This window comes from Panthera onca, chromosome B1 (assembly GCF_046562875.1).
Source record: "Panthera onca isolate mPanOnc1 chromosome B1, mPanOnc1 haplotype 2, whole genome shotgun sequence".
Taxonomy (NCBI): Eukaryota; Metazoa; Chordata; class Mammalia; order Carnivora; family Felidae; genus Panthera; species Panthera onca.
Genome location: NC_138342.1, coordinates 87,691,600 through 87,941,332, shown reverse-complemented (window position 1 = coordinate 87,941,332; position 249,733 = coordinate 87,691,600). Strand labels below are relative to the sequence as shown.

The window sequence follows — 249,733 nt, the reverse complement described above, 5'->3', positions numbered from 1 at the left end:
TCCTCCACATTTCCAGTTATTTTCCTAAAGCATAGGTCTTGCCCAGTTATATTTTTCTCGGAAAGCCTTCAATGGGGTTTCCATGTTCTGGAGAATAAAAACCAGACTGATTTCCTCAGGAGTCCCACCCTCCAACCACGCCATGCCACTCACTCCTCCCCAAGCACATCTACTGTGTTCACACACTCCCTGTTCTGTACTTCCCTTGCTGATCCTGTTCACATCTTTTCTCCCCCTTCCTTTCTGTTATCATTATGAGCATGCTGTATTTGCACAATGTGCTTTGAGGTTTACAAAGCACTGTTCTAATAGCTACCATTTCTTAAGCATCTGTTGTGTATCAGGTGCTGTTTTAGGGGCCCTGTGTGCATATGCCCTTGTAAGGTGGAGAGTGCCCACTTCATACTAAGGCTCTGAGAAGTTCTATAACTTGCTTGAGGTCACACAGTAAGGTTCACAGCCAGAATTAGAACTCTTGACTACATGGCTCTAAATCCTGTGTTTTCCCGGGGCACCTGGGTGGCTCAGTCGGTTAAGCGTCCAATTTCGGCTCAGGTCATGATCTTGCAGTCCGTGAGTTCGAGCCCCACGTCGGACTCTGTGCTAACAGCTCAGAGCCTGGAGCCTGCTTCGGATTCTGTGGCTCCCTCTTTCTCTCTCCTCCCCCGCTCATGCTCTGTCTCTCTCTTCTCAAAAATAAACGTTAAAAAAAAAAAATTAAATCCTGGTTTTCCCACCCTGCTGTGCATGCTGCTTCTCACATACAGCCACTGTGGGATGTAGGCGAATCCCAGAATATGCCTGTCACAGATGAGGAAACAGGTGTGGACAGTTTAAGTGATTAGCCCAGGTGACATAGTAATGTTCACCTGAGACATCTTTGGGAATGTGTAAACTTCTTCGAAGGACATCAAAAAATGTGAGGGAACCTGTTGTTTTTAATTTTATTTATTGACACATTGATTTTTTATGTTGTGGAAATAATAAAACACCAAAAGGGAAAATAAGGAACAACTGTTACTGCAGTAGTTGTAAACAATAAGCCAAATTATCAAAGGATAAATTACTGGGCTCTTGGCATATGGCATATTAATCTCCCAAGAGTTGGAAGAGAGAGGCCATGTCTAGTGAGGTAGCTCACACCTGCTTTACTCCTTTCCTCCTGGAAGTCCGTGACACTTAGATGATGCCTGATTAGTGAGCCTTGCTCACTGCAGTATGGTTGATCAAAATTGTCTTCATAGTGTATGATTTTGCATAGTTATGGTCTTAAAAAATACATAATGTTAAATTTTAATTTTTCTCTAATAAATGTCTGCATTGCTACATGGACATCATTATAATGGTAACAGTTATATTTAATTGAATGGCTATTTCATAGTGTCTTCCAAATGAGCTAATCTGATCTTCGCCAGCCCTTTCCCAGAGAACAAGTAAATTGAATAGATGTTATACTGTATAGTTACAAAGGAAAACTCCTGGGAAAAAATAGAGTGAATCATTGTTAAAATTGCCTAAAACTAATTAGGAAACCAAAAGTGATCCATGGATGGGTTAGGTAACACCCACAACCAGTTCCTGTGGCTATGAAAAAGTGGGTAGACTATCGATTCATTGTTCTCAAACTTACTGTTATTACAAATGTCTGAAATTGAAATTTTTATGAGGTTTTTTTAAATACAGAATTATTTTATACATGGTATATTTAATATCACACCACTGTTCTACAGAAGGAGTGCATTGAATTTCATAAAAGCCATTTCTCCATCAAGAACTACATGTATTTTTAGCAGTTTGTGTACTCATTAATAGCCCCTGGAAGAGGGCTCATTGCATTGTCATGGGTAAAGATAAGTCTTTTTTTAATGTTTATTTTTGAGAGAGAGAGAGTGCAAGTGGAAGAGGGGCAGAGAGACAGGGAGACACAGAATCTGAAGCAGGCTCCAGGCTCTCAGCTGTCAGAGCCTAACATGGGGCTTGAACCCACAAACTGAGATCATAACCTGAGCTGAAGTCAGATGCTTAACCGACTGAGCTACCCAGGCATCCTGATAAAGGTATGTCTTGTGACTGCTCATTCATCTTTATTACTTATTACTATCTTATACAGTGGATCACACCTATAATTTCTGAGTAGCATCTTTTTTCATCATCCTTGTGCTTTTTTTTTTAATGTTTATTTATTTTTGAGTGAGAGTGAGTGTGAACAGAGGAGGGGCAGAAAAAGGGGGAACAGAGGATCCAAGCAGCCTCTGTGCTGACAGCAGAGAGCCCGATGCCCTAAGACTTGGACACCCCACCAGCCCCACACCTGCCGTCTGTCTTCCTGAGGCACAGTGAGAGATGAGCCACTGCTTCTGATGGGACGGCCTCTGAGGAGTTGAAACCGTCAACAGGTGGCTGTGCTCTGACAGGAGCAGCAGAAGACCGTGGTGGCATCAAGACACAAGAGCTTTATAAAACGTGTGAGCCCCAGCCGAGGTCAGGGCTGCTGCAGCTGACCTGACATTTACCCTATTTGGATGACCTGTTGAGAACAGACTCCACTTCTCAGGTTATTTCCCAACTTAAAAGGAGCTAGCAGCCCAGGGCAGCTAGAGAGGAAGGCGTAACTGTTCTTTCCTTCAGTCAAAAAATATTTATTGAGCTCTCTTTGTGTCGGGACCAACAATGCATCCATCAGTCAGACCCTGAGTGCCGTGACTCCAAAGGTATCTTGGTACACCCCAAGAGGAAAGCTGTCAGAGCATCTCTTCTGTCTTCAGAATGCCCAATACATCAAGGGCTGTTTCCCCTTGTAAAATACCTGGTTCCTAAGGGTTGAATCGCACAGAAAGATTAGAGGGGGGTTAATTACTCCAGTCCTGAGTGCATCCCACTACAATGATTTTTTAATTAGCCAACCCTCTGTTTCTAGAACTGCTTCCTCATTTTTTGCTATTTTAAAATTCAACCATTATTTATTGACTACCTGTATATGGGCCAGATACTGTCTCAAGTTCTTAGGATATGTCAGTGCAAAACATAAATACAGAAATCCCTGCCCCTGTGGACCTTGCATTTGTGTGGGGAAGACAGATCAGGAACATTGTAGTAATTTATATCATATGTAGAAGAGAAAGAACAGGGTAAGGGGAATTGGCAATCCAGCTTGTGTTCGGGGGTAGGAGGGTGAATTGAAATATTAAATTGAGTAGGTCAGGGCAGGCCACACTGGGAAGGTGGCAGCCTGGCAAAAGGTTGAGGAGAAGCAGAAGTGGGCCCACGTGGGGCCTGGGGGAAGAGCACTGAGGCAGAGGGAATACCAAGAACAAAAGCCCTTGTGCAGGTGCACGGCAGGCTTGCAAGAGGGACAGCAGGAGTAGCAGAGATGAGGACCCAGAGGTGACAGAGTATACAGGCTCTTGTACGTCAACGTAAGGACTTGGCTTCATACTCTGATAAAATCAGGAGCCATGAAGGGTCCTCCAGAGAAGTGGGTCACTACTCACTGTGTTGAAAGTAGACTGTGCTGGAAGTGAGGGGGTGGGGGCAGTGCAGGGCAAGGATAGAAACAGGAAGATCACTTAGGTTTCTACAGTAATCCAGTAAACTGGCAAGCAGATTGTCCCTGTTTGAGATCATTTTCTTCGTATAAGTTCCATAAGATAGAATCATAGAATAAGAACATTTTGGGACCAGATAGATTTTCATAAGTGTTATTCCACGTTCTATCGCCACCGGCAATATATGAGATTTCTAATTTCTTTTTTCCTACCTTCCTATGATAGGATATTTTGTTGTTGTTATATTTGTTGTTATTCAAAATAGGTTTAAATTTTTTCCTACATATTGACTAGTAATAGTGTCATCAACGTTCTGTTTATTTTCTTTACCTATTTTATCTACTGGATCTTAATGTTTTTATCAACTTATATGATGTCTTTAGTCTTAGGTGCAAAAATTGGATCCTGAATACTGCATCCAAGTTTAAAGAGATAAAAACATCTAAACCTGGGCCCTAAAAATATTTATGCTGAGTGAACTGGGGAAGCAGGGGTGAAATCTACTAACTTTCCTTGTTTCAAGCAGGACTAACTATAGGACTATCGGACTATCTTCATTATGTTATTGCTTCTTGATCTCTGTTACCCAAAGTTAAAAATGAAAAGTAAGATAAATATTTGTTTTTTTTTAACTTATTTATTTTGAGAGAGAAGGTGAGCAACCAGGGTCGGGGGGGTGGGGGGAAGCAGAGACAGGGAGAGAGAGAATCCCAAGCAGGCTCCGCACTCTCTGCAGAGCCCGATGCGAGGCTCAAACCCATGAACCCGTGAGATCATGACCTGAGCCAAAATAAAGAGCCCGCCGCTTAACCAACTGAACCACCCAGGCACCCCAGTAAAATAAATGTTTTAAGACTAACACTCTACATTAAAAATGGATAAAATCTAGTAGGACCAGTACAGTTTTAAAAGAAATCATGAAAAAGTGCCAAACAGCGAGACTCATCCACTCAAAGCAGCTAACACCTGATGGCAGACGTGCCTCTGTGGTCCTCGACCAGAATTTAGCAGTTGGCAAGATCAGGGATTACCATCCTTCAGTAAGTGTTCTCCCCACCTGGGGAGAAGAACGTAAGTACTAGGATTCAGGGCAGAATCTCATACATCAGGAGCCTTGCTATGTACAGGTGGATAAAAATCAGAGAGTCCACAGTTAAATCAGCAAGTAGACTTTGCTGTTCCCACATCCTGTCCCCACCAACAGGGACATGGGCAAAGGCACCTGCTCAGGGCCCCATCTGTGCGGGAGATTCCCGCAAGCTTCCGGTGCCAGGGCAGGCGCAAGTGCACCAGGACTTGGGCTCTTGGCTTTGAGACTGCGTGATGTCCTTTCCGTCGTATTGCGATGCTTCTCGAGCCCACTCTTACCCTCTCAGCCCAGCTTAAATGCTGCCTTTCCTGTGAAACCTTCCCCAACCCTCGTGTTGAAATCAATCATTTTCTCCTCTGTGAGGGGAGACTAGCACTATTGATTTATTCCTCCTTCCCAGTATTTGGGTCATTCCAGCTTCTATCAGAATTGTTCATACTGTCTCTACTACTGGATTACAAACTCAGGGCAGAGATCGTATCATGACAATTTTGGCATTTTTGTTTTGCACATTAACAATTCATGTCTGTTGTATTATATTGACACAGCATCTTTCCATTATACTTATTACACTAAGTAAATTTAGAAGTTAAGTGGATGCCTGGAAATCACAGGCCTTTAGCATCTGCACTCAGTGTTCCATTACTGCAGTTGAAAGCATTTTGAGAGATATATCTGCTGTGTTATGAAACCCCACGTAATATCTTTGAAATATAAGAATCTATTCCTTTTAGGGATCTCCAAAAGAGGAGATTTAACATATCTACCCTAATAGTGCTTTTGATTTAGCTTGATTTATTTTTTTTATTAAAAAAAGTTTTTTTAATGTTTATTTATTTTTGAGAGAGAGACACACACACACAGAGAATGAGCAGAGGAGGGGAGGGAGGGGGGACACACAGAATCCAAAACTGGGTCCAGTCTCTGAGCTGGACCCATTTGGGGCTTGAACTCAAAAACTGCAAAATCATGACCTGAGTCAAAGTCGGACGCTTAACCGACTGAGTCACCCAGGTGCCCCAGCTTGTTTTACTTTTGATATATATGGTCCTGATCACTGTACTTTGAGAACTCCTCATAAATCTCAGGTATAAAGTTAAGTATTAAATTTCTTTTGTTCCAAGTTGTGCAATTCTTGGTTCCTAAAATTGTACTCTTCATTGAGATTTTTCTTGAAATTCTTTCCAAATTGTATGATATATTTTTTTTATTTTTTGGCTGTGGAGCCCCCAAATGAATATAGTAAACATCTGCCTAGTGTAAAAAAAGAAAAGAAAAAGAAAAAAATGGATCCTTCGTTTTTATGCATTCCATATACTTTTTTTTTTACTAAATTTTTAAAAACTTATATCCAAGTTAGCTAGCATATAGTGCAATAATGATTTCAGGAATACAATCCAGTGATTCATCCCCTACGTATAATACCTAGTGCTCATCCCAAGTGTCTTCCTCAATGCCCGTGCCCATTTAGCCATCCCCCCAACCCACAACCCCTCCAGCAACCCGCAGTTTGTTCTCTATATTTAAGTCTCTTATGTTTTGTACCCCTTCCTGTTTTTATATTATTTTTGCTTCCCTTCCCCTATGTTCATCTGTTTTGTATCTTAAATTCCACATATGAGTGAAGTCATGTGATATTTGTCTTTCTCTGATTAATTTTGCTTAGCGTAATACCCTCTAGTTCCATCCATGTTGTTGCAAATGGCAAGATTTCATTCTTTTTGATTGCCAAGTATAATCCATTGTATATATATACCACATCTTCTTTATCCATTCATCAGTTGATGGACATTTGGGCTCTTTCCATACTTTGGCTGTTGTCAATTGTGCTGTTATAATCATTGGGTTGCATGTGCCCCTCTGAAAGAGCACACCTGTATTGGATAAAAACCTTGTAGTGCAATTGCTGGGTTGTAGGATAGCTCTGTATTAAAATTTTTGAGGAACCTCCATACTGTTTTCCAGAGTGGCTGCACCAGTTTGCATTCCCACCAGCAGTGCAAAAGAAATCCTCTTTTTCTGCATCCTCGCCAATGTCTGTTGTTGCCTGAGTTGTTAATTTTAGCCATTCTGATTGATGTGAGGTGCTATATACATTTTTAATGCAGCCTAGAATATTTTGTGGTTTCAGAAGCAACGACTGGTGTTATTTTTTTCCCTCCCAAATGAACAAATGATATCCAGAAAGAAAGATTCTCTGAAAGGGGTCTTACCTATTATTACTTTTTAAGGCATTTTGAGAATTTTTACATAAGATTCCTCTAATACTCTGGGAAGAAAAGTTTAACTTACATAAAAACAATACGTTAATTGTGGAAATACTAAAGGCTGATCATCACATGTTTACTGCTGCTCTTTTTGTGGAGTAGACAAAAATAAACATAAAACACTTAAAAATAAAAATAGGCTCAGGGCCCCAAGGCCAAACTTCTTGTTCCTTTCTACATGGGTTTCAGTGTAATTGTTGATGATAGCATCCATGTTTGAAACATCCCAAACTTGAACGTAGAAGTAACACATTTTGATTTTCAAAATAGAAGTGTTGTGAGGAATACAATGGTTGAAGATCTGAATAATCTTGAGAGGGATAGAACAAATGAGAAAACTATATAGTGAGAAATTAGAAAAATGCAATCCATGTGGATCTCATATAAATAGTTTCACTGAGGAACTCTCATGAAAAATGGTTTTAAAGGGCATCTGTCACACTTAAAACTCCACTTACCCTAAACCGTATTTCAGGGAATGATTTTCTCACAGAAAATTTAGCTTTCCCTTTTCTTTCTCCAATATCAAATGTTACTCCTCTGATTTCTCCTTTACTTTTTTAAAGCAGTTTAAAATTGCTAATTTATTCATGAAGATTTTAGAAGATCCTGGTAGGTTCTCAAACCACAATTTGATTTTCATCAATACCCACCCCAGCCTCTATCCTCCTGGCCCTCAAAACAAGTACTATACATGGAGGTTTCAGTAGTATTAGTATTGTCTCTAGAATATACTTAACCACTCACAGATAGATTTCATGTAATTCGGCAATCTGCCAAAAGCATGACAGCTATTGGCTCTAGGTTGCTTTTCTGAATCCAAAGGAGGATTTACAACATGGAAAGTTTGGAACTGGAGAGAATCTTGCATGTAAGATGAGGTAAGTAGAGTCCAGAGGGGTTAGTTGCCTGCAGCCATCTAGCTGGCCAGGTGGGGAGACTGACCCGAAACTAGACTTCTGCATCCAAGCTGGTGTTTTGATTTAGCTTTTAGTATTTGTCATAGTTTCCGGTGAACTTTGCCACCTTTAAAGTAGAAAGGTATTCACTTGCCCCTTCATGAGGTATGTGTTTAAAAATAATCGTCATGACTGTGGAAATGAACATATGCAACATTTTGCCACTCTTGGCTGTAAATCTGTTCCCAGCTAACGGTTATTTAAAATGTTTGTGGGGGCGCCTGGGTGGCTCAGTCGGTTGAGCGGCCGACTTCGGCTCAGGTCATGATCTCGCGGTCCAGGAGTTCGAGCCCCGCGTCGGGCTCTGTGCTGACAGCTCGGAGCCTGGAACCTGTTTCGGATTCTGTGTCTCCCTCTCTCTGACCATCCCCCGTTCATGCTCTGTCTCTCTCTGTCTCAAAAATAAATAAACGTTAAAAAAATTTTTTTAAAAATAAAAATAAAGAATAAATAAATAAATAAAATGTTTGTGGTTTTAATACAAACCATTATTCTTCATATGGTGATTTCTTTTTTGTAATAAGAACTTCCTGGTTGGCTCTCAAACCCTAATTTGATTTTTAGCACGGCCCAAATTGTTATTGAAAATTGGAAAATAGCACTTGTGATTGACTCACAGCCACTTTTTCAGGCAAAATTATGTTTAATTTTTCTGTATGAGTCTGACAATAAGCTCTTTGCTCATCTTTGGCATGTTTCTGGCCAGTAGCTCCCAGTATGCCATACTAGGAACAGGAAAGAGGTGAATGCAAATCTATGGCTATTTTCCCCTTAACGTTTACACTGGGCCATGAAACTGTGGGCCCGTCTTAGGTTTTTCACAATGTGTCAGTACTTTGAGCAAATGGCAGGAAGAGTAACAGGCCGCGCCACCAAAAATACTGTCTTTATATTAGCATCTGTTTGGGTGGATGTTTTCCCATGGCCTAAAACAAAAAGTGCAACAAATCAGGTTTGCCACTCCTTCCTGCTTTTTTCCAGTGTGCGTTGAATGAAAGATTTAAAACAGACAGAATTCCAGAGAAAACAGGTGGCGTGGGAGCTGGAATTGATGTTGGCCAAATACTCTCTGGTGCAGATTCATCCCTTCTAACCAATTGTCCACCCCATGAAAGCTCTTTGCAATTTATTACAAGAAACATATTATGTGAGGAATGTGAAGGGCTAGCCTCAGGGTTGGACAGTTAGAGGGCTGTGACAAACAATTATTTGCTGATACTGACATGCATATGAAAGTGGCCGGCTTAGAATGCAATTTCAGTTTAGATGAGTACCAATTTCTTTGAGAAAGGAGATACTTTGTACATGCAAATGGAATTTGGCTTCTTACCCCCCTTTCCTCCACTTGAATGGGCAAACATTATTATAACATATATTGCTATATGTTATTATAGCATATTATTATGTTATTACAACATGTATTTGACTGTTTTGGTGTGTGTACCCATACGTGTGGTGTAGGTACCTCTTGGACTAAAAAAGGGAGAAACAATGAATCTGTGTTTATTTTCTCCACAAACAGAAATCTGACTATTGCTTTAATAGGACATAAACCTTTGATGACAGAATCAGCGTAAAAATTCTGCTCTCAGGAAAATAATTCACAAAAACAATTATCTTCCTGTACTTGGTGCAAAGAGGAGTACAATAACTTCACGTTCAGCCCCTACCTGAGGGAGGGGCTACCGTTTTTTGCTCTTTACTGTCACAGAGAATATGGTCATTAACACCAATGTTGTGACAACATCATAAGAAGGGGTTGATAACTTTAATTTCTTCACTGCAACTGGTAATTTGGTGATGTGGCAGCCTGATTTGCACTAACTCTGGGATTAATATTAGAATCATTTCATATTTTAAAAAGAATCTTTCCTGCTACTCTTACTTATTCAAGACCTCTGAAGTAAATGCTCTATTTTTACACTTTGAAATTTAAATTGTCAGCGTGTAGGACTTCGGCAAAAGAATATTACATCAAAAAGTTGGTGGAGAAAGAATGTTAGCTGAGTGACCATGGCAAGAAGTCATATTGAAAGACTCACATGAGATAACAATCATGAGATTACTTTTAGATTGAGGTGTCCCGTGACTGTGTTCGGGGTGTGCCTTCTCCCATTTCCTGAATGGTGGAGCATGACAGGGGAAAAACAGCCTCAGATTTGCATTTTGATTCTTCCTCTGTTTCTGGCAAAGCAAACTGAGAGCCGTTGGCTGCAAACACTCTGAGAATGAACAAAAATAGCCCTGTTGTTACCTTACTAATCTGTTTCTGCATAATAAACTATCACAACATTTAGTAGACTGTAACAACACACATCTCACAGCTTCTGTGGGTCAGGAACACACAGGGCTTAACTGGGTCCTCTAGTTCAGGGTCATCTTAAGGACTGGGGAAGGATTTGCTTCTAAGCTCACGTGATTGTTAGGAGGTGCTTGCTACCTATTGTTTGGAGGCCACGTTCAGTCCCCTGCCATGGGGGCCTCTCCAACATGGCAGCTTAATTCTTCCATGTACAAACCAGGAAGGACATAGTGCTCCAGCAAGCTGGTTGTCACAGTCTTTTGTAACCTAATCATGGAAGTGACATCACATCACCATGCCGTATCCTATTGGTTAGAAGCAAGTCACTGGGTTCAGCCTACACTTGAGGAAGAGGATTAAACAAGAGAGTAGATACTAGGAGGCAAGGATCATTGGGCACCATTTTAAAGTCTGCCTACCATAACCACTACAACCACTGACCATAACCAGTGGAAGTTCAACATAGGCCCACAGAAGGTTGTGCATGACAGGAGTTCAATACCGCCATGTCCCAAGAGAAAATGGACTCCGGCAAAGAGTTTGTGAGGTTTGACTGAGTTGAATTTCCAGAAAAGTATTATTCTCGAAAATTAAGGCACATTGTGGGAAAAGATTTTCTTAGAAATAGTAGTAGGAGTCTCAAAGTGAGGGACAGCCAGTCAAGGAAAAGGTAAAATCTGTCACATAGGTCAGCAATCAATAATGTCCAACTAAAGCATTTTATGCTTTGGGATTTTTGTAAGGTTCCTGGTAAGTCATGAAAAACATGGAGGATAAGAGGAATAAATGGTTTAAAGGGAAGATAGAACAAGTAATACATTTAACTGCTTAAAAAAAATTAAAACAAACTTTGAACAGCTATTAGAGATTTTAACATGCAACTGTCAAGGAACAGAACACTGTAACTGCTGATGGTCTGGGCATCTCATATTTGACTCCAGGCTCCCAGGTGTAGGGGAATGGAAGTGCCAAAGCTATTTGTGTAGATGCACAAGGTGATTGGAGAGGGATCTGTAGGGTATGAGATATCAGAAATATTAAGTAACAAGCATGTTTCAGAAGCAATGAGATAGTATGGCATGGTTGTTAAAAGCTTTGATTCTGAAGTCTAACTAATTTAAATTTGTTTGTTAGCACCATTACTTAGTAGCTGTCTGATCTTGGGCAAGTTGTTTAATTTTTTTCTTTTGAGCCTCAGTCTCCTTTCTTTGTAAAATAGTTTTATCAATAGTATCTATCTTGTGGGTTTGCTTTGAGAATTAAATGCAATAATGTATGCACACAGTAAATGTCCACTCAATATTAGCTATTACTATTATGTGGACAGATGTCTGTACCAGAGAGGAAAGAGATAGAGATGGGACAGGATGATTCAAGGTTTTGGCCACGGACGTGGGAAGAATACTGGTGCTCTTCACTGATGAAGAGAGAGGGTGGGGGCAAGGGTGGCATATTGTTTGGGTGAGGAATGATGAGGTCCCTTTCGGGCTTGTGAAATTTGAAGTGTTAGCACGTGACAATATCCAGCAATTCTTTATGTGTTCAGGTAGGAGCTTAAGTCCGGAGGTGACGATTAGAGATACCATGTTCTTATGACCACTCAGTCATAGTTGACCCATCCAAGCAAGCACCCAGGCCTTTCTATGATGGAATCCCTGCTAAAATAGATTTATTCAAGACCTATCCTCAAGCTGAGCCAATCATTATGTTTCCTTAGAGATTTGGAATTGAGACTAAGACATTACAGCCCAGTCTTCCTGTTCTGTGTAACAAAAGAAATGTAAATTCAGACTGCATGGCGGAAAATGAAAATGACGTACAGAAAAAGAAGACAAAATAGGTAATAAAGGCTATGTGTTTTAAGTCCCTGATCCGAGGTGTTCCTAAGGCTCAGTTCGTTCTTGTTCGCTCAGTTTGTAACCTTTAGTTAAATATCTTTAAAATTTTTATGCTGGTTCAGGTTAGATTACTTGCAACTCCCAACTAATACCAAGAAGCCATGTGTCGGTGATAATTGCAAGTATTTGGAGTGTTGAACCTCCTGAAGGAATGGGAAGAAACCGGGAAGGGAACAGAAGACGTGTGTGAGAATGAGAGCAAAACTAAGCCAGTGTGGTGGGTGCCATGGGGCCCGTGGCCAGGCTGGAGGGGTAGGTGGCCAGCCGTGCGAATGCTGGAGTCATCAGGGAGAATGAGGTGGGGGAGAGCCCACTGAACTTAGTTTTTACTTTTAATTAAAGCTCTTTATTAAAATTAACCTTTTGATGTTGCCACTGGTAACTTTAAACATATCTACCATTGTCAACAGATCACTTGTAATGAGATGTCTTTCTAAAACTTTTTGGAACTTGGCAAATAGTGTCTCCTCCTTTATGTCTTCTTAGTACACATGTTCTGTGTGTCTATATTAAATTAGAATTGTTGGGTAAAGGGATTGACTGCATTAAATCCACATTGGTTATGGCTCAAATAGTCTGATCTTTTAATTGCAAGGTTACTGATCCAGGCTGAGTCACTTAGTCTTGAGCTTAGGAACCAGCTCAGAAACAGCTGGAAGGGACATCATCGTGGCCACTACCAAAAGGCAAGGAAAGAGGGGCATTTCAGGCTGCTTCAGGAAGACAAGAATGGAGACCTTCAGTGAATGTAGTGGCTCCAGGTCAGAAAGAAGTATGACTCAGAAGAATGGAGCTGATCAGAGACAAGCTTCTCTGAAGATGAAGAAAGAACAGGTTAATTGAGCACATTGCAGCTTGCAGCAACAGACTAACAAAGTAGCAAATTGTTTAGCTTTTTAAACACTGAGTCTTAATGTAAAATGAGAGTGAATCCCCTTATGGAGGTAAAGCTGAGTGATGATCAGCAAACACACATTAAGAAACAGAGGATACTTCTTATTCCCTGCCCTACCCCTTTTTGTTATTATTGTGTGGATCCAAGTATTTGTGTTTGATAAGGAAATGAATTGATTTGTTTTGAAAAGTGTGTGTGTGTGTGTGTGTGTGTGTGTATTTTAGGGTAAACACTAGGTTTTTTTTCTTGCCTAGATTTACATTTCTCTAGGCCTAAATCACTGTGTCTTTTCTACTAGCCAAAAGAGGCACACAGGCTTTCTAGAAGCACTGACTGAGGGTCTAGATGAAAAAAACTAAAATGTCCACTGATAGTACTAGAGACACCTCAAGTCCTTCTGAGTCTTAGCTGTGATCAGAAGGGAGAAACCTTCCTAGATTTCTCTGTAACATATTTGGGATGTATTTGGACAGAAGGTGGAGGCACACAACTTTAAATGCTCATGGAAAATATGAATTTCAATTAGAAATGCATACCCACTCCTGAACTGCGTTGCCCTTAGGACAAAAGGCATCAGTGCCATGATTCCCCAGCTTCTTTTTCTGTTGCTTTTGGACTCTAAGTTAATTATGAAGGAAACTCTCAAAATCTTCTGCCAAGATTACTGCCAATGAAGTGATAGTCCCATATTTACCCCCTTCCAGGCAAATGATTAACTGAGTATCCTGGGATCAACTCCCCTGTTGCCATTTTGGCTTCTGTTCGCATATGGTCAATGCCTGACAATGCTCATGGTAAGGAGAATGACGGTGAACCTGTCACCTAAAAAGCTAGGTAGTTACCAGATTTAGAATTATTTAAAGAAGTAACTGGAAGCGTGAAGTGTTTAACATCTAACATTGGTGGATGTGGCCATTCAAATGATAATTTTAAATATTAGCAGTACAGAAAAGTGCTTCCTGACAAGTTGGGTGAAGGGAAGATAAATACAAAGAAGCATCTGTTATGGTTAAAAGTGGGCAAAAAGTGTATATTTATGCAAACAGAACACAAAAGAATGTAGACGAACTGAAGAAGGTGATTTATTAGCATGGTGGGCATCTGGATACTTTTTTAAAATTCTTGTTGATGCTATAGTATTATGAGTGTAACAAATTTAAAGTAACGAAAGTTGATGGATTTATAGCAAGTGATGGTTTTTTGCTTGAACTACAATAAAAACATCTTAACCTAAACCATGTACAAAATCACTGAATCAGAGTGGCCCACGTCCAGATTCTTGTGAGCCAAGCAGTTATATGGGGTGATAGATTGGTGAGGCCTCACATCCTAGGATAAGAGCCAAGAGAGCTCAGAAAGGGTAATAGGATCACTTAAGTGAGCTTTCTTTCTCCATAAAGGAGGGCTAATAGCTAGATTCTGAAGCTGGGCTGTTCAGAAGTTATATGAGTAACTGGGTTCATGGCTAGTTACAAAGAGAAAAAATATATATGCCAGTTTCTTTCGGGAAACAATCCATGAAGATAAACAATAAGGATGGTCTAGTGATGATAAATTGTGCATAGAAAATTGACCAGAAGAAAATGAAATTTGTTCATGGGAGAAGATGGGTCTAACTTACTGGAGGTATGCACATTCTGCAAAAGCAATTAGAATTGGGGTCCTTGAAAGAAGGCCAACTCAGCTAGAAAGCAGGAAGTTTCACTTCCCTTGACTTAATGATGTAGATAAAAATATGGACACTCTATGCCTGTCTGTTTCCAATGAACATTTGTTTTGCATATTAATCTTCAAGAAGACACAGCAATAACTTCTGAAAATCACAAAGCCTCTAGTTTAGTAGATTTAGACGGCTTTAACAGTCCTCAATGTATGCTGAAATTTTGAGATCTGAATTAATCTAGTGGTGAGAAGCACAGACTTAAGAGTCCTACAGACTTGGGCTTGAATTCTGCTTGTTACCATCTGCACGATTGTGGGCAATGTGCTTAAACTCTCTGAGTCTTTTTCCTCATCATCAAAGTGGGGTAAGAATACTCTCTTTGAGACCACTGTGTTGTATTGAATGAAATCTACTCAAGGTAATTTAAGAAGAAAGGAGAAATAATTGTAAGGATATGGGGTGTCTTATGAACCCCCAAGGATAGGAAGTTGGAGTGCTTCATAAGCAAATGAATCTAGGAACTTAAATGCAATCTGGCACCAATGTGACTTCTGAGTCAATTAAGACCAAATGGTCTTTGTATCATTCTTCATTTCCCCCAAAGACTTGCAAATGTACTCAACATGGCCTCCCTGGTAGGACATTTATTGGTTCTAATGTTCAGCGGAGATTAAGCTGGTTTTATCCATATACAACTGCAAATTCCTACCAATATGCATTTGATTGGCACAGACCACCTGGTGTCAGGTGTCCACCTCTGGTCTAGTCAATTGTGACCTGGTGGATCAGGATCTTGTCATATGAAGGTCAACCCCTTCCTGGAACATAATAATAAAGGTGTGGAAGCAAAGAGAAAATGATAGGCTTCTCTATAACTGAAACTTAACTTTCTAGGGATAATGTAAGGATCCAATGAGATAATGTAGTGAAGTATCTAGAATAGTGCCTGGCACGTAGCTTAATAAATGGAGCCCGTGAGATAACTGCTGACAGGCAAGTACCGTAAAATCTCATCCACTTAATCTTTGAAATCATATTTTCCTGTACTTGTCATCAGAGAAGGAAGCTCACAGAAACATTGTCGTGTGAGGTTTATGAAAAATGTCTTTCTTGAACAAAGTCGCCACTACGAGGAGGAGCTACCTCAGTAGCTGATGTTTCTCTGATCAAGTTCTGCCAACCCAGCAAACACTCACATCCTGCCGTTCATCTGTGTCTCACTTGAAATTCCCATATATGTTTACTGATAGTAGATAGCTATTTGAAAAGCTACCAATCAGAATGACTAAATTATATGGACATTTTCCTCACATTTATATTAAAGACATGAGACTCTTGACTAAGTTTTTTTGTTAAATAGCATTTTCTTCCTTCATTGATTTTGATGAGATTATAGAATACCAGAAGCAAGACATTGGGTCCAAATGCAAGCGCCTTGTTTTAACATTGAAATAGTATTTACTCTTTACAAGCCCCTCTTCTTGGGCTATGAGAAAGTATCATCCAAGGAGAAAGAAGCAGTCAGTCCCCTAAAAAGCCAAGCTCAGCTGAACCAAACACAAACTACGACCCAAGATGTGCTGTTTCATTCCTGCTTAAATCGACTGTCTATTTTTAGAATTTAAATATCCCTTAATTAAAGAAACATTATGAAATAGGTATGAATGCACTTTTTCTCCTGCACATGCAGCAGTTGGGTTGTCTCAAGGTGGTGCTGTCTATAAAAGAAATAGTATCCCAATAAACTTGTGTCCATAATTGGTACTGTTATAGCAGGTAACTTTTTGAAAAATTCAATAACCCAAACACGCTGGGTAGTTTCTCTTTGAGATGATTTGAGTGTATTATTGTACCAAATTAAAGAAATGCCTTCACTTGCTGGACTGTCAGGTTTTAAAAACCAAAAAAAAAAAAATGTAAGTAAAGGCAAAAAGTTAATTTTTCTCTGAAAGATTTTTTAATGAGTACATAGCAGGAGACATTACCTAATACATTTCTGTCTATTCTCACTTGCAACTTTCCAGACTTGACCCCGCGAGGCTAAGTTCCACTTTAGGTCACTTTAGGTTTCACTAAGGTCAATATTTATTTTAGAAGCAAGGGTGCCAGTGCAGTTGTCAGGGAGTATCTCATAGAAAACCATGGCCCACAAGTTATGAAAAGGAATGCACATCTTGAGCACGTCACTGAAGTGGCTATGGCTACCTCTGGGTTTAGGCTGGAGAACTTGGGCTAGGAGTCCAGTCTTCAGTCTGGATAATATCGGGAACCTATATCTGTCCTTCTTGGACCCAGGCCACCTCTGGTGCAGACTTCCTGAAACCTGCCTCAATGGCCTTGATCAAGTGGACTTCGAAGACCCTCACCCACCACTGGGGAGTAAAGACATAGGGTTTCATGGTGGGTACATCACATCTCACCGACATGTTCAGGATTGCATGGACGTTCTGGAGAACATCAGAGGTGCCCTTGTTACTAAATGGCTAGGGTTGAGAATAGATGGAGGGAAGGAACCAGACCTTAATCCTGATGCTGGACGAGCCTGCCCTAGGCCTTGCACCAGTGGGCAACTCCATCTTGTCAACTCCAACTTCTTCCCTGAGCCTCACCTGTGTATCTAGCTGCTTTATAGGCATCTCCAGTTGGAAGATCCACAGGCATCAGCATATCCCAAAATTGAACTCATGGTTTCTTCCTTCCAAACTTACACCTTCCATTCATGACTGGGTTTCAGCCTCCACCCACATGCTTAAGCCAGAAACCCTGGAGTTACTCCTAGTAATTCCTCTTCCATTTGCCTCCATATCTAGTTTCACCCAATTAGATCGATTCTGCCTCCCAGGAAACCTGTGATCTCGTGGTTTGCACTATTCTTGGGCTCTTTTTTAAGTAAATCATTTAGAGTAATCTCTTCCCTCAATTAAGTGATGGTTAGTGAGTCATTTTTAAAAAATACAAATGAATTTTCTGTCAGGAAATCAGGAGCATCAGAGGTATATATTCAAGTAGTTAGACTAGCCATATTGTAGTAATGTAAATAATAAAAAATTAATGTATCAAGTATTTTTTTAATGAAAAATTTTAATGACAGTGCCCCAACAAGCCACCAAATCAAGCTTCATTATTCTCAAACTCTAATGCACTTAAAGTCCTCCGGTGATCTTGATGAAATGTAGATTCTGATCTAGTTGGTCTGGGATAGAGCCTGAGTCTAAGCTCCACAGTGAAGCTTGTGTTGCTGATTAGAAGCCACTTACAGTAGCAGGACCTTAGTCTGTCAACGGTGAGTTATATTCACTTGCATTTCAAGGCATTCTTGCCCCAAATCATTCTCCATCTTACTGGGGTGGGGGGGTCAGACTTGGCTCTTACAGATTGGTGATGCCGTGCTGATACTTTCCCTCTGGTGAAGAAGTCCCTCAGAGAGATGACCCATTCAGATTTTTTCATGGTAGGTGATAACCTCTATTTTTTACACCGGAGGTAAAAACTTCAATTTGCATGAATCTCAGTGGCATTAAATGACATTTTACAGACATGTAAACTCTTAAAAGATTAAAAAAGAAGAAAAACAACACTCTGAGAATACACGTATTCATGGCGTATGAACGTAAAACCCCTCAACAACAACTGAGACATCACTTTCCATCGTCCTTAGCCACGCTCAGCGTGAGAGCTTCAAAGACTCCAAAAATGTTGTCAGGCAATATAAACCATGTTATCCTGGAAGTAACACATGAGTATTTTCCCTATAACAATTGCGAAGTTTTTCATCACTTTATTTTGAAAATAAAAAGAAATACTTGGGGCGCCTGGGTGGCTTAGTCGGTTGGGCGTCGGACTTCAGCTCAGGTCACGATCTTGCGGTCCACGAGTTCGAGCCCCGCGTCGGGCTCTGGGCTGATGGCTCAGAGCCTGGAGCCTGCTTCCGATTCTGTGTTCCCCTCTCTCTCCGCCCCCTCCCCCGTTCATGCTGTGTCTCTCTCTGTCTCAAAAATAAATAAAAACGTTAAAAAAAATTTTTTTTAAAAAAGAAATACTTTGAGTTGTAGAATTTGATATTTTCCTGAATATATATATTTATATTTATATTTATATTTATATTTATATTTATATTTATATTTATATTACATATATATACATACAATATATATTATATATATAAATGTATATTTATATTACATAGATAAGATCGTGCCATATATGTATCTCCAGCTTGCACTTTTTTTCACTTAGTGATGATCTTGGCATCCTAGGGTACCGGTATATGTAGTTTTTAGCATATGCTTTTTGATACCTGAGTAGCCCTTTCTTTTGTAGATTTCTATGTATTCTGAAATTGTACTTAAAGTCCTTTTGGCCTGAGGAGGAGGGTTGATATTCATTAGCTGCAAAATTAATCAATTGCATGACTTGAATTACGTTATATTGCTGACACGTTCTGAATGCTTCCTCTATACCAGATACTCTACCAAGTGCTTTACAAGCATTATTTCCTTACATCCTGAAGCCGAATTAAATGTCAGGCTAAAATGTAGAAGCAAACAACTGCTCTGAGCTGTTCCCCCAAACCATCCTGCCTCTTGCTTGTGGTTGTCATTTGTCCCAGCATTTACAGTGACAAAAACAAAACTTTACTTCCTGTGAAACATTATTCCATATAGAACTTAATACTTAACTACTTATTGCTAATGACAGAAATGAAGAGAAGGCAGACAATGTAAGAAAATCATTTGGATAGATTAGTGAGTGGCATGTCATATTTGGCAGTGGTTCAGATCAGCACCATAACCAACTTTATCATTGTGAAAGAATTTCAATGGGCTTTCCAGTTTAAGTGCAAAACTACTCAAGTGGAAAAGAAAGATTTAATGAAAAATTAAAATTATTAAATTTATGGTCTTTAGACAGGTACAGCATAGGAAGCTCTAAATGGAAATGGAAAGTTATTTGGGAGAAAGCCAGGCAATTCTATAGACACTGACATGATCATCAGATCTGGGATTTATAAGGACAAATCCCTTGTGAATGTCAAAGGCCTACTGTACCAGACCTTTAAAAAAATTTTTTTTAATGTTCATTTATTTTTGACAGAGAGATAGGGAGTGTGAGCTGGGGAAGGGCAAAGAGAGAGGGAGACACAGAGTCCTAAACAGGCTCCAGGCTCCGAGCTGTCAGCATAGAGCCCAACAGGGGGCTTGAACTCACTAACCATGAGATCATGACCTGAGCCAAAGTCAGACACTTAACTGACTGAGCCACCCAAGCGCCCCTGTACTAGACCTTTTGAATTGGTGTTCTCTCTGTCCCCTCTGACACTCACCTGGTTCAAGTTTTTATTTCTCATCTGAGCTATTACAGTAAACTCTCATTTGGTCTTACTGCCCACACCTGGTCTGACCCAACTCATGTTCCACACTAGCGACCGAATCACCTTTAAAACTGCAAGGACTATCTGTTTCACTTACTGCCTATGCTCAGAATTAGCACAACACAATATGTGTGGAATAAATGCCCCTTTATTTCTTCTCCTACCTCCTCTGTGTAACTACTATACCTAGAACATATCTCAGGTTATTTTTTCCATCATATTGCAAGTTTTTTGTTTTTTGTTTTTTTTTTTTTTTAATTTTTTTTCAACGTTTTTTATTTATTTTTGGGACAGAGAGAGACAGAGCATGAACGGGGGAGGGTCAGAGAGAGAGGGAGACACAGAATCAGAAGCAGGCTCCAGGCTCTGAGCCATCAGCCCAGAGCCCGACGCGGGGCTCGAACTCACGGACCGCGAGATCGCGACCTGGCTGAAGTCGGACGCTTAACCGACTGCGCCACCCAGGCGCCCCTCATATTGCAAGTTTTTATGTCCCTGTCTTCCCCCACTAGACCCTGAAGGGGTTGATGTTTGCAACTGAAGGCAATTTCCCATTCATCTCTGTGGGGTGAGTATTTTGCACAGAGCCAGACAGGGCTTGGTAGTTTGTTTTTTTACATAAATTTCAGTGTATGCCTCTTTCTTCTATTTATTTATTCATTTTCATAAATTCTTCGAGGTGGGATCCCTCGGCCAAAAGGTATAAACATATTTTTGGTTCTTAATACATGTTACCAGATTGCTCTCGGGGTGTCATCAGTTAAGTGTTTCACTACTTTAGGACGCCAGCCATACCATATGAATGCATTCAATGTTACCACAACTTCATTTATATCCGTTGGATGGTTTTAATATTTATTAGTTTTAAAAATAATCTGGGAGGATTATGTGCGTGGCAAATGGTGTGGCAGATTGTTTTTAGATATATTTCTTCAGTTTTTCTAAGCTGCTTACTTCAAAAAGAGAAAGGAAGAATCTGGAAGTGTGCAAAGAAGGACCCTCCAGGGTCGGCTGGGATCGTCTCCAGGAATTTCAGTACGTTTTTCTTCAGTGTTCCCCACTCCCATTATATTGACTTATTTTGAGCGTTAAAAGTCCAACCCTAGGCATGCGTAGAACAGGTCACCACTCCAAAATGAGCCAAACTTTCGTTATATATGAGATTAATCTAGAGAATATGTCATTCTTTATTAGGATGAGTAGTTGAGGCAAACCTCTTTTTTGACTTTTCCAAATCTCATGAAGCAGCTCTCCATAGTTTTCTCATGTTCATGGATGATTTCTGACTTTTAGACATTTGAGTTTGCTTCAGTGATATTTATTTAGTAACATTGAAGTCCCCAGTGTCTATTTTCCTCACTGTCCTTTTCAACTTTGTGAACCATTTGGGGTAGGGAATATATTTGAGTGACTTAATCGCACATGCACCCTGACAGCATACCTACTGAGTGACTGAATGAGGTTTGCATCTTTACGAACGAACAGAATCTGTAGTGGAGCCCTCTTGCTGTTTACATGTATATGAATCCTGGGACGGTAATAAAGTGATTCGGGGGCGCTTGGGTGGCTCAGTCCCTTACATGTCTGATTCTTGGTTTCCAGCCCAGGTCATTATCTCAAGGTTCGTGAGTTGGAACCCCGCCTGGGGCTCTGTGCTGACAGCAATGAGTCTGCTTGGGATTCTCTCCTTTCCCTCTACCTGTCCCTGGCTTCCTCACTGGCTCTCTCTCTCTCTCTCTCAAAATAAATAAATAAATAAACTTAAAAAAGTAATGACCAAAAAAATAAATCAAATAATGTGTATGGGAGGTGGGTGGAAAAAAAGAAGCGCAGAGAAGTGAAAAGGAGGGGCACATGGCAGCTACTGCAGTTGTCTTCATACTTTCTGTTTGGATAGCACATCACATTTGGCTGGAGCTGAGAAGCAAAATCCTATATTTAATGAGCCAATAAAATGCCTGGAGCACCAGTGGGCTTGGGGAGGCTTGACTTTCCACTAAGCTAAAAGCCGATAATTGAGCCCGTGCGCCAGCTGGGACCTGGAGGTTTCTACTCAAAGAGCCGTGGCTTTCACATTTTTTTTTCTTCTTCCCCTCTCATGTACAGCCAGTTCCTGATGAGGACTCCGATTCTCCTGAGGGTTAACTGCTATCACCTCAATTATTTTGATTAACCCTTAACTCTGAGAGTCTCAATTTACTGACATGCCACATTAACGGCAATACTCCTGCGTAAACGCCTGCGGGGGGACGTGATAAACCAGGTCCAATGCCAGGAGGATGAGGTTGAGCCTTTTTAGTTTTTTAAGCTTGAAATAGAATTGTAACTGTTTCTGCTTCAGAAACACACAAGGGAGAGGAAAAGGTTAGCAGGAACGACCATTTTATATAATTTTAACTAATCTCCCCCTCCAAGTGACAAGTTCAGCTGGAAGATTGCTTTTAGTGGGGATATTTTTAAAAGTTCCATTGTGTGTTTAGACAATTTCATAATATTTCTGACCCCTCATTCCCAAAGTCCTCACTATGTATGCCCTCAGTTAGAGTTGATTCTGTGGGGAGTTTTACATGAATGCTTTCTTGAGATTTGGGAGCTGGTGGTGGAGAATTGTCTTGGGCATTTAAGAAACTGAAACATGAGCAAAACAAAACATTTTTGTCTTAGTCCATTCAGGGTGTTCTAACAGAATGCCACAGACGGGGTGCCTGTAAACAACAGAAATTTATTTCAGAGACCTGGAGGCTGGGAAGGCTGAGATCAAGGTACCAGCAAATTCAGTGTCTGATGAGAGCCAGAGTCCTGTTTCGTAGATGACTGTCTTCTCAGTGCTTTCACGTTTGGGGGTCTCTTTTATGAGGATACAAATCCAATTCGTGAGGGCTCTACCCTTGTGACCTAGTACTTCCCAAAGTCTCCACCTTCTAAGACCATGATATTGGGCATTAGGGATTAATATTACAAATCTTGGGGTTAAACAAACCTTCAGTCTCCGGCAAGTATAACAGAGTAGCTCAACTACAATCATGGACTTAGAAGGCTAATGTGGTGGCTTTTGACCTTGATTCAGAACCTGGACCTATGGTGTGAGATATGGTAAAAGAAAACAATTTTATGTTTAGAGTCCACTGAAGTTTTGGTAGATTTTTCAAGGTGTACGGAAAGAAGTTCAAGGAAACATTCTATAATGATTTATATGTCAAGTTTAATACATACTGTGACTGCACACCCCAAATATTATAGACAATAAGCAAAATTAAGTGAAGATGAGTCATTAAAATTTAGGCAAGTGTATTATATGATAGGCTAGAGCAGTGAGTCAATCTTTTGCCATTTCATTTGCAAAGATGTTTTATGCCACATTCTTCTTCTTTCATTTAAAAATGTCTTTACAGCATTTAATATAACTTTAATATAGTTATATTGGATAAAAGGGTTTGTTTAGCATATTCTAGGAAGTAATTCCTCTGTGGCCTACATTTGCAAACTGTACATGCAATCTGGCCAATTGAGAAACCAACTTGGAGACTCATTTTTCTAGAGAGAGCATTTTGTGTTTTTTCCTCCTTTTGCCCCTTGCACCCCATTTCTTCTGCATCAATCTCATTTCATCTGAGAATTGGAACTGATATTTCAGAAGACGTTAAGAAGAAATAGTAAAGGGGTTGCTAGGCTCCTGTATGGGGTTCATCATGTGTTCTTAATTATGTATTATCCTCATGCTTAAGGACTTCCCTCCATAAATCACACTCTTATAAGCAGGTATACGCAAACAATTTTTTTTGTTTGGGGAAATAAAAATTTCATTTGTATCCATTAAAACTTAAATTGAGATCCATCACTATTGAATAAAACTGGAATCAGTAGTAGGTGATATAATTAATACGGCCATGTATTCTAAAATAATTTATTAAAGTAAGTTCCAGAGATTCACTTTAAAATTGAGAACAGATTTTCTTGGCTTTAAGATTTGAAATCAAACCATATGCTTTAACCCTTCCACTTATCTCAATGGTTCTCAAATGTTGGTGCGCATGAATCAGAAGCAGCTGAAGGGCTTGTTAAAACCCAGATTGGTGGATCCCACTCTGAGAGTTCCTGATTCAATAAGGCTGGGTTGGAGCCAGAGAATTTGAATCTCTAAAAGTTCCCAGGTGGGGTGGCACAACTCTAAAGATGTCCCACCAGGAATCCCATCCCCTGGTTATTCAATCAAATACCAGTCTGGGAACTGCTGGGAATGGTCTTTGCAGATGGGATCCAGGTTGCTAATCAACTGACTGTAAAATAGGAGATTATCTTGGTTTATCTGGGCGGACCCAAGGTAGTCACATGAGCCCTTAAAAGTGAAAGGGGAGGTCAGAGAAAGTTCAAGCATGAGAAACATTCGCACCACCATCCTTGCTTGCTTTGAGGAAGAAGGAAGGGGGCTGCAAGCCAAGGATGTGGTTGGCTTCTGGAAACGGAGAACAGCCCCAAACACCTAAGGAAACAGAGACCTCCATCTTACATGGAACTGAATTCTGGCAATGACTTGAATGAGCTGGAAAGTGGATTCATTCCCAGAACTTCTAGAAAGAAGTACCGTCCTGATGACACCTTGATTTTGGCCTTGTGAGACTAAACAGAGAACCAGCTGAGCCACACTATGTCGACACCAGACCTTCAGAAACTGTGAGATAATAAATTTCTGTTATTTTGACCATTAAATTTGTGATAATTTGTTATAATGGCAATCGAGTAGAAAATAGATACACGTGGTAATACTGATGCTGCTGGTTCCAGAAACACAATTGGAAAATCACTGGGCTTCTCTTTTGTAAGTCTTATTTCCAACTTACAGACTTCTGAAAAAGTTTAAACATTTCCTTTTTTTTTTTTTTTTTCGGAGAATGAATTACTAAAGGAAAGTTGCTATTTTTGTTATTTAAAATGAAATAACATGTAAAAAAATTAGAAGAGTGTTAGCCCTTGCTGAGTATTCAATAATGAGTAGCTATAACAGCTTACGTGAGTAGGTAGCGTTTACTACAATGCTCTTTGCCAGGCATTGTACTAATTATTTACTATGAATGTGCCTGACCTGTCCTCCTATTAACTCTATGACGTAGATGCTGTCATTGTTCTTATTTTATAGACATGCCAATTGAGGTTCAGAGGAAACTTGCCCAGAATCAGGCAGTCAGTAAAAAATGGAGGTGATATGTAAACATAGACAGTTTGACTGTGGAGCCTAAACTCCTAATTGTTATTGATTTCTTATATTTCTTCACATCTGATTATGCATTTATATCTTGTTTACCACTCAAGTTAAGCATTCCTACATAGTTTTACAAAGGAATAAAGTTTAAGCTATTTAGTTTTGTCTTTATCAAACTTTGCTAACATAATAAGGCGTATCATTCATTGAGCGAGAATCTATTGAACAGCTACTACATGGCAGGCTTTGTCCTGGGACTGAGTTTACAGATTTGTGAGTGGTCCCTACCCCTGCTGAGTTTATAAAATCAGCAATCATTAAAGTACTTAGAGAAATACTATAGAGTATTCCTAGGAAAATCAGAAAAAGTCCATCAATGCTATAATCACTATGATTTGGCATGATTCTTGTGCTAGCAATGCAACTATATTGGTTAGATGTAGCAAATGAAAGTAAAGAGTATCCAGTTAAATGTGAATTTTAGAAAAACAAAGGTAATTTTTTAGTATTGATATTTCTAAAATATTGGATGGGAGATAATTGAGAGTTATCTGTTGTTTAACTGAGCAAATGATTTTTAGTCCTTTATTTTATCTGGTTGCCCTAACTGCAGTTATGTAAGAAGACTAAAGATGTAGGACTATTATTTGAAACTAATCAACTGAAAAACTATTAGTACCAATAGAAGATAAGTTAAAAGACTGGCTATAAAATATATAAAAGCAACAGCTTTTGTCTACATCAACCATAATTAGTTGGAAAATGTAATGAATAATCGTTTTTTAACTTATTTGTTAAATTGAGATATAATTGGCATATTACACTGTATTAGTTTGAGGTATACAACATAATGATTTGATATATGTATATATTATGATATGATTACCATAATAAGTTTAATTAACATCCATCACCACACATAGTTACAATTATTTTCTTGTGATGAGAACGTTTAAGATCTACTCTCTTGGCAACTTTTTTTTTTAACTTTTAATTTTTTAATGTTTTATTTATTTTTGAGAGAGTGAGAGCATGAGCAGGGGAGGGGCAGACAGAGAGGGAGACAGAGAATCTGAAACAGGCTCCAGGCTCCAGGCTCCATGCTGTCAGCACAGAGCCTGATGTAGGGCTCAAACTCACCAACTGAGAAATCCTGTCCTCATATGAGTGAAGTCATATGATTTTTGTCTTTCTCTGACTGGCTAATTTCATTTAGCATAATACCACCTAATTCCATCCACGTAGTTGCAAATGGCAAGATTTCATTCTTTTTGATTGCCAAGTAATACTCATTGTATGTGTGTGTATATATATATATATATATATATATATATATATATATATATACCACATCTTCTTTATCCATTCAGCCATCAATGGACATACTTTGGCTATTGTTGATAGTGCTGCCATAGAAATGGGGGTGCATATGTCCCTTCGAAACAGCACTCCTGTATCCTGTGGATAAATGCCTAGTAGTGCAATTGCTGGGTCTAGGGTACTTCTATTTTTAGTTTTTTGAGGAACCTTCATACTGTTTTCCAGAGTGGCTGCACCAGCTTGCATTCCCACCAACAACGCAAAAGAGATCCTCTTTCTCCACATCCTCGCCAACATCTGTTGTTGCCTGAGTTTTTTTTTTTTTTATTCTGTCCATGACATTTATTTATTTATTTTTTTACTTTTTTTTCCAATATATGAAATTTATTGTCAAATTGGTTTCCATACAGCACCCAGTGCTCATCCCAAAAGGTGCCCTCAATACCCATCACCCACCCTCCCCCCCTCCCACCCCCCATCAACCCTCAGTTTGTTCTCAGTTTTTAATAGTCTCTTATGCTTTGGCTCTCTCCCACTCTAACCTCTTTTTTTTTTTTCCTTCCCCTCCCCCATGGGTTTCTGTTAAGTTTCTCAGGATCCACATAAGAGTGAAACCATATGGTATCTGTCTTTCTCTGTATGGCTTATTTCACTTAGCATCACACTCTCCAGTTCCATCCATGTTGCGACAAAAGGCCATATTTCATTCTTTCTCATTGCCACGTAGTACTCCATTGTGTATATAAACCACAATTTCTTTATCCATTCGTCAGTTGATGGATATTTAGGCTCTTTCCATAATTTGGCTATTGTTGAGAGTCCTGCTATAAACATTGGGGTACAAGTGCCCCTATGCATCAGTACTCCTGTATCCCTTGGGTAAATTCCTAGCAGTGCTATTGCTGGGTCATAGGGTAGGTCTATTTTTAATTTTCTGAGGAACCTCCACACTGTTTTCCAGAGTGGCTGCACCAGTTTGCATTCACACCAACAATGCAAGAGGGTTCCCGTTTCTCCACATCCTCTCCAGCATCTATAGTCTCCTGATTTGTTCATTTTGGCCACTCTGACTGACATGAGGTGATATCTGAGTGTGGTTTTGATTTGTATTTCCCTGATAAAGAGTGACGTTGAGCATCTTTTCATGTGCCTGTTGGCCATCCGGATGTCTTCTTTACAGAAGTGTCTATTCATGTTTTCTGCCCATTTCTTCACTGGGTTATTTGTTTTTCGGGTGTGGAGTTTGGTGAGCTCTTTATAGATTTTGGATACTAGCCCTTTGTCCGATATGTCATTTGCAAATATCTTTTCCCATTCCGTTGGTTGCCTTTTAGTTTTGTTGGTTGTTTCCTTTGCTGTGCAGAAGCTTTTAATCTTCATAAGGTCCCAGTAATTCATTTTTGCTTTTAATTCCCTTGCCTTTGGGGATGTGTCGAGTAAGAGATTGCTACGGCTGAGGTCAGAGAGGTCTTTTCCTGCTTTCTCCTCGAGGGTTTTGATGGTTTCCTGTCTCACATTCAGGTCCTTTCTCCATTTTGAGTTTATTTTTGTGAATGGTGTGAGAAAGTGGTCTAGTTTCAACCTTCTGCATGTTGCTGTCCAGTTCTCCCAGCACCATTTGTTAAAGAGACTGTCTTTTTTCCATTGGATGTTCTTTCCTGCTTTGTCAAAGATTAGTTGGCCATACGTTTGTGGGTCTAGTTCTGGGGTTTCTATTCTATTCCATTGGTCTATGTGTCTGTTTTTGTGCCAATACCATGCTGTCTTGATGATGACAGCTTTGTAGTAGAGGCTAAAGTCTGGGATTGTGATGCCTCCTGCTTTGGTCTTCTTCTTCAAAATTACTTTGGCTATTCGGGGCCTTTTGTGGTTCCATATGAATTTTAGAATTGCTTGTTCTAGTTTCAAGAAGAATGCTGGTGCAATTTTGATTGGGATTGCATTGAATGTGTAGATAGCTTTGGGTAGTATTGACATTTTGACAATATTTATTCTTCCAATCCATCAGCAGGAATGTCTTTCCATTTCTTTATATCTTCTTCAATTACCTTCATAAGCTTTCTATAGTTTTCAGCATACAGATCTTTTACATCTTTGGTTAGGTTTACTCCTAGGTATTTTATGCTTCTCGGTGCAATTGTGAATGGGATCAGTTTCTTTATATGTCTTCCTGTTGCTTCATTGTTAGTGTATAAGAATGCAACTGATTTCTGTACATTGATTTTGTATCCTGCAACTTTGCTGAATTCATGTATCAGTTCTAGCAGACTTTTGGTGGAGTCTATCGGATTTTCCATGTATAATATCATGTCATCTGCAAAAGGTGAAAGCTTGACTTCATCTTTGCTAAGTTGGATGCCTTTGACTTCCTTTTGTTGTCTGATTGCTGATGCTAGAACTTCCAACACTATGTTAAACAACAGCGGTGAGAGTGGGCATCCCTGTCGTGTTCCTGATCTCAGGGAAAAAGCTCTCAGTTTTTCCCCATTGAGGATGATGTTAGCTGTGGGCTTTTCATAAATGGCTTTTATGATCTTTAAGTATGTTCCTTCTATCCCGACTTTCTCGAGGGTTTTTATTAAGAAAGGGTGCTGGATTTTGTCAAAGGCCTTTTCTGCATCGATTGACAGTTGCCTGAGTTTTTTAATCAAAGTACAATTAACATGCAATGGTGTATTAGTTTCAGATATATAATATAATGATTCAATAATTCTATATGTTACTCAGTGCTCATCACAATGAATGTACTCTTTTTTAAAAAAATTATTTATTAATGTTTATTCACTTTTGAGAAACAGAGACAGAGCATGAGTGGGAAGGGGCAGAGAGAGGGAGACACAGAATCCGAAGCAGGCTCCAGGCTCTGAGCTGCCAGCACAGAGCCTGGTGCAGGGCTCGAACTCACCAACCACGAGATCATGACCTGAGCCGAAGTCAGACACTCAACCAACTGAGCCACCCAGGCACCTCACAATGAGTGTATTCTTAACCCCTTTTATCTATTTTATCCATCCCCCCAGCATACCTTCCCTTTGGTAATCATCAGTTTGTTCTCTGTATTTAAGAATCTGTTTTTCTTTGTTTTCTTTCTTAAATTCAACATATAAGTGAAATCATATGCTATTTGCTTTTCTTAGTCTGACTTATTTCACTTAGCATTATGCCCTCCAGGTTTATCTATGTTATTGCAAATGGCAAGATCTCAATCTTTTCTATGGCTGAGTAATATTCCATTGTATATATTTACCATGCCTTCCTTTACCATTCATCTATGAATGGACACTGGGTTGTTTCCATATCTTAGCTATTGTACGTAATGATGCAATAAATATAGAGGGGAATATATCTTTTCAAATTAGTTTGTTCATTTTCTTTGGGTTTATATCCAGTAGTGGAATTACTGGATGATATGGTATTTCTTTAATTTTTTGAGGGACCTCCATACTGTTTTCCACAGTGGCTGTACCAATTTGCATTCCCACCAACAGTGCATGAGCGTTCCTTTTTTTTTTTTTTTTAACATCTTCACCAACACGTATTTCTTGTCTTTTTTTATTTTAGCCATTCTGACAGATGTGAAGTGATATCTCATTGTGATTTTGATTTACATTTCCTTGTTGATTAATGACGTTGAGAATCTTCTCATGTGTCTGCCATTGTATATCTTCTTTGGGAACATGTCTATTAAGGTCTTTTGCCCATTTTTTAATTGGATTATTTGGGGTTGTGTGTGTGTATGTTTGTGTGTTGAGTAGTACAATTCCACATGTATTTTGAATATTAAGCCCTTATCAGATATATTATTTGCAAATATCTTCTGTTCAGTGGGTTGCCTTTTGGTTTTGTTGAAGGATTCAACTATACAAAAGTTTTTCATTTTGGTGTAGTCCCAATAGTTTAATTTTGCTTTTGTTTCCCCTAGTTGAGGAGACATCTATAAAAATGTTTCTATAACCAATATCAAATTGTTGCCTATATTTTCTTCTAGGAATTTCATTATTTCAGGTCTCACATATATGTCTTTTTAATCCATATTGAATTTATTTTGGTGTATAGTGTAAGAAAGGGGTCCAATTTTATTATTTTACATGTAGCTTTCTAGTTTTCTCAGCACCATTTGTTGAAGAGACCATCTTTCATTTGTTAATACACATTGTGCTACACCTTGATTAATTTGCATCCCTGGAAGAAATCCCACGTGGTCGTGCTTGTGTGATCTTTTCAATATATTATTGAATTCAGCTAGCTAATACATTGTTGAGGACTTTTGCCTCAAGTATTTGGGCCTGCAGTTTCCTTTTCTTGTAGTGTCCTTGTCTGGTTTTGGAATCCGAATAATGCCTTGTAAAATGACTTTCTATTTTTTTTTTTTTTCCTTAAGATTTTGGGAACAATTGGTGTTAATTCTTCATGTTTGGTAGAATTCGCCTGTGAAGGCATCTGTTCTTGGACTTTTATTTGTTGGGAGGTTTTTCATTACGGATTCAATCTCTTTACTAGTAATTGGTCTGTTCAGATTTTCTATTTCTTTATGATTCTGTTTTTGTAGGTGTATGTTTCTAGAAATTTATCTACTTCTAGGTTGTCCAATTTTTGGCATAAAATTGTTTATAGTAGTCTCTTACAATCAATCCCTTGTTGTGGTATCAGTTATAATCTCTTTCCTTTTGTAATATATGTATTTGAGTCCTCTTTTTTCCTTGGTGAGTCTAATTAAAGGTTTGTCCATTTTATTTAGTTTTTCAAAAATCAGCTCTTAGTTTCATCTTGTCTATTGTCTTTTTAAGTCTCTACTTTGTTTATTTTCCCTCTGTTATTTGAGATTTCCTTTCTATTAACTTTGGGCTTCATTTGTTATTTTTCTACCTCCTTGTGGTATAAAGTTAGATTGTTCATTTGAGATCTTTTTTTTTCTTTCTTAGTGTAGGTATTTATTATTATGAACTTTCCTCTTAGAGCTGCTTTTGCTGAATCCCACAAATTTTGGTATATTTCCAAGTATCTCAAGATTTTTTTTTTTTTTATTTCTCTTTTGGTTTCTTTGCTCCATTGGTTGTTCAGGAACATGCTTTGTAGTGTTCATTTATTTGTGAGAATTTTCCTTTTTTTTCCCCTTGTAATTGATTTCTAGTTTTATACCATCATGATTAGAAAAGATGGTTGGTATGGTTTTAGTCTTCTTATTTATTGAGACTTGTTTTGAGCCGAAGATATCTTAGAGAATGTTCCATGTGCACTTGAGATGAATGTATATTCATCTGCTTTTGGATGGAATGTTCTGGAAATGTCTGTTAAGTCCATTTGGTCTAATGTAGCATTTAAATTTTTTTTTTTTTAATGTTTATTTATTTCTGAGACAGAGAGAGACAGAGCATGAGTCGGGGAGGGGCAGAGAGAGAGGGAGACACAGAATCCGAAGCAGGCTCCAGGCTCTGAGCTGTCAGCACAGAGCCTGACGTGGGGCTCGAACTCACGGACCGTGAGATCATGACCTGAGCCGAAGTCGGATGCTCAACCGACTGAGCCACCTGGGCGCCCCAGTCTAATGTAGCATTTAAGTCTGATGTTTCCCTATTGCTTTTCAGTCTGGATGATCTATCCATTGATGAAAGTGGTGTGTTGAAGTCCCCTATATTACTGTATTACTATCTATTTCTTCCTTTAGGTCTGTTGATATTTTTTTTATATGTATATAGGTGCTCCTCTGGTGGGCAAATACATATTTACATTTTTATATCCTCTCCTGGGATTGATTCTATTGTGGGATTGACCCCTTTATCATTATATAATACTATTTTTTCTCTCTTATTACAGTGTTCAAGGCCTATATTGTCTGATGTAAGCATAACCACCCCCTTACTGCTTTCTTTTGGCCTCCATTTGCATGGAAAATGTTTTTTCATCCTTTCACTTCCAGTCTGTGTCCTTTGAGCTGAAATGTCTCTTGTAGGCAGCATATAGTTGGGTCCTGCTTTTTAACCCATTCATTCACTCTGTTTTGATTAGGGAATTTAGTGTATTTACATTTAACATAATTATTAATAAGTATGTAAGTATTGCCAGTTTGTTTCTTGTAATTCATTTTTTTCTCTTGCTCTCTTCCTTGGTGATTTGATGATTTTTCTCTAATGGTATGCTTAGATCCCTTACTTGTTATCTTTTGTGTATCTATCATAAGTTTTTGCTTTGTGGTTATCATGAAACTTACATAAAACATATTTATATGTCTATTTGAAGTTGATAACAGCTTAAGTTTGAATACATTCTAAATTTCTACATTTTTCTCTCCTTTCCCATCTTTTTATGTTTTTGATTTTCATTACCTTTTTATTTTGTTTATGCATTAAAAAATTGCTATTCTTACTACTTCTGTATTTTACCCTTCATACTAAATTTATAAGTAATTAACTCACCACCATTACATTAGAGTATTCTAACTTTAAGTATATATTTACCTTTATTGTTAATATTTATACTTTCAGATATTTTCCTGTTATTAATTGGTGCCCTATCGTTTCATCTTGTAGAGATCCCTTTAACATTTCTTGTAAGACTGGTCTACTGGTGATGAATTCTCTCAGCTTCTATTTGTATGAAAAACTCTTTATCCAATTCTACAGAACAAATTTCCAGGTAGACTATTCTTGGTTGGTAATTGTTTTCTCTCCATACTTTGGTTCTGCTGAATAATTTTTCTGCTAGAAAAATCTGCTGATAGTCCTATGAGGGTTTCCTTGTACATAACAAGTTGATTTTCCCTTGCCACTTTTAAGATTCTCTTGTTGTCTTTAACTTTTGACAATTTAATTAAAATGTGTCTTTGTGTGGATCTCTTTAGGTTCGGGTTATTTGGAACTCTAGGATTCCCAGAACTGAGGTCACTGCCTCCTACAGGTTAGGGAAGTTTTCTTCTATTTTTCCTTCGAATGAGTTTTTTACTCTTTCTTCTTCTTTTTCTGGGAGCTCTATAATGTGAATATTGGTCTGATTTGATGGTATCCCATGAGTCTCTTAAGCTATCTTCATTTGTTTCTTCATTATTTTTCCTTTTTGCTTCTCTGATTAGATGAATTCCACTACCCTTTCTTTGAGTTCACCAGTCTTTTCTTCTGCTTCATCTAGTCTGTTATTGAACCCCTCTATTGAATTTTTCAGTTGTCTTTATATTCTTAGATCTGTGATTTTTGTTTAGTACTTTCTCATGTTTTCTTTGTTGAAACTCTCACTTTGTTCACACATTGTTCTCTTGACTTCGTTGTGAACATTGTTTTGAACCCTTTTTTAGAAAAATCACTCCTCTCCATTTTATTAAGGTCTTTTTCTGTAGTTTTATCTTGCTCATTTATTTGGAACATACTTCTCTATCTCTTCATGTTCTTTGACTCTTTGTGTTGGTCTCTATGCATTTCATAAAGCAATCACCTCTCCTAGTCTTCAAAAAGTTATTTTGTGTAGGAGATGAATCTTACTGTTCAACCCAGCCCGAGCTCTTAGTTGTCCCTCAAATATTTTGACTGTCCAAGCAGGCTTCTTTGTTTAAAATTTTTTTTTACATATTTATCTATCTTTGAGAGACAGAGAGAAAGCATGAACAGGGGAGGGACAGAGTGAGAGGGAGACACAGAATCTGAAGCAGGCTCCAGGCCTGAGCTGCCAGCACAGAGCCCAATGCAAGCCTTGAACTCACAAACCGTGAGATCATGACTGCTGAAGCTGGACGCTTAACTGACTGAGCCACCCAGGTGCCCCTAGGCTTCTTTGTTTTTAGTGGCTCCCAGTAGCTGAGGGTGTGCCAAGACCTGTCAGTGTCCCAAGGTGGAGGATCTCGATCAGTGCCTAGATTCATGCTGATTGGAAGCCAGACTCACAGGCAGGACTTTTAAAATAAGCAAGTATACCTCTTTCAGGGGAGACTGGGAGAATGAGTGTTTCCGTCTGTTCCTTCTGCACTGAGCCCTGGGGGTGGGGGGGGGGGTGGGTGGGGGGGATAGTCAGTTAAAAACTTTGTTGGTTTATTTATTTGCTACTGTCCTGTTAAAACTTTGAACTTAAACCCTGCTGGCCATCAGATCCAGGCAACAAAGGGATGCATCCTCTTGGTGGCAGCCACAAAAATCAGGGTGCCAGTCATGTGTACAAGTTCATTTTCAGGAGATACTGGCAACCAGGTAGAGGGACAGCATGAAAATGGCAACTGCCAACCTCCATGGTCTGTGGAGATTATTAAAGCTGCCCCTAATGTGTGCTAAAGTAGAAGCCGGCCCCTCAGACCAAAGCTTATGAGGTAAGCAAATAGGCCTCTTTCATAGAATGACTAGGCCCACTTTAGACTGTTGCCTCTGCCTTGTGCCCTGGGGAGATAGCCAGAGTGAGTCCATGTGAGCTTGTTAAGGACTACTTTACAGTAACCTTGTGGACCTTATTGACTCAAGTCCCACTGACTTTCAAAGCTAGATATTTTGGGGGTCCTTCTCTCGATGCAAAGTCTGAAACACTGGGTACCAGATGTGAGGTCCAAACACTTCACTCCTCAGGGAGAAGCTGGGAGTAGTGACCTTCCTCCTGGATGTGTGTTGCTGCACTAGAGGTGAGGTTTATGAAGAGATTGTGTGTCACTCTCCTAACCTATTTTAATGTGAGTGTTTGCTTATTTACCAATATGTAGGAGTCTTTCATTTAGTTTCTAGATTTCTTTTACAGGTATTTGTTCTATATATAGCTGTAGATTTGGTGTGTTCATGGGAGGAGGTAAGTTCAGGAGCCTCCTATGTTACCATCTTGACCCAGAACCACTTAAATTAGGAGTCAACAATAAAAAAATAAATAAATATCAAAGTTATCCAGACATGTATAGGATAATATGGAGAAAATTGTAAAATGTAAGGGGCATGAAAGGATTCTTGAAAAAATATGCATAGCCATACACAATTGATTCAGATGCTATTTTTTTCTTAAAATAGTATATTTAATGCAATCATAATTAAAATCTTCATGGCATTAGGGGTTGGGAGTGAAATGGAGAAGTTTGAAAAATGAATCTAAAATTTTCTGGATGTGAGTGCTTGGGTGGCTCCTTTGGTTAAGTGTCTGACTCTTGATTTTGGTTCAGGTCATGATCTCAGTTCATGAGTTCAAGCCCCACATTGGGCTGTGCTCTGGCTGTGTGAAGTCTGCTTGGGATTCTCTCTCCCTCCCTCTCTCTCTCTGCTCCTACCCCACATTCTCACTCTCAAAATAAATAAGCATTTAAAATAATTAAAATTTCCTGGACAAGTAAAAGTATGAGGCTAGTTTAAGTCTGTGAAAGAGGATTAGAATGAATGAAAATGTGGCTAAACTGAATTTTGGTGCAAGAGAGCTGGGTCTTGGTAAATTTAATTAAGTTCAGGAATTGTTTAGTAAGTCTTCCTGAATCGGGATGTAAGTTCCAAGTATAAAAGGACTGTGGCATAGCGTGGTAGCCCCAGCATAGACAGAATAGTGTCACTGGGCTCCCTATCATTAACATATTGGGGTGTGGGCCAACGACCTATAATTGAGATATGAAACCTTTGCTTCTGCTTTGTACAGCCACCTCACTTTCACCAAATTTGATGAATAAATCACAAAGTGTGTGTGTGTCTGCGTGTGTGTTGGGCACACTTCTTGCTAATCTGTGGCTCACTTGAATTTCTACACAGGCAGAAGTCAATGTTCACGTATTTGGAAGAGGGGAGGACATGACACAGATGAAAACCCCCCAAACAAAAGATGTTTAGATTTGATTTAAAAATAAAACACACATTTAAATATGTATACACTAGTTTCTCTCAGCCTCTCAGACAAAATGCCAATATCCCTCATGGGCGAGGAATTCTTTCAATTTTATACAAACACATGACACATAATAGAAAAATGAGTATTTACCAAGAGTGATAGGAATGCCCAATAAACCCATAAAAATTAGAAATAAAACAAAATTCTATTGTTTTAAAACTATTACCCATAAGAGGTTTTTGAGGTAGAGAACACCCTACCTTGGCAAGGATAATGGGTGCTCTCAAAACTTGTGGTAACAATGGGTCAAGAGTGGGCAAGCATCTGAGATTTTATATTATTGGCAAAACCAACAAGTTATGCTGTCACATTTCACAAACGCCTGGGTCAGAAACAGAAGATTGTATTATTCACACCAATGACAATAGCCAGAATAGCAGCATCTTCGGTACCGATTTCCTAAGCCTCAATTTCCACCATGGGACTTTTACCTGAAATTTATTGTAAGATAATTGTTGGAAGGGTGCAAACATACGTACACATACATGTGTTTTCATTGCAGCAGTTTTTACAACATCAACAAAAAGAACAAACACAAATATGTAATTGTTTGAATGATAGTGCATCCAAAAAAGGAAATATTAGGAAACCATTAAAATGATCATATAAATCTATATTTATTGATGTGAATTTAAACATTTTTAAAATTACTATGGGCATGTTATAGACTGAATAGTGTCTTCCCAAAATTCATATGTTGAAGCCTTAACCCCCCAATGTGACTATATTTGGAGACAGGGCCTTTATGGGGATAATTAAAATTAAACGAGGTAATTAGGGTTGCTCCCTAACCTGATAGGACTAGTGTTCTTTAGGAAGTGGAACACACACCAGAGCTCTCTTGGCATGCATAGAGGAAAAGCCATGTGAGGGCACAGTGAGAAGGCAGTAGGCTACAATCCAGAAAGCGAGATCTCCCCTGAAGCCGGCCTTGCTCTCCCCTTGATCTTGGACTTCTACTAGCTTCCATGCCTGTGAGAAAATAAATTTCTGTTGTTTGAGCCACCCAGTCTGCGATATTTTGTCATAGTAGCCTGAGCAGACCAATAAAGGGAGAAAGTAGCTCGCATGAATTTGAACTTATTTATATATAATTTTACAATTATGTCTTTGCATAAAGAGATGCTTAAAAGGGTATTCACTTACTGATACCAACAATGGTTATCTCTGGTATGTTTGGGTTGACATTTAAGCCTTCTTACTCATTCCTGTACATTGCTTAACTTTCTACAGTAAATGTGTTGTCTTTTATATTCCAGGGGGAAAAAAGTTTTAAAAGCTAATGTCCTCATAAGTCCGTTAAACAAAATTCTGGCTTGTCACCTCCCAGCCACTTCTATGATTTTACACTTTGTTCAAGTAGTGATTTCACTGAGAAGTCAAGTGCATCCTGAGATGGACAATCTTAGATGTTCTGATAAGTGGCTCCTGATAAAAAAGAGTGGTTAGAAGTATGAGACAGGGCTAATACCAAAGGGAATTATGTTAGATCTCCTTTTGAATGTGAACTTGTCCAAGTTGGAAACTGCCCAGTAATTAGACGGGTGAACATCTTTTGCTTCAATCTCTCCACTCCTCAAAATAATGATGACCTATGTAAGCGGTTCTTTTATGGTTTCTCTTATTGACAGCTTTGGTTCAGTTGTTATTGGTATGATAAAAATTTAAAAGGCGGATATCCAGAGTTGATTTTTTAAAAAATTTTAGTTAGTATTTTGGGGTAGGTATAAAAGCAAATGCTGTCTCACTTACCAAGGTAAGGCGACATCTTTTTTAGTCAGTGGATAGAGGAGGCTTGTCATTAGGAACTCTGCCTTACTCAATAGAACTGTTTCCATTGTAATTGGTGTTGGTAGAATTACAACATCATGGCTTTTGTATATATTTTTGATATATTAGCTCCTTATAAGTCATCACATTTTTAAATAGAGAACCAGGGATGCATTTGTACCCATTTGGAAAATGAAATTAATGTATAACCCAGATGTCAGTTGGGGCTCTGGTTCCTGAAGAATTAGGAAGTTTGATCCAAACCCTCAATATCTGTTATTCTATATACAGACTTTTCCACAAAATTTCTGTTACTTCCCATATTTATTTCTAATGGTCACTCCTATTTATCACCAATCCTAGCATATGTTTGCCATAATAGTCTAGCCTACACCAGCCAATAGGAAGATCTTCATCATTTCATTTTATTGTCCATGAAAAAAATCCTATATGTTATGATTTTGTGGATTAAGTAGCACTATTGAAAACTTGAAGGGCTATTAGGAGAGATCACATCACATACTCTGATCAGTTTTCTTACCTCACTTGTCAGGCTCTGCCTCCTTCTAAATGTCCATGCCCCTGACAAAAGACCTTTCTAATGATTTTTAGATCTCTGAAAAACATAAACTATTCCTATCAGTTTGACTCCTTCTTTAATGGGGAACATTCTCTTCAGTTTATTCTGCCTACCTCTGACACCTGGAATTATGGAAAATACACTTTTTTATTTCATTAGATTTCATTTTTTCTATTTTACTATAATGATGCCATGAAAATGTAATGTTGCTGACACATCACAAATAAGTGGCAGGGGTGATACCCTCATTCAACAAATAGGAATTTATTAGGCAAACTCCAAGTACTTGATACTGGGCCAAGCCTTTTTTCATTTGAAAAGAAATAGAGACTTGTGGGAAGATGGCGGCTTAGGAGGACGCTGGGCTCACCGCGCATCCTGCTGATCACTTAGATTCCACCTACACCTGCCTAACTAACCCAGAAAACCACCAGAAACTAGCAGAACGGAGTCTCCGGAGCCAAGCACAGACGAGAGGCCCACGGAAGAGGGTAGGAAGGGCGGAGAGGCAGTGCGCGCTCCACAGACTGGCAGGAGGGAGCCGGGGCGGAGGGGCGGCCCGACGGCCAAGCAGAGACCCCAAGTCTGGCTCACAAAAGCGGAGGGGCTGGACAAAGTGTGTTCTGACAGCAAGTGGGACTTGCTTAGCATCTGGGACGTCATAAGTTAACAGCTATGCTCCGAAAGCGGGAAGCCTGGAGGACAAAGGGAGGGAGACTTCCTGAGCCCCGGGCGACAGAGCTCAGTTTGGCGGGGAACAAAGGCACTCGCCAGAGCCATCTCCCTTGCCCATCCCCCAGCCAAAATCCCAAAGAGAACCAGTTCCTGCCAGGGAACTTGCTTGCTCCGCGCAAACCCCAACGCCGTGCTTCTGCGGAGCCACCCCTCCGGCAGTGGGTCTGACTCCCTCCCGCTGCCACAGGGCCCCTCCTGAAGTGGATCACCTAAGGAGAAGCGAGCTAAGCCTGCCCCTCCTGCCCCCGTGCACGTTGCCTACCCACCCCAGCTAATACGCCAGATCCCCAGCACCACAAGACTGGCAGTGTGCAAGTAGCCCAGATGGGCCACGCCACCCCACAGTGAATCCCGCCCCTAGGAGAGGGGAAGAGAAGGCACACACCAGTCTGACTGTGGCCCCAGCGGTGGGCTGGGGCAGACATCAGGTCTGACTGCGGCCCCGCCCACCAACTCCAGTTATACACCACAGCACAGGGGAAGTGCCCTGCAGGTCCTCACCACTCCAGGGACTATCCAAAATGACCAAATGGAAGAATTCCCCTCAGAAGAATCTCCAGGAAATAACAATAGCTAATGAACTTATCAAAAAGGATTTAAATAATATAACAGAAAGTGAATTTAGAATAATAGTCATAAAATTAATCACTGGGCTTGAAAACAGTATAGAGGACAGCAGAGAATCTCTTGCTACAGAGATCAAGGGACTAAGGAACAGTCACGAGGAGCTGAAAAACACTTTAAACGAAATGCAAAACAAAATGGAAAAGACGACGGCTCGGATTGAAGAGGCAGAGGAGAGAATAGGTGAACTAGAAGATAAAGTTATGGAAAAAGAGGAAGCTGAGAAAAAGATTAAAAAAATCCAGGAGTATGAGGGGAAAATTAGAGAACTAAGTGACACACTAAAAAGAAATAATATACGCATAATTGGTATCCCAGAGGAGGAAGAGAGAGGGAAAGGTGCTGAAGGGGTACTTGAAGAAATAATAGCTGAGAACTTCCCTGATCTGGGGAAGGAAAAAGGCATTGAAATCCAAGAGGCACAGAGAACTCCCTTCAGACGTAACTTGAATCGATCTTCTGCACGACATATCATAGTCAAACTGGCAAAATACAAGGAAAAAGAGAAAATTCTGAAAGCAGCAAGGGATAAACGTGCCCTAACTTATAAAGGGAGACCTATAAGACTCGTGACTGATCTCTCTTTTGAAACTTGGCAGGCCAGAAAGGATTGGTACGAGATCTTCAATGTATTGAACAGAAAAAATATGCAGCCGAGAATCTTTATCCAGCAAGTCTGTCATTTAGAATAGAAGGAGAGATAAAGGTCTTCCCAAACAAACAAAAACTGAAGGAATTTGTCACCACTAAACCAGCCCTACAAGAGATCCTAAGGGGGATCCTGTGAGACAAAGTACCAGAGACATCACTACAAGCATAAAACATACAGACATCACAATGACTCTAAACCTGTATCTTTCTATAATAACACTGAATGTAAATGGATTAAATGCGCCAACCAAAAGACGTAGGCTATCAGAATGGATAAAAAAACAAGACCCATCTATTTGCTGTCTACAAGAGACTCATTTTAGATCTGAGGACACCTTTAGATTGAGAGTGAGGGATGGAGAACTATTTATCATGCTACTGGAAGCCAAAAGAAAGCTGGAGTAGCCATACTTATATCAGACAAACTAGACTTTAAATTAAAGGCTGTAACAAGAGATGAAGAAGGGCATTATATAATAATTACAGGGTCTATCCATCAGGAAGAGCTAACAATTATAAATGTCTATATGTCGAATACAGGAGCCCCCAAATATATAAAACAATTACTCACAAACATAAGCAACCTTATTGATAAGAATGTGGTCATTGCAGGGGACTTTAACACTCCACTTACAGAAATGGATAGATCATCTAGACACATGGTCAATAAAGAAACAAGGGCCCTGAATGACACATTGGATCAGATGGACTTGACAGATATATTTAGAACTCTGCATCCCAAAGCAACAGAATATACTTTCTTCTCGAGTGCACATGGAACATTCTCCAAGATAGATCACATACTGGGTCACAAAACAGCCCTTCATAAGTATACAAGAATTGAAATCATACCATGCATACTTTCAGACCACAATGCTATGAAGCTTGAAATCAACCACAGGAAAAAGTCTGGAAAACCTCCAAAAGCATGGAAGTTAAAGAACACCCTACTAACGAATGAGTGGGTCAACCAGGCAATTAGAGAAGAAATTAAAAAATATATGGAAACAAACGAAAATGAAAATACAACAATCCAAATGCTTTGGGACGCAGTGAATGCAGTCCTGAGAGGAAAATACATTGCAATCCAGGCCTATCTCCAGAAACAAGAAAAATCCCAAATACAAAATCTAACAGCACACCTAAAGGAAATAGAAGCAGAACAGCAAAGGCAGCCTAAACCCAGCAGAAGAAGAGAAATAATAAAGATCAGAGCAGAAATAAACAGTATAGAATCTAAAAAAACTGTAGAGCAGATCAACGAAACCAAGAGTTGGTTATTTGAAAAAATAAACAAAATTGACAAACCTCTAGCCAGGCTTCTCAAAAAGAAAAGGGAGATGACCCAAATAGATAAAATAATGAATGAAAATGGAATTATTACAACCAATCCCTCAGAGATACAAACAATTATGAGGGAATACTATGAAAAATTATATGCCAAAAAATTGGACAACCTGGAAGAAATGGACAAATTCCTAAACACCCACACTCTTCCAAAACTCTATCAGGAGGAAATAGAAAGCTTGAACAGACCCATAACCAGTGAAGAAATTGAATCGGTTATCAAAAATCTCCCAACAAATAAGAGTCCAGGACCAGATGGCTTCCCAGGGGAGTTCTACCAGACGTTTAAAGCAGAGACAATACCTATCCTTCTCAAGCTATTCCAAGAAATAGAAAGGAAAGGAAAACTTCCAGACTCATTCTATGAAGCCAGTATTACTTTGATTCCTAAACCAGACAGAGACCCAGTAAAAAAAGAGAACTACAGGCCAATATCCCTGATGACTATGGATGCAAAAATTCTCAGTAAGATACTAGCAAATCGAATTCAACAGCATATAAAAATAATTATTCACCATGATCAAGTGGGATTCATTCCTGGGATGCAGGGCTGGTTCAACATTCGCAAATCAATCAACGTGATACATCACATTAATAAAAGAAAAGGTAAGAACCATATGATCCTGTCAATCGATGCAGAAAAAGCCTTTGACAAAATCCAGCACCCTTTCTTAATAAAAACCCTTGAGAAAGTCGGGATAGAAGGAACATACTTAAACATCATAAAAGCCATTTATGAAAAGCCCACAGCTAACATCATCCTCAATGGGGAAAAACTGAGAGCTTTTTCCCTGAGATCAGGAACATGACAGGGATGCCCACTGTCACCGCTGTTGTTTAACATAGTGTTGGAAGTTCTAGCATCAGCAATCAGACAACAAAAGGAAATCAAAGGCATCCAAATTGGCAAAGAGGAAGTCAAGCTTTCGCTTTTTGCAGATGACATGATATTATACATGGAAAATCCGATAGACTCCACCAAAAGTCTGCTAGAACTGATACATGAATTCAGCAAGGTTGCAGGATACAAAATCAATGTACAGAAATCAGTTGCATTCTTATACACTAACAATGAAGCAACAGAAAGACATATAAAGAAACTGATCCCATTCACAATTGCACCGAGAAGCATAAAATACCTAGGAGTAAACCTAACCAAAGATGTAAAAGATCTGTATGCTGAAAACTATAGAAAGCTTATGAAGGTAATTGAAGAAGATATAAAGAAATGGAAAGACATTCCTGCTGATGGATTGGAAGAATAAATATTGTCAAAATGTCAATACTACCCAAAGCTATCTACACATTCAATGCAATCCCAATCAAAATTGCACCAGCATTCTTCTTGAAACTAGAACAAGCAATTCTAAAATTCATATGGAACCACAAAAGGCCCCGAATAGCCAAAGTAATTCTGAAGAAGAAGACCAAAGCAGGAGGCATCACAATCCCAGACTTTAGCCTCTACTACAAAGCTGTCATCATCAAGACAGCATGGTATTGGCACAAAAACAGACACATAGACCAATGGAATAGAATAGAAACCCCAGAACTAGACCCACAAACGTATGGCCAACTAATCTTTGACAAAGCAGGAAAGAACATCCAATGGAAAAAAGACAGTCTCTTTAACAAATGGTGCTGGGAGAACTGGACAGCAACATGCAGAAGGTTGAAACTAGACCACTTTCTCACACCATTCACAAAAATAAACTCAAAATGGAGAAAGGACCTGAATGTGAGACAGGAAACCATCAAAACCCTCGAGGAGAAAGCAAGAAAAGACCTCTCTGACCTCAGCCGTAGCAATCTCTTACTCGACACATCCCCAAAGGCAAGGGAATTAAAAGCAAAAATGAATTACTGGGACCTTATGAAGATAAAAAGCTTCTGCACAGCAAAGGAAACAACCAACAAAACTAAAAGGCAACCAACGGAATGGGAAAAGATATTTGCAAATGACATATCGGACAAAGGGCTAGTATCCAAAATCTGTAAAGAGCTCACCAATCTCCACACCTGAAAAACAACCCAGTGAAGAAATGGGCAGAAAATATGAATAGACACTTCTCTAAAGAAGACATCCAGATGGCCAATAGGCACATGAAAAGATGTTCAATGTCGCTCCTTATCAGGGAAATACAAATCAAAACCACACTCAGATATCACCTCATGCCAGTCAGAGTGGCCAAAATGAACAAATCAGGAGACTATAGATGCTGGAGAGGATGTGGAGAAACGGGAACCCTCTTGCACTGTTGGTGGGAATGCAAATTGGTGCAGCCGCTCTGGAAAGCAGTGTGGAGGTTCCTCAGAAAATTAAAAATAGACCTACCCTATGACCCAGCAATAGCACGGCTAGGAATTTACCCAAGGGATACAGGAGTGCTGATGCATAGGGGCACTTGTACCCCAATGTTTATAACAGCACTTTCAACAATAGCCAAATTATGGAAAGAGCCCAAATGTCCATCAACTGGTGAATGGATAAAGAAATTGTGGTTTATATACACAATGGAGTACTACATGGCAATGAGAAAGAACGAAATATGGCCCTTTGTAGCAACGTGGATGGAACTGGAGAGTGTGATGCTAAGTGAAATAAGCCATACAGAGAAAGACAGATACCATATGGTTTCACTCTTATGTGGATCCTGAGAAACTTAACAGAAACCCATGGGGGAGGGGAAGGAAAAAAAAAAAAGAGGTTAGAGTGGGAGAGAGCCAAAGCATAAGAGACTGTTAAAAACTGAGAACAAACTGAGGGTTGCTGGGGGGTTGGAGGGAGGGGAGGGTGGGTGATGGGTATTGAGGAGGGCACCATTTGGGATGAGCACTGGGTGCTGTATGGAAACCAATTTGACAATAAATTTCATATATTGAAAAAAATAATAAAATTCCAAAAAAAAAAAAATAGAAAGTTATGGAACTTTACAACTAGGAAGGTGCTTGGTGGTCACCTGTTTGAACTATATCCTTACACAGGTTGGAAAACTAAGGAATAAGAGTGTATAACTCGTTGATGACAAAACTAGGACTGGTAGCTGTGTCTTCTGTCTGTTGGTGTAGTTCTTTGTTCTGGACATCTTGGATTATGGGGGATTTTGACCAAGTGAGAATATATAGGTGAGATGTGTTGGAGAAACACCAAGGGGGGAAATGTAAGAGGTGTATAGGGAAAAAAGAAATGACACAAGCTGGGCCTCATGATGAGAAAAAGTGAGAGAGGATATGCCAAGCCACAGGTAGCACTGGGCTCATTTGAATAGAAGTGGTTCACCAGCAAAGTGAGGTGTGTCGAAAAGCGAGTGACTTTGGCTTAGGTCATCATCTCCAGGCTCATGGGTTCAAGCCCCAGACCCTGCTTGTGATTCTGTCTCTCTCCCTCTCTCTCTGCCCCTCCCCCACTTATGCTTTACTCTAAAAACACACAAATAAACTTTAAAGAAAAAGGAATGAATATAGGTACATGTTCAAACAAACAAACAAACATTAGTAGGTAGGTTAAGATACATTAGTAGGTAAGAAAAGAAGACAGAAATGTGAAACCAGTGCTTCTTGAAACTTGCTGATATTTCCTATCATTTATTCAGACTGTCTGATTGTACCCAAAATTTCCCCTGATGTCACTTTTTTTTTATGTGGGCAATCAGAGTAGGAGTTAGTAAATTTTTGAAAAATCAGGCCATGTTTGTGGGATTCTCAAGGGTTGAGAAAATAAACTGAATGATGTTTTAAAAAGGAAAAGAAACTCTTCTCTTTCTCAAAAGATTTGTTGGGATCACTGAAGTAGACTGAATAGCTCCAAATAGTAAAATTAAATGTGACTGTGTTAACCGAAGAACCTTAGACACAGATGCATGGTTTCTATGGTCCAGAAGCTACACAACACCAGACTGCTTGCAAGTGGTGATAGGGAGAAGATAGGAATACTGCTGGGCATGCTTGGGTGGCTCAGTCGGTTGAGCATCCGACTTGGGCTCAGGTCATGATCTCACAGCTGATGAGTTCAAGCCCTGTGTCGGGCTCTGTGCTGACAGCTCAGAGCCTGGAGGCTGCTTCGGATTCTGTGTCTCCCTTTCTCTCTGCCCCTTCCCCACTCGTGCTCGCTTTCTCTCTCTCTCTCTCTCAAATATAAATAAAAATTTTTAAAAAAGTACTGCTGAAGACTTGTTGGTTCCCAAGTGCATTGAAAAGGGAAGCACCCATTATGCTAAGGAATGCTCTTCCTGTACCTCTCTGTTGTGTAGTATTTTCATTCTCAATCAGTATACACTTTGACCTTGCATGTAAATTGGTAAACTGGGCCAGTTATAACCTTAATTTTTAAAAGTTTCCTGTGTACAAAACTAAACACCCACTTACGCTAGAACATGAACATATAAGCAGTAGAGTAGAACATAACATTTAAGTAGAACATAAACATTTAAGAATAGAAAACCAAGTAGAGCAAGGCCATGCAGAAACTAGAACTGGAAATTCAACAAGCAAGGTGCTTCCTCTGTCATTTAAGTGTGCATATTCTTTTTATTCCTGCTTTTGAACATCTCTTTGAATACTTAAATGGTTTTATCAACACCTGGCCCAATGCAATTTCCCTGGCTGAATTCTACCTGATGATTCTTAATCATTCTATATGATCATTCTTGTATCCATGATCCATTGATCATTACTTGTGTCTCATAGCTCAAATTTATTTTTTTATTGAAGTATAGTTGACATACAATACTAGTTTCGGGTGTACAACACAGTGATTTGACACTTATTTACCTTATGAAATGCTCACCACAAGAACTCTAGGTCCCAACTGTCAGCATTCAAAGTTATTACAATATTACTGACTATATTTCCTATGCTGTACTTTACATCCCTGTGACTTACTTATTTTACAGCTAGAAGTTTATGCCTCTTAAACCCCTTCACCTATTTCACCCACCCACCTACTCTCCTACCACTAGTTTGATTTTTGTATTTATACGTCTTTCTGTTTTGTTCATTTTTTTTTTTAGATGCCAATATAAGTGAGATAATGTGGGATTTGTCTTTCTCTGATTCATCTCACTGACTATAATACCCTCTGGGTCCATCTATGCTGTCATCAATGACAGATTTCATTCTTTTTTTATGGCTAAGTAAATTTTCCATTGTGTATATACCATATTTCTTTATCCATTTATCTATTGATGGACACTTAATTGCTTTTGTATTTTGGCTATTCTAGATAGTTTTTCAGTGAACATAGGGGTGCATATATCTTTTTAGATTAGTGTTTCTATTTGGATAGATACCCAGAAGTGATATTTCTATTTTTGATTTTTTTGAAGAACATCTATACTGTTTTCCAAAGTAACTGCACCAATTTATATCCCCATCAATGGTGCATGAGGGTTCCATCTTCTCCATCCTCACCAACACCTGTTGCTTCTTGCCTTTTTGATTCTAGGTATTCTGACTGTGAGGTTGTATCTCATTGTGATATCTCAAAACCTTTTTGGGAGGTTTTGATTTGCATTTCCCTGATGATTAGCGATGTTGAGCATCTTTTCATGTATCTGTTATGGCATCTATGTGTCTTTTTTTGAAAAATGTCTATTCAGGTCCTCTGCCCATTTTTGAAAATTGGATTGTTTGTAGAGTTTGTTTGTTTGTTTGTTTGTTGTTTGGTTTTGAGCCATATAGTTTCTTTATATATTTTGGATATTAACCCCTATTGGATGTATCATTTGCAAATACCTTTTCCCATTTAGTAGATTGCTTTTTTGTTTTGTTGATGGTTTTCTTCACTGTGAAAAACTTCTTATATTTATTTTTATAAAGCTTATTTTTGAGAGAGAGAATGCAAAAGAGTGGGAGTGGGAGAGGGGGAGAGAGAGAGGGAGAGAGAGAGAGAGAGAGAGAGAGAGAGAGAAAGAATATCCCAGGCAGGCTCCGCACTGCCAGGGTGGAGTTCAATCCCCCAAACCATGAGGTGAAATCAAGAGTAGGACGCTTAACTGACTGAACCACCTAGGCACTCTGGTGCAAAAACTTTTTAATTTGATATAGTCCCAGTTGTTTGTTTTTGCTTTTATTTTCCTTGCCTGGTGAGACAGATCCATAAAAATATCATTAGGACTGATCCCCAAAGATTACTGCCTATATTTTCTTCTAGAAGTTTTATAACTTCAGGTCTTACATCTAGGTCTTAAATCTGTTTTGAGTTTCTTTTTGTGTATAGTGTAAGAAAGTGGTCCTTTTCATTCTTTTGTATGTAGTTGTCCAGTTTTCCCAACACTTTTTATTGAAGAGACTATCTTTTCCCATTGTCTATTCTTGCCTCCTCTATTGTAGATTAATTGACTACATATATATATATTATATATATATAATATATATTATATATAATATATATTATATATATATAATATATATTATATATAATATATATTATATATAATATATATTATATATAATATATATGTTTGTTATATATATATATAATATATATTATATATAATATATATGTTTGTTTCTGACTCTCTATTCTGTTATATTAATATATATGTATGTTTTGTACTGGTGCCATAGTGTGGTTTGAAATCTGGGAGCATGATACATTTAGCTTTGTTCTTTCCCTATTGGCTATTCTAGGTCTTTTGTGGTTCCATACAAATTTTAGGATTATTTGTTCTAGTTCTATGAAAAAAAAATGCCATTGGTATTTTGATAGAGATTGCCTTGAATCTGTATATTGCTTTAAATAGTTTGGCCATTTTTAACAATATCTTTTTTTCTGATTCATGAGCACGATACATGAAACCTTGGATTATGAGTAACTTACTCTGTGAGTGTTCTGCAAGACAAGCCAACATTTCTAATAAATGTTAACATGATAAACAAGAAATGTCTTACAATACAAGTCGTACATGGTGCTAAATGTCACATGATCACAACTGAGTCAATGGTTCTTGAAATTCACTTTGATATACGAGTGCTTTGGATTATAAGCATGTTTACAGAATGAATTATGCTCACAAACCAAGGTTTTACTGTATATCTTTCTGTTTATTTATGCCCTCCTCAATTTCTTTCATCAATTTCTTACAGTTTTTAGAGTACAGCTCTTTTCCTTCTTGGTTAAATATTTTTCTAGGTATTTTTTGATGTAATTGTAAACGGGACTGTTTTCTTAATTTATCTTTCATATAGCTTGTAATTAATATATAGAAATGCATCTGGTTTCTATATGTTAATTTTGTATTCTTCAACTTCATTGAATTCATTTAAATGTTTTAATAATTTTTTGGTGGAGTGTTTGGGGTTTTCTATATATAGTATCATGTCACTAGCAAACAGTGACAGTTTTACTTCTTTGTTACCAATTTGGATGCTTTTTATTTATTTTTCTTCTCTTATTGCTGTGGCTAGGACTTCCAGTACTCTGTTGAACAAAAGTGGCAAGAGTGGCATTCTTGTCTTGTTCCAGATCTTAGAGGAAAAGTTGAAGTTTTCATCATTGAATATGATGTTAGCTATGGATTTATCACATATGGTCTTTACTATATTGAGGTATGTTTACTTTATAGTCACTTTTGTTCACTCTGTACCTACTTTGTTGAAAGTTTTCACAATATGGACATTGTATTTTGTCAAATGTTTTTTTCTGAATCTATTGAGATGATCATATGATTTCTTACCCTTCATTTTGTTAATTTGTTATATCAAATTATTGACTAGTAAATGTTGAATTATTTTTGCATATCTGATTAAATCTCACTTGATCATGTTATATGATCCTTTTAATGTGTTTTTGAATTTGGTTTGTTATTTTGTTGAAGATTTTTGTATTTATGTTCCTCACAGATATGAGACTGTAATTTTATTTTTGTAGTGTTTTTGTCTGGCTTTGGTTCAGGATAATGCTGGCTTCATAGAATGAGTTTGGAACCATTTCTTCCTCTTCAATGTTTTGAAATGGTTTGAAAAGGATAGGTATTAATTATTTTTTAAATGTCTGGTAGAATCCAGTGAAGCCATCTGGTCCCGGACTTTTGTTTGTTGGGAATTTTTATTGTAGATTCAATTTCATGACCTGTAAGCAGTCTGTGCAGATTTTCTGTTTCTTCTTGATTTACGCTTAGAAGATTGTATGTTTCCAGGAAATTATCCATTTCTTCTAAGTTATGCCATTTATTGGTATATAATTGATTATAGTAATCTCTTGTAATCCTTTGTATTTCTGTGGTGTCAGTTGTGACTTCTCTTTCATTTCTGATTTTATTTGTTTTCTCTCTTCTTTGATGGGTCTAGCTAAAGATTCATCAATTTTGCCTTTTTTTTTTTTTTTTTTTTAAAGAGAGAGAGAATGGGCACAAGTGAGCAAGAGGCAGAGAGAGAGAGAGAGAGAGAATTCCAGGAAGGGCAGAGAGAGAAAGAAAGAGAAGTGGGACTTGAACTCATGAACTGTGAGATCATGACCTGAGCCAATGTCAGATGCTTAACGACTGAGTCATACAGGCACTCTTGCTTACCTTTTCGAAGAAACAGCTATTCATTTTATTAATGTTATTCTTTTATCCTTAATATTGTTCTTTTTTCTTTTTTAACCTTTATTTTATTTCCACTCTGATTTTTATTATTTCCTTTTTTACAAATTCGGGGCTTTGTTTATTTATTTTTTTTAAATTTCCTTTAGGTATAAGATTAGATTGAGATTTTCTTTGTTTGTTTGTTTGTTTGTTTGTTTGAGGTAGGCCTATAGTGCCATAGGACTTTTACTCTTCTTCATTTCTGAATGATACCCTTGCTGGGTAGAGTATTCTTGGTTGTAGACTTTTTTCCTCTCAGTGCTTTGAATATATTGTGCTCTCCCTTTTGGCCTGCAAAGTTTCTGCTGAAAAAAAAAAGCTGATTGCCTTATGGGTATTCCCTTATATAACCAATTGCTTTTCTCTTGCTGGTTTTAAGATTCTATCATACTTAAATTTTGACATTTTAATTATTACATGTCTTGGTGTGGACATCTTTGTGTTCATCGTCTTTGGGGCTCTCTTTGCATCCTGGACCTAATGTCTCTTTCCTTTCTCAGGTTAGGGAAGTTTACTGCTATATTATTTCTTCAAATTTTTTTTGCCACTTTCTCTCTCTCTCTCTCCTCCTTCTGAGAACCCTTGTACTGTGAATACTGGTATGCTTGATGTTGTCCCAGAGGTCCCTTAAACTATCCTTATTTTTTAAAATTCTGTTTTCTGTTTGCTACTCAGATTGGGTGATTTCCACTACCCTTTCAGATTGCTGATCTATTCTTTTGCATCATCTAATCTAATTCCCTCTAGTGTACTTTTTATTTCAGTTATTGAATTATTCAGCTCTAAGTGGTTCTTTTTTATATTTTCTCTTTGGTGACATGTTCACTTTGGTTGTCCATTCTTCCAAGTTTGTTAGACATCTTTGTGAAAATTTGAGCAGGTAGATTGATAATCTCCATTTAGTTTTTTTTTATATTTTGTCTTCTTTGGTTCGGAACATATTCCTCTGTCTTCTCATTTTACCTGAGTCTGTTTGCTTGTTTCTATGTATTAAGTAGATCAGCTATATCTTCTGGTCTTGAAGGAGTGGTCTTATGTAGAAAGGCTTAATCTCCCACCCCTAGTCACTAGAACTAGTCATTCCACAGATGTCAGCTGTGCAAGTTGTGTGAACTCTCCTGTTGTGGCCAGGCCATGACTGCTACAGGCATACTGGTGGACAGGGCTAGCCATGTGTGCCTGCTCTGGGTGGGAGTGCTGGTCTGAGCTGAGACTTCCTGCTGGGCATGGTGCAGTGGGAGCTGCTTTGAAGGGGTGCCCCTGGGCCAAGTGGATTGGGCAAGATGTGTCTGCTCATAACTCAACTTCTTGAGAGAGAATCTAGTTCAATGTGCTCAGCTTACATCTTGGTTTCCTTTTGAAAAATGTCCACTTTTGGTCAACTCAGCTAAGGATAGAGATTAAGGAGTGATGAACGCCCCTTTCTTCAGCAAGGGAATATGGTTTTCTGTTTTTAGAGAAAGCCCATATGCTTGGCCCTGTGATATAAATTATTTTTTTCAAGCTTATAGTTTTGAAGAACAAATAAATCGCAGTTTTCATTACACATTTTTCAGTGGTCTTTTGGTCTGAGATTCAAGTTTTCTTAGAGAACATTTACGAAGTTTAGAATTAGGATTTAAGATCTCATCAGGGAAGGTAAGAAAAAGTTAAAGGCATGGGAAATGTGGCGCTTTGTTTCCTTAAGCTGTGAATGTCAATAATTACAATGGAGTACAGTTTTCTCTCTATTCCTGATTCTTTCACATGACCTAAATTTAAAACAAAAACAGGGTAGGTTTTTAAAGAAATATATATTTGATATGGTGGCACAACCAAAAATAAAAATCAATTTGAGAGATTAAATAAAATTGGGTTGTAGTGGGCAGATTGGGGATAAGGGTGGATTTTCTTCTTTTTCTTATCCAAAGACTTAGATAAGTGGTGAAATCATAGAATTCCATCTGCTCTTTTGTAAAGATCTGGGAACCTAATGCAAGTCATCATTCATATCTCCTAGTAATGTGTGCAGAATTTGGTGAGTCACAATGAAGCACTTTATTGATTACATTATGAAAAATCAATTTAAAAGTCACCTAGAACTTTAGCTCCAAGACGCATTCTGTACATGCAGTGACAGAAGCTGGTTGTTCATCATTGTGGCTAAAATTGAATATTGTGGGGATGCCCAATTACAGGCCTGGCAAGAGGATGTTCAGGGAAGTAATTGTGGTTTCTTTTATTGCCTTCATGCAGCCTCTGAGTGAGGAGCCTCATGATTCTTTTCCAGTCTGGAACAGCGAGAGAACGAATATGGCTCTCTGTAATTTTGATTTCCTCTGTCCACTAGGTCAAATCAATACTCCCCCATCCCTTTAATAAAACCATTTCCTACATATGCTGAGCAGCTGTTCTTGCCTGAAGATGCTCTGAGAAAGAAAAGCAAGGGCTATAAACCCTTCATTTCCTGCATTGATAATAAACAGATTTGTTTATTGAAAACTGAACTTTCCCCTAGGAAGGAGGAGAGCAGGAAGACATGGGTAAAAGAGTGAGCCAGAGAGTATGGAGGAGTATAAAGGAGGAGTTGTCAGAAGACTTCCTATAAAGTCTATATTTTTAAGGTCATCTACCTTCCTGGTGCATGCTAAAATTGAAAATGGTTAATAAAGTGCTCTGGATCAAATAAGTTACTTAGGACATAGGCATTGTGGCTGTTAGAATTGAAGCCATCTGCCAAAAAAGAAAAAAAAAATTATCAGAGCTCTTTGGGCAGTTTCTAATGTGTCTTACCTACCACATACTGAGTTATTTTGATTATTATTATTTTTTGGTTTCACATATAGAGACTCCATGTATAGAGAATGAAGTATAAGTACCATGGGTATATGATAAAAGGGAATCATGTTACTCTATCAAGAAAAGATTTAGTTTTCTCTTATTTCCCCAATCTTCTTCCTTAGGCCGGATTGAAACATAGCAAGAGAAGAACAATAGGCAATAATGTCAAGAAGTTGGGTTTGGATAGGGACAGTAGGAGACTCAGAGTCCAGGATGGGCTGCCAATGGGTTCAGTCTCCTGAAGTACAGTGGATGGGTAGATCTGTTACCTTAGGAATTTGATAGACAAAATCTAGTAGTGTCTATGATTAGATTTTTATTAAATGTTTCCAGTTTTGGCTAATTCTCTAGATTTTGACTTTTTGTGGTGAAAGAGATCTTCTCAATGCCTAAGTCCTAAATATTTTTATCCTACTCAAAAGAAATAGTTAGGCTTTCTTAGTGAATCTGCATGGGAATCATTTCTGTAATGCAGTCAACACATCTTCTGCATTAAAACAAACTAGTATCCAAGTTCCTGACAGTGGGAATAGAGTAAAGCTGTTGAAAACAAGGTGGTATGCACAAGTAAGCTATGAGAAATTATTTGTCTCTGTTGTCGAAAGCAAACCTTTCTAGACTCATTTTTCTTTTATTGAAATACAGCACACAAACGCACACACACACACACACACACACACACACACTAAGGGGAAAGGCTGCTATCTTAAAAGTAGAAAAAAATTTAATCTACATTATCTTAGCTGCGTTGAGTTTTGGTGGTGACTGATGGGGACAATTGTGTCAGCTTTGTTTCTTCAAGAACAAATTGTCAATCTAAACTATGGAAGAAAAAAATTGTCAGCTCTGTCTCTGGATGAGCAAAATTATTGGTTGTGTCTCTGGAAGGTGAAAGTTCTTGGGAGTAAGAGAAAATTGTGAGATGCATATTTTCAAGACAGAATCGTTGGCCATGTCAGTTAAATAACAGGTTACTATTATTTTACTGCTGAACTGTGAAATTTACCATTTTTATCTCTTTGACATTTGAATTGACAAAATGAACTCCACCCAAATTGTCATGTGCATTGGTACTTAGCAAGGACATATGTGCCACATGTGCTTTTGTGTTATGGCTAGAAAGATATATATATATGGGCAACCAACCAGATAGCATATGATAAAATGTTGCCTGTATAAATGGAGAAAGAGCCATTCTTGATTTCTTTAATGGGTACTTCAATTCAAAATGAAAGGCAGCTAGGTCAGTGGGGGGTGGGACAAAGACACAGGGAGTGGGGCCGTCATTACGAGAGCACTATATTTAATAGCACAGCTGGTGACAGGTTTGTAGTAAGTCAATAATTCTTTTTTGAGTCTCAGTTGGTTCTGGGGGTGTGTGTGCTGGGGGGGGTGTTGAAGAGAGGGAGGTAGAGATGGGTTGGGGGTAGATGGAGAATGAGACTGATTATATTTCTACACTGGCTCCCATTAAACTGGCAAGAGGTGTTTCTGACAGAGGAAGGTAACCTTAAGAATAAGGAGAAAATAGATGAGAATATCTTGTGTACACCTATATAACAAGAGTTCTCAAATTCATATTTGAAAAACTAGCCTGAATGATACTGTAAAAATGAGGTAGATTAAACTATTATTACTGGAAGGATTATAATTCCCTCCCCAATTACCGAAATGCTAACACTGGGTGCATTTTATTTTGGGGGACCTAGATGTTATGCTTCAATTCTGAATTGGGATAAACACAGTCTGGGACAAGCCCCAGAAATTCATTGTCTGTCTTATTTTTATTCTGTGGGTTTGTGATTGTGGCTATGGAAGACAAGTCCAGTTTTGAGTCTACATTAAAGAAGTTGGAAATATTGAGTTTAAGGATTCCCAGAGTGTGTTCTTTAGCGAAACTTACTTGGCTGGTTATCTGTATTATCATATGCTCTGGCTTACAACTTTTTAATGTCTTCCCAGTGCCTACAGGATAAAGTAAATATGCCCTAGACTAGAACCAAAGACCTATAATATGGTCCCCGCCCTAGTCTTTTCAATTCTGTTCCAAGTCCTTACATACACTGTGCAGGGAAACTTCTCCAATCATGATGTATTTCCTGAGCCCCATCCTGTTGTTAATCTAACCCTAACTTTGATTCTAATCCTGACATTGACTCTTTCTATTAGAGTGTTTTGGGACTTAGAGCAAATATATCTTGGGGCACCTAGGTGGCTCAGTCGGTTAAGCGGCCGACTTCGGCTCAGGTCATGATCTCAAGGTCGGTGAGTTCGAGCCCCGCGTCGGACTCTGTGCTGACAGCTCAGAGCCTGGAGCCTGTTTCGGATTCTGTGTCTCCCTCTCTCTGACCCTCCCCTGTTCATGCTCTGTCTCTGTCTCAAAAATAAATAAACGTTAAAAAATTTTTTTTTTTAAAAATATATCTTTAGTGATGTCTAATGCATCTAAAGAGTACTCTTACTCCTTTGTACTCTGGGAAGTTATTGTTACTCTATACTACTAATTTGGAACTGATTATGTACTGTATTTTGTTATGTTTATTTAAATAATATATATATTTTTAACGTTTATTTATTTTTGAGACAGAGAGAGACAGAGCATGAACAGGGGAGGAGCAGAGAAAGAGAGAGACACAGAATCTGAAACAGGCTCCAGGCTCTGAGCTGTCAACACAGAGCCCGACGCGGGGCTTGAACTCACAGACCGTGAGATCATGACCTGAGCCGAAGTCGGACGCTTAACCGACCAAGCCACCCAAGCGCCCCTAAATAATATTTTTAAAAGCTAACTCCATGTATTCTATCTGATATTAGAGAAAGGCACAGGTCTTCTTTCCTGTTCTATCTTCTTGGCCATTGTAGTTCAAGGGGGGTATCCGAGGAGAAAACAGGTGGTTATAACAGGATGCAGAAAGTGTAACATGTGGGAAGCTCAGTGCACAATGAGAGCAGACAGGAAGAACTCCTTATCCAGACTTAGGATTCAGAAGGGGAAGTCTTCCCTGTGGAAGTGATATTTCAACTGTTACCTGAAGGAAGGGCAAGAGTCATTGAGGCCCACAGGTGAGAGATCTTAGTTCTTGCAAGGAAATCATGGCAGGGTTCTTTATTGAACGAATGAATAGAGTACCTCTTCCTTTTTCCTTATTCCAAGCAGATGGAATCTATGTAACATGGTGATGGTGAGGAATGAAGGAGACACATACCCTGAAAGACATTGTGGGCTATCCCAAGGTGTTTGAACATTGTCTTATAAGGAGCCATTGAAGGGAAGGACATAAGGGGAGAGACTAGGTCAAATTTGCATTTCAGAAACATCACTCTGGCTTTAGTGGAAAAAGATTGTAAGTTGGATAACCAAGCACTATGGTGTGCCTGTTGTGGTGTCCTGTCCATTTTAGCACTTATGGTAGATTTTTCATTTTTTAAAAAAACAAATTAGGAACTCTGTTTTATATTCTAGCTTCTGCCATGGGCTCTTCTTATAGTATTTGAAATGTACGTCAGTGAATAGAATCCGCACCTTAACATATGGTTGAGTCTAAAAGGCATCTCCGCAAAGCATAAGAGACTCTAAAAAATTGAGAACAAACTGAGGGTTGATGGGGGGTGGGAGGGAGGGGAGGGTGGGTGATGGGTATTGAAGAGGGCATCTTTTGGGATGAGCACTGGGTGTTGTATGGAAACCAATTTGACAATAAATTTCATATATTAAAAAAAATAATAAAAATAAATTAAAAAAAGGCATCTCCCTTTCAAGGACAGCATGTAAGGCAGTCATGATAAAACAGCCAATGGATAACCACATCTAAGTCCTTTAGGTCTTGAGTAGTGGTGGGAATGGTACGTAAAACCAGTCGCCTGCTTCTGTACCCGCCAGTTGTGCCAACCTGTGAGATGCAGGAAACTATAATGGTCAGCAGAGAATGAGGGACCATAAAGGTTAAATGTACATGAAATAATGAATAGAGAACAGAAATTGGGTGGTCTTGTGACAGATAAACAGAGAAGTCCCACTACAGTGGTTTTTGTCATTTATCATAGGTTATGAATCTACAACTATTTGCTTGGTTTAATTATTTGATGGCCTTTTATTTAGCAATAAAAGCTTTCAGCAGCCATGAGTCAACAAAATCAAAAGCACATACTCAGTGAAAAATTAGGTGCTGAGTTATTGTTCCTTGAGAAAGTTGATGTTGATTGATCAACAAAATGATTAAACAATGGCATCACTTACCAGACAAAAAGCAAAAAATAGGAATTACTGAAAGCAAATCTATTTCAAAACTTAGCATTTGTAAGAAAGCTGTGCGTGACTATAACAATTAAGCGTGTGCAGATGCAGAAAGTGTGTTTTCTTATCACTCTATGAACATGACTTTTCAATAGATCAAATGGCTGCTGCATTCATGTTTAATTCCAAGTTTTCTAGTACACCTACGAAATGTGTAGGACAGCTACCGGTTCCATTAGCAGAAGAGAAATTCTCCATCAGTGATGCCATTTTTGTATCAATATTATCAGATGTTTCAATTAGAAAATCCATTATTTCCAATCATGGTCCTTTTCCTAAAAAATGTAATTCATGGAATCAAAGGAAACCTCTTGGAAGTTTATTTCATGGTCATTGTGATTGTTATTGCAAATTTAGTTTAAAGAGGACTTTAACTTTGAACAAGAAATTGTTTTGTGGTAATACAAACAAATTTTGGTGAAGGACAGACATGAGGTTATAACATTTTTATACTAAATTAAGAAACTTATGGAGCAGAAATGAACTTGGATTGCTTGTGGTATACACATTATAACACCAGAACCATTCTTGGGAGGTGGCATGAACCGGGCTTCAAGTTCCCAGCACACTTTCCATTGTCCCACCAGACTTCATTTACAAAAAAGAAAAGAAAAAATCTTAAAGAATTTCAAGAAAGTGACAGCAAGAGCATTAAACCCTCACTGTAAGACCTTCTGATCATGGGGTCCTCGGTAACTGCACCAGTTGCATGCTCGTGAGGCTGGCCCTGCATGTAATCAACTTATCAGAAAATGAAACCAGTTATTGGGTTTATGACCTTGTACATTACGGGCCCTTGACTCCATACTACCCTTTCCAGAGAACTGGGAGTATGAATCACCCTCACCTTGAAGGTGAGCATCAACATCCCCAGGCCCATCTGGGGGGAAAAGTCAATTTAAAGTGGGAAGAGGTTATTTTGCACTGAAAATGAATGCCCCTTCCTTGGTCAAGTCTGTTCAGTCCACTTATGGAGAGAACTCTTGGCAACATGAGAGGCTCGTGCAGAATACACCCCCGGAGAAGTGAACCTACACAATGGAACAGATGTGTGTTCACACCCACATCTCTTTTTCCCTTTTTCCCTTTATTACTTTTTCATTTTTTCCTAGTGGGGAAAGTAGAAACAAACCAGAAACACACACACAAAATTTGAATGTATTCAGTCTAGACTAAGCTTTTTATTTGGTTCTGATTTTTCTGTGGTTCGGTGGAATGCAGGACCTGCCCCTGGGAAAGAATGTGAAAGAGGCTTCATTTGGCTTTGGAAAAGAAACTTCTAAAATAAAAACCACTTTTACTATGTGTTGAACTTCACATCATCTTGTTTAACTCTGTTAACCCAATCTGAAGGATAGTCATCATTATTCTTGTTTTTTGGATTGAGGACAGTAAGGCTCAGAAAAATTAAATAACATGTTCAAATTCAGACATGGTGGAATCAGAATTTGAATCCTTGTCTGTCTGACTGAAAAGCTATGGTCTTTCTTTGAAAACCAGGTCCTCATGTGGTAGACTAGTCTCTCCCCTGGGTCTCAAGAAGACTGTCAGTGACGTATTTTCCAGGAGATCTAATCAGTACCAAAAGAGGTGGTATCTCCAACTTTTCACCAGCCAAGTCAGACTTAGAAACATTTTCTAACAGAATAACAAGTAGGAGATTTTGCTGAGAGAATAGCAAGTACAAGAGAGACAGAGACAGACAGAGAGAGACAGAAAGAAGGAGCAATTAGGAATATCTCCCTTTCTCCATTAGGAAGTGTTTAACTTCCTGGCTTTCTGGTGGGGAAAGGATGCTATTCCTCCCTCCTCAGCTCCCTCAATAATCCTGGAAGCTATATTGGTATATTGAGTCCATGTATATGAGATCAGAGAGAAAATCGGGGGAGGATTTTTCTTTACCCAGTTAATTTTCCTCTCTCTGGTTTTCATATGTAGATGCTGTACACACTGGATTGTGAAGGCAAGCTGTGTCTCTGAAACTCTGAGGTAGATGGCACTCTGCCACTTTTGAGTCTCCAGCCTTCTGAGAGTACTGGTGTCATCATAATATGTTTGAGAAGAGCATCGACTTTGAGGAAATGTGCTTCTCATGTCTGTGTGCCTCCCTCTTCAACCTCACTCTCAGCCCTTGCTCCACCCTCCACTCTCTGACCCCATTTCCAGGACAGGTAGTGCTCTCTTGAGTCATTCTTTCTGTTTCCGGATGGCTCACATTAATAGTGACTCAGAAAAGCTGAACAGCCCTCTTTTCTCTGAAAGGTCTCATGGTTAGATTCAGTCAGTGGCTTCTGGGTGTCTTTCTGTCCTTCCGTTGTCATTCAGTGCAGTTCGGGGCTTTCCCTCTTCAAACATTCTGGTTATGAATAGTTATCATAAGAGTGAGTGACTCACCACTATTTAATATATCAAGGGGTAGGTGACATGCTGTGCCATCAGCTGCCGGTGTGTCTTTGGAACCAGACACATGCCCACCCACACCCACACTGTTTTGCTTTTGTCATTTAGAGCTGGAAGTGCTGAATAGAGCAGGAACCCAGGTATTGTAACGTCACCGGGTAATATTTTCCACTGATACTTTTCAGAACATCAGATGCATGATCCAGCTGGGGGAGAGGGGAACTTGTAAGGTGTAGGTGATGCATACTCACCATCCTAAGCTGTGTCGTGGGATCTGAGGCCATTTTGTCCCTTTCACTCACCTTTTCCTACTGACCCAGACACATTTGTCTGGGAACAAAGAAATAGTGGTCCTCGCATCCTAGCCAGCTCATTAATGGGGCCAAGACCCAATCCACAGGACTCTACTGACAGTCCTAGATGAGGCTAATATATGTGTGGTCACCTGGGAGCGCTATTAAAAATTGGACAGCTGGACAAAAGGCTAACCTATTGGGCCTCTGATTGATCAGTCCAAGATCTGTTGCCCAGATAAAACAGAATCTCTCACAGAATCTGCTTTACCTCCTGCCAGGCTCCAGAGCCACTTAATAAGTAGCTCTATGACCTTGAGAAAATTACTTCAGTCCTGTATCTCAGTGTTCTCAACTATAAATGCAGATAATAAGATTGCTTCCTTTAAATGGTGGTTCATGAGGATTGAAAGTTAATCCATGTAAGGTACTGTACTTGAATCAAAGTTTGGCCCATAGTAAAATTCTCTACGTGTTAGTAATTGTTATTATCCTTCTTAAGCCTCTAATTTGGGAACTTCTAAAGCCACAAATATAGAAGTAATATCATAGCCTATCTGGGAGATGACAGCATAGTCTTTGGAAGGTTCTGTGCCTCGATCTACAAGCACTATGACTGGCTGTCAGAATCATCCTGATCCATAAGTATCTGATAATCCTTGGATAAGATGCTCTCTGCCTGTGGTTATGCTTAAAAGGAAGCCTGGGGGCTGGAGCCAAGTCATATTTATCCTTATTTCCTTATTTCCTTTCTGTGGTTCTTCCATAAATGCTAGTGTGTTGTAGATAGATGCTCAGTGTCATTGGCATCCTGGGTCACTGTCTTGAGCCTTACCATGATAGGCTACTTTTGCTTGTCTGTGCAGAGCTGACTGCTCTGGGGCAGGGGAGAGGCTGCTTTCAGGTACCGATAACTCCAGAATTCCTGTTTGCTATGATGGATGGAAGTGTCCCAAAGAACACAGAAATTTTTAAACTTGTGGTATTTCCAGGGGTGCCTGGGTGGCTCAGTCATCTGACTTCATCTGACTTCATCTTAGGCATCTGACTTCAGCTCAGGTTATGATCTCACAGTTTGTAAGCTCAAGCCCCATGTCAGGTGAGCTTGAGCCCTGCTTCAGATGATCCTCCTTCTCACTCTCACTCTCTCTCAATCTCTCTCTGTCTGCCCCTCTTGGAATTCTCTCTCTCTGCCCTTTGCTCACTTGCACCCTCTCTCACAAACAAACAAACAAACAAACAAACAAACCTATGGTATTTCCAGTCTCTAGAACAGTACTTGGCTCATGGTCAATGTTCAATAAATATTTGTTGAAGAGATAACTAAATGAGAGACATTGGAAGGGCTTTGGGAGGTGATGTGTTTATATGGGAGCCCAAGGGGCTGACTCTTCACTATTTGCAGACCTACAACATTTTCAACTTAAGCTTTATTTTTTAATTCTTTTTTTGTGATAAAATATGCATCAAATGAAAGTTAATGTTTTAACAATTTTTAGGTGGATAGTTCAGTGATGCTAAATACATTTGCATCATTGTGCAGCCATCCCTACCTTCCATCTCCTGAAATTTTCAGTCTTACAAACTGATATTCTGTACTCATTAAACTCTGGGTCCCCATTCCCTCCCACTCCCAACTCTGGCAACACTATTCGGTTTTCTGTTTCTATGAATCTGACTACTCTGGTTACCTCAAATATGTGAAATCATGCAGTGCTTGTCCTTATGTGTCCACCTTATTTCACTTGGCACAATATACTTAAGGTTTATCCATGCTATTGTATGTTTCAGAATTTCATTCTGTTTTGTGGCTCAGTAATATCACATCATATAGACACACCACATTCTCTTATCCATTAGTCACTTTGGGCTGCTGTAACAAATTACCATAGACTAGGGGGCTAAAACTGTAAACATTTTTCTCATACTTCTTGAATCTGGGGAGTCAAAGATACAGGTGCTGGCAGATCCTGTGTTTGGTGGAGGGCTCACTTCCTGGTGTGCAGATGGCTGTCTTCTCAATGGATCCCCACATGGTGGTGACTAGAGAGCGGAGCAAGCTCTAGTTCTCTTCCTATAAGGACACTAATCTCGTTCATGACCGCTTCATCCTCATGACCTAATTATTTCCCAAGGGTCCTGCCTCCTAATACCATCACTTCCATGTTAGGAATTTCAACATATGAATTTAGTCGGGGGAGGGGGACACAAATATCCAATGTATAACACTACTCCTCTGTCAATGGACATTGGGGCTCCTCCACCCACTGTGAGCACTGCTGTTAGGAACATAGATGTACATATACCTGAGTCCCTGCTTTCGATTATTTTGGATAGGCACCCAGAGTTGGAACTGCTAGATTTTATGGTACTTCTATATTTGATTTTTTTTGAGGAACCACCATACTGAGTTCCTTAGTGATTGTGCCATTTTCCATTCCCCTCCCCGCCCCCGCCAGCAATGCTCAAGTGTTCCAGTTTCTTGACATCGCCACCAATACTTCTTACTGCTATCCTGATGGTTGTGAAGTGGTATCTGATTGTGGTTTGATTTACATTTCTGTAATGATTAATGCAATGTGGTGTTGAGTGTGTTTTCACGTACTTACTGGGCCATTTGTGTGTTTTCTTTGGAGAAATATCTATTCAAGTCCTTTACCCACTTTTTAATTGGGTTATGTGTTGTTTTGTTGTAGAGTAAGATAGTTGTTTTAAATTCTTTGTCTAGTAAATGTGATGTCTGTGCTTTTTTTCGGAATGCTTCATGACGGTTTGGTGGCATCTTTAGAATGGGCTGTGTTTTCCTGTTTGTTTGTCTACCTTGTGATTTTGTTGTTCTTGTTGCAAATTGGGCATTTGGGAAAACAGCGGTCTCTCCCAGTCTGTGTAGACTGCCTCTGCACTAGAGGAGTCATTCACTAATCAGCTGGGTGTGCTCTAGGCCTTGGGATCAGCCTGAGTTCAAAACTTAAGGTCTTGTGGGTCTTTTCTGAGCGTGAGTTTTGTCTAGGCCTCTGTGTGGCTTTTTCAGTTACCACCCCCACCCCACCCCCATTTTGAATGTTTTGTTTTTCCAATGTGTCTCACCCCCACTTCTCCTAAGGGCCTTAGATAGTCTATTTTATGTTTCCACCAGTAATCTCCTGCCCCTTGCACATACGTATTGGTCTTGCTCTCCAGGCAGCCTTCTTGAGCTGTGCCTGCTCCTTTTCCCCACCTGAGCTCCAAGTTAAGCAAAATGGAGACCAGAAAGATGTTCAGGCAGACCCGAGACAGATCAGAATATTGCACATAAAGTCTGATCTGACCCTCTGGTTCAAGGGAGAGAATTGGAAGCTAGCATAATGACTTTTCCAACCCAAGACTATGCCCTACCCAGGAGGTAGTGGGCAAGGGCAAATAAAAACACCACAATATTCCTACCATTTTGAATGTGGCTTTTTCTTGATAGGATGTTTTGGTGGCTTTTAGCTTTTTATTTTAGTCAATTTGAGTGTGTGTGTGTGTTTAATGCTTTTATGGGGTTTAGACATTTTTGGTGATCATTGTGTTGATATCCCATCTCAACTTAGCTTTTATAACTTCTTTTAGAGTACCTTTGGGTCAGTATTGATGGAAATTGATACTTAAAAATTTTTTTTTTTAATATTTTTATTTATTTTTGAGAGACAGAGAGAGACCGAGCATGAGCGGGAAAGGGACAGAGAGAGAGACACACGCACACAGAATCCAAAGCAGGCTCTAGGCTCTGAGTGTCAGCACAGATCCTGATGTGGGGCTCCAACCCACAAACCGTGAGACCATGACCTGAGGCGAAGTCGGACACTTAACCAACTGAGCCACCCAGGTGCCCTGGAAATTGACATTTTTGAGCGACCTCCCCACTAAAGTCACTCTTAGGCACTATCCCAGATTTCTTGATTTTGAAACCATGAATATAACTAGTAACTCCTACAAGAAGGCAAAGTAAAGAAGATTTGGAGTGGAAATAAAGCCTGCCTTTCTGACCTCTGCTATGAGGACACAACTGAGGGCATTACTCACACCATCAGTGTGTGTTCTTTATGACATCCCAGGGGGTAAGTTTTTCTTTTTCCTGATAGGTTGTAAAACACATAAATATTTCCTGAAAAGTAGGCAACACATTTATCATGCCCATTTGCCTCATGAAGAAACTAAATATTAATAGGAGATTTAGCCAGGATTTTCCTTCCCACTCTACCATGCTGACCCCCACCCGCCCTCCCTGAATATGGAAGATTCCTTGGTAGTTGAAAGCAGAACCTCTGTTTTAGTTTCTGATGTATCCTATGCATCTAGAATGGTGCCTGGCACTTCACGGGTGTTCAATAAATATTTGTGGAATGAATGAATGAATGGGAAGAGTCAGTTTTCTGTAGTATATGAGAGGAAAAGTGAGGACTTTATCTTTTCAAACTTTGTTTATTGAACTTTATAATGAAGCATGACATACACACAAAAGGGTCACCTATGTTAAGTATATAGGTCAATAAGTTTTCACATGAACACATCAGGGAACCAGCTCCCAAATACAGAAACAATATGCCCTCTGCCAGCCAGTCCCCACCACCAACTCCTATCTTTTCCCTGAAGGGTAAAAACTACCTTGATTTCCTAAACCTCAGTGGATTTGTTTTGCCTATTTTTGCGCTCTCCACAGATTAACTAATATAATATGTATTCTTCTATGTTTGGCCTTTTTTTGTTCAACATTTTGTGACATTCATCCATGTTGTTGAATGAGGTTGTAGTTGAACTATTTTACCTTTTGAAACTTTAGAAACATTTTAGTTCTGAAATAATCAATGTCGGGTGAAATCTCAGGTTTATAGAATAATTACCCTCAATAGCAACCATTCATTGAGCACATAGTGACAGACACTATGCTGAGAATTGGAATTCCTGAATGATCTCACTTGATTAACCCTCCTAACAGGTTTCTTGATGTGTAGGTATCATTTCTCTCTCAAGAACTCAAAGATAGAGAAGTTAACTAGCTTGCCAGTACAGAACAGGCTTGAAATTAATGAAGCCTCCTCTGAACCCAGGCTCAGCAGTCAATCATGCTCATGCTTTTACTGCCACTTTCATTTGCCTCCCCATATAAGACTCCTTTAAGGCATCATTTTAAATGAATACACATTCAGGTAAAACTAGATGGAAGAGGGGGCTGGTACTAATTTGGAGATTGCTGTCTTTTAGTCATCTGCTCCATGTGATAGGACAGTTCCCAGGCCTCTTTGCTGTCCTGAAAGGTGTGTACATTAACCCTTGGATCCTTTGCCCTCTGGTCACCACGGCTGACTCAAGAACCCAGAGCCCAGAAGAAGAAGAAGAATGGAACTGACCTCCAGTCCGTGCAGTACAGATTCAGTCCTCAGGATAAAGTCAGGAAGGCCTGTCTCCTAGTCATGTTTTGTTTCTTTGGGCCCCAATAGTCATGGGTCACAGACCCATCTAGAGGTCAACTCCATACCAGCTGTTCTCAATTTCTGTGTAGGAGGTAGTGACCTTGGCTTGAATCAACCCCAGTCGAGAACTGGATTTCTCTGTCAAGTGAACTGTATCTGTGGAACTTTTCCCCAGAGGCAAATTCTCCCAGACTAGGATTTGCTGTGTTTACTTCCCAGCTGTTTTTAACACACCATTCGGAATGATGCAAGTTTCTTTCTTGTTAGATCTTCCTCGGGCCAACATTTGGCTGTCTCCGTTTTGGAGCCTTAAAGATTTTGACTCTTGCTTTTGCATTTGTTTGTAGAAGCTCTCCGTGTGCAAGGACAGAGACATCCGCTTGGCACCAGTAAGGGCTGTCCTCCTACTGTGTTGTCTCACCAGTGACCTGTCATTTTGTGAGGCAGTACATACCCTCATTGTCCGTTTACCTTTGACTTTTTTTAAAAAAAGGATCTCTATTTGCTGATTTTACGGGTTTAACCAGCCTTTAACTTCTAGTTTAGAGCTTTCACTTCCCCAGTTTGGGGAGAAAGTACACGCTCTCTGTCTCTTCGTCTCTTTCCTTAATTTTCATATTTCAAGCCTCCACCCTTTGAGGGGAGCCCTCCTAGGGCCATCGGCTCCCTCTTTTAGTTCAGCACTTTATCTCTCTGCTGGTCATAAACATCTGTACTCTCTGGGGTTCTGTGATTGTGGCCTTTGCTTATTTCATCTGCTGATCCAACTCTCTTCAAAAGGCATCTTTCTCCAGGCTCTCCTTTTTCTGTTCTACTTCCTCTTGTCTCAGAGAGTGATTTAAAGGTGCTAAGTACAAATTTATACTCCTGCAGCCTCTCTGAATTGTGTGGAAGGGCCAACTGGATTTTACACCGGGCACCATGCTGGACACATTCCCAGGCTCAGCCCATGGGAGCCTCATGGCCACCGTTGCGAGAGAGTTGTTACTATTCCCATTTAATAGAAATGAGGAAATTGTGCCCCAGAGCCCAGAGCTAGGAATTAAACTCAGCTTTATTTAAGCCAAAATTTTTTCTGCCTTACCCTAGTGCCTCCGAGTCCTTTTACTTTTGGTAATCATAAGAGAATACTGCCCAGAGGAGAAGGGGTCCACATGATGTAGTTTGTGGAGGGAGCCTCCTGAAATAGAGGGCTCGTTGGGCAGTATGTTTCTGTCCATTCAGCCAGCCAAGCCCCTCTGACCTTCGAAGCCCAGCTCAGATCTCACCTGTTGTGCACTGCCCTCCCTGGGAGCGTCTCCTCCCAGTGCCTTCTCGTTCCTTAGGTAGCCGTGAGGCCTGTTGGATCCGGTATTTGACATCTACTCACCTCACACTTTTATTTCACTCTTTACAATATGGCACATCCCCACTTTCTGTTGCCAGCCTCTTGGGGTGGCAGGTCTTTTGTGTATTTTGTTTTATCGTCCAGACTGTCCTGAACAGCTTACACCTTTAAAATATATTTTGATGGACTGAGTAGACCACATCTCTGGATTAGCTTCTGGATTCTGGTAATTCTTTTTCATTTCAGATTTTGTCAATTTTTCTTCCCCCTGAAGTCCGAGGTTTTGCTCTTGAGTTTCTCCCCTTCCTTGCTACTCACAAAAGCTTGTGTATATCTCCAGGCCACTTGTGTCACCTTCCCAGGCTGCTTCAGTCTCTGGTGATGCCCACTCCTTTAGACTCTGTCTTTTTTTTTTTTTTTTAATGTTTATTTTATTATTTATTTTGAGATAGAGATAGAGGCAGAGAGAGAAAAGGAGAGAGAGAGAATCCCAAGCAGGCTCCACACTGACAGCACAGAGCCCGACATGAGGCTTGGACTCATGAACCGTGAGATTATCAACTGAGCCGAAACCAAGAGTCAGACACTTAACCCACTGAGCCACCCAGGCTCCCCAGACGATATCTTTTAATAGCATTCATTGAGCCTGGAGCCTAGGGAGCCTTGTGTTAATATACTTTCATAATTTATTTCAGGGTACTGTTCGATATCATTTGAATTCCTTTCATTTGCCAAGCACTAGATCAGGTGGGGGATGGGGAGTAAAAGCAGGGCCCAGAGAGACCCCAGTCCTTGCCTCTGAAGAGCTAAGCAAGACATTGTAGGCTGATGAGCGGTGTGAGTGGGGAGACAGGGCACCGGGTGGAGGAGTTGGGGAACGTTCCCTTTGGTGAAGAGCCTGAAACGGGACGGGGGATTGGGGTGCAGAGGAGTGGCAAGAGAGGTAGCCAGAATCCAGAGCAGGGGCCCATCGTGTAGAACCCGGGGAGTCCTGGTGAGAAGGTTGAACTTGAGTGGGAGAGCATGAGAAGCCCCTGAAAAGACTCGGTCAGGGGAGGGGTCTCTCTCCAAGCCTGTCATCCTGAATGTGCAGTAAAGTCTCCGAAGGCAGGGGCTTGTGTAGCTTTTCTGTGACTGGAGAGTGCTTAGCACATAACTGCTTAGCTGTTGATAGCGACAAGAGGCAGGGCCGGAATTCTGGCTTTTCTCCCGCCAGTCTCACTGCCTGCCGTGGAATTGAAGGAGAGGGAAGTAGGGTCAGGCCATACGGGAGTGCTGACTCTGTTCTGGGCATTTTGCTACACACTATTGTATGTAAATAATTTTAATCTTCACACCAACTTTTCAAAAAAATTTTTAATGTTTATTTATTTTTGAGAGAGAGAAAGAGAGTGCAAGCAGGAGAGGGGCAGAGAGAGAGGGAGACACAGAATCCGAAGCAGGCTCCAGGCTCTGAGCTGTCAGCGCAGAGCCCAACGTGGGGCTTGAACCCACGGACCGCGAGATCATGACCTGAGCCGAAGTCCGAGGCTTAACCGACTGAGCCCCCCGGGCGCCCCGATCTGCATACCAGCTTTGTAGCAAATGTGTTATCCTCATTTATCAGATATGTAAACAGAACTTAAAGAGATTGGAGGATTTGATTGATAACAATATCAAATAATAACTGCTAGATAAACCGCATTGCTGTGATTGAAGTGGCCAGCGAGCAACCAACCAACCCCATCACACTCTACACGGAATTTGCGGTTAAACCTCACTTCATGGGAGGCCTTTATGAAAAATGCATGTAACGAGGGGCACCTGGGTGGCTCAGTCGGTTAAGCATCGGACTTCGCCTCAGGTCATGATCTAACGGTTCGTGAGTTCCAGCCCCGCATCGGACTCTATCTTGACAGCCTGGAGCCTGCTTCGGATTCTGTGCCTCCCTCTCTCTCTGCCCCTCCCCCGCTCATGCGCGCTCTCTCGCTCTCTCTCTCTCTCTCAAAAATAAACATAAATTTAAAAAAAATTAAAAAAAATGCACATAATGACATAATCACCCTCAAATGGGTATCTTCCTAAAGTTTACAGTGCATCATACTAAGAAAAAATGAAACAGGAATCAGCCTCTGCAGAGCATACTCCTATCCAGGTTCCGTACAGGGACAGACTGGACTGCATTGTGACTTTGTATTGTACCGAATGCTTCCTGGTTAAAAAAATAGCAGGTCCTTCCTTGAGGTAAGAGAGAGAGCCGCTTGCCTACTTGTGATTCACAAATTATCTTTTTAGCGTTTGGGAGGTGAACGGTCAGTGCTTCAAAACTTTACATGAGAGACCTACCAGCCTGTATGCTTAAGAAAAATCTCCACTTTGGTTACAAGTGGGACTGGATTGTAACAAAATAGCATTTACTTAATGCAGTAATGGAATTTATCAAGTCAGTGGGGTGTTACATGCCACTTCCTCCCACAGTTAGTTCTGGGACCTGCAACTGTGATCAGGTGGGAAGAGTCTCAGGAAATGGAGGGAGGCCTGAGCCACCCCTCACTGCTCTGGGACCTCATCCAAGTTGCTTTACTTCCCTAGGCCTCAGGTTCCTCACCTGTTTGCTTTTTATTATTTTTATTTTTTAATGTCGTATTTATTTTTGAGAGAGAGAGAGAGAGAGAGAGAGAGAGAGAGAATGAGTGGGGGAGGGGCAGAGGGAGAGGGAGACACAGACTCCGAAGCAGGCTCCAGGCTCTGAGCAAGCGGTCAGCACAGAGCCCAGTGTGGGGGCTTGAACGGGAGATCATGACCTGAGCAGAAGCTGGGCGCTTAACTGAATGAGCCACCCAGGCACTCCCTCATCTGTTTCTTAAAGAAGCCTTTTGTCAACTCAAGTACAGAAAATTTCCCCTCACTCTTTCTCCTGTGTTATCAAATCTCTGCCTCCACTGTGTTCAGAGATTCTCGGTGGCATCCCACCGTAAGCATTTCCCGGGGTACCTGGGTAGCTCACGTGGTTCAGTGCACCACTCTTGATTTCGGCTCAGGTCCTGATTTTGGTTTGTGAGCTCGAGCCCCTCGTCAGGCTCTGTGCCAACAGCACAGGGTGTGCTTGGGACTCTCTCCCTCTCTCTGCCCCTCCCCTGTTTGCTCTCTCTCTCTCAAAATAAACAAATGTAAACTTCAAAAAACGAAGCATATCCTTGCCTTCCCCTGCCCTCAAGATACCACCTTATTTGTCTTTTCTTATCACAGCAAAACTCTGACAGAACCACCTGTGCTCACCGTCTGAAATCCTCTGCTTCTTGAGCTCTCTCCGATCAGGCTTTAACCTTTGCGGTTCCAACAGAACAACTCCTAGGAAAGTGATGGTTGACATTCATGTTTCTAAATCCAGCTGTCCACCCTCAGGCCTCATTTAAGACAGTTAACAGCTTTCTTCACAAAGCCCTTTCTTCACTTGATTCCTGGAAAAACCTCTCCACCCCACCCCCACTCCCAGCTACTTCACCCATGTCTCTTTCTTGGTTGGTCATGTTTGCCATTTCTTTTTCACTTCTCAGTCTCTGAATACTGCAGTGGCCCAGCACTCAGGCTCAGTCCTCAGGCATCTCCTCTCTTCTATCTACACTCCTCCTTAGATAATTTTATCTAGTCTAATGGCATCAATACCATCTGACACTGATGATGCCCAGATTTGTATCTCTGGCAACATTTCTTCCCTGATCTCCAGATTTTGTTTCCAGCTGACTTCTCAGTACCTCCACTTGGATGTCTAGTAGGCATCTAAGACTCACCATCTGGGGAACTAAACCCCTGACTCTTTCCACCTCAGCCTCTAAACCTCTTCTTTCTATAGTCTTTTTTCATTTGGATTTCATTCTTCTCTCTTGAGTAAATGGCTGTTTTGATCTTCCACATCCTTGGTTCAACCACTGATTTTAGGTCTATCACCCTGGTGTCTTACTTGGCTTATTACAGTGGCCTCCTGTCTGGTCTCTTTATTTCCGTCTGGGTCTTATTTTGTTCTCTACCTTTAATGAGATAAAACCGACATGTGACAGTGTGTAAGTTTAAGGTGTACCTTGTGTTGATTTGATACATTTATATATTGTAAAATGATGACCACCATAGCATTAGCTAACACAGCCATCCTGTCATACTGTTGCCATTTTGTGTGTGTGTGTGTGTGTGTGTGTGTGTGTGTGTATGTGTGTGTGTGTGGTAAAACACTTAAGATCTCTCTTAGCAACATTCAAGTATATGATACAGTGTTATTAGCTAAAATCACCAGGGCTGTACATGAGACTTGTTAAACTTGTAACAAAGTTTGTATCCTTTGACCAGGATCTCCCCATTTCCACCATCCCCAGCACCAGGGAACCATCACTCTACTCTTTGTCTCTGAGCTCGACTTTTTTAGAATCCACATGTAAGTGTTATCATGCAGTGTCTTCCTCTGTCTGGCTTACTTTACTTAGCATAATAATGCCCTCAGGGTTCATCCAAGTTCCTGGAAATAGCAGGATCTCCTTTCTTCTTGTGGTTGAATGATAGATAATAGTCAGTGTGTGTGTGTGTGTGTGTGTGTGTGTCCTCTTTATCAGTTTGTCTGTTGATGGACACTTAAGTTATTTCCATATCTTGGCTATGGGGAGTAATTTTGCAGTGAACAGAGGAATGCAGACATCTCTATGAGATCTTGATTTCAACTTCTTTGGATATATTCCCAGAAGTGGAATTGCTGGATCGTATGGTAGGCCTTTTTTTAAATTTTTTGAGGAACATCCGTACTGTTTTCCACAGTGGCTGTATCAATTTGTATTCCTACCCAACAGTGCATTAGGGTTCCCTTTTCACCACATCCCCCCCTCCATATTTGTTATCTTTTTGGTGATAGCCATTCTCACAGGTATGAAGTGATAGTTCATTATAGTTTTGATTTGCATTTCCCTGATGATTAGTGAGAACAACCACCTTCTCATGTACCTGTTGGCCATTTGTATGTCTTCTTTGAAAAACTGTTTATTCAGTTCATCTTCTCTGTTAAAAATTGGGCTATTAGGTATTGTTTTTGTTACTGAGTTGACTATTAACCCCTCATCAGATACATGATTTGCAAGTATTTTCTCCCAGTCTACAGGTTGTCTTTTCATTTTGTTGATGATTTCTTTTGCTGTGCAGGAGTTTTTAAGTTTGATGTCATCCCACTCATTTATTTTGGCTTTTGTCGCTTGCCTCATCTAGGAATAACTGCTGAGACTAATATTAGTCAGGGAACTTTCTATGTTTTCTTCTAGGAGTATTAGTTACATTTAAGTCTTTAATATGTTTTTTAATATCATTTATTGTCAAGTTAGCTAATATACAGAGTATACAGTGTACTCTTGGCTTCAGGAGTAGATTCCATGATTCATCACTTACATATAACACCCAATGCTCATCCCAACAAGTGTCCTCCTCAATGCCCATCACCCATTTTCCCTGCCCTCCCCCATCAACCTTCAGTTTGTTCTTTAAAAGTCTCTTATCTGTTAAAAACTGAGAACAAACTGAGGGTTGATGGGGGATGGGAGGGAGGGGAGGGTGGGTGATGGGTATTGAGGAGGGCACCTTTTGGGATGAGCACTGGGTGTTGTATGGAAACCAATTTGACAATAAACTTCATATATTGAAAAAATAAATAAATAAATAAATAAATAAATAAATAGAAAAAAATAAAAAATAAATAAAAGTCTCTTATATTTTGCCTCCCTCTCTGTAACTATTTTTTCCTTCCCTTCCCCCATGGTCTTCTGTTCAGTTTCTCAAATTCCACATATGAATGAAACATATGATATTGGTATTTCTCTGACTGACTTATTTCACTTAGCATAATACCCTCCAGTTCCATTCACATTGTTGCAAATGGCAAGATTTCATTCTTTTTCATCACCAAGTAGCATTCCATTGTATATATAAACTACATCTTCTGTTTTGAGTTAATTTTTCTGAGAGGTCTAAGAGGGGTACACTCTCATTATTCTGTATGTGATTATCCAGTTTTTGCAACGTCTTTTATTGAAGAGACTATCTTTTTCCCACAGAGTATTCTTGGTGCCTTTGTCAAATATTAGTTTGCCATATATACACGGGCTTATTTCTGGCTCTTGATTCTGTTTCATTGGTCTTTGTGTCTATGTTTATGCTGGTACCATACTGTTTGATGACTATAGTTTTATAGTATAGCTTGAAATTAGGAAGTGTGATGTCTGGCTTTTTTCTTAGGATTGCTTTGACTATTCAGAATCTATTGTAGCTCTACAAAATTTTAGAATTGTTTTTCCTACTTCTGTGAAAAATGCCACTGGAATTTTGATAGAGAGTGCCTTGAATCTATAAATGGCTTTGGTTAATATGGACATTTTAAGCATATTCTTCTGATACATGAACATGGAATATCTTTCTAATTGTTTGTGTCTTATTTTTTTTTTTTCATCATAATCTTATAGTTTTCATTGTATAGACTTTTAACCTCCTTGGTTAAATTTATTTCTAAGTATTTTCTTGTTTTTGATGCTGTTGTGAATGAGATTATTTTATTTATTTTCCAGATATTTTATTGTTGGTATGTAGAAATAAAACCATTTTCTGTATGTTGATTTTGTATCCAACTTGACTGAGTTCGTTGATCAGTTCTGGCAGGTTTTTTTAGGTGGAGTTATTAGGACTTTCTATATATAAGATTATATCACCCACAAACAGACATAATTTTACTGCTTTTCTACTTGGATGCCCTTACAAAAATTGAGATATAATTGCCATCTAGCATTATATTAGTTTCACATGTACAACATAATGATTTGATACTTGGATGTGTCATAAAATGACCACCACAATAAGTCTAGTTAACATCCATCACCACACATTGGTTGTACATTTTCTTATTCTTGTGATGAGAACGTTTAAGATCCACTTTCTTAGCAGCCTTCAAATATATAATACTGTATTAAGTATACCCACCATGATGTACACTGTATCTCCAGGACTTATTTATTTTATAACTAGAAGTTTGTAGCTTTTCAGTACCTTTCTTCTTTTCCCCCACCCTCCCTACCTGCCTCTGGCAACTGTCAATCTGTTAGCTGTATCTATGAGTTCAGGTTTTTTGGTTTTGCTTTTGCTTTAGTATTTCACATATAAATGAGATCAGATGGTATTTATGTTCTCTGACTTATTTCACTAAGCGTAATACTATAAAGGTTCATCCATGTTGTCATAAGTGGCAGGATTTTCTTATTTATTTATTTATTTATTTATTTATTAGGGCTGAATAGCATTCCGTTGTGGATATATACACACCACATTTTCTTTGTCCATTCATCCATTGATGGACACTTAGGTTGCTTCCATGTTTTGGCTATTGTAAGTTACACTGCAGTGAACATGGGTGTGCAGGTATCTTTTTTAGTTAGTAAGTACCCAGAAGTGGAATTTCTAGGTCATTCAGTAGTTCTATTTTTAATTTTTTGAGGAATCTCCATACTGTTTTCCATGGTGGTTGTGCCAATTTGCATTCCTGCCATTAGTATACAAACATTTCTTTTCTCCACATCTTCACCGACATTTGTCATCTCTTTTTGATGATAGCCATTCTGAAAGGTGTGAAGTGATACCTTATTGTGGTTTGATTTGCATTTCCTTGATGATTAGTGATATTGAGCACTTTTTCGTGTACCTGTTGTCCATCTGTATGTCCTCTGAAAATATGTGTACTCAGATTCTCTGCCCATTTTGTAATGCTATTTGTTTTTTGTTATTGACTTGTATATAAGTTCTTCATATATTTTGGATATTTAGCCCCTTATGAACTATATGATTGGGAATTATTTTCTCTACTTGCTTTGGTTGCCTTTCATTTTGTTGATGGTTTCTATTGCTGTGCATAAGCATTTTGGTTGACGTTGGCCCACTTGTTTATTTTTCATTTGGTTTCCTCTACTGCTGGTGTCAAATCCAGAAAAAATTCATTGCCAAGATTGACGTCAAGAAGCCTACCTCTTGTATTTTTTCTTAGAAGTTTTATGGTTTCAGGTCTTATGCTCAAGTTTTTAATTCATTTTGAGTTAGTTTTTGTGTGTAGTGTAAGATAGTGGTTTGATTTCCTTATTTTGCATGTGGATATCCTGTTTTCTTACCATTATTTGAAGAGACTATCTTTCCCCCATTGTATATTCTTGGCTTCTTTGTTATGAAAGAATTGGCCATATAGGCATGTGTTTATTTCTGGACCCTCTATTCTGTTCTATTAATCTATGTGTCTTTTTATGTCAATACCCTATGGTTTTGATTACTAATGCTTTGAAATACAGTTTGAAATTAGGAACTTTTTGCCTTCAGCTTTATTCTTCTTTCTCAAGGCTTTGGCTATTTAGGGTCTTCTGTGGTTCCATACAAATTTTAGAATCGTCTTTTCTATTTTTGTGAAAAACGCCCTTGGATTTTGATAGGGATTGCATTGAATATATAGATTGCTTTGGGTAGTATGGACATTTTAACAGTATTCTTTAAATCCATGAGCACAAAATATCTTTCCATTTATTTGTATGTTTTTCAATTTCTTTCATCCTTCTAGTTTTCCGAGTATAGGTCTTTCACCTCCTCAGTTAAACTTATTCCCAGATATTATATTCTTTATGACGCAATTGTAGATGAGATTTCTAGGTTGTTGTTAAAGTATAGAAAACAATGGATTTTTCTATATTGATTTTTGTATCCTGCAACTTTACTGAATTTTTAAATTCAGTAGAATTTTAGTTCTAACCTTTATGGTGGATGACATATAATTTAATGTCATCTGCAAATAGTAACAGTTTTCCTTTTTCCTTTTTGATTTAGATGCCTTTAACTTTTTTTTTTCTTGCCTAGTTTCTTTGGTTAGGATTTTCAATACTAAGTTGAATGCAAGTGGAAAGAATGAGCATCTTTATCTTCTTCCTGATCTTAGAGGAAAAGCTTTGAGCTTTTTGCCATTGAGTATGATGGTAATTGTGGGCTTGTCATATGTGGGCCTTTATTATGTTAAGGTACATCCCCCCACACTCAGTTTAACTATAAATGGATCTTGAATTTTGTCATAAGGGTTTTCTTCATCTATTGAGATGATCATATGATTTTTATCCCTCATTTTGTTAACTGGTATATCACATTATTGATTAGCAGATACTGAAACATTCTTGCATCCCTGAATAAATCCCACTTTGATCATGATAAATGATTCTTTCAATGTATTTTTTAATTTGGTTTGCTAATATTTTGTTGAGTGTTTTTGAATTTATACTCATCAGAGATATTGGCCAGTAACTTTTTTTCTTGTAGTATCCTTGTCTTATTTATTTTCAGGGTAATGCTGACCTTGTAAAATGAATTTGGAAGTGTTACATCCACTTTAATTTTTTGGAAGAGTTTGAGAAGGATTGTTGTTAATTCTTCTTTAAATGTTTGATAGAATTCATCAGTGAGGCTGGCTGGGACTAAACTTTTCTTTGTTGGGAATTTCGATTACTGATTTAATCCATTACTTATTATTGGACTGCTCAGAATTGCCATTTTTTAATGAGTCAGGCTTGGATAGGTTATATGTTTCTAGGTATTTATCCATTCCTTCTAAGTTATCTAGTTTTTTGGTGCAAAACATTCTTAGTAGTCTCTCATGATACTTTGTATTTCTGTGGTATCAGTTGTAAATCTTTAAAAAAAATTTTTTTATGTTTATTTATTTTTGAAAGAGAGAGACTCACTCTCTAGTGAGCAGGGGGAGGGGCAGAGAGAGAGGGAGACACAGAATCCGAAGCAGGCTCCAGGCTCTGAGCTGTCAGCACAGAGCCCGACACGGGGCTCGAAACCACAAACTGTGAGATCATGACCCAAGTCAAAGTCAGACACTTAACCAACTGAGCCACCCAGATGCCCTGTGACATCAGTTGTAATTTCTCCTCCGTAACTTCTGATTATATGAGTCCTCAGTCTTCTTTCTACTCTTCTGAGTTAGTGTAGTCAAAGGTTTGTCAATTTTATCTCTTATCTTTAAAAAGGCAGCTCTTAGTTTTACCAGTTTCTTTTGTTTTTCTGGTCTCTATTTCATGTATTTCTGCTCTGATTTTGGTTTTTGCCTTCCATCTGCTAACTTGGGCTTCAGTTTTTTCTTCCTTTTCTAGCTTCTCAAGGTATCAAGCTAGGTTGTTTATTTGAGATCTTTCTATTTTCTTAGGGTGCATTTATCACTGTAAACTTCCCTCTTATTACCACTCTTCCAGCATCTCACAGGATTTGATATGTTGTACCTCCATTTTCATTTGTTTCAGGATATTTATTGATTTTTCTTTTGATTTTTTCATGGAATTTTGACTAATTGTTATTTTTTATTTATTTTTACTCATGCATTTATTTTATTTTTAAAAATTTTTAACATTTTATTTAAACCCAAGTTTGTTAACTTAGTTAATGTAATAATGGTTTGAGAAATAGTCCCTTTTGATTTTTTTAGTTTGACCTATTGGATGTTCAGGAACATGTTGTTGAATATTTGTGAATTTTCCAGATTTCCTTTCGTTACTGATTTCTAGTTTCATACAATTTTGGCTGGAAAAGATATTTGTTACTATTGGATTTCAAGCTTCTGAAATTTGTCAAAACTTGTTGTATGATGTATCGTGTGGTCTATTGTGAAGAAAGTTCTGTGTGCTCCTGAGAAGAATGTGTGTTCTGCTAGCGTTGGATCAGTGTTCTGTGTATGTCTATTAGGTTGGTTTGGTATAATGTTTGGTTCAAGTCTAACATTTCCTTGTTGATTTTCCATTTGGACGATCTCTCCATTGTTAAAAATGGAGCATCTGAGTCCCCTACTGTTATTGTATTGTTGTACCATATCTCCCCTCAGATCTGTTTGTATTTGCTTAATACATTTAGGTACTTCATTGTTGGGTGCACGTATATTTATGATTGTTTTATCTTCTTGATGAGTTGACCTCCTTGTTATATAATCTCCATCTTTTTCTCTTGCTACTGTTATTGGATAAAGTATATTTTTTCTAATATCAGTATAGCTTCATATCCCTGCTCTCTTTTTGGTTTCCACCTAAATGGAGTATGGTTTTTCATCCCTTCATTTGAACCTATATGTGTCCTTAAAGCTGAAGTGAGACTCTTGTAGGCAGCTTATAGTCTTGTGCGTGTGTGTGTGTGTGTGTGTGTGTGTGTGTGTGTGTGTGTTTAATCTATTAAGTCACTCTATGCCTTTTCATTGGAGAAATCGATCCATTAATACTTAATTATTGGTGGGTGAGGGCTTACTACTGCCATATTATTAATTTTTTCTAGGTGTTTTGAAGTTCCGTTTTTCTTTTATTTCTTGCTGCCTTCTTTGATAAGTTCATGACTTGCCACAGTAGAATGCTTTGATTCCCTTCTTTTTATCTTTGTGTATCTACTGTAAATTTTGGCTTTGTCATTCCCATGAGGTTTATATAAAACATTTTACATATAAAATCTATTTTATGCTAATAAGTTTCACTTTGATTGCTTACAAAAACACTATACTTTTACTTCCCCCCTTGTATGTTTCTCATTTCATCATTTACCATTTTTCAATCATGTATTCAACAAATTGTTAAAGCTATAGCTATTTTTATGCTTTTGTGCTTTAACCTTTATTCTAGAGTTAAATAGTTAGCGCATTATCAGATGACAGTACAAGGGTATTCTGAATCTGCATGTATGCTTACCTTTACCAATGCTTTGTATATTTTCATGTTACTAATTAGTATCCTTTTGTTTCAACTTGAATTCATTTTAACATTTCTTGTAATGCTGGTTTAGTGATGCTGAATTGCCTCAGCTTTTGTTTATTAAATCTTTATTTTACCTGCAATTCTGAAGGAAAACTTTAGTGAATAAAGTATTCTCAGTTGACAGCTTTTTTTTTTTTTTTTTTTTTTTTTTTTTCCTTTTAGCACTTTGAATATATAGTCTCATTGTCTCCTGGCCTGTAAGGTCTCTGCTAAGAAATCCACTGATAGACTTATGGGAGTTCTTTTGTATGAGAAATTTTTTTCTCTCACTGTTTTTTTTTAAAGTTTTTTTTTAATTAATTAATTTATTTTGGGAGAGAGAGAGAGAGACAATAGGGCAAAGAGGGACAGAGAGAGAATCCCAAGCAGGCTCCACACCATCAGTGCAGAGCCTGACATGGGGCTCGAACTCAGGAGCTGTGAGATCACAACCTGAGCCAAGATCAAGAGTCAGATGCTTAACCGACTGAGCCACCCAGGTGCCCCATCTCTAGACTCTTTTTAAATGTTCCCTTTGTCTTTGGTTTTAGAGTTTTGTTACCATGTGTCTTGAAGAACGTTTTGGATTAAAATATCGAAATAATCAATTAACTTCATGAATTTGGATCTTGATCTTTTAAAATCCATTCTTTGTGTGTGTGTGTGGGAGTAATACCTACAAATGGAATTATTGGCTTATATAATGATTTTTAATTTTTTGAGAAACCTCCCTACTGTTTTCCATAACAGCTGCACCAATTTACATTCCCACCAACGTGCATGAAGGTTTCTTTTTCTCCACATCCTCACCAACACTTGTTATTTCTTGTCTTTTTGACACTAGCCATTCTGACTTACGTGAGGTGGTATGTTATTGTGGTTTTGAGTTGAATTTCCCTGATAATTAGTGCTGTTGAGCATCTTGTTATGTCTGTTGTCTGTATGTCTTCTTTGGAAAAATGTCTATTAGTGTCCTCTATTTTTTAATCAGATCTTTTTTTGTGTGTGTGTGGTGTTGAGTTGTATGAGTTCTTTATGTATTTTGGATATTAACCCCTTATCAGATGTATAATTTGCAACTATCTTCTCCCATTCAGTAGGTTGTTTTTTCATTTTGTTGATGATTTTCTTTTCTGTGTACTTTAGTTTGACATAGTCCCAATTGTTTTTGTTTTTATTTCACTTGCCTGAGGAGACAGATCCAAAACGTTATTGCTAGGACTGATGTCCAATAGATAACTGCCTATGTTTTCTTTTAGAAGTTTTATGGTTTCAGGTCTTGAATTTTCAGGCCTTGCATTTAGGTCTTGAATCCATTTTGAGTTTCTTTTTGTGTATAGTGTATGAAAATAGCCCAGTTTCTTTCTTTCTCTTTCTTTCTTTCTTTCTTTCTTTCTTTCTTTCTTTCTTTCTTTCTTTTGTTCTTTCTTTCTTTCTTTCTATCTTTTGTTCTTTCTTTCTTTCTTTCCTTCTTGTATGTAGCAGTCCAGTTTTCCCAACACCATGTATTGAAGAGTCTGTCTTTTCCTCATTACCCATTCTTGCCTTCTGTATTATAGATTAATTGGCTATATAAGCATGGGTTTGTTTCTGGGCTCTCTGTTCTGTTAATCTACATGTTTTTGTTTTTGTACCAATGCCAGACTGTTTTGATTACTATAGGTTGGTAGCATAGTTTGAAATCTGGGAGCATGATACCTTCAGCTTTGTTCTTTCCCAAGGTTATGGACTATCTGAAGTTTTGAGTAGTTCTATACAAATTTTAGGATTATTCTTTCTAGTTCTGATTGCTATTTTGATAGGGAATGAAATCTTGTCATTCACCACAACATGGATGGACCTAGAGGGCATTATGCTAAGTGAAATAAAACAGAAAAATACAAATACTATATGATTTCACTTACATGCGGAATCTAAAAAGCAAATCAAATGAACAAACAGAAGTAGACTGATAAGTATACAGAGAACAAACTGGTAGTTGCTAGAGGGGAGGGGGTAGAGGAATGGATAAAATACGTGAAGGAGATTAAGAAGTGCAAACATCTAGTCATAAAATAAGTCATGGAAATGTAGGGTACAGCATAGGGAACGCAGTCTATGGTATTGTAAGAACCTTATATGGTGACAGATGGTAACTACACTTATCATGGTGAGCATTTCACAGTGTATGTGATTGCCACATTGCTATGTTGTACAAATGAACCAATGTAATGTTGTATATTAGCTACACTTCAACAAAAAATGCATCATTGTCACAGTTCTCCTTGAAGACCCAAGTCAGCTCATGTTTCTCCTCTGGTGAGAGCCCTATGATGTCCTGCTATGCAGAACGCAGGCCGCAGGACAGAGAGTGCTCTTCCTAGGGAGGATCCTCCACCTAACCATGCTCCCACCACACTTTCATACCTCGTTCTAGTCCAACCACAGCCTTTCTGTGCTCAGGAGTTCACTTTCAGGCCTTTAACCTGCTGTTCTCCCTGCTTAATGTATTCTTTCTCAAATATCCTCATGGCTTGCATTTCACTGCCTTCAGTTCATACCTCACCAGTAAGACTTCCTTGACCAAGCTACAAAAATTCCCCATCTCTCCATGGAGAGAATTCTCCCTTTCTCCATGCCCTTTCTTTCCTTCCCTTATGACTTTTATCTCCATATTTACTTCATTCTGTGCCTCTCTCCCCTGAGCAGAACATAAGACCTGAGAGGATAGGGACTTACTGGTTTGTTCACTCCTGGATGCCTAATTCCCAGAAATGTGCCTGACACCATTTTTCAGAGTGGGAGCTTGAAAATATTTGTGAAAGAATTAATAAATGAATGGTTACATAAAATCAGGGTGTGGGAAAGGTGATCTCTAAGGTCTCATTCAAATCTGCTTATCCATAATTTTGTACAGTTAAGGAGTATTTCCTCTTTCTCACTGACAACTTGGAAATACATAAAACTACTAAGGTAAAAAATAATAGCTTCTGCTGAACTAATTAACATAATTATAATAGCTGCTTAAAAAAATTCTTTTGATGTGTTTTAAAGAAACTCCTTTATTCCTCCCCCAAACAGCCTTGTGAGATAGGTACTATTATTTTCCTTCTCCAAAGGCAGAAATTGAGGAAAAGAAAGCATTAACCCCTAGCCCAAGGGTCAGCAAGGTGAGCATTAAGATGTGGTCGGTGGACCGAGCCTCCTAGCAAGAAGCAAAGGGGAAGAAGGGAGATGAAAAATTTTGTAAGAACAGCTGTTTATTCTAGTTTGTGCTTAAAGCTTTACATTCTCAATGCTCACCACATCTCTGTGAGGGACGCACTATTTTATCACTTTTACAGATGAGGCTTGATGGCACACAGCTAGTCAAAATGCAAGGCGGAATCCCAAACCAGGTGCTTTTTACCTTGCTGTTACTTGTGCTTTATTGTATTCCTTGGAGCTAAATCAAGACCTGCCCATGGGGGAAGGGTTAGGGCACCACAGGGGCCTCTCAAGTTTCAAGTAACAACACCCAGATTTCTCTTAATGTGAAGAGCTACATAAGGAATAAAAGCCAGCGCTCAGTGAATATGGCCACAAAGTCCCAACTCAGCAATTTAAATGATCTGAATCCATTGTTCTGGGGGTCAGGGAGAAGTAGCACGTCTTCATGTAACGATTTTCCTCAACACCCAAGTAGAAATCTCATTTCAGTTTGAATTAAAAATTAAGGACTAAAATGTCAAATTGGGTAGAGAAATTCCTTTTGAAACCATACAAAAGGAAGCCCCCCAAAGAAAGCACATTCGTCTGGTGTCTACATGGGGGAAAGAGCTGCTCCTTTCTTGAGTGAATGTTGGACTAGACAAGCATGGATATTTGTGAGAAATTGCCTGGTAAGAGAGGGAAATGCAGGCAGGTGGCCTCCAATATAGGGGAACAAAAGTATCTTTGTTCTTTGAAACTGAGGAGCACTGGTAACACAAACAATCTCTAATCACAGTTAATTCTCTTCTAAGCATCTGTTGTGAACTGTAGCAACCAGAGAGTGTGCTCTAGGATGGAGGAGGGCAGGGGGAAAGCTCCCCAAGCCCTTAGTGGTGAGCCCAGTGACCGCTGGGTGAGCCAGCATCTTCAGGCAGCAAGCACTGTCCCCTCACACTATGGAAAGAAAAGATGTTCCTCCTGCACCGCCCCCCCCCCCCCCCCCCGGCCCCCCGCTGGCCTCTCCTCTTCCTAACACTGCCTGCCTTTGGATAGGTGGGAAGAGGACTTTTCCTTGAGAAGAGTGGATGTGAAGAGGAAACTGAGTCTGAGAACAGGGCCAGCCTTAGACCTAAGCCATGTGAGCTCAGCCCCATGTACCTGCGTCGCTGAGAAGCCCTCACAAGCCACACACGCCACTAAGGATGTCCGTTTAAGGTCAGCCAAAGTGCTATTGCTCCAAACCTAATACTGGTTATACACACAAAGTGAGCAAGCTAAAGCTGGAAAAAGGTTGAGTATCTAGGCTATTCCACTACAGAAATCATTTGGCTCTAACGATCTAGATATTATTTTAGGTGCCGTTTAACAAATAACCATCTAAGAAGTATCTTTAAAAAGCAATTTCTTTTCATTCCCTTTGCCTCATTGAAGTAGTGGTAGTTTGGGTGGTAAACAGAAACTTCAACAAGACAATAATTAGAGTGCATTAAATAAATATAAATTTTATTAAAAACACTCACATAGCGTTATCAGGAATGATATAATAATAAACGCTTTCAAATAACCTGCATCCATAACATTACAATACTTACAGTATTTATAACCATCCTCAGGTTTTATAGACAAACCAAACATGAAAATGAAATGAAACTAAGTCTTAAAAAAAGCATAGAAAAATGCACACAGAGTTCATTATCTTAGTGTCAAACTGCAGAAGTTTCCTACACAAGTTAACCACTAGCTTTACAAGTGAACTGTACATACACCACTGTGCGTCAGTCAAGATGAAAAGTTCATTCAAGTAAAGTTGACACCACTCAGAAGCATTTTCAAGTATGGCTATATAGTTAACCTGATATTCCTATATAAGCAAATTGGAGATCTGCTTCCATTCATTCTAACTGAGGCAGGTTGGATATTTACAACTATAGATCTGTTATTTACAATATGCCACTCGGTTTCCTCTCCTCCTCCCTCCTTACCTCTCGCCAAACCCCAAGCTACACTTCTTGTCCTCTTGTTGGCCAGCAGTTTGACAAATGACAGTGGATGGTATGGAAACCAAACATTCATATAGGGATGGCTGACTCAAAACCAACAGATGTGCACGTAGTAATCAAATATTTGGGGTTAGATGTATGACATACGCAAAATATTAAAATCGTGTGGTTTGACATATGCAAAGCAAACATTTTTGAAATGTTTATCAATTCGTCACAGCCAAAAATGGGAAATTGTTTTTCATAGACAAAAATCCCGTTATAAAGACTTGACCAGTAAAACTCAAAGGCCTTGTTTGATTATGAATTTATTTGCAATGTTAGTAAACACAAATGTACTTAGACAAAAATGTAATTGATCAATTGCACACCATACCCCTATGTGTTCTGCCTCTGTGGGGGATGTCCGCATGGGCCTGGACTCTATTGACTCCAGGATCGAAACATTTTATCTAGAGTGCTGACTCTAGCCAACAGCCACTTGCCAAACTCCTGCCTTACAAGTTTCCCTTTATCAACTCAGTGCATTCTATTTTCGTGTAATTTTTTTTTTTTTTTTCCTGCTTGAGACAGTCAAAAGATTCCCCAAACTTTTAAAATGCTTTTCTTTACAATAAAAAGAGCCAACAGATTTACAAAATTAGTTTTAGTTACATCAGGACATATACAAGTAAAATAGGAGGGATTCAAAATAAAAGGGTTAAATCCCTGAAAAAGAATATATTTATTAACCTACAACAATTTTACATAAACACAGGTGACATGTTGGCATAAGGAGAACATGAGCTGAAATATCCCTGAATTTTTAGAACAAAAAGGATGAAGTTCAAGTTATACTTGCTAAGAAATCAAGTATTGAAAAAAGATATGCTTTTTTAATAATAATAATAAAAAGACTTGGAAAAAAATGATGGTACATGATGCTATAAGCTTTCATTCTCAGTTCAATATCCTATTGCCAAACTAGTGTTGAGGTATATGACAAGTAGGAACATCACCCAAACCTTTAATGAATTCTTAGCTCACATTATGATATATTTGTAGCAGGCTGAGTAGCACCATCATGATGTGAATTCTGCTTCAAATCCATATATATATATACACATATATATGTATATATTTAATTTTTTTTTACAGTACTAAAATACTAAAGCATTGCGTTAAAAAAGTTTTGTTTACAATTTAATTTACTTACTATACATCTCTTTCACTTCTTTATACAAATTAATGATTTATAACCACCACAGCAAACCAGCTGCCTGTTTTTTTTTTTTTTCTTTTTAATTAACAGATTCACATGGAACTAACCCTGTTTATTATTCTTATGCAGGCATCAGTCTGCTCAATCTTCCTGGAAAAGAGGACACTTAAGCTAAGAAATGACAACATCACAATGTACAATTATCAACACAAAAGCACACTGCCATTGGCTTTGCTGAAGAGCACACAGATCCATAAAATAGCATCAGCTTAAGTGAACTAGCTTTGTTAAGTCTGTAGCCTGTCATTGTTAACCTGCAGTTAATAGAAAATTCTTAAAACTACATATTTGAGCAATGAACTTGTCATACAATTTTGTATAAAACTGTTTTACAGTATAGCATGTGAGATGAGCACCAGAAAACGTGTTGTGGACTAAAGTTATTCCCTTGAATCCAGTAAGCCCCATTGTGGATTTAACTGGCTATATTAAAAATGGACACATTGCTCATCAGCAGATGCATGGCTAAAAGCAAAAATAGTTTAAAAGCTTTCCTTATTTCTTTAAAAAGAATCAACTTTGAATTCTAAAATGAAAGTAAACTTTTTTTTTTTTTAAACATCTCAGTACCTTAGCATTGTTCAAGTTGTCAAAGCTTAGGTAGACAAAGTGCTTCTAAAACACCATTTAAAATATTTATACATATACATGTGTGTGCACATATATATATGTGTGTATATATATATGTACATATATACGTTTATTGTCCTACAAGGACTTTACTGGATGAGCAAAATCCAGAGGCCTTTAAATGTCCACATTAAAAAAAAAAAAAACAAAAAAAAAAACCAAAAAAAAAAAACCCCAAAAAAACCAAAACCTCATGTAAGAATAGGTAATTATGATAAAAATTTGAATGAAAAGGTACCCCTGTTATTCAAGGGCATTGGAGTACACTGATAGAATCTTGATGATATAAAGGCATTAAATTTTCAAATGTTAAAGACACCATTTTCTTAGCACCATTTCTTAAAACATCCAAACAAATTCAGTGTTTTGCTGTCTATTCATTTATGCTTCCTGTAGCTATTTTGATAAATAAAAGTTAATATTAAGATTACAGTAAAAACTGCATGTTAAAAAGCCATAATTCCAGTATTTCAGTACATTGTATATTCAGCACCAGATGGTATTTTAAAATTCCTGCCACTGTAATACTACAGTACTTGTTTGATTTGTGTTCCATGACTATGCAAACTCGGTATTATTAAAAGTGGTCACAGATGTGTAGAGTTGTAAGGGGGAAAAATCACATTTACATATCCTCTCGTCCAATAATAGAACCAGTGTTTAAAAATGTAAATTGTGGAACACTTTCCTCCCCACCTTCTTTTTGCATAGAATGCTTTGGTCTTTTGCCTAGATGCCATCTGTGACCACTTAGGAGTCGGGGGAAATTAAGTGCTATGGTAAGATGATCTCTTGTTTTGCTGGTGAGCTGAGGTTCTTCCCACCACATTTGTCATGAATCCTGTGTTATTTCCCCACTGCCCACGTCATGAGAACTATACTATGGACAGGTTGGTTGTGGTCTTTTCAAATGAGGTACCCACCACGAGGGGAGACATCATATGTATCTGTTGTAAGGCCCTGTGACCCGAGTGAAGGCATATGGAGATGTAGTTACTGTGGAGTCTGTGGTCACGGACATGGTCCTTTCGGCAAGGGATTTGATGAAGCGCAGGTAAGTGGGCTCGGAAGGTTCATGTGGCTCAGCGGGCTCCCGTTTCACTTTTTTGCCATGGGTTTTCTGAGGCACATAGTCTGGGCCATACTTCTCACACTCTTCCTCTTTCTCTCGGGCTTTTTCAGCCATTTTGGCTTCCCAGAGCGCCAAGCCATGTTTTGGCTCATTCATGCTCTTATGCTGATAAAAGACAAGGGAGATCCTGGTGGGGTGATTCCTATTGGGATTCTTTAAAGGGGTTGTGGCATGAAGCTCGCGCTTGGCACACTCGATGAGAATTGACCCATGAGTTGGAGCCACAGCCACTCCCCCGATGTCAGGATCTAGAAAGCTCTGCTCACTGTCTGACCAGACTTCATCATTGTCCTCGGCGGCAGGGGGCTGCTTTTCCTGACTGCCAGCATCATGTAATTTGTGTAAGCCTTCTTGGACAGGAGCAGTTCTATCATGGTTAAGACCTGGAAGCATCTTTGATAACCCATTAGCTGTGTGGGAAAGCATGTCATTCTCCTTGTTTTGGAGATGCAGGGCATGGAGAGAGCTGTTGAACATGCCTGGAGCTGCCCCGTAGTTATGGATTATGTGAGAAGATGGGTGATGTTCGCCATTCTTATAGTCTATGTTTGGATTGCTCAAATTGGGTGGTAATCTAGAGGCGGCTCCCATGAAGTGGCCATCCATCTCATGAGTGGAATAAGGAGGAAATGTCCCTACATGGTGTACGTTTGTTTTAATAGTACAACTGCTGAAGGCATCTCCTTGCATATTTTGGTTTCCATAACCTAAGTACTTAGAAGTAAAACTCTGGCTATTTCCAAACCTTGGCTGGTAGAGTGTATGGATGGGTGGTAGACTGAGCTTAGAGAGAGGGTCTTGGTTTGGATACCTATATAGATCCATGGACTGAGACTGAGGAGAATAGGAACCCAGATATGGGGAGCAGTTGTCCACTGATACATTTCCATTACATTGATAGGATGGATATTGGTTACTCTGATTCAAAAGCCCAGGGTAGGGATTCATGGGATTAGAAGAATTCAAATATGAACCTGCAGCTTGGGATGAGGTGGAATAGAGGTTCATAGGGCTGGCACCTCCATAAATCTCTGAAGTGTGTGAAGAGCTCGGATAAGCCTGGATAACTGGATTGGGCCGTCTCATGTACACACTGGTAGATCCAGAGGAAGAGTAAGAGCTGACAGACTCTGATTGAGGGTTATTTGTCATGGGGTTATGCTGGGGCGGCGGTGGCTGCGGCTGCGGCTGCGGCTGCGGCTGCTGCTGCGGCTGCTGCTGCTGCTGCGGGGGCTGCTTCTGTGGCTGTGGAGGTTGCTTCGGCAGTTGCGGGGGTGGGGGCTGCTGGGACTGTTGAATGACTGGTCCTGAAAGTCGCAAAAGTTCTGTGGACAGGATATGAGAGAGCACACAAACGTGTTCGATTATTATCTCACAGAAGCTAGTGAGGATGCTTAGCTGTATGTGAGAACCACCACTAAGATTATGCAATACCCATCAAATAAGGATAAGAGCAAAGTCAGGGCTCTGATCACTGTCTGGCATCATTTTTTTTTGCCTAAAGCATTAGATAAAATAGATCTCCAGAACAGTACAATTTAGTAAGTGAAGAAAAATGTAACAAATATCCAAAAGATATTTGACTGAGAGCATCATGTTTTCTGGAGGTTCTGTGTATCTGACCATGCCACACCCTACCTGAAGCGCCCTTCTCCCTCCACCCCATCTCCCTGCCCTTCCTTGAGACAGGTATCCCTTCCTCAAGGAAGCCTTCTATGACCTCATCTGCTAGTGCATGTACAATACCCACTGAAAACATAAGTCAGAGCAATGTTTTGTAATATACTGTAATTGATCATTTTTAGTCCTCTCCTCCTCCTAGCACAAAGCAGTTCCTTGAAGGAAGGGACCATGTCCCTTTTACTTTATTCCTCCAATGCCTGGGGCATGCAGTAGCAATTTGTTAAATAGTTGGAAGTTGCATAAAATTTGTTATTGAAGATTCATCAATGCTATGAGAAAAGGAATGACACTCACTTAAACACCCAAAGCATATCTTCTATAATTGGCAAACCCTACTTACACAGTTGTTAATAAAACTTTAAAGAAATTTTCAGCTTTGTAAATAAAATTTTCATACTTCTATTTTATGACCTCACTTAAAAATCTACATATGAGAAGTGAACAAATAAATGGAGCTGTAAGGGCAGTCTTGAGAATTGAAATGATTATTACAGAAATCAGTTAGAAAAGACGGGAGGAAAAGTTCTACCCAATGATATGATGATACGTTATGGTTAACTTACAGGAGAGATTAATGAGTGAATAGGATTTACTGCTCTTAGTATAAGTCAACCAACATATGTTTATTAAGCATCTTTAGCACATTATTCTAAATTACTTAGTTTCTTTAAGTTTTGAAATAAATTAGTAGGGAACTTTGACTTTGTGAAGCAAACATGGTTGGCTCTCAGCAAACTGGTAGGCTAAACTTAAAAGATAAACATTCTTCTTTTGTTAATGGTCAGGTTAACCATCTGTGAAATGAGACGTGGACATTATATTTATGGCTTTTTATAGCAAATAATTGAAGATATAACCAAGGGGCTTTGAAAATATCAACTTAGTACTAATAAATAATGCTCTATTGCTACTGCTACAGATGTGATCTGTTTGCATAGGTAAAAGCTTTTATAAGATAACTACGTGTGGATACCCCTCCTTAACTCAGACTTAATATGGCTACCCCTCCCTGATAAATCCTATTTCCAAACTTCTTATTTCAACAAATAGTACTGTCTTAGTTATCTAGGCTTAAAATGTTGACATCAATCTTAAATTTTTCTTCTTCTTCATTCTAATGTTTTGTCACCAATGTATTGATAATCATTTTGGAAGCATTTGCTACCATCATTTTTGCTAAATCTTCATTGCTATCATCCAGACTCAAGCTTTTATTACTTTACTCTTGGTTTATTGCATCTGTCTCCAAACTCATAGCTTCTCTGCTTCTAATTTGGCCTCCCTGCCACTGCTAGATTAACATGAATTTCACCATGTTACCTACCTGTCATGTAAAACTTTGCCATTTATTATAGAATAAAATCCAGACTTCTCCATCAAGCTGGGGTTGAGGGTGCAGTATCTCATTACCAAGTCCAAGAGCAAAACCTGGCCCTTGGGACTTCAGAGACAATTCTAGTACAAAACTGATACCATGATCGAATATAATCATCCAAAATTAACTCTTCATTTTTAACCTAAGTTTCATATAACATATCTACAATGCTTCATATTACATTTACCTGCCAACTGTTTAGCCTGGCTTGCGTTTTCAGTCTGTTTTGTACGAGATGAGGCTGACTTTTCCTTTTCGTTCTTATTTGTGCTGTTCTCCAGAGAGGAAAGCTTTTCAGCTGCAGCTTTCTTGGCTTCTAGTTTCCTCTGTCGGCATGTCTTGACAGGCTCTGCTAACATCCTGACTTTCCGCCGAAAAGAACTCAGCACCTGAATGGCACCACTTTGTTTTTTCTCCTCCTGAGCTTCTACACTCCCAAACTCATCCACATCAGAGACTTTGTAGAGAGGCAGAACATGGAGCTGCTCGTCCTCAGGTTTCCCTCCAATTTCTCGATTGTCTTCTCTAGTGAGGGTGCATACCTGGTAGGGAGATAACACAGTACTGCCTCAGTTTCAGTCTAAAAGAAACTGTGTGTGTGTGTGTGTGTGTGTGTGTGTGTGTGTGTGTCTGTCTGTCTGTCTGTCTGTCTCCCTCTTAGCATTTACATTTGTGGTGGTGGTCTACTGGGCCAGGTCAGTGACATGCATATTACCAAAAAACCACATCTGTCTGTTATTAAGGGTGATTGCATCAAAATGGTACAGGGAGATAGACAAGTTCATGTTGACTTTTTTTTTTTCCTTTCCTTTTGTGTTTGGGCGGGGAGGGGGGCGGTCTATCATGAACCTGTGGTGACTTTGTTCTTCACATACATTTCTTACTCTAAGGGAAGAAGCAACACTCCCACCAAACAGAAGCAATCTCCCACTTTTCACCCTTCAAAAATAGATGTGAAGCCTCTTCAAAAAGAGGCCGAAAGTTATACCAAATGATTTCCTCTGTTTTTGCTAATATCACATTCACCTAACCTCATACTTCGTACACAATGAAATTTTGCATCTATCCTCACACTTGACTTCAAACTCTCCTTCACTGTGCTTAAGACATTTTCACAAGAGACCAAAGAGAAATATAAATATGTGAAATGGAAGATTTGGTTGATATAGGTAATGTGTAACTTAACACTGCTTCTACCTTCTTGTCTCCTCTGTACTTGTTAAACCTAACTTACTGTTTCTCTTCTCTCTTATTTCTTTTGTAGGATATCACAGCATACAAGGGTCTATTCCAAGAAAGGGGGGGAAAAACTACTTCTCTTGCTTTGATAATTTAATGATACTTTTCCTCTTTTGTTAGCCACAGTCATATTGGTTTTGATGAAAGATTATCTGTTGGTTTTAAAATACCAGATTTTAGTATTTAGTGTTTTTGACTAATGCAGAAAAAAATGTGAGCATGATTATTTAAAGTCCGAGGCAATATAAAATCACTAGAAGATACTCTTGAAAGGAATGTGATCATAACAGACTTACCTTGATAGAGAAGTTTAATATGAGGTGGCACTAAAATGAGTTTTCACTTCCTATACATCAAAGTCTTCCAAATCCATGTCTCTGATCACTTATTACCTTTTCCCACATGTTATTAGTTCTTACCTAGTGCTGCTTTCCTTTGCACCTGATGGAAACTGTGACCTATCAGAGGCAAATTCCTTTAGGCAAAGCCTTTTTCTCATCCCTGCCTACTCTTCATTCCCTTGCTAGAGTGAAACATGGTTATCTTTAGGATCTACCATAGCATTTTTTTTCCCTCCAGAATCTAGCCTAGCCTCCTAATAGTGAGCATGTGTTCAATACACAATTAGTGAAGGTTTTACATATTTTTTTTTATTATTAAAAAAAAAATTCTGACTTCTGTTTTAGACTATTAACCTGATACTTTTTCTGCTTTTCAACAAAAACTTCATATCAGGTTCTGTGAATTACTTCCACCATTGCTTACCACCTGAATTCTTCTCTACCCTAGACTATAATTTTAGTTTCTGTATTCTATTTTTTTAATGTTTATTTATTTTTGAGAGAGAGAGAGAGAGAAAGGAGAGAGAGAGAGAGAGAGAGAGAGAGAGAGAGAAAGGAGAGAGAGAGAGAGAGAGAGAAAGGAGAGAGAGAGAGAGAGAGAGAATATCCCAAGCAGGCTCTTCTATGCTGTCAGCACAGAGACCGACATGGGGCTCCAACTCACGAACTGTGAGATCATGACTGAACCAAAATCAAGAGTCAGACATTTAACCAACTGAGCCCCCCAGGTGCCCCATGTATTCTATTTTTCATTTTAAGTCTCACTGGTCATCTTCCTCAACTACACATATATCCATGTTGATGACTCACTAGGTAGATTACTTTATAGTTTCTTCACTTGAATTTTTCATTCCTTATTTTCACCCTGGTTTATGCCTCAACATGCAAGGCCACACTGTGGACTCTGTCAGTATGGAACCCTGTTCTACCCTAAGACCATGTCCATTTTCTCCATTTAGCATAACCTCTGATTATACAGCCTGATCCAGTCCATCTACTGTAATATGTAGTAATAATGGGCTCTTTTGTACTTTGAATCTTCTATAGTGGTTGCTGTGCCATGGATGATGCATTTTTCATTTGTACTTCTTTCTGCGAGGTAGATTGGTGCCTTGGCTTGTATATGGCTTTTTCACTTTACTGATTATAACCTACCAGATGCCTGACATTGAATTTTGAAGGAACTTTTGGCAGCTAATGGTAGTTGGCAATGCAATCACTGGTTTAGTTCTGTACCAAGCGTTTCCATGATTTTCATGTGCTTATCAACTGTTTTCCACTCATGTGACAACCTGTTATAAGAGTACTAGATATGTCAAACGAGGGCACCTTTGCAACAGCAATTCATTCATGAAAACACTTGTGCAATGGCATCTGCAGAGAACATATTACTCTAATCACAGGATAACTTCCAGCCTTCCACTCTTCAACAGGCTGTGCTAACTGTTCTGTGCCCCACTTACCAATGTGCTGCCATTCTGCATGTTGTGTAAGTCTCTATGGGCATGAGCACAGAAGTCCAAACATGCAGTGACCCCTGAGAATGGACGGCCTTCCTTCAGACCCAGTCGGCATTCTGGTGCTCTGTGTTCATATTCAATCTGAAAAACAGAAGCATGTGTGTGAATGGGGAACTACTTAGGCATTTGAAATTCTTAGGCATACATTTGAGAAAAAAGTATAAGACCTGTGCACTGAGCAGATCAGAAAGATTTTTTAGTATTTAGGTTATTCAGAATTAAAAAAAAAAAAGTTGCATATATTATATCCAGAAATACAATGGAATGACACAAAACAGACCAAACGTTTTGACATGGTAAAGTTTTTATTTTACAGTGTTGAAGTATAACTGACATACATTAAACAGTATATATTTAAAGTGTACTATTTGATTAGTTTTGACATGAGTATATGTGAAACCATTGCCACAATCAAAATAACGTACCTATCCGTTACTCCCAAAAGTTTCTTCCTTCCGCTTTTAAATTCATGTCTCTTCCTTTGTTCCCAGGAAACTACTGATCTGCTTTCTGTAACTACAGATTAGTTTACATTTTCTAGAATTTTATATAAATGGGTCTGTTTTGAGTTAATTTTTATATATGGCATAAGATTAAGAGTCAAGGTTAGTTTTCTTCCATATGGCTATCCAACTGTTCAAACACTACTGCAAAGATAAATTATCCTTTGCCACTAAATTGTCTTTTTTTGAAAATCAACTGATTGTACATGCTGGACCTATTTCTGGACTTTCTATTCTTATTGTTTGGTATATAATAGTGTAGTGGGTATGTATGTGTATATATGCCAACATCACTGTCTTGATTACTAGTAAATATAGATTTTTAGTGAATCTTGAAATCAGGGATTATAACTCTCCAAATTCTGATCTTCTTTTTGAAAATTGTTTGACTATTCCAGATCCTTTGCATTTGTCTTTCTATATATTTACAAACACCCTGTCAATTCCTTCAAAACACTTGGTAACATTTTGATAGGTCATATACTAAGTCCATTGAATGACTTGGGGAAAACTGACATCTTAAAAATATTAGTCCTGTGATCCATAAACATAGTAGACCTTTCCATTTGGGGTCTTTTATAATTTCTCTCAGCAATGTATTATAGTTTTCAGTGCACAGGTCTTACATGTTTTGTCAAATGACAAATTCTTATGTCTAAGAATTTCATATTTTTGATGTTATTTAATTGCTATTGGTTTTGACTGCAATTTTTAGTTGTTTATTACTAGTATATAGAAATACAGTTGATTTATTTTTGCAACTTTGCTGAACAATTTGTTAGAAGTTTTTGGGTCTTTGGAACTTTCTATGTAGACAAGTGTCTACATTATAAGGACAATTTTATTTCTATTCAATCTGTACACTCCTTATTTCTTTTTCTTGCCTATTTCCCTAAAACTTCCAGTTAGATATTAAATAAAAGTGGTAAAAATGGATGTCCTTGTCTTGTTTCTAATCTTAGGGGTAAAGCTTTCAGTCTTTCACTATTAAATATGAAGTTAGCTTTAGGTTTTTCAATTATGCACCTTATGGGGCTGAGAAAGTTCCCTTCTATGGGTATTAAATATTGCTAAGTGCTTTTTCCTCTATCTATTGAGATAATCATATTTACCCCATTATGTTGGCTAATGTGGTGAATCACACTGATTAAAAAATTTTTAATGTTTACTTTTGAGAGAGACAGAGACAGAGCGGGGGAGGGGCAGAGAGAGAATGGGAGACACAGAATCTGAAGCAGGCTCCAGGCTCTGAGTTGTCAGCATGGGGTCTGATGCAGGGCTGGAACTCATAGACTGTGAGATCATGACCTGAGCTGAAGTCAGACACTTAACTGACTGAGCCACTTAGTCAATCAATCATGATTGATTTTTGAATGTTAAACAAAACGAAATAAACTCCATTTGGTCATGATATATCCTTTTTGCACACTGTTGTCTAATTGACTAAAATTTTGTGAAGAATTGTCATATCAATATTTTTTAAGAATATTGGACTATAGTCTTCTTTTTCTTTTACTGCCTTTGTCTAGTTCTAGTATCAGGATATTTCCAGCTTTGTAAAATGAGTTGGGAAGTTTATTCCTTTTCTATTTTCTAGAAGAGTTTCCACTGAATTGTTACTATTTCTTCCTTAAAATATTAGTCAGATTTGAAAGGGAAATTATCTGGGCCTGGAATTTTTGGAAAAGCTTTCAACTAAAAATTCAATATCTTTAATAAATATAGGATGACTTATGGTATTTATTTTTTTCTTTAGTCATCTTTGGTAATTTGTGTTTAAGTACTTTTCTCATTTCATCTAAGTTGTTGAATTTATTGGCATAAAATTTTAATAATATTATTCCTTTAATGTCTGTAGGATCTATAGTGATGTCTCATCTCTAATTCTTGATATTGGCCTTTTGTACCTTCTCTTTTTTTTCTTGATTGAATTGATGCAAAATACTAGCTTTTGGTGTCACTGATTTATGCTATTTTCTGTATTCCATTTCATTGATTTATGTTCTTTAGTTTTTCCTTCCTTCCATCTTTTAGGGCTCATATTGCTGTCCTTTTCCAAGTTTCTTAGAGAAGCCACCTAAATCATTAATTTGAGACTTTATATATATTTTCTGAAGTTTATTTTTATTTTACTTATTATTTTTTTAATGTTTATCTTTGAGAGAGAGACAGAGTGTAAGTGGGAGGGACAGAGAGAGAAGGAGACATAGGTTCTGAAGCAGGCTCTAGGTTCTGAGCTGTCAGCACAGAGCCCAACATGGGGCTTGAACTCATGAACCATGAGATCATGACCTGAGCCAATGTTGGATGCTTAACCAACTGAGCCATCCAGGTGTCCCAAAGTTTGTTTATTTTTGAGAGAGAGAGCACCCATGAGGAGAGGGCCAGAGAGAGAGAGGAAGAGAGACAAACCCAAGCAGGCTCTGTGCTGACAGAGGAGAGCCTAATGCCAGGCTCAATCTTGTGGAATGTGAGATATGACCTGAGCTGAAACCAAGGGTTGGATGCTTAACCAACTGAGCCCCCAGGTGCCCCTATATTTTTCTAATAAGTATTCAATGCTATAAACGTCTCTCTAAGCAAGGCTTTATAGCTTCATTCCACAAATTTCAAGGTCATGTCTTCATATTCTTTTTGTTTTTAAATGTTTATTTTGAGAGACAGAGTGCATGTGTGCACATGCATGACTGAAGGACGGGCAGAGAGAGACAATCTCAAGCAGGCTCATGGCTGTCAGTGCAGAGCCCAACATGGGACTTGATTTCATGAACCATGATATCATGACCTGAGCTGAAATCAAGAGTCAGATGCTTAACTGACTGAGTCACCCAGGCACCCCCAAGTCTTCATTTTTATTCAGTTTGAAATACTTTCTAATTTCCCTGTGAATTATTCTTTGGCTCCTAGGTTATTTAGGAATATGTTTCTCAGTTTCCAGATACTTAGAAATTTTGTGGAAATACCGGTACAGATTTTTCATTTAACTTCATTGTGGCCAGAGAACATATTTTGAGGCTTTATAATATATTGATACTTGCTTTATGACTCACTATACAGTCTATCATGATAAAACTTCCTGTACACTTGAAAATAATGTTAATTCTGTTGGGTGAGGAATTCTATACATGTCAATAAGGTCAAGTTGGTTAAAAGTGCTGTTTAAGTCTTCTGTCTCCTTAGTGATTTTGTATTTGTTCTAACAGTTATTGAGAGAGATGTACTGAAATCTCTGACTGTAATTGTAGATTCATTTCTTTTTATAGTTCTATCAGTTTTGTTTAATAAAATCTGAAGCTCTGTACATAGTTAGGATTATCATGTTTTCTTGATGAACTGCCCCCTTTTTTTATTATTAAATGATCTTCTTTATAGTTTATAATATTCTTTGCTATGAAATCTACTTTGTTATTAATATGATCATTCCAGCTTTCCTTAGATTGATATTAGCATATTTCTTGGTTCCTGGTTTTTTTCAATATTATAATTGTTCAATATCAATGTTATTATTTAGTATCACAAACTCTTCTTTTTTAATTGGGAATGTTAAAAGCCATTCACATTTAATATGATTTTTGATATGGTTGGGATTAAATATACCAATTTTCTATTTGCTTTATATTTGTCTTATCTTTAATTTGGTTCCATAATCCTTTTAAATACATTTTGGATTGATTCTATTTTTTTCCTTTTTACTGGTAGATTAGCTGGTAGATTTTTTTACTGCTAGATTTTTTTTTTTAAATGGCTGCTTCCCTTAAGGTTTACGATATATTCTTTATCTTCTTACACTCTACATTCAAGAAATACTATACTACTCTACATATAACATAAGGCCCTTACAACAGTATACTTTCAATTCCCCAGCCTCTGTGTTACTTCTACATGTTATAAAGTTTAAGGCACATTGTTCATATATATTTTTAATAGCAAATCATCTTTAAATTTCTTTTGAAATAAGGAAAAAGTTTTTTTTATTTACATAGCTACTATTTATGATGTTTTTCTTTCCTTTTTGTCAATACAGACTTCTATCTGGTATCATTTTCTCTTACTGGCAGGCTTCCTTTAATATTTTTAAAGTGTTAGTCTGCTGATGGTAAATTATTTCAGCATTTGTATGTTTGAAAAAAATTTTGTTTTGCCTTTACTTTTTTTTTTTTAATGTTTATTTTTCAGAGAGAGAGATAGAATGAGAGAGGGGGAGGGGCAGAGAAAGAGAAAGAGAGAGAACAGAATCCGAAGCAGGCTCCAGGCTCTGAGCTGTCAGCACTGAGCCCAACACTGGGCTTGAACTCAAGAACCGTGATATCATGACCTGAGCCAAAGTTGGACGTTTAACCAACTGAGCCATCTAGGCACTCCCTTGCCTTTACTTTTGAAGTTTTTCCTGGGTATAGATTTCTGGGTTGACAAGAGTTTTTTTTTCTTACATTTTTCTCTGATGTGAAGCTTAACTTCAACAATAAGACTTTATAAAATCAAGGAACAAAGCAAAGGAAGAGCATTTAGATATGAGAAATAAGTACAATATATCCAGTTGGGGAAGAGACAAAAATCAAATGGTAGGCTTTGATAGCATCCATAACCTCAAAAGGTCTTCCCATGTGCTGTGGGAAAGACCACATGGCTGTTTTTTTTTTGATCTTTAAACAATATTAAGACATACGGATGAATATTACCCAATAGTACATACTAGGCAATATAAAAAATACCTTATCTATCTTTAACCATGATTGATTTAATTTATATATACAACTATTTTTTATGTATGAATGTATGTATATATTTAAATTTTATTTTGTGGTAAGAATACATAACATGAGATCTACCTTTTCAACAAAATTTTAAGTGTCCATTATTGTTGGCAATAGGTGCACATTGCAAAGCAGATCTCTAGAGCTCATTCATCTTGCTTAACTGAAACTTTCTGCCCATTTATTAGTACATCTACACATGTATCGATATATAAATACTGAAACACATCTAAAGAATTATATGTAATCTTCTTGTTATAACTAAAATTTGGGGTACCTTCATATTTTGGATACTCTAAGTTCAGGAAATGCATAAAATGCTCCAAACATAATATAGTAGGGTGGAATATAAATGCTTAGAAAATCAGGTGTGTATGACACCATCTATAGTAAGAATCAAAGGAGTAAAAAGAACACCAATGCTTTGTTATTCTGTCCCCTTTTCCAGCTAAAGCCATTAGGTTAATAGCACCTATAAAAATTTTTATTCAACAGAAAATGGCCAAACTTGAAATCTAGCAACATAGACTCAATTCATTTTCTTTTTATAGCTTGATTTATTGTGTTTCTCACTTGGAATTATTTTATAACAGTACTAAAACATTCCATATACTTTTCTGTGATACTTACCAAAGTAGATAAGGTTGTAAAATAACAGTATTAATCCTACTACTATTAACAGCATTAAAAATAATCTTCATACACATCATATATATTTCTAAAAGCCTGAGTTGTGACATAAAACAAGTTTATAAACAGATCGTTATTAAATTTGCTTCCTTTGCTCACACTTAAAAAAAGAAAGAGCTGAGATTTGGGGAAAGTATTAAAGTCCACAATAGAAACAAGAGTAGCTAAATCATTAAATGAGTATTGGTCTCCCCTGTGTGTCTCTGCTATATAAATTAATCCCATTAGTCTTTAATGTTATTAAATGACAACGTTTGCCAAATGTACCGCTCTTCATACTTCCTTGTACCCCCTGCCACTGTGTACTCTGCTCTGGATACCTGCATCACCTCCAGCTTTCCTCCATTTATCAGCCTCTCTCCTTCCCTTAAATCTTTAACCTCCCTTACTCTATTGTGCCTACTCCCAGCATTTACTTCACTGCTTTCTCATCCTCCACTCCTAAAATGTCAGTGTACGCCAGAATCCCATCAGAATCCCTTCTCTTTATAATCTCCACTCTGAAAACATGCATTCACTCCTTGTGAATTCGACTACTTCTTGCATTTTGGTGACTCCCAAATCTACATAATTAGCCTGGATTTTTCTCAGGATTTTCCATCTAATTATACTAAAGGATGTCAAACATAGTATGCCCAAAATGAAATTTATCATTTCACCCATTTGTCCCCAAACCTACTTTTCCTCACTGATTCCAAATACTAGTTAATAGAACAACCTGTCCAAGCCAGAAATTTGGTGGCTCCTCAAATTGTCTCTTCTGCTCATCCTCAAATCCAGTTGGTAAGTTCTACAAGTTCTACCTCAAATTTCACATACTTATTTCCTTTATTCTTTCACTACTGCCATTTCTTTAATGTAGGACTTTAACATCTCTTGTCCAGTGACTGCACTAGCTTACTCCTCCAATTTAATCTTACACTAACCTAAGTTGTATTTCACTTAATTTGGCTTGTTCAGTGACCATTTTAAATTAAATCACTTTACACTCTCCTGTCCCCAACACACACTTAAAACGCCCCAATGGTAGCCTTCTTACATACAGGATAAAGTTCAAAGTTCAAAGATCTTTATACAGTCTCCAAGGCCATTTGTGACCTTACATCTCTACTTTCAGGGAGAACTTTTTTGTTCCTTCAGAAATGAGCATACCTCTATCCCAGCTATTAATGTATTATTCTGTAATTGTTATTTTACATATCTCTGCCTTAAAGGAGTTCCTTAAAGGAAGGAATTCCTTAAAGACAAAAACCTACAATACTCATCTTTACATCCACAGTGACTAAATACAGCATCTAGTTTATAACAGGTTTCCATTTGATGCTTCTGTTGTTGATGTCACAATGACAGGAAAGACTTTACAGTTTTTTTTTCCTCCTTCATGAGCATTTCTGAACAAATGACCTAGCTTTCCAAACTGGTATAGCCTAGACCACACTCATAAAATAGGAAACAAGCGTTTCAGCTTGGTTCATGGAGCCAAGGCCAAATAAAATGAAGATAATCTAGCAAAATCAGACATATCTGGACACATGTATGTACACTTACAAAGTAGTACACTCATAATATGTATAGACCTTCTGTGAAAAGTTAATAGGTGGTTAGAACCTATGGTTTGAGTCACATAATTTTAATTAATCACCAAAGTCTACTTACAGAAGAGATACGAGACAAGATTAGTGGATACAACAGCTTGTTAGATTCACAATCTTTACACATTAAAAGACCAACAATAAGCTCTTTTTGATGATATTTCTTTGAAAGTATGTAGGTCATCAATAATAAACTGTTCTAATCATTGTCCATAATTATTTATAAACTTACCTGATTATTATATGCATCAGGTGCAAGTTTCTTGTATGTTGGTGCCATAAGAGTAGACAGGTTTTGTAAATGAGACTCCAGTTTCTCTTCCTGTTTAAAATGAATATTCTACATATTAAATTCTAAATCCTTTTTATATGTGAGAGAGGCTATCAGTAAAAAATTTCCCCCTATATCTTAGATCCAAATGACAATATATAGTATCTTTCTTATTAAATAACTAAGGTTTCCTAACATGACTATGTCTTTTTTTACATATTTAAATTCAAGTTAGTTAACTTACAGTGTAGTATTGGTTTCAGGAGTAGAACCCAGTGATTCGTCACTTACATATAATACCCAGTGCTCATCCCAACAAGTGCCCTCCCTAATGCCCATCAGCCCTCCCCCCACCAACCTCCCCTCCGGCAATCCTGTTTGTTCTCTGTCTTTAAGTGTCTCTTATGGTTTGCCTCCCTCACTGTTTTAATCTTATTTTTCCTTCCCTTCCCTTATGTTCATCTGTTTTGTTTCTTAAATTCCACAAAATTTCCAAGTATACACCATATATCATCTATTTTTGCATGTGTTTCCAAGCAAAAAGTATAAACCATCTAATTTTGTATGTGTTATTAGAATATCTAGCTCTTTGGTATTTTTATGATGTTAATTTTATACTTTGTATGTAGATACTCAGCATTTTATAAATATAAGTCTATGCCAGTAATAGGATAGGAGTATGAAGCCATAGAGTCTTAAAGAGGTCACATTCTCTACTCCTCCAATTAGCTGCCAAGGAAGATAAACCATTGGAAAGATTTGTTTGGCTCTCTTTATATTTTTAAGTGCTTATATTAACAAGTTCAAAATTTGAAAAGATCTTTCCATTGAACAAAAAATTACTAGATGCTTCAAATACGGATAAAACTCTCAGAAGTAGATTGTGGTATATTTGAAGAACTTTGTAAAGTTTACTTGAAAGGAGGAATGTTCAGTTGCTCCTCCTCCCTACAAAGAACAGATTTTCCAGGTAATATGCTTATAAAATGAGAGGCGATGATACTCAGTTATTCCATTCATCCTTAGAGGTTCTCATTTCATAGTGATTATTTCTCTAAGAATGTTGATGTAACTACCTGGCAGAGATATACTAATTTGTATTTTAGAAGGTGAGGAGGTTTCTAAGCCAGGCTCTCCTACCGCCCTGAGGGAGGATGTGCCTATCCATCTCCAGGATTTGCTTTATATTAAATCTGGTGAAAGTGATAAACTTTTATAAAATATAAGTAAAAAAAAAAGCTCTCCAGTGTGGGAAATTAAAGTGGCTGATGACATGTAGCCCATTTAATAAAGTTTATTAAAAATATAATCCTGTGGGGGTGCTTGGGTGGCTTAGTCAATTAAGCTTTCGACTTCAGCTCAGGTCATGACTTCACAGTGCGAGTTTGAGCCCCACATCTGGCTCCTTGCTGGCAGTGCAGAGCCTGCATGGCATTCTCTCTCTCTCTCCCTCCCCCACTTGTGCGCACACTCTCCCTCAAAATAAATAAACTTTATATATACATACACACACACACACACGTTTATATATATAATATATATAAAATCCTGTGAAGAAAATTACATCATGATTTCAAGAGTTTTTGCACTTTATTAAATTTCCACTTACTATTATAGTCACAAATAATAAAGCGACAAAGTTTTCATTTAGAGGGACATATCAATACTATAGTATGCATAGTATAACTATATATTTCAATTGCATTTAATCTTTGTAAGATAATTGTAAGGTTCAGAGAGTCAGTAAAAATTTGGTCATATCTAAATGTAAACATACTGAAGTTTTTGGATTATTCAATGAGCAAACTCTAGAAGCTACCCAAAAGTTGTTATATTTGAGACCCATGTGTAAGTTATATTTGAGAAATATATAAATTCTTTAAAAAAAATTTTTTTAATGTTTGTTTATTTTTGAGAGAGAGACACAGAATGTAAGCAGGGGAGGGGCAGAGAGAGGGAGACACAGAATCTGAAACAGGCTCCAGGCTCCGAGCTGTCAGCACAGAGCACAATGCGGCGTTTGAAGTCACGAACCGTGAGATCATGACCTGAACTGAAGTCGGATGCTTAACTGACTGAGCCATCTAGGTACCCCAAGAGAAATATATAATTTCAATTACATTTATATTAAAATCTAAATATTTTTTAGTTTCTTGAGTGCATTCATTATAACTTTAAGCTATCAAATCTCAGGGTATGAAAATGTGATTAGAAATGGTCTTTACTGAACGTGGCAGTGATGAATATGACTTTTTAAATTCAGGTTTGAAAGATGAAAGTTGTAACAATGAAATGTTAACATTTAGTTTTAATACCAAAGTGACAGTTATTTAAAACTCTAGAATTAACATGAAAGATAAGTATAGAAGACCATAGGTATTAAGAGTTTATTTTGCTCAAATTTTACTACTTTGGTATCACATGGTTGTTATTATGCTAACTTTATCAAATATTATAATGTGTATCTACAATTTAGCGTAAATTTTGATTTACCTCAGAGGTGAAATTCTCTATGTTAATGAGAGTTTAACTGAGTATGTCATACTGTTCACTTCATCTGTACTCATCAATTCTCCATGAAAAATACAGATTATATATCAGGAAGTACACAAACCTCTTTTGGGTCATCCCCAAGCAGCTTAAATTTTCTTGGGATCTTGCTTCTGGCAAACTTACATCCATTGTAGTACATACTCCACGAACAACCAAAAGAAAATGAGGCACCACAGGTCTCGGGGTCCAGCCCTTGACAGGCACAGGTTCTCCTGAGGGATCAAAGGACCAAGTTCATAGCTATCAATAACATTTATGTAGGCTACCAATCTTGTATTTTGGATGTCTGCATGCAAAAATGAATAAAAATTAGTTTTAAAAGAAGTTTAACTCTATTAATTAAGCCTGCCATAACCACATCAGAAAATAACTATTTTAATTGATTTTGAAACACAATTTAAATGACTCTTTATTTTAACATATCACACAGAAAATTACACATAATTTTACAGCTTGCAAATGCTTACAAATAAAACATACTCAAGTAAGTAGCACTCAAAGTAAGAAACAAACATATACTGGCACTCCACAATCTCCTAATATGCCCAGTAAGCTGTAATAATAATTTCTATCAGAAGAGATTAGTTGTGCCAATTTCATTCTGTATACAGTGTACTGTATATATATATGGGGATGTATATGTATGTGCAGTTTTGCATATTTTTATACTATAGTATGTATATGTATATATATGTATGTATATACACACACACACATTTTTGCTTACTCATATATATACTATATAGCATATTTTTATTTTTATTTATACAGAATACCATGTTTATTTTTATTTATAAATGTAGTATAAAAATGGGTAAAACTCTATACACAGGTACACACATACACACAATTAGATAGTATAAGCTTATTTGTGTCTTGTTATTTTTGTTCAACATTATGTTTGGGATATCCATATCATTGCATATAGTTGTACTTTTTCATGTGTTTATTCATTGAGTGCAATTTTCCATTGTATAAATATTTCACAAATTAACCATTGTACCATTAATAGGCACTTGAATACTTTCCAGTTTTTGGCTAAAATACAGTATTATGACTTTAGAGCCTAAGCCAGATATATCCTAAGAAACATAAGCAGACAAATTCAGCAAAGAAACCAAAAACAAAAAACCAAAGAAATAAAAAATGATGAAACAACCTACTATGAAAACTAGTATTCTATTATGATTATTGTTATTAGTATTTATTATTCAATTATTTTTCCCAGATTTTTTGAGGTATAATTGACAAATAGTTAAGATATTGAAAGTGTACAAAGTGATTTGATGTATGTGTGCATTGTGAAAGGATTTGCCCACTGAGTAGTTAATATATCTATTACCTCACATATTTAACTCCCCTTTTTTTGGTAAAGAACATTTAAGTTATATTCTTTTAGCAAATTCCAATTATACAATACAGTATTATCAACTATAGTCCCCATACTACACATTAGATCCTTAGACCTGATTCATTTTATAACTGAAAGACTGTACCCTTTTATCAACCTTTCCCTATTTCCCCTGTCCCCACAACCACTTTTCTTACTCTGTTTCAGAGTTCTACTTTTTGGTTTGTTTCTTTTTGATTCCACACAGAAGTAACATCATGTAGTATTTGTCTTTCTCTGCTTCGCTTAGTTCACTTAGCATAATGTCTTCCAGATTTATCCATCTTGTTACAAATGACAAGATTCCCTCCTTTTTTAAGACTGAATAATACCTTTCTCTTTCCCTCCCCTCCCCTCTCCTCTCCCCTCCCCCTCCTTCCCTTCCTTTCTTTCCCCTCTCCCTCTTTCTCCATACCAGATCATCTTTATCCACTCACCCATTGGTGGACTCTTAGGTTGTCTCTACATATTTTTTAGTGCAGATAATGCTGCAATGAACACTGAAGTGCATAATCTCTTTGAGATAATGATTTCATTTCCTTTGGATATATACTCAGAAGGGGGGTTGCTGGGTCATAATAGAAGTTGTAGTTCTATTGTTAATTTTTTGAAGAATCTCCATACTGTTTTCCATAGTGTACCAGTTTATGCTCTCATTAACAGTATACAAGGATTCCGTTTCTCCACATTCTTGCTAGCATTCTTATCTTTTTGGTAATAAACATCCCAACAGGTGTCAGTTGATATCTCATAGTTTTTATTTGTATCTCCCCAATGATTAGTGATGTTGAGCACATTTTCATGTACCTGTTTGCCATTTGTACGCATTCTCGGTAAAAATGTCTATTCAGGTCCTTTGCCCAATTTAATTGGTTTGCTTTTTTGCTATTGAGTTGTATAGGTTCTTTGCATACTTGGATATTAATCTCTTTCTGGGTGTCTGGTTTGAAAACATTTTCTCCCATTCCATAAACTGCTTCTTCATTTTGTTGATGGTTTCCTCTACTGTTCAGCTTTTTGGTTTGCTGTAGTCACTCTTACTTTGCTTTTGTTGCCTTTGCTGTTGTTGTTAAATGCAAAAAACCACTGTCAAGATCAATTCCAAGAAGTTTACCCCTATGTTTTTTTTTTTTCCCCCTGGGAGTTTTACAGTTTCAGGTCTTCTGTTCAAAACTTTAATCCGTTTTGAGTTGATTTTTGTGTACAGTGTAGGAGAGGTCCAGTTTAATTCTTCTGTGTGTGATATCCACTTTCCCCAATAGCACTTATTGAAGAATGATCCTTCTCCCATTGTATAGTCTTGGTTTCATTAAAAAAATTAATTGACCATATTTTCATACATGTATTTGTTGGCTTTGAATTCGGTTCCATTGATTAAAGTGTTTGTTTTGATGCCAGTACCATACTGTTTAATTAATATAGCTCTGCAATATAGTTTGAAATCAGAAAGTATAATGGCTCCAGCTTTGCTTTTCATTCTCAAGACTGCTTTGACCATTTGGGGTCATTTGTGATTCCCTATAAATTTAGGATTCGTTTTTCAATTACCATGAAAAATGCCATTGGAATTTTGATAGAGAATGCATTGATTCCACAGATTGTTTTGGGTACTATGGGCATTTTAACAATATTGATTCTTCCAATCCATGAACATAGGCTATCCTTCCATTTGTCTTTTTTGATTTCTTTCATCAATCTTTTGGGGTTCGGTACACAGATTTTTCATCTCCTTGCTTAAATTTATTGCTAGGTGTTTTATTCTTTTTCATGCTTGTGTAAATGTGATTGTTTCCTTAATTTCTCTTTCTGTTAGTTCGTTGTTAGTATATAGAAACACAACTGATTTTTGTATATTGATGTATGCTACAACTTTACTGAATTTGTTTATTAGTTCTAACAGTTTTTTTGATGAGGTCTTTAGAATTTTCTATCTGTAATATCATGTCCTCTACATATAGTGATACTTTTACTTCATCCTTTATTTGGATGCCTTTTATTTTCTTGCCAGATTGTTCTGGCTAGTATTTCGAATAATTTATTGAATGAAAGTGGTGACAGTAGGCATTTTTTTGTCTTATTCCTGATCTTAGAGTAAAGCCTTTCAGCTTTTCATCACTGAGTATAATGTTAACTGTGGTTTCCTCATATGTGGTCTTTATTATGTTGAGGTACTTTCCTTCTATACTCAGTTTTTATTATGAAAGGATGTTGAACTTTGTCAAACATGTTTTCTGTGCTTCTTGAGATGATTATACAATTTTTATCCTTAATTTTGTTAATGTGGAATTGATTGGGTATGTTGAACCATTCTTGCATTTCTGGAGTAAATCCCACTTGATTACAGTATATGATCCTTTTAATGTACTATTGGACTTGGTTTGCTAATATTCTGTTGAGAGTTTTTGCATTTAACTTTTCATCAGGGATACTGGCAGATCATTTTCTGTTTTTGTAGTGTCCTTGTCTGGTTTTGGTATCAGTGTAATGTTGGCCTTGTAAAGTGAGTTTGTAAATAATTCCTTTTCTTCAACTTTCTGAAAGAGTTTGAGGACTGTGAATTCATCTTCAAATGTTTGGTAGAATTCACCATTGAGGCCATCTGATCCTGGACTTTTCTTTGTTGTGAGGTTTCTGATTACTGGCTCAATATCCTTACTAGTAATTGGTCTGTTCAGATTTTCTTTTTCTTCATGATTCAGTTTTGGTAAGTTGTATGTGTTTAGGAAGTTAGCAATTTCCTCTAGGTTGTCCAACCTGTGGGTGTACAATTGTTCATAGTGTTCAGTTATAATCTTTTGTATTTGTGTGGTATCACCTGAAATGTCTTCTCTTTCATTTATAATTGTATTTCTTTGAGTCCTCCTTTTTCTTCGTAAGTATAAAGGTTTATTATTTTGTTTATATTTTCAAAAAAGTAGCTCTTAGTTTCATTCATCTTTTCCATTGTCTTTTTAGTCTCTACTTCATTTATTTCCACTCTGACGCTTATTATTTCCTTCCTTCTGCTAACTTTGGGCTTAGTTTGTTCTTCTTTATTAGTTTCCTTGAAGTGTAAAGTTAGGTCGTAACTTTACCTTAAAGACCTTAAAGAAGGTCGTAACCTTCAAAACAACTCACATTTATAGTAAAAATCAGCAGCCTGGCAACCACTGGAAGGGGCAGAATTAGGTTAGCTATTCTCTAGTGCCCCATTGTCAGAAAAGTGTCATTATTTTACCTATTTGGTAGTTCTCTACAAGACACTAATAGCAAGGCTGTCTTCATTTTACCTTAGAGTTCACCTAGTATGTACAGCCTTTTCCCCAGCAGGTGTTTGTAACTGTTAACCACTGTGACTGCCTGAGGTGGTGGATAACAGTTGGCATTTAAAAAAAAAAAAAAAAGGCTAATTCAAAAGCTTAAAGTTAAAATATTGGAAAGAAGATATCCATAGGAGGCTTTCAAAAGCCAACATGTTCCTGGTAAGCCAGAAAGCCATATGCATATTGTATGTTCACTCACAAAAGACATAAACTCTAAACTGACTAAACTTGAAGCTCTGCACAAGCAGGGAATAAAGGGGTAAGGCAGAGTTGTAAATTGCCTGGCTGACTGTTGAAGGCATGCTCCAAAACACATACAGAACTCCCGTGGTAAAGACTGGAAGACTTACTGGTTTTAGGTAACTAAGGATCTCTGTCTAATCATTAGGTGACCACTAAGCTAACCAAGCAGAGATTTCCACAGCTGCTCATGAGGAAATAATATAGATTTTACTGAAATAGTTCAGAAAAGTCACTAAACTAACAACAATAACAAAGCCTGGGTAGGGCAGAGAATCTAATTTCCTAAATTACCACATTATATTATTCGAAACGTCCAGTTTGTAACAATTATAAAACATACAAAGAAACAAAGTGTGGTCAATACAGAGGAAGAAAGCAGTTAATAGAAATTGTCAATGAGGAAGTTCAGATGTAAGACTACTAAACAAAGACTTTGAGTTATTATTTTAAGTATGTTCAAAAAAACTGAAGGAAACCATGCTTAACAAATTAAAAGTAGGGGTGCCTGGGTGGTTCAGGTCGTTAAGTGTCTGACTCTTGATTTAGGCTTGGATCATGATCTCATGGTTTGTTGGTTGGAATCCTGAACCTCACCCCTCTCTCTGACCATCCCCCACTCTTTCTCTCTCTGCCCCCCTCTTTCAAATAAATAAACTTTAAAAAAGTAACTAAAAGTAGGAAAACAATGTTTTATCAAGTAGATGAGATAAAACGAAATAGAAACTATAATAATAAAATGGGAATTCTGGAATTGGAAAGTAAAATAACTTAAAGTAGAAGGTCCATTAGAATGGTTCAACAGTAGACTTGAGTAAGAGAGAGAAAAAGCAGTGGGGAAAGAAGCTGAAAATAGGTCAGTTGAGATTATCCAGTCCAAGAAACAGAAAGAAAAAAGAATGAAGTAAAAATAGCAGAACATCTGAGACCTATGGGGATACTATCAAGCATACCAACATATTCATAATGAACATCCACAAAGTAAATGAGGGAGAGTAAGAGAGTATGAAGTAGGAAAACTATCTGAAGAAATAATAGCCCAAACTCCCCAAATTTGATGAACAACATTAACCTATGCATTCAAGAAGCTCAGCTAATTCCAAGTAGCATGAAAATTGTTCCACACCTAGAATAATTATAAAACTGTTGAAAGCCAAAGGTAAAGAATCTTGAAAGCAGCAAGAAAACTCATCATATGCAAGAGATTTTCAATAAGATTAACAGCTGATGATGCATAAGACATATGGAGGCTAGAGGCGCTGGGATGACATATTTAAATGTTGCAAGAAAAAGATCATCAACTAAGAAATTCTATATATATCAAAACTATGCTTTAAAAGTGAATAATAAACTAAGGTATTCCATGACAAATATTAGAGTGTTTATTGCTATTAGCCCTACTCTACAAGAAATTTTAAATGGAGTCCTTCAGTCTGACAGGAAAGAACACTAGACAGTAATTGAATCCACATGAAAATACAAAGAACACCAGTAAAAGTAAACACATAGGAAAATAGAAACAACCTTATATACATATGGCTTTTTAACTCTTTTTTCTATCTGATGTAAAGGCAACCATATAAAGCAGTAATTATAAATCTGTGTTAATGTATATACAATGCATAAAATTGTATGACAATAACAGCACAAAGGTAAAGGGGTGATTGGAGCTGTATAGGAACAAAGTTTCTGTATATCAGTGTAATTAAATTGGTATTACTCTAAATTAGATTGTTATAAGATGTTAACTAAAATCCCCAAGACAACTACTAAATATGTAACTCCAAAAAATATAATAAAAGTGACAAGGGAGTTAAAATGTTGCACTAGAAATATCCATTAAACACAAAATAAGACAGTGATGGAAGAAGAGTTAAACAAAAGACATACAGAAACTGATAATAAATTGGCAAACAATAAATCCTACTTCAACAGTAATTACATTTACTGTATATGGTTTAAATAATATAATTAAAAGGCAAAGACTGGAAAAATGGATTGAGAATTTCAACTATCTGCCATCTATGAGACTTGGTTTAAGGGTACAAATAGGCTGAAAATAAATGGATAGAAAAAATCATGTAAACAGTGATTAAAAGAGAACTGGAGTAGCTATACTAATAACAAAGTAGGATTTCAGACAATATTATTACCAAAAACAAGTACATTTTATAATAATAAAAGGGTCAGTTCATAAAGATGTAACAACTATAAACACACATGAACCTAAAAATAGGGTACCAAAATAAATAAAGTAAAAAATGACAGAATGAAAGGGAAAAAGATATATCTACTGTTGAAAGTGGAGTACTGAATAATAACTAGACAAAACTGAGGAACAAAAACACTAAGTCAACTAAGTTAACTAGTATCTAGAGTACACTTCACCAAACAGCAGAATACACATTCTTCTCAAATGTGCATGGAACATTCTCTAGGACAGACTATATGGCAGATCATAAAGCAAAGCTACCTAAATTTAAATGATTAAAATCATGCAAAGTGTATTTGTTATCAATGTAGTGAAATTATGAATGGAGAAGCAGCAAAGGTGGGTAATTAATCAATATGTATGTATGACACACTCCTAAATAATCAGTGAGTTAACTAAAAAAATCATAAGGGAAGTTAGAAAATACCCTGCAATAAATGAAAATAAAAAGTTAAACTTTATGGGATACATCTAAAGCAGAAGTAGAGGGAAATTTATAGCTTTACATACCTGTATTTAAAAAGTTCTGAAATCAGTAAACTAATCTTCTACCTTAAAAATCCAGAAAAAGAGCAAAGTAAACACAATGCAAATGGCATGAAGGAAATACTAAAGACTAGAGTGGAAATTAATGAAATAAGAAATAGAGACATAGAAATAAAAATGAAATAAAAAATAGAAATAGATAAAATCAAAGAAATCAAAAGTTTTTTGGAAGGATCAACAAAACTGAGAAAACTACACAGACTAAACAAGAAAAGAGAAAACCCAAACTACAAAATTAGGCATTAAAAACAGGATACTACTACTGACCTTATAAATTATAAGGTAATACTATAAAAATGATAGATCAACAAAGTAGATAACCCAGATGAATTGGACATATTCTTAGACACAAACTACTGAAACTGACTCAAACAGGAAGAGAGAATATAAATATAACTACAACCAATATAAAGACTGAGTTAATAACAATAATAAACCTGCCAACAAAGATAAACCCAGAACTACATGACTTTGCTGGTGAATTCCACCAAACACTTAAGGAATTAGCCTCAATCCTTTACAAATTCTTCCAAAAAATAGAAGAGGGAACACTTTTCAATGCATTCTATGAATCCAGTATTAACCTGATACCAAAAACAAAGACACCCCAAGAATGTAATATACTAATATCATTCATTAATATAAAGGCAAGAATCCTAACAAAATACCAGCAAACATATTTCAACAACATGAAAGATTTATACATTATAGTCATTTGTGATTTATCTCAGAAATGCAATGTTGGGCCAATGTACAAAAAATTAAAGCAATATAACACATGATCATCTTAGTAGATGCAGAAAAAGTACAATATCTTTTCATAATAAAAATAACTAGAATAGAAAAAAAAAATCCTCTACCTGATAAAGAGCTTCCACAAAACCTACAGCTAGCATAATACTTAATAGTGAAAAATTGAAAGTTTTTCCCCTAAAATCAGGAACAAGACAAAAATGTTTGCTCTTGTCAATTCCATTCAATATCTACTGCAGGTTCTTTTTTTTTTTTTTTTTTTTTTTTTAACGTTTTTATTTATTTTTGAGACAGAGACACAGCATGAACGGGGGAGGGTCAGAGAGAGAGGGAGACACAGAATCGGAAGCAGGCTCCAGGCTCTGAGCCATCAGCCCAGAGCCCGACGCGGGGCTCGAACTCGCGGATCGCGAGATCGTGACCGGAGCTGAAGTCGCACGCTTAACTGACTGAGCCACCCAGGCGCCCCTCTACTGCAGGTTCTAGCCAGGAAAATTTAGGCAAGAAAAAGAAATAAAGGTACTCAGATTGGAAAGGAAGAAATTAAACTATCTGTATGTGTAGATGAAATAATCTTGTATGTAGTAAATCCTAAGGAATCTATCAAAAAAGTTAGTACTAATAAATTTGTAAGTCTGCAGAATACAAGATGAATACATAAAAACTTAATTGTTGCACGAAGACTTAATGAAAATGAAGAGCTAAATGAAACAGAGATAAGCAATATGCCTGATAAAAAAAATCAAAATAATGGCCATAGATACCGGACTTGAAAAAAAGGTGAATGAACTCAGTCAGAACTTCAACAAAGAGAAAGAATGTATAAAAATAACCAGTGTTAGCTGAAGTATTCAGTATCTGAAATGAAAAATGTCCTGGAGGGAATCCACAGCAGGTCAGAGGATGCAGAAGAATGGATCAGTTATCTGGAATATAAGAGATGGAAAGCAACCAAGCTGAACAGCAAAAAGGAAAAATAATTTAAAAAATGAGAATAACCTGAGACTCTCCAACATCATCAAGCAAAATAACATTCACATTATAGGGATCCCAGAAGGATATGAGGGAGAGAAGGGGGCAGAAAACATATTTGAAAAAAATAAGAGCTATAAACCTCCCTAATTTAGGGAAGGAAACAATTGTATCTACAAAAATTAGTCAAGGGACAAATAAAAATATGTAAAATATGACACTGTATACACAAAATATGGAAGGAGCACAAAATTTTCATGCTTTTGTGTGTTCAAATTTAAGTGCAATTAACTCAATACACACAGCTATACACACAAGATGTTCTATATGAACCCAATGGTAACCACAAATGAAAAACTTATAATAGGTACACAAAATAAAGTAAAAGGAATCCAAGCATAACATCAAAGCAAGTCATCAAACCACAAGAGAAGAAAACCAGAGAAGAAAAAAGGAATAGAGACCTACAAAAAATACCAGAAACCATTAACAAAATAGCATTAAATACATACCTATCAACAATGACTTGGAATGTAAATGAACTAAATGCTCCATTCAAAAGATATGAGATGACTGGCTGAAAAACAAGACCCATCCATATACTGTCTACAAGAAAAGAACTTAAACCTAAACACTCACATAAACTGAAAGTGAAAGGATGGAAAAAGATACTCCATGCAAACAGGAAAGAAAAAAAAAATGCAGTAGCAATATTTATATTAGACAAAATAGATTTTAAAACGAAGACAGTAGTAAGAGACCAGGGACTACATAATGTTAAAGGCATCAATCCAATAAGAGGATGTAACAGTTATAAATATCTATGCACCCAACATAAGAGCACCAAAATATGAAAAGCAAATATTAAACAGACATAAAGGGAGAAACGGACAGTAATACAACACTAGTAATACCCCACTTACATAAATGGATAGATCCTCCAGACAGAATATCAACAAGGAAACATGGCTTTGAATGACACATTAGATCAGATGAACCTAACAGATATATACAGAACATTCCATCTAAAAACAGCAGAATAAACATTTTTTTCAAGTGCACATGGAACATTTTCCAGGATAAATCACATTAGGCCAGAAAACAAATATAAATAAATTTAAGATGATTAAAATCATATTAAGCATCTTTTGACAACAATGATATGAAACAGGAAATCAATTGCAAGAAAAAAACTGGAAAAAAAACACAAACCTCACAAACATGTGGAAGCTAAACAACATGCTACTAAACAACTAATGCGTTAACAAGAAACTCAAAGAGGAAATAAAAAAATACGTGGAGATAAATGAAAATTAAAACACAACAGTCCAACATCTTTGGGACACAGACAAACCAGTTCATAGAGTGAAGTTTATAATATTACAAGCCTACCTCAGGAAATAAAAATTTCAAACAATCTAACCTTACGCCTAAAGGAATTAGAAAAAGAAAAAAAATCCCAAAGCTAGTATAAGGAAGAAATAATGAAGATTAGAGCTGAAATGAATGAAATAGAGACTAAAAAATAAGATCAATGAAACAACTGATTCTTTGAAAAGACAAACAAAATTGACAAATCATTAGCTAGACTCATCAACAAAAGGAGGACTCAAAAACAGAAATGAAGGAGGAGAAATAACTGACATCACAGAAATACAAAAAATTATGAGAGTATTATAAAAATTATATGCTAATGAATTAGAAAACCTAGAAGAAATGGATAAATTCCTAGTAACATATAATCTTCCACAACCAACTCAGGAAGAAATGGAACAAATTTCTGACAAATCTGAATAGTGACAAATCTGAATCAGTAATAAAACTCCTAACAAAAATCTAGGACCAGGTGGCTTCATAGGTGAATTCCAGCAAACATTTAAAGAGTTAATACTTATTCTTCTCAAACTATTCCAAAAAATAAGAGGCAGGAAAGCTTCCAAATTCATTCTATGAGGCCTACATTATCCTAATATTAAAAACAAAGACACCATAATAAAAGAAAACCTAATGAACACAGATGCAAAACTTCTCAACAAAATATTAGCAAACCGAATTCAACAATATATTAAAAGGTTTATTCAGCATGATCAAGGGGGATTTATTCCAGCGATGTAAGGGTGGTTCAATATTCACAAATCAATCAATGTGATACATCACATTAACAAGAAGGATAAAAACCATATGATCTCTCAATACATGCTGAAAAAGAATTTGACAAATACAACATCTATGCAAGATAAAAACTCAAGTGAGTTTAATGGGAATACACCTCAACATAATAAAGGCCATATATAACAAATCCACAGCTAACATTATACTCAATGGGGGAAAACTGGGAGTTTTCCCTCTCAGATCAGGAACAAGACAAAGAAGTCCACTCTCACCTCTTTTATTCAACATAGTACTGGATATCCTAGCTGTAGCAATCAGACAAGGAAAAATAGAAAAAAAAAACCAAAACATCGAAATTGTAAGGAAGAAGTGAAATGATCACTTTTTCCAGGTAACATGATACTATACAGAGAAAACCCAAAAGAATCTACCAAAAAACAAACAAATAATAAGGTTATAGGATATAAAATTAATATACAGAAATGTGTTGTGTTTGTATACATTAATAACAAAGTAGCAGAAAGAGAAATTAAGAAAAACAGTCCCATTTACAATTGTCCCAACAAGAATAAAACACCTAGGAATATATTTAACCAAAGAGGTGAAAGACTTATACTTTGAAAATTATAAGACATTAATGAAAAAAATTGACCACAATACAAAGAAATGGAAAGATACACCATGCTCATGAATTGGAAGAATTAATATTGTTAAAATGTCCATACTACCCAAAACAATGTATAGATTCAAAGCAATCCCTACAAAAATACCAATAGAATTTTTCACATAAGTAGAACATACAATCCTAAAATTTTTATAGAACCACAAAAGACCTCACATAGCCAGAGCAACCTTGACAAGAAAGCTGGAGGTATCATAATCCCAGACTCCAAGATATGCTACAGAGCTATAGTAATCAAAACAATATGGTAATGGCACAAAAAATAGCCACAGAGATCAATGGAACAGGACAGAGAACCCAGAAATAAAACCAACCGTACACAGTCAATTAATCTATAAAAAGGAGGCAAGAATATACAGTGGGAGAAGACAGCCTTTTCAAGAAATGGTATAGGGAAAAATGGACATCAACAGGCAAAATAATGAACTGGATGGCTTTCTTACAGTATACACAAAAATAATCTCAAAATGGATGAGGACCTACATGTGAAACCTGAAAACTCCTAGAAGAAAAAGTAAGCAACAATCTATTGGACGTCAGCCTTAGCAACATTTTTCTAGATATGTTTCCTCAGGCAAAGGAAATAAAAGCAAAAATAAACTATTGGGAATACATCAAAGTAAAAAGGTTTTGCACAGCAAAGGACACCATCAATAAAACAAAAAGGTTAACCTACTGAATGGGAGAAGATATTTGCAAATGACATATCCAATAAGGGGTTAATATCCAAAATATATAAATAACTTCTATAGCTCAACACCTAAATAAATAAATAAATAAATAAATAAATAAATAAATAAATAATTGGGTAAAGGACCTAAATAGATATTTTTCCAAAGAAGACATACAGATGGCCAACAGATACCTGAAAGGATGCTCAATATCACCAGGCATCAAGGAATGCAAATCGGAACCACAATGAGATATCACCTCATACCAGTCAGAATGGTTAGCATCAACAAGACAAACAAATGTTGGTGAGGATGTGTACAAGAAAAGAGAGTGCTCCTGCACTGTTGGTGGGAACATAAGTTGGTGCTACCACTATGGAAAACAGTTTGAAGGTTTGTCAAAAAATTAAGGGCACCTGGGTGGCTCAGTTGGTTAAACGTCTGACTTTGGCTCAGGTTATGATCTTGCGGTTCATGAATTGGAGCCCGGCATCGGGCTCTGTGCTGACAGCTCAGAGCCTGGAGCCTGCTTCGGATTCTGTGTCTCCCTCTCTCTCTGCCCCTCCGCTAATCGCACTCTCTTTCTCTTTCTCTCTCTCTCTCTCAAAGAAAAAAAAAGAATAAAACATTAAAAAAATTTAAATAAAAAAATAAAACTAGAAACACCATATGACTAGCAATCCAAGAATGAAATCAAAATAACTACATTTAAATACCATCAAAAAGAATACTTAGAGGGGTGCCTAGGTGGCTCAGTCGGTTAGGCATCCGACTTCGGCTCAGGTCATGATCTCGCGGTCCGTGAGTTCGAGCCTGCATCAGGCTCTGTGCTGACAGCTCAGAGACTGGAGCCTGTTTCAGATTCTATGTCTCCCTCTCTCTCTGACCCTCCCCCGTTCATGTTGTCTCTCCCTGTCTCAAAAATAAGTAAATATTTTTAAAAAATTAAAAAAAAAGAATACTTAGAAATGTAACAAAAGTATGTAGGACTTATATACTGAAAACTATAAAACATCATTGAAAGAAATTAAATACCTAAGTAAATGTAAAGACATCCCTTTGTTAACCAATTGGAAGGCTTAATACTGTTAAGCTGTCAATACTCCTCATAGTGGTCTACTGATTGAACAGAACCCCTGTCAAATCCCATATGGGGAAATTGAAAAAGTGATCCTAAAATTATCAAGTACATGAAAAGAATCCAGAGTAGCCAAAAAAAAAAAAAAAAAAAAAAAAAAAAAATCTTGTAAAACAGTTGGAGGACTTAACATAAATACAGAGAGTGGTTGCCAGAGGGGAGGCGGTAGGGGGAATGGATAAAACAGGTGAATTCCAATTTCAAAACTTACTACAAATTACAGTCATTAACACTGTATTGTATTGCCAAAAGGACTGAAATGTAGGTAGATTAATGGAATAGAAGAGTCCCAAAATATCCCATACATTTTTGCCAATTAATTTTCAACAAGAATGACAAGACCATTTAATGGAGAAAACAGTCTCCTCAACAAATGGTGCTGATCTATATGCAAAAGAATGGTATTGGACTCTTACATCATAAAATTAACTTAGCAGGGATCAACAAGCTAAATGTAAGAGCTAAAACTATAGTACTCTGTAAAGAAAACAGAGGTAAATCCCCAAGACCTTGGATTAGGCAATGGCTTCTTAGATATGACACTAAAAGTACAGGCAATTAAAAAATACATACATTTGATTTTATCAAATTTGAAAAATCCTGTGCTTCAAGGATATTATCAAAAAAGTGAAGAGGCACCCTACAGAATAAAAGAAAATATCTGAAAGCCATATATTTGCTAGAGTTCTAGTATCTGGAATATATAGAGAACTCTTGCAACTCAAAAAATATGAACTCAACTTAAAAATGAGTGAAGAATCAAGTAGGCATGTTCCAAAGAAGACATATGAATAGCCAGTAGTACATAAAATAATGTCTAACATCATTAGTCATTTGGGAAAAGCAAATCAAAATGACAAGATACATTTCACACCCACTGGGAAGGCTATAATAAAAAAAGACATACAATAACTAGTTTTGATGAGGATGCGAAGACACTGGAACCTCGACATACTGCTGGCAGGAATGAAAAATGGTACAGCTCCTTTGGAAAACAGTTTGGCATTTCCTCACAGAGTTAAACATAGAGTAACCATATGACTAAACATGTCACTGCAAGAGAACTGAAAACCTATGTCCATACAAAAACTTGTACACAGATGTTCACAGAAGCATTATTCATAATAGCCCCAAAGTGGAAACAATACAAATGTCCATTAATTGATGAATGGATAAGGAAAATGTGAGATATGTATACACACACACACACACACACACACACGCACAATGGAATATTACTCATCTACTAAAAGGAATAAAACACTGATTAATGTTATGATATGGATGAACCTTTAAAACATTATGCTAAGTGAAAGAGGCCAGGCAGAAAGGCGAAATATTCTATACCATTAATACAAAATGCCCAGTACAGGCAAATCTATAGAGAAAGAAAGCTGATTAGCAGTTGCCATTTTAGGGAAGAGGAAAATGGGAACTGACTGCCTAATAGGTACAGGGTTTTCTTTTGGGAGTGAAGAAAACGTTGCACAACTTTGTGTATTATTACACAAATGAGTATATTGCTAATATTAGTGTATTACTAATATTATACAATATTAGTATATTACTAAACCACTGAGTTTTAAGCTTTAAAATAGTGAATTTTAGGGGAGCCTGGGTGGCTCAGTTAGCTAAGCATCTGACTTCAGCTCAGGTCATGATCTCTTACTTGTGAGTTCGAGACCTGCATTAGATTCTCTGCTGTCAGCATGGAGCCCATCTCGGTTCCTGTCTCCCTCTCTCTCTGCCCCTCCCCAGCTCGTGCTTTCTCTCTGTCTCAAAAATAAAACATAAAATACAATGGTGACTTTTATGGTATGTGAATTATATCTCAAAAAAATCTCTGCATAACAAGGTAGAGTGACTTCAAGATGATTTCCTACATGAAATGGCTACTAAAAGGCATTTTTATTTCTATATTATTAGAATATTATTAAAATTAGCATTTGTCAGCTTCATTTTAACATGACTCAGAATTTGGCTCATGGTTAAACAACAAATCAGTAAAGCAACTGTAATAAAAATATTCATCTATGTAACAGATTTTTAAAAACATTCTCAACCTTTGAGTTGCCATCTGGATTTCTACTGTAAAGGAAATATAAAACTTTAAACTAAAAATTAGATCAGATATTCAATCTCATGCAAGTTTACAAACTAGCAAAATAAATTCAAATGTAATACATAGATTTATACTTTGAAAAATAAAAAACTTGTGAATTTGCAAACTCAAACAAAAATAATGGAAACAAGCAACGATCCTCAATCAATACACTACACCATTAGGTGAAAGTTTTCTGGGAAAACTTTAGGATGGACGAATCAAGCTGACAACTCCTGAACTCACTGAACACTCTTAACATCACTAAGAATGGAACAAAGCAGACATTTAACCCTCCTGATGGATATGAAGAATTAAGATTATTTCATTACCACTTACAAAAGCATTTTTGCCAATATATACATACATATACACATACGTAACTTTTTTAAGTCTCTTAATATCAATGCACAAAAGACAGTTGGGATAGAGGGATAAGGTGAATGAAACAAATGTGCAATTACATACCCAGAATGTGGGAAATTTTACAGAGCAAATTATATAGTCTCTTTAACAAAAAAATTCACTAAAGAGAGGGGGAACTATTATAAATAAAAAGAGGCTTATGGAAACTATAATTTGTCTTCCAAACTGGGATACTTTTGAAAGTGATAGAAAGTTTTATTCATAAATATGCAAGACAATAGGCATGAACTGGTACCACTCAAAAGCCTCAATCAAATACAAGGTATGGGCTTTCTTGCTGGCAATATAGTTTTGCTTTTTATTATTATTTTTTGAAAAAGATCCAATTAGGAATCTAAATATGGTCTGAACATGACATGAAAAGCTATTAAAGAATCACTGTCAATTTTGAGATGAATGAAAATGACAGTGTAACTAGGTTTTATAAAAAACATCCTTGTCTGTTAGAGATATACACTGTTAGAGATGGTATCTGTGTTTTGCTTTAAAACACTGTCGGGGTGGCAGTGGGGGTAGGAAGTGTAGGGGAAATATGTGAAATAGTATTGATAAAATGTTGATAAGTATTGAAGCTATGTAACGGGTCCGCAGGGATTCATTAGACTGCACTCCTCCGTTTATGCATGTTTGAAAATTTTTATAATATAAAGTTAGCTTAAAAAAAAAAAAAAAACACAACATTTAACATCACCCAGCATGGCAAAACACATTTCTGGCTTTGACTTTCTTATAATGACACTCCCACAACTCTTAACTTGCCAAAAACATATTGGTTAGGCTTAGTCATAAAATGGAAATCTCAAAGGGAAATCTTTAAAGGAGAAACAGCTGGTTAATCTCAAAGGAAATGTAAAAATCCATTTTTTACTTTCCCACTGAAAGATTACTCTGAGAGTTCTTTTCTGGACTCACAGTGGTTGGTTATGGTGCATGTAGGCATTGGGATTTGTAAGAACTCGGTGACGAGATTCATACAGCCTTGAATATTAAACTGAGTCAGCAGCCCCAATTTGAGATTATCCTCTGTTTTTGGCAAAGTCATAATTCTAACTTCTGCCAAATATAAAATGTATTTTATGGGGTATTAGAAACTTCAAAAGCTATATCTGAATGAAGTCTCTATTGCCATTGGTGTCTGTTTTAATTGTGTATGTTAAGTACATTGTTTTGTTTTTTGAGAATTATTCTAAACACTCTTAGCCCCAAGCTAAAATTTAGTCTAAATAATTACTCACCCTTATGATGGAATTCCAGACAAAGAGAAGCAAAAGTATGCAGACTGGCCTTTAAAATGTTTTAATCATTGAAACACATATTTCAATAGTTTTGTACTCGCCTCTTATTTAGACCACTTACACTGTAATTTTTCTTAGATCCTGGCCCAATCTTTTACTGTTCATGGATTTTAAATGCAAAATAATACAATTTAGGAAAGTTCTTGACAGAATTTCTTTCTATATGTCAGATTCCATGACAGGCAATGGCATTTATAGAAATTACAGAAAAGCCTTCAGGGGAAAAATACCAGATATATAATAACTGAAAATTAAATCAATTACAAAAAAATAAGAAATATAGTTTGCATGAAACTTCAAGAAATTTAAATTAAAACACTGCTATTTTCACAAGAAGTTCCTCAGTAGTTTAGAAGTTCAAGCCATCAAGTCTAAAAGGAAGTCTGCTTTAAAAAACAAGGCAGATAGTTAATTCCTGAGAAAAGTGCTATCAGGGACATCATCTCAAGGTGCCTTAACTTCATTTTCTTTGATTAAAGGCATTTAAATACATCTTTTAAAGAAGGAGCAAGGGAAATTAGGGTAAACTGAAAAGTATTTTACACATAAAGCTGTCCATCATAGGTTTATGAGTCATATGTTATGAACCAGATTTCCACTTTCCAACACATCAATTATAAAAGTGGATTTATGGCAGTGAGGAACACACACACATACATGAGATTTTTGGATCATAACTACCACGGGAAGCCACGTCCCCACCTTTGATATGTGAACAGTAACTTTCTTAGACATATTATTTATAATTGATTTGCATACCCCCCATGACCCAGAGAGAGAATCCATGTTAGTATTTACTAACCATGTTAGTAAAGCTATAGTAGTCAGAATAATAGTCAGCAAAGGAACAAATGAGGTTACAATGGGATGTTGCAATGAGTGGCATAGTATTTCTATAAATTCAGTAAACTATATTGCAGTTTGGTGAACGCAGAGGAACGGAGACTAAAGGAAGAAATGCAAAATTAAAAAGAATTTTAGAACTGGGGCGCGTGGGTGGCTCAGTTGGTTAAGTGTCAGACTCTTGATTTCGGCTCAGGTCATGACCTCAGGGTTGGTTGGAAGATTGCCCTGTGTAGGGCTCCGCGCTGAGTGTGGATCCTGCCTGGGATTCTCTCTCTCTCTCTCTCTCTCTCTCTCTCTCTCCCTCTGCCCCTCCCCTGCTAGTGCTTTTTCTCTCTCTCAAAATAAACAAATAAACATTTTTAAAAAGTTATTTTAGAGCCAGCTGTCAGTAAAATTACACTGTAGCATTTCAGTGTAGCACTGTGAATTCTCCCATACTCTTTTAAAAAAAATGTTATATAGGAATAGCAGAGGAAGAATAAAAATGAAGCTTTCTCCAAGTGAAGATTTAAACTTCCTAAACTGGATAAGGTTGACAAACAAAGACATACTAGTCCTTGGATGCACTAAATATATTTAACTGCATACCCCTGGCTCTGTTCCAAATGTTTATATTCCTGGAAAATAATGCATAAATAGCCACTAATTTCTTGATTATTTAGTAGCAGTAAAAATGAAAGCAATTTTTATTGGTATTGTGAAAATGATAAACTTGATTGAACTGAAGTCTGAATCAGTCTGTTTCTACAGAAGTTCTATAAGCCTTATATTTTCACGTTTGCTACATTAAGGTCCTTGACCTGGGAATCCTAAAATTTCTCATCGAACTTACTTTCTGCTTCAGCTACTGCAACACAGAAATGGTGTCAATACTTACTAATGTGGTTGCCAGCCACACAAAGGGCTGTCACATGCACCAAGTGGACACACAGATACTTTCAAATTTATGGCACAACTGAGTTCATGTGGGTACGGACATTCAGACTTGCAGCAAGCTGCTCCTAACTAAATGTCTACGCTGTCTGAAGGTACAAAATAATTCATGGAATCGCCTCGGATTACCCGTGTTAGCAAATACGACTTCCTACTGCAGGACTGGGAAACAGGCATTTCGATCCCCATTTAGTAAATGTACAAATGCAGGTTCAACTCTCTTCCCACAAACCAATAATTAGGTTTTGCTTAGTGGAAAGAGAGGGAGGCATCACTTACTCTTCATTCAGGGCACACCGACGATTGGTGAGAGTGCCATATTTCCTCAGCGTTTCGGTGAGCTCTGAGTAGAGTTTGTCAGCCAGAGACAGTGGGATTCCTTCCCACACCAGGATGAGAATCACAATCACAGCCGCCTCACAGGTGTGGCCAGCTCGCTCCCGCACCAAACATAGTAGCTTCTCCTCGCTGCAGCTTCTGCGAACCACCTGTGTGGGTCACCATTCCACCCCAACACCCCCACCCCAACCAAAACAAAACAAGGGTCACTTGTGGCAGATGAGAGCATTGATTTATGTACGTATATTTTTGCATGTCTGGGTCACAATTAGGGCAATGTTTGCCAGCTCCTGCAACTTGCCTTTTGCTAGCCATCTACACGGTGGGGTCAGAATTAGGCGGGATGCAAAACCGTGCAATGTTTAGCAGACTGTGCCCAGTACAGTGGGGGGCAATGCCCCTACATTAAAGCTAGAGCTACATGGAAGACATGGTCGTCTTTTTTCACAAAGTTCAAGGCTTTCAAAAATGACAACATAAAGATTAATGGAAGGTATTTAAAGGATTAAGGGTGACTTCTTCCTATCCCAGGAAGAATCATACTTTTTAGCAAATTGAATGGACCTCGTCTTCGCTATTACATTCTTTCAATTAAATACAGTTTGTACCTGGCTTAAAAACTAATCTGCCTTTTCTTTAAGAGATGACACAAAATAAATATAAGCAATGTTCATTTCAACCGGCATAAATGACTCTTTGATCTGGGTAACCCAATTCTCAGAGTTAGATTAATGAATCAAAATGCCCACGACTGAAGATCAAAGGCCTCATCAGGTCACACTTACCCATTTAGCAATAGGACATCCCTGAGAACTTTTGCCTTCTTTACCAGTATAGATGACTCTTTCAATCCTAATAGCTTTACCCTTCTGTCCAAACCTTAAAAGAAATCCACAGAAACACACACACATAAAATTAGCAAATGAAGCTGAGGCAACCAAAATACTGAACATTTGAGCATAATTTTATTCTATGACCACATCCTGAGAAATGAATGGTTTATTTTTAAAAAATAGGTCTAAGCCAAGCAAACTGGATAACAGACTTTAAGCTTTATACTTCTTCAGTATCAAAATATATGGATAATTGTAATGAACTATTTTGAAATTATATGTTGGGTGAAAATAATGGGAAAGCTTATTTTTAGACATAATTTCACAAAGCACAAAACTTTTTTAAGTTTGTTAAGTTCAGTCTTCTAAGACATATTACTATTTGGTTTTTGTCCTTTACTAAATTTAGCTAGTTTAAAACTTGGGGAATCACAATAGATTCTAGTTAGAACTGTTCCTCAAAGAATCTCTAACATTTTTAAAAAGATGGTTCACAAATCACTAGCATTCAGCAATTTTGAAAATATAGGATAGTTCTAGAAATAGATTATATTTTTCCTTAGGACCAAGGCACTACTTACTGCTTGCTAGTAACAAAAGGCACTTAGGGTATCTGCCAGGCTACTAGATGATTATTTAGTGAATTTCTACATACTAATTAGCAACGAATAATTTGTAAATTGGGCAAGAATGATACAAAACATGTCCTTGCTGCCCAGAACGTCTCCTAATATATTTTAATGATAACACTGCCTACCTCTTAAAGAAAGGCACCCTAGCACAGTAACAGCTCACTGCTGGGGATACCAATATGAAAGTTTCTCTTTGCATTGATTATCTCACTCATTAGAGTCTTCTACATGCAGGACTAACTGTGTAGATTCAGGTAAATACTTGCATACCTGTGATTAACAGTAAAAAAAAAAAAAAATGCAGCTATAAATAGAATCCTCTCTCTTTCTATTCAGCATCTCACACTTACCCTCTGCTCATACTAAGGGATAACGTCCCTAGAGGGAACTACTCGTTTACAGCTCTAGGTGAATTTAACTCAACGGCTCCTTTCTTGTGTCACATTTCCCCGCTGTTTCTTCTGCGACCCTTTATCATCAAGTGGGAAAGCCAGAGTGGGGCCTGTCTTTGCAGCCGGTGCCAGCACCCTTGCGCCTGGCAGGCTGGCTGGCTGGTTCTTGTGCGTGCCTGGGTTTTCTGGCATCCATCTCCAAGTGGGCAGCCTGTGCCAGCTCGCAGACTATTAGTCCTGTCAAATATTGTGACTCTCTGGTGAATAGCACAGTGTGTAGTGCTGGCAACCCTGGAATAGCTAAGCCTACTAATAATTACTCAATTTACAATTGTTTACTGCTTTGTATGTGAAAGCTGAAAAAATTCTGACATATACAAAAGGATAAACGTTAATCTGCCCTGTGCCTTTGCGTTAATTACCTTTCTTCCATGATTTCTCTAATAGCTGCCACATTAGGACCTGCTCCTAGATGGGTATAAAAAGGACCTTCATCTTTTTCAATAATTTGCTCTGTTGAGATAATAGAAGATTATTATTTTAGACCTCAATTATACTAAATATAAAGGCTACATCCACAAAGCTTATCCCCCAACTGCACATTAAGGGCCCTAAATGTGACTGTAAACATTTTTTTCTTTAAAATGAATAAATTGATGGACTAATCTATTAGAAAATGTGCCAAATAATTAAGTATATGTACATGCTGGCTGTTGGATAAAAATATATTAAATTACATTTCAGATACGGAATAAGAAATTATTTATTTTAAACAAAATAAGTGGAACTAAACAAAACAGTGAGGGAATTAGGTTATATGTAATACCAACTAAAATTCAGTTTTTTGAATTGAAACAAAATTTTATAGCTAACTAGAAGCCTGCCTGATACTTGGATGTTAAAAGATTAAAAATAAAATTTCCTGTCTTCTCTCACCCCAGGATATTGCTCAGTTTTTATTGTCAAGTTACCTTTTTCTCCTCTTGTTTCCCCTCAACATTTAATAGCTGAGTTTTGAAAATAAGAATATTGAATCCAGACCCATATTTGTATGTACTTGAGAATAATTTGATGAGAGAAAATACTGGAGAGAGGGTCAGGTAAAAGGAAGAGGTTCTCGTAAACTACCAAAGATGGAAAGTAGGAGGAGAGGTTAGGATGATAGAAGAAACTGCAGATGATTAGAACTTACCTAATGTTATCTATGACTGCACCCCTGAGGCAACCTAATATTAACCACACAAAGGGGCAGTATGGATCCTCCCTCCATTCTTCTATAAAATGTGGGGTGTCCCGTGGTAAGAGGAATAAGAAAAGGCGGGCGGACCATTGGCCACATTAGTTTAACATTTGTTTTTTCAAATGTCTTCTATTGTGTCCAAGTTGAGGAACTGTAATAAAGTCTTCATATATACATATATTTATGCATCTATTGGCAAGATGGTTTCCCTATTCCAATGGACCTATTACATATCCTGAATTTTTTTTTAAAAAGGTGTTTGTTTAAAAAAAAAAGAAAAGGAAAAAAACATATTTTCTATCAGAAGATAAAACTTTAAAGAGAAAATAGAATCAAAATGAATATAAATCGTACAATATTTCAAGGTTATCAAGGCAGAAAGGGCAACTTCATGAGTATTCAGAACGTCAGCATTACAATTTCCCCCAACTCACCAAGATTGAAGATAATAACTTCCCACTTATGTAGAAATTAATGTTGTGAAACCACTAATACATTCAACCTTGAATTAATACATATTAAAAAGCTCCTACATGAGTTTACATATTAGCAGTTATTTTCTCATTTTAATAGATGTTTTTACTGTCTAGGTGTCTCTCCAGGAGGTGATGTACAAAGAGTTAAACAGATTAATCTAAAACTGATACCTTTATATTTTAAAGGGTTTTATTAGAGGAAAAATGAGCATGCACATTGTTTTAAGTTTTTGGAAAAACAATGTAAGTGAAGTTCTCTCTTGCACAGCAGAAGCATCTGTAATTTAAAGACAAGAAATGTAAGCTTCAGACTTTTTATGAGCCTTTACAAATTGCTGCCAGACTCAAGATTTTTTAAAAAAGAAAGAAAATCCCATATCTGAAGATGAATTTGCTAATTCTGGATAAACACCATGTGTCTCAGTACTTTTCTAGCACTTACCTACACATCTGCATGATGGAAAATCATATTGAGTCTTGACAGGTGTATCCAATAAATTTTTTATAGGAGTATCTAGTAATTTGGAAGGTGACTCTAAAAAATTATTGAGAACAGAACCAGCTGTTCTTTTGGTTGGTGTCTTTTCTGCAGAAGGAGTTGCTTGTTGCTCTAAAGTTTGGGTGTGGCTATCAAGTTCTGCAGCAGTGGTTTGTCTAGTTAAAACTGTGACTGGCCCTGACATTTCAACTTTCACTTGTTTCTGTGATTTGAGAGTTAGAGCCTTATGGTCAAATAATGACTTGACCTGAAACTTCTTCAGATGTTGCTCCATGGTCTCAAGGATGCTCCTTTGCTGCACATTATCACAACTCGGGGGTGGAATCTCTTGCTTAGTTACCTTTTTCCACATTTTGTTTTCTGGTTGTGCTGCCATGGGGCGCATACAGGTATGGGGCTTGGATCCAGGTTCAACCTTAATGGGCCTGTGCATCTGATTATGGCAAGACTCAGTTTGGGGTTGTTGTGTTTGCTGCTGTTCTTGCTTTTGCAAGAGGTGCCACCGTAGAGCAGCATGCTTTTGAATGTCCTTCTGGGGAGGGGTCTGAAGGTGACTTCCTCCCTGGTCAGACACAGGGAAAGCATTTGCTTGGTTATGCATCAGGTACCTTTGCTGAGGGGGTTGTGCCGCTTGATGACCAGACATGTCTTGGTTTCTACTTCTATATCCCTGTAGAACTGAAGCTTGTTGTGGCTTCTGCTCCTGTTCTTGAAAGCACCTGTGAAGAACATCTTGCTTTGGAGTCACATTATTTGGAAAATATTGCATGTGATGCAAATTTTGAGTCTTGTTTCCTGCAAAGAGGTCAGAATTGATAGTGTGTTCCTTATTTTCTGGAGCTAGGTGTGTATTGTTCGAACAAGAAATCTGTAGTTTGCTTGTATTTGATTTCAAGGTCTGACCATAGGGGGAATTTCTACTATTCATATTCTGCACTTGCTCCAATCCCATTTGACTATTATGAGTCTGGAACTCACTTGATTTCAAATACTGATTTTCACCACGGAAACATTCTTCCATTTTAATCTGGCTAAAGAATGATCCTTCTCTTTGCTGATCGTTGTTGCCTTGGGGGTGAGAAAAAGTCTGGGACATTTGTTCTTTATTCTTCATTTGTAATTTTTGCTGCTGCTGCTGGTTTTGAGTGATAAGTGAATTCTGGGATGGTTGCGGTTGTGCTGCCTGCTTGTGAGGCTTGTGTTGTAAAAGGTGCGAGTTTGAGAATGGCTCAGTCTCCGAAGCCTGCTGATTCAAGTGCTGTTTCAATGCTGGGGGCATGAGTTTCTCAGTTTGGGGATCTGGTCTTTGCTGAAAGTAAAACCTAGGGGTGCACAGTGACTGCACGTGAGCTTCGGATGAAGGGTCTGTCTTAGAGAAGTGCACCTGGAGTGAGGGTTTTTGGAACTGGAGCTGTTGGTCCACTGTACCTCGAAACTGCCCTTGATTCATCTCACCTTGGTACCTTTGTGGCCTCTGCTCTGGCTGCATTATTTTCTGGATGTATGCCTGCCCTGGGAGCCCCCCAGGCAGGTTGGAATTTCCAGTGTATTGTTTGGAGGTCATTTGAGTGGAGGGGTTGGACTGATACTGAAGAACTGACCGCAGTGATGTCTCATGACATTTTGGATGGGATTCTGCTTGATGAAAGTGAGGGGGCTTCAATTCAATCCACCCTGGTTTCAGATAGGGCTGTGCTGGGGGCACAAGACCTCGTGTTTGTTCCTTGTCTCGACCCTTCGGAATATCTTGCTCTTTGTGTCCCATCAACTGCTGGCAGTGGTCCTGTGGATCCCCACTGCTACCAAGAATTGGTGGGTTATGCTTGAGGCGTTCTGATATTTGTCTCGCTTTCTCAGAACATGAGGGAATAGTCACGGTCCCTGGAGTCCGCATGTCATTCTTGTTGACACAATTATTCTGAGGCCTTTCTGGTAGCATCAGAGAGTGGTTGGCTACACGTGTAGATTGATTAGGACTCGGGGATGACTGTGCCTCGGGCTGACCCTCTATTTTCACTTCCCTTAAAAGAGTTGTGTTACTTTGGTTGGGGTAGTGATGGTGTTCTTCCAAAACTCCATCATTCAGAGTGCTTTTTCCATCTGAAGGAAGCTGAGAAACCTGTGAAAGAGGAGGAGGGGGAGAAAGAAGCAATTGTGATGGTGGTGGTGTGGTAGGGGCAGAAAAGGAATCCTTAGTGAACACTGAGCTCTGCTTGAAGTAAGCACCATTCATTTCATTTTGCTTTAAATACCGTTCAGAGCTGCCACCAGGAGGCTGCAAATCGCTGCTGGAACCTGAACAGAATTCTTCACCAGATACTAGATTTGCGGTTCCTTGGATATTACTGTTTTCGTCACGAGACGAGCATATCTCAAAAACTGATTTTTGTGTTTCTGGTTTCTGAAAGGGACAGGTCCCTACCATTGCAGCTGTCTTACTGGCTTTGTCAGCATCACAGGCCTCAGTCACCACTGCAACTGGCTCTGGAGGCAGCTCAGAGTTCGAGGTCTGTGGGAGATTCATCTGCCCTGAGGTATGCGATGGGTGAGTGATCTCACAGGACAACTCATTAGTAGCCTGACTGTTAATGGCATGTATGTGAGATGTGGTTTTCTGCACCGCAACGGAAACACAATCTGGATAATATTGAGACAGTGTTTTTTCCAGGAGTTCACCATGTGTGTTTTCCATGGAAGAGGCAGAAACTGTAGCACCATTAGGCATTAGCACTGCCTTGTTTGTAAGAAGTAATATAATGTTCTTGTCATGGTAGTTAGCATTTTTCTCCTCCTGCTCTTTCAGAATCTGAAGCTCTGCTTTTTCAGACCTACTGCAGTTATGTGTTGAAAAGTTGATGAGATCTTTAACTGCATTTTCTTGGACTACAGAGCTTGCAGATTCTCTCTTATCACTCAAGTCGGAGACATTCAGTTGACTGCTGCCTTTGCCTGGATTTCTTTCTTGGCTTTCCCCGAAGTTCTTTCTTTCTCCATTAGCCTTTTGGTCTTGTCTCAATTTCTTGTTCTGATGAAGCCCAGAGAGAGAAGGTTCACTAACTGTGCGTTTTATTCCTCCATTCTGCAAGCACCTGGAATACCCTCTACCTTCTTGTATAAAGTCCGGACTCACGCGACTATTCTGGCTTCTCTTCATATGGGGTATTCCATAATAACTTTTGAAAGACTGCCACTTGGTGTCTCCATTTACTTCTGGATAAGGTCTCTCAGTTAATGGGCTTCCATTCTGGAACTTTAGAGCCAGAGGTTCTGTCTGGCAGATGGGAGAAGGAGATGGTGTCAGGAATGGACTTAGTCTGTTGCCCTCAACATGGTTGGTTCTATCCTGTTCCATCAGGCTTGCTTCGGGGCCATCCACAAGGCTGCCCTCTGAATGAATTCTAAAGAGCATGGAAACAGAAATTGAAGTGCATTAATACATATCTGACACTAATAATAAATCTTAGAGAATAATCATGGCCTTAATAGTATCGAAATTCCTAGACTTAGCAAACTATGATACTCCTTTTCATGTTTCAGAGGGACAACCAATAACTACTCAGGATCTGATTATTCTTGTCTTCCCAGCAGCTCTCAAATATTCATGGTCATAGAGAACAAAGATAATTAAAATCATCAGCTAAAGTGGTAAGTTCATACTGCATTAGTAAATGTATCAACTTCCTTCCCAAATTCTTTCTGTAAAAATGCTAAGAACAAGAAAGACTACCTCCTTTCTTTCTTCTCTAGTACTTTACATATCCAATTAATTCCATTTCCTACATATTCCTTGAATTATCTTCACTGCTACTTGGTAGCCAGACCAATATTATCTCACTTCATTATCTGTTGCAGTCAGTAGCTTTTTAAAAGGTTTCTTCCCTAGCCCAGCCTGTCTTCTCTCCAGTCCTTCGAGATTCCTTCAAATTGTTACCAAAGGGAATATTCTCAGTGCAAATCTGATGTCATATTCTCCTTTAACACACTTTATGGCTCCATATTGCCTGCATCAGTAGTTCTCAAACTCTTTCACCCCCACACCTGAAAGACCAGGCATGCTCCCTTTAGTGTTAACTTCCCAGGAAATGGAATGGGGTAAAAAGTGTAGTTTATAAAATGTCATTTCTAAGTGATTCTATGTCTTCTTCCACAGGGGCTGGCTGCCCACTTCAACTGACAATTCCTGCCTGATATAAATGGTTTTTCATTGGCAGATTTCTTTTTTCTCTCCTACTTCCTCTCACATCTGAAGCTCCAACTATAACAATAGCTTATAAATACCCAAACATGGTAACTGTTTCAGACATTCATGCTGTTGTTTGTTGGCCTAGAATGCTTTTGTAGCCCCGAGATTTGTCCAGTGATCCCTACGCGTCCCTCTAAAATGGTCTCAGATATCACTTCCCCTAGGATTCCTTCTTTGATTTTCCAAGAGAATTAATCACAAAATGAATACTTTGTTCATTTTTGGGGCACCTGGGTGGCTCAGTCAGTTGAGCATCCAACTTTGGCTCAGGTCATGATATCATGGTTCATGAGTTTGAGCCCCATATTGGCCTCTCTGCTGTCAGCCTGTCAGTGCAGAGCCTGCTTTGGATCCTCTGCCCTCTCCGTCTGCCCCTCCCCACCTTGCACTCTCCCAAAAATAAATAAATCTTTAAAAAAAAAAAAAAAGAATACTCTGTTCATTTTTGTGCTTAGTATAGAGTGAGCAATTGATATAATTTTGCTCATTTCTTCATTCACTCATTAATTCAAATATTTCCAAGGCAAATACTCATGGAGATTTCAAAGTCCAAATGATTAGAGTGCAAGAAGAAATGAGTACTAAAAAACATAAATAATCCATCCTACAAAGTGAATTCGGCCCCATTCACAATACAGGCACGCTTTATTTTCTCAGTTTTTCTCATCGCATTTATTTTAAGGATGTAAGTAGGAAAAAAAAAAAAATCAAGACTATTTTCCCTTTGGGCTATAAAAAAGCTTTGTTAAAATAGTCAGTGGTTACTAACCAAGACAAATGAAATAGAAAAAGAAATAAGATATAAACATTGGAAAGCAACACTAAAGTTATCATTTATAGATAATAAGATTGTATACTGGTCAACCAAGAGAATCAACTGAAAAACTGTTGCAGTTTATGAGAATTCAGTAAAGTAGCTGAATACAAAAATCAATAGCCTTGTTATAGAAAAGCAAAAACCAGTCAGAAACTTTTGTGGAATAAAATACTGTAACAGGAAAAATATTCTTAAAACACTAGGAATAAATTTAAAAAGAAATGTAGAAGACCTATTTAAGTAAAGCTTGTTAGTTTTATTTGTAAAACTCTGTAAAATGTATGCATGCAAAAATAAACTCATAAGCAAAGTTAAAAATCATATAAAACTTTGCTTAATATACAGAACTTTGACAAATTGACAAGGAAAAGACCAGTCATTGAATATACAAATGACCAAGAGACATGGACAGTTCACAGAAAATGAGATGCAAATGGCTCTTATTTAAAGAGATATCTAGGATCACCCATAAATAAAAAAAATATAATAAAACTTCAACAAGATACAATTTTTTTCTCAAGTTGGCAAAGGTCAAAAGTTTGATAATACACAATGTTGGCAATCATGTGAGGAAACAAACAGACATTCCCTTGTGTGGTTCTTGGGAATGAAAACTAGTATAAATACCATTAGTAGCAATTTAGCAATAATCTACAGAGTTTCATAGAAACTTCAGTTTTAAGAAGTTATCTAGCAAATATGCTCATATATATGTTAAATGATGTACGTACAATCTTTTGCAATAGCAAATGGTTGGCAACAACCTATATTTTCAGGTGCAAATACTTCTAAGTAATTAAATGAAATACAGCAAGCTGAAGAACAGTGTTATAAGAATGCCACAACCTGTACAGTTACAAAAATAAGTATCAAATCAGCTCTGGGAGAATTTACAACACACTTGTAATAATATTTTGGGTCTGGGAAACAGAACAGATAGTCTAGAGAATAGCACTGGGAAGGAAACTGCTTTTTATTACTGTTTTTGTTACTTTTAGGCAGGTATAGTAATTAGTAAATAGAACTTAAATTAAAAAGTCATAATTCCTACTGGACAAAGAAAACAACAGAGCAAAATGATAACTTTATTTCTGTTAGACCAATTTCCTACTAAATGTTGAGATGGGCTAGATGTGCATAGCTAGTAGTTACATATGCTGTTAAGCCCTTGAAATATGCTGAGTAAAAATTAAGATGTGCCATAAGTGTAACTAACACTGGACCAAAAAAAAGAACATAACTCTTTTAAAAATATTTACTACACATTGAAATAATAAGATTGTAGATATTTTAAATAAAATATATCATTAAAGCAATTTCACTTGTTCCAAAATTTTTTACTTTTTAAAAAAATTTTTTTAAAGTTTATTCATTTTTGAGAGACAGAGCGTGAGTACGGGAGGGGCCAAGAGAGAGGAAGACACAGAATCCAAAGCAGGCTTCAGGCTTTGAGCTGTCAGCACAGAGCCCAATGTGGGGCTCAAACTCATGGACCATGAGATCATGACTTGAGCTGAAGTCTGACACTTACCCAACTGAGCTACCCAGGTGCCCCTATTTGTTTTAATGTGAGTACGAGAAAATTTTAAACTTCACATAGGGCTTATGTTGTACTTCTATTGGACAGCTCTAAGCTAGACTAATACTTTTTTTCTTTTTAGACTAATACTCTTAATCATCAATAATTCTTAATAATTAAAAAAAAAAAAAACTTTAGTTCTAGAATCATGAAAATTGCTTTGCTGTGTTTGATATAAGGAGTTTCTGCAAAATCAGGGCCACTACCGCTTTTCAGAAATTAAGGAAAAAAGAAATAAGCCTAGATAAATTGTTTAGAGACTAGGTCAACTAGCTTTCCAAATACTTTAACAATAATGCTTTCTTTTGGCAACTGTGAAATCAATTTACACTCATACCAATCAAAATGTATTTACATGCACACACATACATTTATGTTATGTATTATATAAAACATGCAGACTCCATATATAATATATATTGTTCTTCTTAATTTTCTAGATATAAAGTACTATAAGCATTTAACACATTATTCTTTATTATGATCTATTGCACATAATTTGGATATTCTTTGCAGTGTCAAAGGCAGAATTACAACAGATGGAGTTTGCAAATCTTTTATGAGCATAAGAGTTCCTAAGAAGAAATGAAGGTGACTTAAAATGAAATTTATTTCAATATGGAGCTTTAAACACAATAGCTGTCTTTAAATACTAAACTATTAGCAGAACTATTCTGTCTGTGACAGCAATTTCTTTACTGAGTACAACCACTGTATGTGAAAAGTTAAATGGTTAACTTATAAGGAGAGTAGGAAAATTATATGGTATTTTTTCATTTTAGTAGGAGGATAATTTTTTGAGGATTATTTGCAATTGGTTTATGAATCTAATTTTGAACATATTTAAATTTATTGATTTAACAATAACGTGTCATTGTAAAAGAAGAAAAAAAATTTTGTTCCAATTCGATGTGTCCCAAATCACATTGTGTGTGTATATATCCTATAATATTACATGATGCAGTAATCCCGTTGCACAGCACACTTTTAATTTTATGCTGGCACTGGTGATTTTATACTAACACTGGTGAGCTTTCTTTCTCTTTCTTTCTTTCTTTCTTTCAGCATTATTTAATTAAAAAAAAGAAGAAATGAGACCTGTTAATTTTGCTCGTTGTAGAAATATTTAAAAGGTATTGATGCTATCTTTACAGTGTCACTTACATAAAGTTTTCCCAAGCTTACTAAAGTCAATAATTTATATATAAAAGAAAAAAATCTTCTAAGATGATTTTTTTTTATAGATATCTACATGGTAATCATTGAAAACTGAGTTAATAGGTTGTGTTTACAAGTTTAAGGGAAAAAAGAAAAATTTTTCTGAAGTTAAACTTTTTGAATGAATGTAAATTTTCACCATAGAGATTTTTGTGTGACATTCCTTTCGTTTCTCAGAGCCTAGAAATACAAATAGCTTTTATTCATTCATATCTGGTCTTATAGGTGATATTAGAAATATTTTAAATTCTCATAGCTGAGTTTTTTGGGATTGAGATAAAATATCTTTTATTTTGTCTTATACTAGAGAACATTTAATTACTGTAATATACAGGATAATATTCCCTTGTGCAAATAAATATTCAAATGGTTTTTAAAGTAATGCTAGCTCTCGGAGGTTTGGTGTATGGTACCTTATGCCAAATAATATTATATCTATAAAAATCAGGAGAGAGAATTTTTATTTTAGGAGTCTCAATTTTACAATAAGGACAGTGACTCACCTAAGAGGACACTGTCCAATCAACATTAAGGCATTTTTTTTCTGTAAAATTGTTAAGAAGTTTATATGCAAGAGTATTGTCAGAAGAGCTTCTGGTAAATCTGGTATGGATGACTAGTTAAGCTTACCTGAGGATGTTTTTCATGGTGTCAATATTTCATGTTATAGTAATTAGATACAATTTTAAAATGAATTCTTTAAGGTATACTCTTATGGGTCATGGCTGATTTCAAGCTGTCAACCTTCAGCTCACAAAATTCTTGAACATTTTACAATCTGCTTTCACAAACTGTTATGAGCTGGTTCTAACACACTGCTGTTAGAGCTACCAAAATATTAACCAATGTTATTACTGTCTTTTTTTTTGAAATGGAATAAAAAGTTCCCCGAGATCAAATACATGACGTATTATTTTGATAGTCTTATATCCAGGATAGTACTGGACAACAGAAACTCTTGCTCTGTTTCAGAATTTACTGAATTGCCTTTTAAACTTTTGGAAAGCTAAGAAATTTTATAAAGACGTATCCAAAATGAGTAATAATATGTGATGATGATGGTTCTAACAACGTATAAAACATTCCAGAGTATAAGAAAGGATCTGGTTCCATTTTCTCATTTTATAGATGTAAAAACTGAATGATTTGTTCAAGGTTAGGCATCAAAATAATCCCTCCCACAGGGGCTAGACTGGTAGCTCCATAATATCAAGAAAAATATATAGTTCAGGGAGAAGGTTTTAATTTGTTAATAAATTCATTTCACCAACATTTGAGTCTTTTTAGGATTAGGATGAAAAAATAAAGGATTCTGTTTACATGTCTGTAGGCCTGTAATTATTGGCACAATTAAGGGCATTCTGCATGTGTTTCAAAGTACCACTTCATTTAATTGGAAAAGGATAAAAAAGAAAATGTAAACATTTAGCACATGGAATTTGAAACTGCTACAGTTATTCTGATCCCTTCCTTTGCCACCTTTCTGGATTCCTTCTGCAATCAATGCTGGGTTGCTGATCATTTTTTCCTTAAAATATTTGAGGACAATTTATAACTCTCCCTGGTAATGTCACTGAGAGAATTATAGCTCAATACTCATTAGTTCATTTGTACATACAGTCAAGCATTAGTTGAATCCCCACTCAGTGCAAGTGCTATGGAGTAGAGCTAACACAAAGATATACAGGTCCTGTATTAACCCTGGACTGTGGTTATGGTAAAGTAGTATGACTGTTCAAGAGCCACAGGCTATAGGAGAAGGAAAATGCACTAGCTGTCAGGGTCTGCATACCATCAACCCACATCTGTCGCATGAAATTTAACTTCATTCTCTCTTGCCTTAGTAAGAAAGAGATACACATCCCACTAAGTCAAAATCAGTTTTAAAAGGATAACAATGAAAGCTCATCAGCATGTCTATCAACATCACTGAGGCAGAAGAACTAGTGTCTTAAGTAGAATATATCAGTAGTCATCAAGTACAGAGGAGACTATGTAAAAAAACTTGGTAGAGTACATTGTTCTAAAAATCGAGTAATATTCAACAAATGACTTATGGAAACTGTTCTGACTACTGAACTCTTAACCTAGGAAAAGACATGGCATATGCTTAGCTGCTTTAACAGTTATCTTCACTAATCAAAATGCAATAAATAGCTCATTATTTAAATTGTACACACACACAGGATTTTTGATTATGTGGGACAGCATGAGGTTTCTTCATAGGTCTATCAAAAAAGGCAATGTGAGGGGCACCTGGGTGGCTCAGTCGGTTAAGCTTCCGACTTAGGGTCAGGTCACGATCTCGCGGTCCGTGGGTTCAAGCCCCGCATCGGGCTCTGGGCTGATGGCTCAGAGCCTGGAGCCTGTTTCAGATTCTGTGTCTCCCTCTCTCTCTGCCCCTCCCCCGTTCATGCTCTGTCTCTCTCTGTCTCAAAAATAAATAAACATAAAAAAAAAAAATTAAAAAAAAAAAAAAAGGCAATGTGACCTAAACATTAAAAATGGACAAAATAAGGGGTGCCTAGGTGTATCAGTCAGTTAAGCATCCTACTTCAGCTCAGGTCAGAATCTCATGATTTGTGGGTTTGAGCCCTGCATCAGGCTCTGTGCTGATAGCTCAGAGCCTGGAGCCTGCTTCATATTCTGTGTCTCCCTCTCTCTATTGCCCTCCCCCCCATTCATCGTCTGTCTCTCTCAAAAAATAAATAAACACTAAAAAAATGGACAAAATATAACACTCAAATTCTAAAATTAGCTTTGGAATTTTTTGAAAGCCCAAAGAGGCAGATTTAGAAATTATTTACCTACATGACAGATGTCAATTAAATCACAACCTAAAATATCACAATTCAGATCCTATTAGTTATATTATTTATGTTTATCCCTTTATTCTAATAGTCTAATATTTCCCATAAAATACGGCTTTCTAAGGAATGTAAAAGAATAGTTTTATCAGCCATAAATATCACCAACTTTGTTGGAAATTCTAAAGGTCAAATTATCACCAGGTAATATAATATATAGGAACATGCAAAAATATGTTATGGTCACCCTATGATTTCAGCTAATGCTTGAGCATAATTTATCAAAAGCTATGTGAGGGAGAAAGAGAGAGAGAAAGAAAGCAAGAAAGAAAGTAAGATATTGAGACAGAGACTGAAAATGCCAAGTATGTCACCCTTCGACTTCTATGTCAGAGGTACAAACTTCTATGAAAATACTGGTCTTTTGACTAGCAGCTAACATTTTGGTTTCCTAAGACCAAAACAGGCTTAGCTATAGCAGTTTTCCTTTGGTATTTGATTTCATTCCTTCTCCCGCCTCTCTGACAATAATTTATTATGAATTCAAGTCACATAGGCAGCATCTGTGAAACAATTACTGCATCTAGGACTGACTCTGCAGTCTAATCCATCATAATTATGACAGGCCTCTTTGAAGATGCTATGATGCATGACTTAAAAATAGCACATTAGTGTGCAAATGGATCAGCATCTCATTTCACCAATATGCATGTAGGGTTGTAATTTAGCTCAACACCATTTGACTCTTTTTGAATCACTCAAGAATGGTAGCTGTATCTTTCACCACATAAAGCTGTAGATGATGCTCAAAATTTGTGAAGAGGGCTTTCTGTTTTTGCTTTTATTTTTTGGTTTATTGATTTTGTTGGTAGTGTGTCTTTTACTGTTCTAAGAGAAAAAAATACACGTCATTTAAATCTCATGTCAGCTTTTTTCAAGGAGACAAAAGAATCAATTTATAGATTTGCATAGTTGCCATACTATAAAGCAGTGAAGTTTTTTTTCTATAAAAAACTTTAAATTTATATACTAATATTAAAAATATATAAAACATTCTGCCATCATCAGATGAGTCCTGTGTATTAACAGAAGCAAATTATTGGAGAAAAATTCTTAAAAGCAGTTACTTGTAGGGACTGTATCTACTAAAGTCCATGTGATTCAGCATCAACCTTAGGAGACGACTGTGTATGTTTCTAATATGTCCACTGACAGGCTTTTCCTTATAGGTAATTCGGGCATTAAGAAATTAATCAATTATTGACATAGAAAACGCTAAATAACGATGATATATTTGACTATTTGCATAGATGGTACTAATCTCCAGATCTATTTTAGAGTCTTCCTACCCAAATGGGACATAATTTGTGTCAATTATACGTTTATTTCAAGATATGAGCAGGACAATGGGCCTCAGTATTATCTATTAAAACATCTCTAAGGATAGGGCTCTAAAATCCTCATCAAAATGTTGGTTTCAATCCCTATCTCCTGCATTTATCAAATTCCATGTAGTTTGACTTTCTTTCTTCATTAATAAATAATATTAGTATGATTGTTAAGCGTCACTCTGGTAGTAAGCAGTTTTTTTTATAGGGCATTACTCATGAAATGAAAAACTATTCTTTATTAGCTTCATGCTAATATTAAAACAAAAAAATTAAAGGTAAAGAGTCAACCAGTCCAAAATATATATTTTCAACAGCAAAATTAATGTATCTAAGCTAGATGTTAAGCCTGGAATATAATGCTTTATATATGCACTAAGTATGTAAACTATGAGGTGAATCAGTATTTTCATGGCAAAACTGACTTTTATTTCTCATCTTATAAGAATTTTCAACCTTAATATTAAGGAATCTGTGAACACTTCACCTCTCTTGAAAAAGGATCAGTGAACACACAAGCATATCAAAATCTAAGAAAGTTCTTGCATTTCCGGAAATACATTAACAAGTAGCTGCATACCCATGACAAGCATGAGCATCGCTCCTGTGGTATGTTGCACGCTCACAGGAGAGATCTTGTCAAGTTTTTCATAATCCTCAATAGTGACTATTTAATTCCAGTGTTTGAAGTTCTAAAATTTGTTCCTTATCCTAAAATAACAGTACAGACAAAATTTAATAACATACAGATTATTTGAGGGAGGAGACTCAGAAGGAATGTTACTGAAGATTGGAGAAGAGGCTTAAGACAGAAGTCTGCATTTAAGATGTGGAGACAACTGACAGTTTAGAAATACATGTTTAAAAAGATCATGCTCATTTTACTCATTGGTAAAATTTGTCAGTTCTCAATTATCCACATATCTGTGAATTCTGGGGTTGTTTCTCAAATTTGGGAATATTCCTCCTGGTCTCTAACTCTCACCAAATTAATATGTGCTGAGGGAAAAGACAATCAAACATAATTTGAAATGTCCTTTGTCACAAGCATTATTTGTTTCTCATAAATTATATAAAGTTGATCCAATTTTTCAGTTTCATTCCACGCCTATCATTGGAATTGTTAATTGTGAGCTGCTTGTTCTTACTAGGATACCCTCTAGGGTACACTTATTAGGCTACACACAATCTAATGCTTGACATTTTTAATTAAAGATATATATACTACAGAAACAGTAGTTGTTTGGGCTTGATCTTGCTGATACTCTATGTAGAATCTGGCCAGTTGGGGCAAGCAGACCCAGCAGAAAGACATTGTAGAGTAGATTCTGTAGACAAGGCAGCAATAGGCAAGGTGACAGAAAAGATGAAAAGGAGGGAGCTGTGCAGTTAGGACCCCTGCAGGCCCCTCTGAAGAGCCCATGCATGTCAAGAGAGAAGCAGTATTTGAATGCCTGCTGCACAGAGGGCTTCCAATGTCCAGTCAACATCAGCTACCAAAAGAGCAACATCCAAAGTCTTGTAGCCTCATTCAGGTGAATAAGGAGACCTTAAGCCCTAAGCTTTTCCATCCTTCCCAGCACTGCTCAACCTTCTAGTGGCTGGTGCTTAAAATGGGTGGCAGGTGGAGATATTCTTGAGTTAGACTCTTCCACTTTTAACTGCAAGTGTTGGAGCCAGAGGTCAAACATGTGCTGGGGAAGAAGACAACTGAATTAGGCTGGACTTGGGAGTTTTACAATGAATAGGACTCAATTTCAATGACTGGAATAAAGTGCTATAAAAATCAAAAGATGCTATAAAAATCACAGAATCTAGTTAAGAAGATAACATAGGGAGAGTAGGGTGGGGGAAGACTATCATAGTATATTTGATGGGCAATTATAGGGAAAATGCTTTCATTTTTGTATCTTTGAGGTATGGTTTTTCCAATAAAATGGTTACATAAATCCAATAAAATGGTTTCTAGTAGCATGGAAGAACTTTGTGTAAATTCTGACAGGTTCATAATCACTCAATGTCTTTACATAATGACAGTGGTAGAGTCATAAAAATAGCCTGTCAATGTATTCATTCTTTTATTCAACAAATACTTGTTGAACACATCCCTACGTGCTAAGGCACTATTTATTGTAGCCAATAGCAGTATGCCACTGAACAAAAGAGACAAACATCCTTGCTTTATTAGAGCTGATATTCTAATGGGGAGAGAAATAATAAACATAATAAGGAATAAATTATATGGTATAATAAGATATTGGGTACTAAGGGGAAAATGAATAAATAATAGGGCAGGGAATGAAGGATCAAGGGCACCAGGGAGGGGTTTGTAGGTTGCAGTATCGAATGTCATAGTCAGAGTAAGTCTCACTGACATAGATCTGAACAAAGTCTTGGAGCCAAATTATATAATAGAGCTTCAACTTGCTGACATGATCTTAATTAATGTGTTAATTCTAAATTATTAGATAAACTATTCTATGTCTTAAGCCCTAAAATCAAGAATGGAAAAAAGCAAAACCATCAAGATGTAAAAGATAACTATATTAGAACCAATGAGACCGTGACATCGCCAGGGGCTCTAAAAATGTCAACATGAAAATAACATACCTAACATTTCATTAAAAAACTCTACACTAGGGATCCCTGCACACAGGCATTTTGGCAATTATGCACTGTATTGTATTCATGAAATCTACTCCTTCTTAAAGGTGTTTTATTCCCTATCATTGCTTCAAAGGACATGTCATCTGTGTTTCTAAGAAGTTTTGTACAACCTTGAACTACTCCAACTTTATACCAGTCTTGTCCTAATCTGATACAGTTACCATGAAAAGCTAGTTATTTTTCTTCTTCCTATTTTGGAACAATTAGTGATTATTATGTTTCAGTTAACTTGTAGGGTGTTACAAAGTTATACTTAAGGGAAAAATGAATATTCCACTTAAATATTAATAATGGAGATGTTAATAAGCCCCTTACCCACCAACAGCTATCAATCTAATATCTTCAGTTATGTGCCAGTCCCCCCCCCCAAAAAAAACTGCCAACATTCATTTATAATATAAATAATTTTGGTCTACTCAAAAGAAAAAAAGTAAATTTTTAGTGGGTAAAGCATTAGGAAAATGAGAAACATCAACTACATAGCTGTTTTAAAAGAATAGCATATAACCACATATTCATCAGAAAAAATGTCCTCATATTGTTACTCTCATCTTTTTTGATCATCTGTTCTATTAAAAGATCTGATGAATACTTCAGATCATCCAAAATTAGAGTGCACATTTTAAATCGTATCAAAATAAAAACAGAAAGACTATTAAAAAATTTTTTTCCTCAAAAAAGTTTCTTAGTTTCTTACTTCTGAAAACACAATCTATGGGATCCAAAAGTAGTATCAAATATGGTCTCTATCTTTAAGGATTTTAAATTATTTAACTGGCAAGACAAGACATAAACATATGAGAATAGCTATTCAGAATAAGAAAGTGGGTTTCTAGTTCTGGATATGGATTTCTGAGCAAGTCACAAACTCTACACATCACAATTTAAAAAATCTATAATGTAATATGAAGGAAATGAACAAGATTACATCGAAGGTCTTTTTGAGTTCTAAAATGCTACAATCCAGTAAAATTGGCAATGACAAATATCCACTGGGGTCTTATTGAAATAAGTCATCACAAAGACTACTTTTGGTCTGGAAGGTATAATCTTCACCTCATTTTACATATAAGTAAACAGAAGCTAAAAAAAAAAGTAAAGTAGATTGGCATAGGTGATATGAGGCAGGGGTATGTAAGGAATCGAGACCTGTCCCAACTTCCAAGACACTGTGAAAGATGGGGTGGGGAGGGTGGTCAGCTCAGGGAAGAGAAGTAGATTTGGCACTCTTTATCAATACCGTCCTAGAAAGGAAAACTCTGGATTGGCTGATATGAGTACAGTCACTAGGCAAGCAAATTCTTCTATGGGACAGGGATGACTTCACTGAGATCTGGATAATAAAATATTCCTTAAGACTCCCTACCTCCAAGAAACACTGGGTACCCTTGATGCAAGTACTTTGGATACTGGATATAAATCATACTTTGATCATTGCACATATGAGTTCCTGCTTATGAACTGATAGATCTATAAATCTGTTTAAATACCAATCTCAGGTGAGTCTGATTAAAACATGTCTCTTTCTTTAAATCCAATCAACTCTGAAGAGAAGATAAAATTGGGTTAGTGGATCTTCAAATTAAAGCACAGATCTTGGGCAATGGTGTCCACCCTGAAGTGAGATCTTCCTGACATCTCTATCAAGTCTCTTTATAAGGGTACAGTGAATTAATTACAGATAAGTCTGTATGTGTAGGTTTGTAAACACAAATACATACCCATACTATTGGAACAGAGTCACATCACATGGATTTAATATATATGAATGAAAAGGAAGGACCAGGCTGAGAGAGAATAAGCAGGGAAAAGGGAATTAAAAATAAATTTAAAATTTTATTTAATGAAAGTCCTCCAAACCTATAATATGATGATGGGATCTCTAAAAAGGCACTGTGATACGTGCCATTATTGAGTATATTGAATATCCCATGGAATCGCACATCCTGGAAAACCCTAATTCACATGTATATGATAATTTTGTGTAATTTTAGTATGTACACAAATCTGGAGGTGCTGATGAGAACCCGTGGCCTAGGAGAATATAAATTTGTGTCACCACTCATAAGAGCTATAAAAGAGCTCCAAGTCCATCTTCAAGAGCCAAGGACATACGCAATGTACATATGCAAGTCTTGCTTTAACTTCAAATTAAACATATAAAAACTGAACTATTTTCTTCATCTTATTTCTTCCAATTATATTGCCATTCTAATTATTCAAACTCTTCTTTAGAAATGGTTCCTGTTTTTAGCTCAAAATCTCTTCTGTCCTGGTAAAAAATATTCAAAAGTGGATACAAAATCTCAAACTGAAATAATTTTGAAACAGTAAGTCATAATTCTGTAATTAATAGTAAATTTTTCTTGGTAATTCTAAGAGTAGAAGCCATTTAATTAATGCCAAAAGTGATGTTTATTATATATACATATTTTAAGAGAAAAATGAGTACTTAGTTTTAAATTTTATAAACATAGCCTTTGTGATCTCTACGTTCCCATGTGCCACATCAAGAAAGCTATTCCTAATTGTCCAATATGAGATCACAATAAAATGTAATGAAAGCATTAGGATTGAAATAAGGTACATTTTTATGTATTAAGTATAAATAATAAAAATGAAATCAGATTAGAGTTGAGGAAATACAGTGATATAAAGGATATTATTGAATACAATAGGAATAGAAAACTTAGCTTTTAAAATGTTTTTTTTTAAATATCAGAAATGGTACTATGCTCATATATAAAGGAGAAAGAATTTTGTATCAAAGATTTCTCCAGCCTTGAAGTAAACACATTTTCCTTCTCAATCTTTCCAAATACACCATGTATTAGATAAAATGGTCTTTAGAACTAGGGTTGAATGCAATATAAAATAACCCTCAAGTGTTATTTTAAAAATGAAATTAAGAGAAACAGGAAAATTCAGATTCCCAGCAGAAATTTTATTTACATAAAACCATCCCATCTAAGTCTTTACTTTGCCCAAATACACAGAAAATTGTTAATTTTTTTTTTCATATGAGCTAAATAGACCATTTAAGTTATGTCTTCAAAGTTAAGAGAAAGGTCTGTTCTCAGGGTGTAATCTAAGTGGCTGTTCCTTTAATATAGCATTGCTATATTCATAAACTGATGTGTATCTTTATAGAGCATGCCAGGAAGGATGAAAAAAAAAAAGAATATTAAAAAAAAAAAAGGATTGTAAACTCACTAAATCTAAGCATTGAGAAAAACTAAATATATACTTCCATGTATGTCTGTATTAAAAATACCACTTAAATTCAAAATAAGACTAATTACCTACAAAATAATTTCCATATAATCATAGCATTATTTAGGGGCTAACACAGATTCAAATTCATATGTCACACTGAATGATGCATTTAAGACTGATTTGGCCACTGGCTTGCCCAATACACATAGCCATGCATCAGTTATTTATGACTATAACTAAATCTTCTAAAAGATGAATTAGTTTTTTGTTTGAAAAAGCTTTAAACTAATAGATCAGTAAATAATTTCAGATTTATGGCATTTTTCACAGAACAAAAATAGAATTTCCTAGACAAAAAAATCTAATAAAAATATCCAAATGTTCTGCCTTAACTTGTGTCAAATCAGTACTTTTACATTCCAATTATATTTAAATATGGCAGATACAATATAAATCTGAAGCAATGTCCACTTAAAATGTCGCCGACCCCTGTAAGTTGCTTTCCCTGTTCCTTTTCTCTCTGTTTTCATCTTTCAGTGGGTATAAGAACTCTGGTTTTAATCACCATCTTATAAATATGATATATCCACCAGTTAAAATAAGCACTGAATTAGGATAAAGAGAAAGAAATTCTCAGATTAACTTATATGTTACAGAACTGTAGTAACCAGAAGCGCCAACATTCCCATGAAAAGACTGTTAAAATTCAAAATAATATTTCCTTTGAATTTTCCCCTTAATCTACTGCAAAAAATTACACAGAAATAAATATATTTGAAACATTCATTTGTTTTAGTCTTTGGCTTTAAAAATACTCTACTTGTCCTCTTCCATCAGCTCCAGAAATGCTAGCCAAACTCCAGGTCCACTAACTCTAACATTCACAGTGCAGAAGTGTTTTACACTGTCTTCTAAACCCACAGTTAGCAATAAAGATCATAAAACACTCTGAAGCTAAAATAATTTTATTTAAGGGGGAAAAAAGGCTAGAAGGAAATGGTAGGTAGTCTCCTAATAGGAAAAGTACTTTATTCACATATGGAGAAAGCAGAACTCTGAATTGTCATACTTTCGATTCAAAGGTATTGACTTAACGGTTAAAACATTACTCGTTTCTAGTACTGCCTAAAAATTCAACACTGCTTTCCTAAAAGAGGTTATGGGTTAGAATCCAACAACTGAGTTGGCATTCCAGTCCCCTTTCAGTTTCCTACAATTCAAGGCAAACTCTTTCCCATGATTAAATGTTCTCTTTGTGGCAAAATACAGAGTGAGGAAATGGTGAAAATTCTGCAGCCAAGAGAACAAAACACCTGCCTCATCTCATAACTTCAGTTACTGCTTTGAGATGATGCTTAAAATGGCATTATGGAAGCAATGCTGGGAACTGTTGTATTCCTTTCTGTTTCTCTATTCAAAATACTTTTAAAACACTAAATCTTTCCTCAGAAACCACTTTGGCATTTCCAGCTTTGGAAGAATGCCACAGAGCTACCAATCTTGTAAGGAGTTAAAGTACCTCTTAGCTAATTTAAGTTTTAAATAATTGAAATTATAATGTGCTGTGTAAGAATTCAGACATTTTGGTAATAAATAAAAGTCAAATGTCATCAAGTTTAAAAAGCTCTTTCAGGGGCGCCTGGGTGGCGCAGTCGGTTAAGCGTCCGACTTCAGCCAGGTCATGATCTCGCAGTCCGTGAGTTCGAGCCCCGCGTCAGGCTCTGAGCTGATGGCTCGGAGCCTGGAGCCTGCTTCCGATTCTGTGTCTCCCTCTCTCTCTGCCCCTCCCCCGTTCATGCTCTGTCTCTCTCTGTCCCAAAAATAAATAAAAAACGTTGAAAAAAAAAATTTAAAAAAAAAAAAAGCTCTTTCATTAATTTTCTTGAATATATATTTCATGATCTTGCAAATGATTGTTAAGATGTTATTATAAAGAGACACTGAAAAAATCCATTCTCTTCAGTTTAAAAGCTATTTAAAGAAAATTAGATTTTATAAAAAGTTTTCACGTGGCATTTTCTGTCAAAGTAAGTATTACACCTTTATGACTATACATGGCGAATGTTTAATGGTAGCTTTTGACACATATTTTCAAAACTGTAGTTCAGCTCATTGTTTCTTGAGCCCGTCAACTGAGTACTGTGCTATGTGCCATGAAAAACACAAGGGTGACTGGCCACGGTGCTCTCTGGGAGCTTACAATGAATATCGAGGTAGATCATGGAGTTAGAAGCTAAGTACCATTAGGCTCATATGAACATAGAACTAGAGTAACATCAAAATGAAGATGATTGGTAGAGGACCCTAAGAATTTTAAGGATCTCTTCAGTTGCAGTGACAGAAGACCATCTTAGGTAAAGGGAAACACGGGAGAAAACTTATGGAAGACTTAAAGCACAGAGATCTTAAAATAACAAGAAATCCATTTGGTTAAGCATAGGTATATATAAAACCTTAGAGAGAGAAAGGTACAGATGTGATCATAATTAGGATGTCACTTTTAGAGAGGCTATTTTTGATTGTTGCTACATGCTTTGGTGCATAATTACTCAACTTGATTAAAATTGCTTTAAAATTTAGTATGTCTCTTCTAGATTTTACTTCTGAATATATTTTCAAAGCTGAGAATCTTCCTAAATTCTACTTCCATGACCTTATGATAACCAAGTATACTGCCAAGCTTAAGCAGGTTATGTCACAGTGTGCTTACAGATATTGAAGTCTAGTCCCCAACAATATCACTTAGGCTATTTCATACTGTGGCTACACATTTCCACGTCAGAAGAAGGGTTGAGGAGTTTAGTCAATATTTAAATTCAGACTTGCAAAACTGGTCTACAGAGATAAAAAGAAATTAGATAGGCAGATGAAATTGTAAACTAAAACTTCCACGATGTCTTATGTAAGTGGGGAAAGTGGGATGCAGAACAAATGCTTTTTTTTTAATAACAGAAAATTAGCAAATCAAGACTAATAACATTAATTCAATTTTTAATGTATTTAAGCTGGAAAAAAATAGCACTAGAAAATATAGACAGCCGTAACGATTTTAGTTTCTAGAATCTTGGGAATCCTAAACATTGATTTAGTATGTTCAAAGGAACAATTTTATTCTATTTTAAAACACTGTGTGTAAAAAGACCTGTAAGTTAGCAGAAGGAATAAAATAATAAAGATTAGAACAGAAATAAATAAAATAGAGAACCAAAAAATAATTGAAAAGATTAACAAAATTAAGGGTTGGCTCTTTGAGAAGATAAAATTGACCAACTTTTAGCTGGATTGACCATGAGAAAAGAGAGAATACTCTAAAAAAAATATAAATGAAGTAGGAGACATTACAACTGATACCATAGAAATACACAAAAAAACTGGAATATCCTGGAAGAAATGGATAAATTCCTAGAAACACACAAACTACCAAGTCTGAATGATGAAGAAATAGAAAATCTATGCAGACCAGTAATGGGTAAGGAGACTGAATCACTAATAAAATATCTCTCAACAAAGAAAGGCCCAGGACCAAATGGTTTCACTGGTGATTGTTACTAAATGTTGAAATAAGAATTGACATTTGAAGCCAATACTTCTCAAACTCGTCCAAAAAACTGAAGAGGGAATACTCCCAGACTCATTTTATGAGGCCAGCATTACCCTGATATCAAAGTCAGATAAGAATAAAAACTACAAGAAAAGAAAACTACAGGCCAATATCCCTGATGAATATAGATGCAAAAACTCTCAAGAGAATACTAGCAAACCAAATTTAGCAGCACATTAAAAGGATCATACACCAGGGTGCCTGGGCAGCTCAGTTGGTTGGGCGTCCAACTTCGGCTCAGGTCATGATCTTGTGGTTTGTGGGTTTGAGACCCCACGTCAGGCTCTGTGCTGACAGCTCAGAGCCTGAAGCCTGCTTTGGATTCTGTGTCTCCCTCTCTCTCTCTGACCCACTCCTGTTCATGCCCTGTCTCTCTCTCAAAAATAAATAAACTTAAAAAAAAAATCATACACCATGATTAAGTGCAATTAATCCCTGAGATACACGGATGGCTCACCATACCCAAATCAATAAATGTGACATGTCATGTTAATAGAATGAAAGATAAAAATCACATGATTATTTCAATAGATTCAGAGAAAGCATTTGATAAAACTCAGCATCTGTTCATGTTAAAAATGTTCAACAAACAGTATAGAGGGAACATACCTTAACATAATAAAGGCCACATAAAATAAGCCCACAGATAACATCATACTCAACGGTGAAAGGCTGAAAGCTTTTCCTCTAATACCAGAAACAAGACAAGGGTGCCCACTGTCACCAATCTTATTCAACATAGTGCTGGAAGTTCTAACCAGAACAATCAGGCAACAAACAAACAAACAGAAATAAAAAGCATCAGAATTGGAAAGGAAGAAGTAAAATTGTCTCTATTTGCTGATGACATGATTTTATATACAGAAAATCCTAAAGACGCCACCAAAAAACTGTTAGGTATAATCAATGAATTCAATAAAGTTGCTGGATACAAAGTTAGCATGCAAAAATCAACAACATTTCTCTACACTAGTAATGAATTTGATGAAAAATAAAGAAAATGATTCCATTTATAATAGCATCAAAAACAAAATTCATAGGAATACATTTAACTAAGGAGATGAAAGATTTGTATGTTGGAAACTATAAAACATTGATGAAAGAATTAGAAGACGCAAATAAATGGAAATTATCCTGTATTCATGAATTGGAAGATATGATCCTCTTAAAATGCCAATACTACCCAAAGACATGTATAGATGCAATGCAATCCCTATCAAGATTTCCATAGGATTTTTTTTACAGAAGACAAAACAATCCTAACATTTGTATGAAACCGTAGAAGACCTCAAATAGCCAAAGCAATTTGAGAAAGAACGAAGTGGGAGTCATTACACTTCTAATTTTAAGCAATATTATAAAGCCATAGTAATCAAAATGGTATCACAGACACAAACACCAGTGGAACAGAACCAAGAGCCCAGAAATAAACCAATGCATACATAATCAATATATGACAAGGGGGCCAAGAATTCTCAATGGAGAAAAGACAGTCTCTTCCATAAGTGGTGCTGGAAACACTGGATATCCACATGTAAAAGAATGGAAATAGACCTCTTTCCTATACCACTCAAAATGAATGAAAGACTTGAACATAAGACCTAAACCATAAAACTCCTAGAAGAAAACATAGGGAAAAAGCTTCTTGACAGGGGTCTGAGTAACATTTTTTTTTTCTTTGAGAGACAGAGAGAGAGAGAAAGCAAGCACACAAGAGTGGAGGAAGGGCAGACAGAGAAGGAGAGAGAGAGAGAGAGAGAGAGAGAGAGAGGATCTTAAGTAGGCACCATGCCCAGCAGGCTAGATCTCAGTGAGATCATGATCTGTGCTGAAATCAAGAGTTGGCTGCAAAAATGACTGAGCCACCCAAGTGCCTCACCATTTTCTTTTATATAACCTAAAGCACAAACAACAAAATAAAAAATGAATAAGTGACTACATCAAACGAAAAAGCTTCTGCGTAGCCAAAGAAATAATCGACAAAATTTGAAAACAACCTATAGAATGGGAAAAAAAATCTGCAGATCATTTATCTGATAGAAGGTTAATATCAAAAATAAAGAATTCATACAACTCAATAGCAAATAATACCATCACCAACAATCCAATTAAAAATGGGCAATGGACCCAAACAGCCATTTTTCCAGGGGAGAGGTACAAATAGCCAAAAGGTACAATACAGAGTGCACAACATCACTAACCATCAGAGAACTGCAAATCAAAACCACAATGATTGGGGCGCCTGGGTGGCTCAGTCGATTAAGCATCCAATTCTTGATATTGGCTCAGGTCAAGCCCCATGTGGGGCTCTGTGCTGACAGTGCAGAGCCTGTTTGGGGTTCTCTCCCATTCTCTCTGCCCCTCCCTTGCTCACTCCCTCTCTCTCAAAATAAGTAAATAAACTTAAAAAATAATTAAAAAAAAAAAACACAATGACATACCGTCTCACACCTGTTAGAATGGCAATCATCAGAAAGATAAGAGATAACAAATACTGATGAGGGTAGGAAGAAAAAGGAACCCTAGTGCACTGTCGGTGAGAATCCAAATTGGTACAACTATTATGGAAAATAATATGGCAGTTCCTCAAAAAATAAAAAAAATAGAACTACCATATGATCCAGCAATTCCTTTTCTGGGTATATATTTGAAGGAAACAAAAATACTATGTCTTCTTTGGAAAAATGTCTATTCGGGTCTTTTGCTCATTTTTTAGCCAGATTATTTGTTTTTTGGATATTGAGTTTGATAAAATTCTTTACAAATTTTGGATAGTAAACCTTTATCAGATATGTCATTTACAAGTATCTTCTCCCATTCCAAAGGTTGCCTTTTAGTTTTGTTGTTTCCTATGCTGTGCAGAAAGAAGCTTTTTATCTTGAAGTCCCAAGGGTTCATTTTTGCTTTTGTTTCCCTCGCCTCAGAGGTATCTAAGAAGTTGCTATGGCCAATATCAAAGAGGTGTTTGGTGGTGTCCTCCTCTAGGTTTTTGACGGTTTCCTGTCTCACATTTAGGTCTTTCATCCATTTTGAATTTATTTTTGTATATGGTGTAAGAGAGTGGACCAGCTTCATTCTTTTGAAACTAATATTACACTATGTTAGCTAACTGGAATTTAAATAAAAACTTGAAACCCCCAAAATATTAAAAATTAAAAGCAAACATAAAAACACTACATGGAAGAAATATTTGCATCCCCATGTTCTGTGCAGCATTATTTATAACAGCCAAGACATGGAAATAACCTAAGTGTCCATCAACAGAAAAATGGATAAAGAAAATGTGATATATATCAAACGTCAAGTGATCTGTACAAATTATTTTGCAAAAGAGAACAATAAAATGCTAAAGAGGAGATGCTTTTCATTCCAATTACAAGCAAACTGGATTTGTCAAGCATCTGACGAGTGGAAACTGCATGGTTCAAACATTTTGAAATGTCTTATATTTTGAGACAGATAAAGGGCTGATATGAGAATAAAGGCACATCTTATTTTATTGCACTGTACTCTAATGTGCTTCAGGGATAATGCAGTTTTTACAAATTGAAGGATTGTGGAAACCTGCATTGAGAAAGTCTGTCAGAGCCATTCTTCCAACAGCATTTGCTCACTTTGTGTATCTGTGTCACATTTTGATAATTTCCACAATATTTCAACTTTCCCGTTGTTCTATTTGTTATGGTGATCTGTGATCAGTAACCTTTGACGTTACTATTGTTGTTTTGGGGCACCACACACCGCACCCATATGAGATGGTGAACTCGATCAATAAATGTGTGTGTTTTGACTGCTCCACTGACCAGCTATTCTCGGTCTGTCTCCCTCTCTCTGCCTCCTCATTTCCTTAGACACAATAATATTGAAATTAGGTCAATTAAAAACCCTATGATGCACTTTAAGTGTTCAAGTGAAAGAGTCACAAACCTCTCACTTTAAATCAAAAGCTAAAAATGATTAAGCTTAGCAAGGAAGGCATGTGTAAAGATGACACAGGACAAAAGCTAGATCTTTTGTACCAAACAGCCAACTTGTGAATGCAAAAGAAAAGTTCTTAAAGAAAATTAAAAGTGCTATTTCAGTGAACACTGAATGATGAGAAAGCGAAACAGCCTTATTACTGATATGGGGAAAGTTTGAGTGGTATGCATAGACAATCAAACCAGCCACAACATTCCCTTAAACCAGAGCTTAACCCAGATTAAGGCCCTAACTCTCTTCAATTCTATGAAGGCTAAGAGAGGTGAGGCAGCTGCAGAAGAAAAGTCTGAAGCTAGTAGAGGTTGGTTCATGAGGTTTAAGAAAAGAAGCCGTCTCCATAACATAAAAGTGCAAGGTGAAGCAGCAAATGCTGATGTAGAAGCTGCAGCAAGTTCTCCAGATGTAGCTAACACAATTAATGAAGGTCACTACACTAAAAAACACATTTTCAGTGCAGACGAAACAGCCTTCTATTAGAAGATGCCATCTAAGACTTTCATAGCTAGAGAGGAGAAGTCAGTGCCTGGTTTCCAAGCTCCAAAGGACAGGATGACTCTCTTGTTAGGGGCTAATGCAGCTGGTGACTTTAAGTCGAATCCAGTGCTCATTTACTATCCCCCAAATCCTTGGGGTCTTAAGAATTATGCTAAATATACTCTGTCTGTATTCTATAATGGAATGAAGCCTGGAAAACGGCACATCTGTTTACAATATGGTTTACTGACTTTAAAGCCCACTGTTGAGACCAACTGCTCAGGACAAAAAGATTCTTTTCAAAACATGACTGCCCATTGACAATGCACCTGACACAAGAGATCTAATGGAGATGGACAATGAGATTCATGTTGTTTTTATGCCTGCTAATGTAACATGCATTCTGCAGCCCATGGATCAAAGGAGTAATTTCAACTTTCAAATCTTATTTAAGAAATACATCTCATAAGACTATAGCTGCCATACATAGTGATTCCTCTCATGAATCTGGGCAAAGTAAATTGAAAACCTTCTGGAAAGGATTCACCACTATAAATATTATTAAGAACATTCATGATTCATGGAAAAAACTCAAAATATCAACATGAACTGGAGTTTGGAAGAAGCTGATTCTAACACTCCTGGATGACTTTGAGGGTTTCCAGACTTCAGTGCAGGAAGTAACTGCAGATGTGGTGGAAACAGCAAGAAAGCTAGACTTAGAGGTGGAGCCTGAAGACATGACAGATCTTCTGCAATCTCATGACAAAACAGGTAAGTTGATTCTTAAGGATGTGCAAAGATAGTGATTTCTTGAAATGGAATCTATTCCCGGTAAAGATGCTATGAAGACTGTTGAATGATAACAAAGGATTTAGAATATTACATAAACTTAGTCAATAAAGCAGTGGCAGGGTTTTGGAAGATTGACTCCAATTCTGAAAGAAGTTCTTCTATGGGTGAAACACTATCAAACAGCACTGCATGCTACAGAGAAATCGTTCATGAAAGGAAGAGTCAAGCACGGCAAACTTCACTGTATTATTTTAAGAAATTGCTACAGCCACCCCAACCTTCAGCAGTCATCACCCTAATCAGTCAGCAGCCATCAACACTGAGATAAGACCCTCCGCCAACAAAAAGATTACAATTTGCTAAAGGTCAGATAATGGTTAGCATCTTTTAGCAATAAATTCTTTTTAAATTAAGATATGTACATTGTTATTTTATCCATAATGCTATTGCACACTTAATAGACTGCAGTACAGTGTAAACATAACTCTTATATGCACTGGGAAACCAAAAAATTCATTTGACTTGTTTTATTGCAATATCTGCTTTATTGTGGTGGTCTCGAAGTGGGCCCGCAGTATCTCCAAGGTATGCCTATAGTTAATTTTATCCTTAACCTCAATTTCCCATAAGGCTATAATGGTAATACTCAAAGTTAATGTTTTCTGTCTTTACTGCCATCATGCTTAATCACACATCATTCTATCACTGGCATACTGTTATGTGCTGGGTAAATACAAGATATCTGTAGAAAAACTCAAAGTTGACTTAAAGTTGGAGTAAGAGTAAGATTCACAGTCAGGCAGATGTGTATTTAAATCCTCATTCTTCCATTTACTGTGTGATCTTGATGGAGACGTGGTTTTTTAATCTAATGACAACACTAACACTAACGTGGTTACTCGAAGTATTAAATGAGGTATGTGAAAGACAAATGAGATGACTCTCTGTTCCCCAAACAGGCATGTGTTTTCTGCCCCTAGGTCTTTGTGCTTCCATTCATTTCTTCTTACAAGACTTCCTTACCTAACTTCCAAGGTTCAATAAAAATTCACTTCCTCCAAATAGCTTTTTCTGCTCCCTTTCAGCCAGAAGGACTGCTCTCTTCTCAACTCTCTTCCTTCAGACCTGCATCAGGGCATTTCACTTTAGTGACACTTTGGTCTTAGCTTCCTCAATCTCTCATCGTTCTTTCTCAGTCCCATAAAGCTCTTCTTTCTCTGCTTACTCCTTGAAGGCTGGTGTCCTCAGGGTTCTAGTCTAGACCATTCATTCATTCATTCATTCTATTTAATAGATAGCTATATTTGAGGTATCAGTCTCAGTACTAGGGATGTAGGAGCGAACAAGATAGTCTGGATCCTCTCAGTAGTGAAGATTTTTTAGACAATCATATAAGGTAACTGCAGATTGAGAAGTGCTATGAAGGAAATAAATCTGAATGATAGTATAGAGAAGGACTGAAATGTGACTACTTAGTTAGAAAAGTTAGCAAATGACATCTATCTGAGCTAACAAAGCCAAGGGTAAAATGAGCTGGGGGGATAATATTCCTTCCAGAAGGAACAGAGAATACAAAGGCACCAAACCATAATTGAGCTTGGCATGTCTGAGGAACAGAGAAACTGGTCTAGTTAGTTCTCAGCAAGATAGAGAGGGAGTGATTATAGAATGAGGTTAGAGGTATGTAAAGGTCAGGTAAAGGTAACGTACTTAAATTACTATTTAAATCCAATAGGAAAAAATAATAAATCCAATGGAAAGCCATCAGAGCATTACATATAGAATAGTTGCATGATCTGATTTGACCTTTTTTTTTTTTTTAAGTTTATTTATTTTTGAGAGAGAAAGAGCATGAGTAGGGGAGGGACAGAGAGAAAGTGAGATACAGAATCCGAAGCAGGATGCAGGCTCTGAGCTGTCAGCACAGAGCCCGACACAGGGCTTGAACCCACAAACCGTGAGATCATGACCTGAGCCAAGTTAGATGCTTAACAGACTGACCCACCCTGGCAACCCCTGATTTGAACTTTTAAAAGATCATTCTAGTAGTTTGTAGAGAGTGAGCTGAGGGCATTAAGAGTAAATGTTGGGAGACAGTCGTAATCCAAGACAATGGCTATGATATCCTGGACTTGGATGACAATGGTGGAAATAGACATGGATAGATGGATTTAGGATACATATTGGAGGCAGAGCAGAAACAAAACAACTTGGAATTAAATTGGATGTGAGGGAATAAATGAAAGGGAAGAAACAAAATATGGCTAGTTTGGGTTTGAGCCATAAGATTGGATGAAGAGGGTGCCATTTACTGAGATAGCGGTGTATGGGAGTACCAAGACTGATGGGCAAATTAAGAGTTCTGTCTTGAACAAGTTAAGTTTAGAGTGCATATTATCATCCAACTGGATATATTAGGTAGGCAATTGGGTATAAAAGTCAAGGGCTAAGTAAGGAGTCTAAGCTGAAGTTAACTTCAAGTTGTGTCAGTGTATCATTTAATGGTATTTAAAGCCATAGGACTGGATGAGATTATCCTGAGTGAGTGTACAGTTAGAGAAGATGGCCTAAGATGAGGGCTGAGAAAACTCTAAATTTAGAGATTATGAAGAGAAAGAAAAGACATCAAGGTGATCGAAGAGATAGCTAGAAAGAGAGTGAGATAACCATTTGCTGGATGACCCATTTAAGTCCCATGAGCTCTATGTGCAGATCAATCCCAGATCTCTACTTCTAGTCCTCAGCAGAGTCCCCAGTCTGAACTTGCAATAGTCTCCTAGTCATCTGTGTATCCCAAACTGAATTCATTGTCTTTCACTCCAAACTTGTTGCCTCTTGTGTGTTTCCTATTATAGTGGGTGGTAATATCATTTACACATTTACTTAAGAAACCTTGGATATTTAGTTCTTTCTTCCCTCATACAAACATCCCATTAAACACCAAGTATGACTGGTTCATACTTTACAGAAATTAGTTTTCTGATTGTTTCTGGAATCCATAAATTATCCACATACTCATTTTTACTACCATGATTCTTGCTTTCATCATCTCATTCCTGGTTATCTAACAAAGGTCCATTAAATAGACTTCTTGCTTCTAGTCCTGCTCATTTTCTACCTGTTCTCTATACTAAGGCCCAGTGCTCAATACCATCACTTCTCTGCTTACTTCCCACTTTTCAGTAGCTCCTCTTGGCCTTCCATGCCCATTGATATGACCCTAAAGCAGTCAGCATCTAGCCCTGGTCTCCTCTCTGGGATTTTCTCTCATGCCCATTTGCCCCAGCCTTTTATTGATACATTTATAATTTATAGTTCCTTCTACACACCATGTTCTCTCTTGCCCCTGTGCCTTTATCCATGTAGTCCCTCTCACTGTAACAAATCTTCCTTATCTTTCTCCTCTTTCCCCTTACCACTCTGGACAAAGGAACTCTCACTTATTCTATTCAGGTTATAGTGTAGACAATACTTCCTCTAGGAAATCTTGAATGACTTTCCAAGAGAGTGTTAGATGCTCTACAGAGTGTTCCAAGAACACCCTATATTTTTCCTCCTCACAGCACTTAACACATTATGGTGTATCTACTTGTTTCCTACATGCATCCTCCACCAGGCTTAAGCTTCTTGCAGAGTAAGAGCTGTGTCTATTGGTTTCATAGTCATAACTAAAATACTTAACTCAGTACCTAGCAGAAAGTAGATATTCAATACATGTTGAATGAATGACGGACAGTGTATACATATTCTCTTTTCTGCTGGTTTCTAGCAATCTTAAGATTTGCATTTAGCAAATTATACCTTTTAACATAGAAATTTATTTTAGTGACTAAGCATATTAAAAGCTGAAACACACAACATTTCTAGAAAGAGAAAGAGTAGTGTCAGGTATAGATACTACCTAGGAAAATGAAACCTAGTCATTGAATTAGCAGTTGAGGAAAAACAAGTTTAAAGTCTCTTCCCACATGTTTACTTTAAACCTAGATCCCAACACACACCAAAACAAATCTTCAAGAAATCACTTGACTTCAATAAAAATGCTTCACTTATTTTTTTAGCACATTGAATAAAAGAGCAAGGACTTCAAAGGGGTGTGGAACCTAAGTTCTCTTAGTAACTCCTCTAGTTATCACTAACATGGTTTGTCCTTTGGCTCAGTTATTTCTGAACTCCCCATGGGCAAATTCTATGCTTTATCTACCTTCCCTCCCAATCTTAAAACCTAGCACAGGTATGCAGCAGATGCTCAAAACCTGTCTGTTGACCGAATGGAAATAGAATAGATATGATTATCCTTGATAGGCTCCACTGTAAATAAACAAACCTGAAATGTCAGTAAAATGTCTATAACCCAATAATTTATGCCAAGCACATGGGGAAGATCTTAGCATTTTTGCTTTGCTAGGTGATTAGAAATCTAAGTTTTCTGTTTCTATTTGAAATACGTATTTCATAGCTAGCTACAAGTTTTAAGATTTCTGAATTTTCCTAAAAGCATCTTTTATTAATACATATAGAAGAGTATAGAAGAGTATAGTCACACATTTAATTTAATTAAGAAACCCCCCCAAATATGAGAGAAATCTGCTATCAGATTTCTGTTCCGTTCTCACTGTAACAAACCAAGCTGGCATATGTACTATTTTAGTTAAAAGAAAGCTGTTAGAGATATATCGTTATCAGCCATGGATCTGAATCAATGGGTACAGCGTATTTAGACCTCTAACCTTGGAAGATAAATCAACTATATAATGTGAGGATCCAAAGTCAATGGGTTGTGTCCAGAGCATCTTGGTTAGGGTAAGAACAGATAGTTTAAATTTTAAGTTTCCTTCCAGATAAGGTTGAAGACTTGTTTGGATCTAGAAACCTGTTATTACACTTGACTCATCCGAGAAAAATGCAAGCTTCAAATACTGCTAATCAGATGCAAACCTAACTTGGAGGGGTTTTTTTTGTTTTTTGTTTTTTTTGTACAATCACATGGGTTGAATAACTGATAGCTGGAATGAACACCAAAGGTGAATGTATAATCAATGCAGACTTTCATCCCAGTGTATTCAGTTTTGCTGTAAGAGGTCTCCACCCAAACATATACACCATGCATCATGCATATCTATGCTCTTCTGCTGTGCAAGTTGTAACTTAATAAATACCAAACTTCATTAAACTGGTATGCATTTTGTTTTCCAGCAGATGCTGAAATTTAATAGCTTTGGCTCTTTATTCCTGTTTCACTTTAAAACGCTTATCACTATTTGAATTTGAGATTACATTTGCTGACAGTTGAGTTTTTTGGTGGAAGGAGACTGGCTTTAATTGGTACCAAGTTTCCTGCTGTCTCCTCTTTGTTACAGCAGGTCACCATGTCAAAAAAACCAACCAAACAAAAAAACCCACAAAAAAACAAAAAACAAAAAAACACATACACAAAAAACAAAACAAAACAAAAAACAGGAACACACCAAAGAACCAAAGATCAGATTTTATGCTAAATTAATCCCAAACTTTGAGATTAATTGGAAACACTGTCTACTCACCACTGTGCCCTACACACTCCTATTTTACTCTTTTTTATCCAATAAGTTAGCAAATAAAATTGAGCAAGCTCAGCAACTTTTCTATGATTGGAAAAGATTCAAGAAATATAAAAGGGTTAAACAGTAAAATAAAGATGGCCTAATTAGGTCTTCTAACTTGTTGCTCATAAAAATAAATCAGGTCTCTCTGTGTCCTTAAACTTCACTTAATGGTAAGAAAAATAATTAGATAATAAAAATAAATGAGAACACCAGAGCTTCCCCATTTGGGAAACTGATTCTTCAGAGGACTTACCATGTAATACAGAGGAATATGTTGGAGAGTCCTGCTCAATCCTGGACAGTTGTTCACAAATTGAACAATCAATTTGCTCAATTTTTGCAAAAATTTGTTTTTACAAGCCCACCAAAACCAAAACCAAAAAAAAAAAAAAAAAAAAAAAAAAGCATATGAAAATATTCTGATACATCAGAAGAAGGCATTCTGCTGATGCCTAACTGCAAAATGAATGTATTTTTAGTGAAATACCTTCAGCAGAAAAAGTTGTGTTCACAGCAAAATAGCTGGGCTCTTTTCCCCTCTGCAAACACAGGAGTACACAGTTGATATCATGACCAATCATTTCACTTCCTTCTTAAGTTCCCTTAATGCAGACATTGAAACTGAAGCCATGTCCAAAAGAAACTGAACATGCTCTCCACTTGTCTTTAAAACCCCCTTGTCCTTCCTCCTCCAGCATACCAGAGAAACGACGCAATACAGGATCTTGTTTAAAATCTGTGGATTATTCTGGATGTACTTCAAATCATAGCAAATCCAGCTTTCTGCACTCCAGTTTCAGTTCTTTACTCCCCTTTTATATAGTAAAAAGAGTTTTCATGATTAAAGTTTTCATGTTGGTGCTAAAGCAATCTCTTGTGGAATTAGGCTTATTATCCAAACTAAAACTCATAAGGTAATGAATTTTGGCCTTAATTTTCTTATGCATGTTCAGCATTAGTTCCTAAGCTCTGAGATCCTGTTGAGAATCCTGAAAGCAACTGGTCCCTTCTTCCTAGCAAAATTTATGTAAAATTTCCAGACAGCTTACAGATTCCCAGAAATTAATGCTTAGAATGCTTATGAGTTAAAGTTTTTAGCTCTTCAGTTTCATTTGAAGAGTTCAACTTAAATTAGAATTGTAAAAAAAAAAAAAAAAAAAAAAAAAAAGTTTACTCCAAAACCTGTTTCATAAGATTTGGCTTATTTTTGTCCTTGTGAGACTGGCTGATAATTTATTCTCTTTTTTTGAAAGCCTGTTTTCTATTTTGAATTTCCTTGAAAGCAGCATCCAATATTAAATCCATCTGAGGAGCTAATTTTCATCACGTTCATGAACAAAATTAGGCTGGAGGACTTGTAGAGAAGCGGTAACATAAGAGCAGACATCCAAGCCCTCTTCCTAGTGAATGATTGAAGAGATCAAAGAAAAACAAAAAACTGGAAAACATCCTGCATCAGCACTAAAATACCAGGGAACACTGCCAGCTGACAGGCAGGAAGTTTGAGGAATTTCTGGATAAATTGCAAATGAATCCATATTAAGAAACTTCACTAAGAGTCAAATCATAGTCCCTCTTCCTAAGCCAGCTGTGGAAAATAAAGAAAACCCTAGCTGACTGCCCCAGTACCCCTTATTTGGAGGGCATGGGTTGAGGTTAGACAGGGCTAACAGGAAAGAAGGAGAGTTTGCAACTGAAGCTCTCCACCCTGGTACCACAGCTGAGACAAAACTGGAAACACAACAGAAACCAGTGATGTGATATCTCTCTCTGAGCTACAAGCTCTTGTGACAGGCGTACTGTGTAATAGTCTTCTCAACCAAATGTTCCCTCCTAATGCAAAGGAGCAAGAGCTAAGGGTGAGGGAGGCTTTGGGGAAACAGGCATGTCTTATTTAACCACAAAGCAGCCCAGGGAAAGGAAATATGCACAAACTCAACAAAAAGAACACCTGTGGGTGGCAGGATTCTTCTCTAACCTGGCTTCTCATTTAGAATGGCTCACTTGGAAAGGAGTGCTCAATTTCCTAAACTGGTAGGGCTCACTGGGGAAAGTGGGGTCCAAAGGGATAGAGCTATTCCCAACTAAGTGGGCTAAAGCACTAAAGGAAGGATGGAAGGAAGGAAGGAAGGAAGGAAGGAAGGAAGGAAGGAAAGAAGGAAGGAAGGAAAGAAGGAAGGAAGGAAGGAAGGAAGGAAGGAAGGAAAGAAGGAAGAAGGAAGGAAGGAAAGAAGGAAGGAAGGAAGGAAAGAAGGAAGGAAGGAAGGAAGGAAAGAAAGAAGGAAGGAAGGAAGGAAGGAAGAAGGAAGGAAGGAAAGAAGGAAGGAAGGAGGAAGGAAGGAAGGAAGGGAGGAAAGAAGGAAGGAACGAAGGAAGGAAGGAAGGAAGGAAGGAAAGAAGGAAGGAAGGAAGGAAGGAAAGAAAGAAGGAAGGAAGGAAGGAAGGAAGAAGGAAGGAAGGAAAGAAGGAAGGAAGGAAGGAGGAAGGAAGGGAGGAAAGAAGGAAGGAACGAAGGAAGGAAGGAAGGAAGGAAGGAAGGAAAGAAAGAAGATCAGACAAACCAAATTATAAACCTGAACTAGAGACAAAGTGAAAGAGAAACACAAAGACAGATTGGCAGGCAGGGGGAGCTGAACTCTTAAGCAATATTTTCAACAAATATAAAAAGAAATTGCAGTGATAATGTAGTAAATGTCCTAGTGAAAGAATGTTTTGATGTTTTGAACAGCCTAAGATACTATCACACTTTTGTGGTATTAGGTGAATCAGCTCTCCTTCAAGGATGTATGGGGGGGTGGGGGGGGGAGACAAATCCAGAATGGTGCCTATGAAAAAAACCAGAACTTCAATGAAAAAAAAAAAAAATTAACATATTACTCAATAGTAGCTGAAGAGCATGCTTTCAGAAATGATTTGCTTATGTTCTAGAAATAAACCGTAGATCTGTGCCTTGTCCTGCCAAGGGGAAGTTTTCACAGGTACTCTTTGAAACAACAGATGGATGATTAAATTAGAAAACAGGCTGAAATGAAGAAGAAAAATAGAGCCCAGTAACATAATTCCACAGCAAAATATAAAACAGAATTAAAAGAAGAAAAAAAAAATATCCCAGAGTTAATACTGCAAAAATCAGTCAAGTAGAGAATAAGCTGAAGAGATTTTTGTTTCTTTTTCTAAGTAACATTTTGCTCAAAGAAGAAATGAAAACTTTAAAAGAATTTATAAAAAAAAAAAAAAAGGTAATGAATACAGCACATCTTGAAATACATGAGCTATAGCCAAATTATAACCAGAGCTTTAAAATCTTTTATAGACAACACAATATAGAATTAAATAAATGACATATGCATTCTAACCCAATAATTAGGAAAACAAAATAACAGAAACTTAAGCAAAGAAGGGAAAAGTAATTAACAATAATTAGAGCATTATATAACAAAAAAACATACATAATTGGTTTAATGAATAAATCCAACAGTAAATTCTTTGAAAAGGAATACAGTGAAAAAAAAAGAAAAGGAATACAGTGGGCAGAAAAATCACTAAGGTAATTAAAAAAAACATAAAAGAGTGTAGACAGAGGTGCCATGTACCTATGAGAATAAAAAGTAATAAAATGCCATATACTTTGAACAACAAATTAGAAAACCTGGAGAGACTGAATGGTGTTATAGGAAAGTGTATACTGCTAAAATAAGCTCTAAGAAGGTATAAAGCCTAAATAAATTTATATCTTTGGAATACAATTTTTAAACTTCACAAATTGTTATCTGGCAAATAGACCAGAGCTCAAATGTTCTCACAAACACATTCTTTCAATTTTCCAAGAAATATGTAACTCTAATGCTGTTTAAATTTTAAAAAGCACAGAAAAAGAAAGGATTACCAGAGATCCCTCCACAAGTAAACTATTCTGAATGACTGAGAGCACTTTATTCTATCAGCTGCATACCTGCTATTACATGGTGTCTGTATTTTTAGGCAATAGTAGCCCATTATTCATTTGAATATTAAGTGCCTTGTATGTACTAAGGATTCAACATTCTTGTCCCTGAGGAAGAGAGAGAGATACTTGAAACATCTTAAGGAAATAGTGTGGTAAGTTTTCAAATAGATTTTTATACAGCATGCTTTGGAGATAGAGAAAAGAAAGGCTAAATTTGTCTCAAGGAGTTGGAAATGACTTCATAGAGGTTGTGTATTTCTTACTGTAATTAAAACTCACTCAAATCATGCCCAAGACGTTTCCTCAACATCCTTAATCATGGCTCTGGCTCTTTCTGGGATTGCCTACTGCTTGTCAGCGTCACTACTATAATTAAGAGTTCAGGTAGGTGTGTTTCCCAAAGCCAGACAATCCTTTCTGTGGGATGAAATGTGCTAATACTCTAATCAATATATACAAAGACCTTTCTCTGACACAAAGCACATTTACTTCCCAACTATTCACAGTATTGTTGAGGATTTTAAAAACTTAGAAACAAGATTATTTTCCAATAGATCCACAGTTTAAAACCCTCTCCTATTGCATCCTTTTCCAACTATCTTCTAAACTAATTTGGTGCTTTGTGTACCCTGGTGAAATTATATAGGCCAAATATAAATTTGTATGGGGCTCCATGTAAGAATGGAAGTAATTCTTAGGATAGCACAGTCGTATGGCTCACTTTTGTTTTCCTCCCTAATCTCACATAAAATGTTCCAAAGTAAACAACTTGATATTGATAGATAGCACTTTCCCAACTCTCTTCCTTGTTTAGTAAATCAATGATAATCATTATTCATCTGCCAACCATTTATTGATTACTTACCATGTTCCAAGCATAGTGTTAGGGATCATAATAAGAATAAAAGAGAAGTTCAAGTACTTCAGGAGCTCAAACATCATTAGGTCATTTTCAGCTTATTGGGAAGACTATGCAATTCAAATGTTTCACTGACCCTTCTTAAACATTAAAAAAATATTTGGCCAGGTATCCAATTATATTTGATATGATTGTTTACTCATGTTCTGCTTTGGTCCAGAAAACATTTGCATTTACTAAATTTTCATTTTGCCTGCTATAGTTCACAACCATTCCATTTCTTCACAATAAACTCTTTATGGTGTTAATATTGTGTCCCCTATTTTGTTGTCAGTAATCCTATACAAAACTACAGAACATGAAGGGTAGTACTTTCTCTTCAATAAATTATCAATAATGGAGAAAAAAAACACCCAAGCTTCATTACAAAAAGTAGAAATATGGTTCAAAATAAGGGCTTAATATGGCCTTGATTGATTAAAGTTATGATGGTACTAAAAATATTAAGTATCACTCACAAGACGACAAAAAAAAAATTTATTGCCTTTAAGGAAAACAGAATTTCAGAGATGAAAAACAATCACTAAGGTATCTGAGAACAATGAGTAATTAGAAAAGTGTTTCCTTTAATAATTTCTTTAATAACAATGTATCAGTTTATAACAAAAGATTAAAAAGAAAAAACTGAATTACAGACTTTTTAAAATGGAGGTTGTATGCAGCAGTGGGTAGAAAGTTATTACATAAGCATTCAGAGCATCTGAGAGGTGGACTCAATGCAACCAGTAATTCACCTGCTTACCCTGAAGCAGTCAGCCTACCTCCCAGAACACTCAGGCTTCTCAAAGGCAAGGGCTAGGAAAAACAGAATTAATTTGATTTTCATATTACTTTCAACATCATCCATCAAGATTAATATATGCTATTTATCCACAGTTTTTGCAAATCTTCTGTAATAATAAAGTTTGAAGAGATAAGTGTGTGTGTGTATGTGTGTGTGTGTGTGTGTGTGTGTGTGTGTGTGTGTATGTACTCATTCATATATTTCTCTGGGAACTAGTTCATTGGACATACATCTATGTTCAAAATATATCAAGGAATGAAGTTGGGGGACAGTGTTATCTCACAAAATATGCAGCAGTTTCCATGGTCACACAGATCTGGAGGGCAGGAGTTGGTAATGTAAAGATTTTGGATGAAGGTGTCCTGTTAATAATACCATAGTAAACTATATTGGCAGGAATTCAACTCTATCCTCAACTTGGAGGTGACCTTCTATTGCTTTATACTTTGCTTCATATAATCCATGATTAGTAGTCCTGAAACCCCCTCAATAAAATTAAGTTAAAAAAAAAAAAAAAGCTCATAAATAAGTAATACCTCCACTTACTAAAGTGCCTGGTTTAAATGTTATCAACTGATAATTTTATCTGCAGAAAACTATTGAGCACTGCAATGGGAACAGAAACCAGCATAGCACCAATGCACACATTATTTATCATTTTTAAAACTTTTTTTTTTGCCTCACATCTGTTGTGTTATTTATTATGAATACATGAAAATATACTTACACGTCCAACAAAATTCTTAAGACATACCTTGCATTAAACAATAGAGCAAGCAATATATATTAATATGTATCATTTCAATAGGAAAAGGTTTCTTCTCCATTATGTATTTGGGGAAAAAAATGGAGCCTCTTTTGGAGAAGTGATTTTGTTTTAAAGGGAAATTTATCCAACTTTTAAAAATATATTGAATGTAATGTTTCCAAATCAAACTCTTGATTTGTAAGTACTTAAATGATTCAGCTGAAAAACTGATTTTATTTTATTTTATTTTTTTTAGAATGATTTTTCCTGAGCCAATTTATTGGGTTGAGCCTTCTTACACAAAGGGACTTCTCAAGCCCATGTTTGTTGTTTCACATTGCCCTAATGTATCTGCTTTATTATTATTATTATTATTATTATTTTAATATGAAATTTATTGTCAAATTGGTTCCCATACAACACCTGATGCTCATCCCAAGAAAAACTGATTTTAAAGACAATTCTTTTCAATCTTCTAGGTATAGGATTCATCAACAGGTATTTCAATCAAGTTGTCTCAAGACAATTATCTCATGAACATGAAACACAACAACAGCATCCCAGTGAAGTCAACCTTCTTTCTCTTTTTAAAAGTGTGACCTAGGTGTTAAAAAAAGTGTGTGTGTGTGTGTGTGTGTGTGTGTGTGTGTGTATTCATATCAGACAAAGAAGAAGCAATGTTCTCAGAAAGGAAGTAAATGAAGAGTAAAAAGGTAATTAGATTGTGGTTGAGTGAACATATAAAGAGTAAGGAGTTAGCAGATATTTTTATATATAAACATCCCTTTTCCGATGTTGACAAAACTCTTGAAGGAATTTTCCCAAATAGAAATAATGATGAACTGATGCTTAGGGAAACAATAGTGGAAGTTTAAAGCTTAAATACATCAGTTCTAATGTCCTCTAAAAACAAATTCACAGTTCTTCATATCCTTGCCAGTTGTGCTTATTATATCATTCTGACCCTCATATTCTAATATGACTTAGACCAAACATTCTCAGGTTTCTATGATCTATTATCAGGTGTATTAGCTGCTATTCCTGATAAATTGGTTATATGGAAAATTAAGTCTATCAATGGATCAAAGATGAAAAATGCATTATCTGCACAACCAATGGAACAGTATGTTCCCTCTTCCTAAGCAAAGGCAAACAAAACCACAAATTCAGAACTGAGAAAATTGCTTCTACATGTTCAAGCCTACCTTCTTTTTATTTTTTAAGTTTATTTATTTTGAAAGAGTATGAGTGAGAGAGAGAGAGAGAGAGTGTGTGTGTGTGTGTGTGTGTGAGAGAGAGAGAGAGAGAGAGAGAGCGAGCGAGCAGGGAGAGGCGCAGAGGGCAGAGAGGGGCAGAGAGAGAGAGAGAGGAGAGAGAGAGAAAACCCAATGTGGGTTAGATCTCACCAACCATGAGATAATGACCTGAATTTCAATCAAGGGTCTGGCACTTAACCAAGACTGAGCCACCCAGGTGCCCTCAAGCCTACCTTCTAATACATCCTTAGGTTCATGATTCATAATTGTGTCCAACTCACTAAACAAAGTCCTTAAAATGACTCCAGTAAGGCCAGGCCAATTCAGTATTTGTCCTTTGTTTAGGAAAGGTGGACAAGGTGGGGGAAGGCTAGGGCAAGAGTGCATGAATAAGAAGTATTCTAAATTTTAAGTAAGATTTTAATTAAAAACATATGACTTGTTCTCAATAATTATCCACTTAAAATTATATCAAAATTTAAATCAGTAATATCAAAGACAACACAGAAGTCATCCTCATGAAATGTATGGAGGAAATGAGAAAGGGACAGAAGGGAGCATGTGTTTATAAACAATAAATGGAATGGAAACAGATTTTCATAAATTTGCCTAGGCTTAAAGGAGGAACTAAAAGTAAGAAAATGGAATCTAATGAATTAAGTGTTAAAATCTTCAACACTGATTTAGACCATCACAGTCACAAAGTTTCAATGGAAGAGATTTGGCTTATCAGCTGCTTGTGTGATGAAAAGTATGTTGTAGCTTCAGTGTGATGGGGCAGTGTGGTCTGGTGGGCAAGAAAGCAAGCGTGCCTCAGGACTAGACTGACAGAGGTACAGCACCCAGAGAAGTATAGGGGAACCCTAGGATCATCTGATGGTACCTGAAATACCCAACACCAAAGTTTAATCTTTAAGGGATCTCTGTATGAAAAAGGGATCCAACATTCTGTACCAAATGTAGATTGTAGCTCAGCATGGCACTAAACAAGTGAAATTTTCTAAAAATGTACTAAATCATTGAGTGGACCATTATTAGAAGAACCCAATGAGGTGCTAGATTAGTCCTTTCTAGGAAGGCAATAAAGAAGAGTCCTACACGGGGGCACCTGAGTGGCTCAGGTCATGATCTCATGGTCAGCTCAGGCCATGATGTCACAGTTCTCAAGTTCAAGCCCTGTGTCAGGCTCTGTGCTGGCAGCTCAGAGCCAGGAGCCTGCTTCAGATTCTATGTCTCCCTCTTTCTTTGTCCCTCCCCTGCTTGTGTGCTCTCTCTCTTTCTCTCTCAAAAATAAATAAAATGTTAAAAAAAAAAAAAGAAGATTCCTGCACAGCATGAGAGGAAATAATCATTTTCTTTGAGCTTTTAAATACATAACTTTTCTCTCAGATGATAGTAATAGCAATTTTGTAATTTTACAAAATTTGCAATTGTAAATTACAAACTTAGTAAATATTTTGAGTCACATAAATTAAGTAAACTGCCCTTTTTATCTTCTGGCCACTTCTCTCCCCCTTTCTGCCTTAACTGGCCTCAATAAAGATTTAAAGTAGGCATTTTATGATATATTCCAGTTATATGACCCATGTTAATGAAGAAAAGTCTCTTCTGCATCATTAATAAAAATTAAAGTTTTTAAAAAATATTTTGATATTATCTTCTTTCCTATATGATCATAACCCCTTCACTCAACCAAAAACTATTAAATACTTACTATGTACTAAGCATTCATTCAAATATGTTTTACTACTTTGCTACTCTAGGAAAACTAATAGAATAACCATCATAGTAATCTCAGTTTTTAAAATGTCTAAAAAGTGATTCACCTTGAGAAGGTAGAACTTTTGAAAATGAAAATTTGGACAACTGAAGTACAAATTAAACAAAGACATCTAGTACATTTTACTTTCAGAAAGTATGAAACTGAATAAGAGAAATAAAACCTTTTTAAATTTTTTTTTTTTTTCAACGTTTTTTATTTATTTTTGGACAGAGAGAGACAGAGCATGAACGGGGGAGGGGCAGAGAGAGAGGGAGACACAGAATCAGAAACAGGCTCCAGGCTCCGAGCCATCAGCCCAGAGCCTGACGCGGGGCTCGAACTCACGGACCGCGAGATCGTGACCTGGCTGAAGTCGGACGCTTAACCGACTGCGCCACCCAGGCGCCCGAAATAAAACCTTTTTGAGACCATCTGGTTTTATACTTTTAATAAATATGACACAAGGCTACACAGTTTTTTGTTCTAGGTGAAATACATTTAAAATTCTAAGTGTTCAATTCTGCATTTTAATTGAGAAGATTATTTACTCTCTTCTATGAATTCTTACAATCTAGAAAAGCTACGGATTCTAAAAAATCACTTTATTCTTTGGTTAGAGAACCTGGAGCTCAAAAATCTTTCCAAAAATGCTCTCTAGAGATCTAGCATATTGATTTAGCCCTGCAAGCTTGCTTACAATCCCAGCTATGTCCTCCTAATACCACAAAGCACCTGGACAGCAATGCCAAACATATGGCCTCCCATAGAGCCTATATTGTAAAGTACACTGACCACTTTTCTCCTCCTCCCTGAGACTGAAAAACAGAACAAAACAAAAACCTGCTAGATAAAAAAATCTATCATCAACTAAACTTTCTGAAATTTTCAAAACATTTCCTGAATTCACGTTTTTTTACTGAACAAGTTCTTGAGTGTATATATTCATTAAAATTATCACCCAATAGACATTAAATATCATCTACAACAGCTTTCAAATTTCTCTTCCTAGAGTGAAACACTTATGTTCATCAAGACTACTGGAATTAGGGGGCGCCTGGGTGGCTCAGTCAGTTGAGTGACCGACTTCGGCTCAGGTCATGATCTCATGGTTTGTGAGTTCGAGCCGGGCGTCGGGCTCTGTGCTGACAGCTCAGAGCCTAGAGCCTGCTTCTGATTCTGGGTCTCCCTCTCTCTCTGCCCCTCCCACGTTCATGCTCTGTCTCTCTCTGTCTCAGAAATAAACATTAAAATAATAATAATAATAATAATAATAATAATAATAATAAAAGACTACTGGAATTAGAATACTGAATACATCCCTAAAGTCTCCCAAAATAGCCAACAAAAGCACAAATCCCAATAGTAATACATTTAATTTGGGTAGGATTCTGCAGCAGGGCGGTATATTTCAGGCATCAAATGTTACTTACACAGGTGTTAGTTACAACTGAGTATGTCTGGGGTTCAAGCTCTGAAAGGTGTTAATTTTGTATATGATATTGCTATGTCAAGTTCCAGCTACTCACCTTCCCCAGTTCCTTACCTCCCTGCCTCCCATCCCCAAATGGGGCAAGTGTTGTATCTATTTTAGTTAGGGACTAGAGGGGACAAAGAAAAAATAAAAGATATGAAAAGGTTCACAAAGTGAGTTGTTTTGAAGAGTGTGATTGAGTGCCTACTATGTAACCAGACACTGCAAGCTCTTAGGAATAAGAAGATAAGGCACAGTCTTTGTCCTAGAGATTTCAGTTTGTAGAGAAATAGACACAAATGACTACAGTAAGTATGGTGTTTGAGGAACACGAGTGCTACAAATATGAGGCTTGGCTGATGAGAAACCTGAGCTGGGTCTTTATGGAAAAGGGGGAGGAGAGGGGCAGCCACTACCAAGGCTTGAATGTGTAAAATATAATGTTATGTTTAAGACATATAAAGAGTTAGGAATAATTACCTCACAGAATCTGAGGGACAATATGGTGACATGGAGGTTGACGAGTAATTAAGAACCAGATAGGGATATCAAGTGCACAGTCTATTTTCTGTAGGCTGTTTTCCAAACTGAGTATTTTAGGTACCAGGGGTTCACAGAGCTGTTCTGGGCCACACTAGCTAAAGAGGGGGTAAGCAGGTGACCCCAAGAGCCCCCGCATTGCATCTGTCTCTGCATGGACCACAAGAATTCCATTATAATTTTAAAAACTTTGTGGGTTGGCGTTGGGGGAAGCTTCCTACTGCTTTAGCAAAGTTTAACAGTGGGTATCCATCAAAGGGCATTAAGGAGGAGTGTACATGGTTAGATATGCACTTAAGAATGAGCATACTGGGACACTTTAAATTGACCATCAGAAAAAAAAAAAAAGGGATAGAAGCAGAAAGAACAATCAGGAAATGATTAATTCATGGAAAAAGTGAGCAAATTGTGAAAAGAGGTAAAAGTTACGGATATGCTGGATTTAGGGGTATGGATGGAAAAGAAAAGCAGAAGTTCTTGCCCAGTGAGTTCAATATTCTCAATAAAGTAGGAAGCAAGCTGGCTAGGGGGATTTAAGGAAGGATGTTACGTGAATATGTGTGTGTACACATGCGTGAGTATGGAGGAGATTCAAGATCTTGAGAAGATGGCCAACGTTTTTTCTTTTCCTTAAAGTCCCTCCAGACTCCCAGCAAAATTCAAGGACTGTGCATGCCTTTGAGAATTACAAAATTGCTACACACATATACAACATTAACTATACGATCACAGATTCTCCAAGAAACCCATTAATTGTTCTCCCAATCTTCTCAACATTAAAAAAGCCAAGATAACACATTACAGTAGTCCGGCTACTCGCTCCCGCCCCTCCCCTGCCCATCAGTGGTTTCACTTTCTGCGATTTTGGTTATCGGCGGTCATCCACGATCGAGAAGCAGATGATCTGCCTTTTGACTTATGGTCACAAGGTCAGTAGTAGCCTAACGCTATGTCATAGTGCCTACGTCATTCACCTCACTTCACCACATCCTATAGGCATTTTATCTTCTCACATCATCACAAAAAGAAGAGGGGTGAGTATAGTACAGTAAGGAGAGAGAGGGTACATTTATGTAACTTTTATTACAGTATATTGTTATAATTATTCTATTTTTAGTTGTTGTTAATCTCTTACAGTGTCTATAAATTAAACTTTATCATAGGTATGTATGTGTAGGAAAAAGACAGTATATATAGGATTTGGTACCATCCACAATTTCAGGCATCCACTGGGGATCTTGGAACATTTCCCCCATAGATAAGAGTAGACTACATTATTTCAGATTTTGAGAAAAAGCTTTGGTCAGATTAACATCTGTAAATATGGGTAAACATTAATAATGTCTTTATTTGCATTGCAACTTTCTTTCAGAAGACAAAGTGTCTTCACCAAGACTTTCATTTCTGCTTAAATATCCTATGAGATCAATGGAGACAACTGATACTTCACTGTTTGATGGGGAAACTGAAACAAGAATGGTGAAAATAACCTTCATAGTGTGTAGTCTATTTTAGCATGGCTTACCCGTTCTAAACACATAGTACTGGTCACATGTGGATAGCCGTTAATGCAAATAAAAAATGCTACAGTGCTATTTGTGAATTCAGGGATTGCCAAAGTTCTCAGCAGAATCCCATGAGAATGTCAATAGTTTCTATAATTCAGTCTCTTGGGACATAGAGACAATGAGACCAATCTGGGCCTTAAAATATATACCGGATAAGGCTTTCACATGGTTCAATTATGACTTGTATCATAATGTGCCATGTATAATGGAGAGAGTAAAGAAACAAAGAATTGTAGCACTACCATAAAATTTCTATAAATAGAAAAATAAACATTTTCCTTCTTTAAATACACTTCTGCACACTTGCTAGATAATTACATTTTATTAAAAAGAAGGAAACAGTAACAGATGGGTAGGAGAGTAATAGTTTGAAGACAACTGCCTTAGATGATGTCTAGGATCTATTTTTGTTTTAAAGTCCTGTGACTCCATGGATAAATCAATTGGGTTTGTTAGAATAAGGATGATGGGTTTCAGTTCATAAGACTGGTCTGAAAGGAAAGGACACTTGGAGTCTTAATTTTCAAGTCTAGGTGATTTAAGTTTGAAATAAGAAAAGTGATTTTTTCTTCTGAAAGATAAACAGAAAAAAATGCAATATTAGAGATAAGTGTTCTGTTTCCAATTATTGATGAAATAGAAAGATGACTTATTTTTCAATCAGGATACATCAACCATGACGATAGGTAGGAGAGGATGACTAAGAATGAAGCTTCTAAATGAGTAGGGTCTGTTTCGTGAGAAAGAGTGAACATGTCCATATTAATTAGAAGAATGGCTACAAGAGAGTTCTAATGGGCAAATCCAAACCTTCTAACTCCTTTCTCCACAAACAAGATGGCAAAATACAAATCACTAACATTTCTTACAGATGACAGGGAGGTGCAGTAGGTCTCAATATGGCCACCTGGGGCCAGGTTTTGCTAATAGCTAACAGTCATTGATATGACCGTTAGGAAGTCATGTGTCATGTCTGGGTAACTTTTAGTCTGCCATAATATTAGCCAATTGGACTAAGGTGGTGTCTAATGGCCCACTTTTGAGCAACATTTTATGATTCTCTGTTAATCCAGCTTGGTGTAAAAAGAAAAAAAGGCAGATTCTCATGCAATTTTTTTTGTGCCAAGTTAATATTTACATGGATTCCAATGCACAGTGAAAGTTGCTCTTAGCAATTCAATTCAGCCTGTTAAACATTGCATGGACTTTATCCTTAGTAGTTTTAAGGACACTTACAGTGGGTTATCTCACCTCAGTCACCATGAATTCAGATGCACAATATGCCCTAATATCCCTATTCCCTTTAATGCCAACACTTAATGGGTCCTTTAAAACCTGTAGAGAAACCTTTGACTCTTCTTCTGTATCTCCTAATGGCAATTAGTGATCAAATCCTCAGGATTTTCCCTATCAAATCGATCTTCCTTTTTCAGTCCTATCTCTAATATCACAATCCACGTTCTCAACCCACTCCTGAATCACTTCAGCCACTTCCGCCATCTCCATACTCTGCTAAACTTGTATTGTTAGTGACCTGAATGCATCTTTCTACTTGCCTGCTTCCATTGCTCCTTGCTATTTGTATGATGGCACGTAATAATCTTTAGCCTGGACTTAGGGCTTTCCAAAATTTGGCCTCACCTGCTTTTCTAGCTTCTTTCCCACCACTTGCCATCTCTATACCAGATAGCCTCCCATTGCCTTCTTCCCCCTTGTCCTTTGCCTAGCCCTCCTGCCCTCAAAGCCAACATCCTTATTTCACTTCTTATTTCAAACATCTTATGTTTCTCTTCCACTTCTCCACTAGGATGTCATTCTCCATTTGGTTTGTTGTTGTTATTATTGTTTTTATGGATGACAGTGTGAGGGCTATGGAACTGTGATGTCTAACAATAACTTTTATTAGAACTTCTACTTTGGAGATTTTCTTTCAGCGTTATTTTTAAAGTGCACAATGTGGGCGCCTGGGTGGCGCAGTCGGTTAAGTGTCCGACTTCAGCCAGGTCACGATCTCGCGGTCCGTGAGTTCGAGAGTTCGAGCCCCGCGTCAGGCTCTGGGCTGATGGCTCGGAGCCTGGAGCCTGTTTCCGATTCTGTGTCTCCCTCTCTCTCTGCCCCTCCCCCGTTCATGCTCTGTCTCTCTCTGTCCCAAAAATAAATAAAAAACGTTGAAAAAAAAATTTAAAGTGCACAATGTGATGATTTTCTATCTATATACATTGTGAAAGGATTCACCCTCCATCAAATTAATGAACATATTCATCACCTCACATAGTTTACCTTTTTGAGCCTGTGAAAACACTTCTACTCTCTTAGCAAATTTCAATTATACGATACAGTGTTGTCAACTATAGACAACAACATATTATATGTTAGATTCTCACACCTTCTTCATCTTATAACTGAAAGTCTGTATTCTTATGCCAACTATCCAATTTCTTCCTATCTTTCAAAATCCAGGCCACCATCTGCCATCATCCTTTGTGAAGTCCTCCTCTAACTGTTTTAGTCTAGATGGACCCTGCTATTCCTTGAACTTCCAAAGTTCTTACCTATATCACTTATATGGGTATATCACTTACATATGATATATGATTTAGCCATGTAAAATCCTCCGGTTCTGTCTGAATCATTCTGTGAAAACTTTATACTCCTCTAGATCTTTGTGATCTTCTCCTCTCCCTTTTGTTCCCCATATGACTTTATGGTCTGTTTGTGTAATTATTATTTTTTTAGGTTTTCACTCAAAAAATAATCTTCTCATGAGGTCTTTCCTGACTACTCCATCTTTAATTGCTACCTCACCATCTCTCCAATTTTCTTTTCCTGTGTTAATTTTTTCATGCTTAGCACCTCTTGTTATTTAATGTGCTATACATTTTTATTTATTTATCTTGTTTATGTCTACCACTCTAGATTCTAAGCTAAACAAGGACAGGGACTTTTACGTTTTTGTTCAGTAATGTACCCCAGTTCCTAAAGAGTGCCTGGTACCTGACAGGTGCTCAAGAAATACATTTTGATTAAATTCATTATTTAAAACTGAAAGAAACATTAATAACATTAATAATAATGAACAACTGCTAATATAAAATTTAGAATTTACTTCTGCCAGGCCCTGTATATATTATCTACATATGTACATATATCCATATATGTATATAATCCCATTATTATTATGACCTATTTTCCTCCTTGCCAAATAAAACAGGACTTAAAGAGGTTAAATAATTTCTCCAAGAACGCAAAGCTAATAAATATTACTAAAAATAAGTCCTAGGTTTATTTACCACTGAAAATATCTCCTAGGCTAAGCTTATCTCACTATAAAAAGCTAAATGCAAAATAATATTCTTCTTTGGATTTGAGGGAAGACCTCTTCTGGGAGTTAATTGTGAAATCTCTCTCTCTTACAAATAGCTAATACTTTAATTTCTTCTTTTCTTGTTAGTAATTTCTCTTACATTTTTCCCTAAACTTTGCACTTCCTTCCTTACCTATCCTTTGTCTCTGAGGAAAGTTCTGTTACGATTTTACTAAAGAAGTAAAACTTCCATCTTCAAAATGCATCTCAGTTCTCATGTAAAGGTCAAGTACAGAATGAGTAGCCACAGTCCTCACAGTGAGAGGTAAAGCATCCATTTCGGGAGGAGGGGAAAAGCAAAGAATGCTTTATTCATAATTACCTAAGATTTTCCAGCATGAGAGGGGAAAGAGGAAGTCTATTTTCAGTGACAATGAATACGCTAAAAATATTAGCATGCAAGGGGAAAATTTTCATTCTGAGAGTTAGTAGTGCTGAGTTCTCTTTTCCTTACAGAAGTGACTTAAAATTCCCAGAGCAGAGAGGTAATCTAGGCAGATGTACTTGCCTTATGTCTTGAAAATGGCAACATCTAGGAATCATGGGAGTTTAACTGAGGACACACTGGGAAGGATTTCTCAGCACCAGGTCAGTCTCTAAGAAGTATCAAGTGGCAGAGTGGATACTTATATCCTCAGGCGTCTAGAGTGAGGGCAGAGATTACAGCTACACAGGCCTTTTAGAAGATTTGTTATGCTGAATGCATAAACAAGATTCAGTGAAACTGAAAATGAATTACCTGCTAAAAGAGTTACAAAAGGAAAAAAAAAAAAAGACTCATTCTTTTTTTTTTTTTTTAACTTAACCTCCATTTTCTTTCCAACAATGCCCCTGAAATTTTAACTGACTTACTTATAGTACAGGCAAAGGTATACGTGAAATTCATTCTGATGTCCATCTTAAATATTTTGGAAAAAATATCAGTTCCTCACTTTTGTTTATCTATACAGATGGTCTGATAAATAACCTTTAGGTTGGGACACTCATTAGCCTGTCAGTGGCATTAAGAACAAATTGATCTTTATTAACATCAGTGTAGATGAAAAAAGTAGTTGGTATCTCCCTCTCTGTCAGTACCTCTATTTATAGTTTCAGAAAAATCATGTGAAAAATTACATAGGCCCTCCTGATATCTGCCACTGTACACTCTGGTTCTCTGATACTTTGGTGGAGCTAAATTATCATGAAAACTGGCTGCCTAGGTTTAGTAGGTGCTCATTTTTCTGGTCAGCAAATAACCACAAATAATCAGGGTTTTTTTGGTCCTAACAAATTGAGACAAAGTGGCCATAAGTGAGGTACAAATGGGGAGGAGAAATACTGTGACAAGTGGTTATAAATATCATGTTTCTCCATGCTTATAGCTATATTTGAATGGCTCTTTTTAAATTCAAAGACACTGAGAATATGATGAAAATCTTCTTTTTCTCCAGAAAATTTTATATATACACATACATACATACGTACATACAAACATACAAGTCAATACAAAACTTCAGGGAATTCATAGGTCATAAAATCCAACCCATGTGTCCAAAGCATAGATGATTAAGGTATTTGAAGGAATACAGAAAAATTTAGAGTTGAAGGTTAGAAGAGAGACTATTAAATTAGGAATAAATTTATATTCCTTAGAAACCAAGAACCAACTGTCCCCAGTGTCTTACCAGCAGTTCTGTCCCTTACTGCTCCTCTTGGATCATGGCCTGTTGGCTGCTGCAAAGCCCATCTCCTGCTTCCAAGGGTGGTAACTCAACAGGAGCAAGGGCGAGTAGACAATCTTGAGAGGGTCTGCTGATGATGTTGGCCAGCCTAGAAAAGACACAGAGTTTGAGTATTTTTAAGTTTGCAAAAAGGAACAAGAAGTACATCTAGTCTGAAAGCTATTATGTAAAGTTTAAAAAGTTATAGGTGTCCATAACTGGATATTTTAACAGCCAGTGGCTGTTAAAAAATTCAGGGCTGGAGGATATTTCTCAAAGCCGTGAAAACTCCCAAATGCACCATAATATAATACTAGTTATTTGTAGAGGACTTTGCAATGCCCCCAGGACCTCTGCCTAATCAGCAATTCTCATATTTTGATCATGATAATCAATTAGTCTTGGGACCCACTGGCTTCATTACTTCATCTACTGAATCCAATGGTTCTCAGCTTTGTTTGCAATAGTATCACCTGCAGGAAAAGCTGAGGCCTCATGCGCAGACATTCTGATGTGTTGGGCTAAAATGAAGCTTTATTTCCCAGGTAATTCTAAGGGGCTGCCAGGAGTGAGAATCATTAATTTAAGGCCTTATACTTATTGAGATGCAACACTAACTTAACTTATAAATAGCAAATGTTGATATAGAATATACTATATCAAGCCAATGTGCTAAATGCTATGAAAAAGGTAAAAGCATTATAACATGTGGTCCCCATGTTCAGGGATTTTATTAGTCAAAAGATCGAACACAAACTTTAATATGATCACCTAACAAGACACATGCTTTGAAAATATAACCAAGTAAGGCTTCAGTAGTCTAACATGTAGTGAAAATTTTGGATGCTACAAAAGTAGAGATGACCATGAATTTAAATAAGGGAGAAAGTTTAATGCATGAAGAAAGTCACCTGAGTTCTAAGGGCAGGGTGAAAGAGAAAAGACAGGAACAGGGAAAGAGCATTGTTTTCAGGCAAGGACACAGCTTCAAGAAAAAGTGCAGCAAATTGAGGGAGACTAAAAAGCCCATTCTGACTGATGGCTTTCCATTAAGGAGCATTAGAAGAATATGAAGAGGCAGATTTGAGCCAGAATGTAGACTAGTGATAAATGGCTAAATGAGTTGGGCCATTTTCTGGAATATCTGGGAATAGTATGTGGAATAGTACTGAAAGCTGTTGAAGGCCCATGTCCCAAGGGGTCCTAGTAAATTTACTGGGTTCTTAGTAAATGCCAGACACTGTGCTTGATGTACTACATGTTACCTCATTTAACACAAACATCTGGTGAGGTAGTTATTATTATCCCTATATTACATAATAAGAAGGGAGGACACTTGATTTTCTCACAATTCCATAGCTAGAAATAGTAAGCCAAGACTATAGATATGATGTTTCTTTAGAAACAAGGCATCATAAAATTGTGTATTGAGTTTTTAAAAATTGAGATATAATTCACATGCCATAAAATTAATTCTTTTAAAGTGTACAATTCTGTGGGTTTCAGTCAAAAAGTTGCCATTGTTGCCACTATCAAATTAAAGAATTATTTAATTATTTATTTTATTTTATTTATTTAAATGTCTATTTATTTTTGAGAGAGAGAGACAGAGACAGAGCATGAGCAGGGGAGGGGCAGAGAGAGAGGAAGATAATCCAAAGCAGGCTCCAGGCTCTGAGCTGTCAGCATACAGCCCGATGCGGGGCTTGAACTCACAAACTGTGAGATCATGACCTCAGCCGAAGTTGGACGCTTAACCGATTGAGCCACCCAGGTGCCCAAATTCAAGAACAATTTAATCACTCCCCAAATAAATCCATTACCCATTAGGAATCAGTCCTCATTCATCCATCCTCCAGCTAATCCCTCTTCTGTTTCTGTGTATTTACTTCTTTTGGATATTTCAAATAAATAAAATCATTCAAAATGTGGGTTGTTTTATGTCTGGTTTCTTTCTTTTAGCATAATTTTTTCAAGTTGATCTATGTTTAGTGTGAATCAGTACTTCACTCCTGTTTATGGCTGAATAATATTCCACTGTTAGGAATACCACACTTTATTCATGATGGATATTTGGGTTATTTCTACTTTTTAGCTATTATAAATAATGCTGCTATGAACATTCATTTACAAGCCTTTTTATATTGTGGTAAAATATATACAACATAAAATTTAGCATTTTAACCATATTTTAAGTGTATAGTTCTGTAGCATTAAGCAGTCTTATTGTTGTTATGCAACCATCCTTATCTAGAAATTTTTCATCTTCTCGAACTCAAACTCTCTGCCCATTAATCAAGAACTCCCCAGGGTGCCTGGGGGGGCTCATTCAGTTAAGCATCCAATGTTTGGTTTTACCTTAGGTCATGATTTCACAGGTTGTGAGTTCAAGCCCCACATCAGGCTCTGTGCTCTGCACTGAGATTGCAGAGCCTGCTTGGGATTCTCTCCCTCTCCTTCTTTCTCTGCCCTTCCCATGCTCATGCATACTTTCTCTCTCTCTCTCTCAAAATAAATATACCAAAAAAAAAAAAAAAAAAAAAAATCAAGAACTCCCAGTCTCCCCTCTCCCAAGCCCCTGGCAAACACAATTCTACTTTTTGTCTCTATGGATCTGATTATTCTAGGTAACTCATATAAGCAGAAGTATATTTGCTCTTTTGTGACTGGCTATTTCATTTAGCATGTCTTCAAGATTTGTCCATGTTGTAGCATGTGTCAGAATTTCTTCCCTTTTTAAAGCTGAATAGTTTCCATTATATGTATACACCACATTTTATCTACTCATCTGTAGATGGACATTTGTGTTGCTTCCACCTTTAGGCCATTGTGAATAATGTTCTTTGAACATGGGTATTCACTATTTGTAAGTTTTTGTGTGGACATACATTTTTAATTCTCTTAGAAGTGGAATTCCTAGAAATGGAATTGCTGAGTCATATGATAATTACGTATTTAACCTTCTGAGGAATTGCCAAACTTCTGCAGAGTGGCTATGCTGTTTTACGTTCCCGTCAGCAATGTATGAGGGTTCCAATTTTTCCTTATCGTCACCAACACTTGCTATTGTCTTTTTTTTTTTTTTAAAGTCATCCTAGTAAGTATGAAGTAGTAGAAGATTTAGCTTCTAAGTGATTAATACAAGATACGGACTTACTGCAGTAGTTCAGATACACTGAACAAGAGGTGAGTCTGAACAAGAGGGTGGCAGAGGAAATAAAATAAAATGATCAAGCAGGGAAATATTACTGATTGGGAAAGGAGTGGATATTTACTAACATTCTAGAAATAGGGAGAAAAATAAAGGCTCAGTTGTGGTAGTAAAGCTTTGAGTTTAGTTGCAAAGAAAAATAATGGTATTAACCAGAGATAATTCTGAAAAGAAATCTGAAATGACAAAATAAATTCTTGACATGATATGTTTGAGAACCTCTATATTCCAAATAAATAATTATCAGACAAGAGGTCAGGGTTGGAGACAATGAAATATCTTGTGTTTTTAGAAAGGATCAAAGAAGCATTGGAAAGATTAGAAGAGGGACATTGTATACGCCTAGATTCCTTAAAGCTGGGTTTACAGATTCCTTAAAGCTGGGTTTACAGATTCCTTAAAGCTGGGTTTACTTATGGCTCAAAAGTTAAGGAATACAGAACAGAACCATACAGTTGCCCTCCTGTTTTCTGCTTAAAATAATATAAAACTTACATAGTAAAATAATATATTCTTTATACTCGGAGCTTTACCAGAACTTTAGCTGTAAGTCCCCTGAAGTGGTATTAGATTTTTATCTATCCTTTCAGGCACTCAGGACACCAGTGCCCTCGGTTCAGAATGGTGTGAGCAGGCTTAGTGGTACCACTAAGGGTTGGCACAAGATCAAGAGTCCTAGAGAAATGAGTGTCACTACAAGCAGTAATCTGGTGGGCTGGAAACCAGCTGGCAAACTATCATGGAGAACATGAAGTTACACTTTTTTATGCCCCAAACAGCCCCCTTAAAAAAGAAACCACCCCAACAATTAGAATGTACACCCACAAGAGACCACAAATCTCTCGTCACAACATAGTTCTTCAACAGTCCACGATCCTGGCACTGTTCAGTTTGGGAAAATCTCCAATATAGAAACATTCAGAAATCAATAGAGGGATGACTCATGTGCTGGGGACCTTGACTGAAAGAAAAGTTTAATACTATTTAGGATGCTATGGTAAATATTCTCAAAGAAAATGCAAAACATTGTCAGTCAGCTTACACATTGAGTTTTCCCTCTGACCTGATATACTGAGATTATACCAAAAATCACCCAGAAGACAAAACAGAACAAACACGAAGGCAACTGCTGAAGACAAAGGTCAAAGTAAGAGCCATAAGAGAAAAAATAACCTAAGAGGGAAAGCCTATGAGTATGTTTAAATGTTCTCATTCCCACACACATATCCACATTTTTATTTTAATGAAATAAACCTCAGGGTCAAAGTTGTAATCTTTCTGAGGATAATGTGGTTCCAAGGCAGATTTTTGTTTCCTAAATTAAAGTCTATTCTGGCATTTAATCTTCATAAACCATTCACTGTGTCTTAAAAGGATAGTATCTACTCTCTACAGTATTTTCTATAATGTAGATAAAAAAAAAAACAATGACCATAAAAATTGCTAAGATTTATTGAATGCATTCTTAGCCATTTAATCTTCAAAATATTGTCAGCTGTGTCCTTTAGCACACACTTTGTAGGTGGTGGACGTCCAGAGCCTGTGCTCTTAGCTACCATGCTTCATAAACCTCTGACCAGGTAGAAGAGATTCAACGAAGGAAACATTTCATTTTGGTGAAAGAGAAATTATTCTGTATTTCAAACCCTAGAAGCAGACACTTTCTCTCAAAATCAAAGTAAAACTTTTCTCTGCCTATAAACATGTTACTTTACCTATAAACATGTATATATCAATACAAACTATGCATCATGTACAGAAATCTCTCTTTGGGGCCTTAAATATTGTCCTTTCAATCACTGATCAAAAGTCATGAATACTTTGATCACAAACTATGTTTATCCTGATGGATCTAGTCCTTCCTTTCCCCTTTGTGCTACCTGTCCATCCTCACTGCATGTCTCTTCAAAGCTCCCAGCAATAGGTGTTTCCTTCTGTTGTGATGCCGCCTCAGCTGCTCCCCTGCTCAAATGTGATCCTCCTCCAGGTCTAAATGGGGTCACACTGGAGTTCACTGAAAGCAGGTTACTGACATCAGCAGGATATGCCCATAAAATGGTTTTCCTCCTCCATCTCCCCCTTACTCCCTCCCATACCCTTTCTCTGCAAGTACATGATCCCAACTGTATGGTGCCCAAAGGGAAGTGCTATTTCAGAATGTCAGCTGCTTGGCAGAAATGACTATTCTATTAATGCTTAAAAAAAAAAAAATCACTACAGCAGTTAAAACTCTAAGAAGAAAACTAAAGGAAGTTTTCATGCATATTTACTCCCTAAACTTCCTAACAGAGACAAAGTGGTAACTCCAAGGAAAAATTCAGTAAGCCTTTAAAGAACAAATTCCACTACGCTAAAAACAAATATGCACCAAACAAGGGTGTTTCTAATCAATAATCTTTAAAAATCTAAAACTGCCAAACAAAGCTGAACTATTAGGCAGAAGCTGTAAATTGTTTGGCACCGTATTTCCATTACACAAAGAAATTATTTTAAGAACCAACCACAGTGGGGCATCTGGGTGGCTCAAGTGGTTACATATCCACTTTTGATTTGGGCTCAGGTCATGATCTCATGGTTCGTGAGACTGAGCCCCACAATGGGCTCTGCACTGACAGTGTAGACCCTGCTTGGGATTCCCTTTCCCTCTCTCTCTGTCCCTCCGCCATGCATGTGTGCTCTCATAAATAAATAAATTAATTAATTTAAAAAAATAATGAATCACAGAAATGTAGATAGACATAAATTCATTTGGTATTTTATGTAATTATCAGATCAATTTATATATCTTTCAGAAACAAACAAAAAGTTATGATGGAACAGATGTTTTTAAAAACCAAGATGGAGACACCAAATTAGAAGAAAACACTGAATAAAATTCAAACGGAAAATAACCCACATATAAATTTTTTCATCTGAGATGAAAACATTTCTTTGACATTCTGACACCTGCTAATATTTGACCTCATTGGTCTGAGACTGGGCTATTATAAACAAACAGAGATGTGCCCAATATCTTAACTCTGAAAAGCCAACAGAGAACGTGGTTTACAATTCCCTGTAACAGAATTGCCATTCCTAGCATCCAAGCATTTGGGGGATCCTGTCTAGAAATTTCATGTAGTGAAAGAGAGGAAAGAGGTAAAGAAAAGCATGTGTACTTATTTAATGGCTTGTCTGTCATTTCCTTTTTTCTTCACACACAGAACTTGGGAGAGTTGGCAACTGTATTTATATGGTTGACTGCAGGACAACAATTCTACTGGGAGCTAGGTTTTGAGCTGAATCTCAAAAGAAATTTCTCTCTCATAACCCTTACAAACCCATAAACAAACTAAGGAAGTGGGAAGATGGAAGATATAACCAAAGTATAAATCCATCTCAGGTTCTAATTTTGGCATTAATCCTCCATAACTTCATGATCTTGAGCCAGTCACTTGAGGAAAGTGTGGACTAGAGAAGTCTATAGAATGCTGAATTGTATTATCTCTGTTCCAAATCAGGTTTAGGCTTTATGATTCTATGACTTAGATACTATCTAATTTGATATGGATGGAACAAATACATGTTATTTTAGAAAAGGAGGTATCGCAAAAATGAACAAGGTGTAAATAATTAGCAAAATTATATTGGTAGATTTATCCCAATTTAAATATGCTTATATGACATTAAAACCTTATAATAAATAATTCTTACACTATAATATGTAACTGTAAGCAATGGCCACGATGCTCATTATTGATTGCAAAGAAATTTTTACATGTATATTCTATTCTAGAATATACAATATGTGTTCTATTCCTTCAGATATGGCAATTTCATGTTATAAAGTGCTGTAATGAATTTTTCAGAGTAATGAAGCTACTACCATGGTTCATTTAGAGTCAGTTGCTAATTACATCCATTTATAACAGCCATAGATTATGGATCAATAACTTGGTAGACTGTGCTTTTTAAAAAACTGTTTCAAATCTGCAACATTAACCTAGCTATTTTTTAAGTGAGTTCATTCTCCTTACTCTTTAGTAAAATTATTAGGTATATACTAACCCAGTTTTTTTAGGACAGATGGAAAGTAAAAGAATAAAATTTTAAATCATTAATTATGATATAAATTATTCAACAGCCCAAAGAATATCTTCATGTAAAAATGCTAGAAGTCATATGGGCTATGTGAGCTAAAGTTTAAAGCCATTACATTAATAACATCAATACAAACAACAAAGGATCAATGGGAAAATAATCTAATGCTTGACAAGATGACAAACTGTATAAATAAAATTTTATATTATATGTAAAACTGCCAACACTTAATTTTTTACTATTTGTAAAAAGCAATATTGCTTCAGTTATAATACTGTCTACATTTTGCGCTCTAAAATTAAACAAGGAATGTTATCAAGTCCTTTTTCTTTTTCTTTTTTTTTTAATTTTTTTTAACGTTTATTTATTTTTGAGACAGAGAGAGACAGAGCATGAACAGGGGAGGGGCAGAGAGAGAGAGACACAGAATCGGAAGCAGGCTCCATCCAGGCTCTGAGCCATCAGCCCAGAGTCCGACGTGGGGCTCGAACTCACGGACCGCGAGACCGTGACCTGAGCTGAAGTCGGACGCCCAACCGACTGAGCCACCCAGGCGCCCCTATCAAGTCCTTTTTCTAATTAAAGGCAAAGAAAGGAGAATGGAAACTCCACAAATCTCTCAAAGATTCGAATTTTATTTTGTTCCTTAAAATGGAATATTACACTGAAAAGATGCAGAACATACAGGAAAACTCTGAAGTTATGCTTACCAGGACCGTTAAAAACAAATTAAGCATTTTGCAAAATTGAAGTGTCATTAAGATGATATAAAATACTTTTATCATAAGATCTTCTTAAAAACAGTTTTTTAACCATGAAATTAAGACAAATAAATGGTGATTCTCTTGCCATGGACATGAGTGGTAGCAAAAATAGTTATAGCTGGCATGATGAAACATGGGTCATAGGGCTGGAGGAGGGTTTTAGAGCCCACCTATAGGCTATATATTATTATTTTAGTTACATGATTTTGGAGAGATCCAGGGAGTCATGCAAAGGGAGTCACAGTATCTTAGGGAAGAATTCTCTGGCTATTTTGGAAATATTTCGGTAACAAGCAGAATAGCCCCATTCACGTATACCTGCTGTCTATCAGCTCAGGCTGTTTGTATAATTCTTAAATACAGATTTTAAAAAGCATAAGCGGGGCGCCTGGGTGGCTCAGTCGGTTGAGCGTCCGACTTCAGCCCAGGTCATGATCTCGCGGTCCGTGGGTTCGAGCCCCGCGTCGGGCTCTGTGCTGACAGCTCGGTGCCCGGAGCCTATTTCAGATTCTGTGTCTCCCTCTCTCTCTGACCCTCCCCTGTTCATGCTCTGTCTCTCTCTGTCTCAAAAATAAATAAACATAAAATCTTTTTTTTTAATAAAAAAGCATTAAGCATTTCTTTAAGTGTTTGCACTTAAATCTACTACTTGTTGTTGGATAAAATGTTAACTATGAATTTTGGCAGTTAGCAAGCAACATCATGGGGGAAGAAACGAGAATTTAAAGATGAAAGTGGTTTTTCTTTTTAATTTTCAAAATGAAACAAAAATTACAAAAATATTGTATGCCATTATTAAAACTATCAAAAATGAGAATATGAAGTTAACTTCAAGTAATGACCAGGATGACAGAATTTAAATATCTTTCTCCCTAAAGATCTTTAGAATAAAAAGTTGTAATCACACTTAAGACTGGAGAATCATATAAATGAATGAGAAACTCAAATAGGTACTTAAATAACAAAATTTTGACATAATAGTTTTTCACCAAATTATCATGTTCATATTAAATGGGATTTTCATATATTAAATTTCCTGGAGATAATGTTCAACTATTGCTACTTAGTATAGCTGATCTCTTAGGAATAAGCAAAATCATAAGGAAGAAATAGCAGCATAATTTTAAAAAAAAATTGATACAATGTTACAGAGATGTAGGGGGTGGTCTATATAGAACTGCATATTTAGAAACTGTTTTAAATCATTTTTTTATTTGCTACAGCTTCTAGGTGGAATACATACATCTAAATAGCATGAATTTATTGTTTATTGTCCTCTTGTTGAAAGGAATTAAAGTCACCTAGCAACCTCTGTGTTGCAGAAACCAAAATAGAATAGTTGGTTGTCTCTTACCAATTCATCTCAAATGGAAGAGTGTAAGCAAGTAGAGAAGTACGGTTTGCGCTATGCTGTGGTGCTCTGATGCATATTTTTCATCACATAACAAGGTAAAAAACATCAAGAAATTCTCAGGGAAAAAACCTCCTCTAAAAGCATATTAAGTGTTACTAAATTGAGAGCTTACAAATCTCGACCACAAAGACAGACATATATACACACAACTCCAAAAAAATAACAAAAGACTTAACCAGAGTATATAGATCACAGTTTAGAGTAGGGGACTAATAAATAATGGAAACTTTGTTAAGGGCTTTAAAATATTCTAGGTAGAAATAGAAATAGGCATAATAATTTATAGAAGAATAGACTTTATTTTTGAACTTATTTTTATAGAGGCAAACAAGGAATGAAAATTACAGTAGGACAGGAGGTCGTTAGCGAAAGCAACTTTAACATGGAGGAAAAATATGAGCATTTGAATTATAAAGAATAATAAGAGGATAATATCAATTAGAATGTGAAATGCTATTTGTGATAATGGAATGATAGTAAATGATAGAGCGTATTTAGATTTCAGAAAGTTTTTTTTTTTTTTTTGAGTGTCATTCCAGAGTGCAGGAAATAAGCTCTACAATAAACATAACTTAGCTCCCTAGTAAAACAAAGAAACTATATATTTTAAAAGGAAAGAGCTCAGTAATTATAGAACACATATTTTATATATGTGAATATATAAGAGCAGAAAAGAGGAGTATGTAAGAATTTGTATTTTCCTCTATGTATTAATGACTGCGGTTTCGGAATGTGGGGCAACAATTCTAGATAGTGAAAGAAAAGTCACCATTTTTAAATCATCATCAAGCAAAGTGGAATTTGGGGAAAAGGAAGCCACTGACTCTGCCTTCAGAGAAGAATGTCTGGGAAAAGTCCTTTGTGCCAAGTTGACACTGGCTCATAGACCATGGAAATCAATATTGAATGTCTTGATTCTTCATTGGTTCTAAGCAGATGAGAAGGTACATGAAAATTGGAACATCTAACTCCTATACTTGGTGATATGAAAATGTCATTCCTAAGAAGGGTCAATTGTCAACTGACCAGAAAGGCAAACCTACTCTAACCTCCAAGAATGAACCAATAAAGATGGGAAGGAAAACAAATAAATAACCACCAGTATATGCATGTTATTTCAGCTCATTTGGCCATTAAAAGCTAGATACACTGCATGCGAAAAACCTCTTACCTTTTGAGAAAGATGAGTAATACTGAAGAACTTAATAGTGGGATAAACTTAACCAGGTCTCACTAGGAATGCAGCTGCTTTACAGAACCTTACTGCAGACAGTCTTATAGTGGGATGTCAATCTTCCCTCCAGCAAGTGCCAATGAAATGACTTAACACTCCAGGTTTATGCCAGGTCAGTGTACACAGGTCATGTCCAGAGCCATGAATGAAGTCATGCTTTATCAGAAAGCAGGTCAGAGGTGACATAAATCATGTCGGTGTAACAGCTGACTAAAAATAAGTTTCTATGATAAGCAGTCATTTCCTAAATGAAGAAGATATATCCCCTCCGTTTTTGAGGAGTGACGGGAGGGGGATCCTCACATAAAACCAAATAAGTCTTTTTCATCTTCAACACTCTGAGAAAAGGCATGGAGTCTGTAGGTACATGAATTTGGCTGGTAGTCTTTGATGTACCATGGACACCAAATGAAGCCACTTGAATTATGCCTATCAGCTGCCTCTGGACATCCCCTGCCTCCTCTTCCACTTGCCTTTTTATGAAGGACTAATGCTACTTGTTTATTTTAAGTATGGTTGTAGGTCAGTTGAGAAGGAGATGAAGTCATTTTTCCTCAACTTCAGGTTGGAAAACTGACTGACTTGAATCGAAACATTACAGCTACCCATAATAAAGAGAAGACATACTTGTATTGCCTAATTTATTTCCTTTTTATCCATTTAGAGGTTTTTTTTTTTTTCAGGTTACTTTGTGTTTTTAACTAATAAACTTTATTTTTTTAGAAAAAATTCAGGTTCACTCTAAAACTTAGCAGAAAGTACATAGCTACACACGTGCACACTCTCCCTATCAACATCCCTCATCAGAGTTGCACATTTATTATAACTGATGAACCTACACTGATACATCATTATCACCCAAAGTCCATAGCTTACATTAGGGCTCACTCTTGGCGTTGTATGTTCTGTGAGCTTTGACAGATGTATCCACCACTGTAGTATATTACAGAGTAGTTTCTCTATACTAAAAATTCTCTATACCATGCTTATTCATCCCTTCTTACCCCCTAATCTGTGAAAAACACTGATCTTTTTGCTATCTACATAATTTTGCCTTTTTCAGAGTGTCCTACAACTGGTCTCAGACAGAATGGCTTATTTAATATGCATTTGAGTTTCTTCCATGTTTCTTTATGGTTTGATAGCATTTTTTTGTTTGTTTTAGTGCTGAATAATATTCCACTGTCTGACTTCCAAAGTTTATTTATTCATTCACTCACTGAAAGATAGTTTTGGCAATTATGAAGAAAGCCGCTATCAACACCATGTGCAGGTTTCTGTGTGGACATAACTTTTTAACTCCTTTGGGTAAACATCAAGGAGTACAATTGCTGGATTGTATGGTAAGAACAAGTTCAATTTGGTAAGAAACTACCAAACTTTCTTCCAAAGTGGCTGCACCATTTTGCATGCCCACCAGCAAGGAAGGCTTTTTGTCACTCTACATCCTTCCCAGCATTTGGTGTGTCAGGTATGTAGTAGAATATCATTGTTGTTTTAATTTGCAATTCCTTAATGATATATGATGTTGAATATTTTTCACATGCTTACTTGCATCTGTATATCTCTTTTGGTGAGGTATCTGTTCAGGTCTTTGCCCATTTTAAAAATTATGTTGCTCATTTTTTAAAAGTGTTGAGAATTTGAGGTATACTTTGTATATTTTGGATAACAGTCCTTTATCAGATGAGTCTTTTATACATAGTTTCTCCCAGTCTGTGACTTGTATTCTCACTCTCTTGACATTGACGTTAGCAGGGCAGAATTTTTTAACTTTAAAGAAGTTCAGCTTAAAAATTATTACTTTCATGAATCATGTCTTTGGTGTTGTAGGTAAAAAGTCATCGACATATCTAAGCTCATCTAGGTTTTCTCCTATGTCACATCTAGGAGTTTTATAGTTTTGCATTTTACATTTAGGTCTGTGATCCATTTTGAGTTAATTTTTGTGAAAAGTGTAAGGTTTGTGTCTATATCCATGTTGTTGCATGTGGATGTCCAGTTGTTTCCATACCATTTTCTGAAAAGATTATTTTTATTGTACAGCCTTTATTTAGCCTTGTAAAAGACGAGTTGACTGTATTTATGTGGATCTATTTCTGGGCTCCTGTTCTGTTCTACTGATCTATTTTTTGATCCTTTCACTGATACCAGCCTGTATTGATTGTTGCAGCTTTATAGTAAGATTTGAAGTTGAGTTGTGTTGGTCCTCCAACTTTAATCTTCTCCTTCAATATTGTGTCTGAATATTGAATTTTCTGCCTCTCCATATAAACTTTATAATCCGTTTGTTGATATTCACAAATATTGGGATTTTGATTGAAATTGCGTTGTATCTATAGATCAGGTTGGGAAGAACTGAAAACTTGACAATATCGAGTCCTCCTATCCACAAACATGGACTTTCTCTCCATTCATTTCTTTTTTAGGTATCTTTCATCAGAATGCTGTAGTCTTCCTCCTACAGATGTTGTACCTATTTTGTTAAATTTGTACCTAAGCACCTCATTTGGGGGGATACTAATGTAAACGGTAACGTGATTTCAACTTCAAGTTCCACTTGCTCATTGTCGATATATAGGAAAAGTGATTGACTTCTGTATATTAACCTTGTACTCTGCGACCTTGCTGTAATTGCTTATTAGTTGCAGGACATTTTTTTTGTTGATTATTTCAGGTTTTCTACATAGAAGATCATGTCATCTGAGAACAGTTTTATTTCTTCTTTTTCAATTTATATACCTTTTATTTCCTTTTCTTGGCTTACTGCATTAACTAAGACTTCCATTATTATGTTGAAAAGCAGTCGTAAGAGGGGAGGGACATCCTTGCCTTGTTCCTGATCTTGGGAAAATTTTGTTTCTTACCATTAACTGTGATGTTAGCTGTAGGCTTTTTGTAGATGTTCTTCATCATGCTGAGGAAGTTTCCCTTTAGTCTTAGTCTGCTGAGACGTTTTATCATGAATAGGTTTTGGATTCTGTGAAATGCTTTTTTTTTATATCCATGGATACGATGATATAGTTTTTCTTCTTCTAATCTGTTAATGTAATCAATTCATTAATTGACTTTTGCACGTTGGACCAACTTGCACACCTGACATAAATCTAACTTGGTCATAGTGTATGATTCTTTTTATATATTGTGAAGTTTAATAATTTTGTTAAGGATTTCTGTATCTGTGTTCATGAGAGATACTGTTCTGTTGTTTTCTTTTCGGTAGTTTTCTTTCTATGTCTTTGTCTAGTTTTGTATTAGGGTAATGTTGGCCTCAGAATGAGTTAGGAAGTATTCCTTCTGCTTCAGTTCTGTGAAAGACATTATAGACAATTGGTATAATTTCTTCCTTAAGTGTTTGACAGAGTTCACCAGTGAACCAATATGGGTCTGATGCTTTCTTTTTTGGAAGGTTATAAATTATAGATTCAATTTCTTTAGTAGATATAGTTCTATTTAGATTTGCTAATTCTTCTTGTGTGAGTTTTGGCAGACTGTGCCTTTAAAAAATTCGTCCTTTTAATCTAATTTACCAAATTTGTGCACATATAGTGGTTCTTTTATTAACCTTTTAATGTCCATGGGATCTGTAGTGCTGTCCTCTCTTTTATTTCTAATATTAGTCATTTGTGTCTTTTTATCTTAGTTAACTGGCTAGAGGCTCATCTATTTTATTGAAATTTTCAAAGAACCACCTTTAGTTTTGTTGGGTTTTCTCTATTATTTTCATTTTCATTGATTTCTCTTCTAATTTTTTATTTTTCTGCTTATTTTGGATTTAATTTGCTTTTTGTCTAGTTTCCTAAAATAGAAGCTTAGATTATTGATTTTAGATCTTCTTTTCTAATATATGCATTCAATGCTATAAATTTCCCTATAAGCCCTATTTTCACTGCATCACACAAACTTTGATAACTTTTATTTTCATTTTCATTTAGTTCAAACATTTTTCAGATTTATAATAACTTCTTTGCACCTTTTTTTTAAACAATGTGTTCTGAGGTCCTCAGTGAAATTCTCTGACAGCAAGAAATCACAAAAAATGAAGTAAGCAGACAGTAAAACCATAAGTAGCACTGGAACTGCATGACAAATCAGTGTCAACTAGAGTAGTTCACAATATTTTTATAGATCTTGTGATTCCTTCCTTGATCCATGTGCTATTTATAAGTATGTTGTTAAATCTCCAAGTATTTGGGATTTTCCAACGATCTTCCTATTACTGATTTCTAATTCCCTTGTGGTCTGTGAGCAGGCATTGCATAATTTCTATTCTTTTAACCTTGTTAAGGTATGTTTGATGGCCCAAAATATGGTCTGTGTTGGTTAAATGTTCCATGAGAACTTGAAAAGAATATGTAATCTGCTGCTGTTGGATGAAGTAGTCTATAGATGTCAATTATATCCAGTTGATTGATGGTGCTATTGAGCTCAACTATATTCTTACTGATTTTCTGCCTGCTGGATCAGTCCACTTCTGACACAGGAGCATTAAAGTCTCCAATTATAATAGGGGATTCATCTATTTTTCCTTGCAGCTCTATCAGTTTTTGCCTCAGGTATTTTGACACTGTTGTTAGATGCATGCACATTAAGGACTGTTATGTCTTCTTGGAGTGTTGACTTCTTCAACATTAAGAATATCTTTTTTATGTCTAATAGTCTTCTTTACTCTTAAGTCTGATCTGTTTGAAATTAAAGCAGCTACCCCAGCTTTTCTTTTAATTAGTGTTAACATGCTATATATTTCTGCATCTCTTCACTTTTAACCTGCATCTATCTTTATACTTAATGTAAGCATCTTTTAGATAATATGTAGTTGGGTCTTGTTTTCTTGATCCACTCTGATTATCTTTTAATTGGTGAATTTAGGCCATTGACACTTAAGGTGATTATTGATACAGTTGATTAATATCTGCCATATTTACTACTGTTTTCTAATTATTGCCTTTGGTCTGTTCCTATTTTTGTCTTCCACACTCTTTTTCTCTTTTATGTTTTTAATCGAGCTTTTTTTTTAATGTTCATTTATTAATTTTTGAGAGAGAGAAAGAGAGAGCAGGGGAGGGGCAGAGAGAGAGAAAGAGAGAGAGAGAGAGAGAGAGAGAGAGAGAGAGAAAGAGAGAGAGAGAGAGAGAGAGAGAGAGAGAGAGAAAGAGAAAGAGAGAGAGAGAGAGAGAGAATCCCAAGCAGGCTCTACACTAACAGTGGGAGCTCGAACTCACAAACTGTAAGATCATGACCTGAGCCAAAACCAGGAGTCAGATGCTTAACTGACCACCAATGTACCCCTAATTGAGCTTTTTATAGGTTTCCTTTTTTTCTTCTTTCTTAGCATAGTAGTTTTACTTCTTTTTAAACTGTCTTCAGTGATTGCCTTAGAGTTTGCAATATATGTTTACAACTAATTCAAGTTCACTTTCAAATAATACTATCCCACTTCCTGGGTAATGCAAGTACCTTATAATAACAAAATATTCTTAATTTCTCCTCTTGTTTCTGTATCATTTCTGTCATTTATTTCACTTACACACTTAATAAATTGTTATTATTTTGAATGAACTGTTATATGTTAGAATTAACAAATGAAACAGAAAAGGTTTTATTTTACCTTCAGTGATTTATTCTTTAATGTTCTTCCTCTCTTTATGTTGACCCTAGTTTCTGATCTATGTCATTTTCTTTCTCCCTGAAGAATTTTTAAAAACATTTCTTGCGAGGAAATCTACTGTCAATGAATTCCCTCAATTTTTGTTTGTCTGAGAAAACTCTTTATTTCTCCTTCACTTTTGTAAGATAATTTCAGAGGGTACAGAATTCTAGGTTGGTGGGTTTTTTTTCTCTCAACACTTTAAATGTCTCCCTCTACTCTCCTCTTGCTTGTATGGTGTCCCAGGAGAGGTCGGATATAATTCTTATCTTTGCTCCTCTATAGGTGGAGGTGTAGTTCTCTTCTGGCTTATTCAAGAATTTTTCTTTATCTTTGATTTCAGAAGTTTGAATATGATATGCCTACATGTAGTGTTTTTGTTTTTTGTTTTTATTTTTATTTTTTTTTGGTATTTATCTAACTTGGGTGTTCTCTGAGCTCCCTGGATCTGTGGTTTGGTGTCTGACATTAACTTGGGAAAATTCTCAAACATTACTGCTTCAAATATTGCTTCTGTTCCTTTCTCTCTTCTTCTTCTTCTTCTCATATTCTCATTATGTCTGTATCACATCTTTTGTAATTGTCCCACAGTTCTTGGATAGTGTTTTTCCCCTGCACTTTTTCTCTTTACTTGTCAGTTTTAGAAGTTTCCAGTCAGAGTCTCAAACTCAGAGATTACTTCCTCAGTCATATCCAGTCTACTAATGAGTATATCAAGGTATTTTTCATTTCTATATTTTTGATTTCTAACATTTTTTTCTTTCTTAAAATTTCTATCTCTCTGCTTACATTATCCATATGTTCTTGCATGATGTCTACTTTTTTCATTAAAGCCCTTCATACATTAACCACAGTTTTTAAAAATTCCTGGTGTGATAGTTCCAACATTCGTGCCATATTTGATTCTGAATCTAATACATGTTCAGTCTCTTTGAACTGTTTGAACATAGAAGGTTAGAGGGAGCTGAAGTTGGGAACTGCCCTTCTCCCAGGTATTTTGGGCTCTGGCAAATAGTTTCTTTTGAAAGCAGGCCTTATTAAGAAGAACAGAATGGGGGCGCCTGGGTGGCTCAGTCGGTTAAGCGTCCGACTTCGGCTCAGGTCATGATCTCACAGTCCGTGAGTTCGAGCCCCGCATCGGGCTCTGTGTTGACAGCTCAGAGCCTGGAGCCCGTTTCAGATTCTGTGTCTCACTCTCTCTCTGTCCCTCCCCTGTTCATGCTCTGTCTCTCTGTCTCAAAAATAAATAAACATTAAAAAAAAAAAATAAAAAATAAAAAGAAGAACAGAATGTTCTGGCATATTTCAAAATGGTTCATCTCTCCCCCTACTGAAGTACAAGGGGACTTTCCTCTGATATTTACTGAGGGTACCTGGTAGATCACCTGGAGGTGAAACTCATGAAAGGCAGGGGGAATCCCCATACCTGTGTCCCCCTGGGTTTTTTACTCTATGACATCCACACTGAGCCTCCAGCAATTTGTTTTACAGTTCAGGTTTCTCTACCCTGGCACTGGTTCCTTTGGATGTTTCTACTTCTGTGGGTTTCTGCTCTGATAAGTTATGGTTCTCTATATTTGCCTGTCTCTCCACTTTTGGGGGCAGTGGTTTGCCCTCTGATGTCACTTCTCTGACAGAACTAAGAAGAGTTGTTGATTTTTTCAATTTGTTCAGTGTTTCACTTATTGGGATGGTAAGCTCCTTACATGTTAAAGTGGAAATTGGGAACATCAGGGTTTTTTTTAAATATATTTTTTAACTTTTTAACCATATGTAATTCTAGTAATATATCAACTCTTTTTTTTTTTTCTAAATATGTATTAGGAAATACTAGTGACTATAAATTCTGTGTGTATGGTGAGACATTTCTCAAAAAGGGCTCTTACAATGTACAAATCATCTATAAGAAGAAAGCAGTGGTAAAATGTCTTTTAAGGCCTGTCAAATAAGGTGTAGGGTTACCATAGCTATGTACATAAATTTGCTCTTTTCTCTCTTTGATATCCCTAAAATTTGATTCATGTATCTACTGTAGTGATAGAACAAACTGAAGTTCTAGGTAAAAATGGAATTAGCACATTAAACTCATGGTTATAATAATTTTGTCAATGTGTATGTTGACATAGAGATCTATGGTCCTTTGAAGTCACTGCTACCTACTATTAAGAAACGATACTGAACTGACCCTGAAACAATGTGGGGGTTGGGGTGCTGACTCTCTTCACAGTCAAAAATCTATGTATAACTTTTGACTTCTCAAAACTTAACTATTAATAGCCTACTACTGACCAGAAGCCTTGCCGATAACATAAGCAGTCAACACATACTTTGTATATGTATTCTATATTGTATTCTTACAATAAAGTAAGCTAGAGAAAATATTAATAAGAAAATCATATGGAGGAAAAAATACATTTCCATTGTATTTATTAAAAAAAAAAAATCTGTGTATAAGTGGACCCAAGCAGTTCAAACCTGTGTTGTTCAAGGGTCAATTGGACAATTTTTACAGGCATGAGTAAAATGTTTTATATCTCTATGTATATACATCTACTGTCAGTCAATATTTCATTAAACTGAAGTCCTGAAAAAGTCTCAAGATTTTTCATAATCAGTATTAATCTGTTAAATTATAATCCTATTTATACACCAGCTTGTTTGAGGAATTATCCTAATGATAGTAGCCTGACTTCAAAGATATTTTAATTTATGTAGTATTAGTATCTTAATAAATGGACTTTTGCATTCACTGAGAAACAGAGAAAATAAATCAGCAAATTTCTTTGGATTTCCTAGACTCATCAACTTTGTATTCTCCTAGCAAATCTGTCATTTTCAAAACTAGACTTTACTTCCTTTACTTACTAAAATGACTCATTATTATCTCATTTTTCAATAAACTTGATATTTTCTTAAAAAATTAATCCAGGAAGTTATCACTTTAGTGTACTATATATAGTATGTAGCAATTTTATGTAAATTTTCCTTTAAGGATTAAAGATAGGTAAAGTTTTTATCCTTTGGTTTGGCATGCAGGAGTGAACAACATCCTCTTAAAAAACAAAATCTATATACTTAAGAGGTCTGAGAAGCAGAATTCTTTTTCCTATCTATTCTCTGAAGGGATATTTAAGGTTTGGTTAAAGGAAATAAGACCAAAGTAATTTTGCTCTCTACTCTGTCAGAAAAGTATTATCATTGCATAACAAGATAGTAGTAGCATAGTCAACTTAGAAAAAACTGTTAATTGCTTCTATCAGTTTCATTCCCAAAAATGTATCATCTGCTAGAACACTTCTGATGAATACTCTTTCCCTCACGTAAAGATTTTTCTTTTTTTAAATTGGACAAAGAGCTAATTAGTTTCACATCTTAGGTCCACAAATATTCTCACATTATGAGAAACACTGCTGAAAGTAAAAAGACTATCTGTAAGACACCCTGAATTCAACCTTAAGAGTTTTGAAATGTTTCTCCTAAACATACAGGCATTTAAGTGTAATATTATTTTTTTCTTTGAAAGGAAATAATAATGTGGTCATTTACAAAATGCAATAAAACAAATTAACATCAGCTATATGCCTCAAGTAGTCACATATAATATATATCTGCTATGCTGAATTTTAAGTTCAGTGAAATTTCAAAAAATGTTGTCCAAGTCCTTCATTTGTTAAATGAGGAAACTGTAAACTTCCTGCCCAGCATCACATGAAAGGTCAAAGCCTCATTTAAAGTCAACAATGCCATTTGCAATACAAAATATGCACTAATTTTTTGGCCTCTGAGAAATGCATACTATGGACATATGAAGGAGATGACAAGCCTTGAAAGAAGGTTAGAAAACAGACTTCCCAAACAGGTAAAGGCAAGAATATGAAAATGAATAATGCAATCTGAAAGAGTCTGGTCTATTTCTATAGGTCTGTCCACAAGTATGAACACTGCCTTACCTATTCCAACATCTCAGGTATCACATTATACTTTTCACTATTAGAGATAGGTATAATACTGGCAGCATGAACCAACATCCTTTATCAAAAAGCAGCTGTAGCTCAAGAGCTGAACCTTGCTCTCACTCCAGAATTTAAATATTACAGAAGATGACTCAGTAAGTTATACTGTTTAAGACTTTTTGGACCTCTGTTTTTTTTTTTTTTTTCCATTTTCTTGCAATTTTTAAAGAATAGAAGATCAATAAGGGATTATTGGTTCCTGCTACCTGGTTATATATTATTATGTCAAAAACTCATTAATCAATTCTCTGATTTCAGAAAGTCCTCTATACTTGGAAGAAAAGTAAAGAAGGAGCTACTCTACCGATTTGTACTTAATTTCACTAGTATTGAGTAGAATATTACTCACTCTAGGTTTCTTATGCTACTAAGTCTTTGGAATGACAATTCTCTGTAAGTATTGGTCTGCATTCAACAAATATAGACTGTAGCTTATAATGTTCCTGGCATTATGCTAGACACTGGAGATAACATTTTGAACAAAACAGAAGTAGAATGCCATCACAGAGCTTACAAATCAAACTCAAATTCCGTAGGATTTTGAAACTTTAATAATAAATACAGTAATAGCAGCAAAAAAATGCACTCAAAATATTACGGATTTATTTTAGCCATATTTAAAGTGAATAAAGAAGGTATTTCAAAACCAGTGGAAAACATGCATATGAAGAATCATCTACCTGTAACTATTTTTCACTATGAAATAAATGCCAAGTTCTCTCGAACCCAGAACTAAGGAACTAATTGAATATTATCTCATCATGATAGGAGATACTGAGAGATCTTGGAAACAGTGCTATGTCTTGTAGCCCAGAAGGGAGTTGGTAGCCACACAACTGAAAGAAAGGAAGCAGAGGGAAGAACACAGGCAGTGCTCATCTTTCAGGCGGCTTGAGCTCCAAAGTCTATTTATAAATCAGTTGTTTAAAACGTAAAGTAGTTTTGCAAATCATGCTTATAGTTTGAACTGGTCACAAAAGTCTCTTAAACACACAATGTAACTGAATACTATTCAATTGCAGTAACATCAGAAAGTACAGTTGCCAACATACATGGTATTGTAGCTACAAATATTTCCTTGGTTCCAGAGCTCCTGGGATAATGTCTGAGCTATGGCACATGGACCCCAAAGCCTCATTTCACCTATCTGTGCTCAGTGGATATTTTATCTATCTTTATTTTCTGATGGGAAGAATAAGGAAAGAAGATACAACACTGGTAGCCTTATGAGAAAAGCAGTAAAAATAAATTTATATCATTACCATTGTTTTTCACTATTTTTATTCCCTCATACATTCACCAACTACTGCCTGAGTGCCTACCACTGCCAGCCATGGCTCTGTATGCTGGAGCTATATGTCAGGGATCCAAAAAATGCCTCTGTTCTCATAAAACTCACATCTACTAGAGGAAGCAAACAAGAAACAATTTTCTTTTAAAGCAGGAAAACACATACTCTGCAAAGTGATGACAATCTTAAGAAAGAAAACAAGGCAAGGTAAGAATGCCAGTTCCATTAGACAAAATGATTAGGGAATGTGTCCCTGAAAAAGTAATGCTTAAGGAGAGATTAGAAAGAAGGGAAAGAAGCAGTACATGTGGATATCTGAAGGAAGGGTGTTCCACGAAGAAGGAACAGCAAGTGCAAAAACCTGCAGGAAAGAGGATGCCCATCTTGTTGCCAGGACAGCAAGAAAGCCATGAAGGTTCGAACAAGAGACAAGAATGACCGTTTACTGAAATGTGAACAGTGCCTGGATTACCCGACACCTTGTAGGCCATGGAAAGACTTTAGCTTTTATTTTGAAATAAATAGGGATCCACTAATGGTTTTAAGCAGAGAGGCAAGAGCTGACTCAATTTTAAATGATCACTTGAATTTCTGGGTTTGGGTAAAATACCATGGTGAGGTGAGGAGGGAGCAAATGCAGAAGTAGAGAGACCCGTTATGAGGATATTAGGGAAAAAATATTCAAAGACATCATGATGGTTTCAGAGTGTGTGGAAATGATGGGACATATGTTTGGGATGTATTTCAAAGGTAGAGTTAAGAGATTTTGTTTAGGAATTGGGTATTTCTTGTCTGTTTTTTCTAGTGTTCCCTTCTTTCCCTCAAGTTAGGGAAGTGGGGCTCTAAAAAGATTATGTTTTATGGATTTTGCATTTATCTTCAAAGTTTTCTGAGCAGTGCAAAAATGGTGAAATTTAAATTTCATCTCCTCTTCTTAGTTTCTGGTATCTGTTACAAGCAGCAAAATAGGTAGAAGATATGAAGATGAGCAAAGTATCTTCAAATATCTAGGAATTAGATAATCAACATTAGATCTGCACACGATGAACCACCACTGTTAGGACTAATAAGCACATTCACTGACTCTATCTAGGTATTATAATACTGCAGCATGATAGGGGAATATGAGGGCTTAGTAAACAATCATACACACCAAGTTTGGAAAATTGGTCAGTAATGGACTCTAGCTCTATTATTACTTTTTTAAGGAGTATAAAGTACCAATGAAACTATGAACGTATGTATATGTTTTCTATGTACACATTATACATATAGTACACACACACATTTTTTAATGTTTGTTGCATTCTTAGAGTTAAGATAAAATTTAATTCTTTGTTGCTCTAATTTTTTTTTTCACAAAATTTCATTAATTCCTTAGGATTTGAGCTGCAAAACAGCCTTCCATTAGAAAGAGTCAGTCAGAGGATATAAGAATTTGGGGAAATTAAAATTCCTTTTTCTTTTTTTTTTTTTTTAAGAGACAGAGAGACAGAGATGTGCAAGTGGGGAGGGGCAGAGGGAGAAGGAGAGAGAATCTTAAGCAGGCTCCACACCCAGCACGGAGCCCAACACAAGCTTGATCTCAGGGCAGTGAGATGGTGACCTGAGACCAAATCAAGAGTCAGACCCTTAACTGACTGAGCCACCCAGGTGCCCCTAAAATTTAATTCTTAACATTTAAAAAAGATCAAAAGCATTGTGAAAATATGAGAAGAGTTTAATAAGCAAGAAAAATAAATTGAGGGGGTGAACAGTTAACTCATGTACAGTTAACATGAGTTCCATAAAGAGAGAAGAAAAAATAGAGGGGAAAAAATAATCAAAGCTAAACATATGAAAAGTTCCTAAAATGGAATAAAGGCACTTGTTTCTGGATTGTACAGGATCATTTAGTGCTGAGTAGGATGCATTTTAAAAGAACTATGCCTAGACAGATCTGGACTTAGATTTTCCTGTGAGTTTTTAATTTTCTAGGTGGAATTTCAGAGCTGACAAGGTAAAGATCCTAATTTCCATTTAAATTAAAAAAAAACTTACTTTAAAAAAATGAAATCAAATTTTTATCAGATACCTATCTCATAAACAACCCTGGATAAAAGTCTCCCAAGTTTTGAGGGGGATCATATACACAATAATTTATCAATTAACTCTGCAGAAAAATTAAGGAATTTTGGATATGCAATCAATCAATTTGCTTCCTATCCATCATCTCTCGAAAACAAACCAAGAATAAAATCTTGGGGATGTATGCAAGGAGGAAAAAAAAAAAAAAAGAATCAAATATCTAGAAAGACAAAGGAGTGAAGTAATAAAGTAGACCTCACCAGGAAAATAATGAAAAGAAACTAATTCAGAAAAGAAGAACCAGGGGGGCGCCTGGGTGGCTCAGTCGGTTGAGTGTCCGACTTCGGCTAAGGTCATGATCCCGCGGTCTGTGAGTTTGAGCCATGCGTTGGGCTCTGTACTGACAGCTCAGAGCCTGGAGCCTGCTTTGGATTCTGTGTCTCCCTCTCTCTCTACCCCTCCCCCGCTCATGCTCTGTCTGTCTCTCTCTCTCTCTCTCTCTCTCTCTGTCAAAAATAAATACACACATTAAAAAAAAGTTAAAAAAAAAACAAGCAGGGAGCATAGAGAAGAATGACTTTAAGAAGGTATATTTCATTCACCAAGTGATATAATTAAGAAATTGGAAAAATCATTTTGATATGATGAAAGCATAAAATTCTTCTATCAAAAATAGCAAAGGGGGAGATTAGAATTTTCAAGAAAAATTTAAAGCTCACAGAAAAATATAAGTCCAAATGTGAAAGAAACTAAAATATGGCACAGTTTTGAGGAAATAAAGGAATTTAAGAAAATGGAATCTATTTTATCTTGATGCTTAAAATATTATCTTTGGAACATACTAAGTTTTAATGCTATGGGATCATTTTTTCCTTCTCTGAATATGCAACTGTACCACTTGGTATTATTATACTGAATTCTATTTTTTATAATCATAACATTGTAAATGCTGTGTTGTTGTTTTTCAATTAGCATTGAGCAACAAAACAAGCAGAGGAGAAACAGCTATAGATGAAGAACAGAGGGCAAAGATTACAAACTTAGCGATATAGAATGGTATAGAACATAAAAGTTGGCACAAGGCAAGGAAGGAAAAGTACATGGAAATGTGAAATGCTCATGTTCATATCTTGCATAGTGGGGAATCAGAAGCTGTGGCCTAATGTTGATAGTTTTGAAAATTAAGTGTATTATTGTAGGAGAAATTAATAAAGACATATTTATGATTGTATTGTTTATGTTACCATGTATCTGTATTTTTTGAAAACTCACTGCAGAAACTAACCAAACATCTCCTTTTTTGTGTTTCCTATTTCTCAGAAATGATAGTTCAGACAGGGATGGTACTCAAGAATATTTCCAACCTACACAAGGCAACCTGTCTGTCTATCTATCTATATATACTGAGGGTCTGCTATGCACTTGGTTGCATGTTAATTATTGAAGGGGATTCAATGGACATACAAGATAGGATCCTGGCTCTCAAGGAAACTTCTATCATGATGAAAGGAGGCAGTTGCTGACACATAAATAGCTGATATATTTTAAACTGTTTAGTAATTGGGAGACACTCCAAAACATCTTTCACATGGGCCCCAAATCCCATGACACCACCATGTAAGGAATCTTCATTCTTACGGGAAGCCCCTGGGATTAGCACAACAAGACTATCATCTATCTTTGAGCAAGGTGTGCCAAAGTATCTGTTCTTGTTCCTAAATACAGGATATGAAACAGAATAAGAGCAAGTAACATCTACAGTCCTTAGTAGTTTTTAAATCATGCATGCTATCCTTCTGTATTTCTATGGACAAGCTTGTGTTCTTTCAGTGTACCTAATAAAGATAGTTAAAAGATGACTGTGAACAGATGAAACTATGGACTCATAATTTTTATCCTAATTTAAATAACAAAAGGGACGGAAATAATGTTTCCCTCTAGGGGCATTCTTCAGAGACCATGCTGTCACACTTGTACAATCTCTGTCAGACTCCAATGTTGAAAAAGCTATGCCAACTCTTGTGCCTGGGACCATTCAGGAATGGTCATACCTTTGAACAGAATCATATCTTTGAGCAGAGGGCTGGATGCATCCTGGGAAATTCCCCACCTGACCAGTCTGTAAGTCCTACAATTTCCATCTCATTATGCTTTTTAAAAGATCATGGTATTGATTCTTTCTTATGACTGTATATATTCCACAAGTGCAAGGAGAATGGCTTTCTTCTTTCCTAATACATAGATGCTCAACATAAGCTTAAAGAATGAATACTTATTCAATCACTGCAACTGTGCCAAGTAATATGCTGGATGTTTTATTTATATTAACTCATAATTTGTTCCCTTTTCGCAACATGGGAGATAAAAATTATTACGTATTCCTATTTCACAGATGGAACAGATTCAGAGAGGCTAAAGCTACTATGTTGACTAAAAACATACACAGCTTATAAGAAGGAAAGTCAGGATTCAAAACTAGATCTTCCTAACCCCAAAGGCCAAACTGTTTAATGGCAGCCGGCTGTTTAAGAATTCATTGTGATCCATGAGAAATAAGGAGGCAATATAGATTCCTTTGGTAGGAAAATATGGTGAAAAGCAAGAATAACCATAGAAGGATGGAAAGAAAGGTCACACAGGTCAGAACACCAAGGAGGAAGAAATTACAGTACTATAGGAATGGGGTGAAAATAAGGCGATATTAAATATAATTCCAAGTGTATATGGAGGTTTAAAACCCTATGTCTTGTTTTTTTTTTTTTCTCAGTAAAATGGGAATATATAGCACAAAAAAAAAAAAAAAGAAGTTATGTGAGAAGAAAATAAGATAATCTCTGTAAAGTGCCTAGCATGATGCTTAACACAATGTAAGAACATAGTCAATAGTAGCTATTATTAGAATGATAGATATCCTATTATGTAATTTGAGGTAACTGTCTTTCCCTTCCCATGGCTCCATTTTCTCAATTGTAAATGCAACAGATAGGTTGGAGAGTCTCTAAAGTCCTTTTTGGCTGATAACAATTTATGGCTCTATTTTTGAAAATGAACTATATTTTTGCAAATCTGATGAATGATTTATTGAAATGTTTGAAGGTGGTGGGAATCCAGGTGGAAATATCTTATAAGGAACTGAAAACAACTCTAGTTTACATAGCTAGATCTAAAATATAAAAACATATTCAAACACACATATAAGTGCAAACAGAGTTAAACCCACAGTTCAGAAAAAAAACTGTTAAAAGTTCAAAAGAAGGTACATGAAAAAGTGATAAATTGTCAGAAGTAGGAGAGTTTGAAAGATATCTTTAAAATGTTCATAATTTGTGAGACAGCATTTATTCTTAAAAACTCTTTATATTCTAATTTTTTTTACATGTTTTTCCCTCACCATTTTAGGAATTTTTCCATGTTAAACATAATTGCTGGCATTTAGTTGAATGAATGCCACCACTTTGTTATTACATATTTTAAATTATCACTTACCTTTTTTCCTTTATCATGATTCTACGAGATAACATGGGGGTTCCCCCTCCCATATTGTTGCAGATATAAACAGATTATAATTTAAGTAGTTCTAAGCAAACATATTCAGTGATTTTGGAAAGCATTTCTATATGTACTAGGAAAGGCATATTTTCAAACATAAAAAAATAATGAGAAAAGAACAATTTTAAAACATGAGAAAATGGCAGCTCTAACTCCAATCTTTTCCAGCAGATATGCGGTAACATTATTAGAGACGGTTAAGTTGCCACAATAGCTTCTAAGAGTCTGAGTCAGCTTGGTTATGAGACACAGTGGCACTCTTAAGAGCTTCGTCACCTTCAGTCTTTGGATACTAAAGCGCTTAGTCACCTGTCAGGGTTAAAAGCTACTATTTTAAGTTCAAAGTGGAAAGCTCCCTTTGAGTGGTAACAATAGTTTAAAATAACAATGTGGGGGGTTGGGGGAAGCCTCCTTTATTCATCTACCATTCCCTCTACCCCAAATATTACTACAATCAGTGCTTTCTTATTCTGTTATCAATATTCTCGATCCAGGCCGCTAAACAATTTGAGATACAGACCACTCCTTCTACCACCATTGTTGCATCACTGGTGTTCAGAATTCTGGAACAGTGTGTGTAAACATTAAAGCCACGTGTGCCTGACCACATGGGAAGGCATCAGGATGACCTGGAACTCCCTAGCAAGAGGGAACGCCTGGCGCCAATCTCTACATCACCAAGCCAGCGGTTTATGTGTATGCTATTTGATTCCTCAGCTGTCTTACAAAAGAACCATATAAAAAAAAGTCATTTACACAAATGACTGAGAATTTTGTGCAACTTCATGGTATCTGTAAAAATGCACGCCATCAGTTATTTTTCTCGCTTTATATTCATAGACAGAAACTTTTACTATGGTTCATTTAATTCACCATTTCTACCAAGAGGACTTCACTCATATCAAAAGTCTAAGATCCACGTAAGCAAGTACATGTGTGCACACACGCACATATACACACACTCAGTAGAAAATGAAAGGGGATAAACTAAAATTTTGATATTGCTTTTTGGTATACATCTTTCATATTCAATCTACCATTTTGATATTTTGAAATAATTGCCACTAAGTTCATCTTTATGAAGGGAGTCCATCCACTAAATAAATTTTATATTACACGCTTGCCTCTTCAAGTGAAACCAAAGTACAATCAGATGAAAGTAGTATTTAAATCTTTTCTTAACAGAAATGTATTAATGTATAGCCTTTATCAAATTCTGAGCACTTTCAGCTTATAATCATATATAATTTACTGTCCAATAAAGGTATAAGAAGAGAATATTGGGGCACCTGGGTGGCTCAGTAGGTTAAGTTTCTGACTTCAGCTCAGGTCATGATCTCAAGGGCTTTGGGTTCGAGCCCCGCTTCAGGCTCTGTGCTGACAGCTCAGAGCCTGGAGCGTGCTTCAGATTCTGTGTCTCCCTCTCTCTCTGCCCGTCCACCTGCACACTCGCGTGTGCGTGCTCTCTCTTTCAAATAAATAAATATTAAAAAAAAATTTAAAAAGAAGAGAATATTAATGTTCTAATATAACATAAGATAATTCTTGTGAACCCCCAAGAGTATTTAGAATTGGCACTGCTCTTAGGAGAAAAGGATACTCATAAGGAATTTCACACTAACTTTCATTATCTGGGGCAAGGGTGATTAAGATAAATACATTATCATCAGACCAAAACAATAAAAAGCAAGCAAATGAAAAGAATCTTTTTAAGACTATATCTATTTTCACCTATCTTAAGTCAATGTATTAGAAATGTACAATATATTTTAACTGATAAACACTAAATAAATTATATCTTTTCAAGTCCAGAAGGAACTTTTACTCAGTAACAGGGATAAAAAAATGCCCATCCTTAGATTTCATTGTGTTGGTTAAATGAGTCACTCTTTTGGCAATTTCTTCCATATATGAGCAGATTCAGATGTTAAACAGCTAAACCTTAATTTCTAAGCCTCATGTGCAAATAATAAATTTGAACAGATAATCTCTAAATTATTTCCGATCTAAACTTCTCTTATACCAAACAGTACTTAAAACAATAGATTTTTGGTGCTTGGTTTATCTCTTGGGGAAGATTCTTTATTTTTAAAAGTTAAACAAATTCCTTTTGTTTATGGTACTGCATTTCAAAGATTCTGATTTTCCTTTTTTTTTTTTAGAAAGGTAGTATAATTGCAAAAAATATTCTACTAAAGAAAAGAGTTCAAACAGGCCTTTTTAATTAACTACGAGTTCACTTGTTTATGATCTAATTTCAATTCTTTGTTATGAATCGTTTCTATTTTTAGATAATCAATGATGATGCCCATCTAAAATGATCCTTAGATGCAATACAAAAAAAAAAAAACCCTCAAAATTTACTCATATTTTAAAGATTCCAACAAGTCAGCTTACAATTTATGATGAAAAGCACCAGAAAAGATTATACCAGATACAGGATTAGACCTTTAAATTAGCGTGCTTTAATTTTTTGTTTTTTTAACTCAAGACTTTCTTTTTATTGATAAATATAAATGCAAAACTCTCAAAATCTATCTGAGAAAGGAACAACAATTCTCTAAGTATAGAAACCTATTTTTTGTTTTTTTGTTTAAGCCCAAGTCTTAATGTAGAACTTAAAAGCAGAGGAGGGCTGAGGGAGGTGTGATATTGAAGAATTGAAAACGGATGGGGGAGGGAGGGAAGAGTGGTGACTGCAGGAAGGGATAAGGAAGATAATTAATTGTCCTTGAGTATTCTGGGGTTTGAGTGTTAGTTTGGAAAGTCAGATTATGAATTCTATTGCATCTGAAGATGCTTACAAATTTGAAAATACACGTAATACACTTTTTTTTTTAAAGGCATTTGTGAGACTGGGTGGCAGACGAGAACACTTCAGTCTCAGTGGTACTGTAAGTTATGACCAGAACCAAAGTACAATCTGCCCGCATTTTCCAAAATCACAAAAAAAGTTTGGCATAATTGGTTCCATTTGCTGAAGGAGGAAAGAAAGATTAATCCTGTATTAAAGCACAGCCTTTGAGACTTCGGTAGGAAAACTGCATATTGGGCGGATCCTGACCTAGACACCTTGATCTTTGGTTCATGACCCTGTCAGAGCCAGACAAGGGCTCCCGGACTATGAATTAAACTGTTTGATTCCTCCGCCCACAGACACACAAAGCCCGCACTCTCTCAGCTGTTACATAAGAGTCTCTGGAATTCTAGGATGGTGTTTGTAAATAGCGCTGCCATGCGCACGGTACCCACGTGTCAGAAGTTGATGTGACCGCGTGTAATTGGAAGGCGAGAAAGCATCAACAGGCTCCAAAGAAAAACCTCCCATTTCTTTGGCCCTAAAAATGAGCACGTGCTTGTCAAGAAATGATCTCTAAGTGATTTATTTTCTTCTTTCCCTTTCCTCCTTCCCTTCCCTTCCTTCCCCAAAAAATTGCTGGGAGGAAGAACAGGAGAAATGACCAATACCCATTGCATTTCTTTCCTTCTTTAAGCAGTGCCTAACTAGAGGACAGGATCACAAGTAACGCATTCTGAATGCACTTTCTACCTCCTCTTAAAAAAGATTTCTCATTCTTTTTTTTTTGTTCACTTACTTCAGTGTGAACTGAAATATGAGGTAGGATTATACAACCACTAGAGAGAGATACACTAAGTAGGCAAATAGTTTGCAAGTGACAATCTACATCTAAATAAAATTACAACATGACCCTTTCAGCAAAAAGTATCCAATGGCTATGTCTGAGTAAAGAGAAACACAATTTAATGTTTTACCTGTCTTATTTTAATTTTCACTCTCATCTATATTCATTGCATCGTTTACAGTGAGTTTGTGAACAGGAAACAAACTCCATTTCTAAAGGAGGCTGAATTCTAACCAAAATTAGAGAAAAATGTCAATATCAAGTTGTTTTTTTTAAATATTTTTAATGCTTATTTATTTTTGAGAGGGGGACAGAGTATCCCAAGCAGGCTCTGTGCTGGCAACAAAGAGCCCCGTGTGAGGCTCAAACTCACAAACTGCAAGATCATGACCAGAAGTCTGATGCTTAATCAACTGAACCACCCATGTGCCCCTCAATATCGAGGTGTTTTTTTTTTACCCCTAAAGATGGTATGTTTCCCATAACCTTTGGTTTTATTTAAAGCGTGACAAATTGTAACAATGAAAAAAAAAATCAAAGTAAAACTGTCAGCAAATTAAAACTAGTGATTTGAAAAATACTCTGATTTCAACAAAATCTCAAACATATTTTTAAGTCATTTTAAAATGTTATATCTTATCTCATACACTTGGTAATAAAAAACATTTTTATTGTTTCATTTTTTTGTTAAAAAGTTTTTAAATTATATATTAATATTAGTTGATATCTATAAAACTTCCTACCTGAAATAAGAATCACATTTAAGAGTAAACAGGTTAAGTTTCAAAATACTGAAAAGTCATTTCCCAAACTTAATAACCAAACGTCCTTACCAATTTTAATGTTCAATAGAAACACACAATTGTATTAGAACTATTAAAAAGGTGAGCCATTAGCAAAGTGTCTACTAGCTTTGCTTTCTGCCAGTATGTTTTGCTCCAAGTTACAATACGGTAGACGTTTCAAGATTAAGTACAATTAAGTTGTCTTAATTTCAACTGTATACATTATAACTTCATAGGAAAAAAAAATAATCATTTGAGTGGCTCCATTGGAATAAAGATAGATTAAATCTAGAGTACAAAGTTTAAAATATAAGCTTTCCTGCTAAAATGTACCTGCTTCTCTTTTTACTGAAACAAATAATTAATGTGGTATTTTTAAGTTAGAAAATTTGTTCTTCCTTCATGTTTGAAAAGTACCCATATATGGTATTTTTTCCTTTCACCAGTTCTCTTTGGTACCTTAAAATATAAATGTAAGTGAATTAATGTTTTAATAACTGGATTCACTTTTTAAGATGCTTATTCTAATTTTGTGAACCATTACTTTATTTGCAGAAGTGATTTCTTGTTCTGTTACGATGTATGCAGTAAAACAAACAAAAATCTAATAATCATCTAAACTAATTAGAGGGTGTATAAAAGTAATCCTTTTAATGCAAAAATCATGAGAGGTTATAAAAGAGCTGAGAGAATTTTATAGCCAGTGGCAAATATGAAAATTCTATAACTTCAAAGTAAGAGACTTCAAACAAAAAAAAGGAAAAAGTGCTGAAAGAACAAACAGATTAAAAAATAAATTAATAGGAACAAGACCGTATGTTAGGGATGGAATCTGGGTGTGGTGTCATTGTATTATTTTCAGTTTCTGGCACTTTACTTTAGAAGCAGCACAACTAATAATTAAGGTATTTTTTTAAATGGTTGTCCTTGTTTCTTAATGTACAGGGAAGAAAAACAGGAGGAATAACTCAGAGATGGATCGTGTTATATCCTCTGGGTTTCACTATTATCATGGAAGCCTTTTCTCTTCCACATTGCTACACAAAAATATACCAATTTGAGGAGAAATACTATAATAAAAACTCATCTTGAGAGCTGGGTGAATAGTTCTCATTAAAGTATAATCTGGACATAGAAACTAGTTCAATACTCTATCAAGAAAACAAGTGACTTGAAAAGGCAGGTTTTAGTAATGGCTAATGAGATATGACAATAGTAATTAAAATTATCATTACTTTGTAGCATGCACAGGACAAACTACAACAAATCTCAAAATTATAAAAGTAACAAGTGAAAAATATCAATACTGTGTATCTCATGCCTTAATGGGAGATCTGCTATGTCTATGCATGACCATAGACAATTTTGTTCCCCGAGGAGAGCAGTCCATCAGCAAAAATTCACAGCCCAACATATCCCGTATATTTTTGATCTATTTGAAAAAAATTTACAATTTTTGGAAGTACATTTAAAAAACAAAGATGGAGTAGCACATTAAAGCCCAGTGAACAACTTTTGAGTATTATGGAGATACTATTATACAAAAATATTATCAACTGTAAAGTATTAAGAGAAACAAGAGAGAGTAAAAAAACAAGCAGCTATTCATTTTTCCTATGAGGAGGACCAGGCCTATATTGTACCTCAATGCTTTGTACAACAATCACTCCATCAGCTTGATAGGATAAAGATTCTAACCTGAGTGTCTAACTTGCACCTCTTGCAAATATACAACAAACTTACAGGTAAGTGCTATATATAATCATACTTCCTAAAAGTACAATTCTTGGCCACTTCTACAGCTACTCCTTGAAAAAATCATGACTACAGCAATCATACGAAGCCAAGGCATTTCCTTATCGAGTACAATAACATGTATATATTATTAAAGCCGAATGCTTCCGATCATTGAATCTCCCCCACTCCAGTTATATCTCAGTTCCAAACTATGGGATCAGATTGGCAGCAAAACAACATTCTCATCAGAATAAAAAGGAGAGAAGCATTGCTCAACAAGAAGAATGTCTGGTATCTAGAATTACATTAGGTTAGAAATTCAAATAAACCCAACCCTAAGTAATTCACCCTGTGTGTCCAAAACTAAAAGTATTAATTTCACAGGGAGAGTCCTACAAAACTCACTGGTGCCATGTTTCTAGAAAGACATGCATAGCACCATAATTCAATTCAAACAGTACCCTACATTTTTTTGCATGAGACATGAGATACTTTCTCAACATGAAATACCTTGTCAGTGGTATGCATTTTTTATAACTTTAGATTTAATTCACATAAAATAAAATTCACTCTCTTAAAGTATATAATTGAGTACTTTTTTGGAGTTGTAGAAACATTACTATCTAACTATAGGATGGGTTTATTGGCTCCAAAAGAAACCCCTTATCTATTAGCCATAAGTGCCCCTTCTCCTCCCCCCCCCACCCCCCGCCCCCAGCCCCCTAGCAATAAGTAATCTACTTTCTGCCTTTTTAGATTTTCCTATTCTGGACATTTCATATAAGTGAAATCATATCATATGTGGCCTTTTATTATTTACATCTTTTAAAGTTCACCTATGATGCAGCATGTATCAGACCTTCATTCCTTTTTATTGAATATTACTCCATTGTTTGGATATGCCACAGTTTATGCATTTATGAGCTGACGGACATGTGGGTTATTCCAGTTTTTGACAACTACTAATAACGCTGCTATGAATATTCAGGTACCAGTTTTTGTGTAAACAAATTGTGAGTATTCTAAGTCTTCTCTTATGACTTTCCCCGCATAGCCTACATTACATCTTCACTTTTTTTTTTTTAATGGTAATGAGGCAGAATAGCATAGTTGTTAAGGGACTGGGCTCCAGAGACAGGCTGTCTAATTCAAATCTTAGTCAAGCTACGTACTGGCTGTATGAATTTGGTTATCCAACCTCACTATGATTCAGTTAGCTCATGCGAGATGAGGATAACAAAACCTATCACTAGAGCTGTGTGACAAGAATTAGATGACGTAAATTACAATGTAATAAATCATTAAACAACTTAAAATATTTTGAACACAAAGGCCATTTTGTGCAAAAAACACTAAGTAAACAAAAGCCTATATTCTGATTAACATTTTGATAAGGAATGGTAGCACCACCACATGATCGATGAAGCAGAACTGTGTTAAACCTTTCTGTTTCCAGGAAAAAAGGGCTAAAGATATCGGATAATGTGACCAAATGGTATGGAACCAAATATACAATACACAAATGAACACATCACCTTGGGGGAAGCTGAGTAAGACTGGTAGACTGCATCAATGACAGTATCTTGGCTGTGATAGTTTAATTTTACCAAAAGTTACCAGTGGGGGAAATTGGACAGAATGTACATGTCCAATTATTATTTCATACAGCTGCATCTGAATCTATAATTATCTTAATAGAAATTTCAATGAAAAATATGTGATTTCGAAGTAAATTTACTAAAAATCATTAAGCTGTATGTTTACAATGGATGGCTTTTGTGAGTCATTTGCCATAGCCTGTAGAAGTTACACTTAAGGAAAATCCACCATCATCACCATTACCAGTGAGAACAGATTATACATTTTGTAATTAAATGACATTATTCCTGTTTTAGGCCATTCGGGACTTTTTCCTCGGCTTTTAAGATACAATTGATACATAATATGTAAGTTTAAGGTGTACAATGTAATGATCTGATATATGTATATATTGAAAATGATTACCACAAAAGGTTAATTAACACACCCATCACCTCACGTACTTACAATTTTTGATATACCCTTTTAGCAACTTTTAAATATATTTTGAAATATCATTACATATTTTCAAATACTGAAATACATTGAAATATATTTTGAAATATGGTTAATGATAATCACTGTGCTATCCATTACATTCCAGAATGTACTCATCTTATAAATGGAAGCTGTCCTCCCTTCATTACATCTTGACTGAGTAGAACACCACTATGTTCAATTATGGAATAAACAGACACAGAAATCAGTGCCTCTCTTCCAAGAGACATAAATGTAATTTAAAATAAATATTTACAGCAATTTTAGCGAAGCAACCAGTTCATTTTACGTCCTAATCTGTCCTCCAAGAACACTGCATCTCAATATATTCATATCTTAATTTAATTCTCAGATTATTTGGAGCTTGATTTCAAGTCAGTTTGAGTAACAACCCTGAGTAAATACAAAATATTGAGTTCCAAATTCTTAAACTGCAGGTAGGTTGACATTATCACTGAATATGTTTTACACAAAATATTGAAAATCCACCTAGTATCTATTTCTACTTTTTGAAGCCTGGCACATTTAACTGCAATTTCATGACAAGTGGAAAAAGCATAAATCAAAGCTGATAGAATTTTACTATTTTGGAATGGGCAACCAAAATCTTTTTTTTTATTGTGGAAAGATTATATATCTATCTTAAGTCAGGGATTTTCTGCAATGTACAATCTAGGATCAGAATAATGTTGGAAATAGCAGATACTTAAGACTCTTTTTGGCTTGCAGTCACAATGATTCAAGGGCTCTCATTTACCCTATCCTCTTGTGGAGCTCTTCTTTCCTACTGTATATATGTGTGTGTGTGTGTGTGTGTGTGTGTGTGTGTATGTATGTGTATATATATATATATATATATACGTATATATTATATATATATATATAGTGTACTATATATATATATATACATATATACACATACACACACATATATATATAGTGTATTATACACCAAGGTGTACAGATGTACTATATACCCTCCTTGAATAATGCCACAGTATTCCCTGAGTTTTGGCAGGGAGTCAAAATAGAAAATTGGAGATCTAGACCAAGTAAATACTGTATATTTGACAAAATCATTTGTGGTTGTGTTCTTCAGCACAATTTCCAAGATAACCACCAGCTCTACTTGGCAACTCAATTCTCCCACAGTTAAGACTCCAATTGTAAAGTTGGCTTGTATGAGAGTTTCCTGCTACTGGCTTTGGTGCCATTACCTCGCTTAAAGAACTACTGTGCAATGGTGGCATAATAGTTGAGGAAAATGTTACTTTGATGAACCAACACTGACAGCTGCTCCAAATTTTACCCTGTCTATATGGTTGTTTATAAAACAAAGAAGTCTCCCTCTAGCACTTTGAGATGGCTAGGTAAGACTATTAAATTCTAGTGGGCAACAACCGAACTCACAGAAGAAGGAATTAGAACATAAAAAAATCAGGTTTCATATTTCTAAGTATTAGACATTCTAACGTCTTTTTGAAGACATTTTATTTCAAGATAATTTCAAAGAATTCATAGGAATTTACTAACTTGGATCTGGGACATAATGTAAAATCAGGTTTCTCCTAAAAACCTGAGTCTGAGAATTATAGGAAAGGTGTCTTACTGAGATCAGCAAATAAGGAAACACATTTTAATAGTGACATTTGGCTTACAACATTGTGTGTGGGTGGAGCCTTGGAGGAATTGATAGAGAAATTATAACTTCAGCAAGTGAAACCAAAACATTAACTTCAGGTTTTGTTACCTAATACAAGTCCAATGCCCAAAAAGGACTTTGGAAGTCTGTCATAATAACTCCTTGGCAGGTGCATTTCTGGAAGTAATGTTGACTCGTCCATGTCTATGTTCATGTGCCACTGCATCAAAATCATACCAACCCCTTTGACTTCTGTCATGGGGGCCATGACAAATATAATTAAGGCCATAGTTGGTAAATGTGTGAATTTAAACAAAACAAGGGACTCCCTTCTTTCCAAGTTAATGTCTCATTAACCATTAGTTCAGTAAGAAAATAAACAAAACAATACTGCAGTTTAAGAAAAAGATCTATCTTGTAATTGTTCACTATCACTCCCATAAAATGCAGTTGCTCAAGACAGTTCTATCTATGAAATTCTGGAAACATCCAGGTGGTACTATCACACATATGGCAAATGAAGAACAGACATTATGTCTTTTACAGTAAACTATCCTATACGGATTCAAATAACTGCTCTTTTATAATAAATGTGAAAGTGGCACTTATATTCAGATTGGTGAATAGATGTACATCTCTTCCTTACAATCATTTAAGCCCCTCATACAATATTAAATTAACAGCTATTTTCAGCATACAAATAGGACACATAAAGTAACAAAAAAGTCTAAATTTGATAATAGGAAAGAACAAATCTTCATGGTCACAATAAAATTATTGTACGTATTCTTATTTGCCAATATGAATGAAAATATTACATCTCTTATCAGTTAAATAACTTGAAGAGAGCATATACCACAACATTTGAAAAGTCCCCCAAAAGCATTTAGATATTGGTCTGTCAGCAAAAAGAACTGTTTATTTTAAATTCCGAATTGCTGGAATAATTAATCATAGTTTTCTCAACAAATAGTAAGCATTTATGCTAAACTCCTCAGTATTTCCTTTATAATTTTAGGACAAATGAGAACTAACCAAAGGAGCTGTTTCTGTTCCAGAGATTAGTAATACTACTCCCTTGTAATCATGTGAAATAATCTCTAGTATCAATGATTAAAGTGAACTTAACTGCTTTTTCAGAGATCGAAATAGAAAGTGTTACAGAGTGAACTACAGAGGACAAATGATTTCAGAAGTCTGATTTATGGAGTAATGTCCATTATTGTGCTCTTTATTCTGTCCATTTTTAATCATATACATGCCTTCCAAACTTAAGTTTGACTTTCCAATCCTTCACTAACACTTCTCTGCTTAGTAACAAAAAAAAAAAAAACAAAAACAAAACAAAAAAAAAAAAACAACCCAATATTTATTGTGTTGAAATTTATATTCTACCTCAAACCTATTATAAAACACTCATGCAAACATGTAAAAGGATATAACCCTCCTCCAGTATTTCAAATTTCCATTAAAATGCAAATATAATGACTTCATTAACCAGGCAACAATACCCACAGCCTTAGACCCAAAGCAAAGCAAAGCAAAGCAAAGCAAACCAGACCTATATCTTTTCTCCTTACATCCCAATTTCCCCTAAGGAACAATCTTACTCTTATGTTGGATCATTGTTGATGAATACTTTTATTTGGCTTTGCCAGTATTATCCCTTATTAGAGAGGAGAAAGCACAATGCAAGACTTGAGATTTCAAATTCATGGATGTATCCTACCTTACACAGGAAAACATTTAAAAAAATTTTTTTTCAGTAAATCTTAAGCAAACAACTGGAAAATAACCCTCCGTTCAATTCCTAAACACTAGATGAAGGGGGTGGGGGGAACTACTCGATGCAATTAAAAGTATGTCATGAAGGCAATAGTCAGTAAATAACACTTATATTTCATAGTCGACCTTCTCAGGAGTCTATCCAGGCCACACTTTATTTTGTCATAGGTAGAAAACTCCCCACAGAAACTCTGTTAGCTTCATAACACTGGACAAGCAGCCCCAGTGAAAAGATTCGGCAAGACTGGAGAGTGTGTGTGAGTGAAGAAGGAGGAGGAAAAAAAAGAGAGACGGACACAGAGGCAGATTAATAAAAGACCAAGGAAAAGAAAGCAATCAAGACAGAGAGAGAAATTTGGATGGGGCTGTTAGAAATCTGCTCCCTACTTGTGCGTTTCTTTGCTGGGATTGGGTTTCATTTCTTTCGGCGCCCCTGACCTTGCAGTCTTCCAACTCTCAACTCTGCCCCCCTCCTCCCGCCCGCCCGCCCCCTCCCCCGGCCTGCGCCTGCCTTTGTGTCTGCCTGTCACTTACCGGGGAACCAAACGAAGCTGATTCGGGAGAAGCACAAAGCCAGGACCCAGATTTGCCCACAAATTCTCTTACACACGCTCCCCAGGCTGGCAGGCACAGCCCATCGCGGAGCTGATGTACCTGGAGAAAAGTGGGATCTGGTCTGGTTTGGGGGACCCGAGAAAACTATGCTCTCCTCTCTCACTCGGCGCCCCTAGCCAAACGCGCGGACTCCAGGAAAAAAAAACAAAACCCCACTTGGTGTGCTGCAGTTCGACTCCCATGACACTCGCTCAGCTCGCCCCCCGAAAAGCGGACACGGGGGCAGCCAGGGGCTGACGCGGACGCAGAGCCAGACCCAGACCCCACAGCAGATAAAAGGGCCGAAAAACACTCCGTCAGAGTTCTTTTCCGGGGTGGGTGAGGTTAAACGAGAGACTGGCCTGACTCACAAGAAGGGGAGAGGGTCGGGGAGGATTCCAGGGAAAAGTAGTGCCCCCCAAAGCTGAACTATTTGAGAAAGGGAAGCCAAGAAAAATCACTTTCCTGAAGATAAAAGGCCGGGGCGCCGGCTGGTCGCAGTCACAAAGGTAAGTTTTCTGGGTAAGGAGGAGAGGAGCGTTAGCAGGGGAGAGAAGAGAGCACAGAACCACAGGTTTAAAGGGGGGGGGGGGGGGCGGAATTAAAACTATATTTGTCAGCCATGTTGAAGAGGCTCCAGTAATTTGTGAAGCTTCCCTCTTCCCTCCTGGTATTTGCGGGTGACACTGCAGGGTCTGCTCCCCAGTGCCTGGAAGCCCGAGAGAAAGCGAGGGGGGGAGGAAAGGGGGAGTTCCGCGGCCTAAGAGACGCGCTCTGACCTCGTTCTCGTCCCGCAGCCTTGCAGCCAGCCAGCAGTTGCAGTCGGGTCTCCTTTCTAACAAATCCTAAAGGGCAGCCATCTTGCTTCCTTTTGCTCCTCTCTACGAAAGCAGCCTAGCCTCCGCATCAATATTCATAAGGCAGTTTGACGTGTGTTCTCATCACTCGGCGGGGCCGGCGTCTCGGGGCGGCCGCGCCGAGGGGGCGGACGTGACTCGCATGCGAGCCGGGCCTGGGCGCGCGGCGCTCGCGAGGAGGCGGCGGCGGCCGCCCGAGCTCTGGCCGCAGCCGCTGCTGCCGGCTCCCCTCCGCCTCCTCCTCCGCCTCCTCCTCCTCCTCCTCCTCCGCCTCCGCCCCGCTCTCCTCCTCCTCCGCCGCCGGCCTCCTCCTCCTCCTCTTCCTCCTCCTCCTCCTCCTCCGCCCCGACCTCCGCCGCCGCCGCCGCCGCCCTGGGGCTCTCCGCCGCGGCTCCCAGGGAATCAGCCCCCTGCCCGGGGCTTCCCGCACAAAGGCCGGCGGCGGCACCTGGGGGCCGTACAATGCGGTGCGCGGTCGAGGCCGGGGCGGCCCTGGCGCGGTGCGGTGGAGCCCGGAGAGCGGTGCGCGGGCATGAGCGCGGGGCTGGAGCGAGCTCGGGGGAAGGTTCCCCCCCCCCCCCGCACCTTCTTGGGCGCCGCAGCCAGACCGGGGCGCCCCGGTGACCCTTCGGAGCTGTAGCCACCAGGGTGAAGTTGCGCGGCAGGCGCGCAGGGGGAGGTGGCGTGGGTGCTTGGCACAAGGATGGAGACCTCGGATTAACCTTTTAAACTTTTTCTGAGTACCGCTCTCCACCACCCGCTTAGAGGTCTGTGCGCACCCCTCACCCCAGCGCGCACCCAGCTCCTCCCGGCAGCCTCGCACCTTAGCCCTTACTCCCACCGCCTTGCAGGTATCTCCGCACGCGCCCACGCGCGCACCCACCTCCGCCCGCAAAGGCCCGCACCCCCGCCCCCTGGAAGGTGCACCAGCTCCCGCCTCGCCCCCTCTCTGGCATCCTCTGCACCGTCGCTTTAATCTCGCTCTGCAAAAGCGCTCCCCAGTTTCGCAGAGGGCCTGCCCTTAGTGCTTTAGGGGCCTGTAGGTTTAAAGACTCGACAAATTAGGAAATTGACCGAGTCCTGCTTCACCCCGCCCCGGGCCCACCTTCTGTTTACTTTTGCCACGTGGGCTGGGAAGGAGAGGGATTCTCACAGATCCAAGACGAATTTCTCACCAGTGACTCTACTTCTCGCTAGATTCGATTGTAAGAAATAAACCTGCGCTTTTCAATGCCTACGTTTTCTCCAATAAGAGCTTCTAGTTTGAAAATTTTCTACCCGTACGTATAATTAAGTAGTGAAGAAATCGACCCATAAGGAACTAAATTCCAAGCGACGGACACTCGATATTCCTTGACGTTCCTGATTCTATACCTACCTCCTTCCATTGACAGTTTGTCTTTTCTATTGCCGACTAGCCTTAATTCGCTCTTTAATCATAAAATTTTTATTTGAAGATAAGATAAAGAACAAAGCCCATATGAGCCATTACATCAGTGGTTGTTGAGATTCGTCCCGTAGAAGAAGTTTTCGCGTACCGACATTCGAATTTTAAATAGATATTCTGGGCACAACTTTTATAGGATCACTGCATTGTGATCCCAGTACCTTTAAGTCAACACATTTTGTGTAGCCCACTTTTTTTTTTCCTCTGTAATTTCTTTAGAAGTAAAGCCTTTCCTAATTTTATAAAAGTAGAATATTTCCCCATTTGAAAGGGGTTAAAAAGGGAACTCTTTCTATGTGTCACATAGTTACTAAGAAGAACGTTTAAAGTGTGTTCTAATGAAACATTGTATATTCCCTTTTGAGGCAGAGTTCACTCAGATTTCGGATTTTGCAAGGGCTAAGCAACATTGTTCATTTCTCCTTAAGCATTTCACGTGGCATTAAATTACTGTCTTTTCTAACTGGACACTAATGTGTCATTGAGGTCTTGACAATTGTTAGTGTACTTTAAGCTGTTTGGGAGGTTCCTTCTAATTTTTTTGGTCAAGTCCAGAAAGTAAAATTTTCCAAAGGCTATGACATATATTTATGTAGTGCACAGTACAGCAGAATTGCTGAAAGCATGGGCTTTGGAGTTGGACGGATATGGTTGAATCCTGCTCCATCCCTTATCAAGTGTGTGACTTTGGGCATGCAACTTAACTCTCTCTGTATCCGTTTCCTCATGTATTAAACACCTTCTGAAATAAAAGGGTTGTTGTGAGGATTAAATGAGATATGAGGTACTAGGTGTCCAGCTGGCGATTACTATTACCAATAATAAACCATTTACTTCCAGAAGTTTTTCCTGATTAGAAATACATAAGTAATTATATGCCTTCTTATATGGAATAACATGTGGATAATATTGTATTCACATGTGTTCAATATAAATATCTGCATGTTCCCTTAGCTGTTTATATTATAATTGGGGAAATGATCTTTAAGGTCACCTCCTTCTCATTTCATCTTTGAAACCTCTCCCTCTGTTGTAACAGGTGGTTCTTGTCTATCTGGAATCATACTTGGCTTGCAGTTGGTTTTGCAACAGGCCCTGAACCTTTTCTTGCCAACTTCTTTCTCTGCACCCTCACTCCACCCTTAACCACGGCAACATGTGTTAATTTAGAAGAACATACATTACTCCAGTTGGCTATTGTGACTTTTCAATAGCAAAAGGAAGCAAAATTCTGCAGGTCTCCAACTGTAAAATATGTTAATGAGATTTTATATTGTTGATTAAAAAAAAAAAAAACACCTTCTTGCTTAGTTGCTGTTTCTGGGAAAGAAAAATAGTGAGCACAATCAGTTGTTTACTGCACATTAGTGCATATTGGTATGGGTAACTCAGAGCCAGCTTTTATTAATTGTGTGCTTTATTGAGATTCTTCCTATAGGTGTGGGTAATCTATTTTTAAAAGGTAATTTGTTGTTGTTTTAACATAAATTATTGCCAAATTCCTTACTGTTTTTTCTGAAACTAGAAATAACAGCACTGGATCCACACAGAGAAATTCTTGCTTCCTTAACAGAGAGAGAGAGAGAGAGAGAGAGAGAGAGAGAGAGAAAAGACTAATAGAACAAGTTCCACAACATGCATTCTGTGTTAGAAAATTGACTTGATTGGCCTGGGCACCTGCTGTCTAACTCAGTTGCTCAACTCAGTCTCTAAGCTTCTTAGGGTGGGGGCAGCTTCCTGACTGCTCCGTCCATCAAAGAGCTGACAACAGCAACTGCTTTACAATGCAAATTTCTTATATTGTACTAACAAAACAGAACAAAACAAAGCCAAAAAAAGAAAAGAAGGTGCATTCTTAATTTCCTCCCCACCTGCAGAATAGGAAATTTTGTTTAAGGACTTGATATTCTCTTTAACAGAGAGAAATTATTGTGATACATATTGCTTTGGAAGAATTATAGCAGTTTAACAAAAACATTAAATCATGGCCTGTTGTTTCCCATTTCCAAAAACATATTTCTGAAGACGTGATAAAGATTCTCTGCATGCTTAAAAGACAATTGACCTTCAGACAGCACAGCAGTCATTGCTATTAGGGGCTTTCTTGTTTCTCTCATCTGGTGACATTACTGCACACCATACTAAGGTACATATTTAACATAGGTAGAATGTGAATTTTAAAAGTTTCCAATAAATGAAACATTTAGACATAACACTAACTTGTGGATACAAGTTAGTATTATTACTAAAAGCCATTATTGTCTAAGGCCAGGGATCATACTGTCATGAGATCTTGGTAATTCTTTTTATATTAATATGATTTCTATTTTTTTCTGATTTTATTTCTATAATTTATCTTTCTATAATTTGGAAATTTTTAAGAAACAGATACACATGATAAAATACTAACTTACTCAAGTCAGGAGCTAGTCAATGTGTATACTGATATAATGGGGGCAAAGTGAAATGTCAGATAAAACTCAAAAGTCTAATCTTGTTAAAACATTGCTAAAGGCATTATAAAAATATTAGGATCATTCGTGGGACAAACATCATGGAAATGTTTTCAGAAGTATTGCAAATATGTTGCTAATATCAATCTCTTTTTTCCTCATGAAATCTGATTTCACAATCTAGTAACTACTTTCTTCATTGTCATCCAAATTTGGTAACGCATTAAATACCTCCCTTTCTTACAAGAGAATAATTTTTCAACTTTAATGGTGAACTTCAATAACAAATAAATTTTAACTATTGGTAGTTACCTCAACACCACTTTACATTTATATCATACTTTATAGACTTCAAGGCATCTTTTTATACACTAAACAATAGTTTTATTTGGTAAAGTTATGCTGTTATGTTTAATATTCAAAATCATATGCCATATTCCAATTGACATTGAATTCAATTCCAACCCTATGAAATATGAGTTTAAGTGATTTTCTCAAGGTCATTCAGCCTGTAAATAGAGGAAGCAGCACCTCTTTAAGTTGTGTGAATCCAAGTTCAGGCCTAATTCATTACACCAAAATTAGCCGTATATCTTTTCCTGCTCAGCTTCCTCTAAATTTTCTTCTTGCTATTAATAGTACCAACTGATCTAGGAATCCTCCCTTCAAAACTCAATAATTTCCCATTATTCTTTGTTACTTAGAAAAATGGTCTCAGCATTTACATTTACTCATATTTAGCACTCCAAAGGGAATACAATTGGCTAAATACTGGCTATGCACCAAGCATGGGAATAATTGTTTTACATTTATTATCTCTTTTAATTTACTACTTATTAAAAGCTAATAATGTAGGTATCATCTTATTGAGAATTAAGGATTGAGTAATTTGGTTGGGATTAAATATTAAAGAGCTGGAACTAAGGTCTAAATCTAGGTTTGTCTGATTCTAAAGCTCATGTTCTTGCAAACTAACATTGTCCTGTCTCCCCACTTTAGCAGCTATAGATGTGCATGTTTATACCATAAGTTCTTCACCAGCAGTTTTTAGCAGTAACATCAGTATTCCCCCATCTCCTTCATTCATATATATGTATATTTAAGTATTTGTGTCTAAATCTCTACTTGGTATTTCTCATTATTTAGTCTTTACTCTGTTTCTTTAGTTTCCATTTCAGCCTAGGAAGTTGGCATGCTCGAACTCTTTGGAACAATGTTCCAAACTCTTTGGAACATTTGTGTAATAAACATGATGCCACAGCCTTGTCCAACCCCGCCCCCCACCACTGTAACGTAAGTCTCCCCCCCCCCCCACCAACAAACTGTTTGCAAAGATAAGTTCTGCTATCTGTTTTCAGTATTGATGTGGTAAAAGAGAATTGCACCCTTGATTTGCTCCTGACTTCCTTGAATGACTTGTGAGTTCATTCCCGCCAACAGGGAAACTGGCAGGTGGAAAGAGCGCCACCTACTGAAATCGTTACTAAGACATGGGTCTTTGGGGATAAAATGCTCAGAATGGGATAGCACCAAAGCATTCCATTGGGAAAATGAGTCAGAATCACCTGTGGAGCACTTAAAAAATATGCATAACTATGTTCCACTTCAATACCCCTACCAGTCTCTTGGAGATTCTGAGTAATGAAGTCTGGGATGGGGCTGGAGTAGCAGTATTTTTTAAAAGATTCATGGACAATCACGTGTACAATTTGCTTAAAAATCACGGGTGTACTTCTTATGTGAATATTAATAGGCATACAATGTTGTCGTTCATAGAGAGTCCCATGACAGAGAGCAAATAGTGTGTATCCCTCTATAGTCTAGTAAAGCCTTCACACCTTTGCAAAGATCCAATGAAGCTGTCCATGACTCTCCTTCTGTATTTCAGGTTGATTGAATTCATCTAAGTTCTCTCGTGACAGGCTAAAAAAAAAAATCTCCTTCGAGGAAAAGATAAATAATTAGCAGCCTAAGAATGACTCAGATTATCAGCAGTGAAAAAGAAAGATTAGGGTAAAATGTAAGTGATAGTACTGATACCCTGATGCAATGGGGAGAAAGATGATTGCAAGTTGCCAGAGTTCAATTTGTGAAGAATGTTTTGGGATTTGTATTCCCATGGGATACTGAATGGTTGATCTTTGTCACACTTTTTTTCTAAAAATTTTAAACCATTTTTTAAGCTAGGTAATTAAACAAATTGAATCCAATTTCACTTTTCCCCCAAATGATGGCCATGTAATAGTTTATGAATGTCTTACATAGCTCCATGCTAGCTATTAGTGTAGTGCTTCTAGAAGGAAGAGCTACAGAGATTAAACTAATTTGAGGCCCGTGTTTGATTCCTCCCTGTCTTATAGATACTCTGCATGAAAAAAAGAGAAAAAATTAAAAAGGAAATAGGATAGCTATTATTTGACATCCAATTTTCCTCAAATATTCTCAAGCATGTTATGTTTCATTCTTTCTAGAGATGAGTGAGAAAGTCTAATGAGATCTGACTCATGCTAACTCAGAGCTAGGGTGCAGGAGGGGCTGAGTAGTTTCCTGCAAAACTCTTTACTACCAACCTCTGTTTAATTTGTTTTCTTATTTTACATCTTAGAGTACAATATTGTTACTATTTGGCAGGACACCTTCTTGATCTGTCAGTAATTAGGCATGCCTCTAAGGTGAATATGTGTTGATTTTCAAACACATATTCTGACACTTCACAATGACATTGTTCCCAAGAAACTAAAGTATATCCAAGCAAGGAACACAAAATAAGCGAATCTGAAAGAAAGATTGGAGTCAAAGGGGAAAAGAAACACACACACACACACACACACACACACACACACACACACTCAGAACATCAAAAACAAATCCTAAAGGAACATTTCATTAGTGGATCCCTAACTTTTATTGCTCTGAAATATTATGATCATTGACTCTAGTTAGACTGGGTAGGGAGAGGGAAGGAAGTGAGAACTATTGGAGACAGGTGTGTTTAGTGTGGGGCTGGTGGCTGTCAGGTGGGTACAATCTTAGTGATGATAGGAATACATTTTTATGAAGGAAACTTTCTTAAATCTTCTCAAACCATAAAACATCAATAGGGACTTTCTACTAGTGAAAAAGAACTGAAAGAACTTCTGTCTAAATTTAAAACCCAGAAAAAGGTAAAGTCATAATTTTGATGAATGAGGACTGCTGTTCAAGGTAAAAGTAGTAGGAACTCACAAAATAGATATTCAAAATATTTAGAAAGCGTAAGTAGTAAAAGCATCATTATTGAAAGTGGTAAACTGAATCTAAGTAAATGACAAGGTCTAAAATTGTAGTCTAGATGCTGCTAATGAAAACCTAGCAAGAAAACTTTAATATTACCTATCTCATTTAGTATTTACAATTATTTTGAAAAATATATGCGACAGTTATGACCTAACTTATTGGAACAAAAAATTAACACTGGAGAACATGTGCTTAACACATGAGGGGACATGACAGAGAGATTAAGTAACTTGCCCAGGGTCACACAGCAGGTGATAAATTCTCAGATTTAAGTCTTCTTCAGTATTCTCTTCAGAAGCTAAAGGGAAACAAATAAACCAACTTTAATTCCTTCCTTGAGGCAGAAAAGAAGCGCTGATCAACTTGTGACATTGTATCTTAGGATGATACATTTTCATTCCTTGTCTTTGCTCACCCAGATGGAGGAGAATGCTACATTTAGGAAAAATGTGTTTAGTGTATTTTTTTTTAAGGTAGGTTATCCATTGTGGTAAGAATTCTGTTCATTGCAAATGTGAAGTGAGAGCTAATCTAGTCCCTACAAACACTTCTAAGGGAGAGAATAACACATTACTCAAAGGTAAGGAAGATAAAACATTGGAGCTCTTCCTTGATTTCTTCTCGGGCCACAGAGAAAGCTGTTTGGAGTATGAGTGTATGTAATTAAAAAAGCAGACTAGGGGCGCCTGGGTGGCTCAGTTGGTTGGGCATCCGACTTTGGCTCAGGTCACCATCCCACGGTCTGTGAGTTCGGGCCCTGTGCTGACAGCCCAGAGCCTGGAGCCTGCCTCGGATTCTATGACTCTCTCTCTCCCTGCCCCTCCCCCACTTATGCTCTGTCTCTCTCTGTCCCCAAAATAAATAAACATTAGAAAAAAAGAAGCAAACTTGTTGGACAAAAAGACACAGCCTCACATTTTCATAAAAAGCAAAAAAAAAAAAAAAAATTTAAATATCTGAAATTCACATGAACAATTCCCTTTTTATTGTATAGGGCTGGAGAGAGTGGGGTTTGGTTGATTTAGTTTAAGTCAGACTTCAAACTCACAGATTTTTCTAAGGAAAACAAAACTCAGAATGAAACTTCATGCACACAGTCTGGAGTAAATGAACTGTTTTCCTCTAAACCATTTCATGAAAAGACAAGTTTCGTGCAATTTTAGCAAGTAACAGTGCCCTCCCAACAGGGCTGCTTGCCAAGCAAAAAACACCTTACTACATACCCTAGATCTTTAGAAAAAAATAATGTAGAATAAATTTATGATAGAATTGTTAATTCTTGGTGACAATAGTTATTTTACTTGCTAGCATACATCTTTAGTTTTGAATTTTTAGAGACTTCATGCATGGTAGCCTATGTGGAGGGCACTGGTTTTGGTAGTAATACATAAAAATCAGAGACATAGCTTTGGGAGACAAGAGAAATAAAGTCCCAACTAAAGGACCTTTTGTATTGCTTTGTTGTTCAGGAAAGGGTTGTGCTATGAACTGGATGTTGGAGAGAAGCTTACAAAAGGTCTTGAGATGAATGAAAACTAATCTAGTTGGGACATCTTCTCAGAAATGTTAAAAAGAAAAGAAACAACTTTAGAAATGAAGGATTGTTAGTTTCACTTTCCATTGCATAAATGGTTGTTCAGGTCTGAATTTCTTTTTTTTTTTTTTTAATTTTTTTTTTAACGTTTATTTATTTTTGAGACAGAGAGAGACAGAGCATGAACGGGGGAGGGTCAGAGAGAGAGGGAGACACAGAATCTGAAACAGGCTCCAGGCTCCGAGCGGTCAGCACAGAGCCCAACGCGGGGCTCGAACTCACATATGGCAAGATCGTGACCTGAGCCGAAGTCGGACGCCCAACCGACTGAGCCACCCAGGCGCCCCACAGGTCTGAATTTCTAATTTATCTTAGTTTATGGTGGTGCTTGAGATACTGGTGTGTCATTTGTACTTCAATGTTCCCATTCTTGAGAGGCGGTTTAATCAGGGCATGACCAGACTGAGTCAAACTGCATCGTTATGGGGGTCTGTTCAGGAAATCCTCAAACACAGAAGGATCAAAAGTGGATGGAAATACCATCATAGAATGTCCCTCAAAAGAGCGTTATGAGAACATTATATTTTCATTCTTGTTCTGCATTGGTGGTGACATTTCCCATGCTCTACTTTCTCAGCCTTATTGTTTAAAATTAAACACATGTAGTGATGGACCACAGCAGTATTCTCAATCCAATATACTCCTATTTCTTCTCTCATTCAGCAATATAATAGTGAACAAGATGGGTCTCCTGCCCTCACAGAGTATAGTCAAGGGGGAAAACAGACATGTGAATGGGCCATGAAAACATGGTAAGATGTGTGAACAAAAAATGTGAGGGTGCAACAGGCAGGGTTCTTAACCCATATTTGAAGGTTCAGAGAAAATATCCCTTAAGAGTAAGATTTCATAAGAGATCTTAAGAATAAATGGGAATTATTAAGTCTAGGCAGAAACTCAGAGAAGAATATTTGGTAGAGATAAAAAGAGTCTATCAAGAACCAGGGCATGACAAAGCATGACATATTTGGAAAAAAACAAAAAACAAAAAGACAAACGTTCCAAATGCCATGTTTAGAAAGCCAAGAGCGAGAGGGTGAACTCTCAGACTTGAGCAGTGTGCAGGGAGCCGGGTTATGATCATGAGGGTTAGTATAAATCATAGTGAAGAGTTTGGATTGTGGCCTAAGTTGCAGTGGGAAATCAATAACGGGGTTTAAAAGAGAAGAAATGATTTGGGCTTTGGAAATACCTTGGTTGTTGCAGTGGGGAGAACAGATTGAGAGAACACGACAGCAGATGCTAGGAACCAGTGAGGAGACAGGAGAAGTCCGTTAGGAAAAATTAGAGTGGTCTGGGTTAGAGATTAGGCAACAGGAAGGAGAGAATTGGAGAGGTTCGTGGATATCACAGACTTAGAGGAAATGGAGCAGAGTAACTAGTACTTTGAAGCAGGGGTAAGGCCGAAGCAGGGCTCACGGATGTCACCCAGGTTTCCGACCTGGCCAAAGAGATGGTTGTTGGTGACTTTCAGTCAAGATAGAAATAACGGGAAGAGAAGAGGGCATGCAAGTAGGAGTTTGGGGGCTGTGGGAAAAAAGAAATCAATCATAAAAAAAAGTTACATTGAGGCACCTGAAGGTTGCCATCTGAGAATGGGAGAATCCAAGCAGTTGGAGAGCTGAGCCTGAAATCTTGAAACCAGATTCAGACTGGAGTTACAAACGTGTGACCCTTCTGCATCAGGATGGCAGCTGAGGAGGAAAACTTTGTGCCCTGAGAAGAAAAGCGGAGCTCTTAGGAAGGAAACAGAGGAACACCACCCTTGAGTTCTGACAGAAAGACGAGCGCCCAGAGGAGGAAGGCAGAGGTGGGTGGTATTGTGGGAGCGAACGAGCTTCACGAAGGAGGTCTGACCTGTTAGCAGTGCCACATACTACTGAGCTATCACCAGAGACAAGTAATGAGAAGTGTGCCTTGGGTAGGACAGTGGGGTGTTCACTGCAATCTTGGGCAAAGTACGATTCAGCTGAAGACCAGGCCTAACAGAAGCCAGATTGCCTGAGGCTGAAGGATAAACAGGAAGGGAGGATGAGGAGGTAGGGAGTACAAATGACTATTTAAAGGTTAGCTCAAGAGGGGAGGAAGGAGATAGCAAAGAACAGAGGGATATAGGCATGAGGAAAGGATATTTTAAGCTGGAAAAGACTTGAACATGTTTAAATGGGAGAGATCAAATTGAGGTGGTGGTTAAAGATGCAGAAAAGAAGATAAAACTTCTTATACAAGGTCCCTAAAAGGTGAGGTCTTTTAACAAACTATACAAATGATCCCAGAAATTATAGTCTTAAAGGTGAGGGTCTTTAAAAAATTTTTTTAATGTTTATTTATTTTTGAGAGAGAGAGCACAAGCAGGGGAGGGGCACAGAGAGAGGGGGCAGAAGATCTGAAGCAGGCCTTGTGCCTATAGCAAGGAGTCCGGTGTGAGGCTCAAACTCACCTACCACAAGATCATAACTTGAGCTGAAGTTGGACACTCGACCGACTGAGGCACCCAGGTGCCCCAAAGGAGGTCTTTTAAAAGATTATTCTGCTGAGAAGCTGAGGTGGGGGATTGGCCAATCCGTTCAGTGTGAAGTTTTCTTTACATTTCTTATAGTTCAGGTAGGGTGTAGTCCATGGTTACCGACAGAGGTTAAAAGAGTTCATTTCACTGTGCCCTACCTCCCTCTCCCTCTCTAGTGGGTCCCAGAGACTATCTTCCTGAGTTTTATCATTGCTTTGTAGAGAGGGAGGAATGGGGTCCGTGAAATGCATTATGAATAAATGCTGATGTTTTGGACAAGGCTGGGGTGGGCCTGTTAGATAATATAAAGTTCTAGAAGTCAGAGCTTCCTTTAAAACACGAGGGTGTATTGTAAAACACTATGGGTAATATCTGAATAAAGTTATCCTAGGGTGGCATGGGGATCTCCTGTAAGGTGATGTGAAGTCATGGCTATGATTTCTAATTCATACTTCCTACTATAGCGACAGGTCTGTGATCCAAGAATAATCATAAGAATACATATCAAATGTTGATTGTCTACCTAGAGCTGAACACAAACTATAGAAGACTTTTATATTCTAACAAGAATCCGGCCAGGTAGATATCATTATTTTTAGTTTATAGATAAGTAAAGGCTCAGAGGGAATAAATAAGTTGCTTACAAAGGGCTAGTAAATGGCTCTACCTGCACTACAACCCAGGTTTGTCTGTTCCAGGGTGTGAACCTTTTGCATTGAGTACCATGATGCATATTGCAGAAATTATTAAATTAAATTTATTAAATAATTAAAATTATTCTTGCTCTGAATTCCTTTCTTATTCATGTGTTATGCAACTAAACTATCTCCTCTGTTAGAAAATAGTGAATAGCTAACATAGGGAAAAATTGGTATTGGTATACAAGGGAGAGAGAGTTGGAGGAAAACAGGATCCCGAAATACAGAGATCGGGGGTGTAGCTCAATGGTAGAGCATTTAACTGCAGAAATACAGAGATGAATGGGAGGAAAAAAATCATTATTCCCAGCATCACATATTCCTTTTGCTTGCTCATTTCTTCATGCACTTTGTTTATTCATTCAATGAATAATATTTTTAAATTTACAGAGATATTTTATCCTCATAGAGCTCAAATAATAACATAATTAAATACTTACTTGCAATTATGACAAGCCCTACAAAGGAGAAGTTCAGAGGCTGTGGGGGAAGATAAAAGGAAGGGAAAATTCAGTGAAGAAGTCAACTTAAGCTTTCCTTGAGGAAGTGATAATTGAGCCGACTTTTGAAAAATAAGCAGAAATGAACCAATCAAAGAAGGCATGAGGAGAGGCGTCTTGTTCCAGGCAGAGGGAATTATACATGGGAAGGTCCAAAAGCAGGAAGAGACATGGCATAAGGCCAGTGTGGCTGGAGCTCAAAAAGTAAGTAGGAGAATGTAATTAAATGAGATTCCATAAGGTAGGAGGCAGAGGCCAGAACATGCAAGGCCTTGTGGGTCATATTAAGTATTCTTTTTTATAATTATGTATTGTTTTTTATCTGCTCAGGGACTCACCTCTCCCCTCCTTTTGTCAGGCAATGAATTACATATGATTTACCCTTGGGGAACCAATCTTTAAACCATGAAGCTCAGGGAGAACTAGTCTACCATGAGTTTCAAGGGTGAGCACATGTTAAACCAGCCTTGGCCAATCAGAGAATAACCTTCTTGTCTCCCTACAGGAACTGTTACAAGAGGGAAGCATACAACTCAAGCCAGGCCAGTCAGAACCAATAGGGCTAACTGACAGCCTTTTGCAGGTGTTGTTGCAGAAAAAATACTCTCTTTCTGTGGGGATTGCTGGCTTTGTGGGATGTAAAGCTCAAACTATGGCAACCAGAAGGGGGAAGCTCAATTCTCTCAAAGGAAACGTCTCTCCTACAGTATAGCCAACACAGAGGAAAGCCGAGTTGAAAGATGAAGAGATAGGTCCAGTTGACATAAATGAACAGATCTACTCCATAAATTTTTAATTTTGTGTAACGGTAAATTTCTCTTGGCAGGCAAGCCTGTTTGAGATATATTTTAGTCACGCAGATCTGGAAGAGTCTTGATTTATTTTTTTTAAATATGGTACAAGAATTGAAGTGTGGTAGGTAACAGACTCTAAAATGTGGAGTTAGCCGAATGTTGTTAGGGAAGACGCAACGATGACCTCTCTTTCTTTAGCTGAGAAATTAACACAGCAGTTGATTAACTTGCTACTGGGGCATTTTGAGACTTAGAGCCCAGGCCTTTGAGAGTAGGGATTAGAGGGCATGTTTGAGAAAAAATCTGGAATGTATTGACTCCTTCTTGTAAGGTTTAGGGAAGTCCCTAATGAAAGGAGCAAACTGTAGTTAAAGCTGGTTTGTCTGGAAGCAGTGAAAACACTCAAGAGCAGCCCTTTAGCCCTTATCCTGAAATCCCAAACAGCCAAGAGTCAGAAGTACTTTAACTGTTTGGAATTTACAAAGTCAGGTCCTTTCCTCCAATTTAAATTTAGTGGTAGCAGAGTTGGGGAGGGTAGAATGAAATTGGAAAATGAGATTGAAACCAGAAGCCCTACCCACTCCTGTTGACAGAACTTCAAAGTCAATAGTTAGAAGACAGACACAACCTGATTGGAATCGAGAATCAAGGATTAGGCCTCAATACCAACTCTGGCTTTTGTTGCTAACTCACCGAATTTACTGGAAACAAATAGATTGTAGAGTTTACCAAGCTTTTAAGGAACTTGGGTTACCAGAGAAACTCAAACACCCATAAACGCAGGGGTGTGATTGCTCAACCTGCAAGGCAATACTTAGTGGGGATCTTTAAGCCACACTAACAGAAACAGCACTGTTAGATATGATAATCAGAAAGTAAATATTTCTCAGTGCCTTTCTCAGCTGTGGCTGTACAGGACAAATCACAAGGGAAATCATCCCAGAAAACAGGTCCAAGAGCAGACAGAAGAGATCCCCAAGAAATTCACTTTGAAACCAAAACAAGGGGTCCTTCTCCTCCTGTCCAGCAGGGTAGTATGTATGCATATAGTAGATTGCATACTGCCCCTCCTCCCATTTCCCCTTTTTCAAGTAAGAAGTTTTTATGGTAGCTATTTTGTGTCCTCCTCATAAATGTATATTATGTTTGTTGGAGATAGTTAAACGTCTCATTTTACAATAGGTTTCTTAACCATGAGGAAAGCACATTAGAGAGTCCGGACTCAGACTGCATGCAGTAAGCTGGATAAAACTTGAGTGGTACTGGTATACATATGTTTTTGATTCCATCTGATATTATTGCCTAATGTAGGCCTGGGGAATTCCAAAAATTTAGGTATAAGAAAAATAAATGTGGATGTTGTGTACCCAGAAAGTGAACTATAATAGCTGTCTGTGTTTTGGCCTATCCAGAATCCAATTTCTCATAGGTTCACTCCCTGATTTTCTCAGGGGAACTATTCTCCCCTCCCCACCCACCGCCCTTCCATCACTGGGACCAGGTGAATCTAACTTCACGTTCAGCCTCAGAAGGTCAACACTGACATGGACCTGGCCAATCAGAACATCGTAAACCTCTGGGGCACCTGGGTGACTCAGTTAAGGGTTGGACTCTTGGTTTCAGCTCAGGTCATGATCTCACGGTTCGTGGGATCGAGCCCCGAATCATGCTCTGCACTGACAGTTTGGAGCCTGTTTGGGATTCTCTGTCTCCCTCACTCTCTGCCCCTCCCCTGCTTATGCACTGTCTCAAAATAGGCAAACATTTAAAAAATTAAAAACAACAACAACAACACTGTAAACCTCTGATTTTAGCGATTGGTTCTGGACATCTGAACCACATGTTCATACCTAGGCCAGTTAAATCAAAAGCAATGAGGCAGTTCTGGGGAAGAGGCATTTTATTTCTGTTGAGATTGCTGAAAATACAGAATATAAGCTTGGAGTTTCTAGCACCTATCATAAATGAAGAACCTACCTAGCAACAGGGATACAATAGACAGAATAAGAGCAGAGAGAGAGCGAGACTCAGTCCTGGTGATAGTGTTGGAGCCATTTCATCTGGGTGAATCTAAAGATAATCTATCCTTGATATTTTTTATATGTGAGTCCCCTGCCCTTCAACATTTTTTGGAGGAAGGGGAAATTTGGCTTATGTTGGGTTCTTTTCCTTCCCAACTGAAAGAGTTTTTAATTCAAGAGCAATGGGATGTCATGAAATGGTTTTTTACCAGGAGAGGAATGTGATGAGACTTGAGATTTTTGAAGATGAGGCTTTGATTGAGTAACTCTTCTTGAAGGAACACCACTAACGCCATTCCCGTGTCATTCCCAAAAAGTAATAAAGAAGACAAATCAGTTGGCTTACTGGTTGTACCTATATTGCACCCAGTGTTTGCAAAGAGACCAAATATAACTGTGGTTAGGGGTCATTACTGGAGACAAGGTAGATGAATATTGAGTACACATCATTTTGTTTATTCTTCTTTAGGGTCTGCTGTTTAATCTCCCTTTACTTTGCATAGAACTGTATCCATGAACACTTTTATACATTTACCAACCCAGTTAACATTTCACGGATGACTAATTTCTGGCTCATTTGATGGTTGTGAATTAAAGGTTTGAGAAGACAGTTGGTAGGACTCCTTTCTCTTTAAGATAGAAATATATTAAGCATTTTTTATGAAAAGATAGAAAGGAACAGGCCCATTAATTGCTATAATTATCTATAGCAAAATAAAGAATGATTAGCATTGATTATGTCACATGTATATGAAATACTGGGAATTTTCTAATGAAGTTAGAAGTGTCTGGCTGTCTTCTGGCACATTGCATAAACTAACCTGTTTTTTAAAACGTCTTTTAATTTTAGCCAATAGGTAAAAGTAAAGTATACAACTTATATATCACATTTTTAAAGGAATTTTGTTGCCCTCAATTTCATCTCCTTGCCCCACTATGGCCCAGATTGTGCACATGATGGTATGAGCCAATGTTGACCATAATCCTTACAGATGAGGCCAACACTTAAGAGGAGGCAGACCAACAATGGAGAACTAACTTGGATCCTCAAATGACCTCCTGGAGTGGAGCCACCTACTCACCTTGGGCCACAGATGAGAAATAAATAAACTCTGTTTTATCTAAAGCATTCTATTTTGGTAGCTCTTTATTATATCAGTTCAGCATGTACCTTAATTATATATCCATCAAATACAATGGATTACTATTTCCAAATAATCAGTGGTGTGTGTGTGTGTGTGTGTGTGTGTGTGTAGCAGATCAGGTGACCAAAAGCTAAACAAAACCCAACTGTTCCTTTATCCTAGTTAGGATCGCCCTACATGACGATGGCTGTCAAACTTTAGAATGCATAAGAATTTACTGGGAAGCTTATTTAAAAAGATCATTTCTGGGGCACCTGGGTGGCTCAGTCGGTTGAGCGTCCGACTTCGACTCGGGTCATGATCTCACAGCTCATGAGTTCGAGCCCCGTGTCGGGCTCTGTGCTGACAGCTTGGAGCCTGGAGCCTGTTTTAGGTTCTGTGTCTCCCTCTCTCTCTGCCTGTGCCCCAGTTGTGCTCTGTCTCTCTGTCTCATAAATAATAAATTAATAAACATAAAAAAAATAAAAACAAGATAATTTCTGATTCTACTTCCAGAGATTCTCATCTGCTTGGGCAGGAGTATGGTCCAGGAGTCTACATTTTAAATAAGGATTACAGATAACTGTGATGTAAGTGGTCCGAGAAACTTTATGTGTAGATTTGTTGACACTATCCATGGAAAACTGTGTGTACTTTATGAAAAGTATGGATATGTAACAGAATAACAAGGGATGTGTCTAAATTCACAATTTTTTAGCAGAAAATTTTGAATATTATTACTTAGTTTATAAGTAATGTTATTATATTTACTCTTAAAAATTTTTTTTAACATTTTTATTTATGTTTGAGAGACAGAGCATGAGGGAAGGGAGGGCAGAGAGAGAGGAAGACACAGAATCTGAAGCAGGCTCCAGGCTCTGAGCTGTCAGCACAGAGCCTGACACAGAGCTTGAACCCATCAACTGTGAGATCATGACCTGAGCCGAAGTTGGATCCTTAACCAACTGAGCCACTCAGGTGCCCCTATATTTACTCTTTTTTTTTTTATTTTTTTTTTTTAAATTTTTTTTTTCAACGTTTTTTATTTATTTTTGGGACAGAGAGAGACAGAGCATGAACGGGGGAGGGGCAGAGAGAGAGGGAGACACAGAATCGGAAACAGGCTCCAGGCTCCGAGCCATCGGCCCAGAGCCTGACGCGGGGCTCGAACTCACGGACCGCGAGATCGTGACCTGGCTGAAGTCGGACGCTTAACCGACTGCGCCACCCAGGCGCCCCTATATTTACTCTTTTAAAATCAGTTTGAATTTGGGGCACCTGGGTGGCTCAGTCAGTTGGGCGTCTGACTTCGGCTTGGGTCATGGTCTTGCAGTTTGGAGGTTTGAGCCACGCATCAGGCTCTGTGCTGGCAGCTAGGAGCCTGCTTCCGATTCTGTGTCACCCTATCTCTCTGCTCCTCCCCTGCTCATGCTCTCTCTCTCTCTCTCATAGAAACATTAATTTTTTTTTAAATCAGTTGAATTTAATTCTACCTAATATATACACAGAACTTGAAACACTTAATTCTGGGGGTGCCTGTGTGGCTCAGTTAGTTAACTATCCAACTCTTGATTTGGGCTCAGGTCATGATCTCACAATTTGTGAGTTGGAGCCCTGCATCGGACTCTATGCTGACAGCATGGAACCTGCTTGGGATTCTTTCTCTTCCTCTTTCTGCCCCTCCCCTGCTCATGCTCTCTCTCTCTCAAAATAAATAAATAAAATTAAAAAAAAATAAAAAAGGAAACACTTAATTCTGTATGTTCTAAGATGTTTGAAATATGCAAAATTATGAATAATAATTGAATTATAGGAAGTGATTGAGAATCTGAAATATATATAAGAAAGGTATAAAACAGGAAATAGAATTCTTGCTGCAATATTCAGTTCTTTATGTAATAAACAAAGGTTCTAAACTTTAATTTTTTAATGTTTATTTATTTTGAGAGACAGAGCATGAGTGGGGGAGGGGCAGAAAGAGAGGGAGACACAGAATCTGAAGCAGGCTGCAGGCTCTGAGCTGTCAGCACAGAACCTGATGCGGGGCTCAAACTCAGGAGCCATGAGATCATGACCCAAACCAAAGTCAGATGCTCAACCAACTGAGCCACCCAGGTGCCCCTAAAGGTTCTAAACTTTAAATTAAGCAAACATAAATTCAAGGATAGAATGACAGACATAGTATTTGTTTTTTGGATATTTCCACAACTTGTTGAAACAGCCAGAAGTAAGCAAGCAGATAAGAAAAAGGAAAGGAAAGAAATACTAAACTTAGCCTCCTCTTGCTTCAAATCCTCAAGTTTAAAAAAGATTTAAGAAAAACTTTATGTTATAGTGCCTTGGAAGAAAGCAAAAGCCAACCTGGGATAAAAAAAAAAAATGCCTCCATAAATATGGAGAACAAACAGAGAGTTACTGGAGGGTGGGGATGGGCTAAATGGGTAAGGGGCATTAAGGAATCTACTCCTGAAATCATTGTTGCACTATATGCTAACTAATTTGGATGTAAATAAGAATAAAATAAAATAAAATGTCTCCAAACCGCCTTAAACTCTTTCCTTCATTTTTGTAAAATTATGGGTCCTTTACCTCTTGCTATATATTTGCTGTGAAGAAAAAAGGACCTATTTTTCAGCTGAAGACTTATTCTGCTTCCTCAGAATGCAAGAAAAACAAAAAGAGGAAAATTATGACCTAATGCAAATTTTTCTTCAAGGTAGCTATGTTCATTTTGTGGCGTGAAGCAGCTGACACAAGGAGGCCTGAGCAGCAACAGAGAAGCATGTTTCTCTTCCAGACAAGGGGCTTTAAATGCTTCTCTCACTCAAAGGAGGAAACAAGTGGGACTTCACATCTATGCAACTTGAAAGTAAAGAGGTGGGGGCGCCTGGGTGGCTCAGTCGGTTAAACATCCAACTCTTGATTTCGGCTCAGATCATGATCTCATGGAGATCCAGCCTGAAGTTAACAGCATGGAGCCTGCTTGGGATTCTCTCTCTCCCTCTCTCGCTCTGCTCCCTCTCCCCACTTACACATGCTCTCTCTCTGAAAAATGAATAAACATTGAAAAAAAAGTGAGGAAGTGAAACTTTTCACACCTTTTAACTTTTTTACCTTTTCACATTTTCTTTTAGTGGGTTTTTCAAATGGTTAAGCAGTTTACCTTCAATGGACATTTAAAAATGCTCTCTTTTGGTGTTTTCATTCCAGAGGAAAGAATGTACTTTGTGCTCTGATATAACATTATTAGTGAGTATAAATTTTTCCTTCCAAGAGAGTCAAGAATTACTTTGTATAAACAGATTCCTAGAGCCTAAAGTCTTATTTGGCATACATATAAATTTAAAAATGAACTACCAATCAGCAATATCAAATTTCTTGACAACCTGTTATATATCTGGACTTGGGTGAAATAGTGTTATCTACTTTTTATTGCAAAGCAAAAATTCAAAGTTGGGTGTTTACACAAACATACTCTCAGTGTCATACCACTATGAGGAATAATTGGGTAACATAATGTTGGTAATATATAATGTGTCTGATTGAAGATTTTTAGGAAAAATAATTTTGAGGAAAGCAAGCCTATGTTTTCTTAGTGGATTTTTGTTTGCTTTTTAAACAAATGCTATTGACATAATTTTTTTTACTTTAAAATTGAGTTGCATGAAACAAGTGAAGGGGTTTAAGAGGTATAAACTTCTAGTTATAAAATAAATAAGCATGGGGATGAAAAGTGCAGCCTTCAGAATATATTCAATTAAAAATTTAAAAAAAGTAAAAAAATTAAAAAAAAATTAAAAAAAAGTAGCACTTTTTCCCCTTTTAGTGTTACCACCGCATTATTACCTTCTAGTTGTGAAATTTCATGATTTCATTATCATTAGAAAAATCTAGAAAGCTCTGATGCTATAATGCCTCTTAGCTTCCCACTGTAGTCTTCCTGTGTTAAGATGCTAACCTCTATACAGATATTTTGGTTTGTTACTTACCTTCTGTCCCCAAATGCTTCTGAGCTCCAAGACCCCCTTCTTTATAACAATGTCCTTTTTTTTGTCTATAACTGTCCACATGTTACTGAGGAAGAAGGGCCTAAAAACCTAGATCACTGGATTTTGTGGGTGAAGTTTTGCTTAATGATTGACTGAAAGATATTTGCATCAACAATATTGACAGTATTTTATGTAATTCATTAGACTAATTCTCAGGAAAAAAATAAGAAATACTCTTCTTGAGACTGTTTACTCAACAAGTTCAGAACTTAACATTTTAAACTGTTTCCCTCTGAGCAGAAGCAGAAGATGGAAAGCATGAAGACTAATTTACTGTTTGACAGAGTTTGTTATTCAAAAACAGGCTTTTGTGGCCAATTCTAAGTGGCCGAGGTTTGGGGTAACCCTTTTGTGGTTTTACAAGTGATTGTCCTTAAAATCTGAGTTTCTTAAGATGAATCCACATACGCATCAGTAAAGACCACAGCTTCAGAGTAACCTCCCCACTCCCCATTCTATTTTAACCAATATATAAATGTGAATTTAGCCACAAGAAAATTGGCTGCATCCATAATGTCACGGTCCTCAGGACATCTGCCAACTATTTCAAAACATAGAGGGCATTGGCTGGCATCAGAGAGATAAATGGGATTTAGTTTTGAAAACTGATTTTGCAAGTGTTTTTGTTTCTACTATGCGTCACGGAATCTCATTCAAATATGTTTCGCGAAAGTGTGGTTACTACCATATTGATCCCTGAAAAAAGACAGGCACTGTACTTTTTGGAGGAGAAAATATTCTCATCGCATTAGGTTAAGGTTAATTTATGAACCCCAAGTACTTTTCATGTCAACATAGATTTTTCCATCTGTCCCATGGACAGCTACCTTGGACGAAAAGAACATCTACAAAAGCAAATATTTTATTAAAAGGTCCCGATTTCTTTAGAGAAGAATAATTAAATTTTGTTTTGTAAAAATTCAAAATAATGGTCACAGTTTATGATAAAAGAGACACCCACTTCCAAAGGTCCAGAAGTGTGTTGAAACTTTCTACAAATAGCTTACATGAGGGGGTTATACTGCATAATTGGATAGCCATTTTTTTCTTCCATAAAGAGCACAGAGTAAGATTTCTTATTAAAAACATGTGCTGGGGCACCTGGGTCGCCCCGTTGGTTAAGCGTCCAACTCTTGATTTCAGCTCAGGTCATGATCTCATGGTTGGTCATGAGATGTGGCTCTGTGCTGGGTGTGGAGCCTGCTTGGGATTCTCTCTCTCTGCCCCTCCCCTACTTGTGTGTGTGCGCACGCGCGCTCTCTCTCTCTCTCAAAAAATTAAAAACAAACATGTGCCAAAGATTTATTTGTCCAAATCTATATGTTATTTACCACTTAGAAAAATATTTATGTATAATTCCTTTCTTAGAACTGGTTAACAGCCCTTCTCAATCAAGGTAAACCTTAGAAATCAATCATATAGAGCTAAGAAAGTCAAGATCTATGTTACTTAATGGATCTTTTGTTTCTTACATTCATTTTCCAAAAGGATATTTTGATCCATAGAATGTACTACTTCCAGAATTTTTATTCTTGCTAGAATACTGTGTACACAAGTCATGGAACATGGGAAAATACTGACATTTAAAGTTTTTAGATTGTGGCAACTTTTAAAAACTAAGCAACTTTTCCATGATGCTATTTTTTATTTTTTTTATTGAACAATAGTTATTGAATGCAGAAGGTATATCTCTGTTATGGACCTTTATAATTACATTAAACAACTTGTAGTTCATCAAATTCCAATTAATTCTTCTGCTCATTAGTTTACATTTTAGGTATACCATACTACTATTTGATAGATACATACTCAGAATTGATCATTCCTGAAATAATACTTCAGGGAATATAGCCCTTAAATCCTTTAGAAAAATTCCAATAAAAGAACTGTGAGTCAGTGAGGGTCCCAGCTGGAAACAGAGGGCATACTCAAATAGTTTGAGAAGGATTTAATAAAGAGATATTTTAGATGTTTGGAGAAGACTTATGGAAATCACAAAGGAGAACACTATTATAACCTGTAAGCTTGAAGGGGCAAGATGAGAACTTTGGGCAAGAACCCTAAAGTAGAGCAGTGTATAAAGTAGGCCACCTTGAGAGGATCTATGACCTTAGGATAAAGGACAAAGCCAATCTGAGATGATCCCACAGGGAAGGAGTCAGGGAAGAAATATCCCAAATAGACTCTTCACCCTCTCTCTGATCCATTGCCAGGCATCCCATTGAGCTAAATTGCACTGTTTATTGTGGTAGCCTAGTTGCAGATGTCTACTGAGAACTTGAAACGTGGGTGTAAATGGAAAATGCACACCAAAGTTTGAAACCTTAGTATAAAAAAGAATGTAAAACATCACATTAATAATTTTACATTAATTAAAAACAGGAAGTGTAGTATTTTAGACCTATATATTCAATGTATGTATTATTAAATTTTAATTTTCATTATTAAATATGTGTTTATTATATATAACATACAATAGGTATTAATACTAATTCTACCTATTTTTAAATTTTCAAAATGTACTACTAGAAAATACTTATAAAATTAAAAAATATATTTATACAGTATCATACAACATCACATCATATACAACATATATTTTTCTTGGAGAGCACTGGATAAACTCAGCAAAAGTAAGGGGATATAGGAGTCTGTTGATGGTGTTCATTAGAGGCCAATTTCCTATAGCAGAAAGTAGGATGGAGAGGGATGGAAAATGGACCTGAAGGAGCCAACAAAGATATCTGGCTTGGGCTGTTAATAAAGAAAATTATCATAAAAAAATTGTCTGAAATAAGAGGGTATTTTTTTAATGCTTTCTATATAGTTGGCCTGTGGAATAGTTTGCTAATTCCACATCAATGAAGACTAATTTTTTTTTTTTTTTAAAAGCAGCATTGGGAGTGAACCAAGTAATCAGCTGAGTCCTTTAGAATTATAAGTTTTAACTTTTATCCATTTTCCATGTTGCTTAATCTTAAATATAAATTGAAATTCATATTATAGAAATATCTTAGGTCTTCAAAAGATGGCTACAACAATCTTGACAAGTAGATGACATAACAAAAACAGTCTTTTAGGTTGGTGTTTTGATAAAAATATTTGATACAAATTTAATAAAATATTTGATAAAATTTTAGATAAAAAAGATGATAAAAATCTTGTTGAAAAACCTTTGCTTAATTTTAATGGCATCTATCTGTTTATTCAACAAATACTAAGTTTGAGCACTTTTTATATTCACCTATTGAACTTAGTCTAATATTAGAAAAGAGATATTTAGCAAGTAATCAAGCACATAAATAATATTAACTTCATCGGGTCTTATATATTATGAAGGAAGAATAATAGATTAACATAAAAATAATGACTGAAGTGTGACTTTTAGATTATTTTTTTAAGTTTATTTATTTTGAGAGAGAGAGAGAGAGAGAGAGCACGCGCACGCACACACACACACGAGTGGAGGAGGGGCAGAGAGCGAGTGGAGAGAGAGATTCCCAAGCAGGGGGACAGTGCAGAGCCTGATGTGGGGCTTGAACTCACAACCTGTGAGATCATGACCTGACCAAAACCAAGAGTTGGACACTTAACCAACTGAGCCACACAGGCACTCCCTAGATTATTTTAAAAAATTAGAATGGCAGATTAGTTTTCTGTTGCTGTGCAACAAATTACCACAAATGTAGCTATTTAAACATCACCCATTAATTATCTTATGGCTCCGTAAATCAGAAGTCTGGCATAGTGTGACCGGGTTCTGCTCAGGGTCTCACAAGGCTGAAATCAAGGTGTTGGCTAGGATTTGTTCCCATCCGAAGGCTCTGGAAAAATATGCCCCCAAACTCAGTGCTGTTATTGGCAGATTTCAGCTCTTTGCAGTTGCAGGATAGGGTCCTTGCTTCCCTGCAGGCTGCCAGCCGTGGCTATGATTGCCTCCCACATTCTTTGGCTTACTCTACCTTTACAGCAGCATCAGCATGTGAAATCCTTCTCATGCTTTGAATCTCTGATTTCTGCGAACAGCCAGGGAAAATTATCTATTTTTTAAAAGGCTCATGTGATTAGGTCAGGTCTACCCGGTTAATCTTCCCAATTTAAAGTCAACAGATTTGGGACTTTGATTTCATCTCCAGAACCCCTTCACAGCAGGATCCAGCCTAGTGTTTGAATAACTGGGAGAAGGTATGTAGGTACACCAGGGCCAGGAACCTTGAGGGGCTATCTTAGAATTCTGCCTACCCAGATGGTTAGGAGGGAAAAAAGCCTCTCTGAGGAGCTTCCATGTGAAATAAGGCTGGATGATGTGGAAAAACAAAACAAAACAAAAAAACAAAACAAAAACAAAAGAGTCATAAGTAGATTTGAGGAGTAGGAGAGGAGGACATTATAGCCAGAGAATAGTAAGAGTCAAAATCCTGAGGCAAGGCGGAGATTTATATATTCAAGAAGCAGAAAGAGACCAGTAGGATAAGACTGTGGGTGTGGAAAAGTGTAGAGATGAGGTCAGAAAGGTAAGCAGACTTAAGACCAAGAGAAGTAATTTAGAATTTATCCTTATTGCCATAAGAAGCTATTGAAGGGTTTAATTGAGTTAGGGACATTTTCAAATGACTAAAGGAGATCTCTGTTTACTTTAGTGTCCTTATCAAAATGCATACTTGACCAAATTCTGGCGTATTAATTCTTTCTTTCCTGGTGATCTACCACACAGAAGTCAGATTCCTGCGCTCTTTTGGTAATGAGTGCAAGGCTTATATTTGAAATCCTTTTCATTGAATTTGTTTTTACAGTTTTCAGTGCTGTAAAAAAGTTTTGAGTATACACTACTGTTATACATGTTCTAAAGTGGATACAAATAAATATTGTGGAGAGAACATTAAAATTAAAGTCTTTAATCTCTGACTGTATAGCCTTTGATAGAAATTTAAGAAGTTTGCGGGGCACATGGGTAGCTCACTTGGTCAGGCATCCAATTCTTGATTTGGTGGTTAGGTTTGTGAGATCAAGCCCCACGTCAGGATCTGTGCTCACAGCGTGGAGCCTACTTGGGATTCTCTCTCTCTCTCTCTCTCTCTCTCTCTCTCTCTCAAAATAAATAAACTTAAAAAAAAAGAAATTAAGTTTGGTTCAATTAATATTAGAAAGATTATTTAAACAATCTTTTATATAAACTTGAGGGAACAAATGAAATTTTCTCTTACATGAGAAACAAATATGCTTTGTCGAGATTTTGAAATTTATTGATATAAGAGGCTACCTTATTTGACTTTTGCCACTTGGATAATTTTCACATTCCTTTCTGCACCCAATGTTCTGGATCGTCTGCATAGCATACCAAAAGCCCTGATATTTGAGATGATGTACATTTCAAATTGGCATTTCCTCAAAAAACTATAAAGGGAGTACAATTTCAAAAACTCTGGAAGCCTCTGGATGCATACATACCATCAAATTCTAGAAGTGAATGATGGCTATCTCCATGTGCCTATTATTCAGGTGCTGATTTTAAGTACTAGAGTTTACCAGAGAAGGTTATATAGTGAACAACCTTTTAGGGTCTTAAACTTTTTATACTTCTCAAATCTCTATTCTCTTCCTCTTTTTCTAGGCTCCACCCCTTGTTCACATTCCTCATATCTTCTTGTTCCATATTCTGCTTCCTTTACTGTCACAGAGTCTTAATCACCATATTATGCCTTCATACAATCTTTCAAGTTGTCCAACATGTCTAGAAAAATCTCATATTTCATCAACACTGTACTGTAAAGCTGAAGGGTTTGCTCTAGGCAAAAATAGGAAAAATTATCCCTCATGTTCTTTAATCTTTCCTTTAAGTCTTGGTTGACTTCTTTTTAGCACCATAGGTCTCAGGACTTCTCTTCCAACATTAAACAGATGCAGCTAGAACATATTGGAAACCTCTCATGTGTATTAAAGCTTAAACAATTGATGAGTAGTTTCATGTGTGCAGGGAGTGTCTGCATTTTAGTATGGAGTAATTGGTTAATTCAAAGGTCTGAGGATTTAATCATGAAACTTTCAAAACCAGATTAGGTGCCAACTATGGCCAATGTTCTTATGAACTGCCCTGCTCAGGAAGGCAGCACCGGAGGCTGTTTGTGCATTCTTAGTACAGTCACACACTAATTTGACCAAAGTCGGTACCTGGCCAACGAAGACCTACCCATAAAAATACCAATGACCTATAAGACTGATTGGTCCAAAAGGTTCTACCCAAGAAAGGTGTGATAATTCATCAAGCCAATTAGCCCATCTTCTTCCAAAGTTTTGTCTTAGATTTTGGGGACAATTTCCCAGTAAGAGTGCAAGAGCAGAATGAGCAGGACAGTCGGGAAAAACAGAGATGCCATAGCAGAAAGACTATAAAGTAATAAAAGAGAAAATAATGGGATCCCCTTTCAATGTACTGAAAGACTGTTATTAAGTTCATAGAACAGTAAAAATACAAAGCTAAAAAATGTGAAACAGGTCTTTATGGAAGATTTATTTAAAAATTTGTGCAGAAGAGAAAAAAAGGATATCTGGTCTGACAGTATGAAGAATAAGGAGTGAATATGTGTTGAAGAGGGGATATTAAAAAGGTTATATATTTATTTTATTGTGCCCCATTAATTGAGTGTAGGTAGAATACATATGAATAAATTCTTTTCTGATCTATCTGAAATGACAAGGGCTTTTGAGAATACATGCTGTTTTTACATCTCATGGGCTAAAAGTGTATTTAGAATGCATTTGACATATGTCTCAGGAAACCAGGCAGAGTGGGGGACAGGGTGGGGCAGGAGGTACAGGCAATAGCCAAACTGGAGTTACCTAGGGTAAAAGAGATGTACCTGTTAATGTGTGGGAAATGATACCCAAGGCACTTGAAGGCAAGAGAAAACTCACATTAGGGCTAGAAGACTTCTATTTTGGCCCTTTCTTTTCTCTTCCTCCCTTCCTCCCTTTATCCTTTTCTCCTTTCTTTCTTTCTTTCTTTCTTTCTTTCTTTCTTTCTTTTTCTTTCTTTTTTAAAGAAATAATTATAAGACAGGTTAGGATGCTCACCCAAAGTTTCATAATTACCTGGGTACAGCCATTTGACTTCATGTATCTACCACACCATACACACGAGTGATATTTTGGACCTTCCAAACATCACCCCTCCAGTTCTGTCACCATTTATGAGATCTACTTCCCTTGTGTTTTCTTTTAAGGCAGGCTTTTCTTTTAAGGTTTATTTATTTATTTTGAAAGAGAGAGAGAGAGAGAGAGAGAGAGAGAGAGGGATTGATTCTCAGAGAGAGAATCCCAAGCAGGCTCCACACTGTCAGCACAGAGCCCGACATGGGGCTCGAACTCATGAACCGTGAGACATGACCTGAGCCGAAACCAAGAGTGGGTTGCTTAACTTGCTGAGCCACCCAGGCGCCCCAAGGCAGGCTTTAAAATCATAATTTTAAAACAACTTCACCTGTTTTAAATCAGGTTTTCTCAAACTTGAATATGAAGATTCTGATTCATTAGGTATGAGATTTTGTAGTTCTCATAGCTGCTGTAACGATGATGTTGATGATGTTAGTCTGTGGGCCACTGTTTGAATAGCAAGGAATTAGGTTACTGGGATCTCAAAACTTATCCTAAAATACCAGTGGAAATCACCAAGAAATTAATAGTAGGTATAAATGCCAAGTGAATTGTATTTCTCTAGGCTATTGAAGAAATATTTGTCAAAAGCTTACAGTATGTATCCTGCAACTTTGCTGAATTCATGTATCAGTTCTAGCAGACTTTTGGTGGAGTCTATCGGATTTTCCATGTATAATATCATGTCATCTGCAAAAAGCGAAAGCTTGACTTCATCTTTGCCAATTTTGATGCCTTTGATTTCCTTTTGTTGTCTGATTGCTGATGCTAGAACTTCCAGCACTATATTAAACAGCAGCGGTGACAGTGGGCATCCCTGTCGTGTTCCTGATCTCAGGGAAAAAGCTCTCAGTTTTTCCCCGTTGAGGATGATGTTAGCTGTGGGCTTTTCATAAATGGCCTTTATGATCTTTAAGTATGTTCCTTCTATCCCGACTTTCTCAAGGGTTTTTATTAAGAAAGGGTGCTGGATTTTGTCAAAGGCCTTTTCTGCATCGATTGACAGGATCATATGGTTCTTCTCTTTTTTTTTGTTAATGTGATGTATCACGTTGATCGATTTGCGAATGTTGAACCACAATGGAATACTACGTGGCAATGAGAAAAAATGAAATATGGCCTTTTGTAGCAACATGGATGGAACTGGAGAGTGTGATGCTAAGTGAAATAAGCCATACAGAGAAAGACAGATACCATATGGTTTCACTCTTATGTGGATCCTGAGAAACATAACAGAAACCCATGGGGGAGGGGAAGGGAAAAAAAAAAAAAAAAAAGAGGTTAGAGTGGGAGATAGCCAAAGCATTAGAGACTGTTAAAAACTGAGAACAAACTGAGGGTTGATGGGGGGTGGGAGGGAGGGCAGGGTGGGTGATGGGTATTGAGGAGGGCACCTTTTGGGATGAGCACTGGGTGTTGTATGGAAACCAATTTGACAGTAAATTTCATATATTAAAAAATAAAATAAAAAAAAAAAAAAAAAAAAGCTTACAGTATGATAGGCATTGTTCTAGAAAGAGAAAAGATGAAATTTTTACTGTCACTTCTATTACTATGATAAAACAAAGTACCAAAGTTGTACTAACTTAGAAGTCACTTTTGATATGCTCAAGCAGAGTTGCTTTCAAATGCACTTTGGACATAAATTACATATATTAAAAGACCTTTTCCAGGAAAAGATTCTTTCACTCGATCAGTATAGTGTTCCAGTTTCTAGAATTTAGAAATACTTTTGGAGAATACGCTTGGTAAAATGTTCCTTCAAAATAAAATATTTCACCAGTTAAACAAATGGAAAAAATGTTTACTTTTAGTCCTCAGGGGAAAACCAGCTTATATCATATGGTATTTGAACTTGTTAAGCATGCGCAGAATGCTTTGTGTGACCCTCATGCTAGGATTGCTGATTTGCTTCCACAGCTGTCCCATGTTGTCTTTTGCAACATAACCCAGGTCAGGTTGACATGCTAAATAACTAACATTGCCAAGTGCCAACCAGAGAGAGCTAGCTCAAGTATTCGGTAGTGTCTTCCCTCATTGCAAGGGCAACACCTGCAGTGTTTATTAATCCAATGAGATGCTTTATAATTAGCATGGGGGCTGCATCAAGTGTCTAACTGTATACCTGACTGCAAGAAGGTGAACTTCTATGAGCCTTGAAACTCTCTCAACACGTTCTTGAAAGTCTCTCAACACACGTTCAGTTTTGCAGCTATCAGTTGGTGGCTTCGAGAGTAAAAAAAAAAATAGCAGTCATGCTGTTGCAACAGTGATTTCCCCAGCCTCTTCTTTCAGTTAATGAAGTGTTGAAAGTTTGAGACCTGTTATTGGTGGAATGAACAAGAACCAAAAGAATACTACTTGCTGGAAAAGTCTTTAGAATTTAAAACTTACTCAAGTCATGTTATCAGAACTGTATTTTGTATGAATTTACTAATTCATAATGCATTTATTCATGAATGAATATCTTTGTATCACAAAGGTGTAAGCTACTCGTGAGCAAAGATAGTGCCACCTGTCTCTCCACTGTGCTGGTATACAACCTGTTCATTGTAAGTTCTCAGAGTTGCTTAGTGAATAATAATAACAAGATGCAGTTCAAATACTTGTCTTCTTTACTAGCATCTAATTTCCTCTGCTTACACCAAAGAGGTTTTTTTAGCCCACTTCTTGCCTTCCTGACAATGGCTGGATTAAAAATTAGACTAGTCCCTCAATGCAGTTTGGATGAATTCCCATTATTCCACAACTGACTTTTCTACAAAACAAAAAAGTACAGATAACCTAAAGTGTCTGAATATCTTCTTGTATAGTCCAAACCCTGAGGGTTGGCTTGGGGAATACAGTAGGTAGCATTCGAGAGGTGAATTCCTTCCCACATTGGTTTCAGGAGGGCCAGATTTTGCTCTTCAGTTTCCCCTCAAGCACATATATTCTGTGGGGCTCAAGAAATAATATATCTGGATATAATTTTGCAATTTTTTTTCTGAAAAAATCTCTCATATCCCTATTAGTCTATTACTTAATATAATATCTTATATGGTGATGGAACTAGGGCACTGAAGATGTCTTCAAGGAATATTACCCATGAATATTCTGGCTATAATGGAAGTGATTCTAATTATAGAACAAAGCCCTATAGTATTAAAGATGTGCCTTATGCTGATGACCCCTAGACCCAATTACTTGCTAAGTAAAAGTGGCAGATTAAAGAGAACCAATGGCACCTGATGTTCACCTAGCACCACTGCCTGCCAAGCATTGTACTAAGAACTTATATGCATCAACTTATTTGATATTCATGATAACCCTATAAAGTATACATAACTTTTGTGCCACTTTAGAGATGAGGAAATGGAGGCAGAGAGAGATATTAAGAAATTTACCCGAAGATACTCATCTAATATGGACAAAGGAATTCAAACCCAGATTTTCCCCCATTCTTTTTTAATTGTTTATTTATTTATTTTGAGAGAGAGAGAGAGAGACAGAGAGAGAGAGAGAGAGCACATGAATGGGGAAGAAGGGGCAGAGAGAGAGGCGAGAGAGAATCCCAAGTAGGCTCCACACTATCAGTGCAGATCCCAACATGGGGCTCCATCTCATGAACTG

The 249,733-nt window shown here is 37.1% G+C and overlaps 1 protein-coding gene and 1 long non-coding RNA gene across 3 annotated transcripts; one reads left to right on the top strand and one right to left on the bottom strand.

Moving 5' to 3' along the window:
• Positions 1 to 83,590: 83,590 nt before the first annotated feature.
• Positions 83,591 to 218,709, bottom strand: TET2 (tet methylcytosine dioxygenase 2). Of its 2 annotated transcripts, XM_060654509.3 has the most exons (11): positions 218,433 to 218,709; positions 178,085 to 178,229; positions 127,632 to 131,086; positions 125,896 to 125,986; positions 124,402 to 124,495; positions 123,557 to 123,765; positions 103,720 to 103,870; positions 101,067 to 101,156; positions 93,239 to 93,376; positions 90,383 to 90,737; positions 83,591 to 88,462 (listed from the first exon to the last, which is right to left on the bottom strand). In XM_060654509.3, exons 3-11 carry the CDS (start codon positions 131,038 to 131,040, stop codon positions 86,943 to 86,945), a joined length of 6,057 nt encoding a protein of 2,018 aa, XP_060510492.3. In that variant the 5' UTR covers positions 131,041 to 131,086; positions 178,085 to 178,229; positions 218,433 to 218,709; the 3' UTR covers positions 83,591 to 86,942. The 2 variants fall into 2 exon arrangements, with proteins under 2 accessions (XP_060510492.3, XP_078301964.2); XM_078445838.2 differs by lacking the exons at positions 83,591 to 88,462; positions 90,383 to 90,737; positions 93,239 to 93,376; ... (1 more) ...; positions 103,720 to 103,870; positions 125,896 to 125,986 and having other exon boundaries at positions 123,578 to 123,765.
• On the top strand, positions 187,538 to 206,056 carry LOC144616154 (uncharacterized). Its single transcript, XR_013555187.1, has 3 exons — positions 187,538 to 187,624; positions 203,783 to 203,962; positions 205,885 to 206,056. It is a non-coding gene; the product is annotated as an uncharacterized LOC144616154 (long non-coding RNA).
• Positions 218,710 to 249,733: the final 31,024 nt, after the last annotated feature.

Excerpts from the sequence above, each read along its gene's own strand:
- TET2 (XM_060654509.3), bottom strand. The coding sequence starts at position 131,040 with ATGGAACAGGATAGAACCAACCATGTTGAGGGCAACAGACTAAGTCCA. Across the intron at positions 93,377-101,066 it reads CTGATGCATATAATAATCAG|ATTGAATATGAACACAGAGC; the intron begins GTAAGTTTATAA and ends TCTGTTTTTCAG. Across the intron at positions 88,463-90,382 it reads CCAGGCTAAACAGTTGGCAG|AACTTTTGCGACTTTCAGGA; the intron begins GTAAATGTAATA and ends TCCTGTCCACAG.